Genomic DNA, 284,238 nt, shown 5'->3' on the forward strand with positions numbered 1-284,238 from the left:
GAGGTTTTATGGAAGAGCAAAGAATTTATTTATGCTGCAGACATCTCTATGTAATTTGCCATCTCCCCAGAGACCATTATAAAACACAGATAATAATACAGTTGTTGTCTCAAGCCAGTCTATCTGAGTTTAAATCTTGGTTATAGCACTATTCACTGTGTTCGTTTAGGCAAATTGATTAACCTTTCTGTGCAACCATTTTTTCTTGTGAAGAAAAGAGATAATGATAATGGTTAGGTCTTTGTTTTCTTTGGAGAATTAAATGAGTTAATATTTACCAAGCATGTAGAAATGTTGTCTGCCAGATATTAAGTGCTGCATATACTTCAGCAAAAAATTTTTTTTAAAAATCTTGTTTAAGGAAAACCATTTGAAGCATTTCAAATAATATAGTTTAAAGCCATTTTCCATATAATATTAATGTGATGGTTAAAATTCTTTAAAGCTCCTATTTAAAATTACATATTCTTCTGTATTTCTATAGGTAATTGATCTGGGTACTGAGCCAATTAAAGGCAGCGAGTACTTTGGGAATGGCCGTGTGACAGAATTCAAGTATGGTGCTAAACTAGGCACAGTTCTGCGCAGGTGGAATGGAGAGAAGATGGCATACTTAAAGTAAATGAAATATGATTTATCTTTTGAATTATTTCACAGATTTATTAGTCATATTACCGCAGTATGAGTTATCTTCTTAGAACCTTTTTAATTAGAAAAACTCTCAAAGATTCTGTTGCCAATAATAACTGGTATAGAGGTCCAAACTCCATAGATCATCTTTATTATTTAGAATGTCAATGACAAGGAAGTATGTCTAGAAACCCAAAACATAACTTAGAGATTTTAATCTACCTATTATATGACTTTACTAGATTTGACTAATGTTTGCATATAATCTGTGACGGTCAGATTGTTATTAAAATGACTCTATCATTTATGAACTGCCTACAATGTGGCCATACTGTGGAAATTACATATATCATATCAATTAATTAGTTTCAAACATTAAAATGTTTATAGTATAAGAATAAAATATTGAGGCCTTATTTTAGCCCAGTTTGCCATTCTGGATAAGATGATATGCATGTTGCTACCTCTGAAATTCATCTAAATTATAATATACTGAAACTTCTAAAAGGACTTTTTACAACAAAAATCTTATACCTGTAGCATGAAAGTAATACAAGTAATTCATACACATATACATACATGAGATGTATTTGTAGATAATATACCTACATAGTTTCTCTAAAAAACCCCGTAGAATAACCATTTAATTAGAGAGAGAATTTCCTTTGAGGATGGTATACTAAAAGAAATACACATTTAGGTTACTTTAAAGCTATTTTAAAAGATATATATATATATATATACATATATAATTTTTTTTAAATAGGAACTGGGGAGAAGGCTGGGGTTTCATGCCTTCAGACAGAGCACTTGTCTTTGTGGATAACCATGACAATCAGCGAGGACATGGAGCTGGAGGAGCATCTATTCTTACATTCTGGGACTCTAGGTAAGAAACTAAGTTCCCCAATTTTTTTTACCTACCTTTTAATGATACTAAAAATATCATTTCTTCTATGGTGCTGTCATTTTGTAACTTTCAGACTGTACAAAATGGCAGTTGGATTTATGCTGGCTCATCCTTATGGATTTACAAGAATAATGTCAAGCTACCGTTGGGCAAGAAATTTTCAGAATGGAAAAGTAAGTTTTGGTGTTGTTCGAAATATCTTTTTCTCAAGGAAGAAAAGGAAGGAAATTTGGTTTTAATTTCACATGATGCTATTACATTTACTATTTATCAAATATTTATTAAGAGAAAACCTGATGCAGGACCCTTTTAGCAATGAAGTGGATATTAAAAAATTAAAATTCACAGTCAGGGTCCGTTGTCAAAGAGTATGCAAACTGCTTCAGAAATATGACAAATATATCGCCTCACGTGAAAAGAAAACACTTAAAAATAAGAATACATTGAGTAAAATATGTACTTCTCCTAAGTACCTACTTCATAGGGTTGATATGAGGCTTATAAGTTAACACTTGCAAAGGACTTCAGACAGTACCTACCCAAAGTATGAGCAATATAAATATTCATTAAATGCCTTTTTAAAAAAGTTCTATGAAATGCACAGAAATTATTCACTTGAATTGAGGTTAAATAGGGGAAGTATCTTATAAGAGGAAGGAAATTATATGTATTAAAGAAGAGAAATTTGTAGGTTATTCTGGGAAAGATAAGGGTGAGAAAAATATTTGTGATATGGTAAATACATTAACCTGAGTAGCAATTCTTTTAGAAAGGAAATGAGTAATAAGATTATGAAGATTTTTGGAAAGTTTTTATTTAAACTGAAGATTTCAGACGCAGCATCATACAGCAATTGCACAACTAAAGTAGAAAACCCTCTTTACTACAAGCCAGACAGGTATTTAATTAGTTTCTTCTTGAGTCCTTTCAAATTGAGAAATCCACTACTTTATACAGCAACTCATTCTATTGTTAGGCAACTTTGATATTTAGAAAATGTCCCTTTATAGGAAGCCAACTTCTAATTTCCATGAGTTGGTCTTATGTCTGATGTCATGAGTCATGGACCATGACCATTTCCCTTTTCCTCAGAACTTTTCCACTTTCCCAAGACTTCTGCATGCTAAAAACTCTTAGCTTTATCCACTAGACATCCCATGACATGATTTTAAGAGACACTTAGAACCTTTCTAGATATAATCTGCTTTTTCTATGACTACCTTTAAAAGTACAAATCAGAAAGACACCATATTAAAAATTTGGTCAATTTAGTAAAGAATATTATGATGTGTTGATTAGTATAGTTATCCAAAAGGAAGAATGAAAGGAACTAACATTTATTTAGCAATTATCATATTCAAGGCATTTTCACAAATATTATTTAATTTTTATAGCACTTAAGCAATATGGCCCTTTTACAGAAGAGGAAAATGAGGCACAGATTAATTACGCATATCGTCTAAGTTTTCTTAGCAAGTGGTAATAGAGCCCATGTTTTAATCTTGCTGTTTCTGATGCTGAAGCCCTTGCCATTTCAATGACATTGTCCTGCCTACAGTGATATTAAGAACCCACTGCAATCTCTGGATAGAAACTGAGAGAGTAAAAATATCTTCCCCCTGTTTGAAATAGGGCACTAGAGAATGAGACTTGGGAGAAGATGCTGAGGCCTTGGTAGACGGCTGTAAGAATACTGCGGGAGTGGCATTCTAAATAAAGAAGCTGCAGACACAAATAGCAGGGCAGACTGGGTTTGGTGTACAGGAGAAGGAAGAAGCAAACACATGTAATGTTATAAAACTGAGCTTTTTAAGTTAGAATTCTTTTTGTGCTGATTAAGGATGTTAATGATTGGATTGGGCCACCAAATAATAATGGCGTGATTAAAGAAGTTACTATTAATCCGGACACTACTTGTGGCAATGACTGGGTCTGTGAACACCGATGGCGTCAAATAAGGTAGGAATACCTATGTAGAGATATCCTCTCATGATAAACTTCCTTAACATTTTATTGTAAACCATTGAATTATTCATCAGCATTTTGTATGATACGATATGTTGTTTTTAGGAACATGGTTGCGTTCCGTAATGTAGTTAATGGCCAACCTTTTACAAACTGGTGGGATAATGGTAGCAACCAAGTAGCTTTTGGAAGAGGAAACAGAGGATTCATTGTCTTTAACAATGATGACTGGTAAGTAGATGTAATAGTAGAAATTACATTTTATACTAACTTGTTCTTGGTTTATTCTTTTCCCGCTCATTTACTTTTTTCATATCTGAAAAATTCTCCACTCAGTAGATTAAGAAAACAGAGAGATCAGAAAAGGCCGAGAAGAAAAATGATGATGGCTCTTCTTCTTTTGATCTCCTCTTTAAAGGACTTTCTGTTCTAAGTAGAGTTATGTTTTTGTGCACACTTGCATACCACGTGCGTACGGATATGACTCATGTATATGCTCACATGCACACCTCACACGAAATACACAGCGTACTTAGTATAAATGTTGTGGAATCACTAGAAGAACATGTCTTACATACCTGTTGTTATTTTTTTAGTAATGGAAAAATACTGCCTCAGAGCTGAAATATCTTCCTTCTAGCTCTTTTTCTCAACTACTCCTGTATCTGGTTCTTTGGTCTTCTTTCTGCATTTCCCAGTCTCTCTGTGACAAACAGCATTTTTTAAGCATATGTATAAAGAATATGTATCTTACGGTCAATGATTCACCTCAGGAGATTGTTGGGTGTTGGTTCTGAGACTTCTCTGCCTGCTTCTCATTTGTAATCCTTATATCCTCTGCCTCTCGTGTACAGACTCCCTCAGATGCAGAACCATAGCTTAGAAGACTTTGCAAGCAGTTGAAATGTCTCAGTCCAAGGCCAACTTCACTCCTGCTTAGTGCCTTCTAGCCTAAATCATATTTTACTGACAAAAAATAAATCAAATATATCTCTTTCTTGCCAAAAGTATCCATGGTTAGTCCTTCAATTTCTGTCTTTTGTGGATGGGAGAACCAACGTAAATTTATGAGACAGCTTTATATTTAAAACCATATACTTCTTCACAGAAATGCTAGATTATTTTTATCTCCAGCCCAAATGCCTCTTGGAAGAAAGAGATTTTCCAAGAAATAATCCAATTTCCATTCATGAAAGCAGTCAGTATTTTCGTACATTTGAATGAGGACACATTTAAAATACTTGTGTTTACCATAGGATATACTTTTTTCTAAGGGTGGCAGTTCACTCATATCTTCAGTGATATTCCTCTGCCTTAAGTTTTTGGTAAAATTCACAAAAGCCTAGGGAATTGCTAAGTCTTCTGTAGGATTTCTTCTGGTCCTGAGAATACTTTTTACACCCACTGGGGAGGTCTTTGTGTTTGAATTTTCTTCTCACTGAGACCTTGATTGCTTAGAGTTCTACAGCACAAAGTGAAGCTGTTTGTTTTAGAGATAGTCTGTATTCGTGCTTTTAGTTGTGTTGAATTCAAGTTAATCTTGAATTTTATTTTGCAGGGCATTGTCTTCAACTTTGCAAACTGGTCTTCCTGGCGGCACATATTGTGATGTTATTTCTGGAGATAAAATTAATGGCAATTGTACAGGAATTAAAATCAATGTTTCCAGTGATGGCAAAGCTTACTTTTCTATTAGTAACACTGCTGAAGATCCATTTATTGCAATTCATGCTGAATCAAAATTGTAAAATTTGAATTAAATACATGCATCCTGAGAAATAACCAAGTGTACTTCTTTTCTTTTACGTTCATTAATTCTTATAATTCATTAATTTTTGTAGAATCTATCATAAGTAATCAACTTGAAAAACTCAGAGAAGCATAAATCACATATAATTATACAATTATAAGATTATTACAATCAACATTTTTCTATAGTCTAGTGACTTACATTAACCTATTTGTCAGAGGAATTTCTAAGAATTCAGAGAGGCATCTTGACAAATATGCTTGCTGCCATTAACAGCATTTGCCCAGCTGTGAATCTCTAATGTATTTCTTCCATTGAGTATTTCTAACAATTAGTTAGGCTTAGCTGATTTAATGATGATTCCCATACAAAATTATAACATTTGGGTGGTTTTTGACAATGTGAATACTCTTTTACTGTTAATAAATTGAAAATTTAAAATAACACCCTTAAATTATGCAAACTATATTGTCTTAATTATATGGAGCTCACAGGAATCTTTTCCTACTTTCTCTATATCCTTTGCTCTTTTTTCTTTCTCTTTCTAAGGGCTTTAACTCGATGTTGTTGTATGGCTTTTAGTCCCATCTCTTCATCCGCAAGATGGATGGACGTTTATTTAGGGTTTTTATGACACCACATGCTCCAAGTTTTCTCCCTCATCCTTTGCCTATTCATTTTCTTCACTTGGCTTTAAGTGTGGAATTTATTGAGGCTCTGATCTAGCTGTTCTTATATCTCTCAGATGTTTTTCTTATGCTTGAATAAGAAAACAGAAGCCATAACTTGGAAACTCTCTCTTCTTTTCACCTACAAATGATTCTGCACTTGCGTCTATCATTTTCTTCTTTCCTCCTGTCGTATTGAGAAAGTCCACCTCATTCTACCAAAGGCCATTCCCTCCACTTGTGTTAAAAATACCATTCTATCTTTATCTTTTTGGGGACTCTATTTCTTACATTATCCTTTCTCTTCTGATTTAACAACCTTTCCCTATCTGCCAGATTATTCTCCTCAGATTACATGTGTTAGGATCTTCCAACCAAAAAACCCATTGTCCTCTAGGTACAGCCCATTCTCTACTCCTTGTTTTAATCAAAATTCTGTGTTCTCTTCACACAGTCTCCACTTCCACAACAATAATCATTTTTCATCTCTTTACTGTTAGTTTCCCTTATCACTTCATTGAATCTGCTCTTGTCAACATCATCAAAAACATTTCCGTTACTGATCCAATGTACTTATTCTACTTCACAACAGTATCAATATGCTGAGCCACTCTCTCCTCCTCTCTTTCTTTGGCCTCTGTGATTCTACTCTCTCCTGCTTTTCTTCCTCTCTCACTGATTGCTCTTTTTCAGATTCTTTTGCTAACTCATCTTCTGTTTAACGTAAGGTCTCATGTGCATTTAATTCTCTTGTCTCCATCCTCCCTCCTCTAAGCGATTGCAATCATTTCCATGGATTTAAAACACACACTTCTGCACGGAGACCTGTGTCCCTAAAGCACTTCTTTTCTTGGACTTCAACCTCACATTTCCAACAGATGCTTGACATCTCCACTTCACTGTTTCACAGACATCTCATACTTAACATATCCAAAATGGGACCTTCCATTTCTTTCTTCAACAAACTTTTTGGTATTCCCTGCTATCCTGACTCACCACTTCACTTAGAAACTAAGGGTATTTCCTTGACATTTTCTTTTCTCTCAATGACTTTCCCTATTCCCTCACATAAAGCTTAGCATGACTTATTAATTTTATCTTCAAAATATCTCTTGATTCCTTGCACTTCTTTTGTATCCTCTGTCACATGTTCATCCAGGTCACCATTATCTCTTGCTTGCATTTCCAAACAACTAATTTCCGATTTGTATTCTTTTATTCCCTCAATTTATTTTAATAAAAATCACAGTATAATATTCATAAAATTTAATTCAAATTACAAACTTTTATGCCTAAAACTCTTAAATTTTTATTTCATTTAGAATAAATCCCAACTACCCATGATGGCTTACAAATCACACATTATCTGGCATGAACCTAGCTCTCTAACCTCTACTCTGCTGTTTCCCTTGGCAATTCTGTACCCTCCCACGCTGCCTTTCTTCGTTTTCTTGAAGATGCCATGTTATTTTTTATCTTGGGGACTTTTTTTATAGTTTGCCCTCACAGTTTTTGGAATGCTCTTCACCGAGTTTTTAGTATGGCCGGCTCCTGTTCTTTATAAGTGTTCCTTAACTCAGTGACTGGCATCACCATTCGTTCAGTTCTGCAAGCCAGGAAACTGGATCTCATCTTTGAAACCCCCTTTTCTTATATTTCCCAGGTCCAATCAAACACCACATTCTTATTTTACCTTCTGAATACTTCTTGACTATGTTATTTTCTCTCTTCTCTGCCACTATCTAGTCATCTTTTTCTTAAATGACAAAAATACCTTATTTTACCTCCATTATTAGGAATGTAAAAGGCCACAGACTTACCATTTAAAGCCAGATTTTATTATTTATAACAAACGCATTCCAGTTGGAAGCAGGGAGAGTAATCACAAGCTAGGGGCTGGGACCACCTCATACAAGTTTTGTAATATATCAGAATTACATGGTTTCTTTTGTTTAAGATTGTACCCAGAGAAGCCCTTTAAGAATTTCCTGGTGGTTAGCAGGCGAGTAAGATGTTCATGATGCTCAGGTCATGATGAAGATGTATGCGTTACCCCAGCAGGGGATTGCAGGATGAACCTTATGGACATAAGCTAGAAAACCTCAAAAAGTGTATCAGAAAGGAGTTCAATAATGAGGTAACAGTATTTGTACAAGGCAGTATATTTGTATAGAGGTTAAAGAATTTGTCCAGGGGAATAAAACCTCAAGGATGTCTTACTTGAGATTTTAACCTTAGGATATCTGACTAGCAGAACTTCATGCTTTGTTGATTATGAAGGGGCTACTGCAGCATCAGCTCCACTACCTCCAAGGATTCCACTCGCTACCATGCAGCCAGAGTGATCTCTTTAAACCAGAAAACCACCCCCATCACCACCACCTCTTTTCCAAAATCCTATCAATGGATTACCACTTACCTTAGGATAAGAGGCCAAAATTCTTAACAGGATTAAAAGGCTTGTCTACAGCTGAAGCCTCAACTCAGAGAACTCTCCTCTTTAACTTCTTTTCTCTAGTGATACTAATTTTTTAGTTTCTCAAACTCACCAAGCTCATTTTACCTTCTCAAGTTCAACCCAAGGAACATTCTGCTGCTTCTACTTGGAATGCTTTTTCTCACTTGTTCTTTTTTTTTTTTTTTTAATGTTATTTAGGTGTTTTGCTTTTTTAAAAGATTTTATTTTTTTCCTTTTTCTCCCCAAAGCCCCCCGGTACATAGTTGTATATTCTTCGTTGTGGGTCCTTCTAGTTGTGGCATGTGGGACGCCACCTCAGCATGGCTTGATGAGCAGTGCCATGTCCGCGCCCAGGATTCGAACCAACGAAACACTGGGCCGCCTGCAGTGGAGTGCGCGAACTTAACCACTCGGCCCTGGGGCCAGCCCCCTTTTTTCTTTTTTTGAGGAAGATTAGCCTTGAGCTAACATCTGCTGCCAATCCTCCTCCTTTTTGCCAAGGAAGACAGGCCCTGAGCTAACATCCACGCACACCCTCCTCTACTCCATATGTGGGATGCCTGCCACAGCGTGGCTTGACAAGTGGTGCATAGGTCTGCACCCAGGATCCAAACCGGTGAACCCCGGGCCACCTAAGTGGAATATGGGGACTTAACCCCTGCCCCACTGGGTTGGTCCTTCACTTGTTCTTTTAATTAACTCCTATTCATCATTCAAATCTTAGTTCAAAGGCCACTTCTACATGGACATTTATCCAGGATTAGGCCAAGTCCTCCTATTATTGTCATGACTTTCTGTACTTTTCTTCTCATTACTCCTCATAATCCTATGGGACAATGTCTGTTTTGCTTCTTATTGAATCCTTAGTCTCAGGACAGTGTCTGGCACATATTATGTAAGAGCTCAATAACTATTTGTAAAATAAATTGAGATAATGAAAGAGAAGAAAATAAAAGTATATCAATTTTTGACACAGAGAAATATATTAGTAAATATATGCCCTTGGAATAGAGATATTTCTCTCATTCTCTGTCTAATTCTTCCCAAATTTAATTAATTCATGGTTAACCCTGATTTCTCAGGTCATTTTAATGGCATAAGATCTCAAATGAAGCAGAAAAATTGTTTGACAAAATTCAACATCTTTTCATGATAAAAACTTTCAACAAATTAGGTATAGAAGGAATGTACCTCAACATGATAAAGGGCATAAAAGACAAGCCTACAACTAACATCATATTCAATTGTGAAAAGCTGAAAGCTTTACCTCTTAGATGAGGAACAAGTCAAGGATGCCCACTCTCACCACTTATATTTCACAAATTACTGGAAGTCCTAGCTAGACAAATTAGACAATAAAAAGAAATCAAAGACATCCAAATCAGAAAGGGGGAAGTAAAATTGTCTCTGTTTGCAGATGACATGATCTCATATATGGAAACTCCTAAAGTCTTCACCATGAAGCTGTTAGAACTAAAACAAATTCAGTGAAGTTTCAGGATACAAAATCAACACGAAGAAATCTGTTGTGTCTCTATGTACTACCATCAAACCATTGAAAAAGGAAGTTAAGAAAGCAGTCCCATTTATAATAGCATAAAAAACAATAAAATACTTAAGAATAAATTTAACCAAAGAGGTGAAATATCTGTACACTGAAAACTATCAGACGTTGAAAAAAGAAATTGAAGAAGCTACAAATAAATGGAAAGATAGCCTATGTTCTTGGACTGGAAGAATTAATATTGTTAAAATGTCCATGCTTCCCAAAGTGATCTTCATGACTAAAAATGACTTTGTTGTTTAGAGAAGTGTGGCTCAGAGCCACTCAACATAATCTGTTTTTACATAGAAACAAGCGTGTTGGAAGAGTTTAGGTACAAAAAGCATCACTTTCACTAGAATAAAAGATGATATTTATCATTTCCTGTAATTACAAATCTGCCAAATTCAACTCATTATTTTCTCTTTGATACTTTTAAAGATTTTTTTGAATCATGAAAGGATTATATTTTCATAATTAATTCAATCAATGGACATTTTTGAAAAACTTCCCTGAACCTCAATTTTCTCATCTGTAAAGTAAAAGTGGTATCTGCTTATTTAGTGTGGTGTATTAAATGAAAAACTGTATTTAATATACTACCCACTATTTCTGGCTAAATGTATACTTCTTCATCTCCTCAGTAAAGATATGCCTCTAATTCTCAATGCTGAGTGTGGGCAACCTAATATTCTCCTAAAATTTAACTCAAAGAAGAAAAAAAATCACAAAGGATTGGAATTGGGGCAGAAAGTAATATTTTAGTCTAATCTGAAATCTTGCCAGGTTCAGCCTGTGTGCCATTATCTGAAAGTTAGTTGACAGAAAATCTGTGTCTTGAGTTTAGTGTTTCAATTCAGTTGTAGGTCATAGGATCTATTGAAATGCCTCTATCAGAAACTTCAGCCTCAGCTTTGTATATTATTATGTATGTTATGTGCTAAAGGGCCACAAGTAAAGATTAAATCAGTCTGTATTTACAATGAAAATGCACAATGATAAATCCAACATGCATTTATTAAGTGCACAGCACTCTTTTAGGTACTTTGAAACATGTTACCCATGTTTAAGTACAGCATATAATTGGGAAAGCAAAATATAACTATATAATTCATTAATGGAAATAAAGGAAAATAAAGTTATGTATAATAAAGTATGGATAGTAGGTTGTTTGATTTCAACAGAGGAAGATAATGCATGTGTTGAAATGGTCCGAGAAAGCTTTGTGGAAAAGGAAAGTCTTGATATGGAGAAGAAGGATTTGTAAGAAAGAGAAAAGAGAGAGGGGTATTCCAAGAAGAAGAAAAGGGGTGACAAAGGGACAAAGGAACGAAAGAGACTGTGCAGTGGTGAAATAGATGGGTTGATTAGTGAGGCTGGAGAAGGGGATTTATAGGATACTGGTGAAAAATCGGTTGGAAAGGTAGAATGAGACTAAACACAGAGGAATACATTTTCTGTCAAGACTTTCCTATTAAGTTTGATGTGCTGATACCAGCGTGGCATTTCTGGATAGAAAAGATATCCCTATCTGTGCAAGGTAATCATGTGTTCCTACTGGGAAACTCTAGGAACTGTTATTTCTTATACTGATATTAACACAGAATTAGTTGGTTAAGTTTTAGTGTACGTTACCTGTATGGTCTGCTTCCCTCCCTTCCCAGCCCTGAGCTGTGTAGTTTAAAAAGCGAAACTGATTTCCCCTGCAGTCCCCTAGCCCACAGGTCTGCCGGTCTTTGAATGGTTTCAGATTTGCCTGAACATGTGTTTGTCAGGCCTCACGGCAGACTTTTACATGACTATATGGCTTGTAAAAGTTTTATATGTGTTGAAAGATTTCATTTTGAACGATAACCTGCTTCCTGCTTACTATTTTTATATCACTGGGGATAGAAATAATAGAATTATTCCTTGATTCAACTATCAGTCAAGTGACATCTCAAATATACTATAAAATTAAACAAAACCTCTCAATCTGCCAGGAACTGATGGTTTTAGTAATACAGTTGGCTTTGTAGAAGGAGGTTCAGATAGAAAATGTTTTCCCCTATCGTGATGAGTATTAATATATTTTAAAAATTAAAATATAGAATTCTATACAACAGAATTCCCTTTCCATGAGAATTAACTTTTAAAATTTTCATTTGAGAGGAATAGCATTATTTGGTATAAAGTAGTTCAGCCTTTTATTCTAACAGTACCAAACCAATGGACTATTTGTATTCATTTAACAAAACCAGCAAAAAAAAATTAAAAAGATAAAAAAGACTAATATTTCAGTAGAAATTTTTCTGTGAAAGAGAATGTCTTTAGTAAAATACAGTTCAATTTTACAGAGGGTTAATTTTAGAGGTTCTACCTGGAAACATCTTTAGTGTGCAGGCTTAGAGGCTTCCCAATATACACAGTACACTTTTCCAGGTCCTGGGGTCAAACTAATTGAAAAAGCAAACAAAAGAATAAGGAAGACAGACACCAAAACATCACCTTTATTAAAAAGCTGAGGGGCCAGCAGGGTGGTGTAGCAGTTAAGTTCATGCACTCTACTTCAGTGGCCCTGGGCTTGCAGATTCGGATCCAAGGCGTGGACCTAGCACCACTTGTCAAGCTATGCTGCGGTGGCATCCCACATAAAATAGAGGACGATTGGCACAGATTTTAGCTCACTGACAATCTTCCTCAAGCAAAAAGAGGAAGATTGGCAATCGATGTTAGCTCAGGGCCACTCTTCCTCACAAAAAAACCAACAAACCAACTGATATAGGAGAATACAGTTTGCATCAATGGGCAAGTGGTATTTCTAATAGTATACTTCAGAATTAGACAGACCTTCCCACTCAACAGCCTGCACTGGGGCAGGGCTCTCTGGACGGGACAGAGCCTCTCTAGAAGAAAAAAATCAGAATATCCTTATCAACATATAAATCAGTACCAAAAGAAAGAGAAGAAGGAGTTGGGTTGCACATGTCCAATATTTCCTTCCAAACTCATCAGAAAGATGTCACCCACTTCCTCTAGTCAGTGTTCTGTAAAAATAGCTATTCCTTAGGAAAAGAGACAAAGAGTAAGGAAAAATCATCTCCTTCATGCTTTCTCATGTTTTAGAGGCGTAGTATTTTGTGTTAAAATTAGCAATTTTAAAAGAGAAAAGAAGGGGCTGGCCCCATGGCGTAGTAGTTAAGTTCATGCACTCCACTTTGGCAGCCCAGGGTTGCAGGTTTGGATCTCTGGTGCAGACCTACACCACTCATCAGCTGTGCTGCAGCAACAACTCACGTATAAAGTGGAGAAAGATTGGCACAAGTGTTAGCTCAGGTCTAGTCTTCCTCAAGCGAAAAAACAGATAAAGAAGAAGATTGGTAATAGTTGTTAGCTCAGGGCTAATCTTCCTCAGCAAAAAAAAAAAAAGAAAGAAAGAGAGAGAGAGACATAGAGAAAGAAAAGAATATGAAAAAATAAAGTAACTTTGAATTAGAGTTTCTTTCTATATTTTTTCACTAGTGACATTTTAATAGAAATTCAGATCTCTCTCTACTAGTTAATTTGTTTTGGAATTCCTATCCATGCCCCATGATTGTCTTTGGTTGTCTCCCCCTTTTTGGAACCCTCCTACCCTTATACAACGTTTGTTCATTGAGAACCCACAGGAAGAGCATCCTGCAATTTTACAAGGTTACTCTCCCAAATTTTTCTATTAAAACTTTTCTCTTTTTGTTAACTAATCTCAAAAAGGAACACGTTTGTCATTCAAAGGAGACACCAACTTCGTTGTGGTAAACGTAAAAGAGAGTTTACTGGGGAATGTTGCAAACACATATAATGCCACTCTCATTATTTCACGGAGAGTTATGCTTTGGCCAGCACATCTGGACTGGATGACCACAAAAAGTGCTCCAGTAGACAGGGAACCCCACTCCCATAATGTGACATAAAGAAAGGGAGGGAAGAGTGAAAAAGCGGCTTCGTTAGAAAAGACGGCTTCTAGAGTCTGGCCTCTGGTTATTACCTGTTCTCCCAGTGAGCTCCCTCAGACCTGCAGAGTCAGCTTCTTGCTAAGTTATCAAAAGAAAAGAGGGGAGGAGTTTAAAAAAAAAAAAGAATTTATTCTTCCTCGCTGCCTCAGAGATTTGGTAGATGTTAATGGCTTAATGCAGTTTATATTAACTGACTTAAATTTTAATAACTATAAAAAAAATTTCCTGGAGATAATGCCTGAACCCAGAGGTGTGACTGCAGTGGCAGTAATTACTGACATCATAGTGGGGAGGATACCTATGTAGGCTCTGGGTAGTCTGCCAAGCACTAAATGTCAGTCACTGCCTGCTCTGTTATTTTCCACTTAAGATTAAAGAAGGCTCTGACTGCCAAAATCTGTCATAATCATTTCTACCAACACGTCAGCTAAAAAGTTGCATGAAAGTATTTTTATTTTCTACTTAGTAGTAGCATATACATTCCACAGGTGTAGACCCTTGGAAGTACAACTGGTAGAATGTTTCATTTCCTCACTCAAGAGTATGCTTCTCAAGGAACTAAAATATTTTAAATTGACAATTTTTAACGTGAGACATATTCTGGTAAGGGCATGGCTAAAGGGTGATAGGAAAAACACATTTTTTTAAATAATGTAATTATTTAAGCTGTGGGGAAAGAGATATTTCCTCTATGATGTATCATTTAGCATAATTATTTATTATTTTTTAGCTATTTATATTTGGATTTAATTAGGAAATACATAAACAAATTAGGAGTAAGGAGAAAATCTGTAATTTTCTAGGTAAGATGACCTTGTAGTCAAATAGGTTACAAACTTGCTTTTTTAAATTAGCAGAAGAATCCCCTCCCTCATCCCTTTAAAAAGTGAAATCTTATGTGGAACCTCAATGTATCAAAATCTAGTGATGAGGCTGCTCTCTTGGAAGCTGCACTGGGATGGGATGGGGATGGTGGAGTGCCTGCCCTCATCTTATCTCTCCCTGTCCAGGACAGCTTGAAAGCATCTCTAGGGGCATGATGGTTTGCTTTTAAACTTAAGTCCAGGAAGAAATCTTTAAAATGCTTTATTTTTGACATTTTTTATTTCAATATCTTATATGGGAATTGTTTTTGAGAGGTTTAAAAGTGAACTTGTTTTAAAGAATATTATGAAATAATCAACCTGTGATATGTCAAAATTTTCTTACTATTTTTAACAGCACTATTTTTTAGACAATATATGAAGTTGAAAATAGGTGGAATCTAACGCACAAGTAACATAAAATTTTAATATTTAGTTTTCTGGTGCAATAATGCTGCATAATCAACAACCTCAAAATCTCAGGAACTTAAAACAACACGTTCATTTTTCTTGCTCCCAATTCTGCAGGTTCTTTGGGCTGGCTCTGCTTTATGCTTCAGTTTGCCTGGGCTTGACTCCAGGCTGTGGGTTGAAGTCATGCCTGATCCATTTTCTTCCATCACTGGCTACTCAAGGCATGTTCTTTTCATGGTGCAAAGCAGAAATACAAGAGACCAAGTCTAACTGTGAAAGAACATTTAAAGCCTTTGCTTGCCTCAATGTGCAAACATCCCGTGGTTAAACCAAGACACATCGACAAGCCCAGTATCACTTGAGTGGGATAATGTACTCTTTACTCTACTAGGAGGAATTGCAAAGTCATATGGCAAAAGACATGGATGTATATTTCTTTAATATTGACAAACTAAAGAATTTTGAATAATAATCCAAACCAAAAACATCAAAGGCAAATAAAAACAAAAACCAAATCCAGCTTTTGTCATGGACACTTCAGAACAAACATGGTATACTGAATCAGCAATGTGTTAAACACTTACACGCACATGCACTTGCCACTACAACAATTCTAAGATTGCGTAGTTTCCTTTTATACTTTATTATAGTTAGCAATAACTTTTACTGATAATATTTTACAGACCTGCATGAACCAGAAGTTTTCAACATGTGCACGTGATGGATATTTACTGTTTATACTTGTCAAGCATCCTTTCCTCCTTTATTGGTAACAGTATATCACTTTCCTATTAGCAAACTACCCAGAGACCATGTTTCACCCTTGCTGTGAAGGCACAGGTGACCTCACTTCTCACCTCCAGGTGTAGGCATGTGATCTATGTGGAACAATCAAGACATTCCATTTCCCCGTCATAATGTTTGGTTCAGGGATAGGCTTACAAACTAAGCCACACCAGTTAAGAGTCAGCCTTGAGTCTTTGGCTTGAACGTTGGGAAAGAGGTGTTAGAACTATTGGGAAAGAGAGACTTACTTTCTTCTCTGAGTTTGCCAATCTGATAGGAAGGGAGCTTGACACTTTGTTTGAACAGCTTTGCCACTGCATGGGAAAAGTTTACCTGAGAATGAAGCCAAGACAGTGGAAAGCAGAGCCAAGAGATGAAGAGAGAAAATGCCTTGAGATTTTTTTTTTTTTGAGCTCCAAATTCCGGTTTGAAGCCATCTGCATCCCTTACTTCCCAATTATAACACTAACAAATTTTCATTGTGCTTGAGCCAGTTCCATAGTGTTTGTCACTTGAAATCCAAAGCATTCATACTGATATTGCTTCTTTTTTTTCTGCAGTCTTTCTCCAAAATTCTCTTTCTCTGGACTCATTTGTCATATCGCCTTGCTGGCACGTATATATCCCCTCATTTTTTAAGGGTCATCTACTTCCCTGTGAGCTTAATTCTTCAGCAAATCTTGGACTCATAATTAATTCGTTATTTTTCCTGAAAGTGCAGACTTGCTAAATAAAATGGGTTCTTTAGCCAAAATCTTTGTTTCCTTAGCTGGCGTTCATATTAACTCCCAAATCTCAGTGAAAATGCGTCCCAAGTTTTACATGCTTCATTATATGTTTCAGACTCTAAACACCTATTGCTGTGGCATTGACAGCTTGCCTTCAATGTCTTCCAAATTCTCTATCTCGAGGTATGATGCCATATCTCTCATGCACAAACGTATTCTGAATCATGTGGCACCTGCTATTTTCCTCCTTTATATTATGGTTTCTTCGATGCCTGTTAAGTCACTATGTGAAACTGCCTTTTGACTAGTATAGACCACCAGTCCCTTCCCTGCTGATGCTAATTCTCCTTGTAAAAGGGCCATGCTCTATTGAAGCCACACTTCCGTGCCAAAGCTACTAATAGAGCTCATGTACTTACGGATGGGCAGGAGCTCTTGATGTGCCAAAGGGTTTTTTAATTTGGGAAGAATCTGTTTCCTCTAACAATGATACGTTACATTAAGTCTCCAATCAGTGTTGCCTTTTAATTCAAATGTATCACAAAGAGTTTCAGTTTATATGCACAGTTTTCTCCCTAGGCCTTAACAATCAACCATGGGAACTTGTCAAAAAAAACCATCTGAAGATTGCTTTGGCTATTTGGGGTCTTTTGTGATTCCATGCAAATTTTAGGATTATTTATTCTAGTTCTGTGAAAACTATTGCCATTGGTATTTTGACAGGGATTGTGTTGAATGTGTAGACTGTTTTGGGTAGTACGGACAGTTTAACAATATTATTTCTTCCAATCCATGAGCACGCTCTCTCTTTCCATTTATTTATATCATCTTCATCTTCTTTCAACGATGTTTTATAGGTTTCAGAGTACAGGTCTTTCATCTTCTTGGTTAAATTAATTCCTAAGTATTTTACTCTTTTTGATGCAATTGTAAAATTATCTTTTTGATAATTTTCTTAATTTCTCTTTCTGATTCTTCATTTTTAAAGTATAGAAACACAACAGATTTCTATATACTGATTTTGCATCCTGCAACTTTACTGAATTCATTTATTAGTTTTAATATTTTTTTGGTGGAGTCCTTAGAGTTTTCTATATATAGTGTCATGTCACTTGCAAATAGTGAGTTTTACTTCTTCCTTTCCAATTTGGATGTCTTTTATTTCTTTTTATTGTCTGATTGGTGTGGCTAGAAATTCCAATACTACGTTGAATAAGAGTGGTGAAAGTGGGCATCCTTGTCTTGTTCCTGATCTTAGAGGAAACGATTTCAGCAAAATGATATATCCAACAAGGAGTTAATATCTAAAATATATAAAAATCTCATACAACTCAATGTTAAAAAAACAAACAATCCAATTAAAAAATGGGCAGAGGACCTGAGTAGACATTTTTCCAAAGAATGCAGACAGATGGCCAACAGACACATGAAAAAATGCTCAACACCACTAATCATCAGGGAAACGCAAATCAAAACCACAATGAACTATCACCTCATACCTGTCAGAATGGTTATTAGCAAAAAGACAATAAATAATAAGTGTTGGAGAGACTGTGGAGAAAAGGGAACCCTTGTACACTGTTGTGGGAATGTAAATTGGTGTAGCCACTGTGGAAAACAGTACAGAGGCTCCTCAAAATATTAAAAATAGAACTATCATATGATCCAGCAATTCCACTTCTGGGTATGTATATATATGTGCACATGGAATATTACTCAGTCATAAAAAGAATGAAATTTTGCCATTTATAGCAACATGAATAGACCTAGAGAATATTATGCTAAGTGAAATAAGTCATACAGAGAAAGACAAATATTATATGATTTCACTTACATGTGGAATCTAAAAAACCAACCAAACTAAACAAAAGAGAAACAAACTGATAGATACAAAGAAAAATCTAGTGGTCACCAGAGGGAAGTGATGCGGGAGATGGGCAAAATAAGTGAGGAGATTAAGAGGTACAAATTTACAGTTATAAAATAAATAAGTGATGAGGATGTAATGTACAGTATGGGAAATATAGTGAATAATATTGTAATAACTTTATATGGTGACAGATGGTTACGAGACCTGTAGTGATCGTTTTGTAATGTATATAGATGGCAAATCACTAAGTTGTATGCTTGAAACGTAATATTGCATTTCAACTATACTTCAATTAAAAAAACCACTAACAAACTGTATAAAACCTACATGAATAAAACCATAAAATCTTACTAAACAACATAAAATAATAAATAGGGAGGAAAAACAAAACAAAAACAAATAAACAACAAGGAAAAATCTGAGAGGGAGAGGCAATATTACAGTACTCAGAATCACTCCTTTTCCTTAATCCTTTCATCAAGTTTTGCCTTTCTTTCCTTATGAATTTTTCCCTCAAAGTTCTCTGATTTCTTGAGCAAGAGAGAGGTGTTGCCCCTTGCAGTCTTTCCTTGGTTAAATTCTGTCATTGTCACAGCTTCTGATCCTGTTGAGAATCCCTCCACAAAAAAATAAACATGTCTGATTGGATATATTGGGCTTGTGGATTCTTACAGGCATTATATTTACAGGCTGAGTTCTGAAATATAACTTCATTATCTCCTCTTATCCTCAGAACAACAAACAAATATGACTTCAGAGTAAGATCATAGAAGCTTAACACTAAAATAGAACGGAGTAGACCCCTTAGGCAAGCAAAAGCATTTCAGAATTCTCAGTGGATCTGTCATTTCCTGTTAAAAATTAAAGAGCTATATGAATTGTTTCAATCATCAGACGTATTATTTTCTTCTTTTTTGACTATCTGGAATTGTCACTTTGGACTCACTTTAGCATCTAACACTGCTCCATGTCCCCTAGACTCCAGCACACACATATAAATAATCCAACTGGGAGTTGACTTCTTGTTTCATTTAGTCACCCTAATGTACTGATTAGGTTAGCAATCCAAGTGTTACAATACTTAAGTTCATCAATGCTTATATTTTGAAATATACTTTAACTCAGTACTGTGATAATTATTAGCATTTAATATCTTACCTTATCTTATCTGTACCCAAAGTCTTTCACAATGACACTGCTTTCAATGGTTAAACCTATAGTTTCCAAAATTTTGTTGCTATGAGATCCTATGAGAGAGGAAACTAAGTCAGGAAAGATGTTACGGTAAAACACTGTCACTGAGAGGCTTGCTCAGATGCTCTATCATGCCATAGTAGACTGAACGAGTTATGAGGAGCTTCTATCCCATCAGATTTGGGCCCCGTGATGGTGTCTAATGGAACAGAAGCCACAGAATCATCTTCTCTATGTGTAGGGTATTGTTGTAGCTGATGTTCTGTGGTTGCATGTATTACTAATATCTATTAACCTTAAAATAAAATGTCATATTGAAATTGAAGAGGGATATTGGAATTCTGCTAAAAAAATTGCTTTTTCAGATGCAATGAGATATAAAATGGAAGCTGTGTTTCCCAGCGGTACATTTTATAAGAATTGGGTGTAGGAATTCTGCACAATTCTGTCTTAGACACTTGTATTCTATCAATGTCAATCCTCTCTGTAATTTAATTTGACTGGGATATTCCTTTTTCTCTCTCTTTTTTGACAAGTGGTATTTTGCTAAAGATTTGCTATTCCCCTTCCAATAGAGAATGGTTTGTTTTCTTTTAACTCATTGAAAAGAATATTTAGAGATAAATGAGATGGTACATATGAAAAAAAGCACCAATATTTCAACTGACATATCTTAATAATTAGGAGAATGATAATAAAAGGATATTGTTTAAATATTTCTATCACATTATTCACAGCAGATAATGCACCCACATTTGAAGAGTGATTACTGCCAACAAGGCAAAATGCTATGAGAGGTAAAAAGACAAACAAGATGTGCCCTTTGTTTTGGAGTACCTATCGTTTAGTGACAACTGGCCAGTAAATTCTCCAAACTATATGATCAGAGAATTTTGCATCTGATTCTCTTGCAATCCAAGACATATAAAAAGTTTCTTCCAAAATACAGAAAAAAAGAACTATGCATAACACAATATTTTCCACTGTATCCTTGAAATGAGTTAAATTCCTTATTGCTGCAGAGAAAATTTGATCCTGTAGAGACTGAGTTAAAATAGTTGAAAGTGAGTCTAAAGTTTAGTTCTGTTTTTCCTTTATTTCCTCTTCTGTTTGCCTGGCTCAATTATATACTTTCAGAATCTAAAACAATTATCATAAAATTTAATCGTTTACTTTTCAAAATCTTGCATATTTTCAAAGTGTATGCAGGTTCTTTGTTAATTCTAAATTTTTAAACACTGATTCTTTCATAAATATCAAACACATGAGTTTGAAGCAAATCTTTTTCTGTAAAATTCTTCAAATTACAGAAATTTTACTTACAGCAGTAGAAGGCCTTTAAAAAATACTTCATTTTCTTATGTTTGAACACGACAGAGTAAAAGTATTTCTACTCCAACCCCTCCTTAGTGAAAACAGAAAATAATAATAACAAAAACTATAGATCAGGATGCTAGTGGGATTTATGAGAAAGAGCTTTTTAGAAAAACAAAATCAAGTTGCTATCTGACAGGTTTGACCACGTGAATAATTTTATTAAAAAGCATTTTAAAGGGCTGTTGGAGCTTTCAGAAGAATTTAGTAGATATTTGAAGAATGACAGGCACATAAAAATAAATACAAAACTAACTTAAGGAAAAGTAAAAACCATTGTCTAAGAAAGGCAATGAAATGTTGGTATAATACTTGGCTCAGAATGAAAAATGTTTACACAGACATAATGTTGAAAACAGTAAATTTGGATTTAACTAATAAAACCGTAGTAGAAGGATGGGAAATGGAAAATGTGCATGCATAAGGGATGTATTAAAGTGAAAAATTTTAATCTTCTAAATTTAGAAGTCAATACATAATATCTAAGACAGAGAGAGAGAAAGAGAGAGAGAGGTTTCATAATAGATTATCACCCAGAAAAAAATAGAAGAATCCTTATTTTTTACCTCACCTTTATTTCTAAACATCAAAGGTCACCTGAATTAGAGTGCCAAAGCTAGTGGTAGATTCATGCTTTTAGAGTCACTAACTATTAAAACCATTTTGAAACCCACCCACCTTTGTAATAATAAAGGAACAAAATACTAAATTGAATATAAAAGCAAAGAATTTCAACAGTTCCAAGTTTTGTATTATGACATTTCAATGTTTTTCTTTTTAAAAATATAAATATAATATTTTTCCAAAATGTACTTTTCCCCATTTCAGCTTTTCTGAAGCCACGAGCTTAGGTTGATCTCCCTATTGCATAGTCCGTCTCAGGTTAAAACCTAGGCAATCCTGCTGTAGTCTCCCCACAATGTTACAATTAGACTTTGGAAAATTCTGGGGGTCTGTGTCCCACCGGACATCGGGGATTTGGAAATACATGCATTCTACAGCACAACCAACAAGATGAGCAGAGCTGAATTTTACTCATGAGTGTTACAGATCTGCACTATGGCACTCTGAAGAAATATGCACTCCCAGAGAAGAGTAGACTTGATGATGGGCATAATCTTTAGGTATGAGGTGTGTCGAGGAGGAAACTGTATTGTGTTTATCTGTTCTCTGCTTTTTCCATGGACTACGGGGAAAATCAAGTTCGTTGTCTTGAATTTCTCCTCTCCTATTTTTGACTCAGTTCTCCCAACCATCAATAATGACTGAAATATACATGGTGAGCATAAATGTTCAGGGGAGTAAAACGCAAGTGTGGCTAGTCCTCATTCCTGCCACTTGGGTGGACGGGGTAGCAGTTTTTGAAAGAATTCTGGAAAGTAACAAGCAGGGATATGAGTAGTGGACTGCAACAGGTAGAGGCAGTGAGGATGATTATCTACATGGTGGATTATCCAGGGTTAGATGTGAGACAACTGTTCTTTTTCCATATAAGTGGTTTTCTTTTATATAACTGTTTTTTTCCATATAAAATGGTGACACTGATATTTGGAGATATCTTAGAATTATCCCCATAAGGATTTTGTATTCTCCCTTTCTCTTAAATGTCTCAGGTAATATCTTAGATCACTTTGTCTTTGAGTAGAAGGAGGTGCACAGGCCAACATGGAGGCCCTAGTGTGGGTTCTAGTCCATTCCCAGATTCAAGGGTTTCTCTGAAAACCCCTAAAAGTTTAGGCACAAATCAAAGTAGGTCCAAGAAGGTGTCTGTTGCTCTTGACTTTCCCTCTCCCATCAGATTAGTTGAAGGCATAATACATTTTGGAACAGGTTTATATCATTTAGCTCATCATTGGTAGATTATTAAAGTCAAATCTGTATTTTAATACGTAAGTTTTGAACTTAAAAAAGTGGCAGCATTGGGGCCAGCCCCAGTGGCCTAGCGGTTAAGTTCACCACGCTCTGCTTTGGCAGCCTGGGTTCAGCTCCTACACTGCTCTGTTAGCGGTCATGCTATGCTGGTGGCCTACATACTGAAAAATAGAGGAAGATTGGCACAGATGTTAGCTCAGGGAAAAATTTTCCTCAGCAAAAGAAAAAAATGGCAGCTTTATTTAGAGAAAAAAGATTTATCCTGGGAATATTGGCTGTTCATAGAGTTAAATCATGTGCGTTATGTGGATGCTTTAAATGTTGCTGGTCAGGTGTGCTCATACTCTTATTGCTGCCAAGTCCATCCTTACACGTCACCCAGAAAAATGCGGACATATTGCCAATTAGGGTGAGTCTTCCTGCAGCCCTTGTCCTAGATTTTATTGCTTCAAGATGAATACTGTGCAAGCATGAATCAATATGTTAGGGACAGTCAAAAAAGCTAAGAAAATATGTTTAATATAATTGGGAAAGCAAGTCCATGTACAGGCCAGGCAAGGCTGCATTCTCACTATTTCAGAGATTTTGGAGGAAAAATTTTAAATGAGGAATTGGCAAGGTTTCCAAGGGGGAAAATATCTCAGATGGCTTAGAGATTTTTCTCAAAATTTATTATTGCACTAATAGTTTTTTTTTTCTTTGGTGAGGAAGATTGGCCTTGAGTTAACATCTGCTGCCAATCTTCCTCTTTTTGCTTGAGGAAGAGTGTTGCTGAGCTGACATCTGTGCTAATCTTCCTCTATTTTGTATGTGGGACGCTACCACAGCATGGCTTGATGAGCAGTGCCTAGGTCTGCACCTGGGATCTGAGCCCACAAACCCCAGGCTGCTGATGTGGAGCATGCAAACTTAACCACTGTGCCACCAGGCCAGCCCTGCATTAATAGTATTTTAAGTTATCTATTTTAATAAATATGTAATTTGAGAAAAGCTCATAAAAGAATAAAATGTTATTACAAAGACAAATCTTTATAAATATTCACATATCTATTTATATATAAGAATACATTAAATCTTTTGCACTTGACATACTCTCTGATACAAAATAGGCTTTAAATAAATATTTGTTGAATAAATTGATGAGTGAGTAAATGAAAGAAAATGTAGGTCTTTACTGGATACTAACATGCAACCTCTGAAAAACAATCTACATGCAAATAGACTTAAATAGATAGTACAAGAATATTGATAACTGAAAAGAAAGAATCAATTTTTGCATTAGCAAAAATTTGGGTTTGGGAGTGAGACAGACCTGGGTTTGAATTCAATACCTGCTACTTTGCTGTGTGGCTGTGGGCAATTTACTTAACCTTAGTGTTCTTGGCTTATAATGGCAAATAATAGCTAACTCACAGAGAAGTTATAGAAGTGTGCTAAAATATAGGTACACTGCCTGCAACAAATGTGCAACAAATTATAGTTGTTATTCTAATAAAACCTTCTTATCTGACTAGAAAGAATAGGTAAATAATGTAATTGTGTAAGTTTAGGTAGATACAAACCAATTTAATTTAATTGCTTCAATGCATTCTCTCCATTGAAACATCTCTATGTTTTTGATTTTATAAAATTAAATTTATATATATTGAATTAAAAATGTAAATATATAAAAACTGACTTCACAGTACTGATAAATTTAATTTAGCAATTTTATTACTATGTGGCATTTTGATCTATGATTTGAAAAAGTAATAAATTGTAGGTATACGTAAACACTTTTCTAATGTAAACTCACAAGGAATATCTGGTCCACAAGTGGTTACTATCATGGTTGCAATATTCAAATGAAACATATACATTTAAAAATCTTCCCATATTACATATTTTGAATCTTTATCATTTGAGTAAATGAAGAAAATTCTTTCAGTAAGTTGCCTAAATAATGATTGCATTTATTTGGAATATCAGTGCAACTCGGAGTATTCAGAGCCTCAAGTTACAGTGTGGCTCTGATTCTAACTAATAGTGTCACCCTGGGAAAGTCATTTTCCTCAACAGGTCTCAGGATGCTTGACAAGATGATATTTAAGGTAACGGATAGGGCCTGTCACAGAGCCTACTTTACAGCTAAGAAATAAGAAATAAATCATAGAAGTTGAGTAATAAGACAGTTATGAGAAGGTGGAAATATATTATTTTAGCATCTGGCATCTGAATTCTATCATAGATAAAATGGTCCTCTTTCAGAAGATTTCTTGGAAAGTCACTGATGGATACAGAGTGAGACTCTGAGATAAGGCCTCAAGGATAAACCTGATTTTCTAGGTCTGTACTAAGGAGGGGATTTGTTTTCTAGGAAAGGAAATAAAACTAGGGAGTAAAGAGGGAACAGAATTAGAAAATCCAGTGAAACATTGTGAAATGACCAAAAGATATGAATCTGTTCTCTCCCTACCACCCATCAACAGAAACCTTGATGGCTTTGGATTTCCAAAGTAAGTAGGGTTGGGAATTTTAGCAAGTCTTATCTAGCTCTCAAGGGGCAGGCAAGCCCTAAATGACATCTGGGCCACATTTTGGGGTCCTATACAAGATCATGTGAACCAAGGCTTTTGACCCCACTGCATCTTGAAATAAATCACCACTCTTAAACTGAGCCGGCAGTAACAAAGTGTTGGACATATGGCAGGATTTATTTCTTTTTTATGGCTGAATAATAACCCTTTATCATATCATATTTTATTTATCCAGTCATCCATTGACAGACACCTAGTTTGTTTCCATATCTTGGGTATTGTGAGTAATGATGCAATGAACAGGGAGGTGAAGATATCAATTCAAGATACTGATTTGATATCTTTTGGATGTATACCCAGGAATGGGATTGCTAGATCATATGGGTAGTTCTAGTTTTAATTTTTTGAGGAACCTCCATACTCTTCTCCATAATGGCTGTACCAATTTATATTCCCATCAATAGTATATAAGGATTCTCTTTTCTACATACCCTATCCAACATTTGTTATCTCTTTTGATAATATACATGCTACAGATGTGAAGTGATATTTCATTGTGGTTTTGATTTGCATTTCCCTGATGATTAGTGATGTTGAGCACCTTTTCATGTATCCATTGGCTATTTGTATATATCCTTTGGAAAAATATGTATTCAGGTCCTTTGTCCATTTTTTAAACAAGGTTATTTATTTCTTTGCTAATGAGTTATGAGTTCCTTATATATTTTAGTTATTAACACTATATCAGATATTCGGTTTGCAAATATTTTCTCCCATTCTGTAGGTTACCCTTTTATTTTCTTGATTTTTTTCTTTTTTTGCTATGCAGAAGCTTTTTAGCTTGATGTGGTTTTAGCTTTATTTTTCTATTTTTGCTTTTGTTGTCTGTGTTTTAGCACTAAAAATGATAGCCGAAAGATCATTGCCAAGACTGATATAAAGGAGCTCTTTCCCCGATGTTTTCTTCTAGAAGTTTTGTGGTTTCAGGTCTTACATTTAAGTCTTTAACCCATTTTGAATTTATTTTTTCAATTGCTGTAATATAGGGGTCCAGTTTCATTCTTTTGTGTGTGGATGTCAGGTTTTCCCAACACCATTTATTGAAGAGACTATCCTTTCCCCATTATGTGTTCTTGGTGCTGTTGTGAAAGATCCATTGACCATAAATGTGTGGGTTTATTTCTGGGTTTTCTATTCTGTTTTTTTGGTCTATGGACCTGTTTTTATGCCAGTACCATACTGTTTTAATTATTATAGCTTTGTAGTATAGTTTGAAATCAGGAAGTGTGACGCCTCCAGCTTGCTTCTTCTTTCTCAAGATTGGTTTGGCTATTTGGGGCTCTTTGTGGTTCCATACCATACCAGTGGGTCAAAAAAGAAATAAAAATTATACCAAAAATATCTTGAAAAAAACAAAAAAGGAAACACAATATACCAAAAATTATAGAACATAGCCAAAGCAATTCTGAGGGGAGAGTATAGTGATAAATGCCTACATTAAGAAAAAAGAGAGATCTCAAAAAACAATCTAACTTTACACTTCAAAGAGCTAGAAAAAAAAAAGAATAAACTAAGTCCAAAGTTAGAAGAAGGAAGAAAATAACCAAGATAAGGGCAAAAATAAATGAAATAGAGACTAGAAAAACAATAGGAAAAAATTAATGAAACTAAGAACTGTTTTTTGAAAAGATAAACAGAATTGACAAACTTAGCTAGACTAAGAAAAAAAAGAAGACTCAAACAAAAAAAGCAGAAATGTAAGAGAGGTTACAACTGATACCACAAAATACAAAAGATCATAAAAAACTACTATGAACATTTATATGAAAATGGATAACCTAGAAGAAATTAATGAATTCCTAGAAACACAACCTACCAGGACTGAAACATGAAGAAACAGAAAATCTAATTATACCAACAACAAGTAAGGAGATTGAATCAGTAATCAAAAATCTCCCAACACAGATAAGCTCAGGACCAGATGACTTCACTGATGAATTCTACCAAACATTAAAAAAAGAATTAATACCAATCCTTCTCAAATGCTTCCAAAAAATAGAAGAGGAGGGAACACTTCCAAACTCATTTTATGAGGCTAACGTTACTCTGATATCAAAGCCAGGTGACAACACAAAACAAGAAAATTACAAGTCAATATCCCTGATAAACATAAATGCAAAAATCCTCAACGAAATACTAGTAAATCAAATTTAACAGTACATTAGAAGGATCATCACCATGATCAAATGAGATTTATACCTGGGATGAAAGGATGGTTCAACATATCAAATCAATAAATGTGATACACCACATTAACAGAATGAAGGATAAAAAGCACATGATCATCTTGATAGACAAAGAAAAGCATTTGACAAAATTTAATATACTTTTATAATAAAAAATCTCAACAAACGATATAAATGAAATATATCTCAACGTAATAAAGGCCATGTATGACAAATGCACTGCTAACATCAAACTCAATGGTGAAAAGCTGGAAGGTTTTTCTCTAAGATCAGGAACAAGACAAGGATTCCTGCTCTTGTCACTTTTATTCAACACAGTACTGAAAGTCCTACTCAGAGTAATTACGAAAGACAAACAAATAAAAAGGCATCCAAATCAGAAAGAAGTAAAGTTGTCTCTTTTTGCAGTGGACGCGATTTTATATATAGAAAACCCCAGACTCCACCAAAAAAACTTTAAGAACTTATAAACAAATCCAGAAAGTTACAAGATATGAAATTAATGTACAAAAATCAGTTGTATTTATGTACACTAACAGCAAACTATATGAAAGATAAATTAAGAAAGCAATCCCATTTACAATAACATGAAAAACAATAAAATACTTAGGAATAAACTTAACCAAGGAGGAAAAAACCTGTACACTGAAAACTATAAGACATTGATGAAAAAAATGAAGACATAAATAAATGGAAAGATACTCCATGATCATGAACTGGAAGGATTAATTCTGTTAAAATGTCCATACCAGCTGAAGCAATCTGCAGATTCAACGCAATCCCTATCAAAATCCCAATGGCATTTTCCACAGAAGTAGAAAAACAATTCCAAAATTCATATGTAACACATAATTTCTTAATGGGTTGAAGATTTTATCAAAGATGGTCCATAACAGATTTGTTTGATGGGTTGAAGTCCCCATCATACTCCATCCGTATTGTACTGCTATAATACAGTTGAGCGTTGAAATCCCAGGAGAGACTACATGCAACAAGGGATGTTTGCAAAAATGCCACCAAAATGGTGTAAAGTGGAACGCTTACGAGTAAAAGTGTAGGACAAATATAGAAGATTTATAGGGCCTAGCATTAGAAATCAGACATAGTCCCAGAGAAATCAGTGTTTGAGTTTCTGTCCCCACTGCATGACGTCTGATTAGCTGGTGTAAAAACTCACTGTCAAACGTTTGACAATACGTGAGCAGGAAGAAGAAAAGACCACTTTACTTATGTTAACTCTGGAGAGACTTCTATATTTTCTATATATTTACTATATCTATGACTTGTTAAGGGAGATTACAAGGAACCATTGTAAAAAAGAAATGAGAGAGAAAGCATTGTGTTTTTATTGTATTTTTAGTGAGGAAGCTGATTTTGATGAGGTGGAGAAACTAGTCAGGATGTTGCTAGTGAAAGATGGAGACAACCTGAATATAGACAGTGTTGTCTATATTATATAGTATAGAAATTAAGGAAATGATCTTAAAGGTATTCAGGAAGCGGAATTGAGAGTGTTTTCTGATGAATGAAATATAGATGGAGAAAAGGATTTAAGAAGGATCTCTAAATTTCTGAGTTAGCTTAGGAGATACATGGTGCCATCATTAAAATGGGGAACATGGAGAATATGAATAAAGAATTGAAAGTGAATAAAGAATTGAATAAAGACTAAAGAATTGGTGATGAATGAAATGGGATAAAAATAACAATTAATTTAGATTTGAACACATGAGTTTCCAGGTAGTGATGTTCAGTGAGCAGCTGGAAATATAGATTCAGGCTTTATAAGAAAAATCATCACTGTATATATGTATTTGAGAGTTTTCAATATATAAGTGGGAGTTGAGGCCTTATGTGGAATTTTCCTTATATTTATAGAGTGAAAAGAGGGGAGAGGAGGGGAAGGAAGAGAAGAAAAGGGTAAGGAAATAAAGGGGATAAGAAATGGCTATGGAGGTCAGAACTAGGATCTAGTGTAACAAAAACAAAGAAGCTAAAATAAGGAAAAAGAGTCATAGGAGACATTTGGGGCAGAAAGGTTGAATAGACAACTGGTTATCTCGCCACTGGTGACCTTGGCAGTATCAGTTGAGTGTGGCAACCGGAAATCTCCTATCTGAGAATCACATGGGAAAGATAAAGAATTTCAAATAACCATGTTTAAAAATCTAAACCTTTAAATTCTATCAGAACATCAGAGTAATTTGAAGATAATAAGCATGATATGGGCATTATAAAGTTTAAATGATTTTGAAAAGACATGTATGTTTACAGGGAGATTAGCAGATGTTTGAAAACTATAATTTTTATAGATTTCAATTTAATTGTATAAATTTTTGGTAGTTGTTTTTTCACAGTTCTGTGGCATTTAGATTTTTAAGCTCTGCAGAATTGCTAGCTGAATTGAAATAGATAGCTTAGGTTCTCTGATTTCCATTTAAATGCTCAACAAACTGTCACAAGGAAGTAGTTCTGCATGGTTTATAACAACTTCGAGAGATTTGCAGCTGTGCTGTGAATACACCCAATTATACTAAATATGACTTTTGAAATTACTTTTTGCTCTTACCTGGATAAGTTAGTGTAGAAGGAACTGGTTTGCCTAGATATAGGATGCTAATATAGATTTAAATATTTGATATATTCAAATAACCCTTTGCTCCAAATGGAAAAATTGCAGCAACTATTTATTACATATAAAACTTAATTAAAAAGAAAGAGTTAAGTTTTCAGGGTTGATTTTTTTTTTTTTAATTTCAGAGCCAGATATTTTTATTAAGTGGCAGGGAGGTCAGTTAGAGTTCTTTATACTGTAATCTCTTGAATTTTAGACGATTTCATGTTTAATTCTGGTAAGAAACTGATTGCAGAAGGAGGGAAGGATCTAGAATCATAGAATATTAGAACAGGAAAATATACTGGTTATCATCTTATTAGCCCCAAACTCCTGTTTTTCAAGTGAAGAAATTATAGCTTGAAAAAGTTAAAGAGAAGCAAAAAGCCTAGGAAAGCAGTACATGAAGTACCTCAGTAGAAGACTTGGAACAAATAAATGTTGGCTTTCCGTCGCTGGGTAACTGTATGATGTGGATGATGAGCCTTAAGGGGAGATGGGATAGAAAATGAAACCAAAGACAAAGCTCAAATACCATGAAAAAACCGCAAAGCTATAACAGAAGCAACTCCATCAGCGATAGGGTCACTTGTTAGAAATTAGTTTGATGAATGCCAGTTCTTTTTCTAGAACTGTTCGATTTTTATCAGATTTTAAATATTTCAGGTTATAAAATTAAGAAAAAAGTGTTTAATGCTATCTCTTACTAAAAATAGAAGCCAGAGCTCAGAGTTCATTCTCCCACATAAAATTACACAGTAGCCACTAAAATACTTGTTGTCAAATTGAGAGAGAAATAATTATCCAAGAATAAATTTATATAGTTATAAAGATACTTATGCTATCTCTTAAAATATAAATTTAAAGTTTAAGATAACTGAAAGCAGACTAAATTTAAAAGAACAGAGAAAATGGGTTAAATAAATTGAAATCTACCTTTATAACGACTCACTATGTGATCATTAAAAAGTGGATTCAAGAATATACAATGTCTGTGGGCAAAGATAATGTATAATAAGTAGGAAACATGATTAAATTAAATTAATATAATATGTGAGTGTATAATGATACAGAAAAAGAAAAATTAAAAGTTAAAAATAACCTGCTATGATTCCACTTGTTAATATTGATGCTTTTTTCCCCCGTATTTTCCAACTTTTAAACTTCCCTCAAACAATGGCTGTTTATTGCTTTTACTACATTTTGCACTTGTATCAGTCAGGCTCTAGTCAGGAGACGGTAACCACAGAAGTGATTCCCACAGGGCAAATTTGATATGCTGCCACTCCTAGGACTGAGGGAAATTTGGACTGTGAATAACTCAGAATTTAGGGAGCCCCTTCTCCTTCTCCCCGCTCTCCCAAAGCTGAGATTCATTCCTCGGAGGAGGTGGTTCAGTTGCTGCAGATACAGGCTCGCCATCCCCGTCTGCCCTGCCGTGAAGAAGAGGCTTGCTGGAGGCCACTCAGCGGAACATGAGAGCTGCCTACCAATGCAGCCAAGAAGAAAATTTTTGGAGGCTGCTGGAAACCACAAGAGCATCCCGTTGCCACAAGGAATGCTGCCACAGGGAATGCACAGGGAACGGGGCCGGAGGTGGTCGGGGGGAGGCGGGGAGGAGATTGAAAGTTATTTCTTCCTCCTCTAGTCTTATTCTAAGTGATTTAGTATGTGCTTAATACATATGGAAAATATGAAAATGGGAGAGAGACATTTCCTTTTAATTCTATTCTTATAGTGTACTTTTAATAATTTTTTGATTAACACCTATAACCTAGAGTTATATAATTCTAACTAATGCTATCTCGAGTTAATTTCTGGTAAAGACATCAAATCGGTACCTATTCATACATTGACATGACTGTTCTCAGTCTAATGATTAAGAAGTGGATGCCTCCTGGCTTTATTAAGACTTGACTGATGTGCCTCAGAAACGTAAATCTGCTGTATCCTTCACTGCTTGAACATCTTCAGTGGTTTCCCCTTGCTGTTAGGATAAAGACGTAAACCCATAGTACAACTGCAAGCTCTTTACAATCTCGACCAGGTTACCTCTAATGTTTCAGTCTCACTGGCTTTCATTTATTTACTTAAAAAGACCCTTTTCTTTTCCCAGTTCAGGCCCTTCATACTTGCTTCTCCCTCTGCAGAGCATGGTCTCCACATGCCCTCCCACCCACCCCATTCCCCCTTCCTTCTCTCTTTACAGTAGTAAATAATTGATTGTGTAATTACTTGTTTAGTTTTGGCTTCCCGGTAAATTGGACACCTATTCAAACCTAGAGAGCTTGTCTTGTAAATCATAAATGCCTTGTAATTGTTTGTCAAGTTGAGGGAATAAGTGAATCAATGAGAAGATGAGAAGAGCGATCTGAAGTGTAATACGTAGGGGGCAAACAAGAGGAAGGAAAATTTTAACAAAACTTGTGGTGCTCTTCCCAACTGTTAGCACTAAACTGAACACTTTTTAAATATGTAAAGTGAAACAAAGTAAGATGGGGTCATTCATACGAGGAAATATTGCCATAAAACGCTTGATGCAGGGTTTTGTCATTACAATATCGATATGACTAATATGACACTATCCAATATTTAGGTTAAATTTATAGATTAATTTCTGAAATTTTAAGATGAAATTTGTTAGTTAATTTTGAAATTGACAAATCTAGTGAAAAGATGCATGTACTTTTTGTTCATATTGAAAAATACTGATTCTTGCATAGAGTCTTGGTTTATTCTCTTCCTTTGGTTTGTCACACCTTCCTCCACATGTCATCTCTACCTTCCAAAAAAAAAGTATTTTCTCCAAATAATTTACCCCCACCATTTCTGCCTACAAATTATAAATATATAGTTGATATACATATATTTATATAAATACAAATACATACACACATTCATATGCTTTCACACAGAATTCTCATGTTTAAAGTTTACTGATTATTATTCAGTATTATTCAGTATTCAACAACATTTATACTGTGTTACTTAGAAAGTAGCTTTCATTTTCTGGCGGAAGTGTAGAAGTTTATGAATGACTACTTTTAATTTTAAAGGGTATTTAGCATGCTGCCATGAATCTAAAATATCACTCTATTAACATATCTTAAAGGTTAAGCTGGTAGTGAATATTTACCCTCTTTAGTTGGTTAAAGTTATGTTGACATTCAGAAAGAACAAAGAGCAGAAGTTATCTTTTATTTATTATTACTTTCATTTGCTGAGGAAAATTTGCCCTGAGTTAACAGCTGCTGCCAAGCCCACTCTTCTTTTGCCTGAGGAAGATAAGGCCCAAGCCAACATCTATGCCAATCCTCCTCCACTTTTTGTATGTAGGACACTTCCACAGCATGGCTGGTGAGTGGAGTAGGTCTGCACCCAGGATCTGAACCCACAAACCCAAGCCGCCAAAGCGGAGTGCCTGGAACTTTAACAACCCAGCCATGGGGCTGGGCCCTGTACTAGTAATTTTTTATTTCAGATATTGTATGTTTTGATTCTAGAATTTCCATTTGGCTCATTTATATCTTCTATTTGTCTGCTGAGATTCCTCTCCATCTTTTCTTTCATTATGTACGTCTTTTCTTTTAAATCCTCAAAAGTAGTTACCATAGTTGGTGTACAGTCCTTGTATGCTAATTCTAACGTCTAGGTTATCTTGGGTTTGGTTTCTATTGACTGACTTTTCTCTAGGTTATGGGTCGTATTTTTCTATTTCTTCTCATGTCTAGTAATTTTTTAAAAATTGTATGTTGGACATTGTGGCTGATATATAATAGTGATACTGGAGTTTCAGATTATTTTCCCTTCCTTTAAAGGATGCTGAATTAAATTATTGGCAGATCCTCTTGATCCCCTCAGGCTTGGTTTTATCCTTTGCTAGGGGGTCTATTTTGGTTTTGATTCAGTTCTATGGTGTACCTCTATCCTAAGGCTTAGTCCTTATACCTAAAGTGTGACCTTGCATGCATGAGGTGCTCAGCAAGTTTCCTCTTCTGTGGCTGGGCCAGAACTCCAACATTCCTCAGCATTATGCTATTTCTGGTATCTCCTCTCCACTCAGCCCCATTGCAGCCATTCTCTATTAATAATAAACATGTAGAATATTATGGAGGCAGGGTTCCTCTCTACTGGAACTTTGATTATGGTGCCTGTAGTCTATGCCTGACCTAAGCTGTGGGATGAGAGCTTGGGGGATTGTACACATTCTACTACTATGCTCCTTGTAAGCTTTCCCCAGTGAACTATTTTCTATCTACGTTATGTGGTAATATAGTGCTGTGTTGCATGACCTCCTTGCAAAATAGTTCCTCAGAGGGTTGTTGTGAAGATTAAATGAATTAACATTTGTAAAGTGTTTATAACACTACTTGGCATACAGTAAGCATTATGTAAAGGTTAGCTATTTGTTTTTAAAAGGAGAATCAGGAAAGACTAACAGTGTTCTGGAGTCACATAAAGAATATCAAAGGAGAGCTGGTAAACAATGTAAAATGCTGTGAAAAATTAAACAAAATAAAGAAGGAAAATAGGGCACTGGGTGTGGCAACAGAATAGTTAGAGTGGAAGTGAGATTGTATCAGGTTAAGGATTGAATGGCAAGTAAAGAGTAAAAGAGGGAGTCTAGACTAGTTTTTCTAAGAAATTTGGTGCCAAAGAAAAGACAAAGTACATCAGTTAGGGCTTTTTTGCTTGCAAGTGATAGAAATCCAATTTGAACTAGCTTAAGAAAAGGGCTTACTATAAGAATATTGTGGTGTCTCAGAATGCAAGGTCAATAATGTGGCTGCGTCTCAAAAACATGTGGAACCAGGAATCAGCAGTCTTCTTTTTCTTGTTCCTCTCCGTAGCTTTGCTTCATTTTCTCTCCTTCTTTTTCCAGACCAGTTGCATTGCTTCTTTGACCCACATGGTAGGAACATGGCTATCAAAAGCTCTAAAGCTTTGTATATTACAGTGCAGGAATGCAAACAGATAGTGGAGTTAGTTTGTTCTCAGTTCTAGTTTCAAAATTCCTAAGAGAGGACTCTGGCCTTGCTTAAACTAAGTCTCTAACCCTGGATGAATCAACTGTAGCCAGGGATTACAGAGGCTAACAGATTAGAGCATAACATAGCTATTCCTATTGTGACTATATGAATCCAGTGGGATGTGGAAAAGAGCAAACAAATAATAAGTATGCACGATAAGGAGAAACAGCATTTTCTTGAGCAGTAAGCAGTATAAAGGTGGAGTTTTTGTTGCTGTTGTTGTTGTTATTAAGGCCAGGGAAGGGATTTTAACATGTTTATATGAACAGAAGAAGTCAAAGGGATGGATATAGGATAAGAAGTGGGATACTTAATCCTAGGGTTGAAGAGAAGGAATGAAATTTAGTGCACAAATAGAAGAATTAGCCTTGTAGAAAAACAGGCCTTTCTGAGATAGGAGGGAAGAAAATACGAATGCACACTGGCATAAGCAGGACTAGAAAGATGAAGGAAATTGAGGGAGATTGGACTTGAAGATCTCCTATGATGTGGCTACATTATCTCTTGAGAGTAGGGAAGATTCAGCAAAAGGAGCAGTTGAAAATAACAATAAATATTAATATACCTGTAATGAGGAAGCTAAAAGGAAAACTTTAAAGTTTGTCAAACATTGTGAAGAGTCCAACTCAGACTGGAAACTATAAATTTATAAAGGAGTCAGATGTACATTGTGACTCTACTCAGTAATGGTCGCTAGTCTATGAACAAGAACACATAGCACAAGGTAAAAAGACAGGGAAAAGGAAATAAGGGTGCTAGCTAAGGAGACTGACTCAGTGATTAACTCTTCGAGTTAAGTCACTAGTAGGTAGCAGTAAAGAGATAACTTTATTCAGCTCCTGACAAATAATTACAACTCTGAATTAGTGTTGTTCAAATGGTACTGTCAAGATATTAATGGCTTTAATGTTTATTAGAAAAGGTTAACTCCATATTATTTTCTAAGGATACATTTATATTCACTTACAAATTAAATATTTGCTCTAATGACATCAAATCTGAACTCTTGAGAGATTTTTAAATTTGAAGGTTTAAATATGTCATCTTAATTTTGCTGCATTATTTTATTCTACCATAAAGCTGACCATGTGTAAATGGAGTCACTAACCCAAAGTCCATCTCTTGATACTTACAACAAACCAATTGCTTTGGAACGCATATTTGTGTCATTATGTTACACAATTCCACCTGTAAAACAGGAATAATAATAGTACCTACTTCACAAGATTGTTATGTAGATTAAATGAGTTAACAAATATAAAGTGCCTAGAAGAGCGCTCAATAAATGGTAAACTTTACTCAAAAAAAGCCAGCCATTATTAGTACGATTATGAACATGTGGCAGAATGACTTCTAAATTCATATTACTTATTTAAAAAATAAAGTATTACTAGAAAAATAAGCAAATAATAGGGCAGTCTGATTGAAAACATAAATTACTCAATGTACTTACTATGTGTTTTAACAATGATTTTTACATAAAAACAAAGACAAGGAAAGTGGCAAGTTTAAACCAAAAATAATGAATAAAATGAATTAATTTTCACAAAGTACAAGTAAGCTTTAGAAGAAAGACCTTTCTTTAAAAATATTGAAATATAAAATTTATTCAAAAGCAATAAAATAACAGCTTCTATGAAGAATGAACTACATATAATAAGTAAACACAGGACAGTACCAAAAACTCCATTTTTTTCATCACATCAAAATCTTCTTTTAATTACAAATTTTCTCCCTGGAATAATGCAAAATAATAGATTAATATTTGAAATATTCTTATATTTACTTAGCATTAAAGTCCACTATAATAATCAAGAGCAAATTTAAAGCAAGAGTGGAAAATATTTAGTAAATTGAAAAACATGAATCCTAAAAAGTCAATAATGGACCACGCAGATGTAAAAAGCAACTAATTCTGGTGGGGGTGGGGTGGGAAGGAGTGCAAGGTTACACTAAACTGATATAAAAAACAAAAACAGGGAACACAACAAGAATAAGATATTTAGATCTTACTGTCACATTATGGTTCAAATGAGGGCACAGTAAGGAAGACAGACGAAGGGCTACATGGAAAAAAGTCAATGAAAAAGCGAGAAGAGAGAAAAAATAAAGCAGAAAATGAAAAAGACAAAAGAAAAATATTTGCACAAAGAAGTACCACAACATGGAGAGGTAGAAAACTAAAGGGAAAAGGCCCAGGAGATTCTAAAAACACAAGTCAAATATCTTGTCACATCTTGGTCTTTACTTGGGCCAGGAATTTGAAAATGTTACCATGTCTCTATGTATTTACATGTACCTCTGCTTCATCTTGTTTTCCTCCATCTTTAATTGTTTTCCCTATAGCTGATGTTCTCAATTCTTATTTTTCATCTTATTGTATGGTATACAGACCATATTTTATAAACTACTTTTCCTTTTTTGAAATAAGATGGATATAAATAATACTTCTTATAATTTCCTAATAAACTGTGAATTAGCTAATTATCAGTATTCATGGCACCTCCACTGCTCTAATTCAAAATAAGAGTTCTTAAAGTCTGTGAACTCCTTGAAACTGTATTCAAAATTGTGTGCATGTATGATCTTTTGTGAGTTTTCACTTGGCCTATGTGGTATAATACTCTCCTAATTTTTCTCCTATCTCATTGTTTACTTCTCAGTTAACTTTATTGGATTTTCAACTTCCTGAATGCTAAAAATTATTTAGCCTTACTAAATTAGGCTTAGGTTTTGGACTTATTTTTTCTCCTTCCACTAATTCCCAGCATTACGCCTTTAACTACCATCTATATGCTGATGATATCTAAATTTATACTTCACTCTCATACATCCAATCATTCATCATCTCCTCTTGAATATCTAATAGAAATCTCAAATTCAATATATTTAAAATGAAACTCTTGATTCTCTGCATGCCTCCAAATCTGCTCATCTTATAGGATTCCCGTCTCAGCAAATACTCAGTTACTCTGGCCAACTCTTCGCTCAATTACTCTGGCCAAAATCTTTGGAGTCTTCCTTGACTTCTATTTCACTCAAAACCTACAGCAAATTCTCTTGGCTTTACCTTCAAAACATATCCAGAAATTGAACCATTCTCAACACTTCCACATCTATCCTCCTGCCTATCCAAAATTGCCTGGATCATTACAAGTAGCCTCCTAGATGGTCTCTGCTATTGTCCCTTTATCATCAATTCTTCATAAAGCAGCCAAAGTGATCCTTTAAAACCATAAATCAGATGATGTCACTTCTCTAAACAGAACTCTCTAATAGCTTCCCATCATACTTCAAATAAAATCCAAAGTTCTTACAAAAGCTACAAGACTGCTAGGGCACCCACACCCCACCCACTATCCCACCTCAAGCATCATCTCTTACCTCATCTCCTATCATTCTTCCTCTTGTTTACATCAAACCAGCCACACACCTCCTAGCAGCTTTTTCAACATGCCAGGCATGCTGCCACGTCAGGACTTTAGTACCTGTTGCTCCCTTTCCTCCATTGCTCCTCCTCTAGATCTTGGGACTTCCGTACTTCCTACAGGATTCTGATCAAATGTCACCTTCTTGTGAAGCCTTCCCTGACCACCAAATCTAAAATAGTACCCCTGTCACACTGTATCCTCTTACCAGCTAGCTTTTCTTCATAACACTTATTTCCACCTGGCATTAGAGCATATGTATAGTTACTTGTTTATTGATGGTCTGCTCACTAAAATGTAAGCTCGGTTTGGATAGGGTCTTGCTCATTTTTATGTCTATAATCCCTGTGTATGGTATATAGTGGATGCTCAATAGATTCTGAATGAATCAAATGGCTCAATAAATAATACACAGTAACCACAACTGTAGTTTTAAAGATTAGATGAAAACTAATTTTATCAGGCTTTATAGAAGATTGCCTTGTTTATTATACCATCTGCCTTGTTTGCTATACACTTGAAATTTCATAATGTACACATTTAGTTTTACCAATAAGAATATTGCTATATTTATACAGTTTTCTGCTTATAAATAGTAAGTTAAACTCTTGTTATTATTTATTTTTATTATTGTTAGTTTTTTATTGCGGTAACATCGGTTTGTAACATTATATAAATTTCGGGTGTACATCATTATATTTCAATTTCTGTGTAGGTTATATCACATTCACCACCCAAAGACTAATTACAATCCATCACCACACACGTGCCTAATCACCCCTTTCACTCTCTTCCCTCCTCACTTCCCCTCTGGTAGCCACCCATCCAATTTCTGTCTCTATGTGTTTGTTGTCGTTTTCATCTTGTATTTATGAGTGAGATTTTATGGTATTTGACTTTGTCCCTCTGACTTATTTCGCTTAGCATAATACCTTCTAAGTCCATCCATGTTGTCACTAATGGCTAGATTTCCCCTTTTTTATGCCTTAGTATTCCATTGAGTATATATACCACCCCTTCTTTATCAATTCGTCCCTTGATGGGCACCTAGGTTGCTCCCAAGTCTTGGCTATTGTGAATAATGCTTCAATGAACATAGGGGTGCATGTATCTTTACGCATTTGTGTTTTCATGTTCTTTGGATAAATACGCAGCAGTGGAATAGCTGGATCATATGGTAGTTCTATTCTTAAATTTTTGAGGAATCTCCATACTATTTTCCATAGAGGCTGCACCAGTTTGCACTCCCACAAGCAGTATATGAGAGTTCCCTTTTCTCCACATCCTCTCCAACACTTGTTATTTCCTGTCTTGTTAATTATAGCCATTCTGACAGGCATGAGATGATATCTCACTGTAGTTTTGATTTTGCATTTCCCTGATAGTTAGTGATGTTGAACATCTTTTCACATGCCTGTTGCCATCTGTATATCGTCTTTGGAGAAATCTCTGTTCAGACATTTTGTTCTTTTTTAATTGAGTTAGGCTTTTTGTTGTTGAGATGATGAGTTCTTTATATATTTTGGATAGTAACCCCTTATCAGATATACAGTTTCCAAATATCTTCTTCCAACTGTTAAGTTGTCTTTTTGTTTTGTTGATGGCTTCCTTTGCAGTGCAGAACTTTTTTAGCTTGATGTAGTCTCATTTGTTTATTTTTTCTATTGTTTCTCTTGCCCAGTCAGACATGGTATTTGACAATATGCTACTAAGACAGATGTCGAAGAGTGTGCTGCCTATGTTTTCTTTTAGAAGTTTCATAGTTTCAGGTCTTACATTCAAGTCTTTAATCCATTTTGAGTTAATATTTGGGTATGGTGTAAGATAACGGTCTACTTTCATTCTTTTGCATGTGGCTGTCCAGTTTTCTCAATACCATTTATAGAAGAGACTCTCCTTTCTCCATTATATGTTCTTGGCTCCCTTGTCGAAAATTAGCTGTCCATAGATGTGTGGGTTTATTTCTGGGGTCTCAATTCTGTTCCATTGATCTGTCCGTCTGTTTTTGTGCCAGTACCATGCTGTTTTGACTACTATAGCTTTGTAGTATATTTTGAAGTCAGGGAGTGTGATACCTCGAGCTTTGTTCTTTTTTCTCAGGATTTCTTTGGCTATTTGGGGTCTTTTGTCATTCCACACAAATTTTAGGATTATTTGTTCTATTTCTGTGAAAAATGTCATTGGAACTTTGATAGGGATTGCACTGAATATGTACATGGCCTTAGGAAGTATGGACTTTTTAACTATGTTAATTCTTCCAATCCAAGAACATGGAATATCTTTCCATTTGTTTGTGTCTTCTATTGCTTTCAACAACGTTTTATAGTTTTCAGTGCACAGGCCTTTCACCTCCTTGGTTAAATTTATTCCTAGGTATTTTATTCTTTGGTTGCAATCATAAAGGGGATTGTATTCTGAATTTCTCTTTCTGCTACTTCATTGTTAGTGTATAGAAATGCAACTGACTTTTGTATGTTGATTTTGTATCTTGCAACTTTACCATATTCATTTATTATTCTAAAAGTTTTTTGGTGAATTCTTTAGGGTTTTCTACATATAAAATCATGTCATCTGCAAATAGTGACAGTTTTACTCCTTCCTTTCCAATTTGGATCCTTTTATTTCTTTTTCTTGCCTGATAGCTCTGGCTAGGACTTCCAATACTATGTTAAATAAGAATGGTGAAAGTAGGCATCTTTGTCTAGTTCCTGTTCCAAAAGGGATAGCTTTCAGTTTTTCCCCATTAAGAATGATATTAGCTGTGGGTTTGTCACATATGGCCTTTACTATGTTGAGGTACTTTTCTTCTATACCCATTTTATTAAGAGGTTTTATCATAAACGGATGCTGTATCTTATCAAATGCTTTCTCTGCATCTACTGAGATGATCATGTGCTTTTATGCTTCATTTTGTTAATGTGGTATATCATGTTGACTGATTTGCAAATGTTGAACCATTCTTGCATCCTTGGAATAAATCCCACTTGATCATGGTGTATGATCTTTTTAATGCATTGTTGTATTCGATTTGCTAGTATTTTTTTTTTTTTGAGGGTTTTTGCATCAATGTTCATCAGTGATATTGGCCTGTAATTTTCTTTTTTTGTGTTGTCCTTGCCTAGTTTTGGTATCAGGGTAATGTTGGCTTCATAGAATGAGTTAGGAAGCTTCCCCACCTCTTAAACTTTTTGCAAGAGTTTGAGTAGGATAGGTATTAAGTCTTCTTTGGATGTTTGGTAGAATTCACCAGGGAAGCCATCTGGTCCTGGACTTTTTTTTACCTTTTGGGAGGTTTTTGATTACTGTTTCAATCTCCTTACTGGTGATTGGTCTACTCAAATTCTCTACTTCTTCTTGACCCAGTTTTGGAAGGCTGTATGATTCTAAGAATTTACCCATTTCTTCTAGATTATCCAATTTGTTGGCATATAGCTTTTCATAGTATTCTCTTATAATCTTTTGTATTTCTGAGGTGTCTCCTGTAATTTCTCCTCTTTCATTTCTGATTTTATTTATTTGAGCCTTCTCTCTTTTTCACTTGGTGAGTCTAACTAAAGGTTGTCAATTTTGTTTATCTTTTCAAAGAACCAGCTCTTAGTTTCACTGAATTTTTCTGTTGCTTTTTAAGTCTGTATTTCATTTATTTCTGCTCTGATTTTCATTATTTCCTTTCTTTCACTGATTTTGGGCTTTGTTTGTTCTTCTTTTACCAGTTCCTTTAGTAGCACTGTTAGATTATTTGAGCTTTCTCTTGTTTGTTGAGGTAGGCCTGTATTGCCATAAACTACTCTCTTAGAACTGCTTTTGCTGTACCCCATGCATTTTGGCATATTGTATTTTCATTTTCATTTGTCTCCAGGTATTTTTTGATTTCTCCTTTGATTTCTTTGTTGACCTACTCGTTGTTTAGTAGCATTTTGTTTAATCTCTACATTTTTGTGGCTTTTTAAATTTTCTTCCTGTAGTTGATTTCTAGTTTCACACTGCTGTGGCCAGAAAAGATGCTTGGCATTATTTCAATCTTCTTAAACTTATTGAGACATGTGTTATGGTCTAATATGTGATCCATTCTGGAGAATGTTCCACAAGCATTTGAAAAGAATGTGCATTCTGTGGATTTTGGATGGAATGTTCTGTATATACCTACTATGGTCTAATGTGTCATTTAAGGCCAACGTTTCCTTATTAATCTTCTGTTTGGACGATCTATTCATTGGTGTAAGTGGAGTGTTTAAGTCATCTACTATTATTGTGTTACTGTCTATTTCTCCTTTTACATCTGTCAATAATTGCTTTACATATTTAGGTGCTCCTACGTTGGGTGCATAAATATTTACAAGCATTATATCCTCTTGTTGGATTGTTCCCTTTACCATTATGTAGTGCCCTTGTGTCTTGTTACAGTTTTTGTTTTAAAGACTATTTTCTCTGATATAAGTGCTGCTACATCAGCGTTCTTTTCTTTGCCATTTACATGGAGTATCTTTATCCGTCCTTTCACTTTCAGTTTGTGAGTGTCTTTAGGTCTGATGTGCGTCTCTTGTATGCAGCATACATATGAGTCTTGATTTTTTAACCCACTGGCCCCCCTATGCCTTTTGATTGGAGCATTTAGTCTGTTGACATTTAAAGTAGCTATTGATAAGAATGTACTTATTGTCATTTTGTTAGTTTTTCTCTGGGTGTTTTAGTAGTTCTCCTCTGTTCCTTTCTTCTTCTCTTGCTCTCTTCCTTTGTGGTTTGGTGGATTTATTTAGTATTATGTTTGGGTTCCTTTCTCTTAATTTTTTGTGTATTTATTACAGGTCTCTGGTTTATGATTACCATGAGGTCCATATATAATAACCTACATATATAGCAATCTAAATTAAGTTGATGATCTCTTTAGTTTGACCTCTTGCTAATAGCTCTATTCTTTTACTCTCCTCCTCCCATATTTTATGTTTTGGATATCCTATCTCACCTCTTTTTCTGTGCATGTGTATCCGTTACTCTCTTATTGTGGAAATAGACAATTTTAGTGCTTCTGTCTTTTGACCTTCATATTAGCTTCATAGGTGGTTGAATTGCTACCTTTACTGTATATTGGCCTTTACCAGTGACTTTATTGCTTTTTTTAAGATAATTTTTTATTCCTATTTGTGCTCTCTTCTTTTCCACCTAAATGAGTCCCTTTAGCATTTCTTGTAAGGCTGGTTTCTTGGTGATAAACTCCTTCAGTTTTTGCTTGTCTGGGAAACTCTTTATATATCTCCTTCCATTCTGAATGATAACCTTGCCCCGGAGAGTATTCTTGGCTGTAGGGGGTTTTTTTTTTTGTCATTCTCCCCGAAGCCCCCTAGTACATGGTTGTATATTCTAGTTGTGAGTGCCTCTGGCTGTGCTACGTGGGATGTCACCTCAGCATGGCCTGAGGAGCAGTGCCATGTCCACACCTGGGATCCAAACCGGCGAAACCCCTGGCCACCAAAGCAGAGCGCACAAACTTAACCACTCGGCCACGGGGCCAGCCCCTCAGCTGTCGGTTTTTTCCTTTCAGCACTTTAAATATACCATGCCACTCCCTTCTAGCCTGTAAGGTTTCTGCTGAGAAGTCAGCTGATAGCCTTATGGGGTTTCCCTTGTATGTAACTTGTTGCCTTTCTCTTGCAGCTTTTGGGATTCTCTTTTTATCTTTAATTCTTGACATTTTAATTACAATGTGTCTTGGTATGGGCCTCTTTAGGTTTATCTTGTTTAGTGCTGTGTTTCCTATACCTGGATGTCTGTTTCCTTCCTTAGGTTAGGAAAGTTTTCAGCTATTATTTCTTCAAATAGCTTCTCTGCCCCTTTGTCTCCCTCTTCTCCTTCTGGGACAGCTGTAATACACATGTTAGTGTGGTTGATGTTGTCCCAGAGGTCCCTTTGCCTGTCCTCATTCTTTTTAATCTTTTATCTGTTCAGCTTGGGTGGTTTCCTCTAGTCTTTCATCCAGCTCATTGATCCGTTCTTCTGTACCATCTCCTCTGCTGTTGAGTTCCTCTAGAGAATTTTTCATTTCCAGTATTGTATTCTTCATTTCTGATTGGTTCTTTTTTTATATTTCCCATTCTTTTTTGGAGTTCTCACTGAGTTCATCCATTCTTTTCCCAAGATCAGTGATCATCTTTATGACTTTTAGTTTGTACTCTTTGTCAGGTAGATTGCTTATCTCTTTTTCATTTAGTTCTTTTTCTGGGATTTTGTTCTGTTCCCTTACATGGAACATATTCCTTTGTCTCCTCATTTTGCCTCTTTTTCTGTGCTTATATCTATGTATTAGGTAGGTCTGTTATGTCTTCCTATCTTGGAGAGGTGGCCTTCTGTAAGTGACGCCTTATGAGGCCCCACAGTGTGCTTCCCTCTTGTCACCAGTTTCAAATGTTCCAGGAGTATCCCCTGTGTGGGCTACATGTGTCCTTCTGTTGTGGCAGGGTTGCTCTTGCTGAAGATGTTAGGGGAGACTAGGCTGTCCCCCCGGCCAGCTGGTTGTAATGCTCAGCTGCATGTGGCCCTTCAGGCACTTAACTGGGCCTGGGAAGCCCCAGCACAGTTGGCTGCAAGGTCAAATAGCACAGTCAAGTTGCAGTTTTTCTGTTAAGTGATTAGGCCCCCAGCTTGGCTGGTTGCTAGGCTCAGGGGCTTACAATTGCTACAGGCCTCTGGCCCACAGGCTGTTGTCAGCTTACTCAGGATTGCAGCTGAGTGGGGCTGGCCCCAGGCATGGGAGCACCCAATTGTTTCAGGTTTTGGAATGTGAAGCCAATCCCCTAGGTGGCTGTTTGAGAAGTACAAGTCTGCTGCAGCTGACAAGCCCCACCACCTGCAGGGCCACATACCCTGTCAATACAGTTCTGCCCTGTGCACGTGCCCCGACCGACTGAAGCCAACCTGGTTGCCTCACTGCATAGGCCTCACACACTCTGCTAATGCAGGCTTGCCCTTTGTGCATGCCCTGCCCTATGGAGGCAGACCCACTTGCCCTGCTGCAGAGGTTCCAGGCCCCCTACTTATGTGGGCCCGTAAGTTGCCTGAGGGCTTGCTGGTAGGTAGGGCCAATCCCTTGGCTGGGCTGCCTGCCTTGGCTGAGCTGGATTAAATCAGTGCTCTAGCAGGTGGGGCAGACCCTGGGCTAACAGGCCAAGGGAAGAACTCCAGTGCCATCTGCCAGTGTCTGTGTCAGCATGTCTGTACTAGGTCACAGTAATGGCTACTGCCAATGTCTCAGTCCCTGGGGAGGTCTTACCTCTCACCGAGATGCAGTCAGAGCCTATCAAGTGAGTCTCTTTTCACCAAACTGTGTACCTTTCTTTCCAGTGATTTTAGGTGGCTTTCCAAAACAGGTGAATTTGTGCATGGGCCTTTTAAGAGCAGGCTTTTTCCCTTCTATGACCAATAGCTTTTCTGGGGGTATTACTCATTACAGTTAATAGCCAGCAAAGCCAGATATTATGCCACTTGTCTCTGTTGTGCAGAGTCCAAAAGCTGCTCACTGTGGTAACACTTCTCTGCTGAGATCTCCCACTGCTCCAGGGAAGGCTTCATACCTTAAGATGGCCCCCAGACGGCCGGCTGGGAAGTGTCAGTGCCAGAAGGTGGCTTTTTTGTCTTCAGAAAGGAATTTCTGCCTCTCCCACCTCAGTCAGCACTGCCCCTTGTTGTGGGTTTTTTTTTTTTTATCCACTTTCAGTTCTCTCTCAGGCAAAATTGTTCGAAGAGTAGTCGTAAATTTGTTGTGTCCATGGAAGTAGGTGAGTTCCAAGTCTACCTATGCTGTCCTCTTTACAGTGAACTAAGCTCTTTTTTTTTTTTTTTTGGTGAGGAAGATTGCTGCTGAGCTAACATCTGTGCCAATCTCCCTCTATTTTGCATGTGGGATGCCACCACAGCATGGCTTGATGAGCGGTGTGTAGGTCCACATCCAGGATCTGAACCCCCGAACCCCAGCCACCGAAGCAGAGCAAGCAAACCTAATCACTACAGGCCAACCCCTAAGCTCCTTTTAATGTAAGGAAGGATGTGAAGAAATGAAAAGAAGCTCCAACAGTTTTTGTCTTGGGTCCATTCTAAAAACACTTAAAAAATTTTTTAGGCCACCAAACTTAATTTCATGTTTTGGAAATGAAGCAAATAGGCTTTTGAAGAAAGCTGACATTACCCAGAAGAGACAGTTTATTCCTGTATGCAAAAAAAAAGATTAAATGCTTATAAACAATGTTGAGTAACTGTAAGGTATGTAGTAGGGATAAAGTTGCTTATTCACAATGATACGCCTAAAGAATAATGGGAATAGGTAAGTCATGCGAATGAGATATTCTGAGCCACTTGGAAGTCTATGACCAAAACAAAGGTTACCTTAATTCTTAACTAGAATGGTTTCCAGGAACATAACTAATTTTGGAGCTCCAAAAACATTTTCCACTATTCTAGAGTTCAAAATATTTTCCTAATATGAGGTAAAATTAGTTCTTTAATCAAATATAGAGATTATATTTAATCAAATATATAGGGTATTTTAACAAAAGTTTATTTTGAAAGCTAAATTTTCAAGTCTACTTGTTGAGGTAAAAGCACTGCAACTTTGAATGAATTTTTTTTGTACCTTCAATAATTGTGTACATCACCTAATGGCATGCTTCATTTAAATACATGTATTTTTCTACAAGTTATAACATGATATTGATTGGAGACAAATTATAACTTCTAATGCATGAAATACATACCTGAGTCAAACCAGCACCTGTCTGCATTGAAGACTTTTTTAACAGTCTCACTTCTTTGTTTATGTATCTTAGCATTCCACTAAGAGTACTGAAGTCATTTTTCTCAGAACTATCATCTTCTAGGTCATATGTGAGAGGTTTAAATGAGTCCGACTGGATAGAAGTCAGATCTTTCTGGCTTTCTTCTAATGTTGAAGGTTGTTCTAATTGCATTTTTTTTAAGTCCTGTAGTAATTCTTCAGAAAGATCTTCATCACTATGAGTTTTGAAACTAAGGTCACTGGCACTAATAGAGCGGCGTAGTTTTTTACTCTTGAAAAAAGCTGTATGAGAAGGTTTAGAAAATTTTGGTTCTTGAATGCCAGGAGTAATTTCTGTTGGAGATGTAAATGGGGCTAGTAGAAACTTGATGTCTTCTGCCCTTTCACGTCCAGAAATTTTGGCTTGTAATCTGGTTAATTCTGATTCCTATAGAGAAATTGGTACATAGTAGGTGCTAAATACATTTTTGTTAAATGAATAACTTAGAAAATCATGGACTCTTAGAAGTCATCTAAGTCAGCCTTCATCCCAAAACGGGAATTCTTTTTATAACAACTCATGAGAGTTTTCCAAGCTCTGTTTAAACCCTTCATTTTGGGACAATTACATATGTTCACTTCAAATATATTTAAACTATACTAAGGAATTCCATGAAAAGTAGCTTTTCCTTACAGATTTCTTTTCTTTTTTAGTATTAATGACAGTATCAATTTCTATTCAAGACTGAAATCCTACATCTAAAAATTTCTCTGCAAAAGTATAAAAGTACACTAACTTTTGTTAATCTAACATATATACATACAAAAAACGACTCCCTTCAGAATTTGTAATAAGAAATAAATGTATATAAGCTACTCTGCTTATATGTCCTCATTACAAGAAAGTTTATTACACTAGAAAGTTTTCAAAGAAAAAACTTTAAGGAAATGATTAATAATATTTAAAAAATCAATCCTTATTAACTAAACTTCTCATTTCTATAATTTTTCCATGTCCTTCATTTGGGTGCTCTGATCTAACTTTGGGATCCTAAGAATGAGACCGTATACACTGAAAAACCATAAAGCCTAAAAAAATGAATGAAGAGAAGACATTTTAACTTTAAAAGTTAAATAATATGTGTAGTACTCAAATATATTCTCTTTTTCTTACAGGTATCCATACGGTATATATTCCTAAATTAGTCACTTTTAATCTGATCGTTTCTATTCTTTCTAAAAATTCTGTGCTAATAACTAAAACTGTCATAACCACAGTGTGCATTACAAAATGAAAGTTGAACATGCATATTTCAGCTCTCTGATGTCTTTATACTACTTTATCTAGATAAACTTGATTTACAAGTGGTTAGTGTGCCAATTTTTTGTAGTAAGTCTTGTATTCACATTCTTATAATCACAATAAAGTAGCTATCAAGTTGACACACACAGGGTTGTGTGCAGTTGGACTTTTTAAAAGCACTCTTGTATGTTATCTACTCATAATTGAGAAAAGTGCTTTCTCAGATAAGTAGGATTCCATTTAACTTACAGTTTAACACCTAATTTTACAGTGAAATTTAGCATCCTGAATACATTAAACATAATTCAACTTTTTCTTAAGGCTCAAAGAAGGTCACTGTTGTGATCATGACTGCAGTGTGCCATAATATACTGATGCTTTTAGGGCTCTCAGAAAATGGTCTTAGCTTTGCCCTTGCCCCAGTTGCCCTCAAGTACGCGGGTACTTGTGAGGGTGCTAAAGGAAGTGAGCTGGAAAGATCAGTTGCCTCCAATACTGTTCTTACTTCTCTTCTGTCTCACTTCTGTTTCTGTTCTCTGTCATTTACAGCTGCTGTCAATGGAATTGCTTTCCATCATTTATAGCTACTTCTAATTGTTACAGTTATGCCAGCTTCTGTTCTTCTATTACCTTTTCTTCTTTCTCTCTATCCTCCTTAACTCCTCTTCAGGCTAGACTTTAGAGCCAGTTGACATTGACTTTGAGAGCTACTGTCAGAAAACAAAGGAATTCTATTTTCTGACTGGTATATTGGCTAATCATGGTGCACATTCTCAGATTTCTGTATCTATGGTTGATTTAAGAATTGCTATTATTTTGCCAATATTTTGGCAATTTCCTAAGTAGTTGAACTTAAAAACTTCTAAAAGAAGTCAGTAAAGTTGCAGGATACAAAATCAATATACAAAAATCAGTTGCATTTCTATACAGTAGTAATGAACTATCAGAAAGAGAAATTAAGAAAACCATCCCATTTACAACTGACTTAAAAAAAATAAAACACTTAAGAATAAATTTAACTAAGGAGGTGAAAAATCTGCACACTGAAAACTGTAAGACACTGAAAGAAATTGAAGAAAACACAAATAAATAGAAGGATATTCCATGTTCACAGATTGGAAGAATTAATATTGTGAAAATGTCCATACTACCCAAAGTGATCTACAGATTCAATTCAACTTCTATCAAAATTCCAATGGCATCTTTCACAGAAATAGAAGAAAAAAATTCTAAAATTTGTATGGAACCACAAAACACCCTGAATAGCCAAAGCAATCTTGAGAAAGAACAAAGCTGGAGGCATCATACTTCCAGATTTCAAACTATATTACAAACCTATAGTAATCAAAACGGTATGGTACTGGCATAGAAATGGACATACAGATCAATGGAACAGAATAGATTGCCCAGAAATAATCCCATGCATATACAGCCAATTAATTTATAACAAAGAAGCAAGAATATACATCTTCAATAGATAGTATCTTCAATAAATGGTACTGGGAAAATTGGACAGCCAGATGCAAAAGAAAGAAACTGGATCACTATCTTATACCATACACAGAAATCAACTCAAAATGGATTAAAATTTAAATTTAAGACCTGAAGCCACAAAACTTCTGCAAGAAAAAACAGGAGCAAACTCCTTAACATAATACGTGGCAATGATTTTTTGGATTTGACACCAAAAGCAAAGGCAACAAAGGCAAAAATAAACAAGAGGGATTATAGCAAACTAAAATCTTCCGCACAGCAACAGAACCATCAACAAAATGAAAAGGCAACCTATTGAATGAGAGAAAATATTTGCAAATCATATATTTGATAAGGGATTAATATCCAAAATACATAAAGAACTCATTCAACTCAGTAAAAATCCAAACAATCCAATTGGAAAATGGGTAGAGGAACTGAATAGACATACAAAGGGCCAACAGGTACATAAAAAGGTGCTCAACATCACTAATCATCAGGGAAATACAAATCAAAACCACAAGGAAATATTACCCCATGCTTGTTAGAATGGCTATCCTCAAAAAGACAAGAAATAATAAGTGTTGATGAGGACATGGAGAAAGGGAACATTTATGCACTTTTGGTGGGCATGTAAATTGGTGCAGACACTATGGAGAATGGTGTGGAGGTTCCTCAAAAATTAAAAACAGAACTACCACATGATCCAGCAATTTCACTTCTGGGTATATATTCCAAAGGAATGAAAAAGGATACTGAAGAGATATCTGCACTCCCATGTTCACTGCAGCATTATTACAATAGCCAAAACAAGGAAGCAACCTAAGTGTCTATCAACAGATCAATGGATAAAGAGGATGTGGTGTATATCTACATATAACGTATATGTAGATATACAATGTGTATACATACAATGAAATATACAGTGCTGTTTGGGACAACATGGACGAACCTTGAGGGTATTACACTAAGTGAAATAAACAGAGAAAGACAAATACTGCATAGTATCACTTGTATGTGGAATCTTAGGGATAAAAAAAGAGCCAAACTCAGAAACAGCAAGTAGAAAAGTGGTTGCCAGAGGCTGGGGAGGGAGGGGAAAGAGGAGAGGTTGGTAAAAGGGTACAACTTTTCAGCTCTAAGAAGAATAGTCTGAGGATCTAATGTATAACATGGTAACTACAGTTGGTAACACTGTATTGTATAAACTGAAATTTGCTAAAAGAGTAGAACTTAAATGTTCTTACCTCTCTCTAAAAAAAAGATTAAAAAAACCTTTGTTTCAACATTTACAAATTATTTCTCCTGTGCTAATATGATATCCATCTTATTAATAATTCCCCAATTCAATGTCTCCTAAATAAAATGCTTTCTATTCAAACAGGTCAATATTCGGTCATACAGTCTCCTACAAACTACAAGCATGGGAAAATAAGTCATAAACTAACTCTTTTATGGATATGCTTTATGTACTTTCATTTGTTTACTTACTTTAATAAGTAATGCTTCATTAGTAGCTTCAATTACTTCATTCCTGTCTTGGACTTGTTGATGCAAATCGCTTACAGTGTCCTGAGCTTCTTCTAATTCCAGTTTTGCCTTCTCTAACTGTTCATTTAGTTGCTGAACAGAAGACTTTTGAGAATCAGCAGAAATCTTCCACTTTGCATGGTTCTCCTGATGTGAAATCATCTATATAGCCCCAAAATGGAAAAGGTAAAGAAGAAAGAAAGAAAATAGGGTGGGCTTGGTTTCAACGTTCTAATACTTTCCACTTAAATGAAAGTAATTTTTTTTTATAGTTACAAACATTTGATTTCTTGAAAAATAATTTACTAGAGGGAAAAAGGGGGAGAAGAAATCTAAAGTCTTAAATTTACTTAAGAACTGTTAACCAAATACAATGGACTGATTTTGGATCCTAATTTTAACAAATCAACTATAAAGACATTTTTGCGGCAATTGGGGAAATACAAACAATGATTGGATATGTGATGATATTAAGGAATTACTGTCAATTTTTAGGTGTGATGTGATAACAGTATTGTGGTTAGATTTTTTAAAAATGGCCCTTACCTTTTAGAGATGTTTACTGAAATGTTTACTGATGAAACAATGGGTCTGGGATTTGCTTCCAAATAATATGTGATATGTAGGGGAGGGGAAGAAGGGAAGCGAGCGAGCTTAAAGATATCAGTGACCATAGTTCCCAGTTTGCCTACGACTGTCTGGGTTTCATGCCTAGTGCCTTGGTGTAGTTACTAACAGCACCCTTTTTCATTCTAGTATTCCCTTTTAGGTAAAAGAAATGGTCAACATACTTATAAACGAAGTAAAATTAGACATGAGTTGATAATTACTGAAGTTGAATAATATATACGGGAGGATTTATACCATTCTCTTTACTTTTGAATTTTTCACAATAGTTTTTAAAATTCTCATTCTCAACAAAAAAAATCAGGAGTATTACAATTATTATTAAGTGACTTTTCTCACAATTCTGAAACCCGTATTTTAAAAATACTGATAAAAATTATTGATCCTTTTTCTACCTCTCTTACTTCAAGGATATATTCTATCATTTTTATATTCAAACAACATACACACTTTCAAAATACAACTTTGTCAAGTAACAAAAAGGAGAAAAACATATTACTTTTTTTTTTAACGTGCAAGTATTTATTTTAATCACTATTTGAAGGTCTTTATTTTTAGAGAACAGCAAGGCATTTTATTATCCATTCTTTCCATTCCTTAAAGGCTTCAACAGGTTTTGGCAAATTCACATTATCCTCACTACGTTTCTCAGGGACTCCAGCTTTGTCAGCAGGTTTGTCAATCTACCTCACCAGCACTTTCTATCTTTCTGTAAGGTTGAAACCAATAGCACACTGCAACTTGTGTAAACAGATAGGACAAAGGTTTAGGGGGCTCCAGGCAGCTTCTTCCAAGTGGCTGAAGCCTTATGTTAGGCATGCAAGCCACTGGCAGTGTCAAAGTCCAAATCTGTGTCCAATCTCATAGGTCAAGTCTTACAGGATCGAAGCAGCAAAACACTAGTCACTTCAGGAATGTAATACTTATCAAAAATCGAAGAGTCACTTGAAGATATTTTCTGCAGCTTCTTTACTTTGCCTTCATAGCATGAGCTATAAAAATTGCCATACGCGGCAAAGCTAATATCCCCACACCATCTGTCAAAGGGGTGTGTTCAAAGACAAAATTCTAGTGGTCTCTTTGGTAAAGCTCAACCATTGTTTTCCCACAACACAGAAGGCATCTTTAGGTTTCTTCTCTTTTAAGAACTGCCTGAATTTGTGGGTCTTATGTGTTACTGTCCACTCTAACACCTCATTGCAGAAACAGGACCCAGTTCCATAAGTTTTACTGTCAAGCCATAGAAATATGCTTCATAGTAGCCTTTCAGCCATTTAATGTATTCTTCACTGATAATTCTGGTGTTTCTTAGAGATCCAATGCAGTGTCTAGAAATACTACATTTCTCTGGAGAGGGTGTTTTTCTGTAAGGATCACTGAAAAACTGTTTAAGGTCTTGGGGGGCCTCAAGATGGGAGATGATCCAAATCTGACTATGAATGCAAGGTAATGGGTCCAAGATCACTGTCTGGCTGGAAGGCTTCATTCATCAAACACTCTTCCCCAGCACCTGACTTCTCATACTGTGACACAAGGGCTGGGTTCTTTGAGATGAGAGCTGTTTTTAGTGTCTGTTCAGAGTGCTGTACTGTTTGCATAATAAAAGGTCTCTTCCATTCACATGGTGTTCCTATGTGGAGTTTTCATCCTTCTGTTTGAATGGGTCAAACAGCTGTTCGACCACGGGGTTCACAAGATCGGCATGTTTGGGCCTGGCTGGAAAAGTGTTGTGGTGGGTGCCTTCACTCCTGACAGGCCTCAATGCCACCCCCTGCAGCCCCTGTACATGTGCCCATATTACACACTTTTACATCATATATATAAAATATTAGTATGAAATATTAAACAGCAATACTAAAACCATTTTTTACAATTCATTCTATGTACTATCTACTTATAAACAATTTAGGTGGCTTACATAACTAAAAGTAAAAAATTGGATAATTAAAAGTAAAAGTAGAATAGAGACCATATAATAAAAGTGTAATGAGTGGTTGCTGGCAAACACCTGAGATGGACTAATTATTAATGATGGTCACTAAGTTGAGCAACTAATATCAATTAAATAATTATGCTGAATCCAACAGCATTCACATTTGTCTCTAAAAGCCAAAGGCTGTAATCTCTCGGCCTGAGGATTAAATTTAGCTTGCAAATGTATTTTGTTTAGTAGACACAAAGTTTTCAAAGAGATCTGAATCTAAATGCACTTAAGCAAGATATGGTGACCACAAACCCAAACAATCCCTCATGAAGATGTTACTACACTCTCTTGAAAGGAGTTTAATATAAATGTGTTGGCAACCGTTGCCATATAGAAAAATGCTTTATTAAAACTTAATTCATTTAGATTCCATATATAAATTTTGGATAATATCTTCAAACATAGTTTTTAAAAAGACAAGAAATGCTATTTCTCTATGCCCATTTCTATAAAAGCTCAGGACATATTGATAGATAAAAGGCAAAGTAACAGGTTCTGGTATTGCCTATCTAACTTACAATCAGAACAAATGTTGGAAAATACAAAACATTATAGACTCACATCACATGAAACTGCTTACATTAGTTGTTAAATACCTCCGATTGTTTTTTGTTTTGTTTTGGTGAGGAAGATTGTTGCTGAGCTAACATCTGTGCCAATCTTCCTCTATTTTCTGTATGTGGGACGCTGCCACAGCATGGCTTGATGAGTGGTGGGTAGGTGTGTGCCTGGGATCTGTACCCACACTCCCTAGGTCCCTAAAGTGGAGCATGCCAACTTAACCACAATGCCACCGGCCTGGCCCCTCCAGTTAGTTTTGGCAAGTGTTATTTTATAACCAATGATGATGATGATGTGCCAGGCTCTGGTGTAAGCACTTTAACTATATTAATTCATTTAATCCTCAACACAGTTCTATGAGATAGATACATTATATCCATTTTAGATAGATTAAGTTAATTGCCCAAAGTCACATAAGTGCTAAATGCTGAGCTGAGATTTGGAACCAGACTCCCTGGCTCAAGAATTCCAGCTCTTAACCCCACAGTATATTAGTTCACTGGATACAAAGTGTAAGTTATATGTTTAGGCTGCCAGAAATGGAGATCACAATGTATTATTCTATAATGAATATTTAAGAGAGAGACTTATACCTTCGTCCAGATAGGTCAACCCACATTAGAAGGGAGTAATAGAATAAATTTAATTTTTCTTTACCTCCATATGATAAGCTTCTTTGAGAGACTCTACTTCTGCTGACAATTTCTTGATTTCTGCTTGCATTCTTGCTTCTAAATGAGCTTCACGTACTTGAGAAGCCCCCAATTCTTCAGCTAAATGGTTTCCATGAGCTTCCTTAAAAATGACATATTAAGTAAAGGCTATATAACGTGTTTATTTGGTTATTATAGCTAAACTTATCTAGTGCATTTATGGAAGTACTTTTAATCTTTTATAATATTATATAAACATTCATATACAAAGTTAACTTATTAAATGGTACACTTTAAAATCTAGACATTTAAGAGACTAGTAATGGGAGAGTATTAGTATATTATTTATCATATATAATAGAAGTTCACTAACCAATGCTCTCTGTAAAATAAACTAATAACCACAGCATGCTGAACTCTGGCAGATAACAGTCTACTCTTAGGAATGCCCACACAGTTTTGCTCACCAGGTATGCCTTTTGTTTATCGAGAGTCAGCTATGTATTTATCCAAACTTATTTATGCTAGTTGTGCTTGTGATTGTAATTATGTAATTTTGTTATACATTATGAGCATTGATGAAATATGCATGCAAAAGGAAAGTTTTTATATGAAAACTAAGTTACATGCTTTGAAACAGTTCAATGAGTAGGTCACAAAAATTTATTACCTAGAAGCAGTCAAGATAGTTGTAAAATACTGTGGGAAACTCCATAAAAAATATGAGATGCTATACTATGATTGATTTACAAATGTCTTTTAATTCTTCTTCCACTTTAAAGAAACTAAAATTGGAAAGTATACATGATGGAATATGCGAATGGTTTATGTAAGGAAGACTAGGTAGAACTGTTATCATCAAATGACCCTAACCATACACAAAGAACCAAGATTTGGTTCCACATTAAAAGATTAACACATGAACGTATATTTAAATTTGGGGTTAAAATATATCATTTTAAATAGTCATTTTTAAAATTCCCCATGTTCACCACTTTTTTGATTAACTGAGCTTAGCTTATCAGATAAAATCAATTGTACTATACTTAGATACTAATGATAAGGACAGAAATGAGACAAAAGTAGATAGTTTCCCTTTTCCTACTAAAGCCCCAAATGCCCAAGACAGTCTAATAAATATTCCCTATATATTCTTTATTAACCTAACCATCCAGAAATATGAATAAAAACATTGTTCGGTTAACCAAAATTGAACATAAAAATACTTTAACTCAATTCCTATATTGAATTAGTAACCTTAATAGGAAGAAAAAAATCACAAGAACTTTTCTACAACGCCTATAAGCACATTTTTCTCAAAGTCTAAGTAATAACCCAAGTATACCAATCTAAATATTTTTAAGCCAACTTGTTAACCTTCTACCAAATACTGGGGAAATACAATCTATATTAGTGCTCTTGCTTTTTAAAAGCACTTTGCCTCCCCAAGGGTTCTGAACAAGATGTTTCATAACAGTTATAAATTTAAATTGTTAATTTTCATTTATAAGAGTGGCTACAAATGTAGAAACTTTTACTCGAAAAAGATTTACTAGCTTTATTTTTCTTCAAGTGATAGCTTAAATCACTTGAAAGTCTAAAAGTACTTTATAACTCAATTTATTGAGAACTAATTAGTTTGGCCAAAACTCAGTTCCAAGGGTCTTCCTAATTATATTACAAAGCTACACTAAATATAACAGTTTTTTTTCTTTGAAAATTTGGTAAAATACACATACCATAAAATTTACCACTTCAACCATTTTTAAGTGTACAATTCAAGGGCATTAACTACATTCACATTGTTGGGCAATACAACTAATTTTTGCAAAAACTATATTCTACAGTTCAAAAAAGTGAATGCTAAAATTCTTAAGATTTTTAGTAAGGTAAAATTATTTAACAGAGGGATTACTTTTTCTTTGGAAAGTTGCTTTATTTCCTCCAGCTCATTTGAGAGCCTTTCTATTTCTCTCTGTGCTTGGACTTGTTGACGACGAGCCTCCACCACTTCCATATGAGAGCTCTGCACCTGTTCCCGGGTTAGTCTCAATTCTTGCTCCAAATCTATGGCCTCCTTGTACTGAGTTGCAATGTACTGTTCCTGCTCTTTCATAACCTGAAATGAACAAGATATTTGTAGGTTTCAAAATGAAATGATACAGATAACCTATTTCTTATTCTGATTTCTCCTTTAGTAAGTGACTTTTCCCCTCCCAACTAAACCTCTGTACAATTTAACATACAATGAATATCACCCACTGTGAAATGATATTCAGAAAATGTTTTTTTCTTTTTTAATAATAAGAAAATGAAAAGGTGCTGTAATAAATCTGGGACTCGATGGTAATTTTGCATGACTTTAATGTGCAAGCTGCATAAAAGCATAATCTTTTATCATGAATGTACCATGACAAAATACATCACATAAAGAAAAAAGTTAATATTTGATCATCCATGTCAAACATGGAGAACATATTGCCGTAAATAATCAAAACCCACCATTAATCCACACAGCTGGTTAAGGTCATGAGTTTATTCTCTGTGAAAGTAAAATTTGTCACTGGGACTAGTACTCCCTCTGATATACTTTTACGTTACTCAGTTAAATCTCTAGTGAAGTATTGCTTCAAATAGAAAAAAAAAAACACAGTGAAAAGTAAGTTAGTTCTAAATTAGCTTGGAGAAGCAGATTCTAAGTAATGACACTAGACTTTATGGCTGATAAGGAAAGAAACCAGTTCAAATCACTAGGACCGTGATGTCTGGAATGGGGCCCAAGGTCCAACTGTGTTGTCTATCAATATAAATCTCATGTAAATATTTTTACCTAGTCCTTATTAGGGAACATGAAATGACTGGGCCAGTAACCTTTGTTTTTTCCCCCCACTGGGGCCCAAACTTGCTCTCAGAGACCCTGCTTGATTTATGTATATAATTCAACAAATATTTATTCGTGCTTACTTTGTGATATGTACTGTTCTAGGTATTGAGGATACAGGAGTGAACAAAGGAGACAAAGTGGCTACCCTAATGAGTTTATATTCTACTGCAGCAAACAGATCATCAGTTAGTCAAACACAATAAAGAGCTGTATAGGAAGTTTTAAAGTCGAGTGTGATACTTTAAAACAAGAAAAAGTTAAATCCACGAGAGCTCTTAGAAGCAAATTCCCTTTTTAAAAAGGCAAGTGGGTGGAATAAGTTCATCAGTTAACACACATGCAAACTGATGATATGAAGTCACTAAACTTCATCTGGCAACTTGATGTACTTGGCCTCAATAATATACAATTATTATCTGTCCATTCATTCTCTGATAGAGTTCCTCAAGGACAAAGGAGTGTATCTTATTAATATCGGATCTTCGGCTCTATTACATAGTAGGTTCTCAATAAATATTTGTCAACCAAGTGAGCATACACTGTCGATTTACTATGTGAGAGATACAATGCCAATGCCACTAGGGAATATAAAGATAAATAACATGATGTCTTTATCTACAATTACACTGTCAGAATAGAATATTTAAAAAGCTCAAAGAAACTGCTACGTATCTGGTACAAATAATTAGCCTAAAACTACTTATGGCACAGTTTCTGTATTCTAAAACCAATCAGTTTAAAACATAAAGATTTATATCACTCTTCAGATAACACCACTTGTTCCTTAGAAGGAAAATAATTTGCTTACACTTTCCATTTCTTTCATCTTTTGTTGTGTTCGTTCAGTTTCTTTTTTCAGTTGACTTATCTCCTGTTCATTTTGTAGTGTTATAAACTCTTTTTCTCGAAGCTGTTCTTTGGCATTTTGCAATTTTTCATTCAAACTATCTATCTGAATTTTAAACAGAGCACTATTAACATAATTAAGGCAAAATAATTCTTTAATCATAACTGCAATCCAAGCAAGTCAAGCTTTACACATGTATATCTAAAAGAGCAAAACATAAAAATGTGTTTTTCTTAAGAAAACCATAACCAACATAAAAACATCACAATTCTTGTGCCTAATAAGATGCTTACATGTATACCTAAAATATACTAAAAGAGCTGAAAGTCTTCATCACATTTGTATAAGAAAGGAAAATTAGAGTACCTTAAAACAACAAATGTTACATGGCCCTTACAAATAATTTTGTAGGTAATACGTGCATGAGGTAAAAAATATAGTTAGTGAAAACAAAGCCCCCTTCCCACTGTATTCCTTCCTTAGAGAGAACCACAGTTAACCAAATTACTTGCAAATCTTGCCAGAGATATTTTATAAATATTCAGACATGCACACATTATGATAAACATGTAGACACATTGATACAATAAAAACTATATTCAAAATAACATTAAGAGGGTAGTCCCCAGAGGGTGGGGAGTGGGGAAAACGGGGAAATGTTGGTCAAACGGTATAAAGTTTCAGTTACACAGGATGAGTAAGTTCTGGAGATCTAATGTGCAGCACGGTGACTATAGTTAGTAATTGTATACTTAAAATTTGCTAGGAGAATAGATCTTAAGTATTCTCACAAAAAAAAAATAACTATGAGGTGATCGATATGTTAATTAGGTTGATTATGGTGATTATTTTACAATGTACATATATCAAAACATCACGTTGTACATCTTACATGTAAGTCATTTTTATTTGTCAATTATACCTCAATAAAGCTGGGGAAAAAATTAAGAGAAAAAATAAATATAAAATAGCATATTAAAATTATGTAGCATTTTTATTGTATGTATTTACGAAAAAGCCATATTATGTGAATAATGGATGCTTACAGTTAAGGAATTAATTTTTTAAACAATTTAAAATATGTAATTTTTTGTAATTTACCTGTTTGTTGCATTCTTTAAGTTCCAATTCTGATTTCTCCAGAGTACCCTCTAATTTAATTATTTTCTGTTCCATCTCTCCCCTGTGTTCACGAATAGTCATATCCAAATGTGTAACCTAAATACAAAAGTAACATTAAACTGTTGTTCAGTTTTACTCTAATGTGGAAAACTGTGTGCTTGGAATGTGTTTTCCAATTGTTCACAGTAGGTATAACTGAAACACAATTTCATCTCAAATAGTAAAAAGAATGAGAAAAATAATCATTTCTTACTAATCCTGGATCTTGAGTCCCATATATATTATAGATACTTAAAGAAAAGATACGACTATGTTCACAAATGACAAAGTGGTTCAGACTTCATTTTATGCTAGATAAAAGCCGTTAAAGACAATACAACGTAACAAAAATTGTGGATGCAGCAATCCAGTGCTTGGAGGAAAATTTATAGCACTGAATGCACGTATTAGAAAAGAAGAAAGATCTAAAATCAATAATCTAAGCTTCCACCTTGGGAAACTAGAAAAAGAAGAGCAAATTAAATCCAAAGTAAGCAGAAGAAAATAAATAATAAAAATTAGACTAGAAATCACTGAAATTAGAATTAGGAAATCAATAGAGAAAAGCAACAAAACCAAAAGCTGGTTCTCTGAAAAGATAAAAGAAAATGATAAAGCCTCTAGTTGGACTAACTAAAAAAAGAGAGGACACAAATGACTAATATCAAAAATGAAAGAGGAGACATTATTACAAATCTTATGGACATTAAAAGAATAATAAAGGAATACTATGAACAACTCTCTACACGTGAATTTAATAAAACTAGATGAAATAGACCAATGACTTGAAAGACAGAATCTGCCAAAACTCACAAAAGAAGAAATGGATAATCTGAGTAAGTCTACATCTATTTAAGAAATTGAAACAATGATTAATAACTTCCCTAAACAGAAAGCACCAGGCCCAGATGGGTTCCCTGGTGAATTCTACCAAATATTTAAGGAAGAAATTATGCCAATTCTCTACAATCTCATTCAGAAGACAGAAGCAGAGGAAATACTTCCTAACTCATTCTCTGAGGACAGCATTACCTTAATACCAAAACCAGACAAAGACATTATAAGGAAAGTAAAATACAGACCAATATCCTTCATGAACATAGATGTAAAAATTCTCAACAGAGGATTACCAAATCATACCCAACAATGTATAAAAAGAATTATATACCACAACAAATGGGATTTATTCTAGGTATGAAAGCTGGTTCAACAATTGAAAATCAATTAATGTAATCTATCACATCAACAGGCTATAGAAGAAAAATCATGTGATCATAGCAACAGATGCAGAAAAAGCATCTGACAAAATCCAATACCCATTCAAGATAAAACTCTCAGTAAACTATGAATAGAGGGTAACTTCCTCAACTTGATAATGAATATCTATGAAAAACCAACAGCTAATGTCACACTTCATGGTGAAAAACTTGAAGCTTTCCCACTAAGATCAGATGCAAGGCAAAGATATTCCCTCTCACCACTCTTTTCAACATTGTACTGAAGTCTTGGCTAATGTAGTGAGACAAGAAAAGGAAATACAAGGTATATAGATTGGGAAGGAAGACATAAAACTGCCTTTCTTTGCAGATGACATGATCATTTGGGGAGAAAATCCAAAAGATTTGACAAAAATTCCTAGAACTAATAAATGATACAGCAGGGTTGCAGGATACAAGGTTAATACACAAATGTCAATTGCTTTCCTATATACTGGCAGTGAACAAAATAGATTTGAAATTAAAAACACAATGTCATTTATATTAGCATCCCCAAAAAGGAAACACCTAGGTATAAATCTAACAAAACGTATACAAGATCTATCTAAGGAAAAATACAAATCTCCAGTGAAAAAAATCAAAGAAGTAAATAAATGGAGAGACAGTCCATGTTCATGGATAGGAAGACTCAATATTGTCAAGACATCAGTTCTTCCTAAGTTGACCTACAGATTCAAGACAATCTTAATCAAAATCCCAGCAAGTTATTTTTTGCATATCAACCAAATAAAGCTAAAGTTTATATGGAGAGGCAAAAAATCCAGAATAGCCAACACAATATTGAAAGAGAAAAATAAAGTTGGAGGACAGACATGACTTGACTTCATGACTTACTATAAAGCTACAGTAATCAAGATAGTGTGATACTGGCAAAAGAACTGCTGAATAGATCAGTGGAACAGATTAGAGAGCCCAGAAACAAAACCACATAAATATAGTCAACTGATCTTTGACAAAGGAGCAAAGGCAATACAATGGAGAAAAGACAGTCTTTTCAACAAATGGTGATGGAATGACTGGACATCCATATGCAAAAAAATGAATCTAGACACAGACCATACACCCTTCAGAAAAATTAACATAAAATGGATCACAGACCTAAATTTAAAATGTAAAACTATAAAAATCCTGGAAGATAACATAGGAGAAAACCTAGAGGACCTTGGGTATGGTGATGACTTTTTAGATACAACACCAAGGGCACAATCCATGAAAGAAATATTGATAAGCTGGACTTCATTAAAACTGAAAACTTCCACTCTGTGGAAGCCAATATCAAAAGAATGAGAAGAAAAGCTAGAAACTGGGGAGAAAATATTTGCAAAAGACACATCTGATAAAGCAGCAAATATTTGCAAAGGACACAGCTGGTAAAGGACACACCCAAAATATACAAAGAACTCTTAAAACCCAACAATAAGAAAACAAACAACCTGATTAAAAAAATGGGCCAAAGACCTTAGCAGACACCTCACCAAAGAAGATATACAGGTGTCAAAAGCATAGGAAAAGATGCTCCATATCATGTCATCAGGGAAATGTAAATTAAAACGACAAGGAGATACCACTACATAACTATCAGAATGGCCAAAATCTGAAACACTGACAACACTAAATGTTGGCCAGGATGTGGAGCAACAGGAACTCTCATTCGTTGCTGGTGGAATGCAAAATGGTACAGCTAAATTGGAAGACAGTTTGGAAATGTCTTATAAAACTATACATACTCTTATCATACAATCCAGCAATTGTGCTCCTTGGTATTTATCCAAAGGAATTGAAAACTTATGTCCACACACAAACCTGAACATGGATGTTTATGTTTTATTCATAATTGTCAAAACTTGGAAGCAACCAAGGTGTCTTTTAATAGGTGAATGGATAAATAAACTGTAGTACATCCAGATAATGGCATATTATTCAGTGGTAAAATGAAATAAGCTATAAGCAATGAAAAGTCATGGAAGAACCTTAAATGCATATTATTACGTGAACGAAGCCATTCTGGAAAGGCTAAATACTGTGTGATTCCAACCATATGACATTTTGGAAAAGGCAAAACTACAGAGAAAATAAAAAGATGAGTGGTTGCCAGGGATTGGGGGAAGAAGGGGAGAGATGAAGAGGTAGAGCATAGAGGATTTTTTTTTTAATTGAAGTCATAATAGTTTACAACACTGTGAAATTTCAGTTGTACATTATTTGTCTGTCACCATATAAGAGCTTCCCTTCATCCTTTGTGCCCACCCCCAACCCCTATAGAGGATTTTTAAGGAAGTGAAATAATTATGATGGCTACCTGTCATTAAACATTTGTCCAAACCCATAGAATGTACAACACCAAGAGTGAACTGTAATGTAAACTGTGTTCTCTGGGTGATTATGGTGTGCCAATGTAGGTTCACCAGTTCTAACAAATCTAAATGTACAACTCTGGTGGGGAATGCTGATAATGAGGAAGGCTGTGCATGTGTGGGGGCAGGAAGTGTATGGGAAATTTCTGTACCTTCTGCTCAATTTTGCTGTAAACTTAAACCTGCTCTAAAAAATAAAGTCTTAAAAAAGGATGCTGCTAAATAATGCCTTCTGGATATATATATATTTTTTAAGATTTTATTTATTTCCTTTTTCTCCCCAAAACCACCCGGTACATAGCTGCATATTCTTAGTTGTGGGTCCTTCTAGTGGTGGCATGTGGGATGCCACCTCAGCATGGCTTGATGAGCGGTGCCATGTCTGAGCCCAGGATTGGAACTGGGGAAACCCTGGGCCGCCACAGCAGAGTGGGCAAACTTAACCATGAGGCCACGGGGCCAGCCCCCAACCTTCTGAATACTTTTGTTCCTCTAACAAACACCAGCTGAGCAAGTAACTCCTTTAATCCCATTTTCTTCTGATATACAGTAATATAAGAGATCAAAAGGTTCAGATACTAAGCTAATATCTTTCATTCTCAAAAATCCACCTGCTGTAAAAATAGTAACCGTGTGATTGTATTTTAAGAGGAAATTTCATTAAAATATAATAAAGAAAACCAACTTGAGCTGCTCTTTGCTTTAGCTCCCAATTTCTCTCCTTAAGTGCCTGATCCATTTCAAGGAGTTCTTGCTTTTTGTCTTCAATATCCATCTTGCATTCTCTGCAATTTACCAAAGGAAAAAGATGAAAGCAAACAGCAGGCATATCACAATTTAAAAAAATTAAGTCCAATGTAAATTAAAAGTGATAGGATATATGCAATTATTTCAGATTGAAAGGGTTCAAATTAAAGGAATAATGTATAAGGAAAATGACTGACATTAATAAAATTACTTTAATAGAGTATTCTAAAAAGGTAAAAGTTAACTCAAATTTACTACTATAGACAATTGAAGCTAAATGTTAAAGCGCTGCCAGGTTATAAGATTGAAATCAGTATAAGAATTTTTAAAATATATCCATAGTGTTTCATTTATAGATCAAGGGAGTGTTTGAAAGTCTTTTCTATATAACAGCTGTGAGTTTTTTACAATTGAATTGGGCATTATCAGGCTATCCCTGATATCCACAGCTCAGTAAATGACCATCGTTATTTCTCATGGGAATTTTACTCAAAATGACACCTTTCACATGATGAAGTATTGAAGTCTAATTTAGAAATATTTTAAATGTTTTTTAATAAATTCTAGCCCTGCTAAAACCCTAACTTTAGTATAATTTATATTATAAAAATGCTTAGTACTGCCACAATTTTAAGACTACTGCCACTCTGAAGTCTGTCATCAGAGAATTTTATTTGGAACTCTAAGTTCTGATATGACAAAGGCTGAAAATGTTGATCTTGAAAATCTTCATATGATTTTCCAGTGTTAAATATGAAACAATATTGAATAAAGGTACTGACTTTAAAAAGCAGAATCTGAACTTCTTTAAAAAGCTATTTACTATTCTCGTAAAAGTCTCAAGAGTTATAAAATACAAGGCTAAACTAATACTCTAAAAGTAATAGGAAATGAATTCTAAACATAACACTAACTGCTGTCTATGCAAATGGCTGAGCTCCCAAAAATTACTACTAGCTAGAATTTAAGATTTCATTTTTACTTCTTTCACTCATCCATTCACTTAATCATTTAGTAAATATTTATTGGATACTTTCTCTATGTGAGGGTTCTGTGTACTGTGGATTTAACAGTCAACAAGATAGATGTCCTTCATCACATGGAGCTTATATTCTAATAGGTCCAGGAAAGAAGATGGACTATGAATAATAAACAATTCAACAAGAAAAATATCATAATATAAAGTGCTGTATTAGAGCACTAAATACAGCGATGAGATAATGACTGGGTGGCTACTTTAGAATAGGTGGTCAGGGAAGGGACCTCTGAGGTAATGTGAAGGACACGAGGAAGCTGGCCATACAATCATTATTTTAGGCCGAAGTAACTGCTACAGCAAAAGTCCTAAGGAAGTGGGAAAAAACTTGGTAGGTTTTAAGTACAATAAAAAGGCCAGGAGCAAGGAGAACAGCATGAAATGAGACCAGAGAAGCAGGCAGGAACCTTGTCATGTAGGGCTTTGTAGTCCAGCATAAGGAGCTTGGATTTTTCTTTTTTAATTGTGGTAAAATATATATAAGATTTACCATTTTAACCACTTTAAAGTTTACAATTCAGTTACATTAAGTACGGTCACAATGTTGTGTAACCACTGCCACTAACTATTTCCAGTATTTTCATCACTCCAAAGGGAAACTCCATACCCATCAGCAGTTATTTTCCATTCTCCCTCCCCCTAGTCCCTGGCAACTATTAATCTGCTTTCTATCTCTATATGGATTTGCTAATTCTGGATATTTCTTATAAACAGAATTATGCACTATGTTTCTGGTTTCTTCCATTTAGTATAATGTTTTCAAGGTTCATCCATGCTGTAGTATGTATCAATACTTTAATCCTTTTCATGGCTGAATAATATTCATTGTATGGATATACCACCTTGTGTTTATGCATTCAACTATTGATGGACATTTGGGTTGTTTCCACTTAGTGGCTAATGTGAATAGAGCTGCTATGAACTTTTGTGCACAATTTTTGTCTGAACACCTGTTTTCAATTATTTTGTGTACACACCTAGGAGTGAAATTACTGTTATATGGTTAATTCTATGCTTAACTTACTGAGGAACTGCCAAACTGTTTTCCACAGTGGGTGGACCATTTTAGTTTCCCACCAGCAATGGACGAGGATTCTAATTTCTCTAACACTTGCTAACACTTATTATTTTCCTTTTTTAGGGTTTTGTTTGTTTTTATTTTGGCCATCCTGATGGGTGTGAAGTGGTTTGTACCTCATTGTGGCTTTGATTTAGATTTCTCAAGAAGCTTGGATTTTATTCTGAATCTTTTGGTAGGCCATTAGAAAGTTTAAGTAGGAAAGCAATATGATCTGATTTATGTTTTAAATCACAAACTTAAATCCATTCTGCAGAGGATGGATTGTGGGAGGGGGAATCAAGAATGTAAGCTGGGAGACCAGTTGGGAAGCCACAGCAATAGACCAGGTGAGAGACGATGATGGCTTGTGCTAAGATGGTAACAGAAAAAAGGCCAAGAAATCAACAGGTTTCAGAATGTGTTTGGGAAATAAAGCTGACATGACTTGCTAAGGGGTTGGATGAAAAAAGGGAGAGAAAGAGATAAGAATAATCTTATAGATTTCTGGTTTGCGTAACTGCATGACACTGAGAGGGAGGAAGAGCAGGGTTATGAGGAGAAAAATGAGTTCTGTTTTGGCCAAGTTAGAGACGACTCTTAAAAATATCTAAGAGGAGGTAACAAGTAAGTCATCAGATATTTGAGTCTGGAGTTTGGGGAAGAGATCATTACTGGAGATATGGGTCTGGAAGTCTCTGACACATAATACTCAAAGCTACATGAAATTTACTAAGAATGAGTTTGTGGGTAGAAACGAGAAGAGCGCCCTACACTGAATCATGGGATACAACATCTAAGTTTGTGGGTCATCTTGCTGCTCTCTATCCTGTTTTTTCATTCCACATTCCACATCCTGGTTTGTAATTTTGTTTTCCTTGTCAGAATCTATTTCCCACACTTTGGTTTTGGTCTGGCTCTCCACTCCCATTCACCATAGAGGTGTGCTGGAACAGCATTTTATGCTATTGCAGCTAATCCAAGGACCCAGACTTTAGAGTTGGACAGACTTATATTTAACTTCCTTCTCTGGATCCTACTATCTGACTTTGGGCGTTTTACTTAATTTCCCCAAGCCTCGGTTTTCCCAATTGTAAAAAGGTGATAATATGTATCTGATAGGTTTGTTGTAAAGAAATAAGTGAGATCATATATGAAGTCCCTAGAATAGTCCTGGCACAAAATAAGGGCTTAATACAAAGAACAATATTGTTATTATTAATATTATTTTGCTATTAACCACTGCAGTAAGCTGGTCCAATCATTTTTTTTTTACCATATGGGATACAGGAGAGAGCCAGTGTAAAATGGTCCAAAGACCAAGGAGGGAAGTATTAGTCAACAGCAATGGCTGAATTAGTTGGATGGAGCATGGGATGGGTTAACTAAGATGAGCCGCAGTGAGCCAAAGGCAGCTGAGAAGTCTGGATACCGAGAATTCAACAACAAACTTTATTGTATGACACAAGGACTCAAAGTAATAAAGTGAAATACCTGTAACTGTGATACTACTTCTTACTATGTAACTCACCTAAGTTCAGCTGTGAGATCCTTTATAGTACTGTATTTTTCCTCTAATGATAATTGAGCCTTCTGTAGTACATCCCTCAGTTCCTGGAGTTGTCTTAAAGTACTTTTTAACTCTCCATGAGCATTTTGTAGCTCAGTCTCTAGTGCTTCTCGTTTCTGTGAAGCTTCTGATAGTTCAGTTTCGGTGTGGTATTGTAACTTTTCTAACTCCTTCACTGTCAAGAGGAGAAAATAATTTTAGAACTATATATAAACCATTTGTTATTAACAACTTTGTAAATAATTATAATTAAGAATATCCAGTTTTATGTATCTACAAGAGACAAAATACTAACCACTCATTGTCCCTTCCAACACCACCATCCCAAATTCTCATTTTATTCCAGTTCCTTAAATATAAATGTGCAGGCAGCTAAGCTCAGCTAACCTGTTGCTTACCAGCGTTTGTCTTCTTATCTAGTTCTGTCTTTGTCTGTTCTAAGATCATATCTAACTGAGTAAGATGCATTGTTTTATTTTCTCCATCTCGTTTTAGGTGCATTATTTCTTTTTCCATTTTAGACAGCTCTTCTTTGTACTGATCCATCTCAAGTTTTACTTGCCTAATTAAAAATAAAAAATAAAACAAGTAGTAAATGATAATTTGGAAACTTAAAAACCAACTGACTTATCCTTGACTAAACAAAGTCTACAAGACATATAAGGACAAATATCAGCAAAATGTCTACTCATAATCTTTTTTTTTAAGATTTTATTTTTCCCTTTTTTCCCAAAGCCCCCGGTACACAGTTGTGTATTTTCAGTTGTTGGTCCTTCTAGTTGTGGCATGTGGGCCACCGCCGCAGCGTGGCCCAACGAGTGGTGCCATGTCCTCGCCCAGGATCCGAACCGGCGAAACCCTGGGCCACCAAAGCAGAGCACGCGAACTTAACCACTCGGCCACGGGGCTGGCCCCATCTACTCATAATCTTAAATCACCTATTTTACTGTTAACAATGCTCCAACTAAAAGACTGTAATTCTGCACCAATTACATACCACAAAATACAATCTGTAAGTCCTATTATCTGCAACACAGAAAATAAAGAAGCCAAGCAATCAAAATATCCATCATACAGACCATACTACTCACAGGAAAGCCAAGTCAGTCGTTTTTACTCAGACCTTTTTAATTAACGTTATCTTTTGTAGCTTTAAAAGGAAACTAGAGATTCCTAGAATAGTGTAACTTCCTTGCTTTACAGATGAGGAAACTGGAAGGTTAGGTGAATCATCTGGAATAATATAAATAGTTATTAATAGTGAGAGGGCCAGGTTTACTAACTTTTAGTCAGTCCCAAGCTTATTCCTCTCCCTATATAGACTAATCAACATAGTGAAAGAAGGTTTTAAGTCCATTTGTTGGTATTTCCAAAGTGATATTCATGAACTAAACAACTGCTAATGTCAATCTCAGTGATGGGCAGAGCTGACACTCCTTTGCATCAGCATTTTATTGTTGTTGTTCTTGCTCTTTTGATCTTTGACATTTCGCAAACTGAGTTTGCAAGAAGGAGTGTTTCTTTTCCAAATGCAACTTAGACAAATTTGGATTCGGTCAAGAGTTTTTTCAATCTGATGTCCATGAGTGAACTTGAGGAAAACTATAAAACCCCAGAAGCAATATGCAAAATTACATATGCATATGCACATCTATGTATAGAAAGTAATCCACAGCTTTTTATCATATCCTCAAATATGTCTATGGCCCAACAAAGTTATAAACTATTAGATTATACAAGCGCTAATGACCCTTTTATATTTCTAAATTCCAGGTAAATGATTTTTAGCTTGACTAATTCTTTTGTTTACACTAGAGTAGATATAAAACATAATTAGAAAATGTAATTAGAAAGAGGTTGGCATAGAGTACCAAGAGCTGACAGCTTGTCAGAAAGGAGTTGGGGAAAAATTACTTAAAAAAATACAAGAACTCAAAACCACAGCAGTCTACACATTTGGTAAAAAACAAACAGAGCTCTACACTCCTTAAGGTTTCATTATTAGGGTACCACTATGTTTCAGCATGGTATAATAACTGATGTGTGTAGTGATAACCCTGACACACCCAGAGAAGGTAAAAGTGACAAGAAAATATATATTTGAGAAGAATTCTACCAAAAAAGTTTTTTATTTTGAAGTTTCAGTACTTGGTAAAGATAAATTCCACTCATTTCTTTCTTTATGAGCAACTACTCATTCTTTCCTGATGCTAGGTAAATCAGGCATTACTATAATAAATATTGAAGAGTTTAAAAATGTTAACTATTATATGCATAATCTAATACTAAAAATTTTCCCATAACTTTCAACATTTTATGACAGGCTTTAAAACCACCAGTTTTTCCAGAAATGCTTCACCTTCTTGTCACAGTTATTAAGGGCAATCAAGTCTGAGAGTGGAAACAGGGCCAAAGAAAGGACTATTGCAAAAGTAATACTAAACTTTGAGAACACGGCAGCTGAGACTCTCTGGCTTCTTCAAATGTAAGAAAGATTTTAAAATATGGGGGCAGTCTGAGAAATCTAACAAGTGCTCTATGAGCCTCAGCACTGAGAAACCAGGGTCAGGATCATTCACAGGCAGTGACATTTACATGTAGCACCAGAAGAACCTTTAGCAGCTGTATAACAGAAAAAAACCTTGGTTTTAGAGCACATCTAAATTGTGTATCTCATACCTTAACTTCTTTGAGTTCCCGCTTCCTATTTTAAAAGCAGGAATAATAAAACCCCTATCATAGGGCTGTTTTGAAGATTGAGTTATTGTGTTTACCTAGCACACTGCCTGGCACACAGAAGGTGCTCAATAAATTAGCTTCCTTTCTTCTATTTGAACATATTTTAATTCTAAAACAGATCCAAGGAGATTTATACAGATATATTTCAACTGTAATGCCTTTCGGGAGAGAAAAAATAGTTTTATAAATTATAGTGCCAGAAGTGAAAAAAGCAATAGTGAGAACAGAGAAAACAGAATGAAGAGAAGATTTCTTGGAACTATGGTACATCTTTCTGATGAAGTTTAGTCATGTAGTGCATAAGCTTCCTATTAGTATTTAGGACTTACTTTTCTTCCTCAATGTGCCTATTAGCTATAATCAAGAAGAATTTTTTGTCTAGAAATCAAAGGGTGGGGGTAACAAAAGGAAGAAGTAATTGCTCCAATTTTCTCAGTGAAACAGAAAGCAAGATTATTAGTGAAAACAAAGATTGGGGAGGGATTGTTGGAGTTCTGAAAGAAAAGGCAAAGGTGTAAAAGAGTCTTCTGCAAGAATGAGTATTATTGTGATTGCCTGATAGCATTAAGGGCACACTTATGGTTTAAAGTTATGAATTTAAAGTAAGATTGGTCAGCATGGTTATATTTTTCCAGCCTCTGTAAAGATGCAAGCACAGAATAGTCTGAATTTGGTTTTTAGTGCTGTGTACCACAAAGTAAGAGACAGGTAAGGGAGCTGTGGGTATATGCATATCAATGATTTAATGACTAGCTAGATGTAAGCTGGGTAAAGAGAGGAGAGAGGGCATCAGGGAATGAGACAGTGATGCAATTGATGAATTAGAGTCCTGATTAGATCAAAGAATTGTTGAATTTGGCGTATTAAAGGGAATGAAGTGAGAATACAGGGGTAGAGGCATAATATTCAAATTATGTTGAAATATTGGAGACATTAGAAATGACAAAATCTAGGGTAAATCATGTGAGTGAGTGGCTAAGGTATGATAGAGATCAGGATCATTAGAGAAGAGGAATTCTAAAAACTGAGAGCCTAAGGTGTCAGAAGGATCAGCTAAATAGATGTATATTGAAATGCCCAAGAATAATGGCAGTATGGGTGTTGTAGAAGGCAACAGTAAGTCAGGTGGCCTGTAGGTGTCAGCAATAGTGAGAAATGATATGATCCAATGACACGAGGTTCATGAAGTATGGTATACAATGCCACATCCTGACCCTCTGGTACAAGAACTGTGGGGAAAGATTTTACTTTAGAAGGCTGCAGGGGAAGAAGCAATGTCCTCAAGGGAAAGTCAGATTTCTGTTACAGCAAGAGAAAAGAAAAGGTAGAGAATACAGGGAATGTCTCTCAGGATGGACTGTGAATTCCAGAGGACACAGTGGAAGTTTTTCAGAAGTTGTGATGGGGTGAGAGAGGGGAAGAGAATACATAGAGAGGTATAAGAAAGGATAAAGTTACAATGTGATTAGTCTCAGATGATTTTAATCTTCGGTCAAGGTTGAGAACCAGTTTTATTCTAATAAGTTACTCCCTCCCATAAACAACTAGACCCTATAAAAATTTCCTCTATATGAATACATCTTTGCCTGCAACTTTTAATGTTATTCACAATTTAATTTAAAACAACACTTGCTGAGTGCCTATGAGGTACATGGAACTATGCTAATTATTGTGGGAGGGCCATTGAAATAAACCAGATATATCTTGACCTTAAGGAACTCACAGTATAGTAGGAGGATTAACAGTATTAAACCATACTACAGAAAGGCATAATGAGGGATTTGAAGGAAGTACAAACAAAATACTATAGGAACACAGACTACGGAGAAAGTAATTCTTCAAGCAAATGCTTCACTGAACATTATCTGATATTGAAACTCAGATAGTACTGATGTTAAAACAGGAAGATAAATAAAAGTAACAGTCATTTTACCTGGCAGTTCCAGTAAGTTCAATAACTTTTTGCCTTTTCATATCTGCTTCACGTGTGGCTGCTTCACATTTCTCCTCCATTTTTCTCAACTTTTCAGCTGAACTTTCCCTTTGTTTTTGAAGCTCTTGTTCCAGTTTTGATACCTTATAAAGCAGTTTTCAATAATTCTTTAAAACTCAGTCACAGTTCAACATTCTTCAGAAGAAAAACATTTATATAAATTTGTAGCCTAGCCTATCATTCAGTTTCTGGATGTATTACAAAAATCAAAACTATAGACCAGCAAGTAGTGTTTTGGAAATATAAAAGCAAAACTTAATCTTTAATAATAAAGATACTTCATTCATATACATATTTATAGAATTGGACCCATTATAATATTAAAATAGGACTTATAAGCATTGAACAAAATAACGGTAAATGTTTCCCTTTTCATTATCCCCATCTGAATCTTCTTTCTTCCCTTGTCAAACTATGTTCCTTTCCTTCTTCACAAATTGGCTCATTCAGTGAAGGATTCCTAGACTGCCACCTGCCCTCAAACATTACAACTTGCATTTGCTCCCAACACAACTTGCACTTGCTCCTATTCATTTTTCCTTCTGTTCTCCTACAGTGAAGGAAGTATTCTTCCCCCTGTATAAGTCAAATTGCTTCACAGGTGTTCTGGAGCCAATTCCTCTCTACTTTCTCAGGAACCTCATACTATTGACTATCTCTACTTTCTGCTGTATCTTTACTCTCTTTCTTCTGGTTTCTCTATATTAGCATTTAAACATGTTCCAGACCTTCCCATCATAAAACAACTTCCTTTCATGCCTCCACCTCCCTCCAACTACCACCTTTTCTTTCCTCCTCTTTACAGCCCAACTTCTCAGAGTTTTCTATGTTTGTTGTATCATTTTTCTCACTTCTCATTCATTCTCAACCCATTCATTCTCAACCCATAGCAATCTGGCCATTCCACAGCAACTGCGCTACGTCACCAATGACCTCCATGCTGCTAATTCTAATGGACATTTCTCAACCCTCATTTTATTTGACATTGATTGCAGCAGCCCATAACACCAACTATCATTCCCTACTTCATGAAATACTTACTTTGGCTTCCGTGTACTGCATCCCTCAGAGATCTGTCCAAGTCAAGCTTCTTACCCCTCATTTTATATCCTCTCCCTAGTTAATCTCAGCCACTCAAGGTCCTCAATGAACATTTACATGACTGTGATCTCAAAGTTAATCTTTGGCTAATGACTTTAATATCCTCCCTGATCTTCTAACACCTCCCACTGAAGAACTACATATAGATTGTAAGTCATTAATACCCACACTCCCAACTCAAGTTACAAGAATAAAATTAAAATAGTACCCAGGTAAAAAGGGAAGAGAACCATGGAAAACCTACTCATTCCGTGCTTGACTAAATAGCACAGTCAGAAGCAGAAAGAATCTAAACATGAGTAATAATCTGAAAGAATCCAGCATGGAACCTGTGCATAGTGGAGTATGAATGAAAGGAGGAAAGAGAATATATACAAGAAAACTTACTCCAAATACTGAAGAAGTTTCTAGATATAAACTTCTGTAGACCCTCAAAGAAATTAAAGAGAACAGAAGAATCTGTTAAAACAAAGATCATGAAGAAATAAAATAACCAAATGAAAAATACAAATGAACTAGTAGACTTAAGGTAAAAAAAAAAAAAAAAAGAAGGAAACCATAAGACCATTATGGAAATGAAACAGCTTCAGAAGGAAAAGAATTATAACCAATCTTGCAAAAGCTAGAGCCAATGTCAGGGATTTAGGAAGTGGGAATAAAACACAGATGAGATAAGGAAATGCTTCAGGATGAACCTATACAGCAGGCAGAACAAGCAATGTGTCTAGACTTTAATAAAAGGCAGCCACAGGAGGGATGTCTCTAAAAAAGAAAACACAGGATACCTGTCTGATGTGTTTGAATGCATTGAAAGATTTTTTTAGTTTCTTTGGAGAGCCTGAGGATGAATCCAGAATACATAGATAAAAAAATCATACAAATGACAAAAAGGTGAGGTGTAATGAGATTACAGGGAACTAACATTTTCTAATTTATCCTTTTCTGTAAAGTTTGAAAAGAGAAAAACAAAATGAAAAATGTAAAATATCTGTCTGAAGAATTCAGATGAATTTGGTAATGAATGAAAGAGAAAAAGATTAGATTCTAGTATAAAATTTCCTAGGAGTCTTTCTTTGGAGTAACAACTTATTTTTAGAAAGTTTCCTTTGAAATTTTTCTTTTAGCATGGCTTTGGCATTTCTTTAGGGATTATCACACGTCTTGATCCAAAAAGAGGAAATTGGAAGGTATAATGATTCAAATAGGTATTACATTCAGGTCCAAGAAGAAGGGAGAAATTGAATAAAGAAGCCTGAATTATAACTAAGTTGTATGGAGTAACAAAAATGTGCCCATGGTATTATTACACAATCACATTACACAGGAATAGACATTATAATGTTATATTACAATGTTATAGAATATTTCTTATAATATGAAATCTTTGAGATTAAATAGCAATTTACATAACTAATAAAAAAATCTATTATCAATCTCAAAAATTCCTATTTCATACAAGTAAAACCATTTTGACCAATAACATATACCTGTTTTTCAAGTTTAGTTTGAATATCTTCTAGCTCTCCATTTCTAATTGTTTCTTGTTGTAACATTTGCTGTTGTTGCTGAAGAGTATGCTGTAGAATAACATTTTGCTCAGCGGTTTCTTGAAGACTGTGATTTTTTATCTTTAGCTCTTTCTGTAAACAATATACCTAACAAATATATACATTTCTCATTACAATGTCATGTTTCATATAAAAAGCAATAAAATGTCAAAGCTGTCTACCTTAGTAGATAATTATCCCCACCCGTCATCTGGGACAATTGCATTTATGGCTACAGTTTATTATGTGGAAGAGCAGGGTTCATTTTTCTGATGGGGAGATGTGTTAGAAGAACCTGTTTATAGGGCTGGATCTTGGCTGGTGTCTGTGAATGTGGCTTTGGAAACATTCTCTAAATGATGAGATTGTTTGCCAGGCTAGCGCACTGAATCACACTTTCCTTCTTGGAGTCTGGAATTTGGATACTTGTTGCTGTTCCTATGTGACCAGCCCCCAATAAAAAACCCCTGAACTTTGAGTCATAAGCAGGCTTCCCTGGGCAGAAATACTGTAAACGTGTTGCCACATTTCACTGCTACAGAAAGGAGCATGTTCTATGTGACCCCTCCCAGAAAGAAGGAGAGAACATAGAAAGCCATGGATTTCTCCACACTCCATCTGATATATCTTTCCCCCTTACTGATTGATAATAAACTATAGCCATGAAAGCACTGCGTAAATGTTAGGTGCTATTTATTATATTATTGTTGCTATTACCGCTGTTTGTAAAATGCAAGCAAAGCACTCTTGAATATCCATGCTCCAAAAAACACAAAAAGGAATGACAATACTAACTAAGAAATTGCATTCATTCACTCCAAATATTTAGGACTTGAACATGCTGGTCCCCAAAACTGCTTTCAAAGATACCTTTAAAGTTATCTGGGAGCACCTACTAAGAAGGAAAAAAAAATGCCTTTTGTCCTAGTAATCCTAAAAATCTGCCAAAAGAAATTATTTTCAAAATTGCATAAACAATGAAGCCTAATTTAATATATATTTTATAATATTATTCACCTGCTCCCAAAAGGAGAAAGTTTAATAAATGATGATATAGCAACCTAACTAAAAATGATGCAACCATTTAAAATAATAATTTAAAAGACAATAGCAAAATATAAAATTTTACAAAATGAAATTAAGTGAAAAAAAGCCCAGAATTACATTTCATTAATATAATTATGAAAAACATGCAGGCAAATAGAAAAGTGAAAACTTATGTAGGTAAGTCTTCTTTAAAAGGTTTCTTGTTGCTGCTTATGTAACAACTATTTTTAAAGTGTAGGAAAATAAAGCCATTCCTTTAAAGCAAAAAATCTTTCCAATAAATATCATTCCAGAAGAAAGGAATTTTAAACTCCTAAGAAACGGTGGAAGAGAATCTTGACTTGGTTCTTTTTCCTAATGCCCAGCAATTGAACATTCAGCAGCATCACAAAGGGCTTAGGGGCCAAACATCCTTTGCTCATGGTGAGAAATTTTTAAATTTCAAACTACTTCATCATGTGATGACATTGTAAACTTGGAGAATCTGAGATAGCACAGACAACTAACCAATTTCTGACTCCATTCTTATAGTTATTTTTATGCTAACCTATTTTACTTAATTTTGTCTATATGAAAATAATTTATTTAGTGCAAAACTGTATCAGTATCCCGTTTTCTTTCTTTTCCCTTACACCATGCACAAAAAGCAACTCAAAATGGATTAAAGACTTGAATGTAAGACCTGAAACCATGAAACTTCTAGAAGAAAACATAGGCAGTACACTCTTTGACATTGGTCTTAGCAGCATATTTTCAAGTACCATGTCTGACCGGGCAAGGGAAACAAAAGAAAAAATGAACAAATGGGACTACATCAAATTTTTAAAAAGCTTCTGCACAGCAAAGGAAACCATCAAGAAAAAGAAAAGACAACCTAACAATTGGGAGAAGATATTTGCAAACTATATATCAGATAAGGGGTTAATATCCAAAATATACAAAGAACACATACATCTCAACAACAACAAAACCAAGAATCCAATTAAAAAACGGGCAAAAGATCTGAACAGAGATTTCTCCAAAGAAGATATATGGATGGCCAACAGGCATATGAAAAGATGCTCACCATCATTAGCTATCAGGGAAATGCAAATCAAAACTACAATGAGATATCACCTCACTCTGGTCACAATGGCTATAATTAACAAGACAGGAAACAACAAGTGTTGGAGAGGGTGTGGAGGGAAAGGAACCCTTGTACACTGCTGGTGGGAGTGCAAACTGGTACAGACACTATGGAAAGCAGTATGGAGTATGCTCGGAAAATTAAGAATAGATCTACCATATGATCCAGCTATTCCACTGCTGGGTATTTATCCAAAGAACTTGAAAACACAAATGCATAAAGATACATGCACCCCTATGTTCATTGCAGCATTATTGCCAACAGCCAAGACTTGGAAGCAACCTAGGTGCCCATCAAGGGACGAATGGATAAAGAAGATGTGGTATATACACATAATGGAATACTACTCAGCCATAAGAAATGCTGAAATCCGGCCATTTGTGACAACATGGATGGACCTTGAGGGTATTATGCTAAGCAAAATAAGTCAGAGGGAGAAAGTCAAATACTCTATGATCTCACTCATAAGTAGAAGATAAAAATGACAACAAACAAACACATAGCAACAGAGATTGGATTGGTGGTTACCATAGGGGAAGGGAGGTGCGGGGAGGGCAAAAGGGGCGATTAGCCTCACACGTGAGGTGATGGACTACAATTAGTTTTTGGGCGGTGAACGTGATGTAACCTACACAGAATCTGAAATACATTATGATGTACATCTGAAAGCTATATAATGTTATAATACAATGTTACTGCAAAAAAAAAAAAAAGATAAGGTAAAATTGGCTTGTATTCCCAAATACTGTACACAAGCTGTTTGAGATCTGAACAGCAGTTGCCTCTTTAGATGGGGTATGCCCTCACTTGTATTCCTCAGTGTCCATCCCACCCCCGACCCCTCTTTATTACCTTATACCCAGCCTCATTTTATTTGGTTATGTTTTTCCTGCCTGGCCCTATAACTATTGGATTTTGTGACTCTTGTACAGTATTTTAGACAAACTGCAAATTTAAGTTTTCCCTAGCATATTCAAAGTGAATTTTTTTCTCTAGAATATGCAGCACACATTTTATCCTCCCTATTTTTGAAAACTTAATGTCTATAATCAACAGCCTTCATTGCTATGGAATAATTCAAGTTTGATTTGACTTAAAAATAACTCATTTACAAGAATCTTTAAGCAAATTCATCTATTGCATAAAACAAGGCATATTTGACGATGGAAAAATTACTTGATTTCCAGAACTTAGCCCTCCTGCTGTGTTTGTAGCTTGTACCTAGGTGTGATTTAAGATTCCTTTGTCTGACAGTTTGTCTGAAAGGTGGTATTGCTATCCTTATAAAATGAGGGCAGTGATTCATATTAGCTGGGGTAAAGAATGTGTTGGCAAGACACTGAGTTTTTCTTATCAAAGGGCTATACAAATTCTCTGAAAGGAGTAAAGATATTATTGTGATCCTATGATCATAGAAATTCATATCACACACGAGGAAGCAAGATGCGAATTTATAACTAAAGCATCCACAAGGATTTGTGTAATTCAGAACCAAGGTAAAAGAGTCAGAAACAGCCCTATGAGAAGCCAGATCATTATAGAGGTTGTTTAATTAATTCTTTACTCTGAGGAGAAATGCCATTGGCACTTCATTATTTTGGTACTGAAACCACAATTGGGGACTTTGAAAATGTGTATGTGAAACCACAAATAGATCCCATCAGTTCTCTGTGAAGGGAGCTTCTATATTTCAATTCAAAAGCTGTATCTGCTGGGGATGTCCTTGTATTTCTTTCCTAATAGATTTTCATACTTTGTCCCTGGGGGTCTATGTTTATGTGAATTGTTAATTGAAGTTTACATAATTTAAGAAATCATATTCTTGGAATAGGATGAGAAGTTTTCTGAAAATGGATTACCAATAATTTATTAAAATCATTTCATTCACACCAAAAAAAAATTAAATCTAACCCAGAAAAGTTACTGATAAGCTGTCAACTTCTCAAAATTTAAGTCCATCAATTTGAATAAAGATAATTATCTTGACAATGTAATTTGCAGGAAGAAATCCTTTTATCACTTTTTAAAGCATTTTAACAAGGAATTAAAATATTTTCAATATAATTCAAGACCCCTAAGTCAATATTATTTTAATCAAACATGTTTATTTCAACATTTGGAAAAGAATGTTTGCCTGAAGCAAAAGCTAAGAGAAATATTTATTAGTTTTTGTGGTGGATAATCAACACATAGTTTTTACAACTAGCTAACTTTCTACCAATATGCTCTGCGGTGACTTAATTATTCAGCTAGTATGTGATTTGGGAATATCCATTGATTTAAAAGATTAAAACAGCTTTATAACATCACCTATTATTAACAGAATGGATGCTCTATGAATCAAATCAAATTTTCTAAAACCTAGCTACACAAGATGAAACATATGCTGTTATAATAATTATATTAGTCAGCATTAGAGTTTTCTCTGTAAGACATTATAATTTGCTCTAAAGACAAATAAGTAAAAAGTAAATAAATGTTAGGTTAATACCTAAAAAAAAAGTAAAGAGTAATCAGATTTTTCTCCATGTTTCTTATCAATATACATGAAAAAGTAAAAAATGATTTTTTTAAGTAGGCCAATGCATATGCAACTGAGCTAATAATTCAGCAGCAATGAAAGGGCCTCCAAATCTTTCTAACTTACTTGCTTATTCTCTAGTGTGGTTGTACACACCTGACTGCCACTTCAGATTTCTAATTCAAGTTAAGCCTCAGTTTATATTTCCAGGTATTTCAAAAATAGTTCTAAGTTCATTTTGGGTAAACGTGTCATCTACCCTATGCTTTGGGTAAACACGTTATCCATGTTTGATTGTCTTTCTAAGAACGCAACGTCTAAAGCTCAACAAACTCTCTTATTACAAATACTGCCTGCCTCCAGACTCCATCTCTGCCAAGTCCATTTATGCTGAAGTGTAGTGAGGGCTAGAGAATAAATGCCTAAGTAATATTTTAAAGAAGATCATAGTAAAATATATATATATATATATTCTTATTTAAGAATTTAAACATGTGGACAAAGAGAACAGACTAGTGGCTACCAGGGGAAAGAGGGGGTGGGGGTGGGCACAAAGGGTGAAGGGCAGCTACAACACGACTGACAGACAACAATGTACAACTGAAATTTCACAAGATTGTAACCTATCATTAACTCAATAAAAATATATATATACACATTCCTATTTTAATGTCAAGGTATTCATAGTTTAGGTGATTTAATTTCCATGTTTTGGAGTAAAGAAATATATGCCCATCTGTCAAAGATGCTATAAAAACCTTCACAGAGGGAGGCGCAAGGAGGATGACAGGACCATATAAAATACAGAGATTTCTTTTTTTAACCTCTAAAGTTATATATAGAGAGATTTGTTTTTTTCAACCTCTAATGTTATATAATTACCTAATTCTGGAGTGCTGGTCAATTACAAATTTGCTCTTAGATCTATCCCTGCCTTCCCCCTGCTCTGTGCTCTGCGTATTGAAGGAAATTGCCTTCTGGGTGACAGATAGATTTGGCCAATGGAAGGGGCCAGTAGTAGCAGTTTTCCTCCTCTACAGCCCCAATTTCTACTAGACAGACTCTTTCTCTGTGGCCCTAGCTCCACTAGGCAGCCCAGCTTCTGGACTATAGTCACATGATCCCTTCTTGATGCTCCTCTATACCTAAGGATGGTAGAGGGTCCCTTCTTATGACAATCTCTGAGTCACCTTAGCATGCTTTGTTTGGTTTCTCTCCTCTCCATCACCTGTGTATCTAATTATCTGTATAAAAAGCCCTCCATTTTAAAGATATAGAAGGGTTTCTGTTTTTCTTGTTGGACCTTTTAGATATATACAAGTCAACTTTAACAAAGATTTGCTGGGGACTATTTCTACACATGAATTTAAGGTTTAAATATATATATTAAAAATTCTAACAGGGGCCGGCCCTGTGGCCAAGTGGTTAAGTTCGCGCGTTCCGCTTCGCCAGCCCAGGGTTTCGCTGGTTTGGATCCTGGCCGCAGACATGGCACTGCTCATTAGGCCAGGGTGAGGCAGCATCCCACGTGCCACAACTAGAATGACCCACAAGTAAAATATACAACCATGTACTGGGGGGATTTGAGGAGAAAAAGCAGAAGAAAAAAAAAAGATTGGCAACAGTTATTAGCTCAGGTGCCAATCTTAAAAAAAAAAAATTCTAACAAAGAAATAGAATTCTTCAGGAAGCTTATCCCTTTGAGCAAACATTGAGTGACTACCTATTGTGTTGAAAGTAAAGTGGTAGACACTGAGGATACAGAGGTGTGAATAAGATAACTCAAGAAAAGCCTTCTATCTAGTATCTGAGAAACTCATCTCAATAAAGAAAGTTGAATTTCTAAATCTAATTTGCAATCCTTCAGACAACTAGAAGGAACCAAAAAAATTTTTTTAATTTGAAGAATTTTATACAATGTTCTAAGGTTAATTATTTTATAATAGAATTACTCTGTGATAGTAATAATAATTTCATCTTCTGATTTCCTACAGATTAAAAAATATCAGAACTTTAAGGCGTCACATTTCGTGTTGCACTCAAATAATGCTTGTTTCTTTTTTTTTTTTTTAAAGATTTTATTTTTTTCCTTTTTCTCCCCAAAGCCCCCCCAGTACATAGTTGTATATTCTTCGTTGTGGGTTCTTCTAGTTGTGGTATATGGGACGCTGCCTCAGCGTGGTTTGATGAGCAGTTCCATGTCCGCGCCCAGGATTCGAACCAACGAAACACTGGGCCGCCTGCAGCAAAGCGCGCGAACTTAACCACTCAGCCACGGGGCCAGCCCCAATAATGCTTGTTTCTTAAAGAATATAAAATTGGAATTTACATTTTACTGGAAAGATTTTTTATATCAGCTACATAAAGATGTACTTATAAAGTATCTTGAAAATAAACAATATCTTAAAAAGAAAACACTTGAAAAACAGGCTCTGTATAAAGGAAATGTTAGTTTACCTCTTCAGATTTCTTCTTTAGCTGTGTTTCAAACTTTTCCTTATTTCCTTCCAATTGATTCAAATGCAAGGCAAGTTCTTCCTTACAAATTTCCAGTGCTGAATCTAACTGTCTGACCTAAGCAGGGAAAGAGCAAAAAGGGGAAAAGCAACTAATATTAATGAGTGCTTATTATATGTTCAATATTTTATAGACTTATCTCCTAATGTTACCTCACTGCTTCAAACAGTGATTATATAGTCCAAGTTAGGATACAAAATGCTATTACAGAAGAGATTTACTTAGAAAATTAATTTTTCATTGTAAACTAGGAAACCAAAGAGGAAACCAGAGACTGGAGTCCCAAAGAATAAATAGGACATGGTGAGGAAAGGCAGGAAGACACAGCATGTTCAGAGAGAAGGCGCTGTGAAAGGGAATGGTGAGAAGTTGGCAAGAGCTTAGGGTGTCAAGAGCATGAATTTGTAGGAGATGGGTACTTGGGAGATAAGACTGGCAAGATAACGAAGCTATGGTGTGAAGATTCTAATATGCTAAAGTCACTAAAAAAATAAAAATGTTTTTGTCAGCTAGGAAAAAAATACTTAGGAGAACACTGCCTTTGCTTTGACTCGGTGAAAACACTTTCAGAAAGGCAGCAATGTAAGTTGGTTCAAGTGTTCACACAGCTGCAAATGCTTTACACTACCTTAATATTAAGAGCAGATGAGCAAAGAGTGACCCAAATTCAGTAAATTTTTTTTCAAAAAATTAGTTCAAGGGCCACAATTTGTACACATGCTCCATATCCCAGCATTTAATAAGATTTCTTGTCTTGCTCCTTTCTTTTCCTTATTGTAATTTTGAGCTTTTCAGAAGTGTTTTTTTTTCTCTTCATGCTAATAGTATTCTAGTAAATAGTCTTGAAAGTGTGAAAGAAATCTCAACAAGAAGAAAAGGAGAAAAATTTTCCCCCTTGCAATCCTATTCTACATCATGAAATTATCCTTGCAACTCTTATTTCTAAAACGAGAATCTTGAAAGAGTTTTCGAAGATTGTCCCTATAGCCTGTGAATACAACCATGAACAGCTAAAAGCTTTCTTTGTTAACAAACTGTTGCCCTAGTAATAATTTTCAAATTAACCATTTATTTTATAAAAGGTATAAATACTCGTAAATTTTCTTTCTTAAGCATGAGAATGAGTGTTAGTACTTTGTATCATCATCCACACCCAGAGAAAAGATAAAATCTATGACTCTGTCAGAATATCACCCCTGATAATCAACAATATAACAACTCATTCAGGAATGGTTCATCACTAGATGTTAAAACCATTGGTTATAAGGTTGCTGATGAGCAAGACATTCACATGGCTCTAAAGAATCACCCCACATTTTATTTATTAATTACAAAGAAAAAAACATGCCCTTAAAATGGTGAGATCTGGCAGTAACCACCTTAAATAAGGTGTCAAGATTGGCAATGCCCATACTGGGGTGGTCTGAGATTATGTGCCTCCTGATGTGAAACAGTGGGAAGAACACAGTAAAAGCCACATGGTGTTCTAGTTGACCTAGACTTTTCAGAAGATTCAGCGCCACGAAGAATAGAAGGAGACAATGAGTTTAGGGGAATCTAAAGAGCTAAAGGCAACACATGAATTATGACTGAATCCTAGCTTGGGGAAAGAAAAGGAAAAATCTAAAGTAGTGTTTCTCAAGGTTTTAATGGGCATACAAATCGCCTGGACATCCTGCTCAACTACAGATTCTGATTCAGTAGCAGGGTCAGGACTAGAGTGAGGAAAGGGAGCCGCCTAGGGCTCAGAATTTAAGAGGCACTTACTCTCAGGGTCATGCAAGTGCCGACACTTCACTTGCAGGACCCTGAGAGTAAGCATCTTCTTAAGTTTTGTGCCAGATGCACCTCACTTGCTTCACCTTAGTCCCAGCTCTGTTTAGTAGGTCTGGAGTACAGCAGATATTCTGCAAGTCAAAAAGGTCCCAGGTGATGCTAATGCTGCTAGTACGCATACCACACTTTGAGTATCAAGGCTATAAAGAACATTTTTAAATAACTGAGAAAATTTCAGTATGGACTATGGTTTGAATGATGTTATTAAATTAATGATGACTTTCTCTGGTGTGTAAAGGTGGCGTGGTCCCATAAGAGATAGTTTCTGTTCATAGGAGATTAAATGTGTAAAGTATTAAGGCATCTGCAAACTTCTCTCAGGTGATCTGGCACAAAGGAAAGGTGTGAGTGGGGGTGGGATTGGGTGGGTGCAGGCACAAGAGGCCATGTGGACATGCGTCCATAGAAAGAGATGACGTGAGCGTACCTAGAGTTTAACAGACGGTGAATCTAGGTGAGGCATACACAGATGTTCTCTGTTCTATTCTTCCCATTTGTTTATGGGTTTGAAATTTTTCAAAATAAAATTTAATTAAAAGTTAATCAATTAAAACAAATAATAAAAACCAAAACATCTACTACTCTGTTGAATTGCTTATTTGAACAAACAGTTTGAGAAACTGAATCTTACACAAATAAACATCATTCATTGCATACAAACCACCTACAAATATACATGTATGTATACGTACATGAATGAATGAAATCAAAACAAAGACATTGCTCTGCTGAACCAAAGAACCTCCTCAGGGACACAGTCTGGGGGCAACTAAGTTGGGGCTCTAGGCTGCCTATCTTCAACAAAAGCAACTAAGCTCTTCTTTTTTGTTTATTTTTTTCCACTTATGATTTTCTTTTGGGGGAAAAAATCCAGAATGGAAAACAAAAGAAAATAAATAACTAAAATAACAATAAGCACCTAATAAGCACCTTCTCAATTTTCTATTTAACAGCAGGTAACATAAATGGTTATTTATGTAACCAATTACATGACTGGTTATCAATTACCAATTACATATTACCTAAATTATATAAATTAGTTGGTTTCTTGTTAACTGTTCAGAATTTTCCCATCAATCTTCTAGCTCTCATTAATCATATTTTTATAAGTAACACAACTTTAAACTGATCCTTATTATTCTCCCGCAAATAAAAAGTTCATAATTATTTTTTTAGGCAAAGAACAAATAGAGCAATGCTGAGGGAAACGGCCAAAAGTCAGGAGAGGAAAGTGGTAATGACATAATCAAGTGAAGAAAACCAGGCTTCAAGTTTCTATTTTGTTGCTACAAATATTCTATATGTTAGAATCATTTTAGTATAGCTTGAGTCATAGGAACTTTGCTTAAATATTTCTTCCTCATTTTGACTTTTTCCCCAATAACAGCAAGCCTATTAAAGGTACCAAGGGAATAAAATGCAGCATGATAAGTCATTGTTTTGCTGATATCCTTCCTGTCTCATCTCTGCTTATTAACACATGGAAATAACTTACCAGATGACTGGCTAGATGTGTCAGGGAGTTTAATGAAAAACAGGAGGTAAGTGGTGATATGGATTTTATTTAATGAAATTATTGCATGCCAACGTTTGTAGAGTAATGGGTTTTTTTTAATGCTAATGACCTTAGAGGTTATTTTTACATGAGGAAATGAATTGACATAGCACTAAATGTTAACAGATTGGAGAATATTATAGAAAAGTTATGGATAAACATATAATTGTGTTTATATGAGTATACATGGTCACAAAATGGATTAAAAACAGAGTACTAGGCAAAAAGTAAATAACACTGGATTTTTTAATATCCTTTATGTTCAATCCATATATGACAGAATAAAGGTAGCAATATGTTTGGACCTATTTTTAACACTAAAAATGCAAAGGGAAAAATATTGAATATATAGTCATTACTTATTAAACTTTGAGTAACTTAGTATGTGCTAAGGATTTTATGTACTTCATTTCATTTAATTCTCACAGTGACCCACTTCTAGGGTATTATTACCCCTATTTTACAGATGAAGGAATTAAAGCTCAGAGACCTTAACTAACCTAGCCAAGATTACAATTAGTAAGCACTCTGAAGTCAAACTGAAACCCAAGTCAATTCAACTCCAAAGCACATGCCTTTAATCATGAAGATATACTAGCCACAAAACTGTATTTTATCTAGAAATTCTGGATTTTTCCCCTAATTAATCTTCTGGCAGAACTGGTAAAAAGAAGCAAAACTAGACTGCTTATAGTTTCATCTCCTTTCACTCACTCCATTAATTCTTTACTGGTAATATTAATAAGTAGCTACAGTTAAAAAATTTTTTTTTGTTGAAAAACAAACCTATCTTAGTCTCCAAGAAATATCCGACTCAATGAGGAAATACCACATAAGAATTATACACATCTAAGAAGGTGAAGAGAAGGAGAATGGAGCAGAAAGCATGCTCAAAGAAATAATAGCAGAGAACTTCCCAAATCTAGGGAATGAGAGGGAAATGTGTGTGGAGGAAGCTTTCAGATCTCCTAGATTTGTCAATGTAAAAAGACCTACTGCAAGGCATATAGCAGTAAAACTGGCAGAAATGAATGACAAAGAAAGAACACTCAGGGCAGCAAGGCAGAAGAAAATAACCTATAAAGGAACCCCTATCAGACTTTCAGCAGATTTCTCTGCAGAAACCTTACAAGCAAGGAGAGAATGGAATGACATATTCAAAACTTTAAAAGATAAAAATCTTCAGCCAAGAATACTCTATCCAGCAAAATAGCCTTCAGATATGAGAGAGAAATTAAATCTTTCCCAGACAAACAAAAGCTAAGGTACTTTGCAGCCACGCGACCCACGCCCGCCCCCCCCCCCCCCCCACGGCCCCAGACAAGAAATCCTCAAGAAGGCCTTCATACTCGGAAAAAAAAAAACAAGAGAGAAGGGGGTCACAAAACACAGAGTAAGGAGACAAATAGAAAGACAGAAGCAGAATAGGATAGCAAATATTCAACTACAGCATTAGGCTAAAGGGAAGGAAAACACCAAAAACAAAGACAATCTTGTCATTTTAACCACAAACTCACAACACAAGTTGGAATAAGATATGAGAATAATAACTGGAGGGGAGGAGGAAAGGAACTGAATCAGTTTAGACTAAGGAAATAAGAGGCCATCAGAAAATGGACTGTTATGCACGAGATTCTGATTACAAACCTCAGGGTAGCCACTAAACTAAAAAGCAGAACAGAAACACAAAAAATAAATAAGGAAAAATACAAAGAAACACAGCATAAAAAACTGCATAATTCAATGGGTAGACCAAAACACAAATGGAATGCAGGAAAGCCAGAAAATGACTGATATAGTGACAGCATTAAGCCCACACACATCAATAATCACCCTCAATGTAAACGGATTGAACTCTCCAATAAAAAGACACAGAGTGGCAAGATAGATTAAAGAACAAGATCCAACAATTTGTTGCCTCCAGGAAACACATCTCAGCTCCAATGACAAATACAGGCCCAGAGTGAAGGGTGGAAGATGATACTCCAAGCTAATGGCAAACAAAAGAAAGCAGGTGTCACAATACTTACATCAGACAAAGTAGATTTCAATATAAGGCAGGTAAAGAGAGACAAAGAGGGGCAATAGATAATGATCAAAGGGACACTACATCAAGAAGAAATAATGCTTATAAACATCTATGCACCTAACACAGGAGCACCAAAGTTCATAAAGCAACTATTTAACAAACCTAAAAAGAAGATATCTAAAATAACACAGCAATAGTTGGGGAACTCAACACCCCACTCACATCACTGGACAGATCATCCAGACAGAAAATCAACAAGGAAACAGTGGAATTAAATGAAAAGCTAAAACAGTTGGACTTAATAGACATATACAGAACACTCCATCCAAAAACAGCAGAATATACATTCTTCTCAAGTGCACATGAAACATTCTTAAGGATAGACCATATGTTGGAAAACAAGGCAAGGCTCTATAAATTTAAAAAAATTGAAATAATAACAAGCATCTTCTCAGATGATAATGCTATAAAGCTAGAAACTATTTATAAGAAAAAAGCTGACAAAGGGACAAAGATGTGAAGACTAAACAATATGCTATTGAACAAGCAATGGATCATTGGAGAAATTAAAGAAGAATTCAAAAAATATCAGTAGACAAATGAAAATGATAACTTGCCACACCAACTCATATAGGATGCAGCAAAAGTTGTATTAAGAGGGAAATTCATTGCAATAAGGCACACCTCAACAAACAAGAAAAATCCCAAATAAGCAATCTCAATTACATGTAACTGAATTAGACAAAGAAGAACAAAGCCCAAAGTCAGCAGAAGGAGAGAAATAATAAAAATCAGAGCAGAAATAAATGCTACTGAAACAAAAAAGGCAGTAGAAAGCATCAATGAAACAAAGAGCTGGTTCTTTGAGAAGATAAATAAAATTGACAAACCCCTAGCCAGACTTACAGAGAAAAAAAGAGAAAGCTCAAATAAACAAAATTAGAAATGAAAGAGGAGAAATAACAACAGACCCCACAGAAATACAACGGATTATAAGAGAATACTAGAAAAAACTGCATGCCAACAAAATGGATAACCTAGAGGAAATGGATAAATTCTTAGACTCTTTCAATCTCCCAAAGCTAAGTCAAGAAGAAGTAGATAGTCTGAACCGACCAATCACAAGGAAGGAGATTGAAATAGCAATCAAAAGCATCCCAAAGAATAAAACCCCAGGGCCAGACAGCTTTCCTGGGGAATTCTACCAAACATTCACAGGGGATTTAATATCTATACTTTTCAAGCTTTTCCAAAAAATATGGGAGGATGGAACACTTCCTAACACATTCTACTAGGCCAACACCACTCTGATACCAAAGCCTGACAAGGACAGCACAAAAAAGGAGAACTACAGACCAATATCGCTGATGAACATAGATGAAAAAATTCTCAACAAAATTTTGGCAACCCAAATTCAGCAATACATCAAAAGGATCATAATCACGACCAAGTGGGATTCATACCAGGGACACAAGGATGGTTCATCATCCGCAAATCAAACAAGATGATACACCACATCAACAAATTGAGGAATAAAAACCACATGATCATCTCAATAGATGCAGAGAAAGCATTTGACAAGATCCAACAGCCATTTATGATAAAAACTCTGAACAAAATGGGGATAGAAGGAAATTACCTCAACATAATAAAGGCCAGATATGACAAACCCACAGCCAACATCATACTCAATGGGCAAAAACTGAGTGCCATCCCCCTGAGAACAGGAACGAGGCAAGGATGCCCACTATCACCACTCTTATTCAACACAGTACTGGAGGTTTTGGCCAGAGCATTCAGGCAAGGGAAAGGAATAAAAGGAATCCAAATAGGAAGTGAAGAAGTGAAACTCTGGCTGTTTGAAGACAACATGATCTTATACATAGAAAACCCCAAAAAATCCACTGGAAAACTAATAGAAATAATTAACAACTACAAAGTTGGAGGGTACAGAGTCAACTTACAAAAATCAGTTGCTTTTCTATACTCCACTAACGAACTTACAGAAAGAGAACTCAAAAATATAATTCCATTTGCACTCACAACTAAAAAAATAAAGTACCTAGGAATAAATTTAACCAAGGAGGTGAAGGACTTATACAAAGAAAACTATAAGATATTACTGAGAGAAATTGATAATGACTTAAAGAGATGGAAAGAGATTCCTTGCTCATGGATTGGAAGAATAAACATAGTTAAAATATCCATACTACCGAAAGCAATCTACAGATTCAATGCAATCTCATTCAGAATCCCAATGACATTCTTCACGGAAATAGAGCAAAGAATACTAAAATTTATATGAGGCAATCAAAGACCCTGAATTGCTAAGGAATCCTAAGAAAAAAGAACAAAGCTGGAGGTATCACAATCCCTGACTTCAAAATGTACCACAAAGCCATAGTGACGAAAATGGCATGGTACTGGTACAAAAAGAGACACACAGATCAATGGAACAGAACTGAGAGCCCAGAAATAAAACCACACATCTACAGTCAGCTAATCTTGACAAAGGTGCCAAGAACATACAATGGAGAAAAGATAGTCTCTTCAATAAATAGTGTTGGGTAAACTGGACAGCCACAAGCAACAGAATGAAAGTAGACCACTATCTCACATCATACACAAAAATAAACTCAAAATGGATCAAAGACTTGAAGATACGTCCTGAAACTATAAAACTCCTGGAAGATAATATTGGTAGTACACTCTTTGACATCGAACTAAAAAGGATCTTTTCAAATACCATGTCCTCTCAGACAAGGGAAAGGGAAACAAAAGAAAAAATAAACAAGTGGGAATTCATCAGACTAAAGAGCTTCTGCAACGCAAAAGAAAGTAGGATCTAAACAGAGAGACAAGCCACCAATTGGGAGAAAATATTTTGCAAATCATATATCTGACAAGGCGTTAATCTCCATAATATATAAGGAACTCACACAAATGAACAATAAAAAAGCAAACAACCTGATCAAAAAGTGAGCAGAGGAGATGAACAGACATTTTTCCAAAGAAGATATACAGCTGGCCAATAAGCACATGAAAAGATGTTCAACATCACTAGTCATCAGGGAAATGCAAATCAAAACTACACTAAGATACAAACTTATGCCTGCTAAAATGGCTATAATCACTAAGACTAAAAATAACAAATGTTGGAGACGGTGTGGAGAAAAGGGAACCCTCACACACTGCTGGTGGGAATGCAAACTGGTGCAACCACTATGGAAAACAGTACGGAGATTCCTCAAAAAACTAAAAATAGACCTACCATATGACCCAGCTACCCCACTACTGGGTATCTACCCAAATAATTTGAAATCAACAATCCAAAGTAACATATGCACCCCTATGTTCATTGCAGCACTATTCACAATAGCCGAGACATGGAAGCAACCCAAGGGCCCATTGACCAATGACTGGATAAAGAAGATGTGGGATAGATATATATATACACACAACGGAATACTACTCAGCCAGAAAAAAAGACAAACTCATCCCATTTGCAACAACATGGAAGGACCTAGAGGGAATTATGCTAAGTGAAATAAGCCAGTCTGAGAAAGACAAACACCAGATGACTTCACTCATATGTGGAATATAAACAAGTACTGGGACAAAGAAAACAGTTCAGTGGTTACTAGGGGAAAGGGGTTGGGGGGAGCACTGGTGGTGAAGGAGAGCACTTATGTGGTGACAGTCAAGAAATAATGTACAACAAATCTCACATTGATGTAAACTATTATGAACTCAATAAAAAAAAAACCTTTCTTATGGTAAAAAACAAAAAGAGGTTAGATAATCTACAAACTAGATTATCAACTATCAAATACTTAAGATCATAATTCCCATTGAAGAAACTATACTTACAGAAACTAAGTTCATTGACTCAGGTAAAATCTTTACCTCTTAATTGATTTTCATATAAATAATTTTTACAATTTATAGAGAAAAACTGTTAAAAGGCACAACGTCTCCATTAAGAAAAAGAATTTCTTTTTAAATTTTTTTAAGCATCAGCACACTAGCCTTGATAGTTTCTTCAGATACTTGGTTCTGTAATGCTTTCAAAGCTTCATCTTTCTTCATATTTTCCTTTTCCATTTGCTGAAAAATAGAGATTGGTAGCAAAAATATAAGTGTGTGTGTAAATATTTTAGTATTAGTAACAGGCTGTTAAACAATTGATTTGATTAGAATTAAAGGTATGTTACAGAAACACAAACTTAAAATATTAGTCAGCTTTTGAATGGAACTTCTATAAAGATAATTTTACCCCTTTGCTTTCCGTCAAGAGTCTGTCTAGTGATTCAAGATGATGTTGTTTACATATTATATCTTGCTGCAACATAGACATTGTCTTTTCTTGTTCTTTAAATTGTTGGTCTTTTTTCTCTAGTTGACATTCAAGCTAAACACAAAAAGACGATTTACTCATTTTCGTATTTTAAAAAATTTTTGAAACACTTTAAATATACAGAAAAGAATATAATACATGTTAAATTACCACTGAAATTACATAGAATTTTGCATTTTACCAAATTTCCTTCAGTGTCCCTCCTTTTAGAGAAGAAATGAAATAACACGCCCATGTTTCATCCTTTCATCCTTTCATCCTCATCAATACTATGCTGAAATTGGTCTGTATTATTCTCTGGTGTGTTTCACTCTCATACATGTTTTTTGTGCTTTTTCTACATATGCAGATCCACAAACAACATGTAACACAGTTTTCTGTTTCGAAATTTTACATAGACGATATCAACACTTCAACAAATTTCAGCAACTTGTTTTTTTCACTTAATATTGTTTTAGATATCTACCCATGGATATTTATCCATGTATCCATATGTGGATCTAATTCTTTTATTTTTAAGATAATACAGTATTCCATTGTAACAACAAACTACAGGCTGTCTACTCTTCTACTGGGGAACTCTTTTGTGTTTTTTCACTGTTACAACAATGGTGCAATAACATCCTTTGCACATGTCTCTTTATGTGCATGTATTAGAGTTTCTTTAGAACAGATCTAGAAGTAGACTTGGTTGTAGGATAAGCATATTTCCAACTTTATTAGGTATTTCTCTTCAAAGAGCATCAAAATTTGTACTTTCATTAGACATGTATAAGATTCTCATTCCTCACAACTTCACCAATAACTGCTGTTATCAAACTTTCAAAAAATTTTTGTGAAGACAAAATATGAAATTACTGATGTGTATATGTATATATGTGCACACTATATACACATGTACAAAACTTATACATGCGATATACATCACACACATACTTATAATAAAAATAAGCAAGTTATCTAGAAAATTTTAAAACTGAGGAACTCTGTAATAAAAACACTCAAATGAAAATACTCAAATAAAACACATCAGAAATTAGAGGAACAGAAAGAAAAAAGATTGAAGAAATGTGAACAGAGACAAAGGAATCTGTTGGACACCATCAAGGTGACCAACATGCACATTATGGGAGTCCCAGAAGGAAAGGAGAGAGAAGAGGTAAAGAAAGAATATCTGAAGAAGTAATGATTGAAAATGTCCCAAATTTGATGAAAGACATGAATATAAACATCCAAGAATCTCAACAAACTTCAAGTAAGAAGAAATCAGAGACCCACACCAAGACACATTATAATCAGACTTTCAAAAGGCAAAGAGACAATCTTGAAAGCTACAAGGGATAAGTGAATCATCACATAGAAGGGATCCTCAGTAAAATTACAAGCAGATTTCTCATTAGAAACTTCGGAGGCCATACAACAGTGGGCTGACATAGTCAAAAGAAAAAAACTGTCTACCAAAAATCCTATATCTGGCAAGACTGTCTTTCAAAAGGGAGGAAGAAATTAAGACACTCCCAGATAAATAAAAGCTGAGAGAGTTTGTGACCACCAGACATGCCCTGCCATGATAAAATGGTTAAGATGATAAATTTTATGTTAGGTATATTTTACCACAATAAAAAAAAGTTAAAAAAAAAAAGAATGTTAAATAACTTTAGGAGTTTTTCCTAAAACATGAATATATTGAAATAAATTTCATGACCAAACAAGATTAAATGATGTTATAACCATAGATTTTCATAGAAGCTGACATCGATTATCAGGGGGGCCCTCTGACAGACCTATCATGCCAATTCCCTGCAGTTCACTATCTGAAATAGCAAAGATAATATCTTCCTAAAATTTCTGCCACTCTCAGACTAAACCTTCAAGAATTTATCAGGGATAAAGTCCTCATTTGAAAAATATTTTTTAACTTCTGAATCAGTAGTTCTACTTTTGAGAATCTATTATAACATTCTACAATAAGGAAAAAAATAGCTTTATAATGAAGTTTACTGAAAATTAATTATAATTCTGAAAAACAGAAAATAACTCAAATACAAACCAGTCTGTGAAACGAAGCTATTAAAAAGTATGTTTACTTTATGTTTGTGTGTTTTTGTATACATATATTTCATACACGTAAGTATGCCAAAATGCAGAGAAACTGGTCTGGAAGATATAAACTAAGATTGTAACAATAATTCCAGGGTGTAGGCTTTTTAAAAATTAGTTTATACTCATTTTTTGGTGTATGGTTCTGAGTTTTTTTAACACACACATAGATTCATGAAACTCCCACCACAATCAGGATACAGAAGGTTGCTTCACCCTCAAAATTCCTCATGTTAATCCTCTATAGTCAGATTCCCCACCCTCTCCAACACCAACACCAAGGAACTGCTCTCCATCCTATAGATTTTGACTTTTTTGAGAATGTCATAGAAATAGAATTATATAGTATACAACACTTTGAAATTGGCTTTCCTTTTGGCATAATGCCTTGGAGATTCACGTACATTTTTCCTTGTTATTACTGAGCAGTAGTCCATTGTATTTCAGGTACCATAGTTTATACATTCACCCTTTGAAAGACACTAGGTTGTTTCCAGTTTTTGGTGATTACAAACAATGCCACTATAAAGGTTTCAGTGTAAACATAAGTTTTCATTTGTCTAGGATAAATATCAAGGATTTCTGGGTCGTGTGTTACGTGTATATTTAACTTTATAAGAAAATGTCAAATTGCTTAGCACAGGAGTTACACCATTTTGCATTCCCACCAACAAAATTTGAGAATTCCCTATCTTAGAGGGAAAGTGTTAAATGTTCCATCATTCAGGTATTATCTATAGGGCTTTTTTGGGGAGACATCCTTTACAAAGTTAATGAAGTTTCCTTGCATTCCTAGTTGGCTAAGAGTTTTTATCATGAGACAACACTGAATTTTGTCAAATGCTTTTTCTGCATCTATTGATATGATCATGTAGGTCTTTTTGGTCTAATAATATGGTAAGTTTCATTGATTTTTTTCTGAATGTTGAATCAGCCTTCTATTCCCAGGAATTTGCCCTCTTGTTTATGTTTCCTTATGTGTTATGTGTGTGTACTTGTTGCTGGATTTGATTTGCTAACATTTCATTGATTGCTTTTGCTTCAATGTTCAAGACGTGTATTATTTTGTGTTTCTTTTGATACTATGTCTCATTTTGGTATCAGAGAAATGCTAGCCTCATCAGTGAGTTGGGAAGTGATCCCTTCTCTTCTGTGTTCTGGAAGAGATTGTGTAGAACTGTTATTAGTTCTTTAGATGTTTGTAAGAATTAATCACTGAAACCATCTGGGCTTGAAATTTCCTTTTTTGGAAAGTTTTTAAACTACAAATCCAACTTCTTTAATATATACAGAACCATTCAGGCTATTTCTTCTTGAGTATTACTAGTTTGTGTCTTTTGAGGAATTGGTTTATTTCATATGCTGGCAAATTAAATGTGCACAGAATTATTTGTAGTATTCCTTTATTAACCTTTACTCTCTGTGAGGTACGTAGTGATAGACCCTTATTCACTCCTGATATAGGTAATTTGTGTTTTCTCTTTTTTTTTCTTGGTCAGACTGGCTAGAGGTTTATAAATTTTGTTGGTCTTTTCAAAGAACCAGTTTTGGGCTTCGCTGATTTTTCTCTACTAATATTCTCTTTTCAAATTTCGATTCTTTCCAATTGTGCTTTTTATTATTTCCATCTTTCTGTTTTTAGGGGGTTGATTTTGTTCTTCTTTTGCTAGATTCTTAAGGTGGAAGTTTAGATTATTGATTTTTCTTTATTTTCTTCATATATATGCATTTAATACTCTAAATCTCCAAGAACTGCTCAAGCTAAATTCCACAAATTTTGATATGTCATGATTTCCATTTACATTCAGTTTAAAGTGTTTTTAATTTCCCTTGAGGCTTATTCTTTGACCCACGGATTATTTAGAAGTGTGTTTGTTTAACTTACAAATATTTGAGGATTTTCCAGATATCTTTCTGTTAATGGTATATAGATTAATTCCATCAAGGTCAGAAAACATCCTATATATGGTTTCAATTCTTTTAAATTTGATAAGGTCTATTTTATGAGCCAAGGTATGCTATATCTTGGTCAATGTTCCAGACGCACTGGAGAAGAATGTGTATTCTGTTTTGGGGTGGAATATTCCATAAATGTCAATTAGGTTAAGCTGGTTGACTGTGTTGTTCAGCTGAGTTCTATACCCTTGTTGATTTGTCTACTTATTCTATCAGTTACAGAAAAGAGTAGTGTTGATGTCTCCAACTAAAATCTAAATCATCTAAAAAAATATAGACAGACAGATGGATAGATACAGTTCTTCTGTCTTCTAATCTTCATGGTTTTTGATGAGAAATTTGCGGTAATTTTAATCTCTGTTCCCCTACATGCAATGTGTTATCTCTGGCTGATTTCAAGATTCTTTGTTTTGGTTTTCAGCAAGCATTGTGATGTGTCTAGTAGTGGTTTTCTTTGATTTTATCCTCTTTGAGCTTGTTGAATTTGTAAATTTATTTCCTTCACTAAATTTGCCAAGTACTCAGTCATTATTAATCTCATTCTCCTGTTCTCTAGGGCTCTCATGACATGCATGTTAGACCTTCTGATACTGTCCCACAGGTTCCTGAGGCTCTGTTCATTTTTTTCCAAATCTTTTTTTCTCTCTGTTGCTCAGACCAAATAACATCTATTGGTCTATATTTCAAGCTCATATTGTTTTCCTCTTGTTAGCTCCATTCTGCTACTAAGCCCATCCAAATTATCTATGTTTTATTTAGTTTTATATTGTGGTCTCGTATCTTCTTTACTTTTGTTTTTACTCTTTACTTTTAACTTGAGGTTAATAGTGCTTCTACATTCAACCAATCTTCAAGCAACTGATGTCTCTAGAGGAAAAGAGTCTACAGAATCACACTCAGTGATTACAGAATCACTCTGATAACATCAAAAAATGATTAAAACTGAAATGGCAGGAGTACTATATAAGAAAATATTGTAAAATGATCCATGAGTAATGGGATTCTAATTATAGTACTTGCCACTGACTTTTCTATAGATTTGTTTCTTCATTTATTAAAAAAAAGAAAGCTGGGCTACTAATGTTTAAGGTTCTTTTCAGCATTCACATTCTAAATAAACACTATATCTACTTGTTAAAACATGATTAATATCTTACTCTTTCAATCTGTTTTTCCATTTCTTTATGCTGTTCCAGATGAATTTTCTTTGCCTTTTCAAAAGCTAAGCAAATTTTCTCATGCTCTGTATTGATATTGGTTTCTAGACTTCTTATCTTTTCATTCTTTTCCTAAAAACACAAAAACACTTTAAAAGAATATAATTGAGAACTAGTTTTACACAAAAGAACATTAGTAAAGCATTAAATGTGTCACATACTCTTTAAAGAACCACAGTAGTTAATATGTCAAATTCCAAAAATATTTGAATACTTATAAAAAAGACAAAATAGTTATTTTAAAAATTGTATCAAAATGAGAAGATTAAACTATTTTAAATTACTTAGAAACATAGCTACTACCTTCAATTTTATTAGGATAAAAGAAAGTTTAGATAACTTGCCATATAAGCCTATTAACTGAAAAATACAGAAACAAAAAATGAATAATCAGAAGAGTTCAGTAGAATTGATACTTTCCAATTTGGTACATTTTACAATAATGATACTAAAACAAACATGTTGTCACAAATTAAGTGCCTTAAAGTCAGTGAATCTGTAGCAAAAAAGGGTAATTTTTACCATAAGCTCCTGTTCTAGTTCTGCGTTTTTTGCAGCAATAGAGGAATAAGCAACTATTTTTTCTTCCAGCTGTTTCTCTAGAGTGAAAAGTTGAGAACATTTCTTTGTCATCTGAAAAAACATTGAAATAAATAAAAAATTATTTTTTAAAAATTGCTTTTAAAAATAAGCGACAATTAAGAAGAAAAATAGTGAAGGGAAAACCAGAGATACGACATAGCTTGTTCCATCTATGTAATACATAAATAACTTAATTCAGACTCCTATGTCCAAATAGGATTGCACCCTAACCCATTTCTTAAAAGTAGCTGTTAAAGACTGAAATTAGTATAACAAAATGTTAACAATAGTAATTTCTGGTGATAGAATTATCAATGATTTATTTTCTTCTTTGTCCCTTTCTGTATTTTCAACAAGACTGTGCTAATTTTGTAGTTAAAAAAACTTATTAATCTCAATACTTGACAATTTCTAAGTAAGCTGATCACTATAATTACAGACTGACTAAATCTCCTTTTCCATTACTTATGTAAGTTCCTATGCTACAGGTCTTTACCTTAGTCCTGGCTACAGACTTTAAGAAACCAGACATTTAAAAAGTGCCCCCAACAGACGGCTGCAGCCTCTGGTTGAAGGCTGAGTATAACACATACACATGTGGTCCTGATCTACAATTATCTAAAAGACATCCTTGTTCTGTCCTCAGTGGAAATGAAGACCAGATTTCACAAAAACACACATTATCCCCTTTTCAGAATGTAATCCATAGCATATCTGCATCAGATACACATGTAGTTGTTTAAAAACGCAGATTCCTGAACAATACTCCATATCTACTGAACCAGAATCACTGGAGTAGGACCCAGAAACTAGCATGTTTTAATAGGCTTCCCATGTGGTTTTGCTGTTTGCTAAAATTTGAAATCCTCTATTACCACTCCTTTCCCCCTAATAACATAATCCAAATGCTTTACTTGTAAATGTGTATTAGCCATATTAACTTATACTTGAAAGAAACAATAGAGTATGATATAGTATAAGTTCCACCAAATTTGAGACCTTTTAGTCACTAGGGAGTATTTTCCTTCTTTTAACATAGGCTAAAACCCAAAGGTTCCAAATACAATTGTAAAAGAATTTATAATTTATGTGGTATCATTAACTTTTTAAAAAATGTATAAACCTGGACTTACACAATTTTTACAATACACTAAAACAATACCTTTTTTCTTGTCTCAAAATTTAGTACATATAAACAGCTAATTCAAGCTTACTTCACTTTCAAGTTTGCTAGAGTTTGAAGCTTTCTCTAGCAGCTCCTCTTGAATCAGCTGAAACTGACTAGTTCTGTGGGCCATGTTAACCTTCAAATCAGAATTCTCAGCTTCTATTTGCATCAGCTTAGCACGTAGTTCTTCTATTCCAGAAGCAAGTCTTTGCCTTTCTCTTTCGTATTGCTTATTCACAGCATGTTGATTTTGATCTTTTATACTCTCTGCTAATAAACATAAAAGAAAAATTGTTTTGTATAAACTTAAGAAGAAAAATCTATTTCAATGTTGGAAGATTTAACCATAAATGAAATTTAGTTTCTGATCTAAAGAATATTAAAGGAAATGGAGAATAAGACATACATTAAGGAAAATATAATGAAGGAAAATGGTAAGTCAGGCATTTTCTATTACTAACTACATAAGTGGGAATACGTTCTTCTAAATCACTCACTTTTAAAGACTATTCCCTCATACCACAAAAATTATTCCTTTGTACTAGGAAGAGCCCTTTTCCACCTTTAAAAATCTCATTTTGGGGATAGAAATCATTGTAAAAAAAAATGCTGTTAAAGAAAAAAAAAGTTGTCTTTCCTTAAACTGAAGTTAACCATAAAATTTATTTGGAAAGCTTGAGATCATTAAGAATATTTTGATATATTTTATATAGATGCAGGGTCAAAAGCTGAAAACAGTGAATCCTTCCTAGTCTAAACTAGCTGATGAGGATTCGGTGATGCTTTTTAAAGCCACTCAGGGTTATCGGAGGTAGTTATTTGAATACACATTTCTCCACTATAAATGTACACACTGACCCCACCCCAAGGTAACCGAGTTTTAAGGAGTGCTTTAAAAGGCCCAATGTAGATGACTGCATGAGAACACACACAGATGTGGAAATAGAGATATACTGTGCCCGCAAGGGTTTCAAAAAGAGCCATTTCCCATCAATATTCATATCTCTAATATTTCACTTTCAAGGCTATCTATCATTGGCTCGGTTCTTCACTGATGTCAGAGAACCTAGGACACACAGTTGTTCCTCGGTATCCATGGAGGACTGGTTCCAGGACTGTACCCGACCCCATACCAAAATCCTCAGATGCTCAAGTCCCTTATATAAAATGGCGTAGTATTTGCATATAACCTATGCACATCCTCCCATATACTTTAAATCATCTATAGATTACTTATAATACCTAATATAATGTAAACATTATGTAAGTAATTACACTTTATTGACATACTGTATTGATATTGTATTGTATTCTACTGTACTGATGTTTGTAAATCATATATCTGATAAGGGATTAATATCCAAAATATATAAAGAACTCATACATCTCAACAACAAAAAAAATAGCAACCCAATTAAAAAGTGGGCAAAAGATCTGAACAGAGATTTCTCCAAAGAAGATATACAGATAGCCAACAGGCACATGACAAGATGTTCAACATCATTAACTATCAGGGAAATGCAAATCAAAACTACAATGAGATATCACCTCCCCACTCCCATCAGAATGGCTATAATTAACAAGACAGGAAACAAGAAGCATTGGAGAGGATGTGGAGAGAAGAAAAGCCTCATACACTGTTGGTGGGAGTGCAAACTGGTGCAGACACTATGGTCAAAAGTATGGAGATTCCTCAAAAAATTAAGAATAGAACTACCAGGGCCTGGCCCCGTGGCCGAGTGGTTAAGTTCGCGCACTCCCCTGCAGGCGACCCAGTGTTTCGTTGGTTCGAATCCTGGGCGCGGACATGGCACTGCTGAGGCAGCATCCCACATACCACAACTAGAAGGACCCACAACAAAGAATATACAACTATGTACTGGGGGCTTTGGGGAGAAAAAAGGAAATAAAATAAAATCTTAAAAAAAAAAAAGAATAGAACTACCATATGACCCAGCCATTCCACTGCTGGGTACTATCCAAAGAACATGAAATCATGAACGCATTGATGAAAGAAATTGAAGACACAAATAAGTGGTAAGATAGCTCGTGCTCATGGATTGGAAGAATTAATATTGTGAAAATATCCAAACAAACACAGCAATAGAGATTGGACTGGTGGTTACCATAGAGGAATGGGGGGAGAGCAAAATGGGTGATTAGGCTCACATGTGAGGAGATGGACTATAATTAGTTTTTGGGGGGTGAACATGATGTAATCTACACAGAATTAGAAATGTATTACGAGTACATCTGAAAGCTATATATTGTTATAATCCAATGTTACTGCAATTAAAAATAAATTAAAAAAAAAATCTCCATACTACTCAAAGTGATCTACAGATTCAATTCAACCTCTATCAAAATTCCAAAGGCATTTTTCACAGAAACAGAACAAACTATCCTAAAATTTTTATGACACAGAAGACTCCAAATAGCCAAAGGAATCTTCAGAAAGAACAACACAGTTGGGGACATTGTGTTTCCTGATTTCAAATTATATTACAAAGTTATAGCAATCAAAACAGTATGGTATTAGTATAAAAACAGACACATAGATCAATGGAACAGAACAGATAGCCCAGAAATAAACTCACACATATAGGGTCAATTAATTTATGACAAATAAGCCAAGAAATGGTGTTGGGAAAACTGGACAGCCACATGCAAAAGAACGAAACTGAACTATTATCTTACACCATACACAAAAATCAACTCAAAATGGACTAAAGATTTGAGCATAAGACCTGAAACCATAAAACTTCTAGAAGAAAACATAGGGATAAGTTCCTAGATATCAGACTTGGCAAAGATTTTTTGGATTTGACACCAAAAGCAAAAATAAACAAGTGGGGCTACATCAAACTACAAAGCTTCTGTACAGCAAAAGAAATCATCAACAAAATAAAAAGGCAACCTATGAAATAGGAGAAAATATGTGCAAATCATATATCTGATAAGAGGTTAATATCCAAAATATATTTACAAAAACACATACAAATCTATAGCAAAAAACCTCAATTCAATTAAAAAACGAGCAAAGGATGTGAATAGAGATTTTTCCAAAGACATACAAATGGTCAAAAGGTACATGAAAAGGTACTCCACATCCCTAATCATCAGGGAAATGCAAATCAAAACCAAAATGAGATATCATCTCACACCTATTAGAATGGCTATTGTCAAAAAGACAACAAATAGCAAGTGTTGATGAGGATGTAAGAAAAAGGAACTCTTGTGCACTGTTGGTGGAAACGTAAATTGCTGCAGCCAATATGGAGAATGGTATAGAAGTTCCTCAAAAAAATTAAAAATAAAACAACTATATCATCTAGCAATTCCACTTCTGGGTATTCATCCAAAGGAAACTAAATCACTATCTTGAAAAGATGTCTGCACTTCTATGCTCACTGCAGCATTATTTATAACAGCCAAGACATGGAAGCAACCTCAGTGCCCACCAATGGAGGAACGGATAAAGAAGATGCAGTATATATATATAAAATGGAATATTATTCAGCCACAAAAAGGACATCCTGCCATTTGTGACAACACGTATGGACCTTGAGAGCATTAGGCTAAATGAAATAAGCCAGACAGAGAAAGACAAATACCATATGATCTCACTTACATTTGGAATCTAAAAAAAGCTGAACTCATAGAAACAGAGAACAGACTGGTGGTTGCCAGAGGCAGGGGTTGGGGTGGGCAAAAATGGGTGAAGGTGATCAAAAGGTACAAACTGTCAGTTATAAGATAATTAAGTCCTGAGGGTGTAATGTATAGCACAGTGACTATAGTTAGTAACACTGTACTGTATATTTGAAAATTGCTGAGAAAGTAGATCTTAAAAGTTCTTATTACAAGAAAAAAAACTTGTAACTGTGTTATGATGGATGTTAACTAACCTTATTCTGGTAATCATTTCAAAATACATACATATATCAAATCATTATGTTGTACACCTAAAACTAATAGAATTTGTCAATTATATCTCAATAAAAAAATACCTGGGGTGGCTGTATTAATTTCAGACTTCAGAAATTATAAAATTACAACAGCTGGCTTCAGACAGACAGAACTAAAAGGATAAAGAACAAACCTACATACATATCTGAACATTTCAACATTACTCTCTCAGTAATTGATAGCACTAGTGTACAGAAAATCTTTAGGGATAAAGAAAACAAACAATACTATCAACAAATTTAACATGACTGACATTCAAAAAACACTCTGCAGTCAACTGCAGTCTGAAAATATTAAATGGGTGAGAGAGAGACTGCATTCACATAACTTTTATTCCATTACATTGTTATAATTGTTCTATTTTACTATTAGTTATTGTTGTTAATCTCTCATTGTGCCTAATTTATAAATTAAACTTCATCATAGATATGTATGTATAGGAAAAAAACATATATGTAGGGTTTAGTACTATCCATGGTTTCAGGCATCCACCAGGGGTCTTGGAATGTATTCCCCGCACATAAGGGGGCACTACTGTATGTGTTTATTATGGTGATGGTGACAAGGGTATAAACATATGCAAAAACAAACATTTGACAAAATATATCAAACTTTACATTTTAAAAGGGTGCATCTTAAGGTAAGTAAATTTTACTTCAATAAAGTACATTTTTAAAGAATGATGCAAAGTTCAAGAATTTTTAAATAATTTTTTCTATCTTATCAACCCATAACTAGTAATGAAAGATTATCAAGTATGTTTGATGATAGAAACCAGCTGACAATCTGTTTCTTCAAAAAACTATCATGAAGAACTCTGATTTTAATTTATTAAGAGAACTCAATATACTATACTCACCTACTTGATTACCTCCTAGTTTTACAGGTTCCATTTCTAAATTAGTTAATTTGCTACCTTCTTGGTTGTCATTAGAAGCAGTAAGACTCTGAGAGAACTGATTCGCAGTCAGGTTTGCCTGAAGCTTTTGAATTTCTGCCTCTTTTATTGCAAGCTTAATCCTGGCACAAAAGAAAATACACCAAAAATTATTAGAAAAATTCTATAAAAATAGATACCATTTTCACTTTTCAAGCTAGTAAAAATTTTAAAACTCATATTAGTCAACTATTTGGGAGGATATGGAAACTCCTATATACCACTCACTGATTGGATTGTAGACTGCTTCAGCTACTTTAGAAACTTGATAGCACCCAGTAAAACTGAAAAGGTACACACCCTATGACCTAGCAATTTCACTTTTAGGACTATACACTAGAGAAACTCTAGCATATTCTATAAGCAAACATGTAAAAGTACATACTTTGCAGTACTGTTTGTAAGAGAAGAAAACTAGAAACAAGGTAACTCTCAATAAAGGAATAAATTGTGACATAGTTTTAGGATAGACTCTCACACTGCTATTAAAACTAAACTAACCACACTAACCTATACATTGATCAATTACTCTACCTACCTACCTCAACATGGATGCATTTAAAAATGACACTAAGTGAAAAACAAAATTACAAACAATAAAAACATTTAGTTTATTTGTAAGTGAGTGTAACATACACAAAATGGATCGAAGAATATACACCCAATTCATGACAGTAGATACTTAGCAGGAGAGTGGGACTAGCAGTAAGGATCAAAGAATATTATCCATCCTACAATGTTTTATTTTTTATTTAAAGAAACAGATTTGAAAAAAATATCACAAAATGTTAAGAAGAATCAATTGTTTGTTGGGAAAACAAGAATATTTACTTATAATATTCTCTGGGCTTTTCTGTATATTTTTCAACCTCTCAATTAAAGATCTTAAATTAATTAGCAATTTAAAATAAAACATAGTACTTGCTACAATTTCAGCATCTGAAAACCATACCTCAATTCTGAAATCATCATTTTATTTGCCTCACAGCAGCCAATGTGATTGTCTTCCCTGTTTGACAAACTACTCATCTGGTGCTTACAAAGAGATGATTTAAAACCAAACCTTTCTCTGTTTAACTGCAAGTTTAAAAACAAACACATATAAACTTATAACATCTATGATGCAGTTGTTTTTTTATTCAGAACTCCAAGTTTGAAAAATTGTGTGAATTTAACAGAAACAATCTAATGTCCATAAAGAGGAGACTACATAAATACATCATTGAATAGTAAGATAGTGGGAAAACTACAGTGTTTAAAATAAACCTGCATTACATAAATCATTATGGAGACATCACATAACATAACATCAAGTAAAAACAACAGAGGCACATGTAGTATTTTCAAAAATACACTAAACTATCTATATATCTATTTTTTTCTGGATGCATCCGTATGTGGCAATATTTAAAAAATGGACAAGAAGGATAAACATGAATTTCAGAATAGTGGTTAACTCTGAGGAAGAAGGGAGAGAATTGGGATCTAACAAGGTATAAAAAGAGACTTTATTTACCTGTAAAATTTTATTCTAAAAAAATCTGAAGTGGATATCGCAACGTTACCCAGATTTACCAAATGTTGTGCTACATTGATCTCTGTGCTTTTCTGTATGTTTGAATAATAGAGGATTTTTTAAATTAGTTGTGAAAGGGGGCAAGGTAAGCACTTAATGACTACTACCTTCAAACTATAACCAAATCACACTTTCTAGAAGTGAAAAAAATTCACATTTCCAAACCATGTTGTTCTTAGCACTGCATGGAACACAGGAACAAGCATATATTACCACACACCTTTAGAATCACATATCAAGTAATTCATGATATTGAGTCAAATGAGATTATCAATTTAAAATGACTGCTATCTGTATGTGATTATCAAATTTCAAAGCCAATAGTACATTAAAAATCTAAGTAAATAATCAGCATCCTAGGAAAGTAGATACAGCAGAGGGCTGGGAACCAAGAATCGTACGCTCTAGTTTTAACTCTGCTACTAGCTGGTTGGACAAACTACTTACTTCCTTGGGCCTACATTTTTTCACCAATAAAATTATGGTATTAAATCAGACGATTTCTAAGGTCTCTTTCAGATTCATAATTCCGTGACAGTTTAAAACCGGTAAGAGTCTACCATCTGTCCATATGTAAAATCAACCATGACATATTTGTCTATAGCTTTCTCCTGATCTCAGCTTTATTTCACACCTATTAATTACAGATTTCTGACACAGTATACTTACCTTCTTCCTAATCTCACTTATAAATATGGCCATATACATAACTCAAAGAGAAAAGGTGGTTGGCTGCTATCATAGAAACATTTTAAGGTTCTGTGCCATTCTAATAAGTAATGAGAAGTTGCTCAACATTATTAGTCATTAGGGAAATGCAAATTAAAACCACAATGTGATACCACTTCACACTCTCTAAGATGACTATAATCAAAAACACAGATAATAACAAATGTTAGCTAGGATGAGAAAGACAAAGAACCCTCATACATTGCTAGTGAGAATGTAAAACGGTGCAGCCACTTCAGATAACAGTTTGACATAAATTTACCACATGACCCAGCAATTCTACTCCTAGGTATCTACTCAACAGAACTGAAAATATGTCCACACAAAGACTTTTATGCAAATGTTCACAGGGGCATTATTCATAATAGTCCACAAGTGGAAACAGCCCAAATGTCCATCTATTGGTGAATGGATAAATAAAATGTGGTATATCCATACAATGGAATATTCAACAATAAAAAGAAATGAAATACTGACATATGTCACAATGAATGATCCTCAAAAACATTAAGAATGCAAAAGACCATATATTGTATAATTTCATTTATATAAAATGTCCAGAAAAGATAAATCTCTAGAGGCAGAAAGTAGATTAGTGGTTCCCTAGGGGTCAGGGTAGGTACACGGCCTAATTATAAATGGGCAAAAATGATGATAGAAATGTTTCAAAACTGGATTGTGGTGATTGTTCCAAAACTTGTAAATTTACTAAAAGTCAGTGAACAGTACACTTAAAATGGGTGAATTTTGTGGTATGTAAATGTTACTTCAATAAAGCTATTTTTTAAAAAAGATTCTGTGCCATTCTTTTATATGGCATCTGAGAGCCTGAGAAAAGGTGGAATAGTAGAAAGGTAACAAGAAAAAAATAGGGATTAGATAGAAAAGAAATTGATAACAAAGTATAGACAGGTAAGAAATAATAGAAGATAAAGCAAAATGATGCTCTCTTATAAAGCACGTCAGTAAAATTTTCCTTTTCACACATACTTACTGGCAATTGAGACACAATTTTTTCCAAACTTCTCAGTTCCACCCTTGAACTTTCTATTTCGTGCTGACACAAATCCAGTCGCTCATTCTGTGATGCAACACGGACCTTCAACTCTCGATTTTCATTTATTAGAGAAAATTTCTCTCTAAGTATTTCGTCTTTGTCCTCTAACTCACTCTCTAGCTTCAGCACACATTGTCTAGATTCACTTAGTTGCGCCATGACCTCTGAATTTTTCACTGCCATGATCCTCAATTTTTCTTTTCCATTGTTATTTTCTTCTTTTAATTGCCTATGAAGAAAAAAGCATAAAAATGAGAATAAAATATACATTCATTTTCAATAATCATGTTTAATCTCATATTTAAATATTTTAAAGCCTAATTCTGAGATAATAATATCTGCTGATATTTACTGAGTGCCTTCTTTCTGCATGCCAGGCACTCTCAACTTTACATGGTTAATACTATTATTACTCCCTGTTTATAGAAAAGGAAATGGAGGCACAGAAAGGTTAGGAAACTTGCCCAGTGTCACACAGTATAAGTAATAGGACAGTATAACTCCACTATCCTGGAAGTATTTCTGTGCCCTTTTTAAAAGTGTAAGACAGGAGATCTAACTCCAAAATCCTGATATAATATTCTGCAGCATCAAGAAAATTTTAGATCATATAAAGAAAAATCATGAACTATTTAGCCACAAATCTAAAAGATAAAGTCCAATCAACCATTAAAAGATTAGTAGACAGTAATATTTTCAAATCTATATACCTATGAAAACACGTCAAACATTAGAACAACCTAATGTTTAGAACTGTTATTGTATTTCATCAGTTCCCTTTTTCACATTTTTAACATCTCTGAAATGAGAAGGCTGGACTAGGTATTCTTCATGATTTGAAGAATACATATTTTATCAATTAGCTAATGTGGTCACACAACAAGGAGATTCTATCTGTGCTTTTTCTCTAAATATATGCAAAGCAAATATGTTGATCTTATTACTGTATATTTACAAGTATATTAACATCAACATGTTCTATTCATTTAAAATTCTTACTTTATACCTAGAAAACAATTTCAGTCATGAAGCCCATCTTTCTACATAATTTAAGGTTATAATTACAATATATAAAATATTCTATTTTAAAACATTTCAGTTTTTTCTCCATTTCCACACAAAAATTCTTTTTCTACATACTGTACCTTAATTTCTCTTTCAGAATTTCAAGTTCACTTTTATACAGACCACACTTTTCCTGTAGCCTTTTATTTTCTTTTTCACAGTCAATTAGATTTTTCTCTAATATTTCTTCTTCAGCTTGAACCTAAAACAATAATTTGTTTTAAGTGGACACACTATTGTGGTCGTAAGTTTTAGGTGTTTCAAACCAAAAAGTAATTTCAGCAATAAGGAGGAGAGTGGAGGCTATTCCACACGTCTAAGTCCCTAGCCTGGTAGCGAAAGGAGCAAAGTGAACTTCCTGGGCAGTAACAAGGACAGGGAGGGAGAGGTTACTACTTGTCCAGAAATGGTTAAGAGCCTAAGACAGAGGGGCAACAGCACGAGCATCTGAAAGCCAAAGTGTTCTGGCCTCATGTGGACAAGGAAGCAACGCACGTAGGGATGCTACATCAAGTTACCAAAGGCTAACATTAGTGTAAATGTTCCAGAAAAGTAATTTTTCAAATTTCAGCCACAGAACACTCCCACTGAAATCACAGTCCAAAATTTAAGAGATGCAACTCAAGCACCCAGGCTGGAGCAGTGGGAGCGGAGGACTGGGCAGATCTGTCTACCTCCTTCATTACATTGGCCTGACTACAGGGCTCTGCTGAGCACAGTTTGAAATTGATAATGCTACGGAGAAGTGTGAAAAAATCATCTCTTCCATTTTCCTCTCCTTCCTCTGTAAAGTCCTCCCTCTCTCTGAGAATATTCCCCCTTCTAGGTATTCTACCTCCTCCTACAGATTAGCTTATTAAAAATCTCTTCTACAGGGGCTGGCCCCGTGGCCGAGTGGTTAAGTTCGCGCACTCCGCTGTAGGCGGCCCAGTGTTTCGTTGGTTCGAATCCTGGGTGCAGACATGGCACTGCTCATCAAACCACGCTGAGGCAGCGTCCCACATGCCACAACTAGAAGGACCCACAACGAAGAATATACAACTATGTTCTGGGGGGCTTTGGGGAGAAAAAGGAAAAAAATAAAATCTTTAAAAAAAAAAATCTCCTCTACAATATTTCATTCCTACAGGGACCCTCTCCAAGGCTTTCAAAACAGTGATCTGATTAATTCACACTGAAGACTTCAGAGCTTAAAGAGATTTTATTTTTAATAATAATATTTCTTCCTTCTACTCTTCTACCTTTCTTTGAACAAAATCATTTACTTCTGTTTCAATTATTATCTTGAGATGGAAGTCTCTCAGATCAGTATCTCTTGATCAGACATCTCTTCTGAGCTCAAAATCTGAATATCCAACATGCAGCCTTTCTCCAAACAGGTTTTACAGTCATGTGATATTACTTGAAGATATTAAATGAACGTAACAAAGCCACTATAATACTATGTAGAATCTGTTCAAGGAAGCTTCCTTCTGAGAAGCAGAAGTGAGCCCCTCCCAGGGAGACCAATTAAAGTCTATATAATCTACTCTGCCTTCATTTTCACTGAGGTGATGGGAACAAATTCCCTGCTTCTACTTCTATGCTCCAACCTCTGCTTACTCACCTCTTCCTTCTCTGTATTTTGTTCCTCCTCTTGTCTCTACTCTTTTCCTTCTTTGGATAAAAAAGTTTCTGCTCATTATAAAAAGATTGTGAGCATCATCCTTAACTAATAGTTATAAAGTCCTTATTTCAATCATTTTATTATGAATGAGATCATAAAAATAACTCCCTGCTTTAACCATAAATAAACATATTCTATTTATGTCTACTTTTATTTTTAGAATATGAACAGTAATACAAAACACTGAATTTGCACAACTGCCTCTTACCTTTTCCAGTTTTTCAGCCACCTTTTCTTTATAATGTTGGAAAGCTTTACTCAGCTCCTCAGCATTATACAGTGCTTCATTCCTTTGTCGTTCAGCTCTACAATTTAAAAATGGATAATAAATAAAAATAAAGAATGCTCTGCATTTGAATAGTTAAGTTCCAAAGTAACATATATTTAGTTATAATGAATAAATTAAAGAGAAGCAGACTTCTCTATACTGAAAAAGAGTATTAGGCTTAAACCGTAAAATGAAGAATGAAGATTAGACTACAATAATTTCCTCACTGTAAGATACCAATATGAAACATAAAATATAACATAAAACACTTATAAAGACAATCTTTGAAACACACACACATTTTCACATGTTGCAAATTTTTTCCCTTGTCTGGAAAAGACAGATTAGGAGAGTAGCTTAAAGCTACATGATAAATTTTCAAAGATCAGGTATTACAGAATTAGTTCATTGTCTAGTATATTAAAAGCAGTCTGTAAATCTTGTGACCTTTGCAAAGGTCAAGTAAATTTTCAAAAAAGTATTTCAAAACACAGTAACTTCTACTGATAACAAGATATAAAAATCTGAACAAAAAAACCCAACCACCACCTAGCACTGTCTTAAGCCCAACCGTGCTCCCTGACCTCTTAGCTAACCCTGACCTCTTAGCTAACGCTGACCTTTCCTCATACTTCTCACACTGAATTGAGACTATTGGGCTGGAATCTGGCCAATTTCATACCCACGTCTAAAAACTTTTCCATATTTAAACCTATTCTCATCACATTCTTTCCAGTGTAAGGGAAGTTAGTGACCCTTCTCTTGTCCAAGCTGAATCCCTTTACCTGTACTCTAGATCTTAGCTCTTCTCTTTCAAGAACTTACTCTTGCTTCTGTATTTTCAGTCTCCTCTATTGGCTTACAATTCAAGAGAAAGTATCCCTTACTTCCCAAATATATGTGGTTTTTATGTGTGGATAACAACTGTGGATATCAGAGATGTCTATTTGGTCCCAAAGTTTCAGATAAAAATAGAAAGAGTTTAAACAATAAGGGATTTATCTAAAAATCTAAGAGAATATATTTAATTTCTAAGTTTGCATAGAGTTCAGAGAACAAAGGATACCTGTATTTCTTTCTTAAATAAACAAAACCTCACAGATATTGTGCTTTCCTCTGTCATCCTTCCTTTCAAGCCAAACTTATTCACTTTACATTTATTTACTTTTCCTCACCATCAAATAAAAAAAATAAGTCATGACATATTTCAGCCACACAGAAAAGTATGGATAAATATAGCCATGTACTGCCAACCCAGCTTTAATGAATCATAACTCTTTGCTAATTTTTGCTTTATGCAGCCTTTTTCATTTTAAGCAAATAAAACACTACAGACATTATAGAGTTGAAGTCCCAGTGTGTCCCTTCCAAATCCCATCCCCCCGACTTCTTCCACAGAGTAACCCGAATCTGACTTTTATATTACCATATGTTTTGTACATTCACATGTTAACCCAAACCCACAAACAGTACATCATAGTTCATCTATTCTAAGAGTCACACTGTTTTCACATTTTTAACAATCTCTAAAATTGGTGTATATAGAGATATGTATACATATATTTTAAAGATTTTATTTTTCCTTTTTCCCCCCAAAGCCCCCCGATACATAGTTGCATATTTTTTAGTTGTGGGTCCTTCTAGTCATGGCATGTGGGATGCCGCCTCAGCATGGCCCAACGAGCGGTGCCATGTGCACGCCCAGGATCTGAACCAGCGAAACCCTGGGCCGCCGAAGCAGAGTGCAAGAACTTAACCAGTCGGCCATGGGGCCGGCCCCCTAAAATTGGTATATATTTTACAATTGGTATATCATAGTCTCACAGTGATTTTTTCTTAGTGATTACTAAAATAATGGTACACCTTAAAATCTGTGTAGTTTTACATTCAATAAAATATCACAGTCTTTTTCCCATGTTTTTACACTTTATATGAATGGCATCACACTCTATACATCCTTCTGCAGACTGCTTTTGTTCAATATCATTCAAGATCTATCTGTGTTCACCCCTGTGACTATAGTTCAGTTTTTAAAATCTACTACATAGAATTCTGTTGTATAGAAACACTTTAACTTATTTATCCATTTTTCAGTTGATAGACATTGAGGTTGTTTCCAGCTAATACAAACAATGTTGCGTGGCTCCTTGGCAATATGTGTGAGAGTCCCTTTAAGATAAATAGCTAGGAGCTGAACTGCTAGACATTTTCCAAAAGATATTTCAAAGTTGAAGGTACTAGGTACGTGCACCTTCAACTTTATGAAGTCCTTTTAAAAAACATCAGTAAGCAGGTGTACCAGTTTACACTGTCAACCAGAAATGTGAGTGAGACTTCCTGTTGTAACACACGTTCACTCATGCTTAGAGAAGCAGTATAGAATAATAATAAAATAATAACCTATTTAAGCCTCCCAACAATCTATAATGAAGCTAAGTACCAAAAACGAGGTACTGAGAGGTTAAGTAACTCATCCAAGACCTCACAGGTTATAGTAAGTGTAACCTGTTTCCAAAATCTCTCTACTTAACCACTTTGCACTGCTACCTCTGCCATGGTATTACACCTGGTGTGCCCTGGAGCCCTTGGGTTCAAATTCTATCTCTACCACTTTGTAACTGTGTGACCTCAACTTCTCTCTAATTCAGTTTCCTCATCCATAAAATGAGGATATTATCGATCTCCTATGATTGAGGAGTAAATAAGTTACACACTTAAAGCACTTAGAAAAGTGTTTACACAGAGTAAATGCTCATAATTTTTATAATTATCATCAAATTAAAAACTTTTGCCAATCTAAAATGTGTGAAATGATTGTAGTTTTACAATCTCATTGTAGTTTTAATCTGTATTTTTAATGACAGTGAAGTTGAGCAATTTCCTGAGTTTCACTGGCCATTTGGATTTCCTTGTCCTTTATCTGTTCAGATTCTTTGTCTTTTACTACTGGATATTTTTCCCCTTTTCTCATTGATTTCTGAGAGTTCTTTTATAAATTCTGCATACTAATCTTTGTAAATTATATTATTTGCAGATATTTCTCCAAGTATCTGGCTTGTCTTTTTCACTTCTTAAATGATGTTTTACAGAACAAAGTTTTTAAAGTCTTAAAATTTAGCAATCTTTTTCTGTAATATTTATACCTTCTGGATCTCATTTTAAAAACATTCTTTCCTACAATGAGACATCATTGAAACTATTCCCCTATATTTTCTCTAAAAGATTTGCTTTTCACAATTGAGTCTTTAATACATTTGGAATTTTTTTGTGTGTGCAGGTATGGTAGGAGGCAGGGATCTAACTTAATTTTTCTAAATCAATAATCAATTCTCCCAGCATCATTTTTTGAAATTTTTCTTTTTAAAATTTCAAATTGGTACACCCTTAATGTAGATTCACCAATTTTTGACACTTTGCCACAACTGCTTTATGTCTCTCACTTGAGAGATTTTTCTGCAATGAACTACATTCTAGAATAATTAGTAACTTTCACCCCTAAATACTTCAGCACATATCTCCTAAGAACATGAACAGTACCTCATATAACCACAACACAAATCAAATTCAAGTAATCTAAAATTGATGCAATATTATTACCTCATACACAATTCATACGTAAGTTTCATCAATTATTCCGACAATGTCCTTTATATAATTTTTTTCCTTCTGATCCAGGATCACGTGCTGCTTTTACCTATCCTATCTCTTTAGTCTCCTTAATCAGGAACATCTGCTCAGCTTTTCTTTTTCTTTTCTTTTTTTTTTTGGTCAGGAAGATTGGCCCTGAGCTAAATCTGTTGCCAATCTTCCTCTTTTTGCTTAAGATTGTCCCTGAGCTAACATCTGTGTCAATCTTCCTCTATTTTTCATATGTGGGATGCCGCCACACCATGGCTTGACGAGTGGTGTGTAGGTCTGTGCCTGGGATCCAAAACTGTGATTCCAATCACCATGCCACTGGACCAGCCCCCTCAGCTTTTCTTGTCTTCCATGACACTGACATTTTTGAATAAACAACAGTTGTATAACAGAAGATCAACCTGAGTTTGTCTGACATTTCCTCATGATTAGATTCAGGCTACTCATTCTTGGGAGGCATACTACATAAATGACATTGTACCCTTCTCATTATATCACATATGAAACACATGTCAGTTTGTCCAGCCCCTTAATTTATTGATTCTTCCATCCTTTTCCCTGATTTGTAATGCCACCTCTGTTACATATCAAGTTTCCACTGTATGTGTTTGCTTAAGAGTCTCTGTTCTGTACCATTTATCTTTTTGTTTCTTCCTACACCAATATCACAATGACTTAATTAGTATAACTTCAGAAGTCTTGGTATCTATAGGCTTGTTCTCCACCTTGGTTTAGAGCTTCAAAATTGCTTGTCTAGTCTTGGACCTTGGTTCTTCCATACGATTTTTAGGGTCAGTTCAATAAATTGAACCAAAAATTCTGTTGGGATATTGATTGGAATTGTACTAAAAGTATAAATTATTTTGGGAAAAACTGATACCTTTATATTAGATTCCCTTCCAGAAAAATGGTACTACCTCATTAGCTAGATCTTCTTATAAGACATTCAATAAAGCTTTATAAACTTATCCATTGTATTAAGCATGTATGTTTATTCTGATGTTTTGACATCTGGGGCCTTACCGGCCCTAACAAGGCTGGCCCTCCCAGGGCTAGCCAATTCTTAGAGAAAGTAAACTCTTCACCTGGAAGTGAATCTTTCATACGAAAAATAATCAATCCAGGGCCCACTCTCCACTCCTCTATCTGGCTCTTACAATCAGAGCCAATATTCCCATATCATAATCACCCCAAGGCCCAGATACCAAACAACTCAGGACAGCCTTACACTCTAGCCCACTGAGATTATTCATCCTAAACAATCCTAAATCCACTTACCCTGCCTCAACCATTCTTTCTTGTGGAAACCACAATAAAATCTCTTGTTCACATTTTCCTCCCAACTCCCTCTGCCTCCTGACTAATTTTGATGCTTCCCTGTGTGGTCCCCTTGCATGGCATGTCGTATCTCCTGTTTCTAGGAATCTGTAAGTTTAAAATCTTCTTCCTTCATGACAGTCATTTCCATGTCTGTGTGTCTTACCATTCCTGATTAAAACAAATACTGAATACATTTTAAAACCCTCATTGAGATTGCACATATCGTCTGTAGATTTTTTTTCTTAACTTAGCTTTTATTTTAATTTTTATTAAGTGCAGAAGTCTTAAGTGAATGTATATGTGTATTTTGAATGAATTTTATATATGTATATAACCACATAACTACTATCCAGACCAAATACAGAACATTTCTAGCACTTAAAAAACTCTCATGCACCCTCTCAGTCTATATTCTTTTCCCCAAAAGGTAAGCACTATTTGGACTTTTAATATCATCTATCAATTTTGCCTACTCTTGATTTCTTATGGAAATAGACAGTATTCTTTTGTATCTGGCTTCTTTTGCTTGATTTTCTACCTGTGATATTCATCCATGTTGTTAAATAGCTACAGTTACTCTTTTTCACTGATGCATATATTTCATAATGTGAATATAACACTATTTATTTATTGATTGTATTGTTGACGAACATTTAGCAATTATCAATGAAGCTACTTTGAACATCGTTGCACATGTCTTTTGACGAATACAGGCATTCATTTCTGTTGGAGTGGATGCTGGATCACAGGGTGACTTATGCTTAGCTTTAGCAGATACTAGCAAACAGTTGTCCAAAGTGGATCTACCAATTTATACCACTACTAGAAATATATGACAATTCCACAACCTCGGCTCCACAATGTTGCCAAAACTTGATATTGTGAGTCGTTTTCATTTTAGCTGTGATATGGAATATATTTTATATTACTCAGTTCTAAAAGTTTTCTAGGGCCGGCCGGGTGGCACAGCAGTTAAATTTGCATGTTCCGCTCCTCGGCAGCCTGGGGTTCACTGGTTTGGATCCCGGGTGCGGACATGGCAACACTTGGCAAAAGCCATGCTGTGGTAGGCATCCCACAGATAAAGTAGAGGAAGATGGGCATGGATGTTAGCTCAGGGCCAGTCTTCCTCAGCAAAAAAAGGAGGATTAGCAGCAGATGTTAGCTCAGGGCTAATCTTCCTCAAAAAAGAGAAAGTTTTCTAATTTTCATCATATTTTCTTCAATGGTCTATGAGTAGCAAGAAAGCTGGCTTTAAACTTCCAAGTATACATGATTTCATTCTAACTGTGGTCTGAGAAGATGGTACATATGCAATCAGTATTTTGATGTTTGTTGAAATTCATTCTTTCTAACATAGTGAGGTAACAGATTATACATGTTATAGAAGTGCTTGAAAGAATGTGAATTCTCAAATTCTTGGGTACAGGCTTCCAAATATACATACATTAGATCAATATTATTAATTGTCATTCAACTCTTCACTTTTTACTTCTTTGTTGCTTAATCTAACAATTCCTAGTAAATGTATAAAAATGTTCCCCGTATGATTACAGATTTGTTCATTTCTACTTTAAATTTTATTTTCTTTACAGTAGTCTCCCCTTATCTGTGGGGGATACGTTCCAAGACCCCCAGTGGATGACTGAAACTGGACAGTACAAAACCCTATAGATACTATGTTTTCTCCTATAAATACAGATTTGAGGTATAATAGCAAAACTAGCATGAATTTCTCTTTCCTTCTTTACAATTTCACAGATAAAAGAGAGATCTAGCATAGATCTTACCACAGATCTAGCAACCTCAGCATACAATTTTTTTTCTTTCCTTAGGTTGAGACCCTTAACCTTTTCACTTAAAGGAAGCACCCTCTGGCTTCTCTTTGGCATATCCGAATTGCCAGCATCCCTACTCTTGCACTTTGGGGCCATCATTAAGTAAAATAAGGGTGACTTGAACACAAGCACTCGATACTGAGACAGTCGATCTGATAACTGAGACGTTATCAGTGACCAACGGCTGGGTAGTGTATAAAGTGTGGATACGTGGACAAAGTATGTGGACAAAGGGATGATTCATGTCGCAGACAGGACAGGACAGGAAGGGCAGGATGGAGCGGGATGGCATGAGATTTCATCATGCTACTCAGAATGGCGTGCATTTTATATTTATGAATTGTTTACTTCTGGAATTTTCCTTTAAATATTTTTGAAGCACAGTTGACGGTAGGTAACTGAAACTACAGAAAGCAAAATTGGGGATGAAAGAGGACTACTGTACATATTTTGAGACTAAATTATTAGATACATATAGGTTTAGGATTGTCATAGCTTCCTGCTTAAGTGTTACTTAAACATTACATAAATGATTTTCTAAAAATTTTTATTGAGATTATGATAGTTTACAACCTTCTGAAATTTCAGTTGTACATTATTGTTTGTCAGTCGTGTTGTAGGTGCACCACCTCACCCTTTGTGCCCACTCCCCAACACGCCTTTCCCCAGGAAGCCACTAGTCTGTTCTCTTTGTCTATGTTTAACTTCCACATGTGAGTGAAGTCATACAAAGATTGTCTTTCTCTATCTGGCTTATTTCACTGAACATAATCCCCTCGAGGTCCATCCATGTTGTTGTGAATGGGATGAATTTATTCTTTTTTATGGCTGAGTAGTATTCCACTATATATATATATACCATATCTTCTTTATCCAATCATCAATTGAAGGGCACTCAGGTTGCTTCCACCTCTTGGCTATTGTAAATAATGCTGCAATGAACACAGCAGGGCATGGGACTTTTTGAATCGCTGATTTGAAGTTCTTTGGATAGATACCCAGTAGTGGGAGGTTGGGTCATATGGTATTTCTATTTTTAATTTTTTGAGAAATCTCCATACTGTTTTCCATAGTGGCTGCACCAGTTTGCATTCCCACCAGCAGTGTATGAGGGTTCCTTTTTCTCCACAACCTCTCCAACATTTGTTACTTTCTGCTTGGGTTATTTTTGCCATTCTAATGGGAGTAAGGTGATATCTTAGTGTACTTTTGATTTGTATTTCCCTGATGATTAGTGATGCTGAGCATCCTTTCATGTGCCTATTGGCCATCCGTATATCTTCTTTGGAAAAATGTCTGTTCATGTCTCCTGCCCATTTTTTGATCAGGTGTTTGATTTTTTGCTGTTGAGTAGTGTGAGTTCTTTATATATTATGGAAATTAGGCCTTTGTCGGATATATGACTTGTAAATATTTGTTCCTAATTAGTGGGTTGTTTTTGTTTCAATCCTGTTTTCCCTTGCCTTGAAGAAGCTCTTTAGTCTGATGAAGTCCCATTTGTTTATTCTTTCTATTGTTTCCCTTGTCTGAGAAGACATGGTGTTCAAAAAGATCCTTTTAAGACTGATGTCAAAGAGTGTACTGCCTATATTTTCTTCTAGAAGCCTTATGGTTTCAGGTCTTACCTTTAGGTCTTTGATCCATTTTGAGTTTATTTTTGTGAATGGTGAAAAAGAATGGTCAATTTTCATTCTTTTACATGTGGCTTTCCAGTTTTCCCAGCACTGTTTGTTGAAGTGATTTTCTTTGCTCCATTATATGCCCTCAGCTCCTTTGTCAAAGATTAGCTGTCCATAGATGTGTGGTTTTATTTCTGGGCTTTCAGTTCTGCTCCATTGATCTGCACACCTGTTTTTGTACCAGTACCGTGCTGTTTTGATTACTGAAGCTTTGTAATATGTTTTGAGGTCAGGGATTGTGATGCCTCCAGCTTTGTTCTTTTTTCTCAGGATTGCTTTAGCAATTTGGGGTCTTTTGTTGCCTCATACGAATTTTAGGATTCTTTGTTCTATTTCTGTAAAGAATGTCCTTGGGATTCTGATAGGGATTGTGTTGAATCTGTAGACTGCTTTAGGTAGAATGGACATTTTAACTATGTTTATTCTTCCAATCCATGTGCATGGAACGTCCTTCCATTTCTTTATGTCATCATCAATTTCTTTCAGGAAAGTCTTGTAGTTTTTGTTGTATAGGTCTTTCACTTCCTTAGTTCAATTCACCCCAAGGTATTTTATTCTTTTTGTTGCAACTGTGAATGGTATTGTGTTCTTGAGTTCTTTTTCTGTTAGTTCGTTATTAGAGTATAGAAATACTACTGATTTATGTAAGTTGACTTTATACACTACAACTTTGCTGTAGTTGTTGATTACTTCTAATAGTTTTCCAATGGATTTTTTGGGGTTTTCTACATATAAGATCATGTCGTCTGCAAACAGCAAGAGTTTCACTTCTTCACTCCCTATTTGGATTCCTTTTATTCCTTTCTCTTGCCTGATTGCTCTGGCCAAAACATCCAGTACTATGTTGAAGAGTGGTGATAGTGGGCATCCTTGCCTCATTGCTGTTCTCAGGGGGATGGCACTCAGTTTTTGCCCATTGAGTATGATGTTGGCTGTGGGTTTGTCATATCTGGCCTTTATTATGTTGAGGTAATTTCCTTCTATCCCCATTTTGTTCAGAGTTTTTATCATAAATGGCTGTTGGATCTTGTCAAATGCTTTCTCTGCATCTATTGAGATGATCATGTGGTTTTTATTCCTCAATTTGTTGATGTGGTATATCACGTTGATTGATTTGCGGATGTTGAACCATCCCTGTGTCCCTGGTATGAATCCCACTTGATCATGATGTATGATCCTTTTGATGTATTGCTGAATTTGGGTTGCCAAAATTTTGTTGAGAATTTTTTCATCTATGTTCATCAGCGATATTGGTCTGTAGTTCTCCTTTTTTGTGCTGTCCTTGTCAGGCTTTGGTATCAGAGTGGTGTTGGCCTCATAGAATGTGTTAGGAAGTGTTCCACCCTCCCATATTTTTTTGGAATAGCTTGAAAAGTATAGATATTAAATCCTGTGTGAAAGTTTGGTAGAATTCCCCAGGAAAGCCATCTGGTCCTGGGGTTTTATTCTCTGGGATGCTTTTGATTGCTATTTCAATCTCTTTCCTTGTGATTGGTCTGTTCAGATTGTCTGCTTCTTCTTCACTTAGCTTTGAGAGGTTGTAAGAGTCTAAGAATTTATCCATTTCCTCTAGGTTATCCATTTTGTTGGCATATAGTTTTTCATAGTATTCTCTTATAATCCATTTTATTTCTGTGGAGGCTGTTGTTATTTCTCCTCTTTCATTTCTGATTTTGTTTATTTGAGCTTTCTCTCTTTTTTTCTTTGTAAGTCTGGCTAGGGGCTTGTCAATTTTATTTATCTTCTCAATGAACCAGCTCTTTGTTTCACTGATCCTTTCTACTGCCTTTTTTGTTTCAATAGCATTTATTTCTGCTCTGATTTTTATTACTTCTCTCCTTCTGTTGACTTTGGGCTTTGTTTGTTCTTCTTTCTCTAATTCAGTTAGGTGTAATTTGAGATTGCTTATTTGGAATTTCTCTTGTTTGTTAAGGTGTGCTTGTATTGTGATGAATTTTCCCTCTTAATACAGCTTTTGCTATATCCCATATGAGTTGGTATGGCATGTTATCATTTTCCTTTGCCTCCAGATATTTTTGATTTTGTCTTTAATTTCTTCAATGACCCACTGCTTGTTCAATAGCATATTGTTTAGTCTTCACATCTTTGTCCCTTTCTCAGCTTTTTTCTTGTAATTAATTTCTAGCTTTATAGCATTATGATCGGAGAAGATGCTTGTTATTATTTCAATTTTTTAAAATTTATAGAGGCTTGCCTTGTTTTCCAACATACGGTCTATCCTTAAGAATGTCCCATGTGCACTTGAGAACAACGTGTACTCTGCTGTTTTTGGATGGAGTGTTCTATATATGTCTATTAAATCCAACTGTTTTAGCTTCTCGTTTAATTCCACTGTTTCCTTGTTGATTTTCTGTCTGGATGATCTGTCCAATGATGTCAGTGGGGTGTTGAGGTCCCCTACCATTACTGTGTCATTTTTGATATCTTCTTTAAGATTTGTTAATAGTTGCTTTGTGAACTTTGGTGTTCCTGTGTTGGGTGCATAGATATTTATAAGCGTTATTTCTTCTTGATGTAGTGTCCCTTTGATCATTATCTATTGCCCCTCTTTGTCTTTCTTTACCTGCCTTATCTGGAAATCTACTTTGTCCGATGTAAGTATTGTGACACCTGCTTTCTTTTGTTTGCCATTAGCTTGGAGTATCGTCTTCCACCCTTCACTCTGAGCCTGTATTTGTCATTGGAGCTGAGATGTGTATCCTGGAGGCAGCAAATTGTTGGATCTTGTTCTTTAATCCATCTTGCCACTTGTGTCTTTATTGGAGAGTTCAATCCGTTTACATTGAGGGTGATTATTGATGTATGAGGGCTTAGTGCTGTCATTTGATTTCCGGTTTTCCTGCATTTCCTTTGTTTCTCGTCCTGTGTGTTTTGTTTTACCCATTGATTTCTGCAGTTTCATATCCTGTGTTTCTTAGTTTTCTCCTTATTTATCTTTTGTGTTTCTGTTCTGCTTTTTAGTTTAGTGGCTACCCTGAAGTTTGTATTCAGAATCTCGTGCATAACATAGTCCATTTTCTGATGGCCTCTTATTTCTTTAGTCTAAACTGATTCAGCCCTTTTTCTCCATCCCTCTAAGTTATTATTGTCATATCTTATTCCAACTTGTGTTGTGAGTTTGTGGTTAAAGTGACAAGATTGTTTTTGGTGTTTTCCTTCCCTTTAGCCTAATGCTGTAGTTGAGTATGTGCTATCCTAGTCTATCTGTCTCCTTACTCTGTGTTTTGTGACCCCTTTCTCCCTTTTTTTCTTTTTTCAGGTATGATGGCCTTTTTGAGGATTTCTTGCGGGGGGGTTCTCGTGGCTACAAAGTCCCTTAGCTTTTGTTTGTCTGGGAGAGATTTAATTTCTCCCTCATATCCGAAGGGTATTTTTGCTGGATAGAGTATTCTTGGCTGAAGGTTTTTACGTTTTAAAGTTTTGAATACATCATACCATTCTCTCCTTGCTTGTAAGGTTTCTGCAGAGAAATCTGCTGAAGGTTTGATAGGGGTTCCTTTATAGGTTATTTTCTTCTGCCTTGCTGCCCTGTGTATTCTTTCTCTGTCATTCATCTTTACCAGTTTTGCTACTATATGCCTTGCAGTAGGTCTTTTTACATTGACAAATCTAGGTGATCTGACAACTTCCTCCACACACATTTCCTTCTCATTCCCTAGATTTGGGAAGTTCTCTGTTATTATTTCTTTGAGCACACTTTCTGCTCCATTCTTCTTCTCTTCACCTTCTTGGATACCTATAATGCTTATGTTGCATTTCCTCATTGAGTCAGATATTTCTTAGAGACTTTCTTCATTTCTTTTTAGTCTCAGTTCTCTCTCCTCCTCTGTCTGGAGCCATTCAACATGTCTATCTTCGATTATGCTGATTCCCTCCTCTATGGTGTCCACATGAGCATTCAGGGGATCTGTATTTTGTTTTATCTCTTCCATTGTGTCTTTCATCTCTAGTATTTCTGATTGATTCTTCTTTATAGTTTCAATCTCTTTTGTGAAGTAGCTCCTGAACTCACTGAATTGTTTCTCTATATTCTGTTTTACCTCATTGAGTTTTTTGATGATAGCTATTCTGAATTCCTTTCATTTAGTTTACTTATTTCTGAGTCCTCAGGACATAATTCTGGGTATTTACTGTTTTCCCTCTGGTCTGGAGTTTCGATGAACTGACTGACGCTGGAACCATGGGTTTTCCCCATTGTGATATTATTCGGTTGCATTTACAGCCTATCACCACTAGATGGGGGTCAAGAGCCACGCATTCTGAGCCTTCTGCCTTCAGGCAAGATGACATAGCACAGTACAGGTTGGGGGGGCATTTTCTTTTGTGCGCAGACCTGGGTTTCCCGATCAGCTCTCGCTATCTGGTCTCCTGGGGTCGTGGCTTGATGAGGTCATCCCACACGGAAGCTTTCACCCCATTAGAGGGCTTCCCTCTAGGCTGCAAGGGCGCTAGGGAGTCCGGGATGATCCTGCAGACCCGTGAACTCTCCGCCACTCCTTCCCTCATGGAGCCTCCCGCAGCATCAATCCCAGTCTTTAGGGGAGGGAGCGAAGTTCTCTCTTACCCTGTTCCAGCTCCTCTGAGGGGGGCTCCAACCTCTCCACCCTTCATTATTTGGCTGCTGTGACTCTCTGAGGATTCCCGTGCTATTAGGATATTTTCTGTTGGAATATGGTTGCTCCTTTTTGTTGTATGTTGGAGGGGAGAGACTCCCAGGGAAGCTCACACCGCCATGATGGTGATGTCACCCCATAAGAGTCATTTTTAACTCTAGTAATGCTTGTTGTACTTAAATCTGTTCTGTGTGATATTAATATAACTATATCTACTATGCTCTGGTGACTATTTGCCTGAAATATTTCTTTCCATCCCTTTACTTTCAACTTCTCTGTGTCTTTATGCTTTAGTTATATTTCTTATAAATAGTATACAGCTCAACAACCTCTGCTCTATTTACACTTGCTGTTTAATCCATTATAGTTAATCTTCCACATCCAAAAGAATGTCTTTGCAAAGGTTTCGATCTTTCAATTTCAGAATGCCAATATCCATTCTAGTTCTTCAAAAAGCTCCAAGAATCTTTCTTCATGTCACACCTCTACCTAAACATTTCAATTGCCTATTTATGCTCTCCAGGTTAAAATATAAATCCTTTGGCATAACATACAAAGCCATTTAGAGTCTGGACCAAGCCTGTCTTTCTTGTCCCATTTCCTACTACACGTATTCATTTAAAAGTATCTAAAACTCCTTAGTTTTCAGCAATGATGATGTTTTACACTTCTACACCTTTGCACATGCCATCCAGAATGTGTCCATCCCCACTAATTCACCTTGTGAAAGCAAAGTCAATGCTCTACCCTAAACATTATCTCTTATGTAAGTTTTACAGAGAGAACTAGTCGCTCCTCCTCTGTACTTTTCTTAGCTATATTATGAAACTAGTTTCATGTATTATGATCTCACTATTTTAAATAACCATGTACAAGAAGCTTATCTGAATAGGTAAAGTCTGAATTTCAGAATATTTAACCACACAGTTTAAACTTACAATAGCTACATTTGATAGTGTTTATTATTTAAGAGACACTTTACATTTCCTTCATTTAACCCTTATATCAAGACAATATTGTCTTGATTTAATAGATGAACAAACTAGTGTTCAAGAAAGTTAAACAGTTTGCCCAAGGTAATAAAGCCACTAAGAGGTAAAATCTGGCTGTTTGACTCCAAAACCTAAACATTTCCACTAAGTAATATTGCCTACCAAATATATATTGTAACTTGAACTGGACTAACCAAATGCTCCTAAGAAAATGTTCTTCCAAGCCCTTTTTAATGAAAAATGATTCATAGATGGGTTTTGAGTGGTTTTTAGAAGTTTAAATGCACATGCAAACACATACTTAACCTATTTATGACAACTTCTCAAAAAATACTTTCTTTGTAATCTTATTTATATCATAGTATAAATTTTTTGAATATATTTTTTGTTTTAAAAGAACATAAGAATACAGATTATGAGAGAGAGAGAGATATATATATATATAGTTTCTTTATTTGGCTGAGGACAATTCACCCCAAGGTAACACCTGTTGCCAATCTTTTTTTTGCTTGAGGAAGATTCACCCTGAGCTAACATCTGTGCCAATCCTCCTCTATTTTGTATCTGGGTCGTCACCACAGCATGGCCACTGACAAGCGGTATAGGTCCACACCCGGGAACCAAACCTGGGCTGCCAAAGCAGAACATGCTGAACTTAACTACTAGGCCATGGGCCAGCCCCCCAGATTATGATTTTACCCCATGTAAAAGCTGTTATATTATAAAATCTCATTATTTTAAACTAAAAAATTTTAAATCCTTCTTAGTTTAAAAGTTAATTGACACTCAAAGTTAGTGGTTCATTGGTCAAGGTTACTTCCAAAACTCTATCTTAATATGTGGTTTATACAAAACAGATACTTTTGCATTACTTTTGTGTTCCTAAAGGAAGACCCAACCACACTTTTTCATGAATTTTATACAGGTCATACAATTTAATTTCAGAAATAAGTAAATATTATTACATTGATAATCATTATCAGGATTCTAGAATTAATCCCAATCCAGAATGTCAATAACATAAAATCTACCCATGAAAATTTTAATGGAAAATGAAAAAGAAATTAATGGATAAAAAAAGAACTTTAACCTATTCTACTGTCAAATTTCTTAAATTTTTTCACTTCAAAAATTAGCTAGAATTTTAAATAGGTAATATATTCTTTTTTTCTTCTATAAAAACAATTATTTGCTTTAAAAATACATACCTCTTCCCTTGTTTACTTTGTTCAAGTAAGTCCACCTTCAACTTTATACACTCCTCTTGGGACTTTTGCAAACTTTGTTGCTTTTCAATCACCATTTTCTGGCTCTGCTCTAATTTATCTTCTGCCTCCCTACAGAATAAAGGATATTTTGTAAAGGTCATTAAAGAAATTATTCCAGGTATGCAAGAATAGCTCAACATTAGGACTTCTATTAGTTTAAATCACTGACCTAAGACAAACAAATATTTAATAAGAGATAGAGAAAAGGTTTATTTATCATCTGTCAACTAAGAGGTTTTAGAAGGAATAAAAGAATACTTCCATCAAATGATAAATATATTTGAAATAACAGTTTATATCCTATATCATGGTCAGATACTAGAAGCATTACCATATAGTTCAGAAACTAGTTAAGAATGACTGCTATCACCACTAAATCCAATGATTTTTCTGTCAGTTGCAAAAAGCAAAAATAAAAAAGTAGTAAGTATAAATTTTGGAAAGGAAAGACAAAATTTTCTTCTTTTTCTGATATCATTACTACTTGGAAAGTCCAGGAGAATCAAAATGAAAGACTATTAGAATTAATAAAAGAGTATGACAAATAGTCCATTTACAAAATAATTATACAAAAAGCAATAGCATTTCTATATTCTATCAATGAATAGAATGAGAACACATTTACAACAACCAAATATATAAAATATCTAGGAAAAAACTTAAAATAATATATGTATTACAAAGAAAAATTACAAAATTCTGATAGTCATGAAAGACGACTTTACTGTGTGTCAGAATCTTCTGCAGGACTTGTTAAAATACAGATTGCTGGGTCCTACCTCCCAGAGTTAGTGATTCAGTAAGTCTGAGATAGGACCTGAGAGCTGCATTTCTAACAAGTTCCCAGATGAGGCTAATACTGCTGGTCCCAGAATTATACTTTGAGAATCACTAAAATGGAGTAATGTGCTATTTAGTATGCATATACTCCTCATTTTATTCAAAGCAGAAGAGGAAGATAAATTATAAAGTGCCTGATTCCTCGTATTTTATTTCTTGAACTCCCACTGAAGCACTGAGTATACATTACTATGTAAGGCAAGAAATGAATAAGTTCCTGTTTAATAAAAGCATGTAAATAAGCATCCAGCTTAGATTTAGTCTTTTTTAGCCCCCATATACTGCAAGCATCCTGCAGCCAAGAGGATTTATGATGGACTGAAAAAAGATTCAACATGTTCTAAGACAGTCTATAGGCCACTCTAGATTTACTGGGCTGGGGGACAAGATATATGAAAAAGTAGAAGTAGGAAATAAAAAATTTAAAGCTATGAAAAGTATATTTACCTCAAAACTTTATCTTGGGCTGAAACTTCTGCTTCCAAATTTATAATCTGTTCTTCTAAGATTGGCACATTGGCTGCCTGTTGTTGAACAGATTCAAGCATAGAAACCTAAAACAAAAAACAACTTTTAGAGCACTTTCTTTCAGAAAATAAATTAGTCTACTTGGTCCTCCGTTTCGTTTACTGTCTGATGAGGAGATTCAATAGAACGCTCCAATCATTGGTCAAATGTGAAGCTCATCACATATATTCCTCTGATCAACATTTACACGGGCACGTCATCATAAGCCAGTCTCAGCATGTAAGCTCTCACCATTACCTTCAACTTAACATCCCAAGATAACTGGTTAGCTACTTGGGGGAGATAATTGGTTACCTATTTGGGGGAAAACAAAGAATCTCTACTGACACCATCTAGGAAGATAAACTTCATATAAATTAGAAAAATAACTATAAAAGACCAAATCATAAAAAATTATCTAAGAAAATACTTATTGAATCTCTTGATAATTTAAAACTTAATTTTAGAATACTTGCTTACTAGAGAAAATCTAGAAAATACAGAAAAGCATAGTAATCCTACAACCTGAAAAACAAATGGCAGCATGGGAATCCACAACACAAATGTTATCTTAAGAGAATACCAGTATGAGAATTATCAGTGAAAAAAGGGGCATGAGGTACAACAGAGGGCAGGGATGAGGTGCAGGATAGAAAACCTTGGATATAGTTCAAAATCTCTGTTGATAAGTCAACCCTCCTTTTCCCAGAACACCAATAGTCAGGTAATTGCCTACTAAGAAGAGATAGTAGGTTTGTTACGTGGAGAAATTGAACAGGAAATGTTTGGGACTCTGGGACATTACATAGAATTATGAGCAGGGACGAGGTAGAGTTATAAACAAAGCGATTAACACAAAACAGCTTGCAGCTTCCTACTCCATCTCACTTAGGGCCAACCTACAGGTGGGGAATCAAAGGATTCTTTGCTGAAGAAACTCAACAGCTCCAAAGAAAAAGACCTCACATACTGATCAGATCGGGTGGAGGGTGTCTCCCTACAAAAGAGCCATCTCTCCAATCATCACCAACAAATTAAAATGACTGGACAACAAACTTCACCTTTGCACACAGAGCTTCCAAACAGCATTTAAGTGCCTTTTTTTTTCAACATAATAACCAAAATACTAACTCTCTAAAAAGCTTTGAACACGAAAGTGAGAGGCCAAAACAAAAGAAAAAAGCAACTGGCAGCAAGCAAGGCAAGCACACACACAAATACTAAATATTCAGAGCTAAAAGACGATACTGCATCAGGATGTTATCAAACACAATGCAAACAATCAGAGAACATGAAAAAGCTCTGGAAAATGAAAAAATATGACAGCCAAAACAAAAAATTCAATGGAAACATGGCTGCTAATGTTGAGGAAATCTAAAAAGTATCACAGGAAGACAAGGAGATGGAAGATACCAGAAAAAATACTTAAAACATTTAGAGGAACAATTCAGGTGATTCAACATTTACCTAACAGGAAAGATAGAACAAAGAAAACAGAGGGAAGAAAATTGTCAAAGAGATTACACAAGAAAAATTTCCAGGACCAAAGGACACAAGATTCCAGCCTGGAAGGGTCCTTATGTACCTAGCACAATGGGTAATAAAAGGTCCATTCAAAGACACGTTACTGTGAAATTTTAAAACACCAAGGGAAGATCCTAAAAACTACCATAAATGGAAAAACAAATGGGAAAAAGAAAGGCTACACGCTAAGAAAATTGATTCACAATGGCATCAGACTTTTCAGAGAAGCACTGGAGGACAGAAGACAAGAAAGCAATGTCCTAAAAATCCTGAGGTAAAATAATTTTCAACCTAGAATTCAATCTAGTGTGGGGGAGAAACTAAGACATATCAGACAGGCAAGGAAGCTTCTGGAAAATATGCTCCAATTAAAGAAGGAGGAAACCAAGAAGGAAGAAGACATGGGATCCAGGAAACAGTAGATCCAACCTGGAAGAACATCAAAGAGAAGTCCCAGGAGAGCAATAAGCTCAGAAAGAAAAGGATGCCAGGTTCCAGAAGTCTAACTACAAACATTGCCAAAAGGTAGATTAGGAATATACTGGTTGGTACCAATGGGATATTGTAGCAAAATATTTCCAATAGTCGCATTTATGCAACATCAAAAGCTGAGACCTGCCCTGGAGAAAGCAGCCTTACTAAAAAATACTTTCCTAGGCAATTTAGAAAATGCTGATATGGGAAGTAAAATACAAATATCTGTCTTACTGCCTAGAATAAATAACTACTGGTGTGTCTATATGCTAAAAGGAACAAATGCTCTTAGTTCAGTACTTATAGTAAAACTCTCTTAATATCGCTTTGACTTTAAATAATTAAGCCTGTATGACTTTAAAAAGAGTTATCTATAGTAGATTAAAAAAATTAAAACAATAAATAGAAAACATGAATAGACAAATCACAAAGAAATCTAAATGGCAAACAAATACATTGAAAAGGTAAACCTCATGAGAAATCAAGAAACAAAACAATATTTTTCCCTCAAAGAAATAAAAAAATGTGGAAATGTAAAAAAAAAAATCAGTAAAATACTGAATGTAAACAGTGTAGTAAATGCCTGAAAAAAATCTTTTCCCTGTGATTTGGTCATTCTGGAAATCTATCCTAGAAATAACACCAAACACCAAAAAAGTTGTATGTTCATTGCAGCATTTTTTCTCCTTAGGCGAGAATTATCCCCAATAGTACTTTGTCTTGTTTGAAAAATACAAAAGAAAAAAAAAGATCTCCCATAATTCTACTACTTAAAACAATACATCTATAAAGGTAAATAGCAGAAGCCTCACTACGACCTTCCAATCCCTCTCAAAGTCATCAACAATAGCGTGGAGCACAATCTTTCCATCCTTACAAACGTCATATGGATATCTACATACATACACCCAAACATACAATGTGCTCTTTTCATAAAAAGCAAAACTGGGATCATTGTGTATGTGTTGCTCTGTAATGTTTTTCTACCACTAAATATATTAAGTAAGAGCTTTTGAGTGCTGACTCTGTGCAGACACAGTTCTAAGTGCCTTTTCATATATATATCATTTAAACCTCACAATGTTCTATAAAAGTTAAACAACTTTGCATCTCAGTACTGATAATATTTATCTCAAAAAAAATTTTTTGTAGCAATTATATGGATAGATCATAATTTACTTTACCATGCCTCTATTATTGGGCATTTTTGTTTATTCTAACTTTTTGTATAATACTAATCATATAGCCAATAATAGGAAATCACTTAAATAGTGCAGTTATTAATTAAATTATGATATAATCACATAAGGAAAAATAATGTTACCATAAAATATGACCACTGGAAAAGCTGAGTAAATGCGTCAAAAAATAATACTTAGACTGTGTATGAAGTAAAAAACACAGCGAAAAAGAAAACCATTCAAACAGTCTGGATTCAACTATGTAATAAACCAATAAAGTAGTTTCCAGATGGTGGAACCTGGGTGATCTTTCTCCCTATTCTTTTTTCTATTTTTAAAGTTCTCAACAATGAGAACAAGGGAGGATAAATAAGCTATATTTCCTTTGTACAAAAAAATAAAACCAGATGAATTGGCAATCTTAAGATTTTAACAAGCTCTGACTTATAAAAATGAAGACTATACAAGTTTCCCTAAATCATTTTCAGATATTTACTCATATAACACTGATTCCATAACATGTTGATACTACATTATAATTAAAGTTATTATACATAACACACTAAGGCAATACAAGGAATATTTTTCTAACTATAAATCTTAAAATGATTACAATTATTTTCTGTTGGCATAGTCATCACTTCAAGAAACATACTTTTGCTCTTGACTGTGTTAATTCAAAGTGGATGGATTCTATTTTAGTCATTAAAGAATGATTCTGTGAGACCAAGCAAGCATTCTGTTGCCTAACTTTATTAAGTTTCTCTCGAAGACTTTTGATCTCCTGATCCATGGGGGTAGACGATGAAAAAGACATCTGAAAAATGAAAAAGTACAATCTATTTTGGATTGCTTCATTACGCATTACATGCAATTAACAGAAAATGATGAACCATTATCAATAAAATGACTAAGTTGATCAGAAAATGAGTTAAAATATTTAGAGAGTGTTGGTGAAGATATGTAGGACAATTAGCGCTCTCTCCTCCACTGCTGGTGGATGTGTACATAAATAAGTTCAGCTTGGAAAACAATGGTACACTTTGGAAAAGTTGAACATGCTAAGACTCAACAATAGTACTTCTGGGTATAAATCTGATAGAAACTTTGGTATTTTTGCACCTGAAGATACACAAATATTCACAGCTACATTGTCCATAAGAGACAATAAGAACCCAAACATCCACCAACAATAATATGGATAATGGATAAATTCTTTAAACTGTACAAATATATCTACTATACACTTTTGAATATATATTTTATAATAAATTATTTTATTTCATGAGGGTTAAAGTTTCAAAATATGATTTAATTTTTTTGAGTAAGTACTATATTTATGCAATTCAAAAGTCAAAACTATATATAAGAAAAAGAACACACAGAAGTCTCATTCCCATCTTTAGTAGGTAAATAACCATTCTTATAACTTTCTTGTTTATAAATTTTTGTATAACACTGATCATACAGCAAAATATAGGAAACCATTTATATAGGAGAATTTTATTAAGTTAGAGTCTTAATTAAACCTAGTCTTCTAGTGTTTCCACATGCATATACAAGCAATACAAATTACCCAACCTCCACATTTTCTTATGCAAAAACTAGCATACTATCTCATTCTGTACCTTCCATTTTTTTACTTGAACAATATATCCTGACAATCTCTCCACAATCAATACAGTGAGAAACTCCTCTTTTTTCTCCCTCAGCTGCAGTTTCCACTGCATGTTTATTCAACCAATCCCCTAATACTGGACACTTGAGCTATTTATAATCTTTTGTTATGACAAACAATGCCTCATTTTGTACTTATGCTGGTGTACCTGAAGATAGTCTTCTAGAAATGGGATTTCCAAGTAGTCAAGGGCAAATGCATTTGAGATTTTCGCAAACATTACTAAATGCCTCTCCATAAGGGTTGTGTCAATTTGCATTCCTACGAGCAATGTAGGAGAGTGCCTATTTTCCCCTAATTTCACCAAGAAAATACAGCGTCAAACATCTGGATGTTTAACAATTGGATAGGTGAGAACTGGTAAGTATAAGTCTCATTGTGAATTTCTCTCATTATGAGTGAGACTGAACACCTTTTTATTTGTTTCAAGATCACTTTCATTTCCTTTTCCACACATGTCTTTTGCTCATTTTTCTATTGGGTTGTTGCTCTTTTCTTCTTTCTAAGAGCTCTTTACATATTAAAGAGATTAGCTCTTTGTCTTTAATAGGCATTACTAATTTTTTTCCCTTCCAATTTGTCATTTGTCTTTTGATTTTTCTTAGGGTAAAACACAATGATTTCAACTAAGGCATATATATAATAAAAATCATCAGCAATTTGAATTAGAATAGTGATCAAATTTCCAAGAATTACATAATCTTTGAAGACATGGAATTTAAATTCATTTTCTAAAATGTAGGCTCAGATAGCTTCCTTACAAAAAAGAAAACCTCTCAAGTGTTGGCTTTCTGAAGTGGGAAAAGTAAATTTTTATCAAAAAAGATTATGATGTAGATATGCAACCATACATGTATATACATGTGCTGGTGCGGGTAGGGGGAGAGGTAATAAAGAACAGGAAGAAGAAAGTGGAAAGGGAGATAAAAGGGTTGAGTAAGGAAGAGGGGTAAACACAGGGAAAGAGATAATATGACTGAATAAGAAAGAGAGAGAGGGAGCGAGTCCCATACCAGGAAAGATTTCTAAGATCATCCACAAAATTTAGGGATAATGAAAGGAGAATACTGTCATGCAATCATATAGCACCTGATCTGGCGTAAACAGTAAGGATACTTTAACCGCTTAATAAATAATTGATTACCTATTAGGTACATGGTATACTAATTTACTTAAGAAAAGAAGACATTTAATTGCAAAAATTAATAAATACAGAAATTTATAAATAGAGTAATACACCAAAATAACTACTTTCTTGTTAGGACATAACAAGAACCACTATATTTAAATTCAATGAGTCTTGAGCACTACAGTAAAAGACTATGGAAAACATGAAGAAAGCAATTAAAGAAAAAACTCAAAGAAAAAGTACTTTAAGTAGACAGGTCTAAAACTACAACTACTTTTATGCAGACAGGTCTAAAAACAATAACCTTCTCTCTTGGCTGTTTTTGAAAATCAGTACTGCTACTGGGCATTTTACAAACTTTTTTATAAGATGAGTAATTCAAAAGTCCAAGCTGGCTAGGCTGAGAAAGATCTTCCAGAATGAGCCTTTCAGACCTTGAGGGATTAGAGGCATAATCAGAATTTTCACTTGGACTAACACTAGAGAAAAAAGAAAAAATACATTTTAGTTCTTAGTTTAAGTATTCACTCCAAATTTCTATACAGAAAAAAACAGAAAGAAAAGCACCTGAAATGCTGCTGGAAATCAGACTCACGGTTACGAACTAAAGGCAATGTTTAAATTTTTAAATACACCATAATTAGTTCTAAACTAGCAACTCATGCATTTCTAGAGCTTTTATGCTAGGATTACCTAAGATTCAAAAAATAGTCATAATAATAAAAGACTAATTAAGCCCAAACATATATTTTATACTCATAATCCTAAATATATTAAAGGTGTTTTCTAATATGTAAATGCTTCTCTAATATTTCTATTTTTTCCTAAACTGTTATATTCAAAATTACAGAACATTATTTTCTATTCCAGAGACATATTAGAAACACAATACATAATAATGAAATTCATACATTTTACATTCTGAATTCTATATGTGATTTTACTTACTTACCTGGATAATTCTTCCCCTAAATTCTGCAAACTCCATTCTGTTATCGTCAGTTCATGTCTTAAGGAAGCAACATTTGCAAGCAAACTTTCTTCTTCGTTGTCTTTACTATAGTAGTCTGACGATCTAGATTCCATTTCTTTAAAAAAGAAATAAATTTCTTGCATTTTGCCTGAAAGAATCTGCGGTGTCAGTTAAAATATTCTCACACTAATAGAATCCAACTCTTTATTTTTCTATTTCAACTCTTGTGAAATCTTCCGTGGTAATTTAAAACAAAACAAAAAACCCAGTAACAACGAATTTCTCTGAAGTGTAAAGCCGTAATGGAAAGTTTGACAGAACTTCAATGAATCAATTTTTCATTATAACCCAAGTCTAGTTATTTTAGTTTCCCTTTTCTAAGCACATTTAATCTTTCTAACAATTGTGTGAACTAAGTATTTTTATTCCAAGTTAAAGATGAAGAAACTAAGAATAAGAGAAATTAAACAACTTGCTCAAGGTCACATTAACTGTAAATGGTGGAAACAAGATTTGAACCTAGGTCATCAGGATCCAAAGACCTTTAATTATGTCACATTGCTATCTTCTAATTTATTGTAGATCAATTTCAAAATGAGGTGTTTGAATTTAAATAATAACGTTACAAGCTCTGAACATCTGATAAAATTGGTGTCATTACATTCATTCATATTTTCTTAAAGGCAATTTATTCACAGGTAAAGCTTATCCCATTCTCTCATCCTCAGTCGTTATAAAATTTAAAAAACACTCACATTCACATCACAAAAACAGAGATCAAAATGACACTTGGCAGGTTAACTCACAGAAATATACGAAGAAAGCTTTTGTTTCTTCAACCGATGAGTATCTCTAGGGTTGTTAAATTCTCTACTAAATACCTTAGCATACAAAAATCATGATAAAGGACTACATTTTATTACTAATAATTAATACATATAATTACTATGTAGTAAACTACATATCATTAATAATTAAGACAATAAAAACTAAGGATTTATAATCTCTATTACTGCTGTAGATCTTTCTGCATAATCTTAACATTACATTCCTCTTTCAGATCCCATTTGTCTTTGTCATTGTAGCCTCTCTCTTTCATCACCCTTCTAGAATTCTGACCACATCTCAAGCTCCAAAAGGTTAGGAGTCCTGAGTATTATGTTCAGGACTGTAAGGCACTTAGAGAAGCTCTACAGTGTCAGCGAATAAAATGATTACTAAATTGACTTTTCATCCAGCTAAAATACTATGACAAATTTATTCCCCACTCAAAATTTCTCAGATGTAAGGAGGAAAATTAAAAAGAAAATTCTCACCTTATTGGAAGAAAATGAGGCAGGAAATTAAATGAGATGCTATGTAATCTTAGAGAAAATGTTTCTATCCTCTTTCTCCTTTTGTTTCCACTAATTTGCTTCTGCCTAAGGGAGAAGTCTCTCCTAGATAAAGTCAATGGATTAGGTCTCCATTCTGCTTTATCCTTCCGACATCTCTACCTTCAACAGGATGGTGAAGGAAAAAAAGGTAAAGAAAGTTTGGTAAATTCTAAAATGCCATTCGATATTATGTTTCAACTAAATCAGGTTTTACATCCAACATCTTCTGTGTGCTTTACTATAACAATTGTCTAATCCTTCTTATCAATGGATACGTTTGATATAAAATATTTTCATTTTTCTAGTGGGCCACCTAATGTCAAATGAAGATTCTTCTTCCCTCCAACTTAGGGTAGTTATAAAAGTCTATCTTCATTGCCTGTACATATGTGGAAAAGGACAGCATGCCACCTACAGGCCCTGACAACATCTTTGGGCCCTAGTAACAACGTGCTTGTAGCTGTACACACGCACACCCATCAACAAGTGTTCTTTATACCCCCTCTATGTAACAGGATGGGCTGCAGTCGAAAAAGATTCCTCATTTTGGAAGGAGATCATATCTTCTGTCCTGTATCAAGTACGCTCAATTTGACAGAATTAATCCTACGTTCATCTGGAAGCGGAGGAAAACAAGACATCTTCCTCTTGGATTTTTCCTAAAATACGACCCTGCAGAGCAGCAGGGGCAGCCAGGACCAGACTAAGCGCGTCCGAGGGTGCGGGGAGGGAAAGGAGCAAAACTCCCCGAGGTAGGCCTGTTTCCACCCTCCAAGCAGCAGTCGCTGACCCCCCCAAGTCCTAGTTGGGAGAGAGACCCACCCGACGACAGCGCACGCCGCGCTCTCGTCTGCGTTTGGAAGCCTCAGACCCTCTTCCCGGCCTCCGGCGTGGAAAGGCCAGACACACGACGCGCGGGGCCAGAGAACCGAAACTACACCGAGTTCGAACCGCCGCGGGAGCCGTTGTGGACGCCCCTCCCCGGCCGCAGCCCCGCCCCCCGCGCAGGCTCTGCGTGAGGCGACGCAAGAGGCGCGGGGCCTGTCGGGGATCGTGGTCTGGGAACGCGTCAGAGGCGGCTCGCTGGGAACTACATTTCCCACAATTACTCCCAAGACGCCTATTGGTGTGGAGGAAGCCATGGGAACCTGCGGCCGTCTGAGTGTGAGGCGGGCCGTACTCACTCCGGGCCGGAGGAGGCCGAGGCCCAGGAGGCTGCGGAACGGAACTGCTGGCCCCGCCCTCAGTCCCCACCCTTTGGAGGCCGGCGTTTCCCTTTTGAGGGAGCGTTGCCCCCGCCACGGCCGCCGCCTGGAGTTTCTTCAGGCTCCAGGTTTCGCTGCCAACCACGAGGAGTCCAGGGAGGAAAAGCGGACCTTAGGTGCCACGCATCCCACGCCTTTTCCAGCCCGAGATCGCCCCGGCAGGGATGGGCGACAAGATCTGGCTGCCCTTCCCAGTGCTCCTCCTGGCCGCTCTGCCCCCAGTGCTGCTGCCGGGGGCGGCCGGCTTCGCGCCCTCCTTAGACAGCGACTTCACGTTCACCCTTCCGGCCGGCCAGAAGGAGTGTTTCTACCAGCCCATGCCCCTGAAGGCCTCGCTGGAGATCGAGTACCAAGTAAGTGTGGAGGGTGAGCTAGCCTCCTGCCTTTATCCCCGATGCAGCGCGTCGTCGCCTCTCACCCGCTTAGAAACTTCTTGTTGACTACTAGGGTGCTGGAGAGGCGAGGGCCGCCCGGGGAGGCGGCCAAAGCGCGCAGGCGCACGCGGCGAGACTCTTGGGCCGGGGACCCAGAAGTAGGGCTGGACCTGGGATTGACTACCCGCCCTCTCCCCTTTCCTCCGGTGGGAAAGAGGCCAGCACTGGTGATGCCGGGGTTTTTTCCTCTTTGTTTCATAATTCGCCCATCGCTTTGCCAGCCAGTACACGCTCCAGGACCGAGAATTTCACAATACAGGACTGATACACGTTCGGCTTCATCATTGGACGAGATGATGACACTTGTTTTATTCACTCTCACCACCCTCACCCAATTCCGGTATTACAAATCTTGACTGTCATTGCTTAAGGATTTTTGAATTGTGACCGTGTGATTATCACTAAATCCGATTTTGGAATATTTTGAAAGAGGCTATTGATGTATTTAATGGTACATTTCCTTCCCAGTTACATATCTATTAGTTTTACATCAAGTAAGGTCTAGTTGTATATTAAAACTTTATAACCTTTCTTTCATTCAGCATTGTAAGCATTTCTTCCATATAATTGTTTTCTTTTTAGTATCTGCATATTATATAGCGAGTTGCCTCAATTTATGTAGTCATTCTGGTAGAGGGTAATTTCTTAGAAGAAATCTTGTTAGTTCCACACCGCAAATTTCAGTGTTTCTAGGTAGCACTGCAAAAAAGATGCATTGGTGTGGTTCATCTTTTAATTTAGAAGTTAATTTATAATCAGATGTTAGTTTTTTAAAGTTGATATAGAGAATCTTTTTACTCTCATATATAGAGCAAAAAAAAAAGTTAGGTAGAATTCTCATCCGAAGTAACTTTAGAATTAGATTATTTATAGATGCATAAGGTAAGCATAGAGTAAAGTCACATAGTGAGGAAAACTGAGATTAGAACTCAATATTTCTTGATTTCCTGTCCAAAAGTTCATTTACGGAACAATTACCATGTGCCAGTGTTGGAGGGGGAAGAGAAGAAGTCCCTGTTTTCAAAGATCTTAATAATTAAGAGATACTGGCTCATAAACAGATAATTTCAATAAAGTATGGTTAAGTGCTATTAGAGGAGGGCTAATTCTCTGGGGTTTCAGAAAGGCTTCCTGGAGAAAATAAATTTGAATCAAGAAAGATGCTTAAGTGAGACAAGAATGCAAGGAAGGAGGGACATTTTAGGAAAAGGAACGAAATAAATAGAGAGTTCTGAAAATGCGTAGTGTGAGTTTTGGCAGTGGGCAGTATGTAGTGGACACTACAAGTGCTGAGTTTTTATTAGACTTTAAGACTATAAAGTGTGTGGTGGGAGGAGGAGGAAAAAAAAGATTGGAAAGGTCAGGACGCTGGGTCGTGGATCATGAATCCTAGCCTTGTGTTCCATGCTAAGTAGCTTTGCCCTTATTCGGTACAAGGGCCTTTGAAGATTTAAGCAGTGTGGTAACATAGTCAAAAATGTTTTTCAGATCACTGGGTACAGTGTGGAAGATGGATTTAAGGAGGGCAAAATTAGAGGCAAGGAAACCAACTAGGAGGTTAGTGAAATAGTCCAGGTAAGAAACAATTTGTATTATTCAAAAATTCCTCAGTATTTACCCAGGTATTAGGGAAGAAATCTATTTTAACTGCTGACCTCTTATGATTAAGAGTTCCAGCTCTAGAGATAAGATACTTGAGTTGAAATCCTGACTCTGTCACTACCTGTGTGATTTTGAACAAGTTACTTAACCTCTCGTGTAAAAGAGAGAGAATAACAGTAATTACCCCATAGAGTTGATTTGAAAAACTGAGTTAATAAGTATTCATAGACCATCCCTGACACATAGTAAATATTCAGTGAATATTGGCTTTTTTACATTTACACTTCTAGAGTTATATACTGGCTTGGTTTGCTTTATACTTTGCATCTTTAGTCACTCTTAAAGGCACTGTTCCCCAAAGCATTCTCCCTAAACAATTTGGGGGTTTTTTTGTGTGTTGTTTTTTGTGTTTGAGGAAGACTGGCCCTCAGCTAACATCTGCTGCCAAATCTTCTTTTTGCTTGAGTAAGATTGTCGCTGAGCTAACATCTGTGTGAATCTTCCTCTATTTTATGTGGGATGCTGCCACAGTGTGGCTTGAGAGCCGTGCTAGGTCCGTGCTCCAGATCCAAACCTGCGAACCCCTGGCTGCTGAAGTGGAGCATGGGAACTCAACCACTACGCCACCTGGCTGGCTCCCAGTTTAATTGTTTTGATTGAGGAGAGAAGTGAAATCATTTTACTGTAGTCCTAGACAATGTCAGAGGGGTTTGTAGGGTAGAAATCATCTTCAACCTTTGTTTGCATTTTCCAACTCCATGACTAATTTTCCAGTAACTACAAGCTACTGATTGTTGTCTTAGTTTTGAAAATGTCAGGGGACATTCTAGACATTGCCCTTGAGTTATTGTGACATTTTGAAAAATTTTAACCATTTCTTACTTTTCAGGTTTGGGCGGACACTTTTAGGATAATTGATCAGCCCCACATTATATTAAGTTCTTGGAAATTTTCAATGTCAATACATGTATCTTATGAATAAAATAGATCATTCATCAAAAAATTTAAATAACTATTGAGTGCTTAATTTGTGTAAGCATTATGCTAGGTGCTAAGGATACAATGTGAGTAAAAGTATATTTTGTACTCTCATACAATCTAGTATGGGGACAGTCACATTATTACACAAATAAATGTGAAATTATAAGTCTAATAAGTGCTATGAAGGTAAGTGCATAAAGCTATGAGACTCTATTTCATTTGGGAATTGAGAGAAGACAATTCCAAGGACTGCAGTTCAGATCTGTAGAAGAATCAGGCGTACTAGGCATAAGCGGTGAGTGGAACAAGGCGATGGGTAAAAAGAACAGCAGGGGCCAGCCCTGTGGCTCAGTGGTTAAGTTTGCGCCCTCCGCTTCTGTGGCCCAGGGTTTCCCCAGGGCAGATCCTGGGCATGGACATGGCACTGCTCATCAGGCCATGCTGAAGCGGTGTCCCACATGGCACAACCAGAGGGACCTACAACTAGAATATACACTACGTACTGGGGGGCTTTGGGGAGAAGAAGGAAGAAAAAAGATTGGCAACAGTTGTTAGCTCAGGGCCAATCTTTAAAAAAAAAAAAAAAAAATAACAGCATATGCCAAGGCGTTGAGGAAGAAGACCGAAGAATACCTTTTCAGGAACTGAAAGACTACTACAACAGCAGTACAGACGGGAAAGTGGCACTCACCTGTCATGTTCCACTGAACTCATTGGCAAGTTTAGTTTCAGATTATGGTATCTTTTTTATATTTTAAATATATAATATATATTTTAAATTAGCTTCTGTATTCTTAAACACTGTATTTAACAATTTCATTGAGCCTGACAGCCACTACCAATAATATCTTTTAAACTTTGTTTTACTGAAATCCTTGCTTAGTTATATCTCTTGTTTTCTGATTTAATGGATATCTTTTTCTGAGGATAACCTTGAGTAATTCTTTTAGAATGCTCTGAGTCCTTAGATCTCTGAAAACGGCTTTACTTTTTGCTTTCACTTCAGTAAATATAATTATTTTACTTGGGAACATTGTAGTTCTTTGCATCTAGTGTTAAATGTAAGAATTCTGATGCCAATACCAATTCTTGTTATCTTGCAGTTCTCTCCTACATCTCGTTGGAAATTTCTAGGTTGTTCTTAAATCCTTCGGAAAACCCAGTAGGATTTTTGGATCTTTTTTCATTTATCTTGCTTCACGTCTTTTAGACCCTTTCAGTCTAAAGATTTTTATCTTTTGAAGCAGGAATTTCTGCTCTTATTTGATGATATCCTCCCTTTATTTCTCTTGGTTCTCTCCTTTTAAAATGCTTCTTAGATGGGTATTTAAAATCTTTAACTGTCCTTAATGAAAGGTCTTAGCATTGCCCTCATAATTTTCATCTACTGTACTTTTTCACCTTGTTCTGAGAACTCCTTGGCTCCTTCTGTTCTCTGATTTTCAGTCTCCATCCATGTTCATTCTGCTGTCATTACATTTGTTAAGGCTTTATTTTGGCAATCACATTTTTGTTTTTTCTAGAAACTTTCACATCAGCATCATTTTTTTATGGATTTTACGTTCGTGAATTTCTCTGAGGATATATATTTATCTGAGGAAACATTTTTGTCTGTTAATATTAACTGTTTTTTCAGAATTTCATCCTCTGAGATGATATGAAAAAGAGGGCATCAATTTCAACAAATTTTTGGTGTTTCTCTAGTCTATTTAATTGCAAATTTTGAGATTGATAGATATTGGTAGCTAGATATATCCTTTTGCTTACTGGAATATCTTCCAGAAATTTCTTACTTTTCAAGTCTGTTAACAGCCTTCCTATATTTCCAGTGTTGTTATGGATTATTTGTATTATGTTTTCTTAATTTCATTGGGATTTAAAGAAGAAAAAGAATTATGTATATTTATCTACTCATTTGAAACCAGTTCTCTTGATCAGTAAGTAGAGCAGAGGAGTAGGTAATCTTTTATATCATTCCATTAAAGCCACCAAGAAAAATAAAATGGGTGTTATAGCGGAGGAAGAGTAGCCATTGGAGGCAGATTGCTGCGTTCAGATTTTGACCATGCTACTTATTGATTGTATCACCTTGGGAAAATTGCTTCTCTGTGCCTCAGTTTTGTCTGTGTGTGGGGTTTTTTTTTTATTAACTAAAATGAGACTACTAATAGGACCTACCTTTTAGAGTTGTTGTGAGGAATTAATCCACATAAACCACTTAAAACAATGTGTGGCATAAATTGTAATTGTTAGCTGCTATCAGCAGCAGCAGCAGCATATTTGGAGATTGTAAAGGAACACATTGTGTTCATAGGTCATAAGTAAATGGCGTACTTGGAATATACAGTTCATATTGGGGAATAGTAGGTGAATACATTGAAGAAGTCAGTTGGAGTCAGGCCATAGAGGCCTTGAGTTCCAGGCTAAGAAGTAGCTAATTATTATTCTTATTTTATTGAAGAGGAAACAAACTCAGAAAAGTTACATAGCATGCCCTAAATTGCCTAAGTAAAAAGTTCCACCATTTGAAATCCCTTCTGTGTGTCTTTCCACTCTACAGGGCTTCTCAATGAAGGCACTCCTTTAGGATTATTTCAGTAATACCCATAAGGCCTAAATTTAGGTGGTGGCAACAGGGATTGGTAAGAAAGAGATAAGATCCAAAAATGAATGGAATTGAACTAAATGATCTTTCTGCTCCTTTCTAGTCCTAACATGAGTCCGTTGACTTCCTTACCCCACTAGCTTTAGAAAAGAAAATCTTTTCATCATAAGATCCACTTTATATAATTGTTTATTTTCAGAATTTGTAATATGTGTTCTTTTCTTGTGTGCTTTTCTACAGGTTTTAGATGGAGCAGGATTAGATATTGATTTCCATCTTGCCTCTCCAGAAGGAAGAACCTTAGTTTTTGAACAAAGAAAATCAGATGGAGTTCACACGTAAGTAACCTCTTAGTTGAGATTCTTGGGCTGAATAATACTAGAGGGCTATCTGTAGGGCAGGGAAATTTGGCACATTTGATACTAAATATCAGTATTAAATGATTTCATATGAACATTTTAAACAGTCCTTGATAGTTGTCTATCTTAAACTAAAATGTCTCATATTAACCTTTTTCTTTTTGTTTAGGCATTTTTGTATTGATCCTAAATTTTTTCTTTGCTTTGGTTAAATAAATGAGTATTCCCTAGGTATTCATTCAACCTATTGTGGCATTTTAAACCTCCCTTTCTAGCTAGCACAGCCTTTCTATTTCAATTAAAAGTTCCTGTTCCAGGTATGTATCCTGGTTTCTTGAGCTGCTGGCTATGTCATCTTTGCCCATTGTTTTCTTTCTTAAAACAGTACCATACATCTTTCTGTGTGTGTGATTGTTTTTTTACTCAGACCTCACTCTTAGATAATTTGAAGACCTGAAAGTAAAAGATCTGACCATAGGAAACCATATAGAAAGAGAATACTTTTTTGTGACTCTGAGTTTAGAGTTTGACAAAAGGCCATTTATTCTCTTACATCTCACTTCCCTTTTTTCACATCTCACTGGTGTGTTTCCCTGTTCCATTCTATTATTTTACTATAGCACTCTCTTTACTCAGTACTATTATTCTGTTAAAACTAAACGGTGAGTTTACAGGAAGAAGAGCAAATACAGAGTGTCTTAATATTTGCCATAAACTAGGTTTTGCATTTTATATGCTTCCAAATTAATCATTCCAATCCACTATGAGATAGATTCTTTGATTCCCCAATTCCCATTTTACAGACAAGGAATCTTTACAGACAAGGAGGCTCAGAGAAGTTAAATAAGTCTGCAGGGATACACATTTATTAAGAGGAGGAGGCAGGATGGACCAAAATTCTTGCTTTCTACCATATGATGCTTAGAACATCCCTGGCACATAGCACTATGTAAGTACTAGTTATTATTATAATTATTGGTCTTTGTTAACCAAAGTACCTGGCATGTAATTAATGGATGAATGAGGGGGAAAAAATGTCTCAACTATAATTTTTTAAGAAATTCATTTCAAAGTGCTTTTTAAAATGGCATCCTACCTATGCAGAGCTCAGAAAACATGTTTGCATAAACTATTGATAAACAGAAATAGTAATTTAGAAAGTCAGTTTAGATTGATATACTTGGAATTAACTATGCTTTCTCTTTGATAGGTTTATGAACAAGAGTTTTTATTTATTTGTTGAGTCCTTCTGATGTACCAGGCCACTGTTCTAAGCACTCTACATGTATTAATTTTGTTAATTCTTCACCGCAATCCTACGAGGTACATGGTATTACCATTACCTTGATGAGGAACTTGAGGCATAGAGCCCTTAAGTAAGTCGATGAAGGTTACACACCAGGCAGTCCAGCTGAGTCTTAATCACTACCCAAATTTAGAAATCTACTTTCTATAAATTAGATTTCAATAAAAATTTTATCTTTAGCTGTATTGACTTTTTAAAGACAACTAAACTCTCAGTTATGGCACTGAAATAGTTTTTTTCTTAAGTTAAATCTTTGAAACAAACACTGTACTTCCACAAGTGAGGGCTAGTAAAACTGTCTCCAAACAGAGCCTTAAACAGCTTAAGTAACAGCTATATGTGTAGCACTGCCTGGAATGAGGAGTCATATATAAATACATTTTTCTAGACAACTGAATAAATATCACCCTAACTCACACCAGAACTTACATATTTTGCATTACTTATGCTACGTCTTTATTCTACTTGAAAGGAACATTTATTCTATGCATTTTTATTTGGATAATATTTTGTATCATTTGTAGTAAAAAAATTTCTTTTTACTAAAAGTAGTCAACACAGATTTAGAAAGATTAATATAGGAATGTAGGAATATATAGGAACACAGGAATATAGAGCTAATATAGGAATAACTATAAAGTGAGAAAGTTTTTTGTACATATGCGAAAGCTCATACATTTGAGTCAGTGCTTCTCAGACTTGTTTCATTTTTACCCCATCCTCAGGCAGCCTTTTAAGACAATTTTTTCCTAATCATTCTCCCATGAAATTTTAATACCACAGATATACTACATATCCATTTTTGTACTGTATGCCTATCTGCTTTACATATAAAAAGAGCAGGTACAAAGCTTACCCTTTTTATCCAATGCAGGGTTAAGAATGGCTAAAATAAAGTTGAGTTAAATAAAATTAAGACTAAACAAAATTAAAAGTTAAACTAAAAACTTAACTTTACATAATAATTATGACGTTTGTTTTGTTTTTTTCCTTTTAACATTGTTCCCCACTGTATTCACCAGTGTTTGCTTCAGGCTCCTTCCAAAAATTAAATACATCCTCAAAAGACAAAGCTTTGTCATGACTGAGGAGATTGCAAAGAATGCAGACAGGCTCTTAGCAGTATTGTAGAAACATCAATTAACTTGAGAATCAAAAAACCAAGCTTCATCTATGCCTATAACAGGTTATGTGATTATAAGCAAGTATCAATCTATGTGAACGTTATTTTACTTACCTTGAAAACTAAGTGCAATATTTTGCTTGTTAAAGTTACTCTCCACAAAGAAAAATTAGAAAACCACTTTGCTAAATTAACTCTGCTCAGGCCAATTATCTTGAATGTGAAGCTAATGAGACCAAGATCTTAAGTTTAGTTTAGATGTGAGTGGCATTTATTCAGTAAAGGTAAGGCCACTAAAGGTAAAGCTCTGGTTGTTGGCCACAGACCTCATCCTATCCTTTGTAAACTAGGTCACAAAGATGTACTTAATCAGTAGGAAGCCTAGAAGAATGCAGTTAGAACAATCCATCGTTGCTTTTAAAAACAAAACTAAACTTACTTTACAGATTAATCTCAATGAAAGGGAGGAGGTTTGTAGTCCTATTTGCATATGAATTAAATTCATGATAAGTTACTTTTAATAAAGTATAAATATTAAAGTTCATCGTGAGGTATCAGTTATGTAGGTTTTTAATCCTATCCTTTTCCAAAACTTAAGTCAAGATCATTTACTGTAACTTACTGAGTAAATGCCAAGCACATCTAAGTTGCAGGTACTTGAGTATCTATTTCCAGGTTGCCTCTTGCCCAAGAAATTATAAATGTTTCAATGCTAGGGAAGTCTATCAGTAAGCTGTCCAATTATTACAAACCGTGTTATTTCTTCTCTTTATCAATAGCATTTTTTCCTTTCATGCCAAATAGAAATACAAATAACTGAAGACATGTACGTTTTTAATACAGGGTAGAGACTGAAGTTGGTGACTACATGTTCTGCTTTGATAATACATTCAGCACCATTTCTGAGAAGGTGATTTTCTTTGAATTAATTCTGGATAATATGGGAGAACAGGAGGAAGAACAAGAGGACTGGAAGAAATATATTACTGGCACAGATATGTTGGATATGAAACTGGAAGACATCCTGGTCAGTATGGTCTTTTAATAAAATAATAAAAATTAACATCCAGAGGCCTTACTATATGATAGGCACAGAGCTAAGCATTTTTTCTGCATTTGCTCATGTAATCCTTAATTAACTCTATGAGGATTATTTCTCTCCCTCTTTCCAATGAGGAAATTGTGGCTTAGGGAGATTACGTAACATAACCAGAGAGAACAACAACTAGAATTTGAACACAGGCTCTTAACTATAAAACTCCCTTAGAATATTCACAAACAGAAGACTGTAATGATCTGTAGTGTACTTGCACATAGAATAAAAGTGAGTAATCAGCAAACCTAAGAAGTACAGGCATTTTTCCCACAGCATAGTTTTTATAACATTAAATTTAATATTACTTAATTTGGGAACACTGTTGACATTATTCAGACCAGACCTAGCAGTTATCAGAAATTAGCACTGCACTTAGCAGTAAAAACCTTTGGAATATGGCTTCTTTGCTTGAATCACTTTATGCTTTGTTAATCATAAACATGCATAATGAAATATGCACGTCTAAGAACCTATTTGCTAATAATAGCACTGTCAGTGATAGGAGGAAAAGATTGTTATCCTTCATCCACAGCTAGATATAAACAAATGATGTAATTAACTTGGCGAGTGATATCTGTAAATAGCACACATACTTGCACGAGAAATAACATGGTTATTGCAAGTTTGAAACTGTATAACCTCTAATACTCTTAAAACCTGAAACTTTTTTTTATGTGATATTTTGATCACTTGAGGTTTCTTAGGAAAGCAATTATCAAATTTTAGCAGAAGAGACATAGTGTAGATCAGTTAGCTTGAAGAGTCAGAAAATTAAATGATGTCATATATGTAATTCCTTAGTGACTGAGCTCTCTGAGCCTTGGTTTCCTCACCTGCAAAATGGGCATAATACCTCTAGAGTTGTGAGGATGAAATGTGACATAGCATGTGTATAAGTGCTTTAGTGTCTGGCACAAAATAAATGCTAGTTTTCTTACCTTTTTTCCATTGGTGTTACTTTGAAACTAAAAGGATTAGGTTTGATTGGCATAAATTTTTTTTTTTTTTTTTTGGTGGGGAGGTTTGATCTGAGCTAACATCCATTGCCAATCTGCCAATCTTCCTCTATTTTTTTGTCGAGGAAGGTTAGCTCCGAGCTAACATCTATGCCAGTCTTCCTCTATTTTGTATGTGGGTCACCACCAAAACATGACTCAACAAGTGGTGTAGGTCTGCACCCAGGATCCAGACCCACAAACCCAGGCTGCTGAAGCAGAGTGTACCAGGCTTAACTACTATATCACAGGGCCAGCCCCAGCATAAATTTTTACCATGACAGTTTTTTATCTCACCATGATTTCATATGTATATTAAACTTAGCTGAATTTTAGAATTGGAAGAAGACTTAGTTATCATTAGTCTAGCTCCAACCTCCCTCATTTTCCCCTTTCATTCCATTTTATAGGTAAGGAACTGGCTTAAAATGGAAATGATATATCCATAGTTCCACTACTAGTCCAGTCTTCTTCCTACCCATTTTTAAAATCTCAATCATTTTAATACATTCTTCCATTTTAAATTTATTTTGCCAATAAGAACAAAATACAAGTAGTTTATAAATCTTATTAGTACTCACTGCATTCTCAAGAGATTGACTTCATTCACACAGTTAAACAAAATGACCAGAAAGTTCAGATTTAAATATGGCTTAAAATACTTATAAGTCCTTTTTTAAGAAAAATAAAATGTCTTTCAGGATTTTCCATTTACTCCTCCAAAATTTTGTATCACAACAGCAAACTTAAATAATTTTGTATCTGACTATCATCATTATGATACTGAAAAGAATTATGCATGGTCTTTTTATTTGGTGACCTGAATCCTGTATTTTTCTGGGAAGTATTTGCATTACTGGGTTATCACTGCTTTACAAATATGCCCATTTGATAAATATTACACTGTGTAGTTTTGTATGTTTAGCAGAGCAGTCTAAAATTTTGAGTTTATTTTTTGCTTAAATGATTTTTAAAAAAGCAAGTTGACTAACCAGGAAGATCTTTTGCTATATTTTCTTATTTTTGCCCTAAATATTTTGACGTCATTTCAAATCTCAACTTAATCTTACCTTAATTCATATAGCCCTTTTATAGTTTTTAAATCACTTCTCAACAAAACCCTACTATAAAAATAGTTTTTTTTTAGAAGATAAGCAACTTAGAATGTATCTTGGTAAGCTTGTTCTATGAATGTGATCTTAGAACATTTTTGCATTAAAAAGAGACTATTCTTTTCTGTGTGTGAGGAAAATTCACCCTGAGCTAACATCCGTTGCCAATCCTTTTTTTGTTTTTGGCTTGAGGAAAATTAGCCCTAAGCTAACATCTGTGCCAGTTTTCCTCTACTTTGTATGTGGCATGTCTCCACAGCATGGCTGACTAATGGAGTAGGTCCGCACCCAGATCTGAACGTGCGAACCTGGGCCACCGAAGCACAGGGCGCGGAACTTTAACCACTCAGCCACAGGGCTGACCTCTAGACTATTCTTTTGGATCTGTAGTATACACATCTAAAATTGAAATATTTTCTAGTTTCACTACTATTTGTGAGATTAAAACATTAGGTGTTTTTGCTAGATACTAAATTGGACCAGGTCAACATTCAAAGTAGAAAATATTATAAACACACAATGCGTTATATAAAGGTAAATAACTACAAGCTGTTATCAGTTCAGTTTTTTAAACTTAAGTCATTTTCTTATGGTTGTGAGAGCTAAGAAAGACAGAATATATGTAAAATTCCTGGTGCTGTGCCACTCAAATATATTTTCATTTTGTTTATTTTCAATTCATGTAGCTTTGCTCCCTTGTTAAATAACTATTTATAAACAATTCAGATATATCAGGGTAATTGTCATATAACCTTACAGAAGATCTTTAGGTAATCTAAATAGTACTTCTCCCTTAATTAAAATTGTGTTTGGATACCAAATGAATAAGAATATCAGGGTACTATGAAGCACATTTTTAAGTTAACTTAAAATTATGGGGGCCAGCCCCATTGCCAAATGGTTAAAGTTCTGCATGCTCTGCTTTGGTGGCCCAGGTTCACAGGTTTGGATCCCAGGTGCAGACCTACTCCACTCAGCAGCCATGCTGTAGAGGCTTCTGGCATACAAAATAGAGAAAGATTGGCACAGATGTTAGCTCAGTGTGCATATTTCTCATCAAAAATAAATAAATAAAATTACTGAGCATTCTTTTACAGTAAAATTATTTTATTTCTCTCCAGGAATCCATCAACAGTATCAAGTCCAGACTAAGCAAAAGTGGTCATATCCAAACTCTGCTTAGAGCATTTGAGGCTCGTGATCGAAACATACAAGAAAGCAACTTTGATAGAGTCAATTTCTGGTCTATGGTTAATTTAGTGGTAATGGTGGTGGTGTCAGCCATTCAAGTGTATATGCTGAAGAGCCTATTTGAAGATAAGAGGAAAAGTAGAACTTAAAACTCCAAATTAGAGTAGTTAACATTGAAAAAAAGAGACGGGAAAATGCAATGAACTGTTACAGTCAAGACCATTAATAGTTTTTTCCAAAATGTTTTCAGGCATTACCATAGGTGTGAAAAAAGTATATTAATGTGAACGGAAAGTCTTCACTTTCGTCTGTGTAAGTAGTCTTATTGCTCTAGTTGTACTTAGGTGTAGAACAGAAATATTTTGCAGAGGTGTAACTGAATGAAGCCATATTAATAACAGCATTTCCCGGAGTTTGAAAAAAATTTTTCAGATATCATAGGTGATTTAAATAAATGAACTTTGGGCCTAAATGCAACACTGAACAATGCTTTTAAAACATTCTCTTACCTAGAAGTTTCTTCATAAATGTCACAATTACAAATGAATTGTAGCAGTTTTCAATATAAGTTATAAATCACCTGAGAATTACCTAATCATGAATTGAATATACCTTTAGAAAACAAAGACTCAACTTTTCTCTTTTTGCATATGCATCTCTCCTATAATGTAAATAGAAGCATAGATGTGAAAGATTTGTGAGATTTTTATAACTAAATATATTTCAATTTAAAATATTAGCAAAAAGTATTAGTTTTATATACTTAGCCTGCGTTCCCAAAAGCTGACATTTTGATAATTCTTATAAATGCTAAGTCAACTTATTAAAATTAGGACAAATTTCCTCTTTGAAGTGAAGAACAGCTAAAGGTTGCTTAACCACCATAAGGACACATTCTAATTCTTAACTAAGGTAATAGGATTTTAAAATTAAATGTGAGGGAAAATAATTTTATTTTTATATTATCTGTCAATAGTATTATGTTAATTTTAACAAGATTACTGACTTGGATAATACATTATTACCAGCAATTGTGAGGGAAATATTGGTAAAAGGATCTGGGCCTAATGTAAATAAATATCTCCTTTTCTGAGTTCTCAAAATCAATAAGAACTAATAAAACTAATAAAAAAAAGAATTGAGGTAAGCTTGAGAACATCTGATAAAAATTAAGTTCACTTAAACTGTAAATATCCAGAATCTGATTGGTTCATCATAATGACTCAATCCTAATATAAACCATGAGATTAATTTCTAGTTAATTGGAAAAAACTGTACTGTGGGTTTTTTACAATTGTTTTGTTTTGAATTATCTAAGTATTCAGGTATATTTTATGAAATATAAGCCCTACTGTAAGGTTTAGCACTGGGTACATATATTTATTATAATTTTTATTATAGCTTTCATAAAATGACCTTTCTGATCACTTTATTTATCGACATTCAAGTAAGGATTGGAAGCCCACAGAATCCCGTTTAAATACTCAATATGTGAATAACTATATATATGAAGTCTCTGCCATCCTAGCTTATTGCAGTCTGTGGAGTCTTACTCAAATACTAGTAATTTAGCTACATCATGAATTAATTAGAATTTTTAGGTTATATCCATTTGTAATGCTGTTATGACAAATGTGAGTTAGAAACAATCAGCTTATGAATGTAAAACCACTCTGTAGGTTAGTACTGCTGGAATTCTTAATAAGCAATAATGATATCCAGAGAGAATGGTTTCATTTATAATTTACACAGAGTGGTACAAAAAGAGATTTATTTCCCTCTTTCTTACGCCCTTGGTAGAAGAGAAGCTTAGATTTACCTATTTTGAAGCTGTTCAAAAATGAGGTAAATGCCATATAATGATCAATCACTTTAGTTGGCCATGAAAATGCTCTAAGTGTCCAGGAGTAGCCCATGTAACACATGCAAAACAAAGGCCAGTAAGATCATTGCCTATGAAGAGCCCTTCCTTTTCCCCCTTCTGTAAAACTCATGAGAAGCAAACTTAAAATATTGTAACTAATAAAACAGTACAGATACAAACTACTGCATCTTTTCTATAAAACTGTGATTAAGAATTCTACCTCTTATGTGTGTCTGGTTACTGTACTGTACTCTCTTACCTAACAGTTTGTTACATCATCTACAAATGATTTGTGCCACTGATTTTAAGCCTATGATTCAGTAACTTCTTACCATTTAATAATGGCCTTCTTTGGACAACAAAAAATTTAGGAATATTGAGGACGATTTTATTTTTATAGATACAAAGTGAAAAGAGCAGGATTATTTAAGCATGTTACCTGTATAAACCAAAAAAAGTAAAACTTGTAAGCAAAGAACTAAATTCTTTAATATTTCTAAAGGCATATTGTTTATCTGCCTCATGGTTTTTTAATGTCAGTATTCAATTTGAAAACCAACATTATGCTAAAATTGAGTAAGCTATTTATCACTTAACAGCTGGTTTTGTCTTCAGTTTTTAATTATATAAACTTTTAAAATACTGCAATATTTAACTAAGACTAGAGTTTCACTCTCATTTGCATTTGGATCATTAATATGTTGTTAAGGTGAATATCAAGACAGAGGGTAAATGAGTGGTTGAAATAGCAGTGAAATAAATGACAAATTGCAATGTAATTTTATGTTAAGTATATTTATCTTTCTTAAGCATTGTTATTACGTCTTAAAATAGACAAAAATTGAGAAACCATAATTGTATGCCTCTCCAAATGAAAATTCTTTATTTGAAATTTTAAAAGAAATTGATTCAGCATGTAATGGTTTTTCATCTGAAGTAAAATAGTATACAATCAGTGTTGCTCAAATTGCATTATAGTTGTGGACAGCCATATAAGATGAGCAATGAATACTGCACTGAGTATCTATAATAAAAGTTACAATCAAAGAAAATCTTACTTATCTACCAGTCATTGTAAATGCTGTCTAATCCTTAAAGCCTTCACTGATCTCATCTTAGCCAAGTGTGCTCTCCCTTCCATTCGAAAACCCATAGTTCTCCACACTTAGTGTATCTCATTCTGTCTTGCACTGGAGTATGTGTACTTATTCATCTGTTGCCCAAACATGCATTCTAACTACAAAGTGCTCAAAATATAGGGGCAAAGATCATTCTGAAAGTTTGGAATTCTAAATAAGCACCTGGGAGCTTGTTCCACTCCTCTACCTACCCAAGACAGTGATTGTTTAAGCCTAGAATGTGGTTCCAGAATCTTAATTCTTAACCAACACAATTTGAGATTATGTCGTCCATTATCCCTGGACCATTTGCCAACTGGGTGATCTTGGGAAATCAAAACTCCTTTGAGCCCATTTCTTCATTTGTAGAAATAATTTAAGTAACATCTCAAAACTTAATTAAAATAGCATATAGGAGAGTCCAGTGCTTGGAGTTTGGTGTATTATTGGTCATTTCCTTCATACCATCTAGACAAGCCACTCTTCGCCTACAAGGCGGTAGAATTCCTCAGGCAACTTTCTGCTTCTGCACTCCCATCACTTGAGATGTGTGGGCTTCGGGAAGGCTTGTCATTAGAAACTGGAGCCATACTACACTTAACGTATATCTGAGGCGAGGGCACAGAATAAAGAATCCAGACCTAAGGTGATGTTATATGAGAGTCGGCACATTGAGATGGACTCTGGATCCCTGCATCTGAAAGAAGAGAGCGAGAAAATACAGGGTAGGGAAAAAATTTGGGGGTCTTCAATGACCATGAGTCAACAGGAAAATCAACAATGAGAATCAGTTGTCTGACACTGAAATGAACTCCCTTATATATAAAGAAAGAGACTACTCCCCAATGCTGGAAGTTTTCAAGTGGCAATAATGATCAGATGTTTGTAAAAGGGATTGTTTCTACATCTGACATCAAGTGGGTTGATGGACTAATAAACCTATCCTTTCCACCCTTATTTTAATTCTAAAAGGACTAGTAAAGCCATTTGTAGGAGAAAGCTGAAAGAAAAGCCCTGAGCTTCAAGTCACATTTTAGAGTTCTATTTTGCTGGATTCTTGCTTGGTATTCAAAAACAAATTGGAAACGAAATTAGAAACACAATACCATTTACAACCACTCCAAAGAAAATGACATGCTTAGGTATAAATCTAATAAAACATACAAGGATCTGTATGCTGAAATTATCAAATGCTGGTGAAAGAAATCAAAGACCTACATAAATGGAGAAGTATACCATGTTCATGGATTGGAAAGCTCAACTTAGTAAAAAGGTCAATTCTTCCAAAATTAATCTAAATATAACTTAATTACTATGAAAATCCAGCAAGGTCTTTTTGTAGACAGAGATGAGCTTAGTCTAAAATTTACATGGAAAGGCAAAGCACTAAAACAATTTTGAAAAAGAATAAAGCTAGCTATGTTAATGCTTACTATATAGCTACAGTAATCAACACTGCATGGTATTGGTGGAGGGAAAGACACAAAGATCAGCGGAAGAGAGATGCTAGAAATACACCAAAACAAGTCCAGGTGATTTTTCACAAAGGTGCAAAAGGAATTCAATAGGGAAAAGCAAGCCTTTTAAATAAACAGTGCTGGAGCAATTGGGACAAACAGGTAATTATATGAACATAACTGTAAAAAACTATAAAGCTTTTCAAATTATGAGAAAATCTTCAGGACCTAGAGCTAGACAAAGAATTTTCACACGACACCAAATGCATGACCCATAAAAGGAAAAACTGATCAACTGAACCTAATCAAAAAGAAAACTTTTGCTCTACACAAGACCCTGTTAAGGGGATGAAAAAATAAGCTACAGATGGGGAGAAAATACATACAAACTACATATCCAAAAAAGGACTACAATATATAAAGAATTCTCAAAGCTCAACAGTAAAAAAACCCAATTTAATTAGAAAATGGGCAAATGACATGAACAGACATTTCAATGAAGAAAGTATGTGGATGGCAAATAAGCACATGAACAGATGTTCTACATCATTACCATTAGGGAAATTCAACTTAAAACCATAATGAGATATCATTACACACCTACCAGAATGGCTAAAATAAAAAATAGTTACAACACCAAATGCTGGCAAGGATACAGAGAAACTGGATCACTCATACACGGCTAGTGGGACATAAAATGGTAGAGTCACTTCAGGAAATATTTTGGCAGTTTCTTATGAAACTAAACATGCACTTACCATGCAACCCAGCATTTATACTCTTGGACACTTACCCCTGAAAAATGAAAACATATGTTCAAATAAAAACCTGTAAACATTTCAAATTCCACATAGCAGCTTCATTTGTAATAGCCCCAAACTGGAAATAACCCAACTGTCCTTCAAAGAGTGAATGGTTAACCTTTAGTACACCCATACCGTGAAATACTTACTATGCAGCAAGAAAAAGGAATAAACTATTGATATATGCAACAATTTGGGTGGACCTCAAGGGAATTAAGGTCAGTGGGGAAAAAAACCCATTCTTAAAAGGTTACACACTGTATGATTCCTTTTATGTAACATTTTTGAAATAAAATTAGAGACAGAAAACAGATTAGTGGTTGCCAGTTGTTAGGAATGGAAGGAAGAAAGGAAGAAAGAAAATGTGGCTATAAAGGAAGCCTTGTGGTGGAACAATTCTGTTTTGAGTGGTGGTTGTATAAATCTACATGTGATATAATTACATAGAACTATATATACCCACACACAAATGAGTGTTTGTAAAATTGGTGAAATTTGAACAAACTGGACTGCACCAACGTCTATTTTCTGGATTTGATATTGTACCATGTGCAAGATGTTACCATTGGGGGAACCTGTGTGAAAAGTACACAGGAACTCCTTGTACATTTTTTTTGCTACTTCTTGTGAATCTATAATTATTTCAAAATAAAAATTTAAAACAAAAATGGGGAAGATGAATTTTATACCTGACACAGACATTAGTGTGTTGGTATATACATATTTCTGAATGAGCCCAGGAATGAGTAAAATAATTTACTCTAACTTCAAATTAAATAAAACCAAAATATTATCAGTGAAAAACCAATTGTCATTTTAGGTATTGCTTCAATTCTTAAGAATTTAGTTATCAGTAGAAAGATGAAACACTGTATTCTTCAGGAAGCTTAAGGAATTGAGCCTGATTGGTTATACATGAAATATGAAAGAAGAATCCAGAGTCAACCTTTTTCCTTTCTGAAGCAATTCCATATTCTAAAATATTATCCAGAGGTTATACTATGATGAACTGGTTATTAGAACACTACCATAGGGAGACCACAGCTATTTCTCAAATGTTGCAGAAGCACTGTTCTGTGAATCTCAACAGAGAAGCTATCCCTGACTTTTTAGCACTGATCATACAACACCATAATTAACATATACAAACCCTCTACTAGACTCTAATCTCTGAAGGCAGAGAACACGTCTATTATATCCACCGCACCCAGTACAATGCCTAAAACACAGTATTTGCTGATGCAAAAAGGAGGCACACAGTTTATTATTAAGTGAAAAGTAAAGTTTCAAAACAACATGAATGATCTTTTTTCAGTAAAAACAAAGAGAAATAGATAAAAAGGCTAGAAGCCTACATCATTATGTCTGGATTGTAGAACTGGGGGGATTTTCAGAATCTTTTATAGTTTGTGTTGTCTGAATTTTTCACTGAGAAATATTTTTATATTATACTTAGAAAATAGTGAAGCTTTTCCATTTTGGGGAAAAAAAAACACAACAGGATTGATAAAAGGTTTCCTGCCCTGTTTTTCTCATCTACTACTTCCATCCTTCCCCATCACTGCCCTTTCTTCTAAACCACATCTTCATTCTCTTGGAACTGCTTCACTAATTCTTCTTGTTGCCAGCTAAGGTACAACAACTTGGGGTTAAGCATAAAGGTAATACATTAGAAACAAATTAGCATTATTTCCTCCAAGTCAGGTTTAGTTGAGGAAAAAGAGTACTATTCACTCCAGATGTAAATTTCTATTACAAGAAAATCCAGAATTGGAGACTATTACAGTTTTCTTATGAAGGGAATTAATTGCTTGTTGATTGTAATATTTAATTAGTTTTCAAGGTCCCCTACTACTGGACTATAGCAAATGCTCGTCATTTTCTAAACCGAAATTTATATTTCTCAATTCCAAAGAAAAAGTAAATCAGTTTTAGTAACTACTTGAAATATTTTAACGCTGCTTTCCAGTGTTAACCAAGAAAATCATCTGACATTTTTCCTCATCACTCTAAATATCTTATAAATATTTTTATTATTAATTTTTCTTCCCAGAACAGTCTTTTCCTCATTCATTTTAAAACCCAAACTATTTGCATATTACTTCTTTTCAATATTTCTTTTTAAAAAGTATTTTCAAGTTTGATTTTTATTACTACCTGCTTTTTATGCAACTACACTTTGGAGTCCAGTATGGACTTTTGTATCCACAGTATCCACCTGGAAAGCCCTATGAAGTATTCTCTTGGAAACACTTCCAAGTGCTTTTGCTTCAGAATAAGCTTTCTTTTCTTTTCTTTTCTTTTCTTTTTTGCTGAAGAAGATTCGCCCTGAGCTAACATCAGTTGCCAATCTTCCTCTATTTTGTATGTGAGCCACCGCCACAGCATGGCCACTGATAGATAAATGATGTAGGTCCATGCCTGGGAACTAAACCCGGGCTGCCAAAGCAGAATGCACTGAACTTAACCACTAAACCACGGGGGCTGGCCCCAGGAGAAGCTTTTAAATAAAACAATGCAATGGTTTCCCACTATAAATATAGGTATTACTTGCTTCAACAAAACAAATACTTGTTTTGTTCAGCTAATACCTTCTAAATAATTATTTCCATATTACGACAGCGAGTATGACAGAAAACCCATATTTTAATTGAAAGTCCTACATACTTGCCACAGTACCACCATAAAGAAACTTGAGTGTTCTAGGTCTTTGCTTAAAGAATGGTGACAAGCAAGTTTTCAATAATAAAGAGCATAAGCTTCTGGGAAATGCCTGGCAGAAGCAGTAGCTAAGAACTAGTCTTGTTCCATAATCTGGTCCTACTCCACTTCTTTACTACTACCTTTACTTCAAAGCATCAACCTTTTGTTCCAACCAAGCCTAACTTCCTTCCTTACTGTTCTCTGAACTAACCTGCTCCTCTTCTGTTCCCTCTGTTTAGTAACATCACTAGCCTCCCAGGCCTTCAAAACTTAAAGACCTCTTACCTGCTAAGTCACCAAGTATTGTCAGCTAATCTCCCTAATCTTTCTCATGCGTATTCTCAACATTCCTACTGCTTCTACTACACCTCAGATTTACTGAGATTTAGATTAGCTCTAGCTGGCTTTGCTGCTCACACGATTTCCCTCTAATTCATCCTAAATACCAGTGCCAAACTAATCTTAATACACACCTTAGCAGGATGGTTCAATATCCACAAATCAATCAATGTGATACATGACATAAACAAAATGAGGAATAAAAACCACATGATTATCTCAGTAGATGCTGAGAAAGCATATGACAAGATCCAACATCCATTTATGATAGAAACTCTGAATATAATGGGCATAGAAGAAAAGTACCTGAACATGATAAAGGCCATTTATGACAAACCCACAGCCAACATCATACTCAATGGGGAAAAACTGAAAGCCATCCTTCTGAGAAGAGGAACAAGACAAGAGTGCCCACTCTCATCATTCTTACTCAACATAGTACTGGAGGTTTTTAGCAGAGCAATTAGGCAAGAGAAACAAATAAAAGAGATCCAAATAGGCAATGAAGAAGTGAAACTCTCACTGTTTGCAGATGACATGATTTTATATATAGAAAACCCTAAAGAATCCATCGGAAAACTATAAGAAATAATCAACAACTACAGCAAAGTTGCAGGGTACAAAATCAACTTACAAAAATCAGTTGCATTTCTATACCCTAATAATGAACTAACAGAAAGAGAACTCAAAAATCAATCCTGTTTACAACTGCAACAAAAAGAACAAAATATCTAGGAATAAATTTAACCAAGGAAGTGAAAGACCTATATAGTGAAAACTGTAAGACATTATTGAAAGAAATCGATGATGACATAAAGAAATGGAAAGGAATTCCATGCACATGGATTCGAAGGCTAAATATAATTAAAATGTCCATACTACCTAAAGCAATCTAGAAATTCAGTGCAATCCCAATCAGCATCCCACTGACATTCTTCACAGAAACATAACAAAGAATCCTAAAATTCATATGGGCCAACAAAAGACCCCGAATTTCTAAAGCAATCCTGAGGAAAAAGAACAAAGCTGGAGGCATCAAAATCCCTGACTTCAAAATATACTACAAAGCTATAGTAAACAAAACAGCATGGTACCAGCAAAAAAACACAGACAGATCAATGGAACAGAATTGAAAGCCCAGAAATAAAACCACACATCTACAGACAGCTAATCTTCTACAAAGCAGCCAAGAACATACAATGGAGAAAGGAAAGTCTCTTCAATAAACGGTGTTGGGAGAACTGGACAGCCACATGCAAAGGAATGGAAGTAGACCATTATCTTTCACCATACACAAAAATTAACTCAAAATGGATCAAAGACTTGAAGGTAAGACCCGAAACCATAAAACTCCTAAAAAAAAAATATACAGGTAACACACTCTTTGACATCGCTCTTAGAAGGATCTTGTCAAATATGTCTACTCAGACAAGGGAAACAAAAGAAAAAATAAACAAGTAGGACTTCATCAGACTAAAGAGTTTCTGCAAGGCAAAGGAAACCAGGATCAAAACAAAAGACAAGCCACCAACTGGGAGAAAATATCTGCAAATCATATATCCAACAAGGGGTTAATCTCCGTACTATATAAAGAACTCACATTACTCAACAACAAAAAAACCAAACAACCCAATCAAAAAATGGGCAGAGAATATGAACAGATATTTCTCCAAAGAGGATATACAGATGGCCAAGAGGCACATGAAAAGATGCTCAACATCACTGATCATCAGGAAAACGCAAATCAAAACTACACTAAGATATCACCATACACCCATTAGAATAGCTATAATAACCAAGACAAAAAATAACAAATGTTGGAGAGGTTGTGGAGAAAAGGGAACCCTCATACACCGCTGGTGGGAATGTAAACTGGTGCAGCCACTATGGAAAACAACATGGAGATTTAATCAAAAAATTAAAAAGAGGGGCCAGCCTGGTGGCGTAATGGTTAAGTTCACATGTTCCAGTTCAGCAGCCCAGGGTTCACTGGTTCGGATCCCAGGTGCAGACCTATGCACTGCTTGTCAAACCATGCTGTGGTAGGCGTCCCACATATAAAGAGGAAGGTGGGCATGGATGTTAGCTCAGGGCCAGTGTTCCTCAGCAAAAAGAGAAGGATTGGCAGCAGATGTTAGCTCAGGGCTAACCTTCCTCAAAAAAAAAAAAACATTAGAAATAGAAATACCATATGACCCAGGTATCTCACAACTGGATATTTATCCAAAGAACTTGAAATCAACAATTCAAAGAGACTTACGCACCCCTGTGTTCATTGCAGCATTATTCACTATAGCCAAGAAGTAGAGGCAACCCAAGTGCCCATCAACTGGTGATTGGATAAATAAGATGTGGTATATATTTACAATGGACTACTCCTTAGCCATAAAAAAAGACAAAATCTGGGGCCGGCTCCATGGCCGAGTGGTTAAGTTTGCGTGCTCCGCTGCGGCGGCCCAGGGTTCAGATCCTGGGCGTGGATATGGCACCACTCGTCAGGCCACGTTGAGGCGGCGTTCCACATCCCACAACTAGAAGGACCTGCAACTAAGATATACAACTATGTTGCGGGGGGGCGGGGGAGGGGGCGGTTTGGGAAATAAAGCAGAAAAAAAAAAAAAGGTTGGCAACAGTTGTTAGCCCAGATGCCAATCCTTAAAAAATAAAAAAAAAAAAAAGACAAAATCATCCCATTTGCAACAACATGGATGGACCCTGAGGGTATTATGTTAAGCAAAATAAGCCAGACAGAGAAAGACAAACACCATATGATTTCACTCATATGTGGAAGATAAACTAACAGATGGACAAAGAGAACAGTTTAGTGGTTAACAAAGGGGAAGGGGATTAGGAGTTGGGCATAAGGGGTGAAGGGGCATATTTATTTATATGGTGACTGACAATAACGTACAACTGAAATTTCACAATGTTATAAACTATTAAGGCCTCAATAAAATTTAAAAAATTTTTAGGAATAGCTTTCTAATGACGTAATTCTTCACTGGAAAATTTATATGCAGAGGTAAAAATAAGAGAGAAAGTCTAAAATATAAAGTTATACAAAATTATAACACAAAAAAATTAATAGATCTGTTATAGATATGCTCTTGGATTCTGGAAGAGATTTGGTGATAAAGGGATACAGGAACCAAAACTGTGCCTCCATAAGTCTTAGACAAACCAACAGTCTTTCCCTCCCAAAAGTCTGTCCAACAAGCTTCATTTCCTTAAACTTCCTTATCTCCTCAAGGAAAAGTTTAACTTCAGGGATACCTAAGCAAGCTTTACATATTTTCAAAGGGACTCAAATTCTCACAAAAATCTTGTTTTTGTCTCAAATTCTGTATAGGAAAAATTTCCTTACATTCCACTAATAGTATTAAAGATAAAATATGTAAGATGTCAATTATTGGTTAAAATAACACTAATTAGAATACTTCTCTAAGTTCATATTATTAATACTGGATGCTGCTATAAACATTTAACCTAAATTTACAACTTCTTTTTGAATAACTTTATTTTTTTTCATTTATTTATTTTTTTGAGGAAGGTTAGCCCTGAGCTAACATCCACCACCAATCCTCCTCTTTTTGCTGAGGAAGAGCGGCCCTGAGCTAACATCTGTGCCCATCTTCCTCTATTTTAAATGTGGGATGCCTGCCACAGCATGGTTTGATAAGTGGTGCGAAGGTCCACGCCCAGGATCCAAACTGGTGAACCCTGGGCCGCCGAAAAGTAGCATGCAAACTTAACCGCTAATGCCACCGGCCGGCCCTGAGTAACTTTTAATGTAACTTATTTACTTACATAAACTATAATGTTCTAAAATTACATATGCAAATTATCAACTTATATAAACACATAATAGCAACGTAACCCAGTTTTTAAAAATCATTCAAAAATGGTATTTCTCCAGCAAAAGTAAAACATTTAAAAAACTTAATTTCTTAAATTGTTTTTGGTGAGCTTACTTTTAATTTCTGCTTGATACAAAAAAATTATTTTTAACTAGCTGCTATATATTGATTCAGATATTGTCAACATTTTTCCTTTTCAGTTCTTGACATAACTAATGATGGCCTGAATAACCCTGTTAGAACTAAACAACAAAATGTAAATAGTCTTATTTAATTCTCCAAGCCCAGGTCACACACCAAAGCACTGAGGATCAAACAGAAACATCCACAAAAGTCAGTGGAAGTCAAAAGCCATGTGCAGACCACCTCTCACAGGATGACTCCGAGACTGAACAATCAAAGTCCTCCAAAACATAGCTATCCATCTGCCACAGTTTCGTAGCACTGATTCTTGCACATATTTTGTCTACGTTCCATGAACTCAAGATCAGTGCTGCTCTTGTGATACTCAAGAAGACTCAAGGAAAGTAATTAAATACTAAAGAATAAGATCTTTGTCAAGCAGAGTTAAGCTTTGGAGGGCCACAAACCATTATCTAAGACTTTTTTGCCACCCCATGAATCAATCTGTGCCCATTTTGGGACTATATTACTCATTGAGAAAGCATGTTATAGGCTACAAAAAAAGAGGGGGAGGCGGATTGAATATCTTTTGGTAAACACAAGGAACAGAAATTAGACTAATGATTTTGAAGAGGATATATGTTCGTTTTTTCCACTAAGTACATTTTTTCATCTATGAAAGTTTTGTTCGTTTGTTTGCTTAAATCCAACACAAAGGGCTGGCCCAGTGGTGTAGTGCTTAAGTTCGTGCACTCCACTTCAGGTGGCCTGGGGTTTGCCAGTTTGGATCCCGGGAATGGCCCCAGCACCGCCTGTCAAGCTACACTGTGGCGGCATCCCACATAAAATAGAGGAAGATTGCCACAGAGGTTAGCTCAGTGACAATCTTCCTCAAGCAAAAAGAGGAAGACTGGCAACAGACATATTAGCTCAGGGCCAATCTTCTTCACAAAAATATCCAGTGGAAAATTTTCTTGAATGAGATATCACATTCCTTGAAAATGCTGCAAAAGTGTGGAGTTATTACTAAGCATCCAGTTTCAATACTCATCATCTCCAACAAAGAGAAAATGCAAGGGGAACAAGCAAAGAGGGGTTTTGTTGGGTATAAATGAGGGTAGGGGAGGAAAAAAGAGTGAACTGGTTAATTTGGAGTCTTATTCTAATTTTAAATATAAAGACAACATAATCTTTTGCTCTAGCTATTGCCCCAAGACATTTTTTCTTGATTTTATTTATTTTTTTGGTGAAGAAGATTGGCCCTGAGCTACATCTGTTGCCAATCTTCCTGTTTTGTTGCTTGAGGAAGATTGTCACTGAGCTAATACCTGTGCCAGTCTCCCTCTATTTTATATGTGGGATGCCTGCCACAGCATGGCTTGATGAGTGGTGTATAGGTCCACGTCTGGGATCCAAAACCGTGAACCCCAGGCCACCAAAATGGAGTGCACAAACTCAACCACTACACCACCAGGCCGGCCCTGTCAAGACATTTTGATACTATAACTTAAAAGTTACAAACATTATACTCGCTCCCAATACCTGTCGTTCAGAGAGCCAATCAGTTTGCTTTCACAGCTTCTCCCATCTCCAAATTTCTATCAGTCAAGACATCTGGCTTCTTAACTGCTACTAATTAGAAAAGAATTCATGATCAGATAAAATTCTCACTTTACATTTAACTGTCAAGTTTTTATTTTCCTGAGGAAAGAACATGACTGATCAACTGCCAGAGTGAAAACCAAAGGAGACTTTCAGGAGTGCATATTCATAGACATACTCAAATATAAAGAGGAAAACTTCCACACACAAACAGGGCATTTTTTACTCTTTCCCAAAACTGCCTGGACACATTCCTTTGCCATGACATCCTCATTCAAACTACTCCAGAACCACATTATAAAACAGTCTGCTATAACTATGTAAGTCAGATCATGTTCCAACCAAAACTTAATAGTACCTAACAGAAAACTCAATCAGCCTAAAACACAGAATTAGTTCTACCCCCAGCACTAGTAATAGAAATCTTGTGAATATATACACAAAGAAACCAAGCATGCATAGTTGGACAGACCTTGCAAAATAAAAGGGGAAAGTAACCCTCAATATCAGTGAACATTCACTTCTACTAAACATTTAGTAACAAAATATACCTAGCAAGCAAGATCTGACTTCATCATCCATACATTAGAATTTACAGAATAACCGACAGCTCATATTCTCATCTAGTTTGATCACCTAAGGGCCTAAGAATCCATATTTATCATTTATTATCAGGATAGTCATAAAAATTCATTTGTTTTGGATAAAAATGGAATTAAAATGAGTTTATTTTTACATCTTTTCTTTCTGTAACCCAGGGGCAAAGATTTTTAGGAAAAAAACAGAAAATCCTTTTATGTGAACCCTGACATCGTCTATGTAAGTAAGAAGAAAAGAAAACAAAGTTGAAAAGCCTGCATTTTTTTGAAGTTTGGGGACAGGGTGGGTAAAGGGAGATAATATTGTCTTTCAAGTACAAAGTGTACAAGCTGGCTAAATAGTTTATTTTTTTAAAGGATCACTTAAGATGAACATGCAATAATTATTATATTATTTTGGGGACAAAAAGAAAATGTAAGCAAAGTTTTATAAAGATTAATTCCAGTGAACATATTTACAATGAAACTGAAAAATCCTTAGCTCCCTGGCTAAATAAAGGCAGTCATCCACTGCACCAGTGTGTATTTTCAAGCAAATACAGAAGCAAAACTCATTAGCTCTTTAAAAAATACACACATTTAATGTTGGTCTGTTTTAATTCTAAGTAAAGCAATTCCAAAAATACAAACTGAACATCAGAGCCATGTGAACCACCATGATAAAATAAAACAGACATTCACAATAATTACGTCTAAAGACAGTTCAGCTTAATAAATCATCTTCCAAGTATGCTAAAGAAAAAGTTACTAAAAATACTGCTGGTGTTCAGTTAGAATTAAAGGACTTTGGGGAAAATGAAATAATATGTATACAGGTGGAGTGAATAAGGTTACACGGGATTTACATTTTACATTACCCCTAGATATAAACAAACATTCAAAATCAACACAAACTCTGTGTGTTATTCAAAATATTGCAGCTGCAGGAAAGGCAACTTTAAATTAATAGCTAGGGGAAAATCAAGTTTTGGTGGAGGTAAACAGAAGTGACAGTTTTTAATTTGCACTTTTGTAAAGCTCATTTATACCTGGCCAACCAGGAACCAAATGCAGGACAACGAAGTTCTCTGCTTCTTTTGGCTATAATGTGACAAGAAAAGATCATCTTTTGAAGATGTTTAAAGAAATAAAGCAACTTTCTTTATAAACAGTCAAATAATCAATCAATGGAATAAATAAGTACTAACCCACATTTTTACCACTCTGTAATCACTACACTTTACATATTTTTCATTTTGGCGGCAAATTCCCCAATTTTTAGGCTAAAATCCACCAATCACTTTTAAGGGTGAAATGAATAGCCACCAAAATAAGAATATTCTTCTGTTTACTCTTTGGCTAAAAAAGAAAACAAACAAACAAAACAAAACAAAAAGAAACAGAAGACAACTCTAACACTGGTGATAAAAGAAACTGTTTTTTTTACATGTAAAATAAAGTTATCAATTTAAATCTTGGTACATTTTATAAAAACAAGAGGTAATGTTGTAATAAAACAGCGGTAGCCTTGGCAGGCACCATACTGTTTGTTAACCCTGTGCAATAAAATACTTTGTTCATACTACACTTATTCAACATGACTAACAGTTACTACAGACATTTCAGGAATCTTCACGGGACTCCTACAGACTTACTGTTAAAACTGAGAGACATTTACAATCATAATGTGCCATGAAAACTTGAAAACGTTACTTCTAGTAGGAGATAATGTTCATATTATTTGAATTTGTTTTAGGTACTGAACAGCTGAGTTACAAGGACTGAAAGTGAAAAGCATTCTAAAAGCCCATGAACACTGTTGTTCACACCCTTCTTCAGAACACACTAAACTTGTTTGACACATTTCTCTTCATACATAGCAAGCAACAGCACCCAATAAAAGCCTGAGAAGAAATGCTGCTGTGTAAATACTGCAACTATTCCTGAAAAAAGAATTATGGGATATATACTCCAAAGCTGCCCATTCCCATAATTTGTATTGCATAGGTCACATAATCACACACATATATATACACATGTGTGTATATATATGCACATGCAAAGAATATATTAAGACGACAATGAAGTCTAGTCACAGAGCAATTTACAGGCTCAATATATTTTTTACACTTTGCTTGAAAGAAAATTTCAATATTTTACAATCTTTTAGTAGGCATTATATACACTGCACTTTGTGAAATCTAAAAGGTATTGAAATAAACTTTTTCCAACATTTTGGTAACAAAACAGACAATGTTTCTCCAAATACTTGTGCTATCTATCTACATGATCTGTTTGCTCTGATAACCACTAATCACAAAAACTGACTCAATGGAATAATTAGAAAAATTATCTAACACCATGCATGGGTTTGAATCATTTTTAATATCCTATCCTAGAAACATTCTACAAATCTTAAGATTTAAAAAAATTAAGTCTCTGTTCTGATTTTTAAAAGATAGCTTTTTATGACAATATCCATAACATTGACAGGTACATGTTAAGGCTAGTATCATTTCCTTTTGTGAATTTTTTTGACTTTTTATTTTTTTTTTTTTTAAGAAAGATAGTAAAAGCCAGACTCCTTTAGGGCTTTGAACTGTACCTACAGAAAATGAGAGTGCAGTGAACATAATGTTCAGTCCTACAGTCAGGATGCAGTTGCTCCTTCCCATTCCACAAGATACTGCACCTTTCCATCAAGTGTCACCCGACGAGCCAATACTCGATATTTTTCACCACATGCTATTCTACCTGCAGCACCAAAATAACTGGTAATGGAGTTTTTTAGATGATTGAGTTGTAGCTCCTGATCTGCTAAGTTATTCAAAATCTCTGTGTTGAGTTCATCAAATTGGTAATCTTCTTTGCCTTCATCATCTTTTACAATTTCTGAGTTCTGAGTCTGGAGTGCTCTTCTTGGAAGACGACCCCTTCTCCTCCGTAAATGTGGTATTGCAGCAGGCCAAGATCTTCCTGTACGAGTTCTTTTTCTGGAGTCAGATAATCTATGCAACAAAAAAAGCCACAATTGACCTCTAAGCTTATAAAGCATCCTTTGCCTACAAGGTAACTTCTCTGATTTATTTCTATCACTCTACTCTAAGTATAAACTCTTGCTGACACAAAAGCAGCCAAACCAAAACAATGAATGCTACATAAATGTAATGAACTAGAATAAGCACAAACTAGAAGTCGGGGTACCCTGGGTCTAGCTCTATGTGATACTGGCCAAATTCAAATCTCATATCCTCTGTGTTCTCTTAAGTGTAGAGCTTAAATGAAGGAGTTGAACTAGTTCATCTTTGAGGTCCTTTTCAGCTCAGAAATTCAACGATTTTACAATCTTATAACAAGGAGAGAATACAGCACAACAGCTGAATTCAAAGACTTTACAATCCTACTGTCTGAGTTAACATCCCACCTCTGTTATGCTTGCTAAACATGCTATCCTTGGCTTATTACTTAAAATCCTCTAAGTCTCAGTTTCCATCTCTGTACAATGGGAATAAGAGGACCTACAACTCAAAAGATTGTTCTAAGAATTAAAAAAGACAATGTATATAAAAAGCTTACCACAATGCTGAGTCAGAGGCAAAAAATACAGCTCACATCATTATTGTTCACAATTTATTAAAAAATAAGTTACATTTTAAGACTTTAAGTACTTAGACTTTTGTACAATTCACAAGAGCAGTTTTTAAAGAAAGGAAAGTATAAAACTTGCAAGCTCATAGTTCCGATCCAAGTAAAGTAAACTTTTCACACCTGATACATTATACTGGAAAAAGTTGTCCTTCTGAAATAAAATACTAGAGAGGAAGTCTGCTATTGATAAAAATCCTGAGTTTAAAATCTTTTTACTAACAAAAGGATTTATGTGCCTGATTCAGACTTATTAAAAAAAAAACAACCAAATCTTCCTAAAGCAAGGCACGGTTGTAGATTACAAGCATAAAAAGGTCTCACAGAAAACAGCACAGCCTATAAACACCAGTGTATCTATTCTCTGTGAACGCAGCAAATTTCCTAACAAATATGAAACTTTTAATGTTTCTGGTCTGAAAAGCAAAAATATTCAGATGAATATTAACAACCTAAAGAATCTACATATGAATTGCTTCTCAGAAGCTCAAAGACATACTCGTGTTACTTTCAATTGCTAAAAATTTATTTAATCATCACTTTACAAAGAAAAAGAGTCTAGAGGAAAATTAGAAAAGAATAAGAACATAAAATATCTACCCATAATGCCTGGAAATGCTAGACGAGGTAGTTTCTTTTGCACCGGAAGCACCCGTGAAATCCACATCTGAGGTATTGGATGAATGTGCAGTTCCCTCAGTTCTCCTGAGACAAAAGAATTTAAATGGTATAAAAACTATATTACATAACAATAGAAATACTAATTTCCCCCCCAAAAGAAAATTCCTAGGATAGGAGAAAATAATTTTCTATTTACCCTATAGAACAAGGTAAATCCAAGGTAGGATTCTCTGAAATTGATTCCTTTTCCTGAAAAATAAAAAAAGCATACTTAAAGCATGGTTCTAAAGAAGCCTGAAAAGACATTAGTTTCTCAGAAATTTTAAGCATCCCTCCTCTCTGAGAACATATACCAACATATCCTCTTACCAAAGGTGGCTCAGCAGTTTTCTGAATCATTTTTCTTGTATATGGGCCAGGGGGACGACCTACAGATTTTTTCTTTCCTTTTTTTTCTATGCCATTGCTTACTTCCCTGAAACATAAAACCATTATGTATTTAATCTCTGCATAAGGAAAACAAAAAGATGATGGACGATATACACTGTCATAATCTATTCTACTGTAATAATTAGGTTATATTTTCATATAATAATATAAAAATAATATTGAATATAAGTTGAATCTAAACGTTCGGTCAAGTACATAGATAATATATTCTAATTTAAATAAATATTTTTTGACTTAAAGGATATTTACCTATGAAAGGTTTAAGAAAAAATGTTCTCTTTAATACAATTCTGAAAAATATATAACATATAAAAATTAAAAAAACAAAAACAGACTACTATATTAAATGGAAGATTCCAAAACTCCTACAAGTTCAATTATTTAGGTTGTTACTATGTAGGTGCTTAGGGGATGTTTCAAAAATTTACTACTAAAAGTGATTATGAATTTAAGATAACCTCGTGGAACCAGGAAGGATCTATGCTAAAATATAGTAGCTATGAATAGAGGTTGCCTTTAGAGATAAATAAATAAATAAAGACTCCTTGAATATATACATACATACATCATTCATTCTTGAATGATGCTAATCAGGAGAATGAAGCCCAGAGTGGCAGAGCATAAAGAAGGAAGGAATCCTTCATACTGGGCAGGGAGTCATTCAAAGAGTAAAATTAGAAAGATATAGAAAACTGTTTTTGAGACATAAAGGCAAATATCAAGCAATAGGAAGGAAAAAAAACAATAGTCAAGGACATCTAATTAATAGAAGAGAAGAAGAAAAGGGCAAATATCATTATACGGAATATCTATTTCATTTATTCAAGAATCATTATCTACCATATAGAGAGGATATTAGATAATATGAATACAAAGATGTTCCCTGTGCTAAGGGGTTCAAATTATAGTCAGAAGGCAACAAATGTGTATACAAGCAGGCTAATAAAATGGGTTAAGTACTATAAGAAAGTTATCCAGGAAAATTCAAATAAAAAACAAGGAAAAGGAACAACACATATATAATAGGCTAGAAAGAGGTGAATGGAGAAAATTAGGAAAGAACACCCCTCCAGATATCAAACTAAGGTTGGGGAATAAAGGTGGAAGTAGAAGGAAGTCTGGGGGAGCTAGAGGAACAAAGCATAACTTGAACCTGAATCAAAGTCTCAAGGATAAGATGGATGGGGTATATATTTTATTTTGAAAGATAATCAACATAACATTTATAAAGGACCCCTTGACTAAAGAAAGAACTCTCAGATTAAAAAGAGCAACTCATGGGGCTGGCCCCGTGGCCGAGTGGTTAAGTTCGCGCGCTCCGCTGCAGGCGGCCCAGTGTTTCGTTGGTTCGAATCCTGGGCGCGGACATGGCACTGCTCATCAAACCATGCTGAGGCAGCATCCCACATGCCACAACTAGAAGGACCCACAACGAAGAATATACAACTATGTACCGGGGGGCTTTGGGGAGAAAAAGGAAAAAATAAAATCTTTAAAAAAATAAAAATAAATTAAAAAAAAAGAGCAACTCATACATAGGGCCCAGAAGGATCTGAGAATGCCTTTAAAGAAAGCTGAACCATTACCTGGTGGCATCAAACGAAAACCTAAAAGCTACCACAGATGGAGTGTCCTATCAAAATCATGACAGGAATGAGAAAGAAAGTTTGTACAAACTTTTTTTCTAATTCATAATATGGGTAATTGCTAGCAAAGGATTAATGATAAAATTTGAAAGTAGTAGGAATATTCTTTCCTTCAGGAAAAAAAAAAACCCTTAAAATAATATCTACTTTATTACTGTCAACCCTCTGTAATTATATTTTCTTACTCTCCAAGATGACTCTCTCATACCTTTCACCTGCTCCTTAAATTTCCCTCTCTGCACACCCTCTCAACTATGTTTGCCTTATTATTTCATAGAGAAAATAGAAGTTACCAGGCAGTAACTTTAGTCATGTTCCAAGTGCCAAATCTACAAAAGAACCAGCATTTGTACTCATCTTTTTCACCCCATTTCAACAAAAGGGTGTAAGTCCTATCAAGGGCCACTTCCACCTTTAGGCTTTAAATCCCTTCCCCTTTGGCTTCTCAAAGACTACAATATCTTCAATTTCTTCCCCTCTCTCCTACACCAATCTCTTCTTCTCCACTAGATCACTCCTAGTACAGGCAAAGACAGGTTCCAATTGTCTTCCATCTACTAAAACCCATCACTTGATCACTACCTTTCCCCTCTCTGGCTTCCATTCCATTTCCCTACTTGCCTTCACAGTAAAACTACTTCTGAGAGTTGACGACACATACCCTTTCCACTTTCTCTCTTCTCATTCAGAATTCAATTCTTAAAGATTATTTCTTTTCTCCTTTTCCTTTATTATTTATCATCATTATTATTTTGAATCTGCCTATGTCTCTTCTTTGCAGAAAAAGTCCAGTTCTGACATGTAGATTAGACAGGGATCGATTCAATCACACTTCCCCACTCCAAACTGACTTCTATCCTTACCTTTCAAAAAAAATTGTTTTTGTCAAAATCACTAATAACAGAACATAACCTTATCCAATGCACATTTTTCTCTCATCTTAATCCACCTCTTAGCAGCATTCAATACTGCTTTAATATACCCATCTTTCTTGAAACACTCCCCTTCTGGTTTTCATGACACCAAACTTTCCTGGTTTCCTCCTATCTCACTGATGATTCTTTTTCACTCTCCTTCATTTATTTTACCTCTTCCAAATCTCTGAATGATATCAGGGCATTATTCTGGACCACATTCTCTTCTCTTTCTCTCTATCTTCTTGCTCTCTAGGTAATTTCATTCATTCTCATGGCTTTATAAATCAGCTTCCAAGTTTATATCATGTGTCCTGACCTCCCCCGAACTCCTAACTTACCCAATTGCATATATCTAACATCATGGCCACTTACATATACTTCTTAAGAATCGCAAACTCAGTGAGTACGCATCAGAAGAAGGCTTCATACACCTTGCCAAAATCTGTTCTTCCAGATCTTGGTAACAGACACCACCACCCACCAGTTGCTCAAGCCAGAAATCTAGGCGTTGTTTAACTTTATTCCTCCCTTTCTTTTATAAATTTAATTCATTAGCAAAAGCAATAAATTCTACCTCCAACAGAGATCTTGAATGTGTTTTCTCTCCATTTACTGCTACCACCTACCCCTGCACAAGTAATCATCATCTCTCACCTAGACAAATAGAAGAGTCTTCATTCATTTTCTCTTGCTTCTATTTTTACCTCTGTACCTATCCAATTTCCAAACAGCATCCAAAAGGTTTTTTAAAAGGATAATTAAATCTGCTTACATCTTTAAAAAGCTCCCCATTATTCTTATAAAACAACCCACACTCCCTATGAGGCCTAGAAGACTCTATATGATCAAGCCCCCCCAACCTTTCCAACAACTTACGCTACTCTCTAGCCCTCATTCATACCTCACTAGCCTTCTGTGAGTTCCTAGAACATGCCTCATACCCTTCATACTTGTTATTTCCACTACCTTAAGTATTCCTCCCTTTGTTCTTTACCTTGTTAGGCCATTCTCATTCTTTAAGTTTCAGCTTAAACAGGCCTTCCTTAAGCCTCCTTCTTAAAGTAGACTCCTTCCCCTCTATCCATCCAGTACAGTCCAAATCCATATGCTACTTCCTAAATGGAACATCCATGATCTGTAATTATTTTACTTGTTTATCACCTTTCTTCCCCATTATAACATAAACCCCATCATGGCAGAGAGAAAGTCTATCTTGTTTGTCATTATATCCCCAGCACTTAGATAGCAAGGTGACTGATAAATGGAATGAATGAATGGATGAGAAATGAACAAACAAACAAAAAAACAGGCCAGTACTTAAGCTGTTTGCTAACAAAACCTATGGAGTTTATTCCTGGAAAGCCTAAGATCTAAAATAAATAAGTAAACATCTAGCATTAACTCTTCGTACTTTGTCTAAGCAAGAAATTATAAACAGGAAAACAAAGCAGGGTAACTGCCACTTGTACTTTCAAATATACTAATGAGACTAAATAACATATATTTTTAGTTACAAATAAGCTGGAGAGAAAAACTATGCCACAGATCAACTTTTACCTTGAATCAGATATAGGTTTGGATGCCTTTCTGCCTTTAATTTTAAATTCATGGGATGTTCCTTCAGGTTCTTTCTCTGCTTTGAAAGCCACATTTGGTGGCACAGGAGGAACTCGAATTCGCAACCCAAACAAATGCTTCTTCTTCTTTATTTCTTTCCCAGACATAAACCTAAATTTTTGAAAAAGATTAACAGAAAATTTAAAAACTGAACACATATACATGGCAGACCCTAACGCATAATTTTCAGATATAAATCGTTTATACATGAAAAGTCCACCCAATACCACAAACACTTGCTCTCTCCCCTTGCTCTCCTTGAGTCCTATCTGCCCCAGAGCCAGTCCACAGTAGGATGTGATTGGGGAGTAGGGAGGGAGGGATAGGATCAGAAGGAAGAGCATATGTCCACTTTTCTTTTTAAAACATGGTATCTAACTTTTGAAAGGAAGGAAAAAGACTACAGAGCACTCTCTTTAGTCCCAATATGTTTTTCCATATTTTGGTGTCATCTGTTGAAAATATCTCAAAAAAGGTTTAAGAGAAGAATTTTATTTCAGAGTGGATCTGTGAGGAGTGAAACTCTGGTCGGAAAGTAATAGGTGACAGCACAGGAAAGGAGAGTAGGAGACCAATCCTAGAGGCCCAGAAAAATAAAAGGGGTGTCTAGTGTGTCAGATCTGGAATTGGAAACAAACTAGAGCATAAAGGTGTTATTTCAGTGTGGGCTTGAGTCTCTGAAAAATTTGCTCCTTAACCCTTTCCCAAAGTCCTTAGGGTCCTTATTCCAAAACACCCCCATCTATCTTGGCTCTACAAGAGCCTGTCTAGCTAGAAGCAGCACTACCAAACGCTTGGATCATCCCTCCGCTTTTACACAGGTTTTAGAAAGGGGAACCCCAATTTCTACCATAACAGGAACAGATGTATTTCTTGCACCCCAAGTTGGATTACAGAATCCACTGTCCCATAAAGTATTTTTACCAGCACGCTAACTGCTCAGGTACTTTATGGCTTTTTGAGCTTGCCTAAAGATCCAGCCACTAGTAAGTATAATGTTTTTTAATGAGGAAATTCTGTCAAGTTCAAAAAAAGCAACTCGTTACAAACAAAAATTTTACAATATAACTCACTAGTTGATTGGAGCCAGCTTAAACATTTAAAAAAAATTATTTCTAGTGAATTTTGAAAACATTTTTAAGAAACGTACTTATGCTGGCTTTAAAAAAAGAAGGGAAAGATCTATCAAGATCTTATATCAAACAATATCACTTAATTATTAGACCACGAATATTACTTTTCTATAACTGATAGCAATAACTAATCTTAAAACCATAGAAGATCACAATAATTTTAAAACTCATATTCTCTACAATATAGTCCCTTTTCTTTTGCATATTCCCACCAGCTAACAAGATTTTATTTTACTTTCAGTAAATTGCATTATAAAAATAGGTCATTACTGAATACACTTTTTCAACTGAACCGGCCAAATTCCCCTGAAATACTGAATCGTCTCCCAGCCACCATTCCCAGAGGATTGTTCTTCCCTTTTCCAAACCTTGAGAATCACTGTTTTACTCTGACTGAAAGAGAATAGGACATTAAAAAGTTTAAAATAGTATGTATTAGTTCTATACACCAACCCCACAATTCTTAAACAATGTTATTATTCCTTATACTTACTAAATGCCTCCCTCATAGGGATACATAAAATAAATCAACTTACATGGTCTTGTAATCATTTAATGCCTCCAAAACGTGCTCATATCTTTCAGATTTTGGTGTGTCTGCCAGCTGTGAAGTATCAAGAAACAATTTAACACACTATAATTTCATCAATCAGTAAGATACGGTTCTAGATAGAGGCAATGTGATACAGAAGAAAAGTGTACTGACTGGTAGTCAGAAGATCTACATTTTAATTCCAGGTCCTCACTCAGTAGCTGTGTGATCTAAAGCCATTTAATTTCTCAAGGCTTGTTTTTTTTCACCCATAAAAAAGAGAGTAAAAATCCTGCACTAATTACTTTACTAGTAATTGTATGGATCAAATGATATGCCTGAAATAACTAAACTGTAAAACATTAAATTTATTTTAATTCCATAACCTGGGGAAATAATACATTAGAAATACTTTAATATCAACCATAAAAGCTTCTAATAGATACTGATAGGGAGGAGTATAAAAAGTAATAAGAAACATACAATTTTATTTCCCAATACTTCTATTATTAGCACAAACCAATAATCTCTAACTTTAAAAAGTACTGTGAAATTTGGGGATTTTATTTTCATAAAAATTATAGACTTTGGCCAGCCCTAAAACCCGAAATGGCTCAGTAGTTTTTTTATCATCACAAACCATTTTAAAATCTAAGTATTCAATTGTATAAAATATTCTACTTTGTTCCAAAAAGGCCTCTTCCTTCAGAATTATTGCTGCCTGTTTTTCAAAGTTTAAAAACTAGGGCCCAACAGTAAAAAATTCTAAACTATAGGGGCTGGCCCCGTGGCCGAGTGGTTACGTTCGCGCACTCCGCTGCAGGCGGCCCAGTGTTTCGTTGGTTCGAATCCTGGGCGCGGACATGGCACTGCTCATCAAACCACGCTGAGGCAGCGTCCCAGATGCCACAACTAGAAGGACCCACAACAAAGAATATACAACTATGTACCGGGGGGCTTTGGGGAGAAAAAGGAACAAAATAAAAATCTTTAAAAAAAATTATAAACTATAAAAGGACCATCCTGGGGCCAGCCCGGTGGCATAGCGGTTAAGTTTGTGGGCTCCACTTCAGTGGCCCAGGGTTGATGGGTTCAGATCCCAGGAGGAGACTCACACATCACTCATTAGGCCATGCTGTGGTGGCATCCTACACACAAAATAGAGGAATACTGGCACAAATGTTAGCTCAGTGACAATCTTACTCAAGCAAAAAGAGGAAGATGGGCAACAGATGTTAGCTTAGGTCCAACCCTCTTCATCAAAAACGAAAAAAAAAAAGGGACCATCCTCAATTAAATCACAAAAACTTTAAAAAATGCCAAAATATCACAGTTGACTTTCAAAATTACCACCAATATGTTCTTTACAAGTTCAAACTCCCAAAGCTCAGAACTGTTTCAAGTTAAAAGGGCAAACAAACCTGCCAAATAGAGTGCTGATGGTATAAGAGACTAATAAAGTCCTCTACTCCAATTTTCTTTCTTTTACAGACTAGTTGACACACATAAAAGTTAAATGAACTGCTCAAATTCACATGGCTGGTTAATGAGCTAGAACTTGAATCCAAGTGACAAAAAGTCCATTCATTCAACATTCACCAAAAGCCTATTCTGTGCCAATTTGTTGGGTGCTAAAAAAAAAATGGGACATTTTGGTGCTTATTCCTCCAAATTATCCTACATCCGTAATGTCTGAAGTGTCAAATGATAGAAAATTTCTATTAAAGAAGAAATAAGAGCATCAGACTTTAAAGCTTGAAAGAGACCTTAGATCTAATTCAAGCGTCCAACAATACTGCAATCTCCTTTACAGTACTGATAGTCACTCAACCTTGGCTTAAATATTACCACTAATGAAAGCTAATGAGGTACCTACTGAGGGAGTCCATTCCATAGGTGGACAAAACATTCCTTTCTGGAACTCTTCTATTCCCTCTTTTACAAGACAGTTCTTCAAATATTTGACAGCAGCTATCATGTCTAAGCATAAGATTACGTTAAAGTTTTTAGCAGCCACATCACTTGATTACTTCACATTAAGCTTTGGCTAACTAATTCCATCTTCTTCCTCATCCCCCAAGCCCTCCACTCCAACTCTAACATCTCATCAGATGAACTGCTATCAAATCAAGCACTCCTACTGCATGCCGCTTCTTCCGGACTGCTTGTTGTGTATTGAAGCCTCAAAGCAGAACCATATAACCTGTTGTTAATTTGGTTTTTTTTTCAGCTGAATGTTCAAGATGATCTTTTATCTTGATTCTGTCATCCTTCTTGAATTGAGGATCGAGACAAAGTCAAAATCCTGTGCCTTTCCATTAGAATCTTTCTCAAGAATATTTCCAAGCCATTGACTGCTTTTGTTACTATTAATCAATTAGTTACAAATCCATTTAATTTTTACTTTAACCAGTTCACATTTCAACATCTTATCCAAAATTGAGTTATACTATGTCTACACCATTCCCATAGCATTAGAAATAACAGTGTTGCTAACCATATAAAAAAAAGAAACCAGGATATTTAACATGATTTATCCTAATAAATTAGTGTTTTTTCCTTATTGCTTTTTAAATCTTCACAAACCATATATTTGAAAACTCTGTCCTACAATTTGCTGACAATCAACAACAAAATGGACTAATTTTTTCAAATCCACTCCTTTTTACTTTTTGAAAATCACAATGAACTCTCTTCATTCCGTGGTACTTATTCTCTTTGGTTTCTTAGAAATTTTATCTGTAAGTTCCTTCAGCACTCCAGGACTATTTTGCATGAGTATATTTTAACTCACGTAACTGAGTCAAGGGATCCCTTTCGATATTTTGAAAACTAAGAGTGCAAATATTATAGTGTAAATCAAATAATCTGTATTAGAAGAGGATCATATTCTAGGTCTTCCATCTGACCCATGAGGTTTATAATATATATCTTCAACAGAATAATCATTTTTGTTCCTCCCTCCAGACACTAATCTCACACTATGCTTTTACTCGAAAGTAAAAGGTTGTATATTTCTGTACAGACATAAATGCTTTTATGTATGGTATAACTCTTCCTTCAATAAATTACACCTTCAATTACCAATACTGAATTCCATGTCACCTAGGTATGCCAAACAGCTTAAGTAACGTGCCAACCTATATACTCTATGTTAATAAATAACACTTAAGGCCCCAAGTATTGTTGTTAACCAAATTTCTTACAATTTTCACTTAAAAGTATTATACCAGCTCTATTATACTATATTTTTCTCTAGCCAAAACACCATTTCTGCCATAGTATTTCATTTGAATTTTATCTATGCTTTTCTCCGTACATCCCTCAAAAGTGAGATAGCACTCAATACATCGTTCTGCTATCAACCTCTGGGTTTTTTCAAATTTAAGACCACAGTAGAGGCCAGCCTGGTGGCACAGTAGTTAAGTTCATGTGCTCCACTTCAACAGCCCAGGGTTGACAGGTTTGGACCCCGGGCGCAGACCTACACACCACTCATCAAGCCATTCTGTGGTGGCATCCCATATACAAAACAGAGGGAGACTGGCACAGATGTTAGCTCAGTGACAATCTTCCTCAAGCAAAAAGAGGAAGATTAGCAACACATGATAGCTCAGGGCCAACCTTCCTCACCAAAATAACACGAAGTTTTTAAAAAAAAAAAAAGACCTCAGTTAACACAAAAGTGGGTAGTCCTTATAGGACTAGGATTTCCAAATCACATTAGGAATCAGAGACAAATGATAATAGGCAGATTCCAAACAAGTATTAATATCTCATTTTAACTCCCAAAAGCAATCTGGTACAACAGTGATATCTCATTCTAAATAAAAATCTTAGGCAACCTTTATTTGGGGTCTCAAATGTTATATTACATATTTTTACTATCTCCAAGAAAATATTTCAAAACAGCAGTTTCTCAAGTAGTCTATATGATAACCATTAAGGTACCAAGTCTCAAAGACATTTAAAAACAAATCACATTATGGAAACATGGTATAAAGCTATCATTATATTCTAATATGTTCTAAAAGTTTCACTTTCTCTTCACAGCAATCCTGAAAACAATTAAGTAAGTAAAAAAAACATGATACGTAAATGTTAAATTTCTCTCTCAGTATGAAAGGATATACTATCCGAAAGAAGTTCAGCATTTTAGAAACTTTTTATTACTAAAAGAGGTCACAGTATTTCCGTTATAACAATCAAAATAAAAAACACAATACACTAAACAGATACCATTGATTCAATATAAGATTGCTCCAAGTAACTAGAAATCTAAACAAGTATTTATGAGGCTTCTAAAACAACACAGAAATACCATTAAACCTTAGACAGTGTCATAATGCGTAAAATTAAGTTCAAATTCAGCTCAGAAATGGTAAAAATGAGTAAGTGCCTCCCTGTGACTAGGTGTCAATTATATATTCCTAAACAAATTGCCGTAAAAATCGCAATCAACTTTTGAAATCATCACAAGATTTTTTTCTCTTACCTAGGTGGGGTAAGAGAGGAAACTCCGCATTTGAGAGTAAAATCACAAATATTCTTTTGTTTCATTTTTTAGGAGAAACTTCTAGAGCAAGTGTCAATGTCATATAATCTACAGTACATATAATAAGAATTGATGTTCAAAATGATTAAGTACTCCAAGGTACTCAATTAACCAATAATATGTTTAGCATACCGTATTTCCCAAGTTTTGAAAGTAATTAATGCTATTTTATAAAAAGATTTTGAACAAATACAAACAAAAAGAAATTTTTGTTAACCTAAATTTGGATTAGTGACAAAATTCAATTGGCAATTCAATTTCAGTTAATCAAAGATTTCCTATTTTAATAATCTGAAATAATCCATTATTTGTATTATCTTTGTTTCTATTACCATGAACATTTAAAAGTAAACTAAATGAAAATCACTGAATAAACATCACAGACTGGCATAAATTTTACAGTCTCATTATTAAAATCTCACTCTAAAAACCAATTATAATTACAGTATAAAGATATAAAAGATTAATACAGAGAATTAAAACCTGAACTTCCATCTGTAAATAACCAGTCTAAGGACAGGACGATTAATCTAAGAAGTCTGAATATTTTCTTTTTTTAACGCCAATGAGAAATGATTAGAAAGTCACCTGCTTGACTAGAATGTTACAGAGAAGTAAAACTTTTCTGATGTTTTTCTTAATTTTTAAATAAAAAGAGAAACATTTTCCATACTGGCAAGGAATAAGAAATTGAAACGTCTTATTTCTAAGACATTATCTCATAAGCTAGAGAAAATGAAAACATGTATCTAGTGCTGAAATAAATTTTTCTATTATATACCAAAAGTTCAGCTGGAACTGAGATACCTGAAATTCATAAATTGAACTCCTTTTTTAAAAAATAGACTAACCATGATTTTTATTGTTTTCTATTTGCAGCCTCTTAAATAAAACCTAAATATGAGATCTGAAACAAATAAAACAACTTGAGTTTTTATATGTATGCCCACTGTCTCCATGAAGTAACTACTGCAGAATTTAATCATGTGAAATATAAAATGTATTAATAGGAATATAAAAGTATCTGCCTACGAAGTGCTGAAAGAACCATCTCAAATATTAAGATGACTATAATAAACACTACATTTACTCGATTTTTTCTTTTATCACTAGTCAGAGCTTATTAAAATTTATCAAATTTGCAAGTCATTCATTTTCTCTCAAACTTCATCAAGAAAAAGAAGCATTTAAGGTGAGTGTTATATTCCAATTTCTAACACTCAAAACATTTTAGAACAAATGATTATAATAACATCCTTGATTTTAAAATCTAAGTATTCTGCAAGTGTTTGTTTTGTCTGCAGCTTATCCTCCTGATGTCCCGTAAAACCCCAAAACAATAAAACCTTGATAGCCTATTTGATAAGAACTTCATAAACTACCTTATGTCTAAAAGCTACAAATGCAGAAATTCTTCCTAAATTTCAAATCAGTTTACACAATTTTTACCTCAAACAGTAATGTGTGACTAAAACTGACACATGTAATTCCACATCTTATAAAACAAAATTTTTAGTTAACCTAAGAGTGGTTAATATCTGTATTTTAATAATTTGAGATAAACACTAAAAACAAGGTAACTATTAAAGTTATTCTAGTTACTTTCTTCTTTGTGCTATTCAATAGCTTCAAAATCTTCAACGAACATGGATTAACTTTTATATTGCTTTAAAAAAGCTCTTGGTAAACCAGCATGAGTTGGTTATACTTTGCAAATGAAAAGCAAAATGAGATGTCAGAATGAGGGCTAATCTCCAACTCAGGTAGCTTCATCCTCTAACCCATTATTCTAACACTATTACTGGGTCCCACCATTCCTGGAAGTCAAAGATATATTAGAAGTACCAACAAAAGAGTTTGAAAGAAGAGTGTTTGTTACATCTCTAAGTTTACAAAACCATAAAAGAAAAGGAGGAGGAACCATAAGTATGATACCCAATAATAATCTTTAACTACAATGATTCTCACTCCAGAAAAATGGAAGAATCAAGGAATATACTTTCTTCTACATTTTCCCCCTGAATCAACAGGCAACGAACAGGCTGATGAGAGGGCTGGCCCTGATATCCTTACAAAAGTTATTTCTCCCTGAACTAAAATAAAATTGTACTTTGTATGTGTGGATTACACATGTCCTAGTTGCTTTTAACAAAAACAAAACAAAAAAGACATCAAGTAACTAATAAAGTTAGGTCTAAGACAACTTACCTCTCCAGGGTGCAATCTATCCCAATTTTCATTAATGTATGTCATAAGCTCAAGTTCAGAATCAAAGTATTTCTTCTTGTGAATAACACTTAGGTTGTAAAGGCATAGGTGTGCTATATCTACCCTGGAATCCAAAAATAATCAAAATACACAAAAACAATATTTTTGGTTATTGTTAAGAAATCACACCTTTTTTTTAATAAAAACAGCAACTAAAAAAATCCAAAGTGAAGTATTCAGGTGAACAGAGGGTCAATATTTTTTAAGTCATTTACAATATAATAAATCATTAATTATGAAATAATTGGAAAACATTAACTAATAATTATAAACTAACATATCTGAGTGATTTCTTACAATGCATTTGAAGAGGATCTGACTTTGAGAAAAAATAATTTATAATCAAAAATTTTATGTTTTCACTACCACATATAACCTACAGAATAGACCAGACATTAACAGACTTTATTTTATCTGATTCATGAGTTAAATCTTATCTTTTCCTAAAATACGCAAAACATTTTTAAAAAATTTCTAAGTACTTACTACAAGCATTTTATGAGTAAATCCCCAAAATTCATCACACTTCCCCTGTCCAACAATTACTACACTGAAGGAGAAATTGGCATATTTGTTATAAGACCTTTCTCTCTTCTACTGTATGCTATTCTAAAGGCCCAAAAGAATTAGAATATGAATCTTGAAGACATGAATAAACATGAATAAAAATCTTGAAGATAAAAAATACGTGAAAGTTACATTTTATGCCATTAGAAAATGAATGGCCTTATTACCTTAGCAATAAAACAAGATAATCCTTGGTGAAGATGACATCAGGCTTAAAGATAGATAAAAGAAAAGAAATACAGCCAGGCATAAAGAAAACCAAACTTTTACTTAAGACAAGTTAATGTATAAAGAAAGTTTCATCCTGCAGAGTTAAGAATATGGCTCTTTTTTGCTCCTTAACAGAAACGTTCATACTTACCACTGTAATGGTAGACGTTTGAGGTATTCTGGTCCAGAACTGCAGACAGAACAAATAAATGTATAAAACCTAAGGAAAAAAAAAAGTTCTATATTCAGTAATCAAGGGTATACATAAATTACTTAACAATTAAAGCTAATATTTAGCAAGTACATATCCTACAATTGACGTAACGACTGATACACATAGCAAAATATCATCTGAATTATAACACTGTCGGTGATTTAAAAAATTTCTTTTCCAGTAATGACAAATAATGAAAGAGTTCATATCTAGGGGGAAGAGGCAATTTTTTTTAAACATCAGAAACCTTCAGAGTTCACATATAGATTCATATACAGGCATAGTTTACTAATGGCTTGTGTGTACAAGGAATTGTGATGGCTGCCCCTATATACCTTGTTACATTCAATGCTCAAAACAATCTGGTAAAATAAGCCCAGAGGAAACAAGTCGATCTTCCTAAGGTCAGAAAGATAATAAGTGGCATAAGCCAAGATTTAAACCCAGCTTTTCTGATGTCAAGTTCAGTGCTCTATCTTTTATTTTTCTTCCTAGAGGTCTCTCCACTATTCTACAGACTCCTAACCCAGAAAGCACACTAAGCCTGCTTTTAGAAATTCTTTAGATCTAAGGTGTAAACTGTGTATATAAAGGTTCTATAGCTTTTTCCAATTTCCTATCATAGGATCCCATTGAGGTTCTTTAACAGAAGGAACCAACGAAAATAAGCATAGTGGGGCAATAGGAGCAAATATAATAACTGATCAAATACTTAAAGGCTTTTTGGAATAATATCCAAAAGCACAAAAATTACATATATTTTTAGGTTATGTATAATTTAAATATGTTGTTCAATATTTTCCCTCTAAGGCGAACCCTTTACAAATCATTGTTAAAACTACTTTTAGAAATCTAAAACTGCAAGCATAGTCACAATAAAAAAGCTTAAAAAACCACCAGTAAAGTTCCAATGTCCTTTCTCACCTGTCTCCAAATAGCATTGGCTTTTGAAGGCATTGCACACAAGCCTCATGAAACCACTGCTTACATTTGCAGCATTGTAGCATCTTTAAATACCAGCTATAAGAAAAAATTTAAGATTAAAATTACTACCTTTAATAAGGTAAAGGTTTTTGATTTTTTTTAAGTGGCATTATGCAGAATAGTTCTGATTATAGTATCATGTTTCTGCTATACTTACTGTTAAATTTTTTCTTTCCCAAAAAGTTTATTAAAATTGACCATTTCCTCCCTTCTCTCTTTTATTCATGAGAATTCATAAGCTCTTGAAAGATCTAGCTACTATTTCTAATCAACGGGTGGCTGGTTCCTACACAAGTAAAGGATCTCTGTCAAAGTATAAGCCTGGAATTTTTTTCACATGAACTCTCTACACCCTAGGAGAGATCAGTTTCAGAGTCACTGATGTGTATGGCTATTTACCCAATACACTGAATGGCCATAGGCAGCTTTATATCTTCACTGTGTTTCTATTATTCTTGTCCTTATAATAAAAAGGAAAAAAGTATAGCAATTTACTAAATTTGGTTAAGATAATCATCCACCGAAGACTATCAGGCATAAAAGGCTTTGTGACAGGTTTTGTTCTGTTTCAGAGAGCTGAAGATGCTAAAATTGAATCTTCAGCTGAGGATGTTCTCTCTTTTCAGTTAGTACATGGTTTTGATATATTGATATCCTTATTTGCCACCCAAATAATGTCTTTTCTTCCAATAATTCTTTTGCTCAACAAGTCCTACATTAATTTTAAGCCATACATAGGCAAAGGCAAGAAGACTGCTTTTAAGTAAAGTCATTCATTCATCAAAAGACTAAGAATACTATGTTCCAGGTACTCTGCTAGATGATGAAGTTAGTGTAGTTAGCAATATCAAACACAGTTTATGTAATCATGGTACTTAAAGAACAATAATCTGCCTCCTAAAATAATGTTTATAATGGTTTTCACCTATTTCGAATAATACTTTAAACTAAATGCTAGCTATAAACGAGTAAAGGAGCAAGATCAGTCTCATTTCATTGTATGTCTTTTATAAGTGATTAAAGAAACTAGAAACAATGTTTCTTAAACCTGCAGGTGATCCAAAACTGAGAAATGTTACAAAAATGTTAAATCACACCAAAAAATTCCATAAGATCAGACACAAGGTAGAACGCAGAACTAAAAATTCATTGGTTTATTCATTTGTTCATGTTTTCAATCATTGAACACCTCATATATCCCAGCATCCTCCTAGACAGCACCCTTATCTTAAGAGAAGCACAGAATCTGATAAGAAAGAAAGATATAAGAAACCAATAATTACAATTTAAAAAGAGTTAAATATAAAGCTATTCACTAATATTTTTTTAAATGTAGTACAAATATATGATGCACAACTTGGCTCAATATCAGCTTGTATGAAAAAAGGAACTGTAGGTCTTAGTTACTATATATAGAGAGAGACAATACAATCTCTCTTTACAACAGAAGCATAATGTTCAGAACTCTAATGGCCCTATTATATTCTGTCAGACTATTCCTGGAAACACTGCATTTTCTAATCATGACATAATATCTCAAGAGTAACTTTCAAAAACTAAAGAGCAACAAAGACAGAGTTTGGAAATCATGTCATAAAAAACGTTTTATGTCAATGGAGATTTTAGCCTGGAAAACAGAACACTATCAGTATGTAAGCCACGGGAGTGAGGAATATGATTGTTGGATTAAAATATTTTAACAGTTACTTCCTAAGAAAGATAAGATGTATTTGTTTAGTTCTAAAGATCAGAACTAGGACCAATGATCAGAAGTTAAAGGTAAATTTCTAAACATTCTTAGTTAGAACACCGATTCATTTATTTAGCAAACATTTAATGATAAAGATGAACAAAACTATAGGCTTTAATCTTCCCCTGTAATTTTTCCTATTGATACTTTCACACATTTACAACTCACTATCACTCCCACACCACAATCAATAACAAAAATAAAGTAGACAATATAAGCAAATGAAAATTACTTTAAGAGCATTAAATAACGGTATTTACTTACTCTCCAGGGCCTCCACAATAGCAGTAACATTGCTGGACATTGGTTTTATGACCTGCATCCCATTCAAGGTCTGCCACACTATAGGGTAATGTCTGCTTCATGACTTGCAATGCTTTGGCATTTGGTCCTTTCTTAAGTGCACCACCCCTCTATATAAGAGGGAAAACGTTATTTAAAAGAGTGAAGGATAAAATTTTAAATACAATTCTATAACTTAAAAATGCTTCTGAAACTTCTGAGAAAATTTCCATTCTAAATTTCTTACCATTTCACAAACTGTTTGACTAATAATAATCTTTATTTATTTTCTCTTTTCTTTCAAATTATTGCCCCAATTCCAAAACCACTATCAGAAAATAAGTGCAAGAATAGTTGCAAGTCACTTAAGCATCATTAGTCAAACAAAAGCAGCACTTCTTTCTGCTCAGCATTGATTGCTCATTTCATTCAAATAAACTTTCAACGTACACAATCATTATGTTGATAGTGACTTACAAATTCCATTTAGGGCTTTAGCCCAAAACACTTAAAAGATACCTTTGTTGTTGTTGCAAAAACACACTGTCGACACAGCCATTTTTCATCTGAATCAATCACACTGGAATCAATATGAGGTGTGTGACACAACTGATGATATCCTTAATATCAAAAAAAGCATAAAGCAAATTCTATTTTATTGATAAATACTGCAACACAATTTCAAGAAGGCATTTTAGTATTCTCTTTTCCTACATTAATATATTTACAACTGATGAATAAATTTATGGTAACAGCTTTAAATTACCAACTTAAAGTATTTTTAATCATTAATCTTCAACAGGGGTATTAAGTATGTAACAAAACTTTTCTACAAAATTAAAAGAAATCAATGTTTACCTTGGCCACACTTATCACATATAACCATTTCATTGGGAGCTTCTGAATACTCTTCTTGACATATTGTACAGACCATTTCCCCACTTCCAGTGGCTCCTGAAATATTTAAAATATACCTTAAATACACAGTCATGGGCCCAGCCCGGTGTATAGTTCGTTAACTTTGTGTGCTCTGCTTTGGTGGCCTAGGGTTCGGGAGTTCAAATCCTAGGCACAGACCTACACACCATTCATCAACTCATGCTGTGGTGGTGTCCCATATACAAAATAGAGGGAGACTGGCACAGATGTTAGCTCAGTGACAACATTCCTCAAGCAAAAAGAGGAAGAATGGCAACAGATGTTAGCTCAGGGCCAATCTTCCTCACCAAAAAAAACCAAAAAACAAAAAAAAAAACCCCAGACATTTGTAATAAAGAAGCGTTCCATATAACAATACTACTTTTTCAACTCAGTGAATAGCCCATAATGGCAATGTTTGTTCACTAGAGTATAATGATTTCTTCTCAAGGCAAAGTACTATACACAAAATGCTATCTCTGCTGTGTTCTTCTCACCTTTAACTTAAGATGCTAACCATCTACATTCATAATTTAACCTGTTTTTTGGCAGAGGGCATAATTTAAGCTGCTCTCAGATAGGATTCCTTATCATTCACTTCCAATATTCCCTCTCTCCTGAGGAGCTCAAGGGGAAGTGATGTTTTATGAATACCAGAACTACTCTGCAGAATACACATCAAGCCAAGTACATGTATTCACTCATCCTACATTGCTTAACATATGACAATAAAGAAAAAGAAAAAGGAAGCTATGTCAATGACCCCCTTCACTCTAGATTCAGAACATTTATTTACTAATTTATGAAAGAGGCTGAACACCAATTATTTAATCTTCAGCTTCATAAATCTGGAAATATGGTGACCAACAACGTACCCTAACAAAATCCCATTGCAACAAACGTTATAAGTCACACAGTTATTAATTATATTTTTTACCTGAATAGGTAAGTTATTTCTTCCTTAAAACATTTTTATTCTAAAAAACAATTTTGTTATACAAAATTTAGAATACAATTTTATCACTCTAATGCAATTATTTCCAATACTATCTTCCCATCAATTTCAACATACCTAGTTAAAATACTAACACACACTTTATTCACACACCAACAATAATACAAATTCACAATTTTGTGCTATGGGCTAACCATTGCTAGGTTCTTGACATATATTGTTTTGTTTAATCCTACAACTTATTAGATAAATATTCTACTTATAGAGAAGAATTGAGGCTCAGAAAGATAAAGTAACTAACCCAAAAACCTCAGTCAGAAAGTATGAAGGCTAGGATTCAAACCCAGATACGCCAGAGTCCACATTCTCTCCACTGTGGAATGCTTCCTTTATCAATACTACGTAGTATTTCTTCTATCAAAAGCATTTCCCAGGGCCGGCCCTGTGGAGTAGTGGTTAAGTTTGGCGAGCTCCACTTTGGCAGCATGGGATCGTGGGTTCGGATTCTGGGTGAAGACCTACACCACTTGTCAGTCATGCTGTGGTGGCAACCCACATACCAAGTGGAGGAAGACTGGCACAGGTGTTAGCTCAGGGTTAATCTTCCTCAAGCAAAAAAAGAGGAAGATTGGCAACAGATGCTAGCTCACGGCCAACCTTCCTCAGCAAAAAAATAAAATAAATAAATAAAAAGCATTTTTCACACTGCAGTTTTCAAAATTATAATTTCTGCATAATATTCCATCCAGTGGAAAGAATCAAATCTACTTTATTATGCCTCTGTTTTTAGACATACGAGTTACCAAATTTGTTGTTTGTTCATTTTTTGCATTTTTTCTTGTTTGTTTGTTCTGGTCTCTTGTCCTCTCTCCCCTCCTCTCCCAGGCTTGGTCTACTTCTCTGTACACTTGGCTGGATAAGGCCTCCCATAGCTTCTGATTTTATGGCTCCAGTCAGGAGAGCAAGCAGACTGAGCCTGGGACCTCTGAGTCCAAATCTGCAATTCCCTGGAAAAGGACCGATACCCTCAGACTAAGGTAGGTGCCTGATCTAACTCCCACCCTAACCATGTGGACTTGTGTGGGGGGAAGCAGTTCCCCAGAAAAGGGGGTGCTGATCCAACAATGTGTGTTCACCTCAGAAAACAATCCCGAGGAAACAGGGAATTACTTTTACTTGTGAAATCCAAGTACATCTTTTTTACCACCAAGTTTACATGAACTTTTTGTGTAGCTTAGAGGTCTTCTATAGTCCCTTTACTCTAAATCCAACTGACTAAAGTCCTAGCCATTTCTTCTTAGATATACCAAGTTTTTTGTTCTTGTTAAAATAAAGCTATAGTAAATATTTCTCATGTAGCTTTTTTGCTTTTGAATTATTTCTTCAGAATAAACTGCTAGAAGTGAGTCTGCTATATAAAGAGTATAAAACATTTTTATGCATTTAATGCAATTGTTAACATCCAAAACAGAAATTTTCACTGCCACCAGCAGTGTATCATTTTCACAGAAACCATAATAATATGAGGTATTAAAATTTAAAATCCTTTTAAATTTATTTAATGGTTTTAACATGGTATCTCCCTGTTGTAAAGCACAGTTCTTTGACTAGCAAGATGACTATATGTTTTTCCTTATCCACATAAACTTTTAAAAAGAATCTTTTTAGATGAGTGAAATTAGTTTATTAAGTTATTTTGATATATATTTAATATCAGCAGGTTTCTTACAAGAATAAAACTACTAAAGCTACTCTACATTCTGAAATCTGTCATAATACAGATTTCAGGTTCATTTGCTCATTCTACAGCAACTCCAAATCACAAGCCACAACGCTACTTTCTGGGCGTTACAAAGAGTTAAATGGCCAAGGAGCAATCTTTTGTAATTCTAAGGATAGTAAAAGGAGCTGGTGAGGAAAGAACCACCACAGACCACTAAACTGATATACTGGATGGGGCACATGTTGGACAGGACCCTTCACTTTCACAGCTTTCTATCTTTATGTACTACTGGTTTTCTTCTTCCTTTCTTAACGGAAGGAAAGGAGGGAAGGAAGAAAGAGACAGAAAGACAGACCTATATTTAACCCACAGGAACCCTGAAAAAGCAGAAAAGTTGCAAGGGACACACAGCTAATAGAAGGGGAACAAGGGCAGTATAACATGTTTCAATCCCACCATACAGAAATCCATGTTTACAAAGTAAGAAAGAAGGGATAATTCTGTATGCAGGGTAAGAAGATCTGCCCAAGATCACTACTGTTGGAGATCTATCTTTATCCTATTCTTTTTCTCATTGATTCCTCAATTTCAGATTCAAAACATAATTTTTGTCCTTTAAATTATCAGTCCTAAGAACTGTAAAAAGTTTCACAAGAAAGACATTTTACTAGAGTAAAAGCTGTTGAGTTTCTCACCTAAACCCTGAGTACTAACTATATAGATGGTAATTAGAACATTCCAATTTCTGTACCAAAACTTTTTTTATTCTTTAAAAAAAATTAAGAGTGAAATCAAGAAACAGAACACAGTAGCAACCTACAATAACGTTGCACTTGGGATTCAAATACAAAACCCAATGGCTAAATACTTTAGAAGGTATCCACCCTTTAGGGAAAGAGAATTTATATCTCCTTTCTACAGGAGGAGATATAAAACACAGGTCTTAGTGCAAGCCTATTAACCCAGTAAAAAGAAAACCAAAAGTGGAGCTTTAGTGTGCAGCTAAAATACTCAGATTTTTAATATTCATACTTTTTATAAATAAAGCACTTTCCATGAAAGAATCACCTGGAAAAACACCTTTATTTAGCAGATTCAAAGGGCATACAGCAATTATAATTTGTAAAAATGGAAAGCATTACAAGAAACGTAACTATAACCAAACCAAGGCATGCCTGTATTCATTTTTACTTGCACCCAAATATAGCTTCATTTTCCCATCTGAACATAAAAAACCATAATTAAACAGTAATTTCAAACCATTCTTAGTAATAAATTATTTCTAATACTCTAAACCTGTTTAATATATCCTAATTCCCAAAACATCTGGCAGGTAGTATCAATAAATATTAGCTCTCTACAATACTTTCTACTAATATAAGCAAGTAACAGTTAAATTGAAGCCCAAAGTGTTACGCATATTAGTGGCTAAAACTTTTTCTTCAAAGTTCTTAGAAGGACCCTAACGCTAGTTTATAGGTGTGCACCAGTGATGCATCTGACCTCTACCCTAACAGAGTAATTCTTGTTCTTCTATGGTCTATAACTCCTTGAAGACTATGAACACATTCATTTTTTTAGCCTCTCCTCAAAAGTGACTGAGTTATCTTAATACACTGTACTCAAGAGACAACACTAGAAAATGACAAGATGAAGAAAATCAAATTTTAGTATAAATCATGTTCAAGAGAAATAGTAGCACCTGCCTGTTTGAATGTCCTTCCAGAGAACCCAGGATTTAGAACTGTCTTCAAATATGATGAAGCAGCTCTGTTTTAATATGTTTATCTGAAACATAGAATATTTATGGTGATTTCTTTTAAAATTAAAAACACAAAGTTAAATTTAAATTCAAAATTTTTTAAAGTTTACAACAAAAACAACAAAAGATCTCTTATAATAAGGTAACTTGCCTTTTTGATAGTTCCAAGATAAAACAAGCCATCTGACCATCTAGCTAGGACATCCTGACCCTCTTCAAATTTACATGCTGGCTTTTTGACTTTATGTCCATCCTGTAAAGACAGCTTGGTCAAGGATGTTGGGGTCTTTTGGTTTCGACGTAAAGGAGACCGCTTGTGGACCAGTGAATTACCTGCCCCTGTAGAGTCTCTGTTTAGGAAATAAAAGACCATATGTAAGATTAACTTACTTGTAGGGTTTATTTCATACCAATGATGTATTTCATATATTAATCAAAATTTCTGATTAAAACTTTAAATTCAGGGAAAATATAACGAGTACCTCAAATTACAAATACTCTCCAGAAACAAAGAAGTTTAAAATAAAATGATAGAAGTTCTCAATATTCATTCAGTGCCTACCCTAAGTGAGGCCAGGATTCAGCAACCACTCCAAGATAACATATTCATGGCAGCTATCATCAAAATAACAGCTCTAAGTTGAAGTAGGCAGGCTATGGTCATGAGGAATAGATGCCTTGAATCTCATGACTGGTTTTAGATAAACTAAAAGAAGTTACATGGCACAATTTCATAAGCACTTGAAACAGAATAAAAGTGATTATGCCACACATATAACACACTAACCAGTCACTTTGGGATGGTTGAGTATATTCATGGGTAGTCATGATCTCCCTACAGGGAATCAGTGAATTGAGTCTTGTTTATTGATAGGAAGGTGTCACAGTACCTCAAATATGCAGAATGGGAGTTAAAAAAAAAAAAACTGAGAACCACCAATTTCACAATATCATACTCAAATGAGAAGTATAAGATCATTTACTAAAAGACTCCAAAATTATGTACTCCAAAATCACATTATAACTTATGTATCAGTTATTCCATAAACAGCATACCATACTACCATCAACTTTCAAAAAGGTAACAAAGTGGTGTTTGTTTGGTTTCACTTTCCCTATGTAGATATTTTTCACTAATTAAACATACAACAACATGTAAAACTACAGACAAGAATTGAAAAATAAACAATGCAAAAGTTAAGTAAAAATATAACAAGTGAGGGAGAAAGAAATGTTTCAATACCTAGGAATTGGGAATGCCTAACTTCAATTCAATTCAATGCCTAAGAACCCACACATTCTGGGAAATTCTGTCATAAGCTACAACATGTATGAATCCTAAAGACATTATGCTAGGCAAAATAAGACATAAAAAGGACACATATTGTATAATTCCACTTATATGCTGTAACAAGAGTAGTTAAATTCATAAAGACAGAGAGTAGAATGGTGGTTGCCAGGGGCTGGGAGGAGGAAGGCATGAGGTGTTACTTTTTAAAAGATATAATGCTTCAGTTTGAAAGACACACTGCATTTTAAAGATATCCAAAGGAAGAATGACTAATATATTCCCAAATTTGCTGAAAAACATTAATGTGCACATCCAAGAAGCTCAACAAACTCCAAGTAGGATGAATGCAAAGAGAGATAACCAGACACACGATAGCAAAAATGGTGAAACACAAAGTGAAAATCCTAAAAGTGACAATAAAAAAACCTCATTATGTACAAAGAAATCCCAATAAGATTAACTTCTCATCAAAACCAGAAGGCAGTGAGATGACATATTCAAAGTGCTGAAAGAAAAAAACCTGTCAACCAAGAATCTTATATCCAGCAAAACTGTCTTTCAAAAATAAAGGTGAGGGCTGGCCCAGTGGCACAGTGGTTAAGTTCACATGCTCCACTTTGGTGGCCCAGAGTTCATAGATTTGGATCCTGGGCACAGACCTACACACTGGCCATCAAGTCATGCTGTGGTGGCAACCCACATACAAAATAGAAGAAGACCGGCACAGATGTTATCTCAGGGCCAATCTTCCTCACCAAATAAATAAATAAAGGTGAAATAAAGATAGTCCTAGATAAACAAAAACTGAGAGAATGTGTCGATAGCAGAGCCACCTTACAAGAAATACTAAAGGAAGTTCTTAGGGTTGAAATCAAGTAAACCAAGGTGAAAATTCAAAAAAACACACAAAAAAACTAGTAAAGGTAGTTAAGTAATTATTAAAGACAGTATAAATGCATATTTACTCTAATGCAAGCATGTGAAACAATATGTATATAATTGTATTGTTAGGCCTATAACATATAGAAATATATTTGATAATAACAGCACAAAGGAGATGGTGCAAACAAAATTGTATTAAAGTTAAAAAATGACACCAGATGGTAACTCCAAGCCATAGGAAAAAATGAGGAAAATCAAAAACCGTAAATAAGAAAGTAAATATAAGTGAAGTGAGTATGTTACTTCCAGGAAATATCTGCCATATACCCACGTTAGTCATTGTTTCAAGTAAAAATGGTGTTCCGTGAAAAAGCTGTTAGTTCATCTGGCAGCTCAAACAATGGTGTAAATACCTTATGTTTACTTCCAATTTCATCACACATGATATTAAACCTAAACTCAAGGTTAAGATTTAGTGAAAATAATTTTTACTATTTCACCAAGAATGTTCTTAAGTAAAATAGAGTTTTGTGTGTGTTTTGGTTTTTTACTGTAAGTGCTCAACAATGAAGAATACTAGTACAGTTTGATGCCACTGACTTGTTTCATGCTAAGGCACACAGCAGTCTGACCAAACACTGTTTTCACGCCATCTGTACAAATGTGGGAAAGGCAAGTAGTATCTTAATATTATCATGAAAATAGTTTTGACCAGCAGACCCCCTGAAAGGACCCATAGGTCACATTTTGAGAACCATGCTCTAATAAAGAAATACATACTGCCATATATTATTGCCATTGTCAGTTGCGAGGAAAAGGCACTTTAGTACTACAATTAGAGGGGTTAAAAAACTTAAAAGCCTGACAAGATGAGTACTAGGAAGAAGTAAAAATGGAATATGAATCACTACAATAAATTTTACTACCAGGAATTCTCAATCCCAGGCTGAGAACCTTCTTTCTCCAGACACTGAAACAATTTAATGCCTTCAAATCACAGTATGAAAATGACTCTGTCAGCAAGCAACTTTGTAAAAAGCTATAAATCCCCCGGTCAGTTGAGTGATTTTGCTTCCTTTAAGATAAAGGAACTAATCAAGGCTTGAGCAACATAATGGGTGAGAAATGACCTCAATAGAATGTCAGAGTAACTACTAGGAGACCTAAAATCTTCCAATTCTAGAGTGAAAGATGTACAAAAATCAAAATTGCCAACATTTCCAGACAGTTTCATATGTTCTGCTATTGCTTCAGCAAATTCTCTCCCTTTTTCATGATGGCAAGGTCTGTCTCCATCTTACTCTCCACTACCGTGTGTCCTTAAATCATAAGATATCAAACATGTTTTTATTTTCCACCTCCTAGTGTTTCTGCCCTGATTCTCCTAATATTTCTAGTGTATTGTGTTTCAATGATACCAGATCTAATAATAGTTACCCTTGATTCCTTATGCCCACTCCCACCACCACCTCCTTATTTTTTTCCTTCCATTCAACTAACCTCTGGGAAAAAGTTACTCAGTGATTACTATGTGCTCAACCTACATTAAGCGTTCGGCATATTCATTCATTCACGAATGATTTTTTGGCCCCTATTATGAGTCATTTACTGTGCCAGGGGAACAAAGATAATTTAATATTCAGAACAATGCTATAGAGACATTTTTACAGATGACAATTTCACAGATCCCTTTTCACACATGAAGAAACTGTAACTGTAAGAATACAGAATAACTTGACCAAGGTTATAGAAGTATAGATCAGAACCAGCATTCAATAAATCTTTCTAGTGGCACCCTCCCTTAGCATTCAACTTAGTATTCAACTATGCTTAAAAACTTGCAAGATCTTGCTTGGAGGGAAAAGAGGAGAACAACTAAATTTCTTTCTTCCCATTCACCGCCAAACCTCTGGGGAAAAGTTATACACACTTAACTGTCTCCACTCCTACAGTCTTCCCCACTTAGTCTTCAGCCCACCCCAGCACACACAACCAATCCTCCACCCAAACACTCCACCAAAAACAGGGAATGTGTCTCTCTTACTCTTATTCACAGTTGTATCCTCAGTCCTCTGCATAGGGTATAGTACACAAAATGCAGAAAGGCTATATGGAATTTATAAAGTTAAAGTTCAATTCAAGTAAAATCTATATTTAAAGAGTTAAAATTTTTTAAATGACTACATACACAAATAATCTCAGTTTTGCTCTGAGTAAACAACAGGCTAATTCACATCTAAGTCAAATACACACTAATCTTTTACCCACATCAACATGAAGAACATAAATCATATATAAAACTGCATTAATAAAAAGATTAAAAAGTATTATCCTCTTTTAAAATTTCTCTGCCCAAAGAAATTTTACAGAAAACAAAGCAGGAAAGGATAAATGACCCATAATACCACAACTAAAACATAAGTAGGAGAAACACTGTACATTCCCCCCCAACACCAAGGTTTTTTCCCTCATTACTATCACTGATTACTTCCCTCTTCTCTGGAATGTGACTTTTATTAGAAGCCAAATTAATTTTTCTAATTTTAGAATTCATTATTTCCTTTCTGATTACAAAAGTAAACATGCATGGTAAAATAAATAATACAGAAATACATAGTCCAAGTAAAAATCCCCCATTCTACCTCCTCCCACAAAAGAAAACTAATGTTAATCTCCTGATTTTTCTCATGTTTATACTACATATATAAATGTTTTAACAAAAAGTGGAATATTTTTAAATACACTGTTCTATAACTTTTCTCACGTAACAATGTATCTTGGACAGTATAATATCCATCTGTATAAGTATAAAACAAAAGTTTATAAAATAATCTTTTCATCAACTGCTAAGCTACTTTTCAACTGAGGAATACTTAGGATGTTTCCAGTGTTTTACTATTACAAGCAATAATGTAAATCTTATCCTTTTACATTTCAATTTTTAAGTGTTCCAACTACTATATAGGATAATTCATAAAAAATAATTACTGTATCAAAGAATATGCACAATTTTCCTTTTTATTGTAGAAAGTTACAAACATATACAAAAGTAGACAAAGCAAGTATAATAATTCATCAGGTATTCACCACCCAGTTTCAATTATCATCTCTTGGCCAACCAGTTTCACTTAAACATCCCATTTCCCCCCAAACCATATTATGTATATATTTTAATGGGATAGATGTTGTCAAATGAATCTCCAAAAAAGGTACCAACTGACATTCTGACTGACACTATCAGAGTGGTACTTGATGGCCCCTCCTTCACTAACAGGGAGTATTCTCCTTTTGCTATTTGACAACACAGAAAATTTCTATTATTATTAGAGAAGTATTTTTCTCATAGGTTTGTTAACAATTTATGTCTTCTGGAAACTGAAGTTGATTTCCTTCGCCCATTTTTTAAACTATGTTAATTCTTTTTATAATGATTTTCAAGAGCATCTTATATATCATGAATGACACTTTGTTATACATGTTGGAAATATTTTTCCCAGTTCATACACTGTAAAAGAGCCACGATAAACAGACCTTTTGATAGAGGGGAATCAGTACGTCTAGGGGCTTATGTGACTCTGATCAGTAGCTACAAAGCTAGATCTCTCATCTTGCATCCAGGCTAGGCAGCCTCTCCCATTAAAGCAGTCAGACCAGAGAAAATTTAAACAGAAAACCAAAACAAATAAAGGAGTTAGCCCACATGCCTTATCCTTAAACTCTGTACTTTCTACTTCCGCTAGTGGGTTATATAAGGTGCTCCCTGCTCTTCCCAACACCCATTAAACCTCCAGTCCATAACTTTTCATTATACAAGATGTTAATAGTGTCTAGAATACGCCTGCTTCTCCCAAATGGAGTTGATGCAAGTTAAATTTCACTATATTTGGCAGACAATTTTTAGTGTATAAATTCAATGCATTTCCAATTAATCCCAGCAAGATTTTTTGAGGTCAAACATTTTATAAAATTAATAAGAAAAACTACAAGTCCATAGAACAGTTAAGTCAACTTCTAAAAGGAAGAACAAATTGGGGAAGACCTGCCCTATGAGATACTGTGAAAATACAGTGAAAAGAAAGTACAGAAGATACAGAGAAAAACTGTTCTGTACTGTTAAGGAACAGCCAATAGACAGAATGGGTATCTCCAAAACAGACTCATTTATGGGAAGTTGATAAATGACAAAAGTGATCTCACAAATCAGCATAGAAAGGATGCATTATTTAGTAAATAATATTGTGGAAACTGCCTCACTTAAATGTAGAAAAAGTTACATCTCTAATTCACAATACACAAAAAGGTGAACTTTAGATGGATTAAAGACATAAAACTAAAATGCAAAATTTGAAATCTAACTAGAAAATGTAGAATATTGTTGTGATCTTAGAAGTGGAGCATACATTCAACAACACAGAAGGATCTTGCAAATATACTGATGAAAACAGAAGAAAATTTACAGCACAATTATCATTTATGCAAACTAAAAACATGCATATATAACACTATGTATCTTACAAGGACACACACATATGCAAGGATATATATTAAATATATTCAAGCGGGTATGTTAAGACGACTGTAACTGAGAGCAGGGATCTGACTGAGGAAACTGGACATATGCTGACCGCAGACTTGGGATGATGTAGCACACTTTTCCACTGTTACTACAATACATCAGGCTCCTCATAATATACAATACAGGTGACAGAGTGGTAGAAGTTAAGTCATATTTCAAGAACAGTCACCACCAACAAACTATTTGCTATCTGCTTTTACTATTTGGCAACACATACAGAGACTATTCCTATCTATAATAATATTATCATTAGACAAGCATTTTTTTCATCATTACTACTGATATTCATCTTGAAAGAGAGTGCCTGGACAAAGAAGTTTCCTCCCTTGAAACAAAGTGGAGACCAAGGGTTCAAGCCACTTCTTCCTACTTGGTTTACTACTCTCACAATAAATAAGAAGCTGATCCAAGAACTTGGGAACCGGATGCACAATTCAAACAGTGTGGCTTTTTTTCTTTCTCATCCATTCCCAAATTTATTCCCCCAGGTAACAAGGAAACTATCTGAATATTACTTGTAAGACCATGAACCATTTATTTCATCTGTCTGAGATAATCTCTGAGGACTACTATGAGGCTAACATTAAAAAACATGGGTTAGGAACTTGACATAGTATAATTTCTCAATAGATGGTGGAAGAAATATCAAGAAATTCAACTCACTTTCAGGTTAATTATTTTTCTTTCAATAAATATTTAATGAGTACCTGTTCTAGGCCTGGTGAATAAGACAGTCAAGGTCCCTATCTTTAGGGCCCAAGATTTTGGTAGGAACAACTTGGCTTTCCTTCTCAAGGCTTCTTTCCTGATTCAGGTTCCACCCACCAAGTTCAGGTTAGAAGCTTGTGTGTGCTACAGTTCTCCCATCGTTATACTTCTCACATGGTGCTCCACTTGCCTACCTACCTGTCTTTATCTACTCCCCACTCCCTAAACTGTTTGTACTGAAAGGGTAAAAGACAGTCCCATTTTTGTTTACCATTACTTTCCTAGTAGCTAGCACAGTGCCCAGAATGGCACAGTGCCCAGAATGTAGTAGGAACTCATAAATAATCAGTAAATTATACCAGCATTAACTGGTAATTTAATTAACAGCAGTCTCTAAGAGCCAAATGCCACTACCCCAACACAGCACTCACCTCCCCAGTAGGAACTTTCATCCCTCTACTGTACTGCTGAGGGTTCCCATCCCCTCTCTGATAACCCCAATCAGCCATGACAGATCCACCATAACCATGTCTCTAGTACTATTGCCAGTATTCTTCAGCCCACAAGTACTACTTGGCAGCTAAGGGAGGAAAGGAAGAAGAAAACCTAGTCCCACTTTGCATTGCCACCTCCCACTAGAGCACTCCTCTTCCTTTGACTTGCCTCATTCCACAAAGTCAAAAGAGTACACAATAGCAGGAAAAGATCAGCACGACTAAGAGAGAAAGGGAAGAAAAAAATCTATTCTGCTGTTATCCTAACCCCAAGCATCACAGGTCTTGACCAATCTCATCTTAAAAAGCAAAAGCTGCCATCTTTTCCAGGCTCTTTCCCACAATTTATTTCCCTTCCCTGGAAAAAGTAGCACATGTGTGGGTGAATCCCATGTGAAGGATATAACGTAACCTAACAATGGTGCCACTGTTAGCCGGGCCTTTCACAAAGATATGGTCAAATTCATGAGGTCAAGCAGGGCCAAAGTATAGTGCCCAGGTACAAAAGAAGCAGAAGGCAATCTACTGAAGCTTGGCCCTAAATTAAAGCTATGGGTAAGGAATTCTTTTATCTTTTGAGGCAGGTGTACTAAAATGAAGCCTGGGACCTTCTTTCTGGTTAAGGTTTCCTTGCAAGTAGAACATCAAAGGGAACCAACCAGGGTAGGACCTAGAGAATAGAAAGCATAAAGCAGGCAGCTTAATGGCTGACTCTACTCGAGTCCTTAGTTTTAGAAATAAAACATCATAATGCATACATTTATCTAAAATCAAGTAGTATAGAAAGGATTAAAATGAAATGCAGTAGTTACCCACCCATCATTTCCCACATCCCAGTCCTGCTCTCCAGAGGCTGGTGCTTTTTAAACTCTTTCAGCTATTTCTTCTGGGAGATATCTCCATATTTCTAAATAATGTGTTTATATTTCTCTTTTTAATTTTTATTTACTTTTTGTTGTTGTTGTTGTTGTTGTTGAGGAAGATCGCCCTGAGCTAATATCTGTTGCCAATCTTTCCTCTTTTTTTTTGCTTGAGGAAGATTCGCTCTAAGCCAACATCTGTGCCAATCTTCCTCTGTTTTGTATGTGGGTCACCGCCATAGCATGGCTGCCCACGAGCAGTGCAGCTCCACACCCGGGAACTGAACCCAAGCCGCCAAAGTGGAGCACATCAAACTTAACCACTAGACCATGGGTCTGGCCCCTATACGTCTCTTTTTTAACTGATCAATTTCAGATCTGACTTATTATTAAAAAAATGATAATCATCAATTCCCATCCTCTACAAATCTTACTGTACTATCTTCATTAAATCAGTAAAATATTTTGCTTAATTAAAACAGTAAATGTTAATCATTGCAAAGCTAAAGGGCATATTCTTATTAATTACTCTTATTCACTTTTCATTTTTCCTGGAAATGCTTATTAATGCGTCCCTTTAGTGCCTCCTTGATTCAAATGGTCAAGGATAATTTCAAACCTTTCTTTATTCCCCAGGTAACTCTTGCTTCTAGAGTTCTCCATGTTCCTGCACCAATCTGGATTGATTACCCTCTAGACTTTGTCATCTTTGAAGTTTCCCTTATCACTGTTTTCTTTTGCTGGAGCAGTGGCTTGCAATAAAAAGGAGTGTGCATGTAAATTTTCTGAGCCTTTATGTATCTAAAACTATGTCAGTCCTACTCTCACAACTGACTAATAATTTCCTGGATACAGAATTTTATGAAAATAATTTTCCCTCAGAAGTTTGAAGGTATTCCTATACTACATTCAGCACTTAGCACTGATGATGAAAAATCTAGGTCATTCTTATTTTCACTCCTTGGTAGGTTACTGCATTTTTTCCCTCAGGAAGTTTTTAAGGATCTGCCTTTATCTTTGATGCCTTCAAATTTCATAAGGATATGTCTAGATGGAAGGTTATCTTTCAGTCATACCTGTTCAGCTCTCAGTAAACCCTTTCCATTGTCTATCCATCTGTTTATCTTGGGCTCTCCTTTCACGCATCAGGCCTTCCTCAACGAATTAGTGATTCTTAGTTGTCCAGTGATATTTAAGATTGAAGTTATAAGAATTCAGAGCTCTTTGTATGTGATGTAGGACTTACAAAGTCTTGAGCTTTACCTTAGGGAAATTAGGTGGGAAGGCAACATTTAGTCTGAAAACCTCTAAATGCCAAAATACGGAGGTCTTTCTTCAGGGACTTACCATTTAAGAACGCCCTCCACATTCTTTACCTGAGGGGCCAGACAGCTGGGTGTGGGTGGGTAGTATCCATCTGTTTAAGATACAAACATCTCACTTCTACCATCTGTAGATGTTAGACTCTCATCCCTCACCTTGCTGGGACCCCTGGTGAGGGTTGCTACTATTGGCTCAGAATTAGCAGAAACCTTAGTCTCACAGCAAGGCAACACTGAGAAGAAAGGCATTCATTAGAGCACAAGGTTAAATTGTGAAGCCATTACAATGGGTAATAAGTATTAGGAACACTGTAAATAATTTATATTACAAATTATGGATTGGTTGACTTGGAATCCTAATTCCCATTTATAATGCCTTATATGCAAAAATGCAGCCTTATTACAAACAACTAACTTATATTTTTGTTTCCCAAACTGCTAATTGCTTATAGTTAAAAACCGGTATCTTAGAATAAATACACTTTTTAATTAACCAGAACATTTTAACCAACCAAAATAGCCCACTCCCCAAACCATGTTGAGTAAGAGTCCAAAGAAAGTTAAGGGAAACATGATGATTTTATTTAAACTCTATGGCTGTGGTCATTCAACAAATATTTGTTGAATATCTGCTTTGTGCCAGGTACTATGCTGAGAGTTAAGAGAAACAAATATGGAAGGATATAGTACATAACACAAAGGAACTAGCCTAAGTGGGGAAATAAACACTCATGCTGTGCAGCACACAAAAACTATATATAATTCCTATAATGAATAAACACAAAAAGAATAATTTCTAATCTATCCAGGAGTAAGACACAGGGTCAGTCATGACTTCATCAACACTCAGCTTTTAACCTGAAAAATTAGTAGTAGCTTCCCAGATGAACTTTAGAGACATATGCAAAAGCACAAAATACAGAGAAAACAGACACTTTTCTAGGAACAAAACTTCAGTATAGTTACAGCTCAAATTATAAGAGAAAGAAAGTGGCAGAGATAACACTGGACAAATGAAAAGGGCCCAAGCTATAAAAGCTCCATTAGAGACCTTGCCTCTCTGTCTAGTTCACTACTGTATTTCCCTTTACCTGGTACGTAATAGGTTGAATATTGGCTGAATGAATAAACAAACAAATAAATGCTATGCAAAGGAGAGAAAAGATGAGGACCCTAATAAATGGGTAATAATCTATGAACAAAAAAAGAAAAACTCAATTAGGGCCATGAAGGTGTTAGAGCGGAAAAAGGGCTGGGTAGCAGGACTTCGAGTAACCTAGTTTATATATATTTTATATTTTCCAAGATTTATTTTAATAATCATGGTATTACTCCTACATTAAGAAATAATTTTTAAAATGGAATGGACAGTTATTAAGAATTAACTTCATTTGATATTAAGAGCAAAGGAGAAATTTAGAATAACTCCCAGGTTTTCACCTTGGGAAAGTGGGAGGATGGTATGAGGGAAATCAGGAGGAAAACAGTAGCAAGAATAAGTTATTGATGCTCATTCAAGAAGGAACATCTGCTTCACAAAATTTTTATAAAAACTGACCACATACTGAGTCATAAAGCAAGTTTCAACAAACTTCAACGTATAAAATCATACAGTGTTATGTTCTCTGACTGCAATGATTTAAGACTAAAAATCATTAAAAAGATAACTTAAAAGTTTGGAAATCAAGACATATACTTCTAAATAATCCATGAGCCAAAAAAGAAATCATACTGGAAATTAGCAAGTATTCTGAATCGAACAACAACAAAAATACCACATATTATTAAAACTTGTAGGAGGCAGCTAAAGCAGCACTTAGATAAGTCTTAAAATATCTATATTAGAAAAGAAAAAATTTACTAAGACTTGTTTTGTGGCCTAACATATGATCTATCCTAAAGAACGTTCCATGTGCACTTGAGAAGAATGTGTATTCTGTTGCTTTTGGATGGAATGTTCTGTATACATCTGTTAAGTCCACCTGGTCTAACATGTCATTTCAGGCCAATGTTTTCTTATTGATTTTTTTGTCTGGACGATCTATCCATTGATGAAAATGGGGTATTAAAGTCCCCTACATTATTATAATTTCTGTCTATTTCTCTCCCTTTACGTCTGTTAATATTTGCTTTATATATTTAGATGCTCCTATTTGGATGCATAAATACTTAGAAATATTATATCCTCCTGCTGTATTGACCTCTTTATATTACGTAATGTCCTTCTGTGTCTCTTCTTACAGTCTTTTCCAACCACAATGGTATGAAACTAGAAATCAATTACAAGAAAAGACATGGAAAATTCCCAAACATGTGGAGATTAAACAACATGCTCCAAAACAACAAATAGGTCAAAGAAGAAATAAAAAATATATTGAGACAAATGAAAACGGAAATTCAACATACCAAAACATATGGGATGCAGCAAAAGCAGTTCTAAGAGGAAAGTTTATAGCAATAAATGCCTACATCAAGAAAAAAGAAAAATCTCCATAAACAACCTAACTTTAAACTTCAAGGAACTAGAAAAAACAACAAAGAAAGTCCAAAGTTAGCAGAAGGAATGAAATAACAAGGATCAGAGTGGAAATAAGTGAAATCGAGACTAAAAAGACAACAGAAAAGATCAATGAAACTAAGAGCTGGTCCTCTGAAAAGATAAACAAAATAGGCAAACCTTTAGCTAGATTCACCAAGAAAAAAAGAGGACCTAAATAAATAAAATCAGAAAGGGAAGAGGAAACATAACTATTACCAGAGAAATACAAAGGATCATAAGAGAGTACTATGAACAATCGTACACTAACAAATTGGACAACCTAGAAGAAATAAATTCCTAGAAATATCCAATCTACCAAAACCGAAGAAACAAAACAACTAAAGAAACCAAAACATGAAGAAACAGAAAACCTGAACACACCCATTACCTCTAAGGAGATTGAATCAGTAATCAAAAAATTCCAACAAACAAAAGTCTAGGACCAGATGGCTTCACTGGTGAATTCTACCTAACATTCAAAGACGAATTAAGACCAATGCTTCTCAAACACTTCCAAAAAATAGAAGAGGAGAGAACACATACTTATCCTAATACCAAAACCAGACAAGGATGCCACAAGAAAAGAAAATTACAGGCCAATATTCCTGATGAACATAGATGCAAAAATCCTCAACAAAATACTAGCAAACTGAATTCAACAATTCATTAAAAAGATCATACACCATGATCAAGTGAGATTTATTCCGGCAATGCAAGGATGGTTCAATATCCACAAATCAATGTGATATACCACATTAATAAAATAAAGGATAAAAATATGATCATCTCAACAGATGCAGAAAAATCATTTGACAAAATTCAACATCATTTATGATAAAACCTCTCAACAAGGTACAGAGGTATAAAAGGAAAGGACCTCAGCATAATAAAGGCCATATATGACAAGCCCATAGCTAACACCATACTCAACAGTGAGAAGCTGACAGCTTTACCTCTCAGATCAGAAATAAGATAAGGATGCCCATTCTCTCCACTGTTATTCAACACAGTTGGAAATACCACCCGGAGCAGTTAGGCAACAAAAGAAATGAAAGGGATACAAACTGGAAAGGAAGAAGTAAAACTGTCACTATTTGCAGATGACATACTATATATAGAAAACTCCACCAAAAAAACTGTTAAAATAAACAAATTCAGTAAAGCTGTAGGATACCAATATACAGAAATCTGTTGCATTTCTATACACAAATAACAAACTGTCAAAGAGAAATTAAGAAAACAATCCCATTTACAACTGTATCAAAAAGAATAAAATACCCAGGAACAAATTTAATCAAGGAGATGAAAGACTTGTACACTAAAATTATAAGACATCAATGAAAGAAACTAAAGACACAAATAAATGAAAAGATATTCCATGCTCATGACTGTAAGAATTAATACTGTTAAAATGTCCATACTACCCAAAGCAATCTACAGATTCAGTGCAATCCCTATCAAAAATCCAATGGCATTTTTCACAGAAATAGGACAAACAATCCTAAAATCTGTATGGAAGTACAAAAGACCCTGAACAGCCAAAGCAATCTTGAGAAAGAAGAATAAAGTTGGAGGCATCACACTTCCTGATTTCAAACTACAATATAAAGCTATAGTAATCAAAACAGTATGTTACTGGCATAAAAAGAGACACATAGACAATGGAATAGAATAGAGAGGCCAGAAATAAACCCACACGTATATGGTCAACTAACGTATGACAAAGGAGCCAAGAATACACAATGGTGAAAGGACAGTCTCTTCAATAAATGGTGTCAGGAAAACTGGACAGCCATATGCAAAAGAATGAAACTGGACCACTATCTTACACCATACACAAAAATTAACTTAAAATGGATTAAAGACTTAAATATAAGAACTGAAACCATAAAACTCCCAGAAGAAAACATAGGCGGTAAGCTCCTTGACATCAGTCTTGGCGATGATTTTCTGGATTTGACACCAAAAGCAAAAGCAAAAAACAAACAAGTGGGACTACATCAAATTAATAAGTTTCTGTACAGCAGACGAAAACATCAACAAAATTAAAAGGTAACCTACTGAATGGGAGAAAATATTCAAAAATCATGTATCTGATAAGGGGTTAATATCCAAAATATACAAAGAACTTATACAACTCAAGAGCAAAAACTCAATCTGATTAAAAAATGGGCAGAGGATCTGAATAGATATTTTCCAAAGAAGACATACAGATGGTCAACAGGTACATGAAAATAGGCTCAACACCACTAATCATCAGAGAAATGCAAATCAAAACCACAATGAGACACCATCTCAGTCTGTCAGAATGGTTATCATCAAAAAGACAAGAAATAACAACTGTTGGCAAAGACGTGGAGAAAAGAGAACACTTGTGCTCTGTTGGTGGACATGTAAATTGGTGCAGCCACTATGGAAAACAGTATAGAGGTTTCTCCAAAAATTAAAAACAGAACTACCATATGATCTAGCAATTCCACTCTGGGTACATTTCCCAAGAAAACAAAAAACACTAAATCAAAAAGATATATGCACTCCCATGTTCAGTGCAGCATTATTTACAATAGCCAAGATATGGAAACAACCTAAGCATCCATCAGTGGATGAATGGATAAATAAAATGTGGTGTACATATACCATGGAATGTTATTCAGCCATAAAAAAGAATAAAATCTTGCCATTTGCAACAACATGGATGGACCTGGAAGGCATTATGCTAAGTGAAATAAGTCAGAGAAAGACAAATACCGTATGATCTCACTTATATGTGGAATCTAAAGCAACAACAACAAAAAGCTGAGCTCACAGATACAGAAAACAGATTGGTGGTTGCCAGAGGTAGAAGGTGGGAGAAATGGGTAAAGGGGGGGTCAAAGGTACAAACTTCCAATTATAAAATAAATAAGTCATGGGGATGTGATGTACAGCATGGTGACAATAGTTAACTCTGTATTTGCATATTTAAAAGTTGCTAAGAGGGGCCAGCCCCATGGCCGAGTGAGTAAGTTTGCGTGCTCCGCCTTGGTGGCCTAGGGTTTTGCAGGTTTGGATCCTGGGCAGGGACCTAGCACCACTCCTCAGGCCATGCTGAGGCAGCGTCCCACACAGCAGAGCCAGAAGAATCTACAACTAGAATATACAACTATGTACAGGGAGAAAAAGAAGAAGAAAAAAAAAAGTTGCTAAGAGTAAATCTTAAAAGTTCTCATGACAAGAAAAAGAAATGTTCTGTGTATGATGACAGATATTAACTAGTCTTATCGTGGTGATCATTTTGCAATATATACAAATATAGAATCATTATATTGTACATCTCAAACTAATATAATGTTATATGTCAATTTTACCTGAATTTAAAAAAAGAAAAAAGCACAATAGTGGATGCAGGGTCACTCCAGAGATTGAAATGAAGAAAGACCTGGTTGTCATTTTTATTTCACCAGTTGGAGTAAGTTTTCAACTAATAAAATGTGGAGCAAAGATCGGGGGTGGGGGGGAGTGAAAATTAAGTATCCATCTCATGTTGGAGGATGGAAAAAAGGAAACTAAACCCAAGGAAAAGTAAAGAAAAATTTAAAAACAGGAATTAATGAAAGAAAAAAAAAGATACAATAGAAAGAGTCAATGGCACCAAAAACTGGTCCTTCAAAAGACTGATAAAACTGGCAAATATCTGGAGATGAATCAGGAAATCTAGGAAGCAGCTGGATATAAAGAGAAACAGCTGAGAAAGAAAATAAGGTTTGGAAGCAAAGATCTGGAAATCATGAAAATACTGATGGTATTTGGAGCCCTAGATAGAAATGAAAAGAGAAACAGAATGAGAAGAACTTTATTAAGATAGCAGGGATTTCTCTACTCCTTCTCACTCTAAGAGAAGGAGAAAAGAAAAAATTAAAGCACATTCCATCTTCAATCATACTACAGTACATGTGAAACTCCAAACCATAATATATGAAAATGGAAAACAGCTGAAAGAATAATAAACACTCGTAAAATGAGCAAGAAGATTAAATACTTAAGTGCCCAGCAGAAAGAACAATGAGAAGAAAACCATTTGTCCCATAGAACCCCAAAAGACTGAAGAACTGGTGGCACCAGACTCTAAAGGCAGAGGTCAGGTAGGGCATGAAGAATAGAATAATATACACTAGTCTGTATAAAAGGACAGTTAGATTCCCAAGCCATATCTTCTACTCTGCATATCCCACCAGAAGATAAAAAATTTATTCTTTCAAGGAACTGAATCAAGGGAAACACAAGGCACAGAGACGGGAAGAGGTGAAGTGCCTACTGAAAATAGGGTTAAGTTTTCTTTATAAATATATTCAAGCCAATAAATGAAAAATAAACGAGTGAATTTTTAAAATCATCATTTTGCAAGACCTAATGAATAAATGGATCTATGCATTAAGCATCAGTGCCCTAGCACTGATAGCACCATAGCACAAGAAAAACAATCAGATATTAGACGATTCTTGATGAGAGAATCCACCACACCTATGAAGTAGTCTTGTTAAAAAAAAAAAAGCAAAGCTGAATCTGATACGCCTCTAGATCTAGCCACCAATTAACAGAAAATGCAGAGAAAGAATGTTTAATTGCACAATGGGGATATAATCAGCAAAATCCAGGCTGGGAAAGCTACATGTCAAATGACCTGGTTTCTTCTGCAAATCAACTGCACCCACACAGTAAGAGGCAAGATGAGAGGCCAGCCCAGTTCATACTGGTTGGTTCACACGCTCTGCTTCAGTGGCCCGGGGTTTGCGGGTTTGGATCCCGGGTGTGGACCTGGACACCGCTCATCAAGCCATGCTGCAGCAGCATCCCACGTACAAAAAAAAAAGGAAGATTGGCACAGATGTTAGCTCAATAACCGTCTTCCTCAAGCAGAAAGAGGAAGATTGGCAACAGATGTTAGCTCAAGGCCAATCTTCCTCACTAAAGGAAAAAAAGAGGCCAGATGCAAGCTGGAACCTGTAAATGAAAAAAATTTTAAACATATATTTAAAAATTGGCAAAATTAAACAATAATCTTTAAGATGTAAACTTGCATAATAAGACTATAAGAGAAAAAAATTACTTACTATAAAAGTCAGAATGGCTGTCCCCCTTTGGGGACAGGAGGATTGAAATTTAGGCTTCTGGGTTGGCTGGCAATGTTCTATTTCTTGACTTTGGGTTGGTTACAAAGGCTTTCATCTCCTAATAATTCATTAACCTATAAATTTATTTTATGCAGTCTACATCTGTGCTTTGTCTTACCTTTAAAAAGGTTTTTTGAAAAAAAACTTATATCCTCAGATTTGAGAAAATGTTGCATCAATGAAGATACTATACAAGAGAAAAGAGAACAAGCTCTAAGAAATAAAATTATAACCAAAATAAAAAATTCAGTGAAACAACAAAGACAGATAATAACAGAAAATAGATAAGAAAGTCAGAAAATCAATCTAAGAAATCTAACATGTAACTAGTAAGAGCACAATAAGGAGTAAACAGAAAAAATGTACAGAGAAAACATCCCAGAAGTGAAGAACAAGAGTCACCAGATTGAAAAGGCCTGGTGTCCAGCAAATTGAATGAAAAAGACCCATGCCAAGAAAATCAAGGATAAAGATAAGATACTATGCTTAGAAAGAAAGAAAAAGGCAACTTAGAAAGAACTGAGAATAGTAATGACGTTATTTTTACAGCAACATTAAAAGCTAGAAGACACAGCAACTATTCGTTTAAAATTCTGACTAAAAATCAAATTGAATGAAAATCAGCTTTATAACCAGCCAAATTATTACTCAAGAGTGAGGGTAAAATAAGTACACTTTCAGGCATATAACGTCCATAAAGATTTATCACTGAATATTTTTGGGGGGCCTGAGAGAAGATACCAAAGAGACGGAGTAAACCAAATAAAAGGCAGACAAGGGATGCAACGGAGTCAACATGGTAGAGAGGCAAAGGGAATTCCCAGGATAATTGTGAAGGCAGGTCCCAAGACAACAGTAGTGCAGTAAATCTACAAAGCGACAAGTTCGGATTAGAGAAGAGCTCCAGGAGAGTATCTCTAAGAAAAATAAATGTAACTGACAAATCTTATGATAGATTGACAGCATGGGAAAGTACACTGCAAGACATTTTACAGAACAGCGGAAAGATGTTTGAAGATTTCAATGTTCAAAGAAAATTAAGCAAATTTTATTTTTTTAATGAGGTAATTTTTTTTTTTTTTGAGGAAGATTAGCCCTGAGCTAACATCTGCTGCCAATCTTCCTCTTTTTGCTGAGGAAGACTGGCCCTGAGCGAACATCCGTGCCCATCTTCCTGTATTTTATATGTGGGACATCTACCACAGCATGGCTTGCCAAGCAGTGCCATATCCACACCTGGGATCTGAACCTGCGAACTCTGGGCCACCAAAGCAGAACATGCAAACTTAACCGCTGCACCACTGGGCCAGCCCCGAATGAGGTAATTTTTAAACAAAGTTGTATAAGAAAGAAATGTAATCCCAGAAATAATAGCTAAAAGCAGCTAAAAAATGTCTGGCACTGTACTAAGTACTGTGCATGTATTAACACATTTAACTCTCATCATTACTTTGCCATATCATATTCTACGTGGCTCATATGTAAACAGTTTTATATAATCATACAAAGGAAAATAGGGTTTGAAATTTTTTGTATAAGAATATTGAAAGAATGGGGGAAGAGGCTATGAGAAAAATTCCTCATCTAACATTACAGGAAGAAAATGTCTAAAACTGATGGAATCAAGACACAGCGATGTCTTATGTAGAAACATAAAGAAGAAATAGCTAAAAGTTAAAGTAGTTGCCTCTAAGAAGGGTAGAAGGAACACATAAGAAACTGCATCTTTTAAGTTAAGTTTTTTAATTTTACAACTACTTGATGTTATATTCTTAGAAAGTAGTATTTTGATAAATATTAAAAATTAACTTTTAAAAAGATAGAAAATAATAAAAGGGAAGACAAATCCTTGGTAACACCAACATCCATAGCAATATTTCCCAGAGGGTATCCTCTGGAATAACAGCTCTACAGAATATTAATAGTTGCTATATGAAAAAAGGGTTCCAACACCAAGTAAACAGGGAGGTGTTTTCACAGAAGGATTACCTTGGAGATTTTAATATGTTACGACAAGCTTTATAGTTTCTCCCTAACATTAGACTACAAGAACTCCCCAGTCCCTCCTCTTACATCAGCTCAAGAAACTTCTGTTCTAAGGCAGTGGTTCTGAAATGTAAGTCAGTCCATAGACCAGTGCCAATCTACAGCAAAGGAAGAAAAGCAAGGACAATATACTGAGTTTTTAACTAACTTAAAATTAATCAACTTAATAGAGCATTCTATATTTTGAGAGTATATCCTTCTTACATCCTTGAAAGTTAAAATATCTTTTCTTTTACGAAATGATGGTGATAAGCGGCAGTTTTTAAAAGCATTCTTACTTTCCAAAATAAAAAGCTGGCAACCCTATGTCAGTACAGTATCCGCATCCCACTAAAAAAAGGTAGTGGTTCATGAAAGTCAAATCTGGGAATCTTTGGAGAACTATTATTTGAATGATGGGCAAAAGAATCCTCTGAGGAAAGAAGTCACCAGAGAAATAGATAATCCAGAAAGAATACTATCATAAAAAACAAGGAGAGAGAACTAAGAAAAAGGAGAAAGCATGTACCTAACAGGTTAGGTAAAATGAGTAATAAAAAACTGTTTACTGAAGGTAACAATTCTAAAGTCACCTATGACCACTAAGTTCAAATACCAGACCACACAGAGTTTAGAAGTAAAGACTAACAGATGAGTTTAGCTTACTCTTTCTAAAAGCTGAGCTCCTCAAGGAGGTCAAAGGAGGTTTGGGTTGGGAAAAACTTAAGCATTAATACAAGCTACTGGTTACAGAATGGAGAAGTTGTTCAAACTAGAGGAAAAATAATTTGACCATAAATATTCACATTCTAACAAACCTACTCTCTTACTCTCATACACTGATGACTGAGTCTAAATCTTCTGTGTAAAAGATATAATAAAAACAGAATCAAGGGCCAGCACCTGTGGCCTAGTGGTTAAGTTTGGCACACTCTGCTTCGGCAGCCTGGGGTTCGGTTCCTAGGCAGAGACCTACACCACTCATCTGTCAGTGGCCAGACTGCGGCAGCAGTTCACATACAAAAAGAGGAAGACTGGCAGCAGACGTTAGCTCAGGATAAATCTTTCTCAGCAAAAAAAAAAGCAGAACAAAATAATTTTCCAGAAATTTATGACCTGACTAACTCCATGTAAACAAACAGAACTTGCATTTCAAACTTTTCATAGTGTCTGGCACAAAGTAGGTGCTTAATAATGATCTACTCAAAGAATTAATGAAAGCCTATACTTAACAATACATTATAATAATAAATAAGTCCTCCATCTATCAAGCATCACTATCCTATGAATGCACATATTCTACTATACACAACTCCAAATTTGTTCATGTACTTAAATGCAGAATTAAAAAGCCAAAAACTCTTCTAAAATTGTACTTAATTTCACCTCACGTGAAGACTGAAAGAAAAGCAGAGGCAAATTCTCCACCCCGACCTCAGGTTCGGCCTGAGCCCTCTAGAATTAAAAATAGATTAGTCACCTAAGAGATTAGGCAATGACAGAGGCATTTACAGTTTCAGTAAGTGTGGCTTTGGCTCTCTTCATAAAATTATAGAAAATACATTTAAATAACTAAAAATTTAGGATAAAATAGTTTCATAGAACATTTCTGTCTGTTTAGGTTTCTGCAACAAGTATACAGTTTTGTGATCACAAAAAGATTTTTATAAACTATTAAAAAAGATAACTTTTTTAAAAATTGTAAATGACACTTAAATGTAACATATCAAGTGTTTTCAGAATGGCAAAGAAATACCAAATATTTAGATACAGTATGAAATTTCAAGAGTATATGAGATTAAAAAAATGACGATTGGTTAAGCTGTTTCATCACGACATCCACAGTCATCCTAAATTATTTGTGCAAATGGAAAACATACTGTCTCCACAATGACATTTTAATACTAGCTAATAATATAGTTTGCAGATCTCTGATGATATATTAGTTGTCAGGTGATAAGTTATCTTGCATATGCAATAGACAGCAGGTAACTACAGATTTAAAATACTAAAACTAATAATGCTTAATCAATAATGCTTATACATAAAAATCATGGATAACTTCAAGTTAAGTATACACATTCATGTTCAAGTTCAGAACTGGTAAGGTTGATTATAATACATAAATGAAACTCCACTAACAATTTGCGCAAAAACTGAACTGAATGGAAAGCTCAGAATTCTTATCATACTCCTGCAGAATTTAGTCCCAAGACCAGGGAGGAAGAAATATCAGAACTGAGGTATCCTTGCTGCAAGCCACTAACTCTGCCCTAGAGTTAAGAAGTTCTAATTCCTAAAAGAAAAGCATGTCCTGGATCTTGGGTAGCAGACCAGATAGATTAAAAGGGCTTGAAAATACCTTCACCTTACTATAGTGTTTAACTTTCTCAAGAGCATTCACTTCTCATTTTCCCACTAACAATGCCATAAAATAGAACAGGGAGACTACTACTCCCTTTAACAAATAAGAAATCTGTAACTCAAAAGTAAAATCACTTCCTTGAAGTTCTAAACAAAGTCAGGTAAGGCTGGACTACATCCCAAAACTCTTGACTCTTAAAATGGTAAACTCTAGTAGGTCACATTGTCTCTGAGACAGACTAAGTTATTCTACATATTTGTCATTTTGGATCCCAATTAGGAACCAAAGTCACAAAATACAGTGGGAAGGCCTAGAATATTTTCAGACTTAACAAGTGGTGAACTCAGGTCATTCGTCGCCAATACCAAGCCTCTTGTTCATAGTATATTTAGCCACAAGGCTTTTATTTGTTGTTAGTGCCCTGGAGTCAGTTCCAACTTCTAACGACCCTGTGTACACTAGAGCAGAACCCTGGCTAGCCTTTCATTTGCGCCATCCTCTCAGGCTTTTATAGGCCTAATTTAAGTCTACTAATGATGAAATGCATTTCTAGAGATGGTTCAACTTGGTTGTTAAATTTCCTGGGATCGGAATAGCTGGCTGCCCCTGATTTTGACTCAATAAAAGCTTAAGTACAAGTGTCTCTAGTTTACTTTTTCAAAGCTCTGCATTTAAAAGTCTCATACAAATAAATACAAAGGGACTCTATAAATAGTTCAAAAAACAACAAAACTGGGACATTAGGGTATTTACTAGGTTGAAAATGCTATATATAAAGTATCACGTTAGTTTTCTCCTCCCATAGGAGTATGCCTCTCAAGATCTAGCCATACAGGCCTCCTTTCTATTCTTCAAAAACCAAGATCTTTCCCACCCAAGACATTCATACATACTGTACCTACTACCAAAACTGCTCTCCCCACTCGTTCATAGCTGATTCTTCTAAGTAATTCTATCAAAGTAGTTGTACTCTACAATATTCTCTATCAGAGAACTCTTGTTCTTTAAAGCTATACAAAAACCTATAATTAGATTTTTTCCAAATTTTTTATTTTGAAAATTGCCAAGTATAATCAAAAGAATATAATAATCATCAGTATACCCTTCACCTAGATTCACCAATTAATATTTCACATTTATCTCTCTCACACATACTTTTTTTGCTGACCCATTTGGAAGTTGCAGCCACCATGACACTTCACCCATAAATATCAGCACATATCGCCTTAAAACAATAAACTTTCTCCTATATAACCACAAGGTCATTATCATACCCAGCAAATTTAACATTATCGCCTAATCTACAGTTCAAATTCTCCCGTTTGACACAAAAATGTTCTTTAAAGCCCTTTTCAAAATCTAGGATACAAAGTTCGCACATTGCATTTGTCATGTCTCTTTCGTCTCCTTTAATCTCAACTGTAACCTTGGGGGTTTTGGGGGTTTTTTTTAAACAGTCAACATGTTTTGAAGTCAGCTGTCTTGGTAGCATACTACACATTCTGGATTTGCCTTATTGTTTCCTCATGATTCAAGTCAAGTTAGACAGTTTTAGTGAAAAAAATTACAGAGCTGACTGATGCTGTGCTTTTACTTGTTTCATGTGTGTTTGTGTGTTTCTCCCTTCTCAAAAATACTGCATATTCCATGTATCTCTAGCATCTAAGAATATATCCCACATAGAAGGTCCTCAATAATATTTGTTGAACAAATAAGAAAATGAATTCTTCACAGCATACAGTACCAAAATACAGTACTGGCTTCAAGACAGGCAACCAATGGTATTTGTTGATATTAACTCATGATTAAGAGGTAACATCATTAGGATCCAAAACTATACTTGGATAAGAATGTTTTGAAATTTAGTATAAATGTATTTTTGGTACTAGGTAGCTGCTCTTAACCAGAGTTGCATAAACTATTCTTCTATGTATCTAACGGAGAATCCATGAACTGATATCAAAAACTCCTGTCAATAAGGTGTTGAAGTACCCAAAAAGGAACTTTAAACTAACATTGAGGACAGGAGGAAATGATGCTCTCTCTTCTTAATGAAAATTATTTTATTTTGTTTCTATATGTTTAAAGCATCTTAATATTATGACACTGTAATTCTAAAAAAAAAAAAAAAAAAAACCACTCTCTTAGGAATCGTAAAGTGGTTTCTGTGCCAGACAATCCTCAAAGAGCTCAAAGTCCAAGATGATTAAGACCTGGTCTCTTGGCCTCAAGGAACTTGAAAGCAGGAGAAAACAATAATTACGTATTTTTCAAAAAGCTTAGGTGCTACAACTAGACATATATGCACAGTAATTGATGCACAAAGAACTTTTTTCAAAAAACTTATAACCATCTCTGCTATGTACACACCTTCAGAGGGAGGAACTTGGTGGAAGGTCTTTGGGGCACTCAACTCCTTCACTCACAAGGTAGGGTCATATTTCAGAGAAAACAGAAGCTATTAACATATGAAATTCCTCAACTTTCTCCCACCCCTTTTTCCCTAAACCTACCCACAAAAGCATGTACGTAATTGGCTTCTCTAAGGAGGACATGCCTCTTCTCTCCAGTATCAGAGAGAAATCTCACATCAAGAGCCTCACTTTATCAGTTATTTCCTTTCCTTTATTTTAAATCTCCAACTCTCCTTGGTGCAAATCTGCCATAACCAAAATTAAATTAAAAACAACCAAAAAAGTCCTTACAAATTATTTCTTCATTTTTCTCATTCTTTTCACCACTGAACTTAAAAATGCACATTCCACTTAATTCACTGCAGATTTACTGTGCTCATTACTGTTAACAACTGCATCAAAGACCTCCAAATGACCAAATACCCAAATACACCAGACAATGCTCTAATTTCAGTTCTCACTGAACCCAATCTTTGTATAATAATTGATGCTCGTGAGCTATTTCTTGAAATTCACTTCCTTTGGTTTCTGAGATACCTGTCACTGTTCTCCCACCCCTCTGACGTTTCTTGTACTGATTCTTTTTCCTCTGCCAACCCTTTAATTGTTAGAGTTGCCTAGGTTTCCCTCTTCCTGTTCTCTATGTTCTGCTTGTCCTAAGTAGTCATACTCTCCTAATGCTTCACCTAATTTTTATCTGTTGACAATTTCTAAATCTCTTATCTCCTGCCCCAACCTACCTTGCAAGCTTCAGACTCTTATTGCCAATTGCCCATTAGACATCTCAACCTGGATTCCCCCAGCACCTTTAACAAAACTGACATTCCTTTCAAATTCCTCCCCTTTCTCCAGTCTTCCATATCTCAGTTATGCCATTACTATTTGACCATCTCTCAATCCAGAAATTTGTTATCCCTGATCCTTCCTCTTCCCTAACCCTCCAAATTCTGCTGATTCTTCCTTAAAGATCACCTCTCAAATATCTCCTACAACCACTTCCTTATTTCAGGTCGTTATTAGCTCTTGCTTGCACTATTATCACGGACTCCTAACTGGTCTCCCTGCCACCAACCCCACTGCTTATTTAGTGCACTTTCAATGTGCAGTAAGAAAAACCTGTTTTAATCACTCACTCCTTTGCTTAAAGAGCTCCAGTGCATCCTAGTGCCTAGAAAAGTCATTAACTAAGGGACACATAATTTTCACATTTAACTCTATGAAATGCAGATATGGGGGCCGGCCCTGTGGCCAAGTGGTTAAGTTCACTCACTCTGCTTCGGCAGCCCAGGGTTTTGCCAGTTCAAATCCTGGGCAAGGACATGGCACCGCTCATCGAGCCATGCTGAGGCGGCGTCCCATGTGCCACAACTAGAAGGACCCACAACTAAAAATACATAACTACGTACTGGGGGGCTTCAGGAGAAAAAGGAAAAATAAAATCTTTTAAAAAAATTTTTTAAAAAAAAGAAATGCAGATATGTCATAACTGATGGTACCTTACACTCACTAACTGGCCAGGCAGTAGTAGCACAGTACTCCTCATTGCCAGTGCATATACATACACTAAGAGCACCCATATCAAAACACAAAGAATGGGTGTCAGCAGCCACTGGGGAGAAAATATTAGAGAAAATACTGAAGCATCTTTTATCCCTCCAGAAACCAAATGATTGCAGGAGAAAATGGAGTACATAGTAAATTAGACATGTTCAGCTGGTTTCCCAAATAAGACTCAACAGTAGAACAGCTCTATTTAACTATAAACCTGCAATAGAGCCCAGCATCAATTTTTAGGTAATTATTTTAATTCTTATATAGATTAGTTTAAAAAATACTGTCATCAATACTCATAATGGCATAAAAATTGATACCGTGAGGAAAAACTGTGCTATAAAACTCAAAAAGTGATTGAGAATCCATACACACCGAAAAACTATTAGAACCAATAAACTAGTTCTGCAAGGTTGCAGAGTACAAGATTAATATACAAAAATCAATCGTGTTTCTATATAATAGCAATGAAAATCCGAAAATGAAATTACGGGAAAAAATTCTATTTGCAATAGCAGCTAAAAGAACAAAACCCTTAAGAGTAAATTTAACAAAAAGTATAAGGCTTGTATAATGAAAACTACATAACAGAGAAAAAAACTAAATAAGACCTATATGATTAGAAAGACATGCCACGTTCATGGATATTAACATTGCTAACATAGCAATATTTCCCAAATCAATCTACAGATTTAACGCAATATCTATCAAAATCCTAACTGCCTTTTTTGCAGAAATTAACAGACTGATCCTAAAATTCATACAGGATCCAGAATACCCAAATAACTTTGAAAAAGAAGAACAAAACTGAAGGACTCAATAGTCTTGATTTCAAAACGTAATACAAATCAACAGTAATCAAGACATTATGATGCAGACATAAGGACATATAAATAAATGGAATAAAACCGAGAATCCAGAAACAAACCCTTAAACTTATGGCCAATTGATCTTTGAAAAGATTGTCAAAACAACTGAATGGGAAAGAGGAGTCTTTTTTTTTTTTTTAAAAAAGATTGGCACCTGAACTAACAACTGTTGCCAATCTTTTTTTTTTTTTCCTGCTTTATCTCCCCAAACCCCCTCTGTACACAGTTGTATATCTTAGTTGCAGGTCCTTCTAGTTGTGGGATGTGGGACGCCGCCTCAACATGACCTAACGAGCGGTGCCATGTCCGCGCCCAGGATCCGAACCCTGGGGCGCCGCAGCGGAGCACGCGAACTTAACCACTCGGCCACGGAGCTGGCCCCAAGAAGAGTCTTTTTAACAAAAGGTTCTGGCAAACTGTATTCACACACAAGAGAATGAAGCTGGACACCTACCTCACACTACATACAAAAATTAACTCAAAATGAAATTACAGACTAAATGTAAGAGCTAAAACTATATAATTCCTACAAAAAGGCATAGGAGTAAATCTTTGTGACCCTGTGTTAGGCAATGTTTTCTTAGATATGACATCAAAAGCACAAACAAAAGAAAGATAAATTGGACTGCATCAAAATTAAAAACTTTTGTGCTTCAAAGGACATCATCAAATGAAAAGACAACCCACAGAACGGGAGAAAATAATTGCAAATCATACACCTGATAAAAGACTTGTATCCAAAATATATAAAGAACACTTACAACTTAACAATAAAAAGAGAAATTATCCAATTTTTAAAATGGGCAAAGGATCTGAATAGACAGTTCTCCAAACAAAGTATACAAAAGACCAATAACTACATGGAAAAAATGCTCAATAATATTAGCCATTAGGGTAATGCAAATCAAAACCACAATGAGATACCACTGCTCACCCACTAGGATGGTTATAATCAAAATGACAGACAACTGTTGGCAAGGATGTGGAGAAACTGCAACCCCCATAGTTGCTGATGAGACTGTAAAAGGATGCAGGTTCTTAGAAAATGGTTCCACAGTTCCTCAAAATGTTAAACAGGGAGGTATCATCCGAGCCAGCAGTTCCACTCCTAGATATGTACCCAAAAAAATATGGAAATACATGTCCACACAAACCCTGTACACGAATGTTCACAGCAGCACTACTTATTACAGCCAAAAAGTGGAACCCAAATGCCTATCAATTGATGAATGGATCAACAAAATGTAGTATATCTGTACAATGAAATATATTTTGGCCATAAAAAAGGAATGAAGTAGTGATAGATGCCACGATACGGATGTACCTTGAAAACATTATGCTACGTGAAAGATGTTAGACACAAAAGGCCACAAATTGTATGATCTCATTTAAACGAAATGTTCAAGATAGACAAAATAGAAACACAGAAAGTAGATTAGTGGTTGTCAAGGGCTAGAGGGAAAGGAGAGAGGCAATGAGGAGCCAATGTTAATTGGTATGGGGTTTCTTTTTGGGGTAATAAAATATTCTAAAATTAGACACTGGTGATGATTACACACTCTATGAATTAGAAAAAAAACACCTTTGTATACTTTAAAAGGGTGAGTTATAATGGCATATGAAATTCTCAAGAAAGCTGTTTTTTTTTAAGTGATTCAAAAGAAGCAGACTTTTACCAGGAAGAAGTCTTGGGAGTACCTTAACCCAATGTACTTACGTTTATACTTTCCTTTTTATGTTTATACAAGAATGACAGATAAAAGCTGTCTTTCAATCAGCATAAAATAAAAATTCTATATGTCAACTATCGTGTCCCAGCTTAATTAACAGGGCTTTTTCTTTCTTAGTGATACATCAAATAATGGTACATTTTGCAACTGATGGCATCTTATATTTGATGAAATATAGTGTTTCCTAGAGAGCTGTATCCAGTACCTGAGCAGGAAAAGACATTTTTCATTTTATGTAATTATTTTAATGTGTATTAAAAATATATTTAATCCTAAACTCACAGTTATTGCTTAGAATAAAGCTAAATGAGTTGAAGTTAAGATAGAGAAAAACAGTAAGTAAATAACAATAGAGATGATACTCAGATATACTTAGGCAAGAAATAGGGGCCGGCCCAGTGGCGCAGCGGTTTAAGTTCGCACGTTCCACTTCTTGGCAGCCTGTGGTTCGCCGGTTCGGATCCTGGGTGCAGACATGGCACCGCTTGGTAAAAGCCATGCTGTGGTAGGCGTCCCACATATAAAGTAGAGGAAGATAGGCATGGATGTTAGCTCAGGCCAGTCTTCCTGAGCAAAAAGAGGAGGATTGGCAGTAGTTAGCTAAGGGCTAATCTTCCTCGGAAAAAAAAAAAAGAAAGAAAGAGTGCTGGCAACAAAATTCTTACGTTTAGGAAAAACATTAGTCAAAATAAAGTCTAAAACCCTTCAAAATATAAGATGCTTTCACAAGTTAGTCTACCTCATACAATCCTCATTCCTACTCCCCAATATTTCAATCACAATTAATTCACTATTCCTCCTTATCTTGTGAGATGAAGTTATCAAGAAACAGACCATAAAGGGTTTTATCTGTCATGTTTGGAACTTATAAACAAGTATGTCTCAATCTTTTTTTCCACCTTGGCCCATGCTCCTGAAAATCCCCATTAACAACAGCAACTCACTACAGCATTAGGTCTCTTTCATTTCCTCCCCTTCTCCCTTTTTTTGAGGTGGGGGCTATTTTTAAATGTATCTCCCCATGTTCCTGAGATACCACCATTCTTGAGCAGCATCTCAAGAACTGGCTGCTTCCTGCACATCTAAACGATCATTAGTATGACCAGCAGCTGGCCCTGAGGGAGAAGGAAGGAAGAAAAATGACAGCTCAACTCACAAGGCAAGTGTGTGAAAACAACTAAGGGTGAATGAGTACTGGTGCCCCAAAGTAAAACCTTTCACATTTTGGCATCATAGGAAACAAAAGGCAGCTAGCTCCCCACACTTCATCCTAAATTAATCCATGCACCCAAGCATGTGCTGACTTCTGATCTAACAAAAATTGAAAAACTACAATATAAAAGACAAAGCCCAAGAAAACAGACTCCAAAGGAAGTAACACAGCGAACAGCACAGAATTTTAAAAACTAAAGTACAATTAATATATATAAAGAAATTCAAGGATCTATTGCATCCATAAATTAAAAACATGATGATGTGAAAAAGGAACAGAGTCCAAGAATGAGCTCCTGGAAATTAAAAACACGAAAAAAAATTTTAATTGAACTGGAAAGGTAAGTCAATGAAAATGTCCCCAGATTACAGGGGTTGGGGGGCATGAATGATCAAGATGGAAAATATAAAAGAAGACTTCAACAAAGAGATAATGCAGAGGAGAAAATTATTATTTTTTGATCCATCTGCATATTTTCATTTACAAAACTTAGGTCTACTTTGCATACTGCTCTGTAACATGCTTTTTTTGTTTAACAATATATTAGGAACATCTTTCCACATCTAGAAATACATTTCTATAGCATCTTTTTATTTATTTTTGCTAGTTAATATTATTTTTTGGGATATAATTGATGTATAACATTATACTATTGGTTTTAGGTGTACAATACAATGATTCAATATTTTGATATACTGCAATATGAGCAAAATAAATCTTGTTAACATCCATCACCATAGTTACAAAATTTTTTCTTATGATGAGAACTTTTAAGATGTACACTCTTAGCAACTTTCAAATACGTAATACAGTATTATTAACTATAGCCACCATGCTGTACATTACATCCCTGTGACTTATTTATTTTATAACTAGAAGTTTGTACCTTTTGACCCCCTTTACCCATTTTGCCCACCCCCACCTCTGGCAACCACCAATGTGTTTTCTGTATCTATGAGCTTGGTTTTTTGTTGTTGTTGTTTTAGATTCTATACATAAGTGAGATAAGACAGTATTTGTCTTTCTCTGTCGGACTTATTTCACTTAGCATGCTGCCTTCAAGGCCCATCCATGTTGCTGCATATGGCAAGATTTCATTCTTTTTTATAACTGAATAATATTCCATTGTATACATATGCACATCTTATTTATCCATTCATCCACTGATGGACACTTAAGTTTCCATATCTTCGCTATTGTAAATAATGCTGCAATGAACATGGGGGTGCATATATGTTTTCAAGTTAGTGTTTTCATAAATACCCAGAAGGAATGGCTGGATCATATGGTAGTTCCTTTTTAATTTTTTGAGGAATCTCCATACTGTTTTCCATAGTGGTTGTACCAACTTACATGCCCGCCAACAGTGCACAAGGGTTCCCTTTTCACCACATCCTCATCAACACTTTTTTTTTTTTTTTGATAATAGCCATTCTAACAGGTGAGAGGGAAAATTATTTTTTACATAATAACAAAAGACAATTTCCCAGGGCTGAAAGGAGATAGGAATTGTCAAAACAATAGGACTTTCAAAGTACTGATTTTTTTTTTAAAGATTTTATTTTTTTCCTTTTTCTCCCCAAAGCCCCCCGCTACATAGTTGTATATTCTTCGTTGTGGGTCCTTCTAGTTGTGGCATGTGGGATGCTGCCTCAGCGTGGTTTGATGAGCAGTGCCATGTCCGCGCCCAGGATTCGAACCAACGAAACAGTGGGCCGCCTGCAGCGGAGCGCACTAACTTAACCACTCAGCCAAGGGGGCCAGCCCCCAAAGTGCTGATTTTTAAAAACCCTAAATTCACCTGAAATGCATAACACTGAAAATAGAAGACCCCATAAGCTTCCAAAGAGAAAAATCAAGTTACCCACAAAAGAATAAGAAACAGACTTAGAATTAGACTTCTTAAGAGCAACACTAGATTCCAGAAGACAATGAGACAATGCCTCAAAATTGTTAAGAAAAGTAATATTCAAACTAGAAGCCTACACCAACCAAACTAAATTTTTTTAAATGGAGGCATATAAAATAAATTTTAAGATCTTAAGCCAAAATTTTAGGATTTGGCTCCAGCAAAATGAGGAAATATCCCCCAAGAAAGAAAAAACATGAGATGCAGGAAATACTGCATCCAACCCAAGAGAACAACATAGAGAAATCCCAGAATGAAAGCCATGAAAAAGACCTAGAGAGCAATCAGTCTGGACTGGAGCAAAAGGAAAGAGAGCTCCCAGAGAAATGTTTAAGGGAAAAGGAGGATTTAACAAACTAGACAGTATAAGACACTAGAAAAATTTACAGATAAAACGAAGGCAGAGAAAACATTAAAAAGTGTCAGAAATTTTAAGGGAAAAAATGTTACAAGGAAGAAACTGTAATCATGGTACTATATAGCTCTGCAGAGAATAACATTACTTGGTTAAAATAATATAAAAGCTGTTTATTAACTTTCAACTTTAGAAGCAACCTATAAACAAAGCACAGATAATTATGGTTAAGAACAGAATATGAAATGTTATCAAGTTAAAAATATAAAAGCAAAGTAAAGACAACAAAAACTGAGAGGTGGAAGGAGGAAGAGAAACGAAGGTAAAGGTAGAGACTTTAATAATACCTTACAAAGTGGAGAAATAAACTCTAGAGTTGATGGAATAAGAAGAAAGGTTTAAGTTTAAAGTTACAGAACTAATCAATAGAAAACCCAAAAATTGGAAAGGGCAAAAGAAACATAGGGCATAAGTGACCTGAATCTTTATCACAGCAGGAAAGCCTTGATACAGCACGATGTCTAAAGTAAATGCATCAAATAGTAGTGCAGAAGTATTATTTACCATTATGGAGGTAATGATCAGAAGAATATAACACGTAAAAATTAAAGTGATTCCCTCTCAAAGCAGGACTCGGGAGGCCTGAAGTCTACAGCTTTTCATTTTAAACACTCCTCCTTCTGTATTCTGATATTTTTAGTCAAATACATGCATTATTCCACTACAGGAAATTTTGAAGTATTTAACATAAACGAAAAATATGCTTAGAAATAAGACAATGAGACTAGACAAAAACATTTTTAGTAGCTGTCTAGGTCATACAGATTACTTTTTAAAGTTGTTTAATATTTAAATTTTCTACAATAAGTACACGTATATAAAAATAAAACTTTGAGTGGAAGCTGAAGAAGCTGAAACTATTTTTTCAAAGGGCTTGGCTATGCAAAGGAAAAAAGGCTACATACATATAGATGAGGATACAAGGTCTAAGGTAAATAGGTTTTTCTATGTTTTTAAATATGAAAAGTCTTGACCATGTTCCTAATATGAAAGGAAGGTATCAAAAGGTAACTGAAAACACAAGTCAGAGAAATAGAATCTTAAGTATAAAGGAAAGACTAGCCCTGAATCAGAGAAGGCACATTTCTTCTCATGTGAGGATGGATGCATTTATAGTTAAGCTGGTAGATGTGAAGATAGGAAGAGGAAGCAGTTGACATCTGAGAGCCTCAAATTTTTTCTATGAAGAGACAAAAAAGATCTGCTAAACACCCTGCAATGCACAAAACAACCCTAACTCCCTAAAGAAACAGTGGACTAGACTAGCAGGTCTCAAGGTATGGTACCTGGGGGTCTACAAGGCAATAGCTAGTCTCAAAATAATATTAAGACATTACCTGCCTTTTTCATTCTCATTCACCCACAGTGTAGAGAGGAATTTTCCAGAAGCTAAATAATACATGATGATTTCACTCTTAAGACTAAGGGTATGTGCATATACATATTCTTGTTTTTAAATTTTCTCAGTTTCAATTTCTAAAACAGTAAATATTGATAGAGATAACCCACATAAAAGTTCTTGGGGTCCTCAATAATTAAGAACATAAAGGGGTCATGAGACCAAAAAGTTTGAGAATCACTGCACCAGGGAATACTATAAGAATGTTCTAATTTTTTTTAAATCTTTGTAAATAATCACTTTTGTTTGTTCCTCTCTAATGAGCAGCAATAAAACAAAAAATTGAACGGGCCAGCCCCACGGCCTAGTGGTTAAGTTTGGTGCACTCCTCTTCAGTGGCCCAGGATCGCAGGTTTGGATCCCCAGCACAGACCTACAACACTCGTTAGCCATACCGAGGTGGCGACCCACGTACAAAGTAGAGGAAGACTGGCACAGACATTAGCTCAGAGAAAATCTTCCTCAGCAAAAAAAAAAAAAAAAGTTCAGGTGATAACATCATATTCTCAGCCTGTTTCTGAGAAAGAAAAATCTAAAAGATGGATTCAGACAACTGTCGAAAGTGAAAAAGACTGTGAGACCGAGAGAAAAACAGAAAAAATACACTCAGGAGAAACCCGACTTTGGGAAGGATTCTATCCTTCCTGATGAATCTCATCATTAACCTAAAGGAAAAATAGTGCCACTGTTTTCATTACAATCTAGACTCCTATTTTAGTTTTAGAAAGCACCTACATGGCCATTTACTTCCCAGCTAATGAAAAAAAATCTCTCCTTATAACATTCCTAAATAAGATGATCAGCTAGCCTCAGCTTAAACACTTCCCTGAAAGGAGAATTCTCTATCTTACAACACTTATAAACTCAGTTTTATAAAACATCTAACAGTCCACAAGGTTCCCAGACTATAAAGTTCCATTAACTACTTTATTAATCCCCGATTTAAAACATTTTAAGTATGAGTGTGATGGAAACAGTACTAAAATATTTTCCTTTATCAAGTATGAAAAACATGCCTATTATTAGTCTTTCCTTCATACAGCTCTTACTATTTTAAATAACTGGTAAATTTCTAATCTTGACCCTAGAACAAAATCTAGTACTGCTTAACAAGCTGGGTGCAAAAATCAAGTGGGAAAAATTTTTAAAACACAAAAATATACAAAAGGCCACACCAAACCAAGGGTTTGGAATCTCTAGGTTATGAGTTCTAAAAAATTGGTCTGGTTTGGGTTTGGGTTTTTGGTTTTTTAGCTCTACAGGTGATTCTGGTATTTATCTAACATCAATTAGAACCATCAGGGCTGGTCAGCAATTTATAAAACATCCCAAAATACCAAGGGCCAGTAATTTTTCAGACTTTAACTAAACATGGTTTTTAAAACACATTTGGTTCAGTAACACTTCTAAATATATTATACTCAACAGGGTAATAGCAGTTCAGTTAACATGTTTAAAATCATAATTATGGGGGGCTGGCGCGCTCCGCTGCAGGCGGCCCAGTGTTTCGTTGGTTCAAATCCTGGGCGCGGACATGGCACTGCTCATCAAACCACACTGAGGCAGCGTCCCACATGCCACAACTAGAAGGACCCACAACGAAGAATATACAACTATGTAGCGGGGGGCTTTGGGGAGAAAAAGGAAAAAAATAAAATCTTAAAAAAAAATTCATAATTATGAAGAGGGCAAAATAAATTATTCATGCAGTATTAGACATACTCATTATCTTGGAAGGAAGGATGTTCAGGGTGTTTTGAGTGCATAGGCTTCATCATAGGTATACATGGCTCTCTTGTTCTATATAACAGCTCTTTTGGAAAAACATTTTGTAAATTAATACTATACAACTATACTGCACCTAGAGTTTATAAAGTTTTTCCTGTATTTTCCTTCTTGACCCTTCCAGCAATCCAGTGAATAACACATGCAGGTAACATCTCCATTTTATAGGTAAAGAAACCAAAATTGTTGCAGAGCTAGCAGATTAATCAGACTCAAATCTTCTGAGTATATAGTCAGGAGTTTCCACTAGACAACTGTATCTTCCCACTCTGCTCTCCATCACAACCAAAAAAGTTGCAGTTTTTTACTATAATGCGTATAAACTTCACTGGTAAGGGCAGAGAAAAACAAAAGTTCATCCTCAGTTTGTTTTTAGCACCTGGCTGACCGAAATCACACAAATTCAACCTGTTCTTGCTATGCCTGCTTTGGTCCATTTTGTTCCCTTAATGTTTTTTGTTTTGGGGGGTTTTTTTTGAGGAAGATTATCCCTGAGCTAATATCTGCTGGCAATCCTTCTCTTTTCTGCTGAGGAAGATTAGCCCTGAGCTAACTGCTGCCAATCCTCCTCTTTTTGCTGAGGAAGACTGGCCCTGAGCTAACATCCATGCCCATCTTCCTCTACTTTATATGTGGGATGACTGCCACAGCATGGCTTGACAAGCAGCACACAGGTCCACACCCAGGATCTGAACTGGCGAACCCCAGGCTGCCAAAGCTGAACATGCAAACTTAAGCACTGCGCCACCAGGCTGGCCCCACTTAGTGTTTATTTTTTAATTCAACATTTTAGTTTGAGAGGATTGTAGATTCATATGCAGCTGTAAGAAATAATAGATTCTGTGTTAACTTTTACCCAGTTTCCCCAAATGTTAGCATTTTTGAAAACTATAATAATATCACAACCAAAATATTAATGTCAATACAGTCAAGATACCATCGTTTCCATCACCACAAGGATCCCTCACATTGCCCTGTTCCCCTAATTTTTAAACCCTCATCTTAGGCAACATTTGGAAGTATATACTCATTAAGTCCTTACTCAGTTTTATCCATTCAAAATATGAGAACTGTCTTCATAAGCCATTAAAAAAAAAACTTTTTATCACACAAAGTATTGGTCAGGATTGTCACGATAAGACTCTTAAACCAATACTACAACAATATCCCTTGCAGAATGGGATTTTCAAACTAAGACTGCAGTTCTAGCTTTATAAAGTAAAATTTTTAAAATTTTTAACTGCTATACATACTGTACAGTTCCATTTATATGCAGTTCCAGACAAAATTAATCTAAACTGAAAGAAATCAGAACCATAGTTGCAAAGGGGATGGCTGCGAAAGGCTACATGTGAGCTTTCTGGGAAGAGAGAAATATTCTATATCATAACAAGGGTATGAGTTACACAGGTATATCCATTTGTCAAAACTGTACTGGGATTAGGCAACGGTTTCTTAGATATGACATCAAAAGGACAAGCAGGGGCCAATCTCGTGGCCAAATTGTTAAGTTTGTGCACTCCGCTTCAGTGGCCTAGGGTTTGCCAGTTCAGATCCTGGGCACAGACCTATGCACCCACTCATCAAGCCATGCTGTGGAGGCATCCGACATAGAAGAACTAGAATGACCTACAACTAGAGTATATCACTAAGTACTGGGGCTTTGGGGAGAAAAAGAGAGGAAGATTAGCAACAGATGTTAGCTCAGGACCAACCTTCCAAAAAAAAAAAAAAAACCACACAGAAAGATAAATTGGATTGCATCAAAATTAAAAGCTTTTGTGCTTCAAAGGACACCATCCAGTGAAAAACCAAACCACAGAACAGGAGAAAGTAATTGCAAATCATGCACCTGATAAGAAGTTTGTATCCAAAATATATAAAGAACACTTACAACACAACAATAAAAAATAACCCCCTCCTTTTTGTTTGGTGAGGAAGATTGGCCCTGAGCTAACATCTGTGCCAATGTTCCTCTATTTTGTATGGGGACACCGCCTCAGCATGGCTTCATGAGCAGTGTGTAGAGCCACAGCCAGGATCCGAACTGGCAAACTCTGGGCTGCCGAAGAAGAGTGCACGAACTTAACCACTACACCACTGGGCCCACTCTCCCAATCTTTTTTTTTTTTTTTAAAGATTTTATTTTTCTTTTTTCTCCCCAAATCCCCTCAGTACATAGTTGTATATATTTTAGTTGTGGGTCCTTCTAGTTGTGGCATGTGTGATGCCACCTCAGCATGGCCTGATGAGCAGTGCCATGTCTGTGCCCAGGATTCGAACCAGTGAAACCCTGGGCCCCTGAAGCAGAGGGCGTGAACTTACACTCGGCCACAGGGCCAGGCCCCCTCCCAATCTTTAAAATGGACAAAGGATCTGAATAGACAGTTCTCCAAACAAAGTATACAAAAGACCAATAACTACATGGAAAAAATGCTCAATAATATTAGCCATTAGGGTAATACAAATCAAAACCACAATGAGATACCACTGCTCATCCACTAGGATGGTTATAATCAAAATGACAGACAACTGTTGGCAAGGATGTGGAGAAACTGCAACCCTCATAGTTGCTGATGAGACTGTAAAAGGATGCAGATTCTTGGAAAATGGTTCCGCAGTTCCTCAAAATGTTAAACAGGGAGGTATCATCCGACCCAGCAGTTCCACTCCTAGATATGTACCCAAAAAAATATGGAAATACATGTCCACACAAACCCCGTACATGAATGTTCACAGCAGCACTACTTATTACAGCCAAAAAGTGGAACCCAAATGCCTATCAATTGATGAATGGATCAACAAAATGTAGTATATCTGTACAATGAAATATATTTTGGCCATAAAAAAGGAATGAAGTAGTGATAGATGCCACGATACGGATGTACCTTGAAAACATTATGCTACGTGAAAGACGTTAGACACAAAAGGCCACAAATTGTATGAATCCGTTTATATGAAATGTCCAGGATAGGCAAAATATAAACATAGAAAATAGGTTAGTGCTTGCCAGAAGGGGGAGGGAAAAATGGAGAGGGACTGCTAATGGATACAGATTTTCATTTTGGGGTGATGAAAATGTTCTGAAATTAGATAATGGTGATGGTTGCATACTTCTGAATATCCTAAAAATCACTGAATTGTACCTTAAAAGGGTATGTACATGTGAATTATGTACATATAAATATTTGTGCATTATATCTCAATAAAGATATTATTTAAAAAGTGTACAGGGAGCCAGCCCCATGGCCAAGTGGTTAAGTTCTCGCACTCCACTTTGGCGACCCAGAGTTTTGCCAGTTTGGATCCTGGGCGCTGACATGGCACTGCTCATCAAGCCATGTTAAGGTGGCATCCCACATGCCACAACTAGAAGGACCCACAACTAAAAAAATATACATACAACTATGTACCAAGGGGCTTTGGGGAGAAAAAGGAAAAATAAAATCTTTAAAAAAATTAAAAGTTAAAAAAATAATTTAAAAAAGTGTACAGTTAAGATTTGTGCATTTCAATATATTTAAATTTTACTTTAAAAAATAATTAAAACAATGAAATGGACTGGGGAGTGGATAGAGGTACAGATGAAACAAGCATGGACACAAAAAAGTTCATTATAATATTCTGTTCACTTTGTATACGTTCAAAATTTTCCTTAATAAAAAGTTTCTTAACTGATGTGTAAAAATAACAATGTAAATTTCTTTAAAAATAACAAAGTAAACTAACTTTCCTAACATTCATTTTTGTTTTTTGACAAAGGTAACAGAAACTTAAATATTAAAAAGACCAGAGAACTTGCTACCTTCACCATTCTTTTGCAATGTTATATGAAAACAGAGACATGACAGAAAACAGGGTGTGTGGCAAAAATGAAGAATACTTCATCTTAAAAATGTACAAAGAAAATTTCAATCTTCTTAGTTTCAATGTACGAAGAAAATTTCAATCTCCTTAGTCCTAAAATAGATCCTCAGCCTTTGGTTCCTGTGGTTTCCAAGGTTAATGGATGTGACAATTCCTAATAAATAGATGCAATAACCCCTAACACTGTGCTGTCCAATACAGCAGCCACTAGCTATATATGGCCATTTAAATTTTAGTTTTAATGAATTAAATTAAGTTATAAATTCAGTCCTTAGTCTCACAAGTTACATTTCTTGTGTTCAACAGCCACACGTGGCTATTGGCTATCACTGGATAGAGGAGATACAGATCAACATCATCAGTGCAGAAAGTTCTATTAGACAGCACTACCCTAATACATAAAAAGACACCCACAGGAGCCTTTTACGTTCCAATTTAGGGTTGTTACACTGTATTTTACTGCAATAAACAAATCCTGAAGAACAGGGGAAACCAACCATAAAAACACTAACCAAGAAATATCATTTATGGGAGTTTAGACTAACTAAAACAGCAGTTAAACTTAACTTTCAGAATCACCAAGCCACAGATGTCGGTCATGGCAACTTCTCAGAGGCAAATTTCCCCATGTGTTAAAATAGATTACCACTATACTGTCAGTTTCCTAAAGTCAGATGCAAAGTTTATGCTGAAATATAAATAAAGCAAATTATCCTTTCAGTCAAGGATCTAATGAAAAGGTATATTTATAATCCATGATATCAAAGAGTTTATGACCCATAGCAAAATACATAGAATAAAACCCCTTTCCGAACGGAGCTTTGAGGCAACAGGCATAATTAAACGGATTATTAACTATATTCTGTTTCATCTAGGAAAAAAACAGTTTAACCAGATGATTTCTATACTTCTAGCTCTAAAATTGTGTGTGCATTTCATCCTGATAGGCATAGATTTCCGTTAATGCCCTTTAACATGAATATGCAATATCAGGAAACAGGTGCACTCTTAATTCAAATATTTTACAATATTTATAGCACTTTAAAAAAAATTGAAGGTGAGCAAATTTAAAATGTGAATTCAAATACATTTTCACATTTAGAACCTAAAAAAACAAAAACAAAAACTTCACCTGGTACTGTCTCTTAAAACTATCACTGCAAATGCTTGAAGTGTGAATAACATTCCAAAGATCAAGAATAGAATGCTCTGTGTTAAGAAACTTAAAATCAACTCTTCCCTTGCCAAAAGGACTTGGGCACCCAAAGCTGTTAATCAAAACGGTTTCATTTAAAGCATTTTCAAACCTTAGAAAGGTCACTTAAGAATTTAAGTACATCTTACTTTATCCATATTTAATACTTTTAAATTCACTGTCTTTGCAATCCACTGCCAAAAAAAGGAATTCTCAAGAGAATGAAAACATAGAAATTGAAAACAGACTGTAGGCAAGGTATACAGGAGGGTCACATGGAATCAATCTGAAGGAGAAAGTTACTACTACCGGAGCATCTGGAGTCAAATTAAATCAGGCACTATTTACATATTTCTAGTTGCGTACTGACCTCACATGGCGCTTTCTTATGTTATACATAGGCCTACTTAGGTTTTCATATTTGAATTAGTAAACGGGTTCTATCTTTAACCAAAGTTAAATGTTTCAGAGAACAGAATAACATTCCATACCCCCTTTTCCCATTGTTCACTAACCCTTACTGATCGTCAAATCACCCCGATAAATCCATCTCTTCCCTCTAGTTGCTTCCAAAGAAAAATTCTAGCCACCAAGGACACCAGATTGTAAAACAGAGTTAAGAGTTCTACCACTAGAAAATACGTTATATTTTGGCAAATTAGTTAAAATCCCTTAAACCGTAACTACGTGAGTTGTAAAAACGAATACACTAATACAAATCTACATCTGAGAGGGAATATGAGTTACATCTAATGAAACAGAACAATCGCCTCAGATTTGTGGTGCGCTCCAAACATAAGGCACCTCTCCCCCATCTCACACTTGCCCTCTCACTTCTTCCCTTTAAGCTTTTAGGGTTTGCTCCCGGGTCCACTTAGTATTCCCCTTATCCTAGTAGTCCATGCTGCCCTTTTACTCTAATCTACCCCCATACTCCAATTTCATACAATTCCACCACCCTCCGTTCCAAGCTGCTACTTCCCTTTGCGCCCTGTAAGGCCCCAGGCAGCCCCTTCACCCTGCTCCCCACATCTCCATCAGTCCCCATTTCCTAACGGCTCCTCCCCTCGGTTCCCCACCCCCTCATCACCAGGTTCATCCTGCCCCTCCAACCGTCTCCCGCCCCCAGGTTCCTTCCTGCCCCTCCAAACACAGCTTCCCCGTCTCAACGCTTCATTTTGTTCCTCCAAACGACTTCCCCAACGCTCTGCTCGCTCCTTTAGTCCCTATTTTCTCCAACACCCAACTGACTACTGCTTTCCATCCATTCTTTTCAATATATACATAAATGCAAGACACCCACAGACACATACCGGAGCCCCCACCCCCACTTCGATCCTCCATCTTTCCCTTTTATACTTGCTTCCTTTCTTCCTCCCCCGCCCCCCCCACCTCCTCCGGAAGAGCCTGGTTCCCAGGCCAAGGTCTCTCACCTCATTCGGTCACTTCAGTGGTGCCAACCGCTTCATACAGGAAAAAACAACCAATAATGTCCCCGTGGGCGCTTCCCCTGCGAGTCCGAGCACTTACTGGGCACCCGCCCCACCAGGCACCCCACACATACACACGCACAAACCGAGGTCCTGGGGACAAGGGTTGGGGATAGAGTGAGCGTCCTTACACCGGCCTCAAACACAGCTCACTTCGCTACAGCCCTTCGCCATTTTGGTTTCCCGCGGACTGCCGGTGCATTCTGGGAGAGCGGAGCAACTCCGATGCCGAATGGCAGCTCTCCAGACCCGCGAGGGGGCGGGGACTGCGCGGCGAGCGCGGAAGGACACCGCGCTCTGCGGCCCCGGCCGAAGCTGAACAAAGAAGGACTCTTTAACTGTGCGGTGAGGCTCAGTTCTTCCGCCGCCGGCGCTAACACAATGGTGAGCGCTGCGGCGCGGCTCGCCGGTGTCCGGCTGCAGACCCTCTCCTGACGGGAAGGGTCGTGTCCAGCCTTCCCTGTGCGTATTCTTTTCCTGAGAAGTAGGACAGTGCTGTCTACATCTTGCCGCGCCGGTTTCCTTTCCGGGGAGAAAACCTTAGATGAAGCACGTTTCTTCTGTCTTCACCCTGAGGCCTGCTCTTCGAATTTCCTTCAGCGAGGAGGAGACCCTGAATGTCAGAATTAACTTGTGTTCGGCGGTTACTGTCCAGCCCCAAATTCCTTCTTATCAGGAACTGCGTATATAGAAGACTTTCGGGCTTTTTTCCCCTGACGATGAAAGGTTTTTCTGTTTCTCTTCTTTGCACATCCTTCCTAATTGTGATGAAACCTGAGAATAATCCCGTGGAAAGTGGTTGATTTTCGGAATACAGAACTTTTTCATCCTGGGGCAGACCCTTAGCCTGCCAGTATCCTGCGCCGACAGGGGTCCCAGGTGACAGACGGAGAGTGCATGCTTGTCGTTTGACTTGTACTTCGAGGCAACCCAGCTCCTCTTAGTAGCCACGTGTGGTCCCTTTGTTTGTAACTTTGTCAAAATATTTTAAAAATCATTTTATATTTTTGTCTCGTATTACATCACAGGGATAGTTAATACCATGTTTCTCTCTCTGAAAAATTACCTCTTGTGGACTAAACTCACTTTGCTCATATTTCCAAAGAGGTTTCCTCAGCCTGTGATCTCAGGATTTGGTAAATAAACGTGTTTTATCCACACCATTCAGTATTTTAAATATTTAAGTCATCGCCCTCCACTGCTTTGCTCCTCCTGGCTCATCGTGCTAATCTCGTTTTGAGTCTGCCTTCTTAACGACAGCCTCACTCTGTCTGCTACTTCTCAAGTTTCACTTTCTCTGAATTCTCTTAGACCATAGTTTCTCATAAATTCGTCCTCAGTGCCCTTCACGCTTTTGGTTGAGGAGAGTTTTGACTTAAAAAAACAGATACAGGCCAGAAATGGATAAAGATATGACACGAACAGGTGTGTTCGCTGTGCAGCCCAGCCTAATCATAGAAGCGCAGTTTGGGAGGATGTTTGGTGTAAGTTCTCGTTGTTTCAAGTGGTCCTCAAGCCTCAACTTCAACATCTTCAGTGGTTCCGTCCCTCGGAAGCAGTCATTTCAATTTCAGAAACGCTAATAATTAGAAAATTCTTCCTTGTATAGATGTATAATCTGCCTTCCTATAATTTCCACTTGCTGGTCTTTTTGGCCTCTTTAGCCGCAAGAAAGTGTTCTAATCCCTTATGCCTTAGAGAAGTCAGTGATGCCTGTCTCTTAAAAAAAAAAAAAGAAGAAGAAGCAGCAGCTTGTTTTTCTGTGTGAACATACAAGTGTAAAAGTGCAATCATTTAATTTAAGGAAACCAGATGCTCCGAGAATCAAGGGCCCTGAGGGAGTCACAGTAAAATACAAAGAATACCTGTAGCTGTGGTCTTAGAAATTTCTGTTAACTAAGCAACATGCAACGGATTAGGACTTTAAGAAGAGGCGAATGTCAGCAATTCCCTCAGGAGTACAAAGTAAAGTAACTCTAGTCAGAGTAAACTGTAGCCTTTATTGTTGTTATTTATTTCCGTGACAGTCACTGGGGTTGTTCACAAAAATGCTGCTTCTCCTCTCTTCCAGACATAGTGAAATTGCACTCTCTTGCACCCTTGACGTTAGGCATCGCCATGTAACTTGCTTTTACTAATAAAATAAGAGGGGAAACGATAAGTATCGCTTCCTAGGAAAATCTTTAAGAGGCAGATGCTCATCCCCTCCTCTCTGCTGTGGCGATCATGGAAGCATGTGTGAGAGAGAACATCTGTCATTTTGGGTCCCTAAATGACAATAAGCAGAGACGAGAGTTGTGGAACCACCACCACAATCCAGTTTTAGAGCATTTCTACCACCCCAAAAATATTCATTATGCCCATTTGCAATCAGTCCCTGTTCCCACTCCCAGGCCCAGGCAATAAGCTATCGATCTCTATAGATTTGCCTTTTGTGGCCCTTTCATATAAATAGACTCAGGCAATATGTGGACTTTCGGTCTAGCTTCTTTCACACAGCACAGTATTTTGGGGTTCATACATGTTGTACGATGTATCAGTAGTTCTTTCCTTTATATTGCTGAATAGTACTCCATTGTATCAATGTACCATATTTTGTTTCCATTCACCAGTTGATGCACATTTGGATTACTTCCAATTTTTGGCTATTAGGAATAATGCTGCTGTGAACATTTGTGTACAAGTCTTTGTGTAGATATTTTTATTTTTCTTGGGTAGATTCCTAAAATTGGAACTACTGTGTTGTATGATAAATTTATGTTTAACTTTATAAGATACTGCAAAACTGTTTTCCAAGGTACAAGCAATGTGGGAGGGTTCCAGTTTCTCCATATCCACACCAACACTTGTTATTGTCTATGTTTTGATTTTACTCATTCCAGTGGGAGTGAAGTGGTTTCTCACTGTGGTTTCAATTTGTATTTCCCTAATGGCAAATGATGTTGAGCATCTTTTCATGTGCTTATTAGCCATTCTTATATCTTCTTTGGTGAAGTGTATATTCAAAAATTTTACCCATTTTTTAACTGGGCTGTTTGTCTTCTTATTATCAAGTTATAAGAGGTCTTTATATATCTTGGGTACAAGGCTTTTTTTTTTTTTTTTTTTGAGGAAAATTAGTCCTGAGCTAACATCTGCCGCCAATCCTCCTCTTTTTGCTGAGGAAGACTGGCCCTGAGCTAACATCCATGCCCATCTTCCTCTACTTTATATGTGGGATGCCTACCACAGCATGGCTTGCCTAGTGGTGCCATGTCCGCACACGGGATCTGAACCAGTGGACCCCGGGCCACCGAAGTGGAACATGCGCACTTAACTGCTGTGCCACTGGGCTGCCCCCTGGTACAAGTCTTTATCAGATACATAATTTGCAAATATTTTCTCCCAGTCTGTGGCTCATCTTTTCATTCTTTAGTGGAGTCTTTTGAAGCACAAAAAGTTTTTTAATTTTTATGAAATCCAATTTATCATTTTTATAATGCCATATGCTTTAAAAAAAAAAAAAAAAAAGATTGCCACCTGAGCTAACATCTGTTACCAATCTTCTTTTTTGTTTTTTCCTTCTTCTCCCCAAAGCCCCCCAGTACATAGTTGTATATTCTAGTTGTGAGTGCCTCTGGTTGTGCTGTGTGGGACACTGCCTCAACATGGCCTAACGAGCGGTGCCATGTCCACACCCAGGATCCTAACCACTGAAACCCCGGGCCACTGAAGCGGAGCATGCAAACTTAATGACTCAATGGGGCCATGGGGCTGACCGCTAATGCCATATGCTTTTGATGTTATATCTAAGAACTCTGCCTGACCCAAGAGCACCAAGATTTTCTATTATGTTTTCTTCTAAAGTTCTATAGGTTTAGCTCTTCCATTTAAGTCTATGATCCATTTTGAGTTCATTTTTTGTGTACACTGTAAGGTATGGGTCTATATTCATCTTTTTGCATATGGATATTCAATTGGAGAAATAAACTTATGTTGCGTTTTAAGCCACTGCAATTTGGAGTTGTCTGCCACCCAGCATATTTTAGTCTCCTCTGACTGATACAATCTAGATATCTGCATATATAAGAACTCAGTAATACCATTGAACTGCCTACCATAATCAGAACCAAAAATGAAAAATATGAAAATTTGAGCAGAATATTCAAAACATTAGGTAATTCTCAAAATTTATCAATGAAAAGTCACAGAGTATGTGATAAAATACTATATTTATAAACCTACAAGCTCCCACTTACTGGCTGTTACTCTCTTGTGGAAAAGGGCTACAAGGCCTTTAGCATTGTTCATTGTGCAGAGAAATGCAAGGGGCTGGCCCCATGGCCAAGTGATTAAGTTCATGCACTCCCCTTCGGTGGCCCAGGGTTTTGCTGGTTTGGACCCTGGGCGAGGACATGGCACTGCTTGTCAGGCCATGCTGAGGTGGCATCCCACATGCCACAACTAGAAGGACCCACAACTAAGGTATACAACTATTTACTGGGGGGATTTAGGGAGAAAAAGCAGGAAAAAAAAAATTGGCGACAGTTGTTAGCTCAGGTGCCAATCTTAAAGAAAAAAAGAAGAAATGCAAATAATCAGACAAGTCGGAGAGGTTAAAGAAAAACATTCTGTGTTCTCATAGAGTTTGCTTTTATTAGTCTGAAAAGGGAAATAAATCTGAAACATCAAAAGAAAAATGAATGTTTCCACAATAATCAAAAGGATTTGTTAAAATTCCTTTCCTTTTTATCCAAAGCTTAAGTGGCCATATATAACATGAACACTGCTTTTAAACCCAGTAATTTGTTGTAAAAGTATATATAGCAAATTTAAACCTCTTGTATAATACATCTTAAAATATAATGTGCCCATTATCAGTTTATTGCTGATCATTTCCAAATTCACCCTTCATTACTTACTTTGTGACAATGGATATGAGCCTTTTAAATACTTTTTCTTCACCAGGTGGCAGAATGTTAAGTTTTGTCAGAGGAGGGTGCTGGAGAGACCATGCTTTATAAAGTGGTTTTCCTTCCTGATTCCAAAGTGCACTGTCAGCAGCCTCCTGCAGTGTGCACGGCTTCTCCAGAGCTTGGATCCTGTAGCACATGCACCTTCCTCAGTCTTTTCAAATCATCTCCTTACACCAACCCCAGAAGACAGCATGTGCTGTCATCAAGTGACATTAGTGCCATCTTGGCAGTCAAAAATTTAAAGTGAGTGATTGAGAAGTGTGTATGCAGTCAAAACAAATCACTCAAGAGTCACAAGAGGTAGGTTCCAATTCCCATCTCTGCATACCCTGCTTATGACACAAGCTTTTGAAGATTAAGTCACCAAAATTTAATTTTGGGGAGAAGGAAATGAGAGAGAGAGAGAGAATTATCCAGTAGAAAGAAAGATAAACGTTCTTATCTGTTTCACACTGCTAGTTTGTCGAGTGAGCATTTAAAGATGTGGACAAGGTAAGACAGACAGCATGAAGTGAGAAGCAGAGTAGCAGAAGCAGGAACTCTGAAGGACAGATTACCTCAGTTGCTGGCCAGCCTCTGTCACTTCATTAACTGAATGATCTTGGGCAAGTTTCCTAAACTCTCACAGCCTGAGCTACTTTGTGGGCTCAATGGGGAGGATAAGAATATCAACATTAAAGCTTTATCATATGGACTAAATGAAATAATATGTGTAAGAGTACTTTATTTTTTCTCTTACAGCAGTTATTGCATGTCTGACTTCCCTGATTCAACTGCAAGCTCCTTGAGGGTAGGAGTTCTTCTTTATATCCTTGTTCCTGGAAACACATCTGGACCACAGAGCAGCCCTTATATAAGTAAATTTTAAAATGGATATTCATTTATTTAACAATATTAAATATGTTCTGTACATGAAGAACTGTGCTGTATACTGTTCAGGACAGGATATGAGCATTAATAATACATATCCACAAAGTAGAGTCTGGAGACAATGATATTAATAAGTAATTAAGATACAATACAAATATATAGAGGTGTGAAAGGGTGTAATGTATCCCAGGAATGAGAATAAATTTAGTGTAACCTAGTGTGAAGGATAGAAACAAGGACAGAAAGGTGATTGGGTCTTGTTATGAAAGATTTCATATGACAAGTGGTATCAGTCAACACGTTTTTTGATTGCAAGGGTCATGACTGCAACCTGAACAAACCTTGGAAGGGCAGAAACCCTTCTGAAAAAAGAAATAGAGACTAGAAAGATATAAGGATTCTCCATATCTCTCTCCTTCCCCTGCCCTCTTGTTTCTGCTCCTCTCTGAACGGCATTTTCTTTCCCTCCTTTTGCAGATGGCCTTCTCTATTTATCGGGAAACCTTTCAGCAAGGTTACCTTTTACTATAGGAACCAGTTAAGAAAGGGGAATTTTTCCCCTCTACCTCCTTCTCCCATCCCCACTCACCACCCTTAGAGTTCTAGTGAAAAAAAAAAAAGAATCCAAGGGAAGTATTCTGATGGGCTAGGCTTGGGTCATATGCCCAACCTGGATCAAATCTTATAGCCAAGAGGATGAGCTACTTTGTTCAACAAAAATTGGATCAATGCCCATCACTGTAGCCGAAGAAGTGGAGTCTTTTATTAGCTGCCACCACAAGAAGCACATAATTGGAGTTGGAGAGAAGGTGTTTCCCCAAACAACGAGGTGCTATTCTGGGCCGCCAAAATACTTTGAGTCTACTAACATGCAATGAAATTTGAACTTCTCTAATAATAATAATAATAACAATAATGTTTATTGAATGTTTACCCTCTGCCAAGTTGTGTGAAAAGTGCTTTATGTTATTTCGTCTTTCCAACAACCCTATGAAGAAGATATTATTAATTCCTCTTTTACGGATGAAGCAACTGAGACACAGAGGAGATAAGCAAATTGTCCAGGGTTACACAACAGTAAGCGCAGATTTTAATCTAGTTTTATTTGACTCTGGAGACCACTCTTTAACCACTATCCTACATAGAAGTAGGGTAACTATCAGAGGCTTTAAAATAAATCCATCCTTTAAAAATATCTCTCGGGTAGTGATGTGGAAATTAGATTGAAGAGGAGAAATACTGCAAATAAAGAGGCCACTGCAACTGTCCAGGTGAGTAATGGGTGAAAGCTTGAACAGAGAGTAAAGAAGAGACTTCAAAGATAGTTAGAAGGAGATATCAACAAAACTTGGTAGTCACTGGAAGAGATAGGTGAAAGAGTGAATTGATTTAAGGATAATAGTTAAGGTTCCTGTCTTGAGTAAGATGAGAGGTGATGACTGTGTTTCTTTGTTCCTTCTTCCCTCTTTCCTTTCTTTCATCCCTGCTTCATTTTAACAAAGACTAGAAGTGACTGGTATTGAAATTAACCAAGACAGCAAATAAAAGATGTGGAACAATTTGAAGGGAAAAACTAATAAAATAAGTTCTGAGCAAGTTGAGTCTAAAGTGCCCATGGAATATTAAAATGAGTATGTCCACTAGGCAGCTGGAAATGCATCTGGAGGTCAAGAAAGGAGAGGGCTGGTATTAGATGGAAAACTACACACCTAATCAAGCCTTGGGACTCAATCCAGTTTGCTTCACTCGTGTTCTTCCTTGTCTTTCCTATGCCAGAGACAAAGGCTTGGCACAAATAGTAATTATAACTGAAGCAGAATATATTTAAATACATAATTTTAGGTACCAAATTTAATTTCACAAAATTTACACATCAAACTGGAGTATTTGAAAGATTGCTGACAAAGGAAGACAGAAGTGAATAAATAGGATCCATTTATAGATATCATTTTGCCATTATTACCAGTTAAGAATGAATGTAGTTATTGGTTGTCTCTATGAGGTAAGATTTTTTTTGTTCTTCACGTTTCCATTTCCTAATTTTTCTCTCTTTCTTGTAATATTTAGAAGGTTATTTAAAACTCATACTGGGGTTGGCCCAGTGACACAATGGTTGAGTTTGCATGCTCTGCTTCGGTGCCCCAGGGTTCACAGGTTCGGATCCTGGGCGCAGACATCCAGACCGCTTATCAAGCCATGCTGTGGCACACGTCCCACATAAAAAGTAGAGGAAGATGGGCACAGATGTTAGCTCAGGGCCAATCTTCCTCAGCAAAAAGAGGAGGATTGGTGGCGGATGTTAGCTCAGAACTAATCTTCCTTTAAAAAAAAATATACAGTGCAGTGATATAGGTTTCTGGTCATGTGACCCATGAGAATATTTAGAAGCTGTCAGCTAGGAGCAATCGAAAACTCCCAGGCTGTCAAAACATGGGCTCTTTGGGGAGCTCTCCAGGGTACTGGACAGCCTCGCCTGAAATTCTGATCGGTGAATCAGATCCTTGTGTCTCTCTTCTAACCTATTTGCCCTTGATCTACCTGAATCCTGCCCTTCTGACAAGCTAACTGTTTCAACTATCTCTTAACTGGCAACTTAGTTCTCTGGATGAGTTCCCAACGGGTTTTAACTGTTAATTTTATACTGATGCCTTCAAAATCTATAAAGCCAGTAATTTTCTTCCCACCTAAACTTGTCTGTTCCACTTCTACTACCATTAGACTTCATTAATTTATTTAATAAATACTATTCATGTAAACAGAAATGTACAATGCAAAACTATAAAACTTCCAGAAGATAACAGGAGAAAAATTTGTGACTTGGGTTTGGCAATTCGTTTTTAGATGCAACACCAAAATCATGCTCCATGAATTAAAAAATTGACAAGCTGAGCTTTATGAGAATTAATTTTGCTCTGCAAAGGACACCATTAAGAGAATGAAAAGAAAGCCAAGGACTTGGAGAAAATATTTGCAAAACAACTATCTGGACTTATATCCAAAATATACAAAGAACTCTTAAAGCTCAACAATAAAAAAACAAACAACCTGATTAAAAATGGACAAAAGACCTAAACAGACACCTCACCAAAGAACATATACAGATGGCAAATAAAACATATGAAAAGATGCTCAAATCATACATCTTTAGGGAACTGCTTATTAATACAATGAGATACTACTACACACCTATTAGAATGGCTAAAATCCAAAATACTGACAACACCAAATGCTGAGGAAGATGTAGAGAAACACGAACTCTCATCATTGCTGGAGAATGGTACAGATACTTTGGAAGACGGTTTGGCAGTTTCTTGCTAGATATAGTCTTACCATATGATTCAGCAATCATACTCTTAGGTATTTACCCAAATAAATATGTCCCCACAAAAACTTGCACATGGACGTTTATATAAGTTGTACATATTTGTAGCTGAACTAGAAACAACCAACACGTCCTTCAATAGGTGAATGGACAAACTGTGGTACATCAAAACAGTGGAGTATTATTCAATGACAAAAAGAAATGAGCTATGAAGCCATGAAAAAACATGCAGGAAACTTAAATGCATATTGCTAAGTGAAAGAAACCAGTCTGAAAAGGCTACATACTGTATGAGTTCAACAATATGACATTCTGGAAAAGACAACATTATCAAGACAGTAAAAAGATCAGTAGTTGCCAGGGGTTAGGGAGGAGAGAGAGAGATGAATGAAACAGGAGGAGCACAGGGGATTTTTAGGGTGGTGAAATTGTACTATATGATACTATAATGGTGGATCATGACATTTTGCATCTTTCGAAACTCATAGAACTGTACAGCACAAGGAATGAAACAATGTAATCTATGGAATACAGTTAATAATAACATTTCAATATTGGTTCATTAATTGTAACAAATGTACCACACTAACAAATGTGCCACACTAAAGCAACATAGTAGGGGATACTGGGGGGAGGAAGAGGAGAATTAAATGATAACCCTCTGTACTATCTGTTCAATTTTTCTGCAAACCTAAAACTGTTCTAAAAATTAAAATCTATTAATAAAAGTATTATTGAGTGTCTATTATATGTCAGCCATTGTACTAGGAACTGGGATTACTGGCCCTCCTGGTGTTCACAATGGGTGCGTGGAGGTAGGGGGGGCCAGGCACTAATGAAATAGTGACACAGATGAGTGCGTAATTACACACTGCTGTGAATGAAAGCTTCATACAGTTATGAGAGCTTATACCTAGTCTGGAGGGTTAGAGAAGTCTTCCCTAAGGAAAAGATATTAGAACTGTGATGGCAAAGACAAATAGGAGTTAACTAGGTGTGTGTGTCAGAGTTGGGGGGGCAGTGTTAGGAGGGAGAGCATTAATGACAAAGGATAAGTAAGGCCCTGTAGTGAGATGCAATGTGTACGCTGAAGGAAGGCACATGTGTCTGGAGCACAGAAAGCAAAGAAAGGAGTGCACAAACTGAGGCTAAAGAAGCTTATGGGGCTACGCTACAGAGGACCCTGTGGGCCATAAAAAAAAGGTTCACATTCTTAATCTAAAATCAGTGGGAATACCTTGAAGGATTTTTAGCACAGTGTTGACATGATTACACTTGAAAAGGATCTCTCTGGCTAACTTGGAGAAAAGACTGCAGGATTTCTAAATCTCAGCACTATTGACATTTTGAAATGAATACTTCTTTATTGTAGGAGGCTGTCCTGTGCATTATAGGATGTTTAGCAGCATCCCTGGCATTTCCACAGTGGATCAGTAGTACCCACCCCTCAAGTTGAGACAACCAGTCTCCAGACATTGCCAAATGTCCCCAAGGGTGAAAATCATCCTTAGTTGAGAATCACTGAATTAAAAGAAGAGCAAGAGAGGATAATGGGGATCATTTGGTGGTTTTTACAGTAGCCCAGGTAGAGATTATGGTAGCTTAGATTTCAGGAGGCAGAAAAAGAAGGAAGTAGACTGATTAGGGAGATGTTTAGGAAGTGAAGTCAACAATTTAAGGTGCTAGATTGAAATGGGAAGAGGAAGTGGGAGGAATTCTAGAAATAAATGCTTCTGGCCTAAGCATCTATGTGAGTGGTAGTACCATGAGGTAGGAATGCCAGGTAGATCTTAGATTTTGAGCCAGTGTAAAAATTGATTAAGACTTTTGGAGATGTTGGGAGATGTGAGTATAATTTTGCATGTAGGAGGAAATCATTAGTAATTGTAAACTCATAAGTAAATCATTAGAGACCAAAGGGCAGACTGTGGTGGTCAGTTATATTGGAGGCCCCCAATGAACCACGCCCCTGTGTAGTTCCTCTGCTCAAACCTGGGCTAGCTTTGTGACTGTTAACTAATACAATGTGGCAGAAGTGACATTCTGGGACTTCTGACCACAAGTATTCCTGGCAGCTCCCACATTTGTGCTATAAGGGAAACCAATGGCCACTTAAGAAGTCTAGGTACCCTGAGACTATCAGGTTGTGAGAAGCCCAACCTTGTTACTTAAGAGAGGCCACATGGAAGATAAGTGAGGCCCCTTGCCAACAGTCAGCTGAGCTTCCAGTTGACAGTGCCAACTTGCCAAGCATATTAGTGAGGCCATCTTGGAACTGCATCCTCTGGCTCCAGTAAAGCCACCCTAGCCAATGAGCTGTCCCCATCAAGCCCTGACCAAATGGGAGAATTATGGGTGATTTTTGTTGTTTAAACGGGTAAGTTTTGAGATGTTTTATTAAACAGCAATAGATAACTGAAACATTTAGCCTCTCTAAGGCTGCGTCATCTACTGTACATTAGGAATAATAATAATAGCTACCTCATTTTGTTGTAAGGATAAGTTAAATAACGCCTGGCACTAGAAGTACTCAAATATTGCTATTATTGTTCTGATAAGTGCCAAAGAAGTGCTTGATGGTTGATAATTTTATGGAAGAGCATTGATTAATATTGTTAATATTAACAGAGCAATTGTCACCTTCTCTGACCCTCCTATATTGAACAGAGCCTCTCAGTCACTCTGCTCCTTTTTTTGCTTTGTAGCGCTAATCATCCCTTGAAAATATATTTTTTATCTTCCTCCCTCACTAGAATATAAACTCCATGAAAGTCAAGACTTTCTTTGTTTTATTCATTATGCCTTGTCACATAAATAATCAATATTTGTTGAATGAGTAAATGAATGAATGTTGTTACTCATAAATGTTCATTTTTCACTAAGGAAACAATGGAAAAATTTCTGTGTTTTACCTAGGGCTTAAACCTTTTCAGTTATCAGTTCTCAGCACAGCATGTTTGATTGTTTGGTTAGACAGTAAAACTACTTTGCTCTCTTATAAGGAAATCTTAGAGTACAAACAATATAAAAAGTAGGCAGACTATAGTTACAGAGCAACTGAAATTCCACCAGGTTAAACTGATTTAATTCATTAAGCTTTATAAGCTAATTCTTTAGCTTTTATTCCCTTGGCTAGTTCATACTATGTCCCAGATCTTTAAGATATTCAGTTGGCTTTAAACTACCCTTTATTTCAGCCTAAAGCTCTCTTAGGCACAACCACCCTATCATGGAATCAGTATTTTCTTCAGCTGAATTTTAGCCAAGATACTTTATTAAGAACACTTCTTCCTGAGCACACATAAATTTAGATCTTAAAATGCTTCTCTTCCACTCTTCTGCTTTCAAAACTTTCTAAAGTTTACCTCTTGTAGATTTGATCAGCATAATCTGAAATCTGATCTAATCTCTTTAAAAGTTTCTCCGTTTCTTTTCCTCATTTTACCTGTGGTGGTTTACATGTCTAGAATTCTAGGGATGGGCTTGTCAGTCACCTGCCTATGCAAACGTTGGGGAAGAGGTACTGTCATCCCGTGAGCCTACAAGACCTGTCTTTGACCTAGGCAGGTGGTGTAGGTCCTCATGTACTTACTGGAGGGTATTATGATGCATACAGGACCACCACAGATCTCTGCAGACTGTATTCAGGATATTAAATGGACTGTGGCAACCTGCTTTAAGAGCTGCATTGTTTGTGTGCTGGCCTTTCGGCCTTCAGAAGATCTCACTGGATTACTATGGGTTTTGGTCACGGGTTATATGGAATAAGCTGCTGTTCATGCTGAATAGTTACTTGCACATCATATGCCAAAAATAGCTCAAAATTAATCAAAAACTTAAATGTAAGAGCTAAAACTATAAAACTTTTAGAAGAAAACATACCTGTGACCTTGGATTAGACAATGGTTTCTTAGTTATGACACCAACAGCACAAGCAAAGAAAAAACAGAGAAATTGGACTACATCAAAATGAAAACAATTGCACTTCAAAGGACACTGTCAAGAAAGTGAAAAGACCATCCATAGAATGAGAGAAAATATTGCAAATTGCATATCTGTTAAAGACTTTTTATCCAAAATATATAAAGAACTCATAAAAAGACAAACCAGTTAAAAATGGGCAAAGCATCAGAGTAGAAATTTCTCCAAAGAAAATCTATGAATGGCCAATAAACACATTGAAAGATGCTCGACATCATTAGCCATCAGACCCCCTTATTTCATCTGGAGACAACTCTGAAGTGTCATCCTAACTTCAGAGCTCCCCATGGAGTCAGCAGAGACCTTGTGGCTACATTGCAGCTAAATTCTCCCTCTGCCCAGTCTTCCTTTCTTCCCTTCCCCCCAGGTTGTTGATTTCAAGAGACTCCATAGTAAATTTTCTGCATGCGAATTTCCATCTCAGAGTCTACTCCCCAGGGAACCCAACCTGTGACAAACTCCCTGCCTTTAGCAAAAGCTCAGGTACCTACTAGGCATAGTTGTACCCAGAGAGGTACTCCAGGCCAGAAAATAGATTATGATAACTACAGGGATAAAAAGATGGCCAAACCAAGGACTCTGGCTCAGTGAGTTTCTAATTTAAGCCAGAGTCAGAAAATGAATGGTGTTTGTGCCATTGCTCTTCTCCTGTGCCCAGGGCAGGGCTGACCTTGGGAAGAAGGACACTAACCCTTTGGGGTTTCTCTACTATCTCTAGACTAGCTCTGCTCTCACTTTAATTGTAGTTACTAGATTAATGTCTTATTTCAAAGATCCATATATTTCCCACTAGGAGCTTGTTAACATTCATTGAGTTAATATTTATTAAATTGACCATATTTTATCAAATAAATATTTTAGAAATTGTACTGTAGATTTATTGTCTTCATGTGCTATCTTGTCTGCACTAAGGCCTAATTAAAATATTTTACGTAACAAAACAAAGGCTAGGGACAGTGATAGCTTTCGTCACTTTCATTTCTGCAAGATTTTGAAGTTGATAAAGGGACTTTGATCCTAGGGTTCAACACAGATCACACATTTTTCCCCGATAAAGCCCAGGCCAGCTGAGTTAAGGAATGAGGATAATAAAACTTTCATAAACAGCCTTCCCCTAAGAGGTGGAAGGATGATTTAGGACAGGCTTCGGATAGGATGGGGTTGAGAAAAACCAATGCAACAAGGAATGGCTTTTCCAAGCCCAAGGGGACAGGTAGAGCCTGGCATTTGTCTGTGTTTGTATCCCACATCAGAGTAAAATGGCAGGAATGTCCAGACAGGAGATGCCTAAAAGACACCTTTGTCATCTTTGATTTCTAGCATCTGTACAGTATCTGATGTTTGTTACATGAATGACCGGATAGGAGATGAGAAAGTATGTTCATCCTTCTTGCCATCATACTCCAGAGTCCAGAACAGCATTACACAAAAAGTGATCTGAGGATAGAAGAGTCCGTATTTTTACCCTAAAAAACTTCGAGTGCTGGGGCTGGCCCCATGGCCGAGTGGTTAAGTTCACGCGCTCTGCTGCCCACGGCCCACTGTTTCGTTGGTTAGAATCCTGGGCATGGACATGGCACTGCTCATCAAAACACGCTGAGGCAGCTTCCCACATGCCACAACTAGAAGGACCCACAACGAAGAATATACAACTATGTACTGGGGGGCTTTGGGAAGAAAAAGGAAAAAAATAAAATCTTTAAAAAAACTTCGTGTTATTGTCTCTTAAACAACTCAGTCAATTTCATCTGGGCCTTCCTTGATTCCATTATTTATTTCTACAGATGAAGTAAGCAGAATAGGGCAGAATATTTTAGATGTGGATATATCGTAGTTTATTCAAGGGTATGACAGTGTTTTCAATTTAGCTTTCCACTTAATTTGTGGTGATAACCAATTTTTTACTGGTGCGTTGGCTGTAACAGTTTTAGGATTACTATCTTAAAGGAGCAGTTAATAATGACTTGCCATTATCCTCTAAATATATTTTAAATAAATGACACCTTGCATTTATTTATGCTGAAACTCATCTGACATGTTTTTGCCCAACCTCACTGTCTTACAACAGCTTCCTCTAATTTATCCTCATGAATTTGGGTTTTCATCACAAAGAAGAGCTAAGTGTCATCTACATGTTACTCTCCCCCTTTAAGTCTCATTTTCTTCATCTGTGAAATAGGATAATAATACAGCACTCAGGTTTGTTGGAAACATTAAGTAAGAAACCTATGTAAAATACCTAGCATGATGTCTGATATATAGTTTTACGTAGGCATTCAAGGAATATAAATTCCTCTTCCCTCTCTTATTGGGTTCCTTGACAATTAAACACTTCTCCTTTTTTGTTGTTGTTGTTAGAACAGGTCAGAACTCCTTGATGAACTACAGACATATTCAAGGGTTAGTAGAGCCAACTATATGTGTAGAAACATTCAGAATTAAATAATTACAATAATATCGACCTAATAGTTTCAGATCGTATTAGAGTCAGGTCAGTATACATTACAACTAAGGTTAGGAATTAATCAATACAGCAATTTATTGGGATAGTTTCTCTCTCCAACTTTAGATTTTGATTAAACTACTTAACACAAAACATAATAATATTTATGCAAAAATTATAATATTTAGAAATACACAAGACTTGCAAATAAATAACATCAGTTATGTCTAAAAGTAATTCTCTTGTATAATCCATGTGCTTTCCCCTTGCCCTTTTTCTATTTTTAACCTGGTGAGAAGTGTTATGATTATGGAGAAGCTGTTTATCAGCTTTTTAAAAATGAGTTTTCAAACAATCCTTCGTAGGTAGAATTTGAACTTTTGGTACCCATTATGCCATGGCTGCTACTAAAATTTCTAAAAAGTTATAAACTATAAAGAGTTCCCATATTCTCTGCTCATATTTTTAAGGTTGAATCTGTAATCCCAAGAAGTTATGCTTTTAAATTGTTTAGTTTTGTTTTTGAATCTTCAATCCTTAAAAAAATTTTAAACAAGTTATATTATACAACAATTGAAAATAAACAGTAGAATGGAAATGAAAAGGGAAGCCATAAATATTGGGCAACTACCATAGTAGATAAGTTTGGGGGACTCTAGATCTACATAACTTTCTTAAGTTGAACTCTGTGGTCTCAAATGATTTCACTGAGGATTTTTTGTCTAGTGAATGATGATAATTTCTACCTAAATCTCATTCTTACTTTCCCAGCTTTTACTTGGACTATGTAGTAAACTCAGTGTGAGTGATAAGTATATTAGATTTCACAATAATGTGAAAATTATTGGGTTGAATTTCATTTTAGAGCACCAACTGTTGTGGTATTTACTTCTGTTTAAGTCAACTACAGTGTATAATGTCAAAACAATACATTAGAACCATTAGCTCTTAGAGTAAAAATTATCCATGTACAGATGGCAGCAAGAGTGATCACTTAAACTCTATGTGTATAAATACCCTAAGTATGTATTCAGAGTTGTGAATGGGATAAGGATTCCAACAATATTAACCTCCTTTCAACAAGCCATGCAAATAAAGAGAGTGAAACACAATCTGTTCTATACATTTTTCACAGTCTCAATTGCTGTAATATGAGAAATGGTTTCTTAAAGGTAGAAACCCTCAACTGCTTTTAGATCACAAAAATCTATCAGTTTACAGCTAGAGGCTTGTATCCATTCAGAATATTTGGTACTCTTATGAACAATAGTCCCGCTGTTTAAGTTAATAGATTTTTTATCCTTGAGAGTAAAGTGCTTTTAAGTCATGACATGACTTTTGCTGTGGCCTTAATTTTCCTTTTATTTCTAAGGACTTCTGTAAAAGGGTTCCTTTGTTAGTATATAAGATCTTTTCATGTAACGTAAGATTAGATTTTTCCTCTGTATTTTCAAAAAAGCAAAAAAAACTTTTTGGAAAAGCCAATAGTTGTCTCTAACACACATTTTTTCCAATTATAAAGTATCGATGTCATTTCTGGAAAAATATAGAAAAGTATAAAGCATAAAATAAAAATTACTCATAATGTACATAGAGATAAACACTATTAACATTTTGGTGTCCACAGTACCATATAAAATACTTATTTTAAAAGCAAGAAACAAATGTGACACCCATCGTTCATTTAAATTGGAAGTAGAAAATACTACAGTGTGATTAGATTTATTTGTGAATAATTTCTTTTCTAATACTGTTTTGGAGACTACCAATAAACAGCTCAATGAAACCAGAAATGCAGATAGAAGGGGAAAGATCTGTAATTCCCATTCTCAAGAAAATTTCAAAAATTTAAAAATATTATTAATTATAAAACATCACCACAAAGAAGAATAAGAGATGAATAAACTCTTTACCGAGATGTATCTCTAAAGTGAGGAAGAACATCAAGAAATACAATTTTAAAAACCATAGAATTGTACAACACAGAGAGTGAACCCTATCGTAACCTGTGGACTTTAGTAAATAATAACATATGAATATTGCTTCATCAGTTTTAACAAATGTACCACGCTAGTGCAAGATGCTAATAATAGGGGAAACAGGGACGCAGGGAGGAAGTACATGGGAACTCTGTGTACTTTCTACTCAATTTTTCTGTAAACCTAAAACTGCTCTAAAAAGTAAAGTCCACTAATTTTTTAAAATAAAATAATATGAATCTTCAAACCTCAATATTTTTCTGCTGGATTTTCCACGTGCATGTTTGCTGATTCCTCTTTCCCTGTGAGCCCTTAAATAGTAACCATGACATCCTTCTCTTAGTCCTTTTCCTTTCTATTCTCTAGTCTACGTTTCCTAAACTAGTTCATCCACTTTCATGCCTTCATCTGTTACACATCACCTATCACATATTTCCTCCCTTTCTTTCACTAAAAATAGCCACTCTTCCTGTGTTCCCACCTTGGCTATACGTCTACCATTTTCTACCCCACTTCGGCTTCCCATTTCAGGCACATCAGGTGAGTGTGCTACGTTTTTACTGACTGCTCTGCCTAGAATGCCCTTGCCCTCCATCTCATCTTTCCATATCTCATTCATCCTTTAAGCAAATATCCTAGGGCAAATATCACTAGTTTTATGATGCCACTCCTGACTCAACCCTTGCATTAAGTTAGCATTTGCTTATTTATAATCACAATTGGGGCTTTAAAAAAAGAAAAAAAAAAAAAAACACACAGCCTGGTTTATGTTGTCACTAGTTGTATATTTTGCTTACTTCTCTCACTACTCTGACTTCCTGGGAGGTGGGAAATATGTATTATTGGGCTTTGCATTGCCCTGTTACCAGGTGTGGTGCTGGGAGCGTAGAAAATAATAAATCCTTCAATTTATGATAACCAGACTTTAAGAAAAACTCTGACTTACTGTTCCACTTTCACAAGATACCTGTTGAACTGAGTGGAAATATTGATGGGATTAGTTGTCTGCAAGACACCTTCCTGAAATGTTAAATTTTACAATTTAATGTTAATAGGCTTTTAGTGTTGAGAGTAATGTATTTCTTGCTAAATCATCAAGAAGCGTCTAATTTAAATTACAACCAAAAAATAATTTATAATATAGAGAACTATAAGAGCCTGTTGAAATGAACAAAAGCTGGTAACATAATTTTTTAATACCACCAAAGAAATTGAATCTCAAATAATGCAGAAAAAATAAAGTTGGTGCCTAAAATTTTGTTGGTATTTCTCTAGAATTTTTCAAGGCAGTGGTATCTGGATAAGCCAATATGAGTATTTCACTTCACATGAGAGCTACAGTCTTATGTGAAACATCAAATATTCATGAAGATCATGAAAGAGGGATATGATAACATGGGTGTGTTTTTGTTTTTGTTTTTATTTTTTACAAGAGCAAGACTTTCATCATACCCTGAGTTTCTGGTCACTAACACACACATACAAATAAAACTTAATATGCTGCATTGATGATCAGCCAAGTACATTTATCAATTTGGACTAGAAGAATAACAAACACTTGAACTATCATAGTTAATTAGCATATTTGGAGGTGGAGATGGAGAATGTTACAGCACAGAGCACAAAACCAATTGCTTAAAATGCAAATCGATATTAATAGGGGAGGGCTGAAGCAGAGCTTCAAGATCAAACCAGATACAGATAATATGAAAATACAGAATATTATGAGAAGCAAACACAAATCTCTCTCTACCTTCCTTCTTTCTTCCTCTAATAAACATTAATTTAGTACTTATTATGTGCTAGGCACTGTGCTAGAAGTTGGAGATATAGCAATCCAAAAACCTTTATGAATCCTACCCTCATAGTTAAGTAAAGGAAAAAGTAAATAAACAATTGCAGTACAAATTAAATGCTGTGATAGAAATAGGAACAAAATCCTGTGAGGAGGAAGAGCTTTTAAGATTATACAAGAAAAAAGCAGGAGGAAAGCAAAATTAGTGTATGTTGGGGTTTCTACCTCCAATGAGAGAAAAACGTAAGGGTGACAGATGGCAATAAAGGAGTACACCACTAAAGGAGTGTGGTGGCCTGTCTCACTGGAACACAGAGTTTGTATTGGGAACAGCAGAATGTAAGTTTAGTAACATAGGCAGGTGAAAGAAAGTTTATATTTCAGGAGCAGGGGCTTGGAAAACTTAAACTAAAACTTCCCACTAGTCTGTCACCATTGTGAAAATGGGCATATGGGGGTGCTTTCATCCTCCAGCTTGCCATTAGGGCTTTGGAGGCCATGGGGAGCATCAAGGAGTAACAAAAGTTCTGAGCCACTCTAGAATCTTCCAGAGTAGACTCAAACCAGATAAATTAGTCTCTTCCCTCCTCTCCTACTTTCTCTCCTTACCCTATATTGATTGGCTCCCAAATGGAAATAGTCTGAAAAATAACAGAGGTTCAGCACTCATCGCTACAAAATAGAGAACTAAAGAAGACAATTTTCTTTCCATTTGATGGAAGACCCATGTATTCATTTTGGTATAAGTTTGAACATGTTGTTCTCCAATGGAAAAATTACTACAAACGATAAAAGAATTTAGTAAAATTTCAAGTCAAAATTAGCATACAAAAGTTACCAGCTTTTTTGTGCACAAACAAAAACCAGTTAGAAGATATAGTAGAAGAAAAGATCCCATTTACAAAGGAAAAAAGAGAAAGAAAGAAAAGAAAATACCTAGGTACGAAAAATAAATGTCCAAAATTTATATAAGAAAACCACAAAATACTATTGAAAGATACAAAAATAAATGAACAAATGGGAAGATATACCATGTTTTTGGATAGGAAAACTCAACGTCATAAAAATGTCAGTTCTCTCTCAGTTATTGAATAAATTTAATTCAATCCTAATAAAAATATCTTGGGAGTTTTTTTATTATTAGAACTAGACATTGATTATAATGTTCATTTGGAAGAACAAACAAACAAGAATAAGCAGAAAAATCTAAAAAAGAGAAGCAATGAGAGAGAAGGCTAGCTCTACCAGATATAAGAACATATTGATGGGCCGGCCCAATGGCACAGTGGTTAAGTTCGCAAGTTCGGCTTTGGCAGCCGGGGTTCCCCGGTTGGATCGCGGGTGCGGACATGGCACCGCTTGGCAAAAGCCATGCTGTGGTAGGCATTCCACGTATAAAGTAGAGGAAGATGGGCATGGATGTCAGCTCAGGGCCAGTCTTCCTCAGCAAAAAAAGAGGAGGATTAGCAGTAGTTAGCTCAGGGCTAATCTTCCTCAAACAAATAAAATAAAATTTAAAGAGAACATATTGAAAAGCCTCCATAATTAAAACAATGTGGTACTGGCACATGAATAGGCAGATGGACAAAGAGAACACAATAGAAAGTCCAGAAATTCAGTAAATGATGAAGACAGCACTTCAAATCAGTGGGTAAAATGTGGACTTTTTGATAAATGATGATGGAATAAGTAGATAATCATATGGAAAAAGATACAGTTAGATTCATTCCTCAGACCATATACCAGGAGAAATTCTAATGGGATTAGATTTTGTACAATAAAGAGGAAATTAGAGAATTTCTCTACAACCTGGAAGTGGGGAAAACTTTCCTATGCAGGGGCAATAAGGAAAAAGATTAATAAATTTGATTTCATAAAAAAATTTAAATTATGTGATAAAAAACAGAATGAACAAAATAAAAAGAAAAATTCCAAACTAAGAAAATTTTTACAAGATTTATCATAGAGAAGGGATTAAAATTCGTAGCATATAAAAAAGCTTCTAAAATATAAAAAAGCGAAAATCCTATAGAAAAATTGGTTTAGAGAGATATGGACAGAGTTTACAAAAAAGAAATGCAAATGTCTCTCAACCACATGAAAAAGTGTTCAATTTCACTCATAAGAACAATGCAACCCAAACTCCAGTAAGCTCTTATTTCACACCTAGAAGATTGGCAAAAATCCAAAAGTTTGACACTCTTTTGGTGAGGCTTTTGGGAGGTGGACACTTTCAAGTCTACTGCTTGTGGGAATGCAAAATGCTACAACTGCTAATCGCAGGGAAATGGGCATTATCTGGCAAAATTACATGTGCATTTGACCCAGAAATCCCACTTCTAGAAATCTATCCCAAGCATACACTGCCAAAAATAAGAAAAAAGTTTGCATGAAGCTATTCATAACTACATTCTTTGTATTAGAAAAACATTGGAAACAACCCACTGGTCCATCAACAGGGAATAGTTGAATACATTGTGATACATTTACACACTGTACAACTATAAAGCTGTGAAAAGAAATGAGAAACATCCTCATATATTAAAATGGCATGATCACCAGGATATATTGTTAAGTGAAAAAAGCAAGATGGAGAAAAGTGTTTTGGTATACTACCTTTTATCTAAAAAGGAATAGGAAAAAATAAATATATATATACATTTGCCTACATATTTTTTAAATGGAATGATAAATCACACAACTGTTTTTATTTTTTAGTTTTTGGAAGGTTAGCCCTGAGCTAACATCTGTTGCCAATCCTCCTCTTTTTGCTGAGGAAGACTGGCCCTGAGCTAACATCTGTGCCCATCTTCCTCCACTTTATATGTGGGATGCCTACCACAGCATGGCTTGACATGCGGTGCCATGTCTGCATCCGGGATTAGAACCGGTGAACCCCTAGCCCCAAAGCGGAACGTGTGCACATAATTGCTGCACCACTTGGCCGGCCCCACACACAATTTTTTAAATGGTTACCTGTGGGAGAAAAAAGGAGCAGGGCAGAGGAGAGGCAGGGATAGAAGACAGATGTGTTTACTTACACCTTGCTTTTAGTTTAGACTCTGGAACTGTGTAAACATTTAATATAATTATAAAACAAAAAAAATTTAATCTCTAAAAATTGAAAGCAAAATGAAACAAATGAACTTACATATCCAGTTGGTGTCATAACAACACATACAGAAACTATTCTGAGTGACTTTAAAACACGATAATTTGATTGTACATTTTTATTGGAATATACTCTAAGAAAAAAAGAATTGCAAAAACAAAAGAAAACAAACAAAAAAAACCTTAAACTGTTATAAGTATTCATATTGTTGATGGAGGTGTTGGTGTTATCCTGAGATTATTGTCAGTGTATTGTGAGACAAAGCGAATAGGCAATTATATTGGCATCATTGAGAACTGAGATTTTTGCCATGGGAGAAAGGAGATACAAATGTAAAAAAGAAGAAGAAAAATCCTGCAGTGCTGAATTTGAATTAGAAATATCAACATGGGGACCGGCCCCGTGACCGAGTGGTTAAGTTTGCCTGCTCCGCTGCGGCGGCCCAGGGTTTTGCTGGTTCGGATCCTGGGCGCAGACACGGCACCACTCATCAGGCCACGTTGAGGCGGCGTCCCACGTGCCACAACTAGAAGGACCTACAACTAAAATATACAACTATGTACTGGGGGGATTTGGGGAGAAAAAAAGATTGGCAACAGTTGTTAGCTCAGGTACCAATCTTTAAATAAATAATTAATTAATTAATTAAGTTTTAAAAAAGAAATATCAACATGAATTCATAATGTATTTTATCTTTAAATATATATATTTCCTATCTCTGCCCACTGAAATGGACTATAAACGATGACAAACCAGAAGTAATGAGCAACCCTAGTGCACAGTTTGTAAGCTGTATGTAGCATTTCCCAGTGAAAGAAGTCAAAGTTCCTAGGAGATATGGCTGATTCCATTTAAGGCAGAAAACACAAAAGCAAAGCTTGGAATATTTTGTAAGACCAGAAAGCAAGAAGGCAAAGACCACTGGGGTCTTGTCAAAAGAACTGAGAAGCCAGCTGGCCAAAGATGGAATTGTTTAAGTATTAATAAATTAATTATAAAGAAAATAATTTCATGGGTTGAAAAAACTAAACTTTATTTAAATCCATGAATTCATAATGATTAGAAAAACCTATTAGTCACATTTAGAGGATTCTAGGGAACCAGCACTGTACTTTGAAATCCAGTAGATAAGGAAAAGAATCAAGCATTTATTTTGCCCTTCCTATGTGAACTCTACCTAATAACCAAATAGTTGATGAGAGAAAATTTCTCATTATAGAAGTATTCTAGCTAAGAATGTAGAAGGACTGACAGAGTTAAAATATCACTATTTTACAATCTCAAATGAAGCAGTGGTTGCAGGCCTTGATCATTAGTGGCTGCTAACACTGCAGAAAGAGAGATAACCAGACATTGCGTATTGTGTGCCTTTTAATGTAAACACCTAACGCCACATATCAAGTAGTCCTGTCCCTCTCTCTCAAAAAAAAATGCTAATCTACATCTAATCAAACCTAGGTTAGAGCTAAACTACCAATTTACAGGAAATACAGAGGACAGAAGAATATAGTAAACAATGTCATGGGGATAACTTAGCAAAATCCAGACTGTAGAAAACATCATAGGACAAAAAACATGCTTCTCCAACAAATTTCAAGTTAAAAGAAAGGGGCAAAACCTACAGATTAAAAAAGACATAAGAGACATAAGAACCAATTGCAATGTATGGACATTATTTGGATCCTGACTCAGACAAATCCTATAAAAAACAAACTTTGTGAACAATCAAGATATTTAAATACTGAATATTTCGTGATATTAAGAAATTGTTCATTTTTTAGGTGTGATAGTAGTTTTGTGATTATGTTTCTCAAAGAGTCTGTATCTTTTAGAAATACACATTAACTATTTATAGCTGAAACCATATGAAGTCTGGGATTTGCTCCTAAGAAATGATAAGGGAAATAGGGAGCTATAGATTCAACAAGATGGTCCATGAGTTGATTGTTATTGAATCTGAGTGATGGAGATTGTTTTATTCTCTATACTTTTGTATATACTTGAAATTTTTCACAATAAAAGGTTTAAAAATGTCACCCCTTGGCATCAGAATTATTCTTTGTTTGGGAAACCTTTGGTATCTTGGAGAGGTGAGACCCTGTGGGTTTGAAGGGGAGATAGGTAGGTCACCAGGGGAGTGAAGGAAGGCATTGTTAGTACTGGAGATATTTGAGCACATTTGTTGATTGAGAGAGAGGTGCCGAGAGATTGAGAACTTAAAAATACAGGGCAGTAAGGATAGCCAATGGAGCAAGGGATTATTTTATTAATGGATTGAGCTCACCCATTTCTTAAAAAAGTTTTAGGAATGAATCTCTCCCTAGCAAATATCCCTTTAAATATCCTGTCCTTCAAAGATCTCACGCTCCATTAAAATATCAATTCTGTTAACAAATGTCTTCCAAACCAATACCTCCAACTCTGTCCCTTCTCTACCTTTTGAGCATTTCTGTTTGCATATCATATTGTTTCCTCTAACTCAACATGCCTACAAACCAACTCTTCTAACTGGACACCCTCCTGACTTCCCTACTTATGTCAATAGGGCCATAATTCCCAAAGTCGCCAGTTGGCTAATCCTCCAAGCCCTCTTTACACCTTCCTTTCTCTTGACACCCCCAGTCCCAGTCAACAAATTCAGCAGATTCTTTTTTCTAGGCCTCTTTCCTGTCCTTTTCTTTACATTACCATTATTATATCCCTATAAGAATTTTCAGATTTCCCATTCATTCCAACCACTATCTATTGAGCACTTACTGTGTACCAGGCACTGTTCTAGATTCTGGGGATACATCAATGAATAAAAATACCAGAGTCACTATCTTCATGGGTTTTTGCAGTCTCATGGAACTCACTTTCTAGAAATTCTATTGTCAGGGAAGGTAGGTCCTTAGTTGCAAAACCCAACAACTGGAAGTGTCCTAAATCATCAATCTTTGGTGACTATTCCACCTTGATAATTCAATTAAAATAGAAGCTCTGACTATTCCCAGATAAGAGAACAAAGTCCCCTGACCTCCATCCCTGGAGGTTTCTTGCATGACAGTGAAGAGGGAGCAGTTGTCCAAGTCTTTTCCTCTGAAAACCTCATCCAATATTTAGAGAACTGTCTGAATCTCACACTCAGCAACAGAAAAGAAATTCAAATGGCCCTTAAACATAGAAAAAGATGTCATCATAAGATAATTGCAAATTAAAACTAACCAAAATAACATACTGCACTTTTCAGATTGCTGAAAAAGCAAAAGTGCTACTACATACTCTGTTGCTGAGATTATGGAAATAAATAAACTGCTGTTGGGAGTAAAGAAACTCCCAACCCTTTGGAGGGCATTTGGAAGGCATTTCAACTGCATTTGAATTTCTTCGACCCAGCAATCTCACTTCTGACAATTCATCCTAAAAATATATTTGCATTTATACGAAATGACAAATTTACAAGGTTATTTGCTGAAGCACTCTTTGTACTAGCCAAGACAGGAGATAGCCCAAGTGCTCATCTATAGCTGAGTTTCTCGATCTCAGCACTAATTGATGTTTTGAACCAGATAAATTCTTTGTTGAGGGGGGCGTCCTGTGCATTGTAGGATGTTTACCAGCATCCCTGGCCTCTACCCACTAGATGCCAGTTGTATTCTTCCCCCAAAACCAAAATGACTGCAGACATTGCCAAATGTCCCCTGGAGTGGGAGTGGGGGACAAAATATTTCCCACTCCCCTGTTGAAAGCCACTGATCTATAGAGAATTGATTAAATAAACAATGGTACATCCATAAGTGGAATACGATGCAGCTGTAAAAATAGTGAGGAGCTTTCAATGTACTGATATGGAAAATTCATTGGATAAGAAAAAAACATGGAAACAAGAGAAGAAAGGAAGCTGCTGTTTTGATTACTACAGGGGCGCTGAGGAGAGGCAGAGGGGAGCCTGCATCTCCAGGATCTGCAATACACTTTTAAAGTATGTTTTTGATAACTTAAATTTTTAGCTGCATGAAAAACAAGCTATAATTTTCATCAAGACTATGTTTAAGATAAGTAGTGAAGCTATAGAAGGAGCAAAAAGGTCATTTCATAACAACATTTCTCATATAAATTAGTGATTATTTATAGAAAGTGTTTAAAAAAAGACATAAAAAGAAACGGATAGAAGGCTGATTGCACTTGCTTTTAACCTAGGATCTTGTGCTATTGTAAGGAATAGCTCAGAAATCGGTTCTAGAATCTATTAACAACTAGTTATGGACGTTATAAAGTTATATTTTTCCAATGGATTTTAATCTCCTCTTGAAGTTACTTTCTTCTTTAAAGCCCTGAGCCAGAAAAGAAGCAAGCTGTTGCCTTTATGTTGCCAAGGATGTAAAACCATCCTCCCATTTGTTGAGGATTTTATTGCTACTCAAATAAAAATAGCTACCTCGTATGAGGAAAAAAAGACATCCTGCTGATAAAATGTATATCAGCGACTTTGTCCCACAAAATCCACCTCTGATAAACCTTACAGCTGACCCCCGAGCGCCATAGAGATCTATTTGTTTCTCCGCTCACTCAACATCATGTTTGAGTGCCTACAGTGCACCAGGCATTGTGTTAGGTACTGAGAAGGCAGCGACAGCCATAAGTGATACATTTCTTGCTTTCAAGGAGCGAGGAAATTAGACCCTAAAAACCTCATACATACAGAATGTTATGGGAGTACAGAGAAGCAGCACAGAAGAATTGGTTTATGAATTTGTCTTGTTTTATTCTTTCTATTGCTGATATCATTCCTCATGACTGTGAGAAATGTCTTGCTCTTTCAATGCCTGTATGAATATCTACCCTTTAGGGCCAGCCTGGTGGCACAGCACATTCTGCTTCGGCAGCCCCGGGTTCACCGGTTTGGATCCCGGGTGTAGACCTAGCACCGCTTGGCATGCCATGCCGTGGTAGGCGTCCCACATATAAAATAGAGGAAGATGGGCACGGATGTTAGCTCAGGGCCAGTCTTCCTTGGCAAAAAAGAAGAGGATTGGTGGCAGACATTAGCTCGGGGCTAATCTTCCTCAAAATAAATATATAAATAAATGATAAAAATAAAAGTCCACCCTTCCTGTAGAAACCAGTTTAGGTTCTACAAAGTTCCACCTCCTTAGAGAAGTCTTCCTGGACCATCGCTAAGACATTATGAATATAATACTCATCATTTATTGATCATATACTGTGTTAGGCCCTATACACGCAATATTTTTATTATCCTCACATCCCCTTTAAGGGAACAATTATTATGCCTACTTCACAAACGAGGAAAATGAAGCCTGAGTTAAATAACTCGCCCAAGTTCTCCCTGCTGCTGCGTAGTTGTGTGGAGAGTTGACAAAAGGCCTGATTCCGAAGCCTGTACTTATAAAGACAGTGCCTTATGGTCTGCCATTATGTTCCTCTGAACTCTCACAGCATTTGTCAACTGTACTACTCATTCATTCATTATCAAACGTTGTCTGTCATGTAGCAATCACAATAAATGACTCTTGTCCTTTACTGCTTAGGCTATTGTTTGTTTGCTGGATTGTGGGTATGTGTGTGTTTGTGTGTGTGTAATTGTCTTGCCTTCTCAACTTGATTGTAAACTTATGAGTGAGGACTTTTAGCTTGACCCTCCCATGTAGCTTTCAGCTTGTATTTGACTTACATTCAGCTGATCCCCAATCTTTTTGATTCTATTTTGAAATGCCTCTCAGATCGCTTTCTTCCTTTCCCATCCCGTTGTAAGTGACGTAACACGACTCGCATCATTTCTTCCATTGTCTTCTAACTAGTCTGAGTCTGCGTTTTTCTTCCCCCTTCAAAGATTCTTCCTCTCTGCAGCCCAGATTTGCCTGTCTAAAATGCGCATCTTATCATATCATTCCTCTTCATAAACCCTGACTCCACAGGACAAAGGCAACATTCCTGAGCCCTTAGCCTGAGGTCAGAACCATTCTCCCCTGCTCCTCCCTGATACACATCCCACTTTCCATCCCACTGGCCCAGTGACGTTTCCCAAGCAGAACATGCTTATCCATGGCCATGGGTCATCTGCTATGCTAGAATGAACTTCCTTCCCTTGTTCACGTGGTAAGCTCCTCCTCATCCTTGAAAGGCCAGTTTAGATGTTCTAGATATTAGTCCCTTTAGTGCCAGAATTGAAAGCTCCCTCTGTGCTTCACTTTGTTCATATTTCCACGTTTCACTTGTTCACACTGTGATTTATTTAGATATTGATTTCTTTCTTTCTTCCTTTTAGTCTGGGCTCAGTGCAAAGAAAGGACCCTGTCTTCTCTCTCTGTATTCTATAGAGCAGGCTCACAACATAAATAGGAGATGAATCAGCAATTAGATGAACTGCATTTCTTTTTTTAACAGCATTTCTTTTTTGCTTGTGCTTTTTCATTAGAGTTAGTCTACATATACCCATAAAGGAGTGAAAAAACCCAATGTGGATTGTTCGTTCTGTATTTCTTTCTCGTAAGATATTTTTCCTTTCCCATTTTTATAATGGCAGGGAACCCAAAAACCTGGAGACCATCTTTCCTCAATCCCTACCCACTCTATTCAGTTCTGAAGTATAAAGACGCCTTGAGGCTTGTCCTTACTCTTCAGTCATAGAGGTACTTTTTGATTCAGACTGATGTCCTAGTCTTCTTTTCATCTGGATTATTCACCAGTCAACTGTGATTTATTCTAATGGAAAGCATTAGTCACAACAGAAAGACAAAATCAAATATAAGTCACTATAATGGCTTTTACCAAAAATTAAATCCTTTCTCCCCTATCGTCAAGGGACAGAGGCACCTGGCAGCTTCAGAAGCTGGGTTTTTCTGGTCCTTATCAGCATGTCTACTGTTTCCTGCTTATTTTTTTTTTTTTAAGATTTTATTTTTTCCTCTTTCTCCCCAAAGCCCCCTGGTACATAGTTGTATATTCTTCGTTGTGGGTCCTTCTAGTTGTGGCATATGGGACACCGCCTCAGTGTGGTCTGATGAGCAGTGTCATGTCCGAGCCCAGGATTCGAACCAACGAAACACTGGGCCGCCTGCAGCGGAGCACGCGAACTTAACACTGGGCCACGGGGCCAGCCCATGTTTTCTGCTTATTTTAAGGAAAAGGTGCTCCACTTATCAGCCCTCAGGGAGTCAGTATTTTTGTGAAATTGGCCAATGCTGATCTCAGGAGTTGGAGCACATTCTTCCGTGGAGAACTTCCTGTCCAGGTCTAACTGTACTCTATGTACTGATGTGTTTTGGTGCTAAGTACATTTTTTAATATTGTAATTTCCTGGAAATTAATGATCCAAGCGTGACATGTTTTTGATTTATATTTGCTTGCCACACTGTAGACCACTGAAGGGCAGGCACTGTCAACTATACTGCTTTGGGCAGAGTAGACATCTACCAAATATTTCTTGAATTTCGTGAACTGAAATCTGTTCTGGCTACAAAATTTGTAGAGCCCGGTGAAACAAAAATGAAAATACAGTTCCCCTTGTTCAAAAAAGCATTAAAAATTATCATAAAAAGTACTAAAACATAATGTTTATAGCTACACTATTTATAATTGGCAAAAAGTAGAATCCACTCAAATGTCCATCAACTGATTAATGGGTAAACAAAAGGGGTGTATCCATACAATGGAATATTATTTGGCCATAAAAAAGAAGGAGGTACTGGTACATGCTGCAACATGAATGAACCTTGAAAGCAATATGCTAAGTAAAAGAAGCCAGTCACAAAAAGACTGCATGTTATGATTCCACTCATATGAAATATCTAGAACAGGGAAATGTATAGAGATGGAAAGTAGATTAGTGGTTGCCGAGGGCTGAGTTGGGGAGAAGAACCTGGAGAGGCATGGAAAGGAGTTTTCTTCTTGAGGTGATAAAAATGTTCCAAAATTGACTGTGGTGATGGTTGCCCCTATCTGGGAATGTGTACTAAAAACCATTGAATTGTACAGTACATGAACTAATGGGTAAATTGTATGGTACATGAACTACATCTTAATAAAGTTGTTTTAAAAAAAGGCACTAAGATATAAAGTTTTTTTCCTTTCTTCTGAGTTCTCTTTCTGAATTTGCAATGATGTTTTCTATTTGATATTTACAGTCATTCTAAATAAAGAAAAATTAAAATTTAAAATTATTAGCACGAATCTTAATGTTCATCTTTGTATTGTGCAATGCCAATTTTAAATGCAAATATAAGAGCATTTAACTCATGCAGAATTACCAAAATTACACAATTCATATATTGTAGCTTATACATGCACATGTATTTTGTCCTTACCAGGACAGTGGAAATGCTGCACAAAACTAACTCAACTGCTTTTATTTCACTTCTTGATATTCACACATTCTATCAGCACTATCTTCAGCTTTCTGATGAGTAAGGAAGAAATGAAAGGAAAGAACTATGGGTTGCTATTTTTCCCTTTCATTCTACGTCATCGTTTTCAGTGTAAGTGGTTGGCTAATACAGGGAAGTAACATGCGTAAGAAAAGATATGATAGTGTTCCTTAGTCATCTGTGTTTCTTAGGATACTATTGCTTGCTTTCTGCATTCAAAACAAGTTGTGGTTTGAATGCAAAACATGGCCTCTCAGGGCTGTCAGGGCTACCCCACTTAGTTTTGGACACACATGCTTACCTTGTACTTGCTTTGAGTCTTGCTGAACTCTCAGGCATTGTGGCAAATCTAGAAAGTTGTGTGCAAATTCAGCGGCAAAGAATGGAGGACCGGCGTATCTCCTCCACTCATGTACAGACCACATTGTCTTATCAGACTTCACTTACAAAATACAAATTCAAAGATAAAATTATTTAAGAATTTCAAGATGGAGACAGCAGGGCATTAAACCAAATGTGAGGCACTTTTGAGCATGTGCTCTGTGTGACTGCACAGGTTACACGTTCATGAAGCCAATTTTGATTGAAATACTCAACTTATAAATGATTTTAGGTACAAGTTTGGAAAAGCAATGCATCTGAGGGCATAACATTTCCTAAGTTCTAATCTTTTTTCCAACCGAGTGACTTTGAGCAAATGATGTTTTATTCTGCAGGCTCTCAGAATTTAATTGGATGTTTTCATCTCTCCCTTTTACTGTCCTGACCTAAAAAGCTAGAAGGATGAATTACTGAGTCATTTTTCTCAACTCTTTCAGATTCAGTTTAAAGAAAAGTTCAGTGAAAATCCATGCCATCATCTTTTGGACATCTAGGCATGAGTCCAAGTGGGGAACAGATTGCCCTGCACAAAGGGTTTTAAACCCCCAGAGGGGCTGTGGTTGACTAAAGGAACAAGGGATGTGTTGAGCAGTTGGATGCTGTGGGAGCATGGTTGTGATTCGAAGGGGCATGCATTGCAGTTCACTGGGGTGTGCATCTGGTCTGGATGTGCACCAGATAAACCAGGAGAGGTCTGAGAAAAAGCTCATTAGCTTCCCAACCCTCTCCAGAATAAATGAGTTGAACAGTAGTTCATAATTTAAAATTACAGATGCTCAATGATAAATTTTAAATAGCTTTTTATCCACAGCTAACTTAATGGCTGTAATAAATAATAATCATCTATACAGATTGCCTAAGAGAAACATTCAAATAGTAAGTTATTTATTAATACTTATATTTAACCAGAAAAATGCTTTCATCAGGGTTCATGTAACTAAGGCACAGATCACTTCTAAGTTACTTTATAACTATTACAGTAATAGGAACTCAAAAATATTTACTGAATGTAAAATTAGATGAAAGATTCTAGTTTTAAAGAAAGTTGTTTAAACTGGGGTGACAGGCTGCTAGATGCTATTGAAGGGAGTAAATTCTACTACTATCCATTATTCTATTAGTAAGAATACCTGTTAACTAAGACTTCCCTTTTTTAAGCCAGTACTATATAATGATTACGAGGTTTCATATACAACCCTGGGACTCACATAGTAACTCTAAATTTTAAAATGGTGACATTACATTCAATCTTATTTTAATAATCTTGTATTTCAGTAGTTTGAAGATTTAATTCCCAGAACATTGTATGTATAGTGTACCCATGGTTTTTCACTATCAAAATAGCCTATTCTCTGACCAAATATACTCTAAAAAGTAAAGATTTTATTTACTTAGTTTCTAGATGATTTCCAAATTTTTCTATATATCATCAAAACATATTTCTGCTTTTAAAAAAACTTTGTTTTCATTATTGTCAAATAAATGTAATGAATTTATTTATTTTTCCAGAGCCCTGTCTTTTTAAGGTTATAATATTTACTTTTGTTACCTTCTTGTATCACAAGCCCTGCTATCAAAACAACATACTCTTTCAAAAACTGCATGTTGCATGAATAAATTTTATACCTGGCAGATGGTTGTTACACTACCTTTTGGGAAAGGGAGGTGGAGGCATGGGAAATACAATCCCAGACCAATTTTCACAGCATTGTTCAAGCATGGAACAATCAGAGAGCCCACCTGGGACCTTCTTGTACATTAAGAATACTCAGAGCATGAAAAGATGCACCAACTTAACCTTTTAAAATGATGATGCATCTAGCTTTGTTATTTTTTAAAGAAAACTATTTAACTATGTAACTAATGCCAGAAAGAGTTTTTTAAACTTCTCTGTTGATTAAACTTCCTGGGCATAAAATTGTAGAAATCAAAGCTTTGCCTACACCTCTCTCCATTCCCTTTATTTGACTTATGTGAATTTCCAAGGTATTGAACTCTGTATCCAGGGAACAGCTTTATCAAGGATGACATTAATCCAAGCTTTACTAAAAGATTCTTTATCTGAAAGAATTACGTCTGTGTTAGTAATCTAAGAATTTACAAATAATCATTGCCAGCATCTATCATATGTGAAACTGGGAAGCTGCATTGGAAACAAGTCAAAGAGAAACAATGTTGCTTCTCTTTTTTTATCAACCAGACTGACAGATCAAAGAAATGCTACAGTTGCAATGTTTCCTGATTAGAGCAGGGCAGTTGACAAAAATTTCCCCTTGTCTCTTTTAAGATATTAAAGTGTACGCAGGGTGATGGCATTACAAGTGTCTTTATAGCTGATAGGACATTGTGCCCGAAGAGCATTCCCTACCAGTCCGGAGGGATTTTTCTAGTAAAGTGTCCTGGGCAAATTCTTGTACATACCCAATTCAAGACTTAGATGGGTGATTTAGGTCATGGTTTTGAAGACTTTTTTTTAAGCATAACTTCACTCAAGTGAAATCTTCACAGAAGACGAATATATAAAATAGATAAAAATGGAATGCCTTTGTTGAAGGTGAGGAGTAAACAGACACTTCCACACACCTCTAGATCTTTCCGAGCTCAGCTAGAGCACTATTGACCCAGGTTAATAACAATAGCTAACTTTCACTGGGGCTCACTATGTGCCAGACAGTGTGCCAGGAACTCTGTGATCTATTATGTAACCATCACTGCAACTTTCTATGAGAAAGAATCCCTTAATAGCTCTGTTTTACAGATAAAGAAACCAAGTCAGAGCTGTTAAGTTCATTCATAATCACATAGTCGTAAATAATGCAGCTGGGCCTTGACACCAGGTTTCCCGACTCGGAAGCCCAGACTTTTAACTGCCAACGTATTTGGCCTTCTATAAAGCATGCTTGTCACAGGTGTCAAATGTTGGGCAGTGTAGGGAGGTGAGAGGACTAGTGGTCACATTAGGCTCACTCAAAGCAGCCAAAACCCCAAAACACACCATCCAGCCAAAGTTCACTGGATTGATCTGTTCTGCGTTCCCATCTCTTATCTCCATCTCTCTTCTCCTTCTGCCTCTCTTCCTTTCCCAGCTACTCATCTGTGACTTCTCTTTGTCTGTGGCATGCCTTGATCAAATTTGGCACCTTGTGGTTAAACACAGGCTTCGCCCTATGATGTTCCCATTGCTTCTCTTATTGAATCTGACACTCACTTCTGCTTTCTAGGGGCCCACACATCTGTTTTCAGTTTTATCATGCCCAGGTGTAGCCACCAGAATGCCAGATGTGGGGCAACTGTTGGTACTCTGAAAATTAAGAGAGTAAACATCAAATGCATTCTTTTACTTAGAACAAAAAATACAAGACACTTACATTTGGAGGTAATATCAACTGCTCTAGTTCCCACACTTATATGTGAACTTCTTCCTTCCTGATAATTCACTAACTTCAACAAAAGTATTTCAACACTGCTTTGAAAAGAAAAGGCAGTGGTAGCCATTGAAGAAATAGTTGTAAGAAGTGTGAGAAGCTTAACTGCTTATTTTTTTCTCTCACAGTATATACATATATATAGCTCCTAGTAAACACCTCAAATGCAGTAAGCAATTAATATTTGTGCAAAATTGAGTGTATAGAGAGAATCTTTCTGTAACAATCAACAAAAACGCATATAAAGAAAAATATCTGATCTTTCAAAGAGAATGAGAAAAAGTGTTTTTACTCTGATCCTTCCAAAGTTCTCTCCATGATATGATCCAAATGAACTAAGAGTTCCGAGAATCTGGGTCACTACAGGAGCCTGGTCTTGACTCTCATCCATCAGCCTCCTAGAAAGGAGCCCTGCAGAAGACCAAGGTGATGAAGCCACCAGACTGTATCCACCTCTGTGTCATCCAGAACCTGGTGTCACTCATAACTTTCTGACAAGGGATAAAGTTCCTTCGGGCTTCTTCAGCTCCTATGTCCACCATGACATCAAATATTCCTGCCGGTCCCTAGACCAGGGAAGTACCTGCCTCTCTGGAGAAACTTTAGAATAGGGAAGCACTGCCCTTTTGCTCATCAAAGCCCCAGCTTTGATACTTTCTATTAGGGTTTCAGTTGCATAATCAGTAACATTTCCAGAGCTTGGAACTAATTAAGAGAAAGATGCAAAAGTCAGATAGTTGGAGATCAAAACATCACCTTAATTATCGATAACAGCTAGTTTGGAGGATGCGGTTTAGCAGCAAAACTGGACAGACTGACCCATCCATTCATAGGCAGCACTGGTGACCGTAGGCCTATCCCTGTAAAATTCACAGCATAGAGAAAGGGCCCAGAATGGGTGTTCTCTGCAGGTTGGTAGGTTCTAAAGAGAAACAAGGAAGGAGCATACTCATCTCCATCAAAATTTACCAATCGGGTGATTCCTTCCACCTCCCATGGGGTGGTGTGGAAGGAAAAACGGTCTGAGGTAAGAATATATACAGACTCCTGGCAGTGGCCAATGACCCAACCATCTGGTCAGGGGCATGGAAAGAAAAAGACTGGAAGATTGGAGACAAGGAACAGAGACATGTGGAGGACATAGAGAGTCGACTCAGAGTATGAAGATTTTTCTGTCATGCGTTAATGCCTCACAGAAGCATCCACCACAGAAAAAACGCTGAACAAAGTAGACAAAATTTCTTGGCTAGTTAATGTCACCCAGCCATTGCCTTTGTCGACCCTGGAACAGGCATGATGGGCATATGAACAGACTGGCTATGGTGGCAGAGGTGGAGGCTATGTGTTGGCCCAAAAGCATGGACTTCCACTTCCCAGGGCCACTCTAGTTATTGCTGCCTGTGAATGTCCAAACTGTGAGCAACATATGCCAACACTGGGGTGCTCATAGAGAGGCATTCCTCAAAGAGACTAGCTAAGGGTCCCTTCCGTCCTGGAAGAGCCAGTGTTTCATCCTCGTAGGTATAGATAATTATTCCAAGTATGGGTTTGCCTTTCCTGTTCACAGAGCCACAGCCAGCACCATTTTCTGGAAGCTTATGGAAGCTTGATCCACAGACATGTAATCCCACTCAATACAGCCTCTGACCAAGGGATTCATTTTACAGGGAAGGAGATGTGGGAATGGGTCCGTGACTCCATTTCCTGTTTGAATACTGTAGTCAGAAAATAACTTAGGTTTTCCATTTTTCATTTGGCATTACCTGAGTAGACACTGGGGAGTTGTTACATTTTGGGTTTTTTTGTATGCTTTATGGGCCAAATTTTATCACTTGCCAAATTCATACGTTGAAGTCCTAACTCCCAGTACCTCAGAACATGACTGCATTTGGAGATAGGGCCTTCAAAGAGATAATTAAGGTAAAACGAGGTCATTAGGATGGCCCTAATCCAATGTGACTGGTGTCCTTACGAAAAAACATTAGGGGGCCAGCCCAGTGGTGTAGTGGTTAAGTGCACGTGCTCCGCTTCAGCAGCTCAGGGTTTGCAGGTTTGGATCCCATGCATGGACCTACACTCCACTCATCAAGCCATGCTATGGGGTGTCCCACATACAAAATAGGGGAAGATTGGCACAGATGTTAGTTCAGGGTCAATCTTCCTCAAGCAAAAACAGGAAGATTGGCAATAGATGTTAGCTCAGGGCCAATCTTCCTCACCAATGAATAAATAAATAAATAAATAATAAAAAAAAGAGATTAGAACACAGACACACACAGAGGAAGGACCATGTGAGGACACAGGGAGAAGATGGCTAACTACAAGCCAAGGAAACAGGCCTCAGAATGAAATCAACCCTGCCGACACCTTGATCTGGGACTTCTAGCCTCCAGAACGCTGAGAAAATAAATTTCTGTTGTTCAAGCAAACCAGTCTGTGGTACCTGTTACGGCAGCCCTAACAAACTATCAGCTATGCTAAGTTAATGATAATTAACATTTATAGCGGCTGACGTTACAGTGTACAAAGCACTTTTGGCTACATATCTTATTTGACTCTCATAACAACTCTGTGAGGTGGTTGGTAGGGTGTTATGATTTTCAGTTATGAAACTGAGGACATGAGGAAATCCCTAAGATCACATAGTAAGTGACAAAATTAGGTCTTGAACCAAGTATTCTGACTCCAGCTCCTCTCTATCAAGCGGGACCTTTTCTTTTTAAAAAACCATCAGTGGGGCTGGCCCCGTGGCCGAGTGGTTAAGTTCGCACGCTCCGCTGCAGGCGTCCCAGTGTTTCTTTGGTTCAAATCCTGGGCGCGGACATGGCACTGCTCATCAAACCACGCTGAGGCAGGGTCCCACATACCACAACTAGAAGAACCCACAATGAGAAATATACAACTATGTACTGGGGGGCTTTGGGGAGAAAAAGGAAAAAATAAAATCTTTAAAAAAAAAAAAACCATCAGTGACCAAATTCTTTACTTAGAATGGCATATCAGGTCCCTCACATTCCAGTGTGTCCCAGCTTTCCTATTTCATCTACTCTCATTCACCGTCTTCCAGCTCATGCTTTATCAATAAGGAATTACTCACCACTGTTCATCCATCAAATGCAGCTTGCTCTCATGCCATTGTGTGAACTGTTTCTCCAGCTGGGACATCTTTGCTGCTTTCTCCATTTGACAAATTACTCCATGTTCTTCAAAACCCAGCTCAAACACCTTCTCTGTGAAGCCCACTGTGACTTTCTCTCCTCTGTGCTCCCATAGCTTGCATGCATTTCTACAACTGCACTTATCTCATGAGATTGGGGAGCAAATTATCAGAATGAGAAGGACCAGGGCTTTGGAGCCAGGCAGACATAGGGTCAAATCCTGACTCTGCCATGTTTCGTTCAATCAGATAGCTTCTATTGAGTATGAATTACATGAAACACACTGAGCCATGTTCCAGGATGACAAAGATGACAAAGCTGTGCTCACCCTGAAAGAAATTCAATCCTAATGCAATCTATTTGAGATTCAGACAAACAGTAAATTAAAATTTAGAGAGACAAGTGCGCTGCTAGATATACCAGGAGCACCTGGCTGGCACTGACCATTCCCTAGGTCAGGGAAGGCTTTTGGAAGGACAAACAGGAAGTAGATGAAGGTGGGTCGGAAATTTCAGGTAGAGGAATTAAATGTACAAAGGCAAGTGAGAGCGTGGCAAAGAAACTCTCTAAGCCTCGGTCTCCTCATCCGCAAATGGGGAGATGTACGCCTACCTCTTAGGGTTGGCGCTGGGATTGAATGACATGCCACATGTAAATCACCTGGTAACGTGCCTGACGTTGAGTAAGTGCTCAAAGCACTGAGGCTACTGTTATGATGTTGTGGTTATTTCTGTGTTTGTCTCTCCTACTTGACTGTGAGAGCTCCTTGAAGGCCAGGAACAGTTTTATTCATCTTTCATCATTAACTTCTGACACCGTGCCTGGCACATGGTCAGTGCTCAACGTGTATTTGTTGAATAAGCTTATAAACGCATGAGGGACTGAGCATGTGTTTCAGGATCTTGTCTATTCTAACACAAAGGTAAGAAGTTTAAGAAAGGAAAAAAAAAATTATAGCAGCCCTAAAAAGCTCTTCAAAGCTTTCTCTTTTTCAATTAATAGAACAAGTAGGGCTTCCTTCTGTGATTATGTCTCCTGATTTACCAGAAATTACCAAATCTGCCACCTTAAAAAACTCAGAGAGCAACAGATCTAGGATGAGTCAATTTTGATGAGAAAAAAAGGAGTAATAAGCGCAGGGCAGCCCAAGTATAAATCCAAATTCCCTTATCTTTTCCTTTCAACTCTTTTTCTCTTCAGCAGTTATCAATACCTTATTACACAGGGTTCAGAATATATTTAACTGAGAGGTTGGTCAGTGATAGAAGGCTCGGGAGCTCCTCTCCTTTCCCCTCAGCAAGTCCTAAGGGAGGATCCTGGAAACATGGTGAAGAATATCATTTTAATAAATTTTATAAATATCATATGTGTAAATAGAAGCTAAGTCTTCATTACAACCATTCTTTTTGGCACCAAAAAAATGATTATAAAATAAATACACATCAGTGTTCAAGGTCAGATTCTCTTGAAATAATTCCAAGCTATTAACTGTGAGAGTAATTAAATTGTAATTTAAGTACTTTTTAAATAGCCTAACAAATCTTTGTCCAGTCGAGCATTCCTAGAGGAGATGCTATACTTCTAGATTAATCTTAAAGATACTCCAGCTGTACGTGTAATCTGAATTCATGCTCCAAGTTATCAAATCCAGATTCTACTCTCCACTATTCAATCTATTTTCTTCGGTTTGTATACAGATTCTGCCAAGCAGGTGGTCTGTAGCTTGCAATTGACAACACTTACCAGCTGTTAAATTTACACATCGCTCTAATTTAAATGCTTAATTGCTCTCACTGCTCTCAATTTACAGCTCATACCTCACTCCCAAATGGTCCCCAAACCTCTTTGCCTATGATAGATTCAAAGTTAAATGAACTATAGTGTCCCTGGTTAGAAAAACGAAATATCTGAATAATCTAATACTCTTTAAATGTTTATGACTATTTGTTAGAAAAAATTAACATCTGAATGTTTTAAGTTAGTTTTGTACAGAAGTAAAAGGTCTGGTTCAATGACTGCCAGGTCTTCCACTAGTCCCCTAACATCCTGGCTCTTTGAAGCTGGAACACAAGGTTGGCACCTACCCTTGTATTTATATAGTGTCCAGGATGACTACAGAGGATCAAGAAAATATTAAATACTTTGTGGGCAATGACTATATCACTACAAACTGTTCCAGTGTCAATAGCATCTAACTAAGGTAAAGAATACAGGTACCATAAATGTCATAGTCTCATGGGAGAGTCTGTGAAGTCTCTTCTGTGTACCTGCCGTCTTACCTGGGAAATCGAAGGTTGATTTTGAAAGAGCTCATCTCATTCAACTTCATCATTTTATGGATGAGGACACCGAGCCTCAGAAAGTTCAAGTGGTTTGCCCAGCTAGTGAGTGATGGAGGGCAGGACTGGAATCTCAAGTCCGTGCCTCCTTGGGCAGCATCTTGACACTTGGCCACCCAGCCTCTCTTGTCTCCCAGTTTGTTGCTGTCCACTGCAGCAAGGAGAAAGAGAGGAAGATAAGCCTTTTGTAAACCTTGCACAAGATACAGAAATGTATTTCTTTCAACCAATGATATCCAGGTGTTTTCTGCTTTAAGCCAAACCACATATGAAAATAGAGATTTACACTAGGCTAAATTACAGAATGTTTCTTGACATAATTTGAAAGGATTCAGTATTGGATTCCCTAAAATATCTAGCTCTCCAACTGAATTTTAAAGTTGGCTTATGCTGGCCTCAAGAACACATCCCTTATGTAAATTAAGGTATTTAAGCATTCAAACCGATTAGCAAGTGTTTGTAAAGTACCTAACGCTGTGCCAGGTGCTACACGGTTTTTTAAAATAATAAGTGCAACATAAGCTGCGTTCCCTACTGACAAGGGGCTTGCATCTCAGTTGTGGCCACAAGACAAACAAGTGAAACAACTTGAAAACAAAACAGTATATAACAAAGTATTAAATTGTACAGTATGGAAAAATTGTGGATATGGATAATAAAGAAAAAAAGACAAATGAAAAACTTTGGGAGACTTAAACAGCTCTGTATTAATTTTATTTGCATGATTTTCTGTTTATTCATGGGCTAGCAAATGGAAGCAGGTTAAAAGCAATGCAAATGAGAAGCTGCATCCTTTAGTCCTTTTTAAATACTGTGATTTGGCAGGTTTCTAAGAGTTTTGACGCCCTCTCGTGGCCAGTCATAATAGTATCGTCCGTCTACAACTTTCCATGCCAAAAACAATGGGGAAGACTTTAACGTAAAACTACTTTTCAGATTTTTCTTTGAATAATAGAGACCAAATAGTGTAATTGTTAACAGTATTCATGGAACTAGACTGCCTTAATCCAAACACCAGCTTTGCCGCTTACTACCTGTTTGAGCCTGGGCAAATGCCCTCAGTCTTTCCATGATTGTTCCCATCTGCAAAATGGGAATAATAACAGTACTCTCTTCATGGTGTTATTATGAAGATTAACTGAGCTCCTATTTTTAAAGAGCTTATAATAGTGCCTATCACGTAGTAAGAATCATAAAATGTTTGCGAAATAAATTAGAACAAATCACAATAAAGATTGTCCTTATATTTAGGTTATATTGACAATAATCTAGATTTTCGCTAACTTAGAAAAATTATTGAACTTCTCTGGACTTAAGTTTCTTTAATAATAAGTAATTATATGTCAGGGAATTTATAAAAATATACTTTATTTATTTACTTATTTTATTGACTTTTCTTTTAGAGCCATTTTAGGTTCACAACAAAAATGAGGAAGGTGCAGAGATTTCTCATGCACCCCCTGCTTCTACACATGTCTAGCCTCCCCCATTATCAACATCCCCCACCAGATAGAATATTTGTCACAACTGATGAACCTACTGACACACCGCTGTCACTCAAAGTCTATAGTTTACATTACAGTTCACTCTTGGTGGTGTACATTCTATGGACAAACGTGTAATGACATGTATCCGTCATTATTGTATCATACAGGGTATTTTCACTGCCCTAAGAGTCCTCTGTTCTCTGTCTATTCATCTCTCCTCTCCCCCAAACCCCTGGCAACCACTGATCTTTTTATTGCCTCCATAGTTTTACCTTTTCCAGAATGTCATATAGTTAGAATCATAGTATGTTGCCTTTTCAGATTGGCTTCTTTTACTTTTCAATGTCCATTTAAGGTTCTTCTACATCTTTTTATGGCTTGACAACTCATTTCTTTTTAGTGCCAAATAATATATACCATTGTTGGGGTGTACCACAGTTTACTTATCCATTCTCCCACTGGAGAACATTTTGGTTGCTTCCAAGTTTTTTCCATTATAAATAAAGCCACCATAAACATCCAAGCACATGATTTTGGTGGACATAACATTTTGATTCCTTTGGGTAAATACCAAGGACCATGATTGCTGGATCATATAAGAATATGTTTAGTTTTGTAAGAAACCATCAAACTGTCTTCCAAAGTAGCGGAACCATTTTGCATTCCCATCAGCAATGAATGAGAATTCCTGTTGTTCCACATCCTTGCCAGCATCTGATGTTCCAGATTTTGGTCATTCTAATAGGTGTGTAATTGGATCTCATTGTTCTTTTAATTTGCAATTCCCTGATGACGTACTATGTGAAGCATCCTTTCCTATGTTTACTTGCCATCTGTATATCTTCTTTGGTCAGGCATGACTTTATTTCTTAGAACAGTTTTAGATTTACAGAAAGAATTTTTTTTTATTCTGGTGAGGAAGATTGGCCCTGAGCTAACATGTCTTGCCAATTTTCCTCTTTTTGCTTGAGGAAGATTGTCGCTGAGCTAACACCCGTGCCAATCTTCTTCTATTTTTTGTATGTGGGATATCACCACAGCATAGCTTGATGAGCATTGTGTAGGTCCACGCCCAGGATCCGAACCTGCAAACCCTGGGTCACTGAAGCAGAGCACGCGAACTTAACCACTGTGCCACCAAGCCAGCCTTTGATTTATAGGAAAACTGAAAAGATAGCACAAAGAATTTCCATATACCCTGCACCCAGTTTCTCCTATTATTACTATCTTACACTAGTATGGTACATTTGTTACAATTTATGAACCAATATTGATATACTATTGTTAACTAAAGCTTATAGTTTGTTCAGATTTCCTTAGTTTTTACCTAATGTCCTTTTACTACTCTAGGATCTCATCCAGGACACCACATTACATTTAGTTTTCATGTCTCCTTAGGTTCTTCTTGACTATGACAGTTTTTCCTACTTTGATTTTGATGACCTTGACAATTTTGAGGAGTACTGATCAAGTATTTTGTAGAACGTCCCTCAACTGGAATTTGATGTTTTTCTCATTATTAGATTGGGATTTGGGAAAGAAGATCACAGAGGCGAAGTTCCTGTCAGGCTTCTCCACCGTAAGATTATTCTATTCCCTCCCTTTCTGTGATCTTTCCAGGGAAGTCACTGTGTGCAGCCCACACTTAGGGAGCAGGGGTTTATTTTCCCTCTTCTAGAGGGCAGAGTATCTGTATAAATTACTTGAAATTCTTCTGCATGAACAATTTGTCTCTCTTCTCCTCCATTTATTAATTTATTCAATCATTTATTTATATTTATATTGACAGATATTTATTTTGTACTTTAAGTTATTATCCAATATTGCTTTTATTTTTATTTTTTTGTCTAAATTGTTCCACCTTTGGCCATTGGGAATTCTTTCAGTTGGCTCCTCTGCCCCTTTGTCATATCCTCATCAATATGATTTTTTTTTTTTATCAGATCCTTACTTTCTGGCACTACAACAAGCTCCTGGCTCATCGTGTATGTTTCCTGCTCTAGTCCTAGAATCAGCCATTGCTATAAAAAGCTCTAGTTCCTTTTATTGGAGAATGATATTAGAAACCAAGATCTGGGTGCTAGGTGTGTTCATGCTAGGGGGTGTCATTTCTTTTGGGACTTCTCGGTTAACAGATCAAAGAAATATATGCACGTATACTAATCACTGTGTATACACACATCTGTAAATATTTCTATATGTAACCGTATGTATCTACATTAAGCTAAAAATGAGTTCTTACTGATGTCTCCCACTCTAATCCGTTACAACATGGATCATTCTAGCCTCCTCCCTTTGCTTATCTGTAAATTCTCTCTCCAATAATGAGATGGCTCCCACCATCTGTCATCCACTTAATTGTTCAGTTCCGGTATACACATATAGCAGTATCAGCATTGTGAGCCCATACTCACAAGTGAAGCAATTTTATCAATGAAAGTAGAGTTCTTCCATGCAATTCTTTTCTTTTGCCTTCAGTCTTACAGAGTCTACTATTTCCAATTTTCCTTAAGGTCAGCACCTTTTCTCCCTACCTCCTTCAATGAGGTTGCTTCATACATTTTTAATACAGTTAGATTCTCTTGTCATAGTCTGCTTTCCTTCCTGGAATTCTCCAACCTCCTAAATAATTTTATTTTCGTTTTCATACATTATTTCAATCGTTATATCGTACAGTTTATAGGTTTTGATAAACGCCTAATGTCATCTATCCACCATTAAAGTGTCATACAGAGTAGTTTCACCTCCCTCAATGTCACCTGTGCTTCTCCTCCCCATTCCTCCGTCCTCAAGCCCTGGAAACCATTGTTTTTATTGCCTTTACAGTTTTGCTTTCTACAGGATGTCATACGAGTGGAGTCATTTGGTGTGTAACCATTTCAGACTGGCTTATTTCACTTAGCAATATGCATTTAAGATTCCTCGACATCTTTTCATGTCTTGATAGCTCATTTCTTTTTATCTATGAATAATATCCTATTGGATGGATGTACAATTTATCCACTCAGGCAATGTTTTAATAATTGAAGATGCAGTCACCCTTACCCTGGAGAAGTTCACTGTCATTGGAGTTGGTGGCACATAAAGTAAATTACAGCATGATAAGAGCTACATCACATGTATAAGCAAGGTGCTGCGGGCACCCATAGGAGAAAGTAGGCATCTATGTGGGAAGGTGATGAGGTGTAGGTACAGAGAAAAGCTGGCATTTGTCTTGGCCTTTGAAGAAAAAGTAGGCATTTGAGGGTGAGAAGGGAGAAGGAAGATGATTGGTGAAAATGACCCACCAACAAGTATTGCAAGGAGGTGAGAGAGACTGCCTCAGGTCCCAAATAACAAGAACATTTCTGTGATCTGCACACGTGACCCCAGAGTTGGATTTGCAGGTCAGGAGGAAGGGGTTTTGTGGTGCCCCGAGAGAAGCACCTGGATAATATCAATAACAATGGCCCTCACTTATTCAGGACCTACTGCCATGTGCCCAGCACTTGTGTGTGTGTAATACGCATACATGCAAAGATATGTAAAAGACTCCATCATTCTTCCTATGGGAAGCTGGTACTGCTGATGGTGATTGCTATTCAGCTGTCTGGGGGTGACTGAAGAGGCATTGTCTTACACGTGTAAAGAAAGACTGCTCTTTGATATCTGTCTGCGGCTGCCGCTTTCAGCCCTTCCTCACCCCAGTTCCTCTTCTCTAGGCCCCAGAGCTTTAAAAAATCTATCATATTACCAATTGCTGCATTCCATGGGAGTGGCCACCTCCTCTGTCTTATCCAGGGATCAGGCCTGGAGATTGCCTCATTTTCTTCTTTGCCTCTAACATTCTATATTTGCCTAAATAACTCCAGAAATGAGTGATGATAGGAACTGGGATCAGAATTGGAGGACACCAAGGTTTTCTTTTATGAAAGTTGGAAAATGAGGTCAATTTTCTCTTGACTCTGTTCCAAGTAAGTTTCCTAAAGAAAGTCAAAGCAAATCTGTTGATCTGAATTTAAGCTGCCTGCTTCCTACTCGGAGAGTTCAGAACTGAACTTTTCTCCCTCATGTTGATTCTGTAATACGTGGCAAGGCCTTGAGATTGGGCCAACACTCCATGGAGGCCGTGAGCACGGCACTGTTCTGGAGTAGAGTTCTCTAGGGGAAAGAGCTACAAATATGTGGAAACTGGAAGAGTAGGAGCTGCTTCGGTTCCAACTCTGTTCGATCATCGTGACTTTTGGCACTGGAAGATGATATGTCAATTTGTACCAAAAACCAAATTACCAGTTTGGGATAATCTTTGATGAAGACTTGGCAACCCTACTGATACTGCAGATCTTTGTCATGCTTCAGCCAGTACAATCTGCCAGGGAATGTGTACTGAGTGACATATCACATAGCTAAAAATAAATCAGCGGTTAATTTGACACCCACTGCTAGATGACAAAAATGGAACTTACCAAGTGACATAATTATTATTTCCAACATTTCAAACACTGGTAATTGAGTTTCCTGTCATTTCCTAAGATGTGAACTTTTCCAAAATTTAAACTCAAATTTGTTGCAGAATAAAATTTTAGGATCTAAGGAATTATAGAAAGTCTCAATTGCACAGATAGAAGGATGTGTCCTTATCCACATTTGGTTAGTTAGTATCTAGTTTATGGTTCTTATAATTTTATCAGCATTGTAGTCATACCTTTTCCTTTAGGCAAAAAGTTATTTTAGTCAAGTCAAACTAAAGGTAGCTGTGTATACAACCAATACTGCTGCTAGACTGAAGCACTCTGAGGGTAGGTGTGTGTTTCAAGTGTCCTTGTACCCTCCATGCAGCAGAGGCTTCCAGTTGTCCTCCAATATTCATGGGATTACACCGCCCAGTTTTTAAGTGAGTCACATGGCCACTCAGAATAAACACCATGTTTCCTCAGCCTGCCTTACAGATAGGTGTGGCCTGGTAACTAAGCTCAGACAAATGATACGTAGGCATAAGTGTTAGATAGCAGTCTCCAGGAACCTTCCTTAATTTAGCTTTCTTCTCCATTTCTTCCTACTGGCTGATGGTGGATCCGATGGCTAGAGGTCAGCAGCTATCTTGGACCATGAAGTGATCTTAGAAGAGAAACCGGGCCCAGCAGAGCAACTTTATGGAGTAAAATCACCGTGCCACTTCTGGCCTGCTCTTGCCTTCTCTGGACTTTTATGTGGGACAAACCTCTGTCTTGTTCAAGCCACTGTCACTTGCAACTGAACATCATTCTAACTGATAAACCCTAAAATCTCTAGCATATCGTTGCATATGACCAGAGCAGAATACATAGCAATAAAAGTTTATTGAAAAGATGTTGCAAATTTTGGGTTGTACATTATTTTTGTTGGCCCAGAAGTTCATGAGCTGAAATAGGAAAACAGTGAGGGAAATGAGATCAAGGAGCTCAAACAACCAGGAGACCAGCAATTGTCAGACAAATAAGGAAGAAACGGTCAAACCTAAGGTTCAATGAAAGAAGACATGACTCAGTCTGGGGGCCCTGGAGGTAGGAGGAGTTTGGGAGCATCATCCTCTAGCCTGGAGGATAATGAACAGGTAGCTAAGGGTCTATGTCAGAGGTTCTCAACTAGGGGCAGTTCCACTCCTCAGGGGACATTGGCAATATCTGGAGACAATTTGGGTTGTCACAAGCGGTTGGAAGAGGGGTGGTGTGTGGGCATTTAGTACGTAGAGGCCTTGAATGCTGCTAATAATCCTACTATGCACAGGACAGCCTCCATAACAAAGAATTATCTGGCGCAAAATGTTGATAGTGCTGAGGCGAAGAAACCCCGGTCTAGCTGACTATAGCTGTACAGGTTGGACCCCAACTCCAGCTACTCTTGGAGTTCAGGCCAGAGTAAAAATGGATCATTTAGCCAGCCTGGATAACAGCTTGGAAATAGACAACCCAGACTTTCGTGTTCAGAATCATTAAGCAGGCTTCATGACTAAGCTGAGTACCTGCAAATTGCTCCTGGAATATTAAATAGTTTATACTTCAAAGTTCCTCCCACAACACAAAGATAATCATGCCCTACCTAAAGCTGAGACGGTAATGTGCTCACAAGCCGTTAAGGAGAGTATGGAATATAAAACAGGTGTATATTGGAGTGTTAAGATCTCAGATAGAGAAGCCCCCTCCCATTCCGAAAGTGGGGAGAGAAATGAAATTGACAAGCAGCTTCTCCTTTGAAGTGTGTCATCTGCGTCCTAAATGTGGGAATTGTCCCCACATTCCCAAGGCCAGGGCTTGTGCAGAAAAGCCACGCCAGAGCAGCTGAGAGGGCAGATCTATTCTTGATTCTGCAGTTGATTTGCTGTTTGAACTGAAATAACCCTCTGACTTTTCCAGGTGCCAGTATTCCTTATAGTGTGAAAGTCAAAATTATCATTAGCTGGAGGGGAGGCCGGAGGGAATGAGAGAGAAAGAGCAAGTTGATTGAGCTGCTCTGGCTGCCAGGCACTATGTGCATAAATCAGCTCACTCAAACCTCAGAATATCTCTGTTGGCTCTAGGATGACAGTACTGTGGAAATAAAATCCTGTTAATACCCTTGTATCTATGTTAGCGTGCACACATTTGTTTCTCATATTAATTAGATCATAATAATTACTTTTGTTTCTCAAAAATTTTTTTTGCCCAACTGCATTAAATATTAATTGAATGCTTATTATGCACAAAGCACTATGCTCAGTGCTACATGGTTCCCGCCCACAAAAGGCTTTCATTCCAGTGGGGAGGCAGACAGTCACACAAATAAATTACAATACAAGGTAGAAAGTCATAATGCCGTAAAAGAGACATAAGGAAAGTGTTATGGGTCCATAGAAGATGGAATAATCAATTTTGTTGGAAAAAGTTGGTTCAGTCGTTCATTATTTTGCCTCAAAAATATTTATTGCACCTCTGCTGTATGCCAGGCAGTCTGCTAAATGAAGGAGATTCAAAAATGAGTGAGACCAAAGAGCCCTTAGTTGAGTGGGTAAGAGATGTCTATCGAGAACTGGCATTTAAACAACATAAGGTTGAAAGCTGTGCGTAATCCCTTAAAGGTCAGTTATGAGGGTGAGGGGAGGCGGGAGGTAATCAGGCAAAGGGAAAGCATGAGCAACAGCTCGGGGCACCAAATCAGCTTGTATCTCATCAGCCTCCACATATTTCCCCATCGATACCCAAATCCCAATTCTCACCCATAACCACACCCATCAGACTTTAACTGAAGAGTGGGCTTCTCTCTGAGTCCACTTGGTAATGTAAATCTTCCACGAGGAGGTTTGGTTTTGGTTTTAGGTTTGCTTTTTTTTTAAAGATTGGCACCTGAGCTAACAACCGTAGCCAATCTTTTTTTTTTTCTGCTTTTTTCTCCCCAAATCCCCCCAGTACATAGTTGTATATTTTTTAGTTGTGGGTCCTTCTAGTTGTGGCATGTGGGACACTGCCTCAACGTGGCCTAATGAGTGGTGCCATGTCCGTGCCCAGAGTCCAAACCGGCAAAACCCTGGGCCACTGAAGCACAGCATGCGAACTTAACCACTTGGCCACGGGGCCTGCCCCTGGTTTTGGTTTTTAATGAATGTGCAATATTTCTTCCATTAGCATTTAACTTGGTTGATTCTCATTGGAAACTATTATTTAAAATGATACAATGAGCGTCCTTATACATGTGTCTTTGTGTACTTATGTGAATATTTCTAAGGACTCAAGTTTTAAATTGGGGTAATAATAAACTAATTTCAAAGATGAGTTGCCAGTTGATAGGGATCTCAGATTCCTAGGGAGATGAAGGGTGTATGAGACAGCACTGAGCCACAAAGAGACCAAGGCAGAAAGAGAAGATGGAAGGCTCTGAAGACAAACTTCACCTGCCTCATAATCTTGTCTAATGGCAGCTCTGCCTATAACCTCAGAACTGGAGTTTGTCAAACAGGTTTTTGTCCCTTCCAGTATTCTAGGAGTCCTTAATGAGACTCATTTCTATCTGGATGTGCCAAGCATTACACTAGCACCCACTAATAGACAATCAGAGGTGGCATCAAATTTTTAAGATGAATTATGGGAGACAATTTTAACATTGAGAAAAATATATCCACTAACTTTTTTCCTCTAATTGAAAAAGATGAGTCTTGTTTAATATTTTTTTTTTAAAGATGGCACCTGAGCTAACATCTGTTGCCAATCTTCTTCTTTTCTTCTTCTCCCCAAAGCCCCCCAGTAAGTAGTTGCGTATTCTAGTTGTAGATCCCTCTGGTCGTGCTATATGGAACGCTGCCTTAGCATGGCGTGATGAGCGGTGCCGTGTTGGCGTCCAGGATCTGAACAGGCAAAACCCTGGGCCACCAAAGCGGAGCATGCAAACTTAACCACTCGGCCATGCAGCCAGTCTGTTAATTTTAGCTCTTGAAGGTGAGAGCTTTGAGAACACTAGGTCTGATGCAGCATCAGAGCCGGTGTGGGAGTCCAGATCTTGTCACTCTTGTGGTTCTGGCTTGTTGAAGGGTGTGGTGAGGGCTCTAGCTCAGAGAAGAGAGGAGTGCAAGGAAGCCACCCCTGCTAAAAAATATCCCCCTCTTAAGTCCTGCCAGGAGACTCAACAAATGGTTCAACCTTTTAAAAGAAATTTAGATATCATTCACATACCGTAAAATTCACCGTTCAAAAATGTACAAGTCAGTGACTTTTTAGTATATTTACAAGGTTGTACAACCATTGCTACTATCTAATTCTAGAACATTTTTATTACCTAGAAAAGAAACCCTGTACTCATTGGCAGTCCCTCTCTTTCTCCCCTCATCCCTCCCACCCCATAATCTACCTTAAGTCACTATGGTTTTGCCTATTCTGGACACTTCATATAAATGGAACCATATGATATGTGGTCTTCTGTGACTGGCTTCTTTCAGTTAGTATAGTGTTTTCAAAGCTCATCCAC

The 284,238-nt window shown here is 35.8% G+C and overlaps 4 protein-coding genes, 1 long non-coding RNA gene and 1 pseudogene across 18 annotated transcripts in view; 3 read left to right on the forward strand and 3 right to left on the reverse strand.

The window, feature by feature from the left end:
• The window catches only part of LOC100051073 (pancreatic alpha-amylase), an 8,385-nt gene extending 3,098 nt beyond the window's left edge, over window positions 1-5,287 (forward strand). Inside the window, exons 5-10 of the mRNA XM_014740242.3 lie at window positions 485-618; window positions 1,397-1,519; window positions 1,614-1,713; window positions 3,381-3,499; window positions 3,611-3,736; window positions 5,064-5,287. Coding sequence (XP_014595728.1) covers window positions 485-618; window positions 1,397-1,519; window positions 1,614-1,713; window positions 3,381-3,499; window positions 3,611-3,736; window positions 5,064-5,253 — 792 coding nt within the window. The 3' untranslated portion in view covers window positions 5,254-5,287. The remainder of the gene's footprint in view (window positions 1-484; window positions 619-1,396; window positions 1,520-1,613; window positions 1,714-3,380; window positions 3,500-3,610; window positions 3,737-5,063) is intronic.
• A 31,012-nt stretch (window positions 5,288-36,299) lies between these two features.
• CCDC18 (coiled-coil domain containing 18) lies at window positions 36,300-137,337 on the reverse strand. Of its 9 annotated transcripts, XM_023641618.2 has the most exons (31): window positions 137,191-137,337; window positions 136,309-136,488; window positions 134,972-135,107; window positions 134,324-134,498; window positions 131,868-132,029; window positions 127,974-128,080; window positions 126,627-126,755; window positions 111,257-111,353; window positions 109,463-109,584; window positions 108,255-108,546; window positions 105,908-106,032; window positions 104,878-105,038; window positions 100,096-100,319; window positions 98,822-98,932; window positions 98,240-98,371; window positions 92,946-93,080; window positions 92,699-92,776; window positions 83,190-83,306; window positions 75,979-76,146; window positions 73,331-73,473; window positions 69,057-69,220; window positions 68,620-68,833; window positions 64,934-65,033; window positions 60,558-60,674; window positions 59,418-59,561; window positions 57,641-57,844; window positions 55,730-55,867; window positions 51,862-52,062; window positions 47,575-48,042; window positions 37,084-37,140; window positions 36,300-36,593 (listed from the first exon to the last, which is right to left on the reverse strand). In XM_023641618.2, the coding sequence occupies exons 3-30, from the start codon at window positions 135,103-135,105 to the stop codon at window positions 37,126-37,128; spliced, it is 4,377 nt and encodes a 1,458-aa protein (XP_023497386.2). In that variant the 5' UTR covers window positions 135,106-135,107; window positions 136,309-136,488; window positions 137,191-137,337; the 3' UTR covers window positions 36,300-36,593; window positions 37,084-37,125. The 9 variants fall into 9 exon arrangements, with proteins under 9 accessions (XP_023497386.2, XP_023497385.2, XP_023497387.2 ...); XM_023641617.2 differs by having other exon boundaries at window positions 36,300-37,140; XM_023641619.2 differs by having other exon boundaries at window positions 36,300-37,140; window positions 100,096-100,316; window positions 137,191-137,335.
• Window positions 52,989-54,140, reverse strand: LOC100051220 (archaemetzincin-2 pseudogene; annotated as a pseudogene).
• Window positions 137,338-137,363: 26 nt separating the features above from the next.
• On the forward strand, window positions 137,364-153,353 carry TMED5 (transmembrane p24 trafficking protein 5). The gene is made up of 4 exons (XM_001491753.6): window positions 137,364-137,986; window positions 143,496-143,593; window positions 146,887-147,070; window positions 150,368-153,353. Exons 1-4 carry the CDS (start codon window positions 137,798-137,800, stop codon window positions 150,584-150,586), a joined length of 690 nt encoding a protein of 229 aa, XP_001491803.1. The 5' UTR covers window positions 137,364-137,797; the 3' UTR covers window positions 150,587-153,353.
• Window positions 153,354-165,461: 12,108 nt separating this feature from the next.
• On the reverse strand, window positions 165,462-234,906 carry MTF2 (metal response element binding transcription factor 2). 6 transcript variants are annotated; one of them, XM_023641624.2, is made up of 17 exons: window positions 233,623-233,940; window positions 201,518-201,704; window positions 191,964-191,980; window positions 191,782-191,883; window positions 191,575-191,656; window positions 187,131-187,226; window positions 186,792-186,892; window positions 186,255-186,403; window positions 184,181-184,276; window positions 183,194-183,262; window positions 182,206-182,329; window positions 175,447-175,514; window positions 173,718-173,888; window positions 169,517-169,622; window positions 169,344-169,396; window positions 169,127-169,231; window positions 165,462-167,889 (listed from the first exon to the last, which is right to left on the reverse strand). In XM_023641624.2, exons 6-17 carry the CDS (start codon window positions 187,204-187,206, stop codon window positions 167,532-167,534), a joined length of 1,476 nt encoding a protein of 491 aa, XP_023497392.1. In that variant the 5' UTR covers window positions 187,207-187,226; window positions 191,575-191,656; window positions 191,782-191,883; window positions 191,964-191,980; window positions 201,518-201,704; window positions 233,623-233,940; the 3' UTR covers window positions 165,462-167,531. The 6 variants fall into 6 exon arrangements, with proteins under 6 accessions (XP_023497392.1, XP_014595655.1, XP_070124823.1 ...); XM_014740169.3 differs by lacking the exon at window positions 201,518-201,704 and having other exon boundaries at window positions 233,623-233,978; XM_070268722.1 differs by lacking the exon at window positions 201,518-201,704 and having other exon boundaries at window positions 191,571-191,656; window positions 233,623-233,954.
• On the forward strand, window positions 234,272-240,448 carry LOC111773588 (uncharacterized). Its single transcript, XR_002808227.2, has 3 exons — window positions 234,272-234,405; window positions 239,376-239,491; window positions 239,982-240,448. It is a non-coding gene; the product is annotated as an uncharacterized lncRNA (long non-coding RNA).
• Window positions 240,449-284,238: the final 43,790 nt, after the last annotated feature.

Source organism: Equus caballus, chromosome 5 (genome assembly GCF_041296265.1).
Source record: "Equus caballus isolate H_3958 breed thoroughbred chromosome 5, TB-T2T, whole genome shotgun sequence".
NCBI classification, from domain to species: Eukaryota; Metazoa; Chordata; class Mammalia; order Perissodactyla; family Equidae; genus Equus; species Equus caballus.

Bases quoted from the DNA above. Each gene is read 5' to 3' on its own strand.
- TMED5 (XM_001491753.6), top strand. From the start codon at position 137,798: ATGGGCGACAAGATCTGGCTGCCCTTCCCAGTGCTCCTCCTGGCCGCT. The intron at 143,594-146,886 runs GTAAGTAACCTC...TTTTTAATACAG, and splicing joins AAATCAGATGGAGTTCACAC to GGTAGAGACTGAAGTTGGTG. The intron at 147,071-150,367 runs GTCAGTATGGTC...ATTTCTCTCCAG, and splicing joins TGAAACTGGAAGACATCCTG to GAATCCATCAACAGTATCAA.
- CCDC18 (XM_023641618.2), bottom strand. From the start codon at position 135,105: ATGGAATCTAGATCGTCAGACTACTATAGTAAAGACAACGAAGAAGAA. The intron at 105,039-105,907 runs GTATGGTTTTCA...CTTTTGTGCCAG, and splicing joins ATGATGATTTCAGAATTGAG to GATTAAGCTTGCAATAAAAG. The intron at 52,063-55,729 runs GTAAAGAAAAAT...GGGGCTATATAG, and splicing joins AAGAAGCTTATCATATGGAG to ATGATTTCACATCAGGAGAA.
- MTF2 (XM_005610414.4), bottom strand. The intron at 186,404-186,791 runs GTATCTTTTAAG...CCTCTTATATAG, and splicing joins TTTTTGCAACAACAACAAAG to AGGGGTGGTGCACTTAAGAA. The intron at 184,277-186,254 runs GTAAGTAAATAC...TTTTTCTTATAG, and splicing joins TATTGTGGAGGCCCTGGAGA to CTGGTATTTAAAGATGCTAC.